We start from the raw sequence: 274,551 nt of genomic DNA on the forward strand, positions 1-274,551 counted from the left end.
GGCGGACTCTCTACGCACTCTGGCGCTCACTTCCGTCTCCTCCTGTTCTGTCACTGCGGGCAGAACCTTCGCCGACTCCACGGCGGAATTCCTACGCGCTCTGGCGTTAACTTCCATCACCTCCTGTTCTGTCGTCTCGGCCGCTCGATTAAATACCTTCCGCGCCACCTTCCAGAAATTTCTGGTCATTTCGTCGGCGCGATACGCGGCGAAAGCTGGGAAGAGGGCGAGACAGTTGGAATGCCCTCTCCGGCCGGTGAGTCAACTCGGTATGGCCCCGCCCCCTTCGTTCTGGAAAAATCGCGAGCTTGCTGGGCCGCCGAAGTGGGGTGAGGAGGATCGTCTGCGAAGCCGTGCTTCTGCGGGGAGAGCGCGCGCCCGGGAGCCCTGGATGTTTGCTTCTTTTTTTTTCTTTTTACCTCGCGGCGTTTCTGCCGCCCGTTGTCGCAAGCATTTGGCGGCGCGCTCTTGTTTAGCGCTCGTTCTGTGACACCGGCCCCAGCCTAGAGCAAGCCTACTTCCTGAACCTCCACATGGATAACCGAAAAATCTTCCGTGTCAGTAATGACGAAGAAGGAGCGACAGCACTGATGAGTTGATTTTATTTTATTTTCAACATTGTCTACGGCCGCAAGGCCTTTAACAACCACCGTTATTGAGCGGCTTTTTCTCGGCGTGAGTTTGGAGTTTATCAAAGAAGTTGTTCAGGCAGTACGACGCTGAAAATTTTAGTGTCACAATGCCTGAACAAATTTTTCTAGTGTGGTCATGGTAGATGAACAAATATTGTTATTTGTGTAAGTTATTTTCCTTAAATATAGCTGGACCATTCCATGCCGAACGTCCCAGCCACTTTGGCGACGATCTGAATTGTATTTGAACAAAACAATGTGCTGACTTACTGCGTTAAAAACAGTGAACTGCTAGAATATTTCAGCGAGAAAAAAGTTTTGTTCATGTGGCTGGCTTATAACTTCCTGGCATAATGCCGTCTGCGTGCTGTTTGTGGAAAATTTCGTTTTAAAACTGCCGCTTAATTTTTCTAAAGCAAATTCGGTCTACCTGTTAAGTAAATGTGCTTCTGTAAGGTATTTGAAGCTCAATAATATTAGTGCAATTTTTTGCCACATTAGCTTCCAAGAATTGAGCCAAAATGTGTTATGCTTGCATTTTTATTGCAATATTGCACTTTGTATGAATATATGGGCAGTGAATACTTACTCCACAGAAGGTATACTTTGAGAAAAAATATCTTTATACCTCTCAAGCTTCTAAAATATACCAGAAAATATCACGAATTTCACAAATTTGTGATTTTTGTCCGTATTGAGATGCAGTTTGCTCCATGTTGTGATACAATGAAAAATGAAAACTCATCATTATACCTAAACTGTAAGAAAATGAAATTCTTTCTGTAATAAAAATCTTATCGCAAAAAGGACAAGAAAGAGCGTTGTCAACTGAATTTTATTGAAGGTGCTATTAGCATTTTTATACTGAGCACAAGACAAGGGCTCATCAGCAAAAACACATGTGTGACCATGACAAAATAATTTTAACCGAGAAAAGAATACTCTTTTTCGGAAAAGATAAGTGAAAGTGTACTAATGCATTGATCCTAATGAATGTGCTATGAGCGCTTTTATACGCAGTACAAGAACCGTGTTCATGTGCGACGACACGTGTGAGCACTACAAAATAATCTTAACTGTGAAAAGAATACTCCCTCGCGGAAAGGATAAGTGAACGTGTAGTGATGCACTGATCATTGGTTTACCTGATAAAAAATACTTCTATAAACGTTAAATTGGCATTAGGTAAACCTATTCTTGTGACGAATGGGGCAAGATTGACTATTCCTGTTGGTGTTTAGTACACACACTTTTAAAAGCCTGCAAGGGGTGGGAAACAACACGCTAATATCATATCTGCTGGCTATTTTTTTAATTGTGAGACACGTGATGTGGTATAACATGCAGAGGTTTTGGTCATTGTTTTTTGTTGGTCCTGTCTTCTTTAACTTTACTTTCCGCAGGAGGGTTTTGCAAACGGGTGTGATGATTCTGTTGGGATACCCAGTATCTTTTAGTTTTTTAATCTGGTTTTTAAGCCTGACCTCACCCTTGTGCTAACATGACTTCTGAAGGGTGGCCAGAATACATGTGGTATCAATTCCTCTTTCTACTAATTTTGAATGCCCACTATCAAAAGGCAGAACATTCTTAGCACTCCTGGGCTGATAGCACCAGCCAATACCCCAACAGCATCATCACACTTGTTTGCGAAACCCTCCTGCAGAAAGTAAAGTTAAAGGAAACATGACCAAAAGAAAAAGAGAATGACCAATCACCTTTGCATGTCACACGGTACTACGTAGATAAGGTGTCTCACAATTTTAGGAAAAGAGCCAGCAGATATGACATTGTTGTTTTCCACCCATTGCAAGCTTTCAAATGGCCATGTACTTTCAGCAACAGGAATAGTCAATCTTGCACCATTCCTCACTAGAATAGGTTTACTGAATGCCAATCTAATGTGTATGAGATACCGCTAACACGTGGAAAAGTAAACATAGGACAAACTGGGCAATGCTTCAATGATCAACAAGACAGCATGCTTTAAATGTTAAGAAGGGCTACAGTAGTCTCATGGCCGGACACCGTAAAGAATGTAAGTGTAGTCCTAGGTTTTATAAAACACGGTTTTTGAAAAAAAAGCAAGCAGAAGAATGAGAGATTTTAGAACTCTTTATCAGGAAGGCCAAGGATCAATGCATCAGTACACCTTAACTTATCTTTTCCGAAAAAGAGTATTCTTTTCTCGGTTAAAATTATTTTGTCATGGTCACACATGTGTTTTTGCAGATGAGCCCTTGTCTTGTGCTCAGTATAAAAATGCTCATAGCACCTTCAATAAAATTCAGTTGACAACGCTCTTTCCTGTCCTTTTTGCGATAAGATTTTTATTACAGAAAGAATTTCATTTTCTTACAGTTTAGGTATAATGATCAGTTTTCATTGTATCACAACATGGAGCAAATTGCATCTCAATACGGACCAAAATCACAATTTTGTGAAATTCGTGATATTTTCTTGTATATTTCAGCAGCTTGAGAGGTATAAAGATATTTTTTTCTCAAAATATACCTTCTGTGGAGTAAGTATTCACTGCTAAGATATTCATACAAAGTGCAATATTGCAATAAAAATGCAAACATAACACATTTTGGCTCAATTCTTGGAAGCGAATGTGGCAAAAAATTGCACTATTATTATTGACCTTCAAATACCTTACAGAAGCACATTTACTTAACAGGTAGGCCGAATTTGTTTTAGAAAAATAAGCGGCAGTTTTAAAACGATATTTTCCACAAACAGCACACAGACGGCATTATGCCAGGAAGATATAGGCCAGCCACATGAACAAAACTTTTTTTCTCACTGAAATATTCTAGCAGTTCACTGTTTTCAACGCAGTAAGTCAGCACATTTTTTTTTTCAAACACAATTCAGATGGTCGCCAAAGTGGCTGGAACGTTTGGCATTGAATGGTCCAGCTATATTTAAGGAAAATAACTCACACAAATAACAATATTTGTTCAACTACCATGACCACACTAGAAAAATTTGTTCAGGCATTGTGACACTAAAATTTTCACCGTCGTACTGCCTGAACAACTTCTTTGATAAACTCCAACCTCACGCCGAGAAAAAGCCGCTCAATCACGGTGGTTGTTAAAGGCCTTGCGGCCGTAGACAATGTTGAAAATAAAAAAAATCAACTCATCAGTGCTTTCGCTCCTTCTTCGTGATTACTGACACGGAAGATTTTTCGGTTATCCATGTGGAGGTTCAGGAAGTAGGCTTGCTCTAGGCTGGGGCCGGGGTAGACTACGCAGGACGTCAGCGGCACCCTCTCATCCTGTAATAAGAGCAAATATGACTTCTCATAAAAGGATGTTCGTGCAGTTCAGGCAGCACCATATATAAAGATTGTGTAGTGTGTATCCTTCGAAATGGCTTGTAATTGACATTACACTGAACTCGAAGCATACAACCCATACATTCCAATAAATTCGTATGATAAAGATAAGAGTTTTCCAGCATACAGCAAATTCCCGAAATGAGGTGAAGTGTAAGACTACAGCTCAAAAATGGCATTTACGAAAGCCTGAACTCACCTAAGAATCAAATTCCTTCTAGGGTAGTGAGCCAGTGTGAAAAACAATTCTTAAAGTACAACGTTCAGAACATGTAGCATTAATCAAAACGCACAAGAAACTTACCTCTTCATGTACAAACAGTGGAGATATCTCTGCTTTCTCTTATACATGAGAACAAATGATCTTGGGCGTGGCACTAGCGAAGAGGTCTGCAAAAAAAAGTAAAAGATTTACTGACTTTAATCACGCCTCTAACAATCTGAGGAATTGTTACAAGTCACCAATCAGTGCAATTCTGACTGTCTTTATAAGGGCATCAAAAATGAACAATTTTCTCGTTATTCTACCCTCACAAGACGCTCCGTCAATGGAATCTAATCCAAATTTTACGCTGTGCTTCCTATTTGCCTTCTTTCTAAACGTAGGGCTGCGAACATGTGTTTTGTCTACCTAATCTAGCACAGAAATTCGTCATCTATAATTCAATAAACTTAATTTATTGTGATTTGATAAAAGATGTGATAGCTCATCCAGTTTTTAAAGAGTTGCGGGCCTGCAATAGGCACTGCCTAGCACGTATGAAAGTATTTCTTTAAAAAATTTTTTTCAAAGCTTGCTTTCAGAAAAAGCGTCTGGCATATTTCGACAACGAAGCCCATCCTCTGATGGGAATCAGGGGCACGCTATTAGCGATTATTGACCACGGGATTTACAAACGTAACCCGTGCCTAAATACTCAGTTAAACACACTCAAGCAAGTAGGAGCGCTCGAATGACACCAACGCGCGCGGACGCCATCTACGTTGCAGCAGCCATGGCTTATGCTAGAGCTACCGCACATAGCTCCCACAGTCACGTATACTCTCTCGATTCTGTTATAACGCCGAACGTTATCGCAGATGAAGGCAAAGCACAAAAACAGCAAACAGAAACGAGGGAAAACAACACACGGCGATGGCCACAACAACGCGCCTTTGGAAGTCTGCTAGATCTTTCTCTGTTGCTGGTGACACTTGTCCTAAATAGCTTAAAAGACCGAGGCGCACGTTCTGGGAGCATCGCGGCATATCAGCACCTCCAACTATACCGTCTTTAATCAAAAAAAAGCCATTTCGTACAGTGTGCCTCTGTACATAATTTTTTCTTTTTCTTTCTTTTTTTACGCTTACACTTACAGAAGCACGTTGCACATTTGAGTATGTTAGTATTTGAGTATTTAGAAATGTTATTATGATGTAGCCCAAAGCACACCTTAAAACAATATCAATCACTTTATGCAGTGTAGAGACAATGTGCGATCAGCAACTAATCCCGCTTTTGTAAGTGACCACATTACTCACTGTATGAGTGATGCAGGCTCTTACACAACATCGCGCATAGCAGTGTGAACTCGTTAAGTCACACGTTTAATCGGGCATCTGCAACAGGCCCGCGAACGCATGCTGTTGTAAATGGCTGGCAGCCTACTTCGGCAGAGCTGCTGCAGGCGCCCAGCTAGCGCTGTATGATTACTACCAACGAAAACAGTACACTCACCGTTAACAGGCCCACGTTGTCCGTGTCTGCCACTCCATTATTATTCCTTAATCCGAGCGTCACTTCGAACACGGTGTCATGCGTGACCACCATTGAATATGCGCCTGTTCGCTAGAACATATACAGCGACCAAGACCCCAGACCAACGCAACGCATTTGAAAGACGATGAGACAGAGTGAGCAACGTGAGAGAGAGGAGGAGGCACTGGCGGCGGCGCCGCAGCTGTCGACGCAGGTGTTCGGTGACGCAACTATTGGCTTATCTACGCCGCCGTTGTGTGAGCAACGCTGGCCGGGGTGAGCGGGGGGGTTGGGGGGAAGGATCGGGATACCCGCCAAGACGGCGCCGAAAGGCAAACGCTATGGCGCATACGGCGGACGGCCGTTCGACGCGAAATGACTCCTTGTAAACGGACACTCTCCTTCCAGCCAGTCGCACAGCGACGCAGGTTATTTACCAGCCTCGGTTTCTTTGAGTATTTTGACGGAATGGGATTGCAGTTGGCGAAAAATAGTGAAGCAAAACTTGCGGAAAACAAAGTGCACCATGGAATGCCCAGAAACAATAATTATTTCGTCCTCGGTGGCATTAGCGGGAGAGCATCGCTACACCTTTTTTCAGTGGAATTTCTTTTCGCATTGTCTGTGTCTGGCAATTCCGCGTATGGTGCTGCAAACACTGAATGCGTAGTCGAAGCAGGAACAAATTAATCCACAGTCGCGGATGTTTAGAAGGCTTGTCACGCACCACGAAACGTGCCGAGGTTGTTATAACAAACTTTTTGCTGACCACATGATCAGCACATAATTCCATATGGTTGCCCAATGAACTAGCTAAGCCCCTGTAGCAAAGGCAGGGCACGTTCTTGTTAAACGTTGTTAATATAAACGATGGTTGTGCATAAGCGCAGTGACAGCTTTCCGTGTGAATTGGTCGTAACGCACGTTTTCGAGCGTAGAAGCGCCTCAGCGGACCTAATTAGCTACCACAGCAAGTTCGTAAGCAATGATGAGGTACGAAAATGTGCAGCTGTTTTCCATGTACTGAATAGTCCGTGAACAGTGCGTTGACCACCGCCATTTCTTAAGCCACCTCCCATATAGACTCCCAGTCTGAACAGCTGTGGGACCTTAAACACTAAGAAGCAGTGCCCCCCCCGCACACACACACACACACACACACGAAATTCGAGGGTGCACGGGCTGATACACACGCATATTTATACACAGGCGCACACACATACACGTATACACACATACAGCAACACACACGCGCGACCGTAAACGCACGCATGCATGGGCGTACAAATGTGCACAGGCGCGCTTAACACAAGCACGGACTCGCACATACACGCGCACGCACACATGCACGGGTGTACACAATCACGCTTACACGCGAACGCATGCGCAGGCTCACGCACACACACCCATACTCGGGCGAACATTATGTTCCTGTATATAATCCACAGCAAACATGTAGCTTATAACCAACGCTAAGGTGAGCTTTCGTAACGTGGATTGCAGTTAATTGCCATTATAGATGAAACGCGATTTGCTTCTGCTGGCATTCTGCTTTATTCGGAGAGCACATTCACACATTATAAGTCTAGGTCGTCATTTAACGCAAGGTCCACATATTCGTGCAGTAGCTACGCTGCTTGGCCGCCAATCCAAAGGTCGCGGGTTCGATGGCGGCCGTGGCAGTCGAATTCAGATGGAGGCGAAAAGTAGAAGCCTGTGCACAGTGCGATATCAGCGCCCATTAAAGAACACCAAATAGTCAAAATCTCTAGAGCTTTCCACTTCGACGACCCTCATAATCGTAGCGAAGTTTTTGAGACGTAAAATCCCAAATATTATAATGATGTGTTCTTCTTATCGTGCATATTCCATCTGATGAATCGTCACGTACACCCTTCTCAGGCACAAAAGCACCGTTAGAGCCTATTTTAGGGTGCTATCGAGGCAAGCACCCAAACAAATGGGTGCTTTTTTTTTCAATCGACCATTTATGGGTGTTAAAGGGTGTTGCAAAGGGTGCTTTCTCGTAAAAGAACCCTTTTATACCCTGTTGGGTGTAAACTTTTTTACTGTGTACTTGTTTTACTAGGGAATCGAACCATAGCCTTTTGCGTGGTAGTACAGTACTCTACCGCAAAGCTTTGCCGAAACTTAAAGCTGCGCTCTAAACTGACTTCATGAGGCTGCATATCGCGTAAAAATTTGAATTCCCATGTGCAGTGAAGCATTTTATAACGATGAAATAACAAACATGCATCACACACCGCGAATTGCGCAAAGAGTGCTCTTACGCGCTTCAAAATAGTGAGGCATAATTCTATATAGCGTTATATTCATCGAGACTGATCGGGTGATTTCGCGGTACCGTCAATGTCAATGAATGTCAAATTTCACCAGTGTAATCATAATACTGAATGTTGCCGCTCGTTATACGGTCAAAATCTCCTAAAATGCGTGAAATGCGAGTGTCGGAAGACAAAATAGGTTGATAATGTTCGCTCTGCACTTTTCGCCACATGCTGAGAAAGAACGTCGCTTTTTTTTACCACGTTATTTAGTCAGCTCTAATAGGTTGCAATTTGTTGGCAATTGGGCCGAAAAGTGGCCTTGAAGCACTGAAAACAGTGCGTGAAGGACGCAAGTGAAGTATACCAATATGGAACACGGCAAACATGTCGCCTCCAAAAACAGAGGGTGACTTCGCCGCATACCAATGGTTGCTAACCAGGCAAGATGGCGGACCTCTGCACTGCTTCGTTTCCGTAGGGCCCATATACAGTTACTTTACCTAACACGAGCCTGTCACGTCACTTCGCCACTAGTAACAAAAACCCGCTAAAATTTCGAAGTCTCTGTGGACTGCTTAACGCTGTAATGGTGTATATAAATGACTTGACATGAACAATCCAGAAACCGTACGCTTCTTGGCGTAGTGGTCGGCCCCGCGTGTTGAGAATTCAGAGGTTGCTGGTGCAATTCCGCACTAAGTATTCTTGCTTTCTAGTTGGCTTCTTTGGCATTACTTAGAATGTATTTTTCAACGCCACATAGGTGACAAAAGCACGTCAGCGTAGACATGGTGACCCCGATATAAAACACTTTCAAGTTTAAAAGATTTGAAAGGACTCTCTAGTTTTCTTCAGATTGTGCCATGCACGAATTCATTCCCGTATGGCTGAACACTGGACAAGTTTAGCAAGAACTAAGATAATGAGACACGTACCCGTAGCACTGTTTAATCTTTAATGCTGCATACTAAATTCTTGCGAGCGAAACAAATGGCCATGATTAAATCCAAGTATATAAATTGGTCAGCCTGGCACCATTCTAGAGGTAAATGAATTAGTTTTAGCCACTAACAAGCGACATAGATGGTAATACACTTTATTTAACAGGTCGTGCCGCTTTTGAATTATAGCAGAAGAGTTTGTTAAGCATGTTAGCGTGGACGGCTTGTGATGACAGCACGAGCTGATATTATGTTCGATTTCACAGTGAGTGACAAGATTCTAATTTATATGTTAATAAAGGTAAACGCGCAAGTGTCTATTTACTTGAAAAAAAACGCTAACGATTTATAGTTCACTGTTTTTTAACGATGAAACAATTAAAACTACGGTACTCGTGTATTAAAACGTGCCAAATTCTTGTACAACAAATGATCAGAGAAACTACGCCTGATAACCTCGTAATGTTGTTGCGGATCTGGTCCTCTGCTAATTTTTGCCTTTACGTAAGTGTCCACGTCAATATCATGCCATTATAATACGAGCTTCAGACGATACAATCTCAAGTACGTGCATCACGTGACCCTGAAGATTTACGTTTCGAATACATGAGTATGCATTGGGCTTATATGGGAAAACTCTGTGGCTGTCACCACATAACGCTCGTACAAGACACGCACTATTTTCTTGCTGTGCCTGATTCTTCACAAGAAGCTACACTGTGCACGTCCTCACTGATGTATGGCACACGACTCAATGTATGCGGCGCATTACCTTACCAAGTCATATTGTTTAGGCTTCGCATTGTAACAAGTGTCTTATTGATTCCACACAACTGCTCCGCCTGTTTACTTCACAACATAAATTTTAGCGAATGTCACCGGAATACAAGTATTTGCTGTGCGATACTCACCTTCCCAATGCAAGTTCTCGAATGAACTGCGCAGCACGCCCGACAAGGCCGCAGTTTCGACGTACAGTGTCCTGTACTTTAAAACAGTCTTGCGCGGATTCTGTGCTCAACGTTCCGCATATGTTGAAGCCGACGAGGATGTAGTTGTCTGTGACGCGCTCGGAGAAAGAACGCAGAAAGGTGGCGACCGTGACTGAATGTCCCGCGCCGAAGTTGATTCTTCGTATGGTGCTACTGTACCGAATCGCTTCGACAAGCCGCTTTATTTGCTCTTGGTAAAGCACAGAGATGATGTTACTTTCCTCGTGACGGTCGCCGTAATCTATATCCATGTATACTCCTAGTTCATTTATGCTCCTGTTTAAAGACAGGGCGCCAGCTATCTCTGTCCAAGATCTGTCCGTATTCTCTTTCGTGTCACTTTCATCACCATACAAGATGAGACGTAGCTTCTGCAGCGACGTCGTAGCTTCGATGTACGAGGCGACGGACGAAGCCAGTGGCAGATTTCCTATCCTGATAGTGAACCTTATGGAAGTTATGTGGGTAAACGGCTGCAATAGGCAAACGAACTGTCCTAATCTATCGCCAAAGCAGAACATGTCTACGTCCGAGAACGCCTTCGAGTACATCAAGTCCACGTCGTGACGAACGAAGTAGGTTCCGAGCGATACCTTCTCTTCGGCTCCGCTTTCTTTTAGTACCTTGCACAACGTTGGCAGTTTGCGATGAGCGGTCACGTGCACATAAACAGTGATTCTTTTCAGATTCGCTTTTCCAGCAGCAATCCAGAAGAAATCGGCCCACTGCTCCGGCTTCCAGATAGAAAAGGGCAGTCCGAGTTCCTCTAGGGTGTCGTTGTTTGACAGTGGTGCGTGCCACAAGTTGTAATCGGTGCCCGGCTGGAGAGATAATGCTTGAGGGATGTACGCCACGTGAAAACTGCGTATGGTTTTATTTTCGCTGAAGATCGGCGCCGCCAGTGTCGCATTCACTCGATCGAAAAGAATGTTGGTAAGACTTAAGTTCTTGATCACTCGTTTACGAGGAGGCCTTCCACGATCCAGTTGAAGCAGTTTCTATTGCTGACGTCATCTGCACCTACACTGAGGGTGATGAGTGAAATGTGGGTCTTCAAGTAGTCCGCGAACACACCTCGTCCGGCCTCGCATATCACCGAACCGTGGATCGACAGCTCTTTGAGCGTACTATTTTCTTTCAGCGCTGCAACGAGGTCCTGGGCCCTGCTGCCTCGCAGGCGCAACTCGGAAATCTTGAGAGTAGTCAGTGAAGAGTGAATCCGAATGACTTTCGGCAGAGAAAACCACAGTTGGTCACATGACGAAACGGCTAAACTTTCCAATAAGTCCAAGCGTTCCATCGAACACAAGGCGTCATCGACGTACTTGTTCGCCACAGACGCTCCGATATCAATTATTAGCGCTCTAACCAAATGGCTACATTTGAGGGCATTGCAAATTAGTCGTCCATATGCGACAAGCACGTCGTAATGAATCTTGACGTGATACATGCATGAGTGTGCTTTGAGCAGCCGAAGAAACAGGGATATTGCTCGGCTGGTCTTCCCCGCGTCGTTCTGTATATTCGTATTCTTGTTTGCGAAGCTGGCTAGAGACAGCTCACCACACAGTAACATTCGACGTAGAGGTCGACGAACTCTACAAGTAATTCTCTTATTAGTGCTGCTTTTACAGCAAAAATATATACCGGTGCAATTCCAGGCTATCGTAAAGTTCACAAGATAGCATATGAATAAATGCGTTTAAATAAAGGCTAATCAGAAAAACAGTGCTGCTTATTCACGGAAAGAAAAATTCCAACTGTGGCTTAGTATCGCTTATACTCGTGGAAATAACTCATAACATTCAAGTCCTCATCCCTAAACCACGTATGCCATGATGCACATCGATCAATACTTCTATATTCAATGACCTCAACCCGCGGTGCTAATGGAATGGCGTATGCATTACAAACTTTAGCCGTTGTTTCAGTTCAGAGCAAAACAATAATCAATGGCTGATAAAAGTTCAGCCACTCACGCGTCGTGACAGCCATAGAGTTTCCTCACTGGCACTGCGATCATTCAGCGACCATGAGAATTATAAGAGTTTGACATGGATTTCCCTATAGTCTTCGTGCTCGCGGGCAGCAAACGCACTTGTGCTTCGGTTTATTGCAGTGTTTTGGTTTTGTTCCGAAGGAAAGAACAAACCATTTTTCACTTCGCTACCCGATTGGAAGTGGTAAGCCTAAAAGATTAAGGTGGTGAAGCATAACTGTCGAACATTTGCCGATTGCTGGTTCATGACAAAGCAACTTCAAGCCACGAGAAGTCAGAACGAACATAAAATACGAAGACTAGGCAAATTCATGTCACACCCATAAGTCCCATGCTCGCTGAAGCGCTATGCGTCGCAGCTCCTATAGACACTAGCGCCAAGGTTTCCTCTATTGAATATTTAGGAAACTCTCTGGTGATAAGCATCGGTCAGCGAAGGGTTGGCTACAGCTATAGCGCGATCACACAGTGTCGCGAATCCATCACCCGTCCTGAAATACGCCCTCTCATACCAGGTTCGTCAAAGTCAGATCCCGAGATGCACAGGCCCAGACAATGGCGTTTCTAGGAGCACCTCGAGCGGGGGGATTTCTGGCGATGTTATGTGCCATATGCTGTCGTAAATATCACCGCTCGATTTACAGTGCTCGCGATTAGTTATCAACAGTCAAAGCGAGTACACGCGACATGCCGGCTCAGGCAATGCTCTTTTCTTTTTGGTTTTAATGAACTTCTCATGTCACGAGATTTTCCGCCAGAACACTGTCAGGTATGCGTTCCTTGTAATCTATATGACCATCTTAAGCGCTTATAGATGTTTTGCCTTGGTTTGTGCCTCACAAAAGTTCAGATCGCTTTGCTCGTATTTAATATCGAAAGTACCGCAACGTTTATGCCTTTACCTTAATTTTAACCATATCGCCATTGATGTGTTCATATGAAGCCTTCCACTTTCCAAATGCGTTACAATCGTCGGCAGAACGCATTCACAATCTTTTCAGGAATTCACGTTCTGCAAGAGAGCGTGCATCACCCAGTTCAACAAAGAAAACAGAAGTGAATAGATAGCCAACTGAGAGTTGCGCATACCTTCAGACCATTAAGGCCCGGGGTCAATACCACGTTACCGTGATAAGTTATCCGGTTTAGTTCGCTTCTTTCTTCCATTCACCTTTTTTCCTGGTGACGAGACCTGCATGACTCCCACTACTACTGCCCCTAAGAGGACGTTGGCTGGACAAAGGAAACGTCACTGTGAGAGCAATCTGGCAACGTGTTCAGCAGAGCCCTTAGATGTTGAAAATTACTGTCGCAGATACCTTATAGTCAACGTTAAGGAGTGTGATAGGCCCACATCTTTAGGACTAACCGAAGAAGTGTCACCTTTTGGAATATGAACAATAGAGCCATCTCAAAAACTGGATAGAAAAACACCGTCCTCGAAACATCTTCGGATGACCCCGATGAAGGCTGTTCCAATCCTCCAATCCCATTCTAAAATGTCAAGTAAAACTAAACTGGAAAACCATCTGGCCTAGGGGTCGTTCCACGATTCACAGATTGCAATGTCCCCTTTACCTCTTCAGGTGATGAAGGGACGGGTAGACAATCAGCAGCTTGTTGAGGAACGCGGGACACACAAGTAAGCATTGCTGGTGTTGTATCACAGTTCGTCCATACGGCCTAACACGACATAGTTACAAAATGTGCAAAGAAAACAGATCAATGTTTGATGCGGCTACGCAAGTGCTATTTGCGTGGACAAAAAAACAGATGGTTGTAAGTGCCCCCCCCCCCACCCACCAAAAAAAAAAAAAAAACGACTGCCTCGCATAGCGTAAAGCACCTCAGGTTGTGCACAGGGGTTGTACCTAAAATGCCACGAAGCCACCACCAGAGACGAGACAGCAATCAAATTTTAAAGCGAGCCGTCATGGATTCAGACCCCTCACTCAAACTGCGGATGCGGCCACCCGCGCACTTAACCACCAGGCACCTCACCCAGGCTGTTCCGGCTGAGAGACTATAGCCAACAACTTCTGCGGAGAAAAATTCTGTTGTACTATTGCGAACAACGTCGGCTTTTTTCGGTGCCAGCTAAGGGCCTGAGTAAAGCCAATAAACGAACCCTAAGGCGCCTGCAGACAAACACTTTGTTGTGTCCTGCAATAGTAAAGCATTGTGACCCGACAGTCGATGGGCGGTGCCCTCACAGTGGGGAAGTCTCCGATTACTTTCTCATGGTGTGGACATGTCAGGTGAATCCTTCCCTTCTCCCTAACCCTTCCCCTACTAGAGTGGCATGACAGGCAGCCCTACTCAATAGCTCATGGCTGGAGGCTCATAGAGCTCTGGTCTAACGGGCGCGGTTAGCGGCCTTGTTCAGCAGGGTCCCGGAATAATAAGGTCTCCCCCTGTGTAAAGGACACGGGCCTGCAAATTCTCCATAAATAAGTGTTTGACCCCCCCCCCCCCCGCCCACACACACACACGGCAATCAAACGCTAGAACCGTTCACCTAGTTCATACTACCAAGCTCACATCAGAGGAGATGGTGTTGTGATCAGCCAGTTCCTCAGATACGCGACGACGAAGTGAACGCCCTTTAATCTGAGCAGTGCAGGCGCCACTGCGTTTTAAGCGCATCCCAATTATGTGCACCAGTCGCAGCGTGTGACACCCGTACTGCACGGGACAAATGTGACCGAAAGCACGCGTCCTGCAGGACGCGAACATCTAGACGTCATGGTTTCTCCGAAAAAAATGCAATTTCGAGCTCAAACAGATTCGGACGATGGTCGCAATGTACACAGCACAGGAGAAGGTGGAATAAATTGAACACGTAATTCGGAGACAAACGCTTCTAAAACACGCGGTATATAAGCTCGGTCAAGTCTGCTGGAGGATGGTCCGCGGTGCCATATCCAAACCGAAGTATTTCCGTGCACGACATTGTGCGCATCCAAAAATGAGAAATGCTGGACAAGGTGTCGCCGCTCACGTGAATTCCAAGCAAAACAACCTCAGTTAGGATCTTGTACATTGCTTCGGGTATCTAACACACAGTTAAAACCTTCAAATAAAATTACGTAATATACAACTCACTGGACCTGATGTGTCCTTCTCCTTGCTCGCCTGAACACTGTGACTCACACCCACTGTAGAATATTGGCTAGTAGTTGGTTGATGATGATAATGATGCCCCGGTTCATACCCACTCAAGGGAATTACTTAGGAATTGATTATATGAGTTCGTGAGCAATCTTCAGCATTGAATATTTATGAGAAGTATAACGTACGTTAACAAAAAGAGTCAATGATTGCTTTTCTCCCGTTCAGAAAAGACTCCTTTCTTGTACTGACATCATGCACCACATCAGGCTGAGTTTGCGCACTCTACCCCCCACCTCGTGAGCCTAAATTGGGTAAGATATCGCAGATGGCGTGCCAACGATTAGTATACTTATTATTTCAAAATCCTTATTTTATTGTCCAAGACATCCCTTCGGTGTGTACACCGGAACACATCGAGCTCCGTGCTTGCTCCCATATTGAAAAGCGCGTGGCGCCGTCTGTTGCAAGCGCATCGAAGCAACAGTCAACTGGCATGTGAGCAGACGCCCTGCAAATAAACGCGAAACTTTACTATTCGAGTGTGGCTGTAAGAATGTTTCGCGCTGTTCCTGCGCTGGACTTTTATGCTGATTTCGTGTGAAACGCCGAAGAGACCTTCCTCGACAGTCCGGAATGTCTGCAGCACGTGCATTGCAGGCTACGGAAGCAGCTTCGTCAGGTACGTACTATTGCGATTGAAAGAAACGCGAACAGCGGAGTTTCCGTATCCTCCAATCCCAAAAACTGTGCGTTATCTCGTTGGCCACAAAAGTTTTAGTGGGGAGAGGCGAGGGGGGGGGGAGAAGATCAGTAATGTCGAATAAGAAAAAGAAGGTGGCTATAGACTACGAGTCGTCTTAAGCAATTGCCTGACCATTTTCTTGAACATGGCGACGCGGACTGGTGATGTCATGAAACTACGAAAGCACCAACTGAAGTGTCTTCAATAAAATGCGCATATACCACTGATCTATTCGTTTGGTTTTTAGACATACAGAACGGTGAGGCCTTTTTTTAGAGCACCGGTGACCTTGTGTAGGATAGGTAAAATAGTCGTGAGTACAATCTCACCAGGCAGCACAATCGCCTTTCCTAGTGAGATTGAATTCCACGAATCCCAGAGTAGCCCGCCTTAGCGCAGTCTACTATTTACTGCATATGTCACCTTTAGCCTTATAGAGAACTTTAGCACAGTCCGCAACAGCGCGCACCCTGCGCAGTCACGATAGGTTATAAAGCCGGCCTTGTATACACCGATTTAACGGTAATCAATTGCGCTTGGACGGCGTGTATACTCTCCGTCACTATGGTCTCGTAGAGCATCGAAGTTCCGTATTCATAAAATGTTGCCAGCATTAATTATGGTAAGCCACAATGTTAAAGCAATGCGTGCCACGGCACTGTGTCTGCGCTATCACTTTCGCACATTTTTGGAAGAGTGTGCGAGGAGGTCGAGCGAGACATTGACGGTTGTTATCCGCTTTAAGACAACTATTTCAAGTGAAACTGCTATTCTGTAAGGTGAAAGCTTTGCTCGTCAACGCGAAACTTGACCGGCGTCCTGCGTCGGCGGTACCAACAGAGTGATGCAAATAATCATCACGTAATCACGTCGCCGTGCGACGTCACGTTGTCCTAAATCTATCATTTTCGCGCCAATATGACGTGATCGCATGACATCGCAAATTGGTCGATAGTGGGCTGATGACGGAGGTAGTGCAAAACCAGGCATCCGATTCTTCTGAAGGCAATGCAAAACAAAGCTAGCTACAGAAAGCTTTCAGAGGATGCGGGGAAGCAACAATACGTAGGCGGAGCAGAATAGGAAGATTGCTTTCGCGTTTTAACAATCTTACATGTCTGCATGATGAACCCTGTGAATTGTTTTTAGTGTGACATCATATGTTGCATCCACAAGGTAGAAATAACTACATCGAGTTCTTTTCGTTCATTTTACTTTCTGCACATTTATGGCATAAATATTAGAAATAACATTTTTTCCATGCAGTATTGTATGTTATTTTTGTTATTATTGTGCCTAACAAGGCAAAAGGAGTCTTTAAATATCTTTCTTTCCTCGACAGGGTTCTCGTTGCTCCCGAAAAAGTATCCTTACAGTTAGTATTGGATCGTATTGGATGGTTGGCTGCTCTTTAGCGGCCTAGCGCAACCCATTCGAATTCGTTGATCTATAACGTGATTTCGTTTTCGTTGCCGAAATTATGTACCCCACCAGTGAGGAAGACCGATTGCGTGGCACTAGCACCAAAGAAGAAGCAGCGCTTGCTCTCGTGGCTCGGGACTCGAGGTGACAGCGGCCATTTTTAATCGATCGTGACCTTTGAAAAGAGCAAGCCGTCAACGTCAACACGCGCTGTGTTTTATCGCAGACCAACCGCGAAGAGCAATGGCTGTCGCAGCAAAGAAGCCCGTGCTGGTTCAACTGGACATAGATTCTATCGACGGCGGCACCAGCCCATGGTTCAGTGGCATGGGTCGCATGTTCGTGGCCATGGTGACCACGGACCCCGAGAACGCCGACCTGTTCGGCCAGTTGGCGAGCGAAGGCAGCATGGGCACGCTCGTCTCTTACCTGGACACGGAACAAGCTATGGTGAGCTTCATCGCCCTGCTTTGCTACATTGTCCTGGGCCTCACGCTGCTTTCTCTGTTCGTGGTACTTCCGGTGGCCGCTTTCGCACTGCGTCACCACACGGCCGGAGTGGGCCTGGTACAGTGCCTGATGTGCGGGCTGGTCCTGGTTGGTTGCTGCTTTGTTCAGCTCATCTGTCTCATGAGCATGATAAGCACCTGGTACGCCATGAAGGACGCCCTGGGAGAGAAGGCACCGGAAGCGTACGAGTGGACGTTCGAGCTGCTGCACAACTACACGCAGCTTACGGTGATGATGCTCAAGGCGGCCAAGGACCCTGACCTCAACCTGGACAATAGCCTGACGGCGACCACCAACAGCATCAAGTGGCTCAAGGGCAACATAACGGCGTGGGAAAACAGCTTCTCCGCGTTCGACTCACTGCAGGGCATGACTACGGGCCTACTCCCCTTTCTGCAAATGGGTGTTCTTGGTCTCGGCATGGCGACGGCGGTCTCCTCTGCCCTGCTTGGATGCGTCGCCTGGAACCGCCGGAAGAGGAACCTGGAGCAAGGCAAGAAGAGCCCCATTTTCGTGGCGACTATCATCGTTGCCAGCGCGGTTCTGCTGCTAGTGCACCTGATTATTGCGCTGCCCATGATAGCACGCTGGCTGCCACTGTGCGTGATGACTAACACGTACCTGTGCGCACCATACCGCGATAGCTCGTACGTTGTGCTCGACGATGCTATCGCCAGACTGTGGCCTCCGAGTAGCAGGCCCGAGCCATTCTGCCGGCTGGTGCCCAGCAAACTCGCCGTCAACTGTTCCACCAAGGGTAAGGCGCCGATCAAGAGCCTCCCGACGTGTCCGAGCAAGGCCACCAAAAAGAACACCCTTGAAGTGCCAGGGGAGGACGCCGTCGTGGAAGTGCAAGTTCTGCGGCCGCCACAAACGAAAGCTGCAGCAGCGCCGGCGGCCAAGGTTAAGGTCAACGGCGACTGTTTTTATCCTTACAAGATCATCGACACGGACATGACAGCAGCGTGCCCACTTTACTCGGATAATCTGGTTGCCCATTGGATGGCTATGTTGGTGTCCGTCATTTTCGGTGTGCTCGCTGCCATGGCTGCTGGTGCACTTGCCGTTGTGTATTTGGCCGTCGGCGAAAAGAAGCCGACAAAGAAGAAAATCAAGAAGATTCGCAGAAGAAAGCGTGTGAGGAAGGTATCATCAGAGACCAAGACACCTCCTCCGACTCCTTCGCCGCCCCCTCCACCGCCTCCCCCTCCACCACCACCTCCGCCCGAGCCTGTGCACATTGAGGTGCAAGTTCCGGAACCGATTGCGGTGCCTGTGCCCATCAAGAGGCGGCGGCGACGTCGCAAGCCAGTCAGGCCCGTCCTCGTGATGCCGCGGCCGACATGCTCGCACCCACCACCACAGCTTTTTCCCCCTCCGATGTCAACGATTTTGCCGGCTCCGATCTTCCTGCCTCCGCCTATGATCCCCACGATGCCGCCGTTTTCGACGCCACCCGCACTGCTGCCTCCACCACCCAGCGAGCCACAACCGCTCCCGCAAATTATGAGCAGCTGTTCGGGTGAGAACCAGCAGTCGGCCGTCGCGTACACCAACGTGAACGTGTACGGTGGTGGTTCAGCAGGCGGCTATGCTTCGTGGCCGTACGCGCAGTCTGCGCTGCCTGCAGTCTACCCGACCAGAGCAGCGATTTCTGCGCAACCCGGCCGCACGACTTTGGCGCCACAGCCGGCGCGATCGTGCGTGGTTAGCCAGACATCGGTGACGCGTCTAACGGGGGGCTCATCGCCGGCGGCACCGTCGGCAGCGGCTTCGCGACGTGTCTTCCAAGGTGTCCGAAGCGCGACGCAGCCGGTGGTCACGGAGCGCTAGACCTACGTGTTGTAGGAGTGGCGCACGTGACTGTATGTTTAGCTGGCCCAGCTCTTTCTAGGTGGCCATGAGCGCCTCAAAAGGCGCAAATATATATAATTAAACAAGGTGTCATTATTAGACCGAATAACAGTTGTCTGTTTATATTACTCGCGAAGACTTTGCACACTTCACCTGAAGCACACTCTGTGCGAAGCATTCGTATGAGAAAATACGGCACCACGAGAGCTTCAAGGTAGCCCTATTGTTGACCTATTCCCATGCTTTACATGTGAAGCCTTTCTCGGTGATTTTGAGCGTATCTATCTATCTATCTATCTATCTATCTATCTATCTATCTGTGTCTGTGTCTGTGTGCGTGTGCGTGTGCGTGTGCGTGTGCGTGTGCGTGTGTGTGTGCGTGTGTGTGTGTGTGTGTCAGGAAGTCATACGCTTCATCCACGTTGTTGCTGTGCCCAGGGCTGGGCTGCCATGGACACATCGTTCAAGGGACATCTTTTGAGGTCCTCGGCGACGCCCCCGGCCCACTGGAAGGCCCACACCTGGTCTTGTGGGACGGCCCACACCTTGCTGAGAAGGGCGGTTTGCTATCGCTCAGCAAGGCGTTCAATTTCGGTGGGCCCCTCAGTTGATGTCATCCTTTCTCGTGGCCTATCTTCATCTCTTTCACATTGCCAAAGTATATGTGCTATATCGGCCCGTTCATGCGCGCACCACGGGCAGCCAGGTGACGGGTGCAGCCTGGGCCATAAGCGGTGCAGATGGTAGGGGTTGGTGAACGTGCGCGTCTGTAGCCTTCTCTGATCCACCACCTGCGACCTGTCCAGGCACACGTGTGGTTGCGGAAATTTCTTCTGGTCTTTCCTATAGTGCACGTCGTGGTAAGTTGCAGGAAATTCTTTTCCATAGCAGTCGGCGCAGCTCTGTTGTCTCGCCTCTTCTGCACCAACTTCAGTTGCCGCAGCAACGTACGTGGTGGGGAAGGAAATTTCGGTATGCCAGTGCCTGTGGCCACCACCCTGCCTGGGCTGGTGCTCCTCCCAACCACGGTGGCGGCTGCTCCCTGGGTGGCTGCGTCGCGGCGGGTAAGTTTTCTCGCGACGAGGTGAGCGCCCTCGTTATAATAGTTGGGCGGGAAGCCGGTTAGTCTTTGGCTGTTCGCGTTGTTGCTCCAGTTTTACGGCTGTTGTTGATAGCTGCAATCTCCCCCATTTGAGCGGGAAACCACCTGATTGCCTTGTCAGTAATATTGCCTGACGCGAAGTCCCCAGCTCTGGCGTTAAGCATGCGTGCCACCTCCTCGGACACCCAACCTTTGATATAGCTCCGAATCGCTGATTTAGAATGGCTAATAATATCTGAGGCGCAACACCAAAGCGTGAGAATTAGGTGGCGTGTTTATTTACTCGAAAATACGTATACATATATTTCGAGTAAAAAAACACTACACATAGATAATAATTCTAAACACCTTATTGGCCTCGCCGCGGTGGTCTAATGGCTAAGGTACTCGGCTGCTGACCCGCAGGTCACTGGATCAAATACCGGCTGCTGACCCGCAGGTCTCGGGATCGAATCCCGGCTGCGGCTGATGCATTTCCGATGGAGGCGTGAATGTTGTGACCCGTGTGCTCAGATTTGGGTGCATGTTTGACCCCAGGTGGTCAAAATTTTCAGAGCCCTTCACTACGGCGTCTCTCATAATCATAGGGTGCTTTTGGGACGTTAAACCCCACATATCTATCAATCAATCAGTCAATAAGCACCATATTGTTAGAAAACAAACTTGCACAAATGACACAGTGGGGCCTGAACGCGGGTCCGCTGGGTGCCAGCCCAGTACTCTACCACTGAGTTACGCCGGTTCTTGTAACTTGTTGTCAAACTTGCTTTAGGCAGGCATGACCTAGCACCAATGGCACAGGGGGCTCGAACCCGGGTTCGCTGGGTGCCAACCCAGTATTCTACCACTGATCTACACCGTTGCTTGTGGGTTGGTTGTCTAATTTGCCTTAGGCAGGCTTGATGTCGGGAAAGCAAGCGCGTGCATACGACTTAGAAAGCCTTTTACAACAGCGAAAAAAGAACCAGCCGTCGCAGAATGCGAATAGCGTAACGAGTGAGCCGTCCAACACTCCGGCCCATTAGAAAATTTCTTCTTGTTTCCCTCTTACTGTGGCGCATACCCACTTCAGCCTTAATTCCTCATCGTCGTCAGCCACTGCATGTACGATTGACACAAAATTTCTTGCAAGTGTTTAGCGGATACCACGCTTTTCAGAAGAATGACGAAAAATAGCATAACCAATGCTGGCCTACTATCCAAAAGCTTCATATTAAAGCCCTAGTTTGTACCAAGCAAGAGTGCTCGCAGTAGTGTCCCAATGAGTATTTTGAAAAGACCCTGGAAAGCCACTGTCCTAGCTTTCTCTTTGACTCTCCTGCGCCTACCACGCAGGCCGGGCGTTTTTTTTTTTTTTTACTCACACAAGCCCCAAGAAACGCAGAAGACAAAGTACACTGGCAGCTATTTTTACCAAGCTTTCGGTGCCTTATTTCCTACACATCTGTGATAAGTGCAAAATTATACCCACTGATAAAAAAGCCTGTGAAAAATTGACAGCATTAAAAACGGATTCAAAATATTAGCGATATTTACAAGTTCAAATAAAAATCAACGTACTCGGTGTTTATTCCTACTATTTCTATCTACTGGACGAGCTAACGCTGTGGTCCCCGACAAATCCATTAAACTGCGTATGGCATGTATAAAGTGCCCCTTCAAGTCGCAAGAAGATTTTTAGCTCGAATAATAAAATGTCATGATTGTTGAATACCAGCTCTGCGCTGTGCCGTTAATTAAGGGTATTGCAATAATATCTAAACGATACTTTTGTAGGCCTCCATTTCAGTATAGAGTATATTGATGCATGTTCTTGTATCTCAGTAGTGGAATACCTTTACGACGTATATATTACGATGTACGATATTACATGCCACGAAGGACGCGGTTATCTGGATCGTTACATTTTGTGATAAATGAGCTGACCTGTTTTTTGAGAGGAAAGGCAGACTTTCTCGCGCGAAAGCAAGAAAACGCGCGCCACCAGTCGGTGGCAATGGTTCCCTAGATACGCACAATGGCTCATAAGGCAACGTCGTTGCTTGGGCGAGTTGGTATGACATGATTCACATAAAAAAACAGCGCCAAATAATAACGAGGGACAGGAAAACAAGAAGACAGTGCCACTGTCTGTTTCCTTGTTTTCTTGTCCCTCGTTATTGGCGCTGTTTTTTATGCGAATAATGAGGCAACGATCGCGCGCCACTGACAGCATCGCAGAGCCAGTATTGTCGGCCTTCACCGATGAAGGTCGACTTTCAAGGCCAAGGAAGCCGCCTTTTTTTTTTTTTTGTTCTTGGCGGTCAGTCATTTCACACAGACCTTGTATTTATGCCGAACTGACGCTGTCTAGAATACAGCCTGTTTAACTGACGCAGCGTCATTCTCAGAAAAACAGATCTCGTGTATAAAATATGAATGTCGCTTCCTTATTAGGTAGTGCTTGTTAGCGCCCCGTGTGATGGGCTTAGCACTACCATACCACTCCTAACGTATCCAAACCCATATGTCTTAATCATTTTTATCTATATATGTTTTGTCTCTAATTGTTTAATGCCTAAAAAATCTTCTTTGATGCTATTGTCTACATTACTTTTTGCTTTAATATATATAACAGCGTATGTACCTGTATACCCAGGGGATTGCCATTTTGTCAGGCTTTCTTTGCCTCTGCACAGGTCCCCTACGCAACAATATATACGGATAGTCTGAAATAAACATGAAATCAAATGAAATGAATTATACATGACGCCGAACAAAGTCGTTACGGGCTCATCCAGCGAGCTTTGATCTTTGCCACCACGTGAACTAACATACACACCTTATAGTTCTACCGTAAACGGCAGCATGAAAGGACATAAACAATACAAAAGGTGCAATCCAGGATGTGCCGAGCTTCACAGTAACAATACTTTGATCCGTGCGCACACTACGGCGGTCAGGACAGGAAAACAGCGCTGATCGCACGAAAATAGTGTTCAGAAAAACAAATCGGCCCCGTATCTGCATGTTTATCTGCAAACTTCGTCGAAAGACGATAGTCTTGTGTGTGGAGAGAGTGAACAAAACATTTATTTGATGTTCTGCGCAAGAAAATTGGTGAATGGTATTCTGGAGGTGCTGCATTAGAGTGCCTCGAGCGTGACGCGGAGGCGAACGAGCGCATCAAGTCACGTCACACGTGAGACATGAGCGCTATCTGGCAGTCTTCTTGAAAAACGAAGCGCGCGGCTCTGAGACGGGCGTGCGCGTCTCAGATGTGTTAAAGTGTAGAACGCAAGGCGACGAGTAGGTGCCACCACCGTGTCGTCTTAGCAAAGCGTTGGAAACACATTGGCTTTTTCGTGCAAACGTCGCATGGTTAGCGCAGCGTAATAAACGCTATGGTCTTTAGAGCTACTAATGTATGCCTTTTCTAGTAAAAGACGCACATTCAGAATAAATGCGTGTTAGGGTGCCTCAGGTATTCGCAATAATTGCTTTTAGGGGCAATGCTGCTTGAAGCGGCACCCATTTGTCCCTCGTAGTAGTCGTAGTGTGTAAACAGACTTACGTTTTGACCTGCAAGGTGGTGCCGGAGGGAGATTTCTCCAGTGCGTTGTTGAACAATAAAACATTCGCAGCGTGCACGTTAACTGAAAGCCGACTTCTCCTGTCTCTCGTTCCCCATTAGCAGCCATTGGCATGTACATTGAGGACTATCTGACGAGAAAGGGTTGGTACGTTATACTCGTTGGGCGTAACCTCCTTTGTTTTAAAAAGGTTTAGTGAGCGTTGAGCAGCAGTGCCATGTATACAGTGAACTAGTATATACCATGAACTTGGGGTGGTTAAAGGTGGGAAGTAGACAAGAAGCGCAAGCCGTAAAAAATGTGCGTGTGCCACTTCTCGTTGTGTCCTTGGAATGTCCGCTGGATGGCGGTGCTTCTACAAAGGGAATATCTGATGAAAAGATGCTGGATGGTTGTACTTGGAGGGCTGAATAGATGGACGATCGGAAACACAGACAGATGCATGGACGGGCGCACGGATGGCTGCACGCACGGATAGGCGCATGGACGGACGCAGAGGAGGATGCATGGACGGACGCAGGGACGGATGCACAGAAGAACGTGTGTACGCACGAACAGACGCACGCACGGGCGGGCGGATGGACGCACGGGTGGTCACACAGACGGATGCATAGACGGATGGAAGCAAGAACGAATAGACGGACGAATGTTTCGCCCCCCTCTCAATCATTCACTCCGTGGATATGCTGCCATTTTTAATAGACAATCGCACAAGTATATGAACGCTGAACCTAGAGCAACATTGGTGGTCGCTGCGGATGAAGTCGGCCGTTTCTGTTATCGGCTGGTGCCGTTCAGCGTACCCAGTACTGATAAGGGTGGACGAATAGACAATAGTGCAGACAGGCAGACAGACCAAAATGTTTAGTCAAGAAAGACTATCGTCCTTAAAACGGCATTAGGGGCATTTGCGGAAGTCTTGAATGGAACACCGCGTGCGAACGCGTCTCCGCCGCCGCTTAGTCAGTCTATCAACACTGTGGCGAAGTCAGCGTGCAATACTAAACTTCGCCAAGTATTTATAGCTAGTAGAATGAATTCTGCTTGCCTTCTGTACAGCGATGACATTGACGCAGCCGATGAATCGATTATATAAAGTGGAACCCTCAGGAAACCTTTGTGAACTCGTAGAATAAAGTTTCACTTGAATAAGGATAAGAAATTGCCACAAAATGACAAAAGGAAGAGTTCCTTGAAGGGAAATTTGTGTCCTCCTATATGAGGTGTTCATCGTCGTTATACATGTCAAGCATTACACTGCGTGATTTAAAAAAAAAAGATTCCACTTAACGCCCAATATGCTGTCTGAAAAAATTCCCACTTAACGCTTCAGATGCTCTCGGCGGCGAGCTTTCTAGTTTTACATTGAGGGATGAGAAGTCCATTATTGAATACAGAGAAAATATACGTTCAAAAGAAGCTCATTGGATACGTTCTTTGCTGACTTAACACATTCTGTATCACAGAAATACGGGTGTGGGCGTCGCAACACTCATTGTATCGCGGCAAAGCTACCAAAACAACTGTTTTGAATCCCTGAAAAATCGAATAATGCTGGATTACAAATAACGTGTCTATGCAGATTTAAACGCCCAGTCTGTTTTTTTTTTCCTTTTTTTATGCATCGCAAATTTCTTGCGAAATTGCATGCAAGGCCAGTCATTGACACCCACGGCGCTCTGAAGGCTGTTTAACGTCGTCGAGCACCAGACAACGTCGCACTAGCCTCCAGCAGTCTTCGTTGAGAGTGTACAGTTGAGGTCGACCGCCTTGGCGAGGCTCGCACACGACGCTGTCTTGGACAACGCCGGCCAGCCGCATGAAGTCGTGCAGGCCTTCGATGCTGCGAAGTCCCCGCCGAACTATCGGTGTGACCTCGGCTACGCTGAGGCTCTGTTGCTCAGCGAGCTCTTCGAGCAGTCCGGCGTGGCGCCATACTTGCTCGAGTGCTCCGGCGCAGCGCCTGCGCCATTGAAATGGACCTTCTTGTGTAGCGGACGCGCGATTCGACTTGAGCAAACGCACTGCAATTTACCCATATGCAGCGTCATATACATGAGAAGACAGAATTACAGAAAAAACAAAACGTGGCTTGATCCCCCTATACAGGAATCGGTATAACACGAAAGTGAAACGCTTCTTTACAAAGGTAGTTGAGCGTTCATTGTGCATTGTTTCAGCAACAGCAATAAATTGCAAAATCACGTTAAGAACGGCAAGCAGCTCTAAACTTGCAGCAAACAGCTCAACCAGAAAGCACGCACGACGTAAGCATACACAGGAATCGCGCGGACTAACAGCTGTCACAGCTCGACACTTAAAAGCACGCTGTTCAGACAAAGTCGCGCGAATCGAGCGCACAAGTATACACAGGACAAGCGCGAACAACTGCCACAATTCTTCCTGCGTCGTTTGTCAGCACCGCGCTCTTTTCGTAAACGCGGCCGCGTCAGCATGCGAACTGACTTTCGTCTTCTCCCGAATTACAAATAGGATAAGCGCGCGTGCAGAAGCGACCACACTCCGTAGAGGGAGCGCTCTTTTCAGTAAACGTTTTTTCCTCCTCCTCCTCCCCCTCCTCCTCCTCTTCGTCAAGGCGACGACCTTAAGATTACGCCTAACGCCAAAGTCACTGAAACCTAACCTCTAGAATAACTGTATATTATCCCCACGGGACCAGAATAGAGCAACAGTTTTCCGGCGCCGCTAGCAACAATGCATTGCGGATAACCTGACGCTCAGGCCAATTTTGTGTTTTCTGACAACGCCGCTGCATTGGCGCGAAACACCGCAAGTCACGTTCAAAGCGAATCCGGCTGGTCTTCGCGCCTTTTCTGAACGCGGTTCATGCACGGGTACGAGTGACTGCGCATCAGCTCTATGTGTACACCGCCGCCGCCGGTGTCCGTGACCACAATTGCACGATAAAAAATAAAAATTTACGTGAAAGAAAACATACATGTTTTACTTGGGAATCTAACCACAGTCTTTCACGTGGTAGTACAGTTCTCTACCGCAAAGCTACGCCAAAGCTAGAAGCTGCGCTCTAAGCTGACTTTATGAGGCTGCATATCGGGTGAAAATTTGCGTTAACATGGGCAGTAAAGCATTTTGTAGCGGTGAAACAACAACCATGCATCACACAACGCGAATTGTGCAAAGAGTGCGTCGTCATGCTCTTACGCACTTAAAAAGGGTGAGGCATAATTCTTCATTGCGTTATATCCACCGAGACTCATCGGGTGATTTCATGTACCGTAAAGGTCAATGAATGTCGCATTACACCAGCATAATGATAATGCTGAATGTTCCCGCTCGTTATGCAGTCAAAACCTCCTAGAATGGGTGAAATGCATAAAAAATGAGTGTCGCAAGACAGAATAGGTTGATAATGTTCGCTCTGCACTTTTCGCCACACGCTGAGCAAGAACGTCGCTTTTTTTTTACCACGGTATTTAGGCAGCTCTAATACGTTGCATTTTGTTGGCAATCGGGCCGAAAAGTGGCCTTCAAGCACTGAAAACAATGCGTGAAGGACGCAAGCTAAGTATGCCTTTATGCATCACGGCAGGCGTATCGCCTGCAAAAACAGAGGGTGACTTGTGACTTCGCCGCATACCAGTGGTTGCTAACCAAGCAAGATGGCGGACCTATGCACTGCTTTGCTTCCGTAGGGACCATATACAGTTACTTTACCTAACACGAGCCTGTCACGTCACTTCGCCACTAGTAACAAAAAATCCGCTAAAGTTTCGAAGTCTCTGAGGACTGCTTAACCATGTAATGGTGTATATGAATGACTTGACATTACCAATCCAAAAACCGTACGCCTCGTGGCGTAGTGGTCGGCACTGCGTGCTCAGAATCAATAGGTTGCTGGATCAGTCCCGCACGAAGTATTCTTGCCTTCTAGTTGGCTTCTTTGGCATCTCTTAGAATGTATTTTTCAACGTCAGTTCCGTGACAGAAGCGCGCCAGCGTACCCATCGTGGTGAACCCCGGCATAAAACACTTTTGAGTTAAAATAAATCGGAAAGGACTCCCTAGTTTTCTTCAGATTGTGCTATGCACAAATTCGTTCCCGTATGGCTGAACACTGGACAAGTTTGACAAGAACTGAGATAATGAGACACGTACCCGTAGCACTGTTTAAACTATATAATGCTGCATATTAAATTCTCGCGAGCAAAACAAATGCACATGCTTAAATCCAAGTATATAAATTGTTCAGCCCGGCACTACTTCTAGAGGTAAATGAATTAGTTTTAGCCACTAACAAGCGACATAGATGGTAATATACTTTATTTAACAGGTCGTGCCGCTTTTGAATTAGAGCAGAAGAGTTCGTTAAGCAATTTAGCGTGGACGGTTTGTGATGACAGCACGATCTTATATTATGTTCGATGTCACAGTGAGTGAGAACATTCTAATTTATATGCATATGTTAATAAAGATAAACGCGCAAGTGTCTATTTACTTGAGAAAAAAACGGTAACGATTTATAGTTCACTGTTTTTTAACGATGAAAAAATTAAAACTACGGTATTCGTGTATTAAAACGTGCCACATTCTTGTACAACAAGTGATCACAGAAACTACGCCTGATAACCTCGTAATGTTGTTGCGGATCTGGTCCTGTGCTAATTTTCGCCTTTACGTAAGTGTTCACGTCACAATCATGCCGTTATAATACGAGCTTCCGACGATACAATCTCAAGTACGTGCATCACGTGACCCTGATGATTCACGTTTCGAATACATGAGAATGCATTGGGCTTATATGGGAAAACTCTGTGGCTGTCACCACATAACGCTCGTACAAGACACGCACTATTTTCTTGCTATGCCTGAGTCTTCACAAGAAGCTACACTGTGCACGTCCTCACTGCTGTATGGCACACGACTCAATGTATGCGGTGCATTACCTTCTCAAGTCGTATAACTCAGGCTTCGCGTTGTAACAAGTGTCTTATTGAATCCACACAACTCTTCCGCCTGTTTACTTCACAACCTAAATTTTAGTGAATGTCACCGGGATACAAGTATTTACTGTGCGATACTCACCTTCCCAATGCAAGTCCTTGAATGAACTGCGCAGCACGTCCGAGAAGGCCGCTGTTTCGGCGTACAGTGTCCCGTACTTTAAAACAGTCTTGTGCCGATTCTGTGCTCAACGTTCCGCATATGTTGATGCCGACGAGGATGTAGTTGTCGGTGACGCGCTCGGAGAAAGAACTCAGAAAGGTGGCGACCGCGACTGAATGTCCCGCGCCGAAGTAGATTCTTCGTATGGTGGTACTGCACCGAATCGCTTCGGCAAGCCGCTTTATTTGCTCTCGGTAAAGCACAGCGATGACGTTACTTTCCTCGTCACTGTCACCGTAATCTATATCTACGTATACTCCTAGTTCATTAATGCTCCTGTTTAGAGACAGGGCGCCAGCTATCTCTGCCCAAGATGTGTCCGTATTCTCTTCCGTGTCACTTTCATCACCATACAAGGTGAGACGCAGTTTCTGCAGTGACGTCGTAGCTTGGATGTACGAGGCGACGGACGAAGCCAGTGGCAGATTTCCTATCCTGATAGTGAACCTTATGGAAGTTATGTGGGTAAACGGCTGCAATAGGCAAACGAACTGTCCTAATCTATCGCCAAAGCAGAACATGTCTACGTCCGAGAACGCCTTCGAGTACATCAAGTCCACGTCGTGACGAACGAAGTAGGTTCCGAGCAATACCTTCTCTTCGGCTCCGCTTTCTTTTAGTACCTTGCACAACGTTGGCAGTTTGCGATGAGTGGTCACGTGCACAAAAACATTGATTCTTTTCAGATTCGCTTTTCTAGCAGCAATCCAGAAGAAATCGGCCCACTGCTCCGGCTTCCAGATAGAAAAGGGCAGTCCGAGTTCCTCTAGGGTGTCGTTGTTTGACAGTGGTGCGTGCCACAAGTTGTAATCGGTGCCCGGCTGGAGAGATAATGCTTGAGGGAAGTACGCCACGTGAAAACTGCGTATGGTTTTATTTTCGCTGAAGATCCGCGCCGCCAGTGCCGCATTCACTCGATCGAAAAGAATGTTGGTAAGACTTAAGTTCTTGATCACTTCGTTTACGAGGATGCCTTCCGCCATCCAGTTGAAGCAGTTTCTATTGCTGACGTCATCTTCGCCTACACTGAGGGTGATGAGTGAAGTGTTGATCTTCAAGTAGTCCGCGAACACACCTCGTCCGGCCTCGCATATCACCGAACCGTGGATCGACAGCTCTTTGAGCGTACTATTTTCTTTCAGCGCTGCAATCAGGTCCTGGGCCCTGCTGCCTCGCAGGCGCAACTCGGAAATCTTGAGAGTAGTCAGTGATGAGTGAATCCGAATGACTTTCGGCAGAGAAAACCACAGTTCGTCGCATGACGAAACGGCTAAACATTCCAATAAGTCCAAGCATTTCATCGAAAACAAGGCGTCATCGACGTACTTGTTCACCACAGACGCTCCGATATCAATTATTAGTGCTCTAACCGAATGGCTACATTTGAGGGCATCGCAAATTGGTCGTCCATATGCGACAAGCACGTCGTAATGAATCTTGACGTGATATATGCATGCATGTGCCTTGAGCAGCGAAAGAAACAGGGATATTGCTCGGCTGGTCTTCCCCACGTCGTTCTGAATATTCGTATTCTTGTTTGCGAAGCTGGCTAGAGACAGCTCACCACACGTTTTCGGCGTCTCTCTCAGTTCGATTTCAGCCCAAAAGAGGACCTCGTTCAACATGGAGAGATGATCGACAAGCTGACACGCACTTTCAGCGGTAGCTGTGCAAGGCAGCAGCATCTGGCGATCAAAGGTTGAATTCGTCGAAGAGCTCTCCAGTGAATCTGCTCTTTCTGTCATGGCGGGGTCGGAGCCATCGGCTCTCGCCATCTTCGTCTCAGTAGGTCAGTGCCGCGCGCTCAACTCGGTAATCTCAGCCTGCGTCAGAGGTGAAGACAAACAACTTCTGTCGCACTTTAACATTACCCGTGCTGCTCGAAAGCTAATAAAGTAGCATCAATATTTCAAGCAATGTAGGTTGACTATCTTGTGGGATACTGAAACAGTATTAGCGCAGAAGAAGGATTGATAAGGAAAGAAAACTAAAATCAATACAGAGGCTCCAGCTTGTTAGCTCGCCGTTGCACTCTCACCCTCAACTATTGCTACCACTGATGTTGGTGTAGTTACTGCCTTATATTCATTAGCATAACAGCACATTGTATACAAGAAGGGGATAGTAGCTGAATATGGCCCCAATGGAGCTGTTGGCACAAATTAGGCCGGAAAAACACTAAATTAGTTTGTTATGATCTCCCGCTCTCAGTGATGTTTCTCTGCAAATTTTATTAATAAAACTGACCTTGATTACTCTAGCGTTAGTGAATCGTATATATCAAATAAACGCTCCAATTTCCCCGAATAAGTGATCCATAACGGCGAGTTGCTCGTACAATCTTTTATTAAATTGGCGCACAATTATCGTGATCGCCACGGCAGCCAAGTGCTTGATAAGCGATAGTTGACTGCGCAACTACATGTAGTTTGAGGAAGTTTACCTCATTGTAAACAAACAGGTACTTCTGTGGTTATTGTAGATCTAATGTAGCTGAAGTTATATTCTCAAATGCTCGGGTTACCGTGTTTTTTAAATTAATATTGAACAGCGTTCTTCGCTCACGTGACCACAGCTCTCGAGATGAAAGATTACTGAGCACGGGGTGTCGTTGGAGGCAACGTTTAAACAAGTGGTCAAGTATTGTTCAAGGCAACAATCGAAGCAGTGAAATCTACTAAGCATTTAACGTTCTCACCATATGAAGTATAATTACGATTATTTGCGCTGGCACAGTTTGAACCATGAACATCATGCGTACGATTTGAGAGTGCCTTTGTTTGAAGCTAGCTAAGTATTGGTTATTTTGTAAAGTCAATTCTAGATACCTACATATCGCTACACATGACACTGAACCAAGTATCCCCTCGGCCAGCTCTTTCAAGAGCGGAAAATTTTGAGTTGTAAGCTATTGTGCGCTATATGGGAAACGCTATTCGTAGACTATGTGTAAGAATGTGTAAAACTGTGTAACTATGTGCAAAACTGAAAGGCGTCGAGTAACATTCGACGTAGAGGTCGATAAATTTTACAAGTAATTCTCTTATTAGTGCTGCTTTTACAGCAAAAATCTATAGCGGTGCAATTCCAGGCTCTCGTAATAAAGTTCACAAGATAGCATATGAATAAATGCGTTTAAATAATGGCTAATCTGAAAAACAGTGCTGCGTATTCACGAAAAAAAAATTCCAACTGTGGCTTAGTATCGCCTATACTCGTGGAAATAACTTGACAATCACGTCATCATCCCTAAACCACGTATGCCATGATGCACGTCGATCAATAGTTCTGTACTCAATGACCCAAACCCGCAGTCTTTTGGAATAGCTTATGCAATACAAACTTTAGCCGTTGTTTCCCTTCAGAGCAAAACCATAATCAATGGCTGATAAAGTTTAAGCCACTCACGCGTCGTGACAACCATAGAGTTTCCTAAAATTAACTAGAGGGCACACTGGCACTGCGATCGTTCAGCGACCGTGAGAATTATAAGAGTTTGACATGGATTTCCCTATAGTCTTTGTGCTCGCGTGCAGCAAACGCACTTGTGACTCGGTTCATTGCAGTGTTTTGGTTTTGTTCCTAAGAAAAGAACAAGCCATTTTTCCCTTCATTACCCAATTTGAAGTGGTAAGCCTAAAAGATTAAGGTGGCAAAGCATAACTGCCGAACATTTGCAGATTGTTGTTTCATGACAAAGCAACTTCAAACCACGAGAAGTCAGAACGAACATAAAGTACGAAGACTAGGCTAATCCATGTCCCACCCATAATTCCCATGCTCGCTGAAGCGCTATGCGTTGCAGCTCTCATGGACACTAGCGCCAAAGTTTCCTCTAGTAAATATTTAGGAAACTCTGTGGTGGTGATAACCATAGGACAGCGAAGCGTTGGATACAGTGGTTGGCTATAGCGCGATGACGCAGTGTCGCAAATCCACCCCCCGTCCTGAAATACGCCTTCTCACACCAGGTTTGTGAAAGTCAGATCCCGTGATGCACAGGCCCAGACAATGGCGTCTCTAGGAGCGCCGCGAGCCGGGGGATTTCCGGCGATGTTATGTGCCATATGTGCTGTCGTAAATATCACCGCTCGATTTACAGTGCTCGCGATTGCTCATCAACTGTCAAAGCGAGTACACGCGACATGCCGGCTCAGGCAATGGTCTTTTCTTTTTGGTTTTAACGAACTTCTCATTGCATGAGATTTTCCGCCAGAACACTGTCAGGTATGCTTTCCTTGTTATCTATATGACTATCTTAAGCACTTATAGACGTTTTGCCTTGGTTTGCGCCTCACAAAAGTTCAGATCGCTTTGCTCGTATTTAATATCGAAGGTACCCCAACGTTTATGCGTTTACCTTAATTGTAACCATATGTTCATATGAAGCCTTCCACTTTCCAAATGCGCTGCAATCGTCAGCAGAACGCATTCACTATCTTTTCAGGAATTCACGTTCTGCAAGCGAGGGTGCATCGCCCAGTTCAATAAAGAAAACAAACGTTAATGAATAGCCCATTGAGAGTGGCGCATGCCTTCAGCCCATAAATGCCCGGATTCGAAACCACGCCTCCATGATAAGTTACCCCGTTTAGTCCGCTTGTTAGTTCCGTTCACCTTCTAGTGACGAGACCTGCGTGACTCCCACTACTACTGATACTTCTAAGAACGTCGGCTGGACAAAGGAAACGTCGCTGTGTTCACGTGTTCGCTAAACGTGTTCAGTAAAGCCCTCAGATGTCGAACAATTACGGTCGAAGATACCTTATAGTAACGCTAACGACAGGCCCTTTAATTTTCTAGACTAAGCATTGAAGTGTCACCTTTTGGAATAAGTACAATACGGCCATCTCGAAAACTGGATGGAAAAACACCATCCTCGAAACATCTCCGGATGACCCCGGTGAAGGCTGTTCCAATCCCATTCTAAAATGCCAAGTAAACCTAAACTGGAAAACCATGTGGCCTATATGGTTGTTCCACGTTTCACAGATTGCAATGCCGCCTCTACCTCTTCAGGTGATAAAGGGACGGTTAGACAATCAGCAGCTTGTTGGGGAACATGAGACAAACCAGTAAGCATTGCCAGTGCTGTCACAGTTCGTCCGTACGGCCGAACACGACATAGTTACAAAGTGCGCGAAGAAAACGGATCGATGTATGATGCGGCTACGCAAGTGCTATTTGCGTAGTCATAGAAACAGATGATTGTGACTGCCCCCCCCCCACCCAAAAAAAAATTGAAAAAAAAAACGACTGCCTCGCATAGCGTAAAGCACCTCATGATGTGCACAAGGGTTATACCTACAACGCCACGCAGCCACCGCCAGAGACGAGGCAGCAATCAAATTTTAACGCGAGCCGTCATGTATTCAGGCCCCTCACTCAAACTGTGGGTGCAGCCGCCCGCGCACTTAACCACCGGGCACCTCACCCAGGCTTTTTCGGCTCAGAGACTATAGCCAACCGCTTCTGTGGTTCAGAAAAATTCTGATGTACTATTGCAAACAACACCGACTTTTTTCGGTGCCAGCTAAGGCCATGTGAAAAGCCGATTTACGAATCTTAAGGCACATGCAGACAAACACTGTGTCGTGTCCTGCATTAGTAAAGCATTGTGAATCGAAAGTCGACGGGCGGTGCCCTTAATGTGGGGAAGTCTCCAACTACTTTCACATGGTGTGGGCATGTCAGGTGAATCCTTCCCTTCCCCTTAACCCTTCCCCTACTAGAGAGGCATGGGAGGCAGCCCTACTCAATAGCTCATGGCTAAAGGCTCAGAGCTCTGGTCCAACGAGCGCGGTTAGCAGCCTTGTCCATCCAGCGAGGTCCCGGAATAAGGACTCCCCCAGTGTAATGGGCATGGGCCGGCAAACTCTCTATAAATGTTTTTCACACACACACACAAACACACACACAAACGCACAAACACGCACGCACGCACGCACGCACACACACACACACACACACACACACACACACACGGCAATCAAACGCTAGAAGCGTTCATCCTTCCAAGCACGCATCAGAGGAGAAGGCGTTTCGATCAGCCAGTTCCTCTGAAACGCGACGACGAAGTCAACGCCAGTTAAGTGAGCAGTGCAGGCGCCACTGCGTTTTAAGCGCATCCCAATCATGTGCACCAGTCGCAGCTAGTGCCACCCGTACTGCACGGGTCAAATCAGACCGAAAGCACGCGTCCTGAAGGACGCGCACATCAAGACGCCATGGTTTCTCTAAAAAAAATTCGATTTCGAGCTCTAGGGACGCCGCTAGGGGGCCACGGTGAGCGGACGTGTTACGCGTCGGCTCCGCAACTTTCCTATGTTTTTGGTGGATTGTCGAATTTATCGTGGAAAACGCTTCTCACCATCGATCGACGGCAGTTTCAAGGACTTCCCTGACACCAAGTTTTGCCAGGTGGGACCACTTTTTAGCCACTTATTGGCGCCTTTTATTCCACCACGAAAGCAAGAACGCCAAGTCCAGCGTCTCTGCGCACGACGCCATAGGCCGGCCGCTGCGGCGGTGGGGCCTGCAAGCCTAACGTGTCGCCGGACCTCCTCGGAGCTCCCGATCCCCGACGGCAGCGTACAAGGCCTTTGCCAGGGCTAAATGGATGTCGTAGAGGTAGAAGGAGAGGACATTCGGCCGGAAGATTTCGGCGAGGGAGCAGGATGGTGCAGCGTAAAGAGAACGAAACAGGCCGACGGCGCGTCCGAGACAGCGCAAGACCAGAAGACGGAGACGCAGCAACAGGCGGCTGCCGCGGCGACTACAGGGATTGCCCCGGATACTGCCACAGCGGCGCAGAATAAAAAGAAGTGTGCTCGTTACTTGCAGCACCTCGCTAAGGCGAGCCGAATGCCAGAGTTACCGCCCGATGACTACAGGATCATTGTGCGCCCCCGCGGCGGATTCAACGGGGCTGAATACAAGATAGATCGCATTTACTGCTGCCTTCGTAACGCGGCAGGTATCGGTAGAGAAGCGGCTAGAGAGGACAGCATCTGCCTCAACGTTAAACAGAACGTCGTGGTGCTCAGCACTCCGTCCGCGGACAGAGCCAAACGCTACGGAGCCATCAGCAAGCTTTGCATCGGGAACCGAGAGTTCGAGGCGAACGCCTATCAGGCCGCCCCGGAGAACACTTCCAAGGGCCTGATTAGGAACATTTCCAAAGACGAGAGCCCGGAGGACATCGTTAACAACCTAGTGACGCAGCGCAACCCCAGCGTGCTGCATGCCAAGCGAATGGGCACCACGGACAACATCATCGTATTGTTCGACGGTTTCCGTGTTCCCAGACACGTATACTATGGACCTATGCTTGTGAGATGCTCCCTCTACAGAAAGCACATCGACGTGTGCTACGCGTGCGGGAGGCTGGGCCATCGCTCCGACGTGTGTCCCAACCCTGCCGACAAGATTTGCCGTGGCTGCGGAAGCAGTAACCCACCGTCTGACCATCGCTGCGAGCAGCGGTGTCAACTATGTGGCAAGGATCATCTCACGGGTGACCGCGTCTGCAAGGCGAGATACAAGACTCCTTACATAGTCAAGCGTCGCCGCCTAGAGCGAAAGCGGCGTGAAGAAGAGTAAGCGGCCGCAGCGTCCGACAGCATCTACAACAGCGGCATTAGCACCGAAGGCAACGGAGGTTACTACAATCATTATCCGGCGTTTGACAGCCATTCATCTAACGCCACCCGAAGAGGACGCTCGACAAGCCGAGACGCGAGAGGCGGCGGCGGTAAATCCCGGTCCCGCTCTCGCAGCTGGACACCAAGGCCGAGAAGCATGTCGAAGACGCGCGGTGGCGCCGTTCCGGGCGCCGCAGCTGTCAACCAAGGCACCCAACAAAGTCAGCAGCATCAGACGTGGCGGCAGCCGCAACAACAAGGACCCATGGGCACATGGCAGCAGGTGAGATGGGCGGATGTAGCCGCCTTTCGCGCCGGCGGCGTTGTTTCGGCGGGACGTACTGGCGGTCCCGCCGTCGGTGGCGGCGGTGGGAGCGAGCTCAAGCTAGCGGTAGAGCGAGCGCTAGAACAACGCCTAGGACCATTACAATCGATAATTTCAGAGCTGAAACGCGAGAACGCCGCCCTTAGAGCGGAAAATTCCAAATTGAAAGGAGAGGCTCCACGAAAGCAACAACCGCAGCAACAGTCGACGGCGCCGCCACCACCGACGCCTCGGTCTTCGACTCCGTCGAGACCCGAGGCGGCGGGGATGGACACGGATGACGAGAGCAGTTCGGGAGAGGGGGCAGGCGGACGCGAAGACCACCCGTGTACCGCGAAAAGGATAGCACTAGATCCTGCCAGGCACGAATCCACACAGCGATTTGGCCGTTATGATAAGCTACAGAAACAAATCGATACTATCGAGACCAGCCTCGATGAACGTTTTGCTAAACAGGTGGCACAGATGAATGACATGTTCAATAGTGCGATAGCTAAGCTCTCTGAACAAATGACACAAATGCTCACCGCGCACACGGCGCGCATAGAAAACATTGAAGCGCGACTCCCGCCATCTGCGGGCAGACCGATTAGAACGGTGAGTAAGCCCTACGCTAGACAGCAACAGAGTCAGCAGCAGCAGAACGCGCTGCCAGACGCCGAGCCGCAGATTCAGCCGCACCCCAGTCGCCTCGACGGCGATGGGCTAAATTAAACACAAGCAGCACCATGGCTAGACACGCGCACACAAACAACAGTACACGATCTGGCAGTGGAACTGCCGGGGATATAGGAGGAAGCGGGGAAATCTCGAGCAATTTATTCGAAGCCGTGAGACGAAACCGGACATTATCCTTTTGCAGGAAACAAATTATCTGGCAAAACTAGCTGGTTACAAAGCCATAAATGCGGCCGCGGCGGACAACAGGCGGAAAGAAAAACGTGCTACTCAGCGCTCGGCGCGTGGTGGGACGCCGGGGGCGGCCGCGGGTCGCCGAAGGCGGGGCGATCCGCTCTCGTCGTCGGCGCGACCGCGGTCGCTGCCGTCGCCCCCGCCGCGTCCGGCGCCGGTCGCCGCCGTGCTAGTTAGACGTAACATCACGGTGGCGCAGCGCGAACTTGAGTGCGTAAGGATACCGCATGTTTTTGTAGAATTAATTCCTAAGCGCGGCCGAGGCCTGTTTGTACTTAACGTCTACAGTAAACCCACGCTACAGCACCGATTTGGGGAGCTGCTCCGGAGAGCAAGCACGGCCGCCAACGGCGCACCTCTGCTAGTTGCAGGTGATTTTAATGCGCCCCATGGGGCCTGGGGATACACGCGTGAAACGCTCAAGGGCAAACACCTTTGGGAAGACTCGCAAGACCAACGGCTTGAACTGATCGCGAACCCCGCCGATCCGACGCGCCGGGGTAACAGCGTGAGCGCAGACACGCTACCGGACCTCGCGTTCGTGTCGAATGTCACCGCGGCGTCTTGGCAAAACACGCAGGAGGACTTAGGGAGTGACCACTCTCTGATAGAGATTACGGTAGACACGGGCCCGAGCGTTCGTAGAACATACTCTGAAAGCACAGGCTGTAAACTCAAATTAGTGCAGTGGGACGCGTTCCGCAAAAAGCGAGCAGAAGGCGGGCGAGGTGACGAGCCGATCACGGATATAGACGAGTGGACCGCGACGCTCAATCGGGACGTAGACGCGGTAACGTGCCACATCCCGCCCGAAGCGAAGCTCGAAGTAATCGACAGCAGGCTCCTACACATGTGGGAAGCAAAGCACGCCCTACTCAAGAGGTGGAAACGCCAAAGACATAACCGGGCGTTGAGGAAACGCATAGCACGGTTAGACAGAGAAATTGAGGAACATGCGTTCCAAGTCTGTAGGTCACAATGGAAAGACCTGTGCAACGGCCTCGAGCGACAGATGCGCGGGGCGAGTGCTTGGCGCCTTTTCCGGCACCTATTGGATCCGGAAGATACTCGTGCCGCTCAAGGCCATAAAACTCGGAGACTTGTGAACGATCATAAAGGCGACGACCTGCTCGGTGCAATACGTGACCGTTACTTTAAGTCGGCAGAGAGCGTCCAACACCCAGATTATGACGGCGTTGCTAATGAGCAACTAGACGCCGAATTTAGCGAAGCGGAAATTCGGGCAGTCCTTTTTGAACTAAACACCCGATCGGCGCCCGGCCTGGACCGGGTTTCGAACAAGGCTCTCCGCAACTTAGATGACGAGTCAATCTCCCGATTTGTGACTTATATCAACGAGTGCTGGCAACGCGGTTCCCTTCCTGAAGCGTGGAAAAGAGCTCGAGTTATCATGATTCCTAAACCGGGCAAGCAGGTTGCGCTTGATAATCTAAGGCCAATTTCGCTCACGTCTTGTGTAGGAAAAGTTCTGGAGCACGCAGTCCTCAAACGCGTGACTGACTTTCTCGAAGTCCGCGATGTATTTCCGCACACCATGCTAGGATTCCGCCGCAATCTCTCCGCACAAGACGCGTTGCTTCAGCTGAAGCACCACATTGTTGATGACATTACCAGCTCAACCAAGGCGATCCTTGGCCTAGATATTAAAAAGGCCTTCGACAGCGTTAAACACGAAGCAATTTTAAACAGAGTTCAAACATTAGGACTAGGACAAAAAACATATAATTACATACGTGACTTCCTTGCCGGCAGACGCGTACGCGTCGTCGTTGGAGATGTGGAACTGCAAGAATTTGAGATGGGCTCGAGTGGCACGCCACAAGGCTCCGTAATTTCGCCATTACTCTTTAATTTAGTTCTATTGGGGCTACCCGAGAAATTATTAGGCATACAAGGATTGTATCACAGTATCTACGCGGATGACATCACCCTCTGGGTTCCCGGCGGAGGTTGTGATGGTCACGTCGAGCGTACGCTCCAGGCAGGTGTAGACGAAGTTCAGGAGTACTTGCGAGGAACGGGCCTCGAATGCTCGGCAACCAAGTCGGAACTTCTAATCTACAAACCTACAAGTAGAGGTCGCAAAACCCCGCGCGACGAGGAAAGGGAGTGCTACAAAATAAGCGTTCTATTGGCAGATGGCACTCCCATTCCACACGTAGACAAAATTAGAATTCTGGGGTTACACCTGCAGGCAAACGGCCATAATGGTGAGACGGTGCGAAGACTACGTCGTTCGGTAGACGACACGATCCGACTCCTACGTCGTATCACGAACAGACGTACTGGTATGCGCGAACACTGCGCGATCCGTCTAGTGCAGGCGTACGCAATAAGCCGTATAACATACGTTGCCCCCTACCTCAAATTGCTAGGCTCAGAAAAAAACAAGATTGAATGTATAATACGAAAGGCTTTCAAGAGAGCAATTGGAGTTCCACTGAATGCGAGCACTGAAAAGTTACTAGAACTTGGACTGCACAACTCACTCGACGAGTTAATTGAGGCCCATGTCGTTTCGCAAAACGAACGCTTGTCGGGGTCTAAGACGGGTCGACACATCCTCGAGTCACTTGGCATCCGGTACCACACTCAGCAGGGAGAAAAAGCGGATGTTCCTGCCTCGGTTCGCGACCGCCTAATTGTTCCGCCGCTTCCTAAGAATATGCACCCGACGCACCACGTCGGGCGCCGTAACCAGCGAGCTAGTGACCTTCAAAAGAAGTACGGCACTAGCGACGAAGTTGTGTACGTAGATGCCGCGAGATATGGGGACGGGAGACACGCACACGCCGCTGCGGTCGTTGACCGTGCGGGCAAATGCCTCGCGAGCGCCACGGTGACCACGGGACATACGGAGGCGGCCGAAGAAGCCGCGATAGCCCTAGCAATCGCCACGGTGCCGAACGCTACGATCGTAATCAGCGACTCGCAGGCAGCAATCCGCGGCTTCGCGCGCGGCCGCGTCTCGCGGGAAGCGGCCCGCATCCTTAAGATGTGCGGTGATGGTGACTCAGCGTCGCGATCGCCACAACAAAATTTAACAGTCTTCCTCCTTTGGACCCCGGCACACACCGATGTCCCGCTTCCGGGCAACGAGGCGGCCCACGCCGCGGCTCGAGGTCTCACTCGCCGAGCCGCGGCACATTCCGTGGCCGCCGCCTCCGCTCCCGAGAACGGGGCTTCTGATCTGCCGGATCGAGACACTTCGACAGACACGCAGCGACAACACAGACCACAATGGTCGTGGGGTGATCGTCTCATCACGTTCCGAGATATTACGCAACACTACAGACTGGAAAGGCGAAAGTTCCCGCCACCGCATGACAAATTAAACAGACACGATGCCGTAAGCTATCGCTTACTACAAACCCACTCTTACACCAGCCCGGTCGTCTTACGCCACTGCTACCCGCACTTACACATTACCGATCTATGTAAAGCATGCGGGCGCAGAGCAACGCTGCGCCACATGCTCTGGGAATGCGCCGGTAACAATGGTCGAGAAACGGCCGCCGTTCGCGATGCGCCTATGGCGGCTGCCAATACCAGACAACAGGAAGCCTCGAGCTCACTCGTTCCCGCCGCCGTCCCGTCTGCGGGAGACGCGGGGGACCTTCTCCGTCGGCGACGCCGCCGCTGGGAGGCGGCGCTCAGAAGCTCGGAGCTCAACGACCAGCTCTGGGCTGTCCGGCAGGCCGAAGATGCCGCCCGAGTTCAGGGACTCAGCGCCGCCATCTGAGGCCACCAAGACCAAGCTGCCGGCCAAGTTCTAATAAAGTTTCCTCTCTCTCTTTCGAGCTCTAACAGAATCGGACGACGGTCGGAGATGTACACAGCACAGTAAAAGGTGGGATAGGCGTAACACGTAAGTCGGAGACAAACGCCTCTAAAGGACGTGGTATATAAGCTCGGTCAAGTCTGCTGGAGGATGGCCCTCGGCGCCATGCCCAAACCGAAGTATTTCCATGCACGACATTGTGCGCATTCATAAATTAGAAATGCTGGACAAGGCATCGCAGCTCACGTGAATTCCAAGCAGAGCGACCTCAGTTAAGACCTTGTACATTGCTTCGGGTAATTATCACACAGTTAAAATCTCCAATTGGAATTACGTAATATCCAACTTACTGGACCTGATGCGTCCTTCTTTTTGCTCGCCTGAACACTGTGATTCACACCCACTGTGGAAGATTGGCTAGTACTTGGGTGATGATAATGATGATGCCCCAAATATGGTTCATACCCACCCCAGGGGACCGGTTAAGAATTGATTATATGAGTTAGTGAGATATCTTCAGCATTGAATATTTATGAGAAATATAACGTACGTGAAACACAAAAAGTGCAATGATTGCTTTTCTCCCTTCAGACAAGACAGGCCCCTCCTTTCCTATACTGATATCATGCAACACATCAGGCTGAGTATGCGCACTCTACCCCCTACGTGAGCCTAATTTAGGTAAGTCATCGCAGATGGCGTGCCAACGATTATAATCCTCATTCTTTCCAAATCCTTATTTATTGTCCAAGACATTCATTCGGTGTGTACACCGGAGCACATCAAGCTCAGTGCTTGCTGCCGTATTGAAAAGCGCGTGGCGCCGTCTGTTGCAAGCGCGGCGAAGCAACACTCAACTGCCAAGCAAGCAGACGCCCTGCGAATCAAACGCGAAACTTTACAACACGAGTGCGGCTGTAAGCATGTTTAACGCTGTTCCTGTGCTAGACTTTTAAACTGATTTCGTGTGAAACGCCGAGGAGAGCTTCCTTGACAGTCCGGAATGTCTGCAGCACGTGCATTGCAGACTACGGAAGCAGCTTCATCAGGTACGTACTAAGTTTGCGATTGAAAGAAACGCGAACAGCGGAAAGCGTTTCTTTCAACTCGGTCGAAATGCGGCGTGCCTTGGCTTTGACAAGGCAGAATTTGTGCTGTAAGCCGGCGTCAACGTATACAGCGCTAGAATCTGGTTCCAACTTATGCTGATGCACCACATATGTGTATCAATTACCAGTCTTGTCGGGCACTGGGAACACACACGCGCTGCAAAAGTGCCAGCCAGAATAAAATATTAAAATGCTACGGTGACGCCAGCCGAAAGCACGTGCAGATTCGCCTAGTTACAGTCAAGGCATGTCGCAGTTCGACCGAGTCGAAAGTCATGCTTTACGCGCCGTTCACGCATCACGATAGTAGGTCGTTGCACTTGTACTAAACATGCGCGGTGCGTGCATCCACGCGTGAGTCGTAATTAGTGTATCCTAATATTGACATGCCGCCTGCGAAAGAGTACGGCAATAGTTTTGTGCCTCATACTACAGACATACTGCACGCAAATCGCTGCTGTATAGTGGAACAGCTGGAGTGGCACTTGAATAAACGCAATAAGTATAGTTACTTGTACACTTCACTGAGCTCGTAGTTTTTCCTGCTGATTGCAATTATATCCTAACGCGGCGGAACTCGGCGTCTTTCGTTGTGAAAGGAAATCTGTGCAATCGCGAAACACTGCTTTGGCACGATTCTCGTGATGCGCTGTGAACTTCACAGGCAGTGCTCAGCAATCTTCTTCTTGCGCTGGTTGTTGTCGCATCAGATGACAGCGCAGTGGTAACCAGATGACATTTTATAAGCGGGCGCAGTGTGAACAGGCGCTTTTTTTCGCATTCTAAACTCCCAGAGCCACTGCATTCTATGCTAACGAGGCGCGCCTTGGCAGTTGCAAACAAATTATGGCGTCTCTGGGAGCGAGGGTATACCGCCGAAGGCGCCTGGGTGCGAGATAGGCGTGCTCTCGTTTCTACAATCCGCAATGTAAATTCTGTCCTCAGACGGCCACAAATTTATTTTATATGGTCTGAGAGTGCCACAACGATTCCAATATATCGTAGAATCATAATAGTACAATATATTATAGTGGGAAGCGACCCCGTCAACTTCTGACCCAGTGCAGCAGCAGGTCATGGTTGACCTAGCCCGGACTGCATGCGGCAAGAGCCAATGGTCTTCGGGACTGGGAAATCCAGCCACTAGCGAAGTATGTATTATCAATAAATGTTTCATTATCTTTCTTCCCATCTTTAAGACAGCGTCGAGCTTCTACTGCAAAGACGCAGTCTTTGCAGTAATATGCAGCCCTTTTTGGCAGCCGCCAGCGCTCGACCTGATAATTAGGATCCGACTAAGATAAGCATTTCTAAAATTCATTTGATTTATTTCATCTATCAATCGAACGTTGAGCGCCCTCCGTAGGCGTTTATAGCTATAACTTAACGCGCGCGTGCTTCCGAGTCATTTTGTTCGAGTTTTTCTCTTCCTTAACGAAGGATAAAGTTGTGATGCAGCAAAGCATTAGGTGCTTGAATGTTTTCCGCCTGCAGTAATGGATTGGCGTACCAGCGCAACAAATAAAAAGTGCATGCATAAAACCGTGCTAATCCCACATGCACGATTCGGGGCGCGAAGTATTGCCGACTGAATAGCTTGCATTATATCTTTAGCTTCTCCTATACGACAATGACTTACACTTATCGCCAGCACAGCCACTTTTCTACCGAAAAAAGGGGGCTCTTCAGAAGAACGACCGATTCGCATTAGATGACCACTTCGCTGACCAGTTCTGCAACGCCATCAAAGTGTTGAAACCTTACGACTTCTATGATTAACTTCATCGACCAACATTATAACCATTATAACCATCGACATTATAACCATTGATTTTTTTTGCAAATGTTGGTGCCATCGGTTAGTCAACTTCACTAATATATCAGCATCAGGGTTCGTCCGAAAATTTCTGCAGGAATGCTTTTAGTGGAACATGTTTTAGGTGAACACTGGTTCTGTGCATAAAGTGAACCTTACACATTTATAGCGCTCTGTACTTTACATGCTTTCAGACGCTGATGTCGTTGCGAGCGCTCAAGAACTATAGAGACCGTCTCCAATGTCTGTGCGTACCTCATGACTTGGTAGCATCGCAATACCTGGTATCGCGATAGTATGCAAGATAGTACATAAGAGATACTTATCAGTGTCTGTATTTATGTATCGAGCTGTATTTGATTTTAAAAAAATGTATTCGTATATCACTAGTGAAATACATTTATGATGTATCGAACATATCGCTATACTGTGCACGACAAAGCTACCTGACTAACTTTTTTTTTCCGGAAATGAGGTGACGCTTTCTTAGGGGCAAACGGAAAATTTGTGCCAAGCTAAGCAAATGCACACCGCCACTCGCCGAGGGGCGCCGTACTCAAAGCACAAAAATATTATGCGGCAAAGCACACGACGCCGTGACATTCGCGGAGACGCAGTACTGTAATACTCTGCGGGCGAAAGTGATGGTCTCCAATGGCAAGTGCAGATTCCCCCCTCCCACTAATTTTTCCCGAGCAGCAAGTCGTTTCACGACTCTAGCAAGTCCGAACCGATCTTCTATATATGACAGCTCATTTGAAAATATGGTGTTACTCGGTTGCATTTAAGGCAACCACCACCTCACCAATAGCAGTCTTGTGTCTATATAGAATAAATGTATAGTATATGTGTTCACTCGTGCTCGCTAGTGACCATGGTGTCAGGTATGACTAGCAAAATTAAATGCAGTGAAAAAGCAATGACGCTAGTATCCTGCAGGCATCTAATGAATGTCTTTGTGGAGCATCAGCATTCCCTAATATTCTATTCTGGCATCTGTATTCTGGAATACATTTTTCCTCTTTTTGCAAAAGTATTTCGGGATTATCGCGTTGATGCAAAGGCAAAAGTATTTTAGTATCTCTATTTAAGCCTTCTAGCGCTTGCATTTATCTGCATTACGAAATATTTTTTATGAGCTTGAGTGTCTCTGCCAGGTACACATAGTTGCACAAGCGCGCATTGTGGTAAAGTTAACAAGCGCATTTTGTTCAGTGTTGTCGCCCATAGTACCTCATGAAAGTAGCTCAACAAGGCGTGTTGCTGAGTTGAGAAAGAATAGGTTTTGCGCAAAACGACCGCGACGAAATCAAGGCACTTTTTTTTTTCGTTAGAAAGCCCACTGACAATCACTAACGAACTGACAAAGACGTGTATGCCACGTGTGTGTCAGTTCGTGTTCTCAATTCTTCACCGTCTTTTTTGCGTCATGCATGTATATTCATCCAGGCAAAATCTGGTTCATCGATCGCTTCGCACGTTCATTTAGTAACCGTCGCATTTATAGTAGTATTAGCGTGCTATTGCAAACGCAGTATACAAAAACTGCAGTTTCAATGCGGCGCGAATTTTTCATGCAGCGACACGTTGCAACAAGCGAAGCACTCATAGAGTTCGACAAACGCCTGGCTAAAATATTGATATGTGGGGTTCAACGTCCCAAGACCACCACTAGATTATGAGAGAAACCGCCGAGAAGGGCTCCGGAAATTTTGACCACATAGGGTTTTTTTAACGTGCACCCAAATCTGAGCACGCGGGCCTGCAGCCTTTTCGCCTCGATCGAAAATACAGTCGGGATTCGATTCCGCGACCTGCGGGTCAGCAGCCGACGGCGGCGAGGCGCCTATAGCTTACATCCGTGGAGTGCGCCCACCATTGTCGTACACTGAGCGGTGCAACTAAAATCAAGTCAAGTGCTTTACGTCTATCACACCTCCTTCTTCGTGAAATTTACTTGACCAGGTCATGAAACTCACTTGACCAGGCCATGTCGGGTAGTTGTACGCCCCGACGAAGGGATCACCGTTGAAGTGGGAGCGAGATTTTCGTGCAGGCCAGCAGAAGAAGTGTTGCTGTGCTGACACGAGTGGGTCAAAAGTCCAAATCATGTGCGACCTGGACACGCAGCAGGATTCCGGCACTGTTGATGATGATGATTCCCGGGAGAATGGCACTACCCACCACGGGGCATCGGCCATGAAACGTGCGGTCCAGCACTGTTTTGGCAGAGATGACCGCAGCAAGCAACCAGGGGCCCTGTGCTTTCTCGTTCACCTCACATAATGCCACGTGTTCACTGCTATTTCGTCTCATCTGAGCGTCTTTCCCTTCTTGCGCCTGTAGCAACAACAAGCGCAGATTCCAAAGGACGTTAGCCTTCTTAACCACGACCTTGTCCAAACAGGGGAGGAATTGCGGAACGACGCCCGTTTCGCGCTTCGTCCTCGTTATCAAAGCGATCAGTGAGGCGCGAGTATTGCACCAACGATAAGGACAGTGTCATAACGCACAAGGCATCGCTCCGCGATAGCATTTCTGCAGCGGCCATAACAGTGCAATCGCTGCTGTCGTCCGTTTCCAGCTACCATCGAGTTTGCTGCCGCGTTAGCCCGAGGGTGATCACTCAGTTTTGATCGTTGCGTGAAGCGGCCCGCGCTTACACGGGTGCAGTTTCGCTCAACCAGTAGGCGCTGGCTCAACGGGCTCGTCATAGAATAATTTAGAGAACCACGGACTCGTCGCTTCCGCCATCGCTTTTGCCAAGAATTTGATGCAGCCGCGTTTGCCTGATGGTGCACGAAGTCTGGCGAAAAAAAAAAAAAAAATGGCAGCATATCCAGGGAGTGAATGATGGGGAGTGGGGCGAAGCATTCGTCCGTCCATTCCTTCTTGCTTCCGTTCGTTCCTGCGTACGTCTGTGTAACCGTCCATGAGTCCATCCACCCGTACGTGCGTGCGTCTGTTCGTGCGTCCGTCCCTGCGTTCGTCCATGCATCCGCGCCCGTTCATGCGTCCATCTATGCTGTGTGTCCATTCGTCCATCTATTCAGCACTCCAAGTACCACCATCTCGCATCTTTTCATCATATATTCTCCATATAGAAGCACCGCCATCCAGCGGACATTTCAAGGACTAAACGGGAGGTGGCACATGCACACTTTCTTGCGGCTTGCGCTTCGGGTTTACTTCCCACCTTTAACCACCTCGAGTTCATGGTATATACTAGTTCACTGTATTCATGGCTATGCGGCCCAACGCTCGCTAAACCTTTCTAAAACCAAGGAGGTTACACCCAGCGAGTATAACGTAGCAACCCTTTCTTGTCCGATAGTGCTCAATGTACATGCCAATGGCTGTTAATGGGGATCGCAGCGTGCGCGTTACCTAAAGGCCGATTGCTCCTGTCTCTCATTCCCCCTTTGCAGCCATTAACATGTGCATTGAGCACTATCTTTTATTGTTCAACAACCCACACAAGAAATCTCTCACTGGAACCACTTTGGAGGTCAAAATCGTAAGGACCGCTATTTCGGGTATGTGCCACTGGTGTTCCGTACTACGAGGAACGCACAAGCCACGCCATAAGGAGCTTCGCCCCTAAAAAAAGCACACACACTCCTCAAGCGAAGCACCAAGGCACGGAGCAGTGGCATGCCGCCGCTTGCGTCGTCTGCTCGCGTATTCTCTCATATCTGCTGTCGTGGCCGCACTGGTGCTGAAGGCAGCGGACGACTGTGCCGGCCGTATGGCCATCCTTTTTTGGTGATTATCCCTTTTAGTGGCGAAGCTCCTTAAAGGGACTCTAAAGTCAAATAAAAGTTTATGTCAGAGTGAAAGCTCAGTGTATGAAATTTACATTGACAGTATTATCAACAGCAGTGCCCTATACTTTTCGAGAAATTAAGGTAGACACACAAAAATATGTGCGCCGCAGTAGGACGTTCTCAAAATGATGCCGACGACATCAGACAAACCGCCTGCAATTAATCACTAGTAATCGATCTACCTTCCCTAAATATGAACCTCCCGTGCACTAAGAAACACAATAAAATGCTGCTTGTTCGTTTCTGTTTGAATTATGAATATATATATATATATATATCGCCAGACGTTACTATGAGGAATGGTGCAAGTGGTTAAAAAATTCAATTTTCCCGTGGTTTTAACTGGCCATGTCGTGCCATCTAGCGGGGCCCAGTTGAACCAAAACACGTCTGCCATCTCGGAACAAATGTCAAGAAATTGATCCATGGCCGTTGTTGCTGCTGTGGCTTGCGCCAATTTCCTTCTCCTGCTACTAAATTCGGCGGCCATGCAGTAAAGCCGGCAGACGTGAACGGCAACAGTGACGCGAGATGGCCCGCTTCTTGAAGAGGGTAATTTGAGGTGCGCTAACCCAATGCGGACCACTAAAACGCGATTTTATTTCGAAATAAGCCCTTTCTTGGCACAAAAGTAACACTACAAAGTTTCTGGACCACTACTTCAGCAATCAACATCGACTTCATAGTTGCCTTTAGTGTCCCTTTAACGGAGCAGTGGGAACTCGACCAACAGGAATGCCTGGTTGCCCGCGTGACACACTTCCTAAAGTTTCACAATAGTGAGGCTGTCGTAGGTTTTTTAACTCGCCAAATGATTTTAAGCCCTATTGTTGAATGTGAGCTGAATGCACTATACAATAAACTACACTCAAACTTAATTACAAAAAAGTAGCATCTCGCACGAAAATAAGTTTATTACGTCCGAAAATTTGTTATAAACGTATGTTCCTAACACTGCACCTATTCAAAGACTATTCTTCATTTTCTTCGATATTTTGTTATATCCAGGTTCGTTAATAGAAAGAAGTTTTAGTGTAGCTCTGCAAGCCAGGCCGCTGCTGTATTATACCACGCAGACACTTGTTGCCTTCAGATGTCTTTGGGCCTTCTTTTAAAATGTACAAAACAATACTTAGTTTATTGTCTTATGCACAAGCGATTGTAAGCCTCATCACGTGCAACCTTGAAGACTGCACGATGAAACAGACAGTGTTGATGGCTTTAAACGTAAAATCTTCAAAACTGGTCCTTGTCCTTTTTCCACAAGTCCAGAACGACCCGGTCGAGTTCTTTGGCTGTACTTGCGTCAAAACGCTCGAGCCACGACTGCAGGTGACCCTCTGGAGTAGACTCGTACTCCTTGAGCTCCACTTTGTCACCTGAGACGAGTTTCAGAGAATAAAAAACTTTCAAATAATCTGAGGAATAATATAATAGTCAATATTTCACAAGGCTTAAATTTTAATGTTCGAGGCTTTCGAAGCGTTTCAAATGAATGAATGTGTTGCAAATATGTATAACAAACATGCTAACATTGGAAATTCCCTGCACTGTATCAAAACCCCATTATTCGAAATTCCGGGGTCTTATGGAAACTACACTTGCCAGGATTCCCTCCTTTCTTTTTCTTTTTACGTGAGAAGTGCAGCAAGAAATGTCTCAATAACAGGACAGTATGATAAAAACAGACTGCGATAACAACACCAACAAAATAATCATTTGGAAAATTCAAAGGAACTTCTTTTAGGGCAAGCAGGTGCTTGCAGCCCTTAGGTGCACATGACAGTGATGCAAAATACATTTTCTGAAAAAGGAAGGACGAAAAGAAAAAAACTCGGCACATTGCACGAATTGTAGAGCTCAGTTTCATGCGAAGCAGTCAGCTAGTAGTCCTACGCTGCCTTTTCTGGCTTTGAGCCTAGCATTACGAGCTTGATCGACATGTTTTTCTAAATAGAGGGCTTGCAGGCACACCGGCCGACATTGAAATGGTCTGATGCGATATCGGCAGTCCCGTAATACCAGAAACGTCTGTGTTATCGAAACAAAGAAGACACTACAGTGCAATGATGTGAACATCATACATAGCGTTCGTCAGTGTATTCCTCCGTGGTTCAGCAATGCTTGAGTACAGCATGCTGATTCATGAGAATATAATTGTAATGTTTATTACACTGCCATGAAGGCGGAGCCAATAATGTAACCACCATTGATGTAACCACCACCACCACCATTATTGGTGGTTACCAATAATGTAACCACCACCAACACGGCATAATGCTTGTAGTATCATAGAAGTACATGTACAGAAGTACATGTACATGTCCGGAATTTCTCGGACCTCGAAATTCCGGACATGTCCGATTTCCCAGGCTCATCGGTGACAGCGTCAAGCTCTCCATAGAGCCAATGTATTAAAAAGTCCGAAATTCCGGACGCTTATAGCTTTTGCCATCCGATAATCCAGACTTTTTACCACTGACCGCAGACTCAAAGTCACTATAAAAAGCCACCATTTCGGTTGTTTTCATACCCTCGAAACCTCATTGCAATCCAGTGCATGCTAATCCATTCGTCACAAAACGAGCGCTCAAAAAAAGGGCGCGCCGCCAAATTCTCGCGACGAAATGCCGGAGTGACGCCGCAAGGTCAACGGTAAAAAAAAAAGAAAACAAGCATTCAAAGACTCCCCGGGCACGCGTCCCTCTCCCCCCGAAAGCGTAGGTTCGCCGACGAACCTCCTCACCCCACATCGGCGGCCGAGCAAGCCCTCGAAATTTCTCGAAGGAAAGGGGCGTGGTGATGCCGGGTTGAGTCATCCGTCGCGGACGGCCCCCGTATCGTCTCGCCCTTTCCCCCAGCCTTCGCTGCGCATCGCGCCAACGAAATGATGAGAGCTTTCTGGAATCTCGCGCGGAAGGTATTTAATCGAGCAGCCGAGATGGGAGATCAGGAGAAGACGGAAGTTAGCGCCAGAGCGCGTAGGGTATTCCGCCGTGTAGTCGGCGAAGGTTTTGTCCGTAGTGACAAAGCAGGAGAAGAAGAGGATTTCCACCTGAGGGGTGACGACTCGAGCTACAGGCAAGAGTGTGTGTCTACCGTTATCGAGCGAAGACGCGTGGCAACAGCTGCGAGTGTGAAGCCGACGTGTTTCCGGTGAAGAAGTTTGAAGCTTGGAGTGTGGCCAATTGAAGACGCGAGGTTTCCTGGAAGAGAAACTTCGGGTGCAGCGGAACGACAACAACGCTGGACTTTGAGTGAGTGATTCTCGGAAGAGTATCATTCAGACTTTTGTTCCAAGAACTTTGGACTAAATAAGTTTACTAACACTTTAGTCTTTAAGTGTCTTGGTTGTTCGATGCATGCGACTGCATTGTAGTGCGTATTGTTGTCTGTGTCCGTTGTTTCGAGTGCGGTTGATTGTACTGCGTAGTACGTTGTTTGATTGGTGACATATTGTATTCAACGATTGTTGAGTGTGCATATTTGCGTATCGTTTTCATCTGCCATTATTGAGAATATAATTTTGTTTTGTTTATCAACTCTCGGCTCTGACTTGTTCTTTGGGCCACAGCCGGCGTCCGCTGGCGCGCCAAAAAAGGACTACTTCTAAATTGTCTACGCTTTCGTGGTGCGGTTCGGGGGGCCGATACTTCGGCCCTTGGAATTAGCCCGGCGATCGCCTCCCGATTTAACGGGACCTATGACACCATTGCCAGTCGTAGCTTAGTCAAACCTGTGGCCACAGTCACATGGTGCTGTGCAGCTTGTACTTCGACAGTGGGAAAAGCCATGGAAAAGCTACCCTGTTGGCCTATGGTCTGCCGTCGGCATGCTTGCAGACTCGTGGAAGGCAGTTATGCAACAGAGCCCCCGGAAATGTTTTTGCCACGCGAGCTCCATGCTGGACGCCGAGACCGCCCAGAGTGGACAGTGTACACGAGAAAATTTCACCCGCGGATGTTGCCGTCGACGATCTGCACGCTGCCGGTGTTTCTACGCCAAACGGGATAACCTTTGAGGGCTTTGCCGGCGCTGACAAAAACCTTGAGCTATGTGCAGAATTGACTGATGAAATCATTCGTCAAGTTGTGGAGGATTCGGACGACTTCGAGATTGAAGAGGCAGCGCCTACACAGCCAATGCGTTAGAAGTTGCACAAGCGCTGACACTTATCAGTGTACAGCAACAGCATGATGTTACATCAAATTGAGGCAGACGTCATCATGGGCAAGTAAACTGCCAAGAAAACTAAAGTAAGAGACTTTTTTTTTTTTGCACCTACGTGTTTACTAATTTGGTGGCGTCGACCACGTTGGATATTTTTTTTTCCATTGCATTTGTTTAACTGCAATGAGAATCCTGTACTCCTGCCGTGACCCTTTCCACCAGTGAAAAATACCCATTTAAAAAGTGCGTTATCGCTTGCATTTGTTTTTCTGAACTACCCAATTTTCCGGACATTTTCGCAGTCCCTTGAGGGTCCCCGAAAATGTCCAGCTAGATAGATATAGTACACTCCTATTATACGAAACTCTCTTAAACAAAATTGCTGTCTAAATGGAACAACTGCCTCTAATATGATTGGTTTAGTACTTGAACATTTTACCCCTGTTTATCTCTCAGAAAACAAAACTCCTCTTAAATGAAACCCATTTTCCTGGTCCCTTTAAGCTTCATTTACAAGAAATCTACTGTACGTAGATAGAAACGATAAAGTGCCTTGGGTTCGCTAAGAAATGCTATGCATTTAAAATTAAATCATTAGTAGACTGCTATAAAAAGTGGAGGTAATACTAGAACCACCCATGACATTAATTTGACATGTCTGTATTAAAGAAGTACATATACGAGTACACATGCAATGCTTATAGCCAGCACTGCAACCAAAATTTCGGTTGCTGCCATGCTCTGAGTTAAGAAGTGTTGCAAGTTTGTTTCATTACTGGATATGCATATACTTTCATGAAGTAAGTGAGTAGGTAACAATGCAGCGGGTTAGTGCAAGCTGATTAAATAAAAAAACCTCGTTAAGCTACTTACAAGCACACAGCAGCAGTGAACTCGAGGAAAGAACTTTAATCTAGTTACTATCTGAAAGGTCTCCCATCATCTGAATATTGCCAAAAAATATTGATCTGAAAACATGTAAATGACACTATTATAAAAGTATATGATTACTATATTCAGGTCAATCTCTCTTGAAACCAAGAAAAAAACTGATACTAGTAGCTACAGAGGACTACTCCAGATGTTTTCGAACAGCTGCACCGGAAACTGATTAGTGGGACACCCACCATTGAGAACTGTGTTGCTCTGGACGAAAATGCGCCGGGGCTTCTTGCGAGCCATCACGATGTCCCAATACTTCAGGAAGGGATATTGGCCGACATCGCTCACTTCAGAATATCGGTCGTACATCTCCGTGGCTGCACGAAGGTCGGCCGTCGACTTGAACAGCTGCAAGGAAGGCAAATGAGCACATGATTAAGAATACAGACAGAAGGTAACGTGTTTGTAGGAAAACGAGCCAAGATTGATATGTTTTAAGGCTAATTTCTGAACTCAAATAACAAACAATTGACCCTGTAGGAAAGTATGGGATTCAAGAAGAGACTTTCACTCACAATCATATTGACTGGAGTCATGTTAACAGAAGTTTACTGTACTGCCCTGTGCATACTTCCGAAAAACCTGTGCTTACCACTGCGGCGAGCACACCTTCTGCAAGGCAACCGGCTCAGTTACCTGTAGCTTCAGGAGGAACTGCTCGATGCAGGGGCGGCCAAAGGAGAGGATTTTGGTTCGGTCAATGGTAATGAGCAAGTCCGGCTTGCCATCCTCGCCTGTCGTCTTGCGGATCTGCACCAGGTCGCCTGCCTCCAGAAGCACACGCATGATCACAAACCGGGCACGCGAATGAGCCTGTAAGAAAAGCACAGACCCAGTAAGGCACAAGAACTCGTCTTGAATCTTTATGTAGAAGCGCTGTAAAAAAAAAAAGCACTCTCAAAATGGCAATGTTTACATCGCCGCATTAAAATGCGCTTTATCATGGCACCAACTAGAAAACAATCACAAGCCTAATGGGTACCCATCTGCCAACAAATACAGTTTACTCTCAGTTAGCAAGAATCTCTTCAAAGAAATAACTGTTTACATGGAACAACTGCCTCTACAGTAAAACATTGTTACTCTTTCAGGCGCAACGTATGAAGAACTGTCTGTAAACGTCTCAAATAGCTACTTAGGCATTCAATATTCTATTGTAATAACAATATCGAGATAATTCTGGTATTCATTAGTGTTATGGCAACTATTACTACCGTATTTACTCGCATAATCGGCGCACTCGCATAATAGGCACACCCCTAGTTTGGTCGCGGAAAATTCGATTTTTTTTAATTCCGCACATAATAGGCGCACCCCGAACTTGGCCGTGATCAGAAACGATTCTACCCCCCAGCGGTACAGTTGGAACGCGGTCCCCGTACCCTGAAGAAAAAAAGAAGGCAAATCGACGAGCAAATAAAAAAAATTCGAAGTGCAACGACCTAACCAACGTGTTTGTCGAAATAAAACTTGAAAAAAAAAAAAAAGCGTCCATGAGCGAAAAAAAAAAAAACGGCTGTTCCATCAATTACTGATACCCCCCAAATCGCCGCGCTTTTTGGAGGTCACGTGTACAACGCCGGGGGCTCGATCGCCATCACCACCATCAGAGAAAAAGAAAGAAACGCCATTTTGCAAGCGGTGTGCGTATGTTGTGGTTGTGTATTGAACTTTGGTTCCACCATGGGGAAGTACGCGAGCTACACGGCTGGGTTTAAACTGAAGGCAGTGCAGTACGCGCTGGAGCATGGCAACCGGGCTGCAAGCAGGCATTTCGGCGTTGGAGAAACCAGTATTCGGTACTGGAGGGACCAAGAAGAAAAACTTAAGGCGACGAAGAAGACACGACGGGCTTTCCGCGGTGCCAAGACCGGCAGGTACCCGAACGTCGAAGAGCAACTGGTCCGGCATATACGGGAGCTACGACAAGACGGCTGTGCTGTGTCGTTGAATATTGTGCAGACTGAGGCGCGCAGAATAGCCCGAGCGCAGGGCATCGAAGCAAAAGAGTTCAAAGCCAGCTCCGGATGGACAACTCGTTTCATGCGGCGCCATGGCCTCGCACTGCGAAGGCGGACCACCTTGTGCCAGCGCTTGCCCGCAGCATATGAGGACAAAGTGGTGGACTTCCACAGTTTTGTTTTGTTTCCCTATTCAGAGTTTGACTCCGAATAGGGAAAAGGAGGAACAGCTACGACTTTTGTGTAAATAAATTTTACGTGTGTGTGTGCAGTTGACAGCTCTCGCTTGTTCATTAAAAGGTATGTAGGTATGTTTGTTTTATGCTGAATTAATTGGTAAACGATAAAGTCGCCTTTTACTTGACAAGTGTGCAGATTTAAAGCACGAGAACCGAGTTGAAAAAATTTTTGAAAATTTTACCCCGCGTAATTGGCGCACCCCTAACTTCGAGCCGGATTTTCTGAAAAAAAAGTGCGCCTATTATGCGAGTAAATGCGGTAATTAGGCTGCAATTAAATATATCTTTACCCTGAAGCCATAGATACTTTTGGCATGTATAGAATAAAATTTTAGGCTGGCATCATGGTACGACTTCATTTTTGGTTGTATCCATTTTGAGCAAACAAAAAAGTCTTCTTTTCACATTGCAGGAAGTGGCACGTCGCACGACTCGTCAAACGTGTTAGTGCCTTTAGAAAAGTGGTCATATGTATCAGTACACTACAAAATGAGGCTAAATGAAGACAAATTCTATATGCAGGAGGTTCAATACATCTAAAGTACGACATATATCTGCACTTTCTTGGCCTATACTTGATGAAATTAGAAAAAAATCTGCGGTGTACACAACTGTGTACATAGCTTCCACTGGACTGGAAAAAATGTCTGAATTAATCAAATGTCAAATAAATTAGAGAATCATAAAAAGAATAAACTATTGTCTATTACACAACACACTTTTATATTCTGCATCAATACGAAAAAGGAGAGGACGATACAAGAGGGGTGTTGTATGAGGTAGGTCAGCACAAAACTGCACTGTGTAAACAACACTTTTTAATGCAATATTTTAATGAGGGTGTTACTGGGACTAAGCCGATCAGTTGTGCGATGCAGGTCGTCGTGAAACTAGGAAACTCATAGTTTAGGTTCCACTAGACACAAAAGCTAGAAATCCTGAGAAAAAAAAGCATCTCCCTTAATTTCTTTCACCAGTTCGAGCAGCAGTCGTGGAGAAGTTAACAAGGCAGGCTGCCAGTGTGTTGGAACACGCATTCGTTACCTGGAGCCAGGACTTGGTGTGTGGGTTGTACGTCTGCATTCCCTCGACTCCCTTGACCACCATGGAGAGCCAATTGACGTACGCAACGTCCCGGCCCAGGTCACCCTCAAAGCCAAACAGCCTGTTGAGTAGGAGAATGCACAGTAATAATGCTGACATCTGCTAAGGGTTCACCAATACCAAAATGTTCAAGTGGAAACTAAATACAAATACCCTAACAGAAATGCGATTATCATTGCAACATGGCACCTACCGATCACCCAGAGAGATCTGCGTTTTGCGAATCTATTGCACTCACTCTGTTCCAGAACGCTATGTGTAAGAGCATGTTTGCTCTCAGAGTGTCAGTGTAGTGACGTCAACCCATTGAGGAGATGGGAGGTTCGCAAAAGGCTCACCCTACGAAAACAACTAGGAAGGGCGCGACATTCTACTCTCCATAGCATGTAAGCATGGCGGAATTTGTCGACTCAACAACATGGCCCAGGACAGACACTCGAAACAGGACGTCAACAAATGCAGTTTACTCTCAGTAAACCAAGGTAGAGCACAGTGCAACAATAACAGGCTAGCAGGCCAACAGGCAAACTCCGCAAGGCTGAATACGTGTACGGTTGCTACCGGCACTACGACTATCACGCAAAGGGCACCAGTTGAGCGCACGGACGAGGATCCGCCGGCCCGAGCGGGCACATTAACCTCTCGCACTGGCCTGAGAGCATATGACACGATGAAGCAGCACCAGACGGAAGTGAGCTCAGGGGAAAGGGGAGGTTGTCACTGGTGGCCAATAAGGACAGGCCAAGCGCAGGGATGTGCGCTACTCCCGATGTGTGGCGAGCATTGTCTGGACATGTACAGAGATGTGCCTTCGCACAGGGAAGGTCAACTCATCGCCTGCACCAGGCAAAAAGGCCTGGCGGCACATAGCCACAGCAGCCATGTCGGTCCTTACCGGCGGTTACCAGGCTTCAGCGGCACAGGACAAGCATCTGCAATAGCTGGGCAACAAGGTGTCTAAGGGGAGGATGCGCTCAATTCCCACAGGTCGAGCTGAGAGTTATATATGCAAAATGAAGTGTGCAAGGTGGCTTCATGGCACTACATTACTGTAATGAGATGAAGGTGAGTTCACGGAATAGTGCTATTTTTATTCTTGTTATTTTTTTTTACTGCAGTACAGGAGGGGGGGGGGGGGTGTCATGTGCAAGAAAATAAGACAGTTTTCCTTTTAATGAATTGATTATGACACTTCCAAGATGATAAAACCTTAGATTTAGTACCCTTGCTTTAAAAGAACATTGACAACTGATCTCAATAGAAAGGCTTTGTAATATCAAGAAATTTGTTCCATGGAGGTTGTTAAAGGCAGGTTTAATTATAGCCTGCCCACTGCCTTCTTTTATAATATTCCTCACTGTACTTATTGGTAAACCTGCCATATGCATCTGCGGTAGATCTTAAGAAAATGTACTGGCCTTCATGTATTACATCAACAATTACGTGAAAGCTCCGTGCTTCACTTACTGTCAAAACTGCAGTGTTAAACAGGGCACGTTATATTAAGAAACATGTTTATATGTGTTCATTCAAGATACCTAAAAAAAATTATGATGGTAAGATTGGCACGTCAGCCCTTATGTGTCTACTGAGTGGCTGTTTTCGTTGTCTGAAGAAATGGTAACTTGCACAACGATGCCGCTGCTTTCTTGAACATGCCAGGCAGCTATCCATCCCTTCGTAACAACATTAAATACAGTAGACTTCTTTTAAATGAAACCTGAAGGAACCAGGTAAATGTGTTTCTTTCAAGAGGAGTTTCGTTAATGAATTAAGAGATAAACAGGGACATAATCAAGTACGAAACCAAATGTAATACGGGCAGCTGTTCCATTTAACAGCAATTTCATTTAAGACAGTTTCATTTAATAGGAGTCTACTGAAACTTGATAAGATTAGGCGGTGATGGAAACTCCCCGAGAGCACTGTGACGACGACTGACCTTCGGAGGTCGACTCATCACACGCTTCCGTCTTGCACCGCAAGTTCCCTGTACCGTACCCTCTGCGATTAGCCAATTAGCTCTGGCAAAAACACGTCTCGTTGAATGTAATACAATAAATGCTATATGAAAAAATTGTAATGTGATACGGAGTGTGGCTGGCAGCCAACACTTTTGGATCCAATAATGCATAACTCCTACAGAACGCTAGTGCATAAGAAAATATGGCCACTACAGGGAGAAGGGCTCCTTTCACAGTCCCTTCACGTTGAAAGCCCACTGATACTTCGTGATATAGCAAGCACGACAGTGATTGCCAGCGCGGCCTCAAAATGAAAGTTCATCGTTGCTACTCTAAACCCCCCCCCCCCCCCCCCCGCACGTTTTTTTATGCTCGTTGAAGACGGGTTCTATCATGCGTGGGGATGTTATCGTATGCCCCCTCCAGGCAGTACAGATGGGACGGCTCATTTGGTCTTTGCTTCAGCAGCGCTCGCGCGTTGTTACCCGTTTGTAAAAGTTGCAATGCGCGGGGGCTCGTTGTCATTTTGTGCTTCTTACATGGAGGCCATAACAAAAACCCGCCGAGGGTATTCATATAATGGTCATCACAGTAATGCAGTTCTTTTATTGCTGAATAGGTGTTTTGAGGTAGCTCTGCCTTCAGTTATCTTTTTGGTTTTAATTTGTGCATTTATTATACTATATCTATTGTACCGAACTTGCCTATAGTGAAATCCTCTTTATAACAAAATTTTCTGGAAATCAGTCAATTTCATTATATCCAGGTTTAACTGTATAACAAATTACCGTATGTACTTACATAATTAATGCACTCAACCCACCCCCAACTTCAGTCATCAAATTTTGGATCCCCCCCCCCCCCCCCCGCATAATAAACACACCTCCTACATTCATCCGCTGCAGTCCGGCTAACCGACACCTGCCGCCTCCTAACCCATTGGCTCTCTTCCGTTTTTTATTACTTTGCCGACCACCCTCAGCCACCTCAACTTGCTCCCTTCCTCCCCCCTCGCCCGTTGTCTTGCGCCTATTGCTGTTCTTCTTATCTGTGCGCGTATTATCTGTACGCCACAGTGGGGTTCACCAGCAGTGCCAGTGTAGAGACATCCAGCTGATAAGCACACAGCCAGCTAAATTCACCAAACTGCCCGTCCTGCTTCCTGCGAAACCCCCTCCTCCCCCCCTTTCTTTTTTACCTACTTTCTTTTTTTTACACTATAACTGCCCCTTCATTTTTTTCCATTTCCCTGTGAGTGCACCCTTTTGGGCGCCCCTCGAGATCACAAGCAGATAATACTATTGCGGTTAAACGACTGCAAGAAAACATAGTCGTTTTTATGGCGTACGCTGGCGGCCTGGGGACAGCTTGCAGAAGATAGCTCCATCAACCACCAAAGATGAGTAAAGTGCAACAAAGAAGCTGTTTCCAAGCTGTGTATGCGTATGTAAATTGCGAAAGGCTAAGCGGCCTAACTCCCCCCCCCCCCCCCCCCCATAACCGGATTTTTTCCTTCTCCCGAAAAAGTTTTCATAAAATTTACCCCGTGTACTAAACACACCCCGAACCAACGTTACTAGAATAGCTTCAGTTGTAAAACTCGGCGGAGCTGCGCGGAACCGCCGCTTGTCCGTGCGCCTCGTGGCGCTGCAGTCGCATCGAGCTTCACCTCTCCCCTGCCGCCGGCCGCGTCAACGGGCGGCACCAGCGCCAGACCAGCGCAGCGTTCGCTCGCTCGCACGTGGTTTTCCGTTCCTGCAGCCTTCGTCGTACGCCAGCCGACGTGTTGTGTTCCCGACATCCATGCCGACGTGCTACGTTCCTGGCTGCACGAGCGGCTACCAGAACGATGCGAATAAGTCAGAACGCCACTTCTTTTCTGCTCCCAGCGATGCAACGCTTCTCTCGGCGTGGAACAAAGCGATTTCGCGTGCCGACCGGGAACTTGCGGAAAAATCGAAGGTGTGTGATCTGCATTTTTATGACCAGGACATACGAAAGTGTTATGTGCACACTATCAATGGAGAAACAGTCAAGGTGCCACGGGGCAAGTGGACGCTAGTAGAGGGTGCGGTTCCGAAAGTTTTCCCGAACCTTTCCTAGTACCTGTCGAAGCCACCGGACAAAAAACGGAAAAGAAGGGAACGTAGTACAGGCCAAACAGTTAGCCCTTCGGTTTCCCCTTCTGATGGAGTTCAGGGTGAAGATGCGCAAGAAACTGAGACCACTTGGAGCGCAGATTTTGAGGAAGTTACTTTGAGTGACCTGGAAAGCGTTCAGCTGCCGTCTTTGTGGCGAATGCTTACTCTCGAGGACAGCGATGGAAAGTATATGGTGTGTTTCACGCTTACAGCCCAATGAAGGCTCCCCCGAATTGAAAAATGTGTTGTGGTGGGGACCGACGTGGATGGCGACGCACTCCAACGCAGCGACCGCCGCTCAGCTGCATCTATGGCTGTTCTGTACTATCTTGGCGGTTACGTTGTTAAGAAGGCAGCCAAGATGATGAGCTGCAGTGATTGCCATTGTACTTTGGAAGCTGCATCAGATGCTGCACCTGTCGCCGTCCTCACTGAGTTAAGGTCTTTTGTGCCTGGCGCTCTTAAGCATCCATCTGCAGCTTTAACGTGCATGTTGTCAGGCATCGAGTGCGTCATAGAGCGGCACACTAAGTCAAACCAAGTTTTTGGCGACCTGTTCTGGAGAATTCTAGAAGAGTTGTCAGAAAATACGCTTAGTCGTGTTGGGTGCCCCTTGCACTTTCAGGAGCTCAGTGCACGCATTATTAAATTTTACCTTGCAACACGCATGCACTTCTACTCCAGATTTCTGGAGCAGCATCGAAGTTCCAGTGCTCAAGTAAAGGCAGCGAGAAAGCGGGCAAAGCTGCTGTAGGCTTCCATCCTGGGGGCACTTTTCTTTGCCAGAAATTATATTGTACATAGCTTGTGTGAAGGAAATTTAATTGTTTGTCTGTTTTTGCTTAGGTGTTATAGCTATGTCCACATTATATATATATATATATATTTGTGAAAATCTGGGATTGTAACCTGTAGTATTTGTCAGTTGTGCATTGCTTCCTCTCTCTCTCTCCTCTTTCTTTTTATTTATTTTTTTCCCTTGGCAGTAAGTGTTCTTGCTCCGCTGCAGCCTGCCATCTATTTTAGGGCCAGTCAAGTTGCGTACCCACAACCTTTTCCCCTGAATATCTCCCATAGAATAGCGCTTGTTTTTTTTTCTTTGAAATAAAGTCATTTCATTTCAAAACATGAGTTGTTGATTCTTAACGGTAGGGCTGTTGGTTTTCTGAATCGTAAAGCTAGTTGACAATTGACCCAAATAAGATAAAATCAAAGGTGTTTTCACTAGCTAGTTGACAACTGACCCCAATCACATTAAGTCGCATTGTAACATACAGAGAACAAAAAACTCGCGAACCTTTCCATTCACGTAAAGGTGGATGGCCACGAAAGCTTTTTAACACACGACATGGAATTGATACGAAGTATAGGAGAAAGGTAAGAACAATATTTCGTCGTGATCGTGGATGGCGATAATTTCTAATATAGAAATGCGTGTGCGCACGCGCACACACTTTTATTTCAACAACTTTGAAAATAATGGTTGATTGATTATTGATATGTGGGGTTTAATGTCCCAAAACCACTATATGATTATGAGAGACGCCGTAGTGGAGGGCTCCGAAAATTTAGACCACCTGGGGTTCTTTAACGTGCACCCAAATCTGAGCACACGGGCCTACAACATTTCCGCCTCCATCAAAAATGCAGCCGCCACAGCCGGGATTCGAACCCGCGCCCTGCGGGTCAGCAGCCGAGTGCCTTAGCCACTAGACCACCGCGGCGGGGCAAAATAGTGGTTACTAACTGTAATCACCTCAAAGTGCACATCCAAGGGTCAGAAGGATTAAAATCTAAGTCACATTGTAATACTGACGGTGGTGCATATCCTGTTGATTAGCCGTATACGCTCGGGTTCTAAATCACGCTTTTAACGGCGTGCGGCTTTGGTGGTGACCGCGTGTTATTAGCAAACACATTGGACGTTCCTTTTCCAACGCATCACGCGCTTCAGAGACAGTGGGAGCCCTCGTCCCCGGACAGTAAAGTACATGGAACCGTAGCCATATAATCTCCGCTTTAAAAATCGGGACGGAGATATTTTCCCATTACTTCTCAGGAGTGAATTAGCCACCATTTGATAGTGGCGGAAACAGGCGAACCGCCGCACATCTTTCACAGGCACGCGATACCAGCCTGTAAAGAATGAAGTGTGAATTGGCCAGAGTGTAAACACTTTTCGGGCGCCTCTGGCACTTTCACAAACTTTATGCGGGCATCATCGAATTGCCTTTAAAAGTACCCATGTATCTAACTGCTACATTCCTGAAACAGCGGCGGAGACCCAGTTTTGAAGTGATATACGCGAGGAAATATATCAAGCCGCTGTGGGTAAATACCGGTTTCACCTGGTATCACAAATTCTTTAACGCAGAACGCCAGAAGACGTGAAAATACGCGTGAAACAGCCACAAACACTCCGTCCGCAAGAGATTTAGGCCGCAGCCGGCTGCGGCGGAGCGTCTGCTGCGGAGCAAGATGGAGCGGTGCCGCTATCTGGCGGCGGGCAGAGGAGTGGAGACACCGGCAGCAGGGGCGCCGGCGGAGAGTTTTACAACTGAAGCTATTCTAGTAACGTTGCCCCGAACTCAGCTCCAACTTTTCTAGAAGAAAGATATATACTTAAAGTGCCAGAGAAACGAAGCAGTCAGGTTAATCACGACTGTGTTTTAGTACACTATACTCTTGTCACAGTGGTGTGTTTCATTATTCTTTTTTTCCAGCTGCGATTGAGATTTGGAATGCATTGCCAGGCATAGCAGCAAATGCAAGCGATCTTTGCCAATTCGAAAAATTGTTGGACATGTATTTGAGTGATTTGAGCTGCCATGTGATAAGCCTACATGTTTTCTTGGTTTGAGTTCCTTTGTTTTCTTTTCTCCCAGCTGTGTTTATGACTTGAAATGCGCAGCCAGGCATTGCTATAAATGCAGGCAGTGTTTGGCGATTTGATTAAGTGTTACACATGTATTAATTGATTGTGCAACACCTGACATAGCTGCATATTGATTGGTTTGAATTTGGCTGTACGCTCCCAGTAAGAGCCCTCAAGAGAGGGCTGACAGTATTATAAAATAAATAAATAAATAAATAGGTGATTTCATTATGCAAGTAAATACGATATTGGTTAAAAGACGCCATTGAAAAATAGTCTTGCATTAGATACAGTGTATGAAATAAAACATTATAACGAATTTTCAGATATAACACTTATTTTTGAGTAAGATGCAACTTCGTTAGAGCAGGGTTTGAGAGCAGTTAAAACAGCTGACATAGCAATAGCGGGTGTCGACTTACTTGAGGACGTCTTCGACCGTACAGAGGTACAGCCCAACACACTCTGCCCGGCACTCCTCGTAGGACGAGCCTAGAGCCCCAAAGACCGAGTCGTACGTCTCGCCTTCCTTGTACCAGCTTGTCACCTGACGTCGGACAAAGTTGGGCACATGAACGAGACAGTAAAACCAGCTTGTGGCTGAACTGTGCTTCTACTGGCAAATCTGGTATCATCCTAACTATGCAGAGCCCGTCAAAGCGACTCAGGGGTGTACTTGGTACCCTTTCCTGCCTCTTGCTGACGTACAACAAAGTGCCAAGATGGGCTAGCTGGTATAGATGCATAATTTATAAACAGCTCGAACAAAGCTAGACGAAGGAGACAAACTACTAGGCTTGTGCGAATATTCGAATGCTTCGAATATTCGAACGAATTGCTGAGTATTCGAATTCGCTTCGATTCGAATTTAAATTACCGAATATTTTCGAAGTATTCGCAATGACCAAACAAATATACATTATTCTCCTGTAAAGATGGTTTCACTGCAATGTAATAGTGCGAAGCCGCGAAAGCACCTACTCAGGAGAAACTTGCTTTGCCGCAAAGCCCTCCTTCAGATTTAAAGGGGCCCGGCAACACTTACTGAGCATGGTCAGAAAACGCTGCCAATCGGTAGCCGAGGCTACCGCGAACACGCGAGGCTAGTATTATAGCGCAGCACGGGGCCTTAAATTAACAACGAATTTTCAAAGCTAACAATTGCTCTCTTCCCTCGGCAAATGACACTACAAGCTCAAAAATCACTTGTCACAGCCAAAAAAGAAAATACGGCTCTGGTCACAGTCATTGACTGATCTGAGCATGGCGCACTCGGCGTTATCGGACCACCACGTGAGGCCGCCGCTTGTCCACAAATACGTGCAGGATCGCACTGAAAGGCCTCGTATTCGAGGAAAAAAGAGAGAGAAAAAATGCTCAAGGTCACTAGACGTTCATGATGTTTTTTTCTTTTCCCGTGCCATCCTTCCCTACTTAGCTTCCAGCTCTTTTGACGGGTCGAGAATGGAGAACGCAATTGCAGCATGCGACAAATTTTTGGAACTCTGCTCGTACAGGACTGATTCTAGAAACTTTGCGGCGGTAAATTTGCGAGGCGACAAGCATGTTTACTGGCTCCATGGATACTTGAAAAAGTGTTGCAGGGCCCCTTTAGAGGAACATGTTACCCTCAAATCAATTATTCATTTTATTAAGCTTGTTACGATGGTTTACATGATTTAAGTATAATAAATGTTAAAACGTTATGTATCTTGCACGTTATCACTCGGATCCTACCGAAACTACTAATCAAGGTTGTTTCGACTTCCTTTCAACGAAAAAAAAAAAAAGGTATTTGCATAGAGCCCCTATTTCAATTCAAAAGAAGTATTGGTTAGTTAGGTTATGATAAAGGTTAGTTAGGTTATGATAGGTTAGTTAGGTTATGATAAATACAGTAGAATCTCGATGATACAAATCTCGCGGGTTCACAAAATATATTCGTATTAGCCAAATGTCGTATCATCGGAACACACACAAAACTAGCTAAATTAACACCGCGTAGGAGGCAAACTCATTTTCGACACTCGAAAAAAATTTATCTTTTGGAGAAAAAAATATCTGATGTATTTCTGCTTCTTTTTTTTCCAAGTCACTGAGCATATTTTTCTGAAATCCGTAACAACGCGTGCACGTGTCATCACTGATTCCTTCAGCAGCCATAGCACGCCTCAGGACATCGAGCGTGTACAGAGTTTCAGCCGCCGGTGGTGGTGCTTCGCCGTCCCACTCGACCATTTTCTCGTCATCGCCGCTGAAATCGGCAACCTCACATGTAGCCTCGTTGACAATATCTTCCACCGTGCGCGCACACGACAAGTGGCAAGATTGTCATCCGTCGTGCAAAAGTCGTCAGCCGAACACCCGACATCAAGGCATTCCCAACCCTCAATGGGCTCCTCCGACTCTGAAAGGGCCTGTGGCACCTCTTCGGGAATCCTAAAGAAGCCGCATTTACCAAAGCAGTTCGCAATGGTAGTCCGCGTTACTCTATCCGAAGCCATTGAGATAAAATGGATGGCATCCAAAAGGTTTATTCGCAGGCCACCTTCGTCTTTCCTGTCGATTTTGGCAAGGAGGCGGCGCACAAGAAGGCTCTTGAAATGATGCTTGACGTTTTTTATAATGCCAGCGTCAAGCGGTTGCAAGTGCGTCGTCGTGTAAAAACCAGCTTGACGTTTTGAAGCGTCACTTGCTTCGGGTGGGCGGCGCACTATAGTGCGCGGTCAAAAATCAGAACAATCTTCCGATTCTTGCAGGCTATTCTCCTGTCAAGGAGAGACAGAAATTCTTGGAACAGGGCTGCCGTCATCCACGCTTTTTTGTTTGCGCGATAGACGCATGGCAAATGGCTCTCGCACTTAAAACACTGAGGCTTCTGAAATTTTCCAACTATGGTCAACTTCAGTTTTTCCGACCCGTCGACGTTACAGCACAGAACCGTTATTCTTTCTTTGCTTCTTTTGCCTCCTTGGCACGCTTCACCTTTTAAGCAAAGGATCTTCTCGGGTTGAAGATTAAAAAAAACAGGCCGGCCTCATCTGCATTAAAGACACCACGAGGCTCATACCCCGAGATAAGAGACCCCAGCTTCGCGAGCCAGTCGCTAACAACGGTCTCGTCAGCCTTCTTGGCTTACCCGCAGACGCTTTTGTACACGAGACCGTGTCTCATCTTGAAACGGTGCAGCCACCCACCTGAGACCTGGAATCCGTCGATGAGCAGAGCAAGGGCGCTCTCGTCGGCTTTTTCACGCAAAACTTTGCCGTCGTGAGTCAATGCTCACACCGGCTGCAGTAACTTCTTTAAACCAGATCAATAAAGATTATTCAAGTTTCACGTGTTGGGCTGTCTTTGCTTGCTTCGCGTTGACGCTGAACGAAAGCACATTTTTCATTATTGTGTCCCGCTGTCCAACAATTGTGCTCAATGTCGACCTAGCGAGGCCTAGCTCCTTAGCCAACTCCGTGCGTTCTCTTTTCGGATCCTCATCGACCTTTCGAAGAATGTCCAGTTTCTTCTTAAAAGAGAGAGCCTTCCGCTTGCGAGGCATGGCTTGCTGCGACTCCGCAAAAAGGCACAACAAAGCAAATACGTGTGCTCGACTGGGCAAGACTGTCGTCAGCCTCCGCACTGCAGTAACCACGTGTCCGCACCAGAGAGGAACCACCACCAAGCAAAACAAAGATTGGATTGGATTTGTGTCTTCACCGTCGCCAGCGCCATCTGGAGCCTTCGAGAGAAAGCAAAAGGTGCACTCCGGCACAACGTTTCTAGAACTAGGTTGTTGCTCCGGCATTCGAGATCGCGTAGATCTTCGAGTCTGTCGCCCGCCCCTCGAAGGCGGCGCTGACAACGTGCTAAACCGGCGGCGCAGCACGCATTTCAGCGCGTGCGTGCACGCTGCTTGCTTCTGCGGCCGTTGGTGGGGTGGCGTTTATTCGTATCAAACAACTCGGGTAAAAAATCAGTTCGTAAGAACCGTACTCTAGCACATAGTAAATTAATGGGCCTCGGCCGGGATCGCAGAAAAATTTGTATCACCCCGAATTTCGTATCAGCCGTGATTGTATCATCGAGATTCTACTGTATTCCTTTTTTTTTTTTATATGTCATACATACTATTCGAAGCCGATTCGAAATTATTCGGCCAAAATCACTATTTGCTTCGACCCTGAAATTCACTATTCGCACAAGCCTACAAACTACACAGGACGATCATTGACTGCCAAATGAAAAAATTATTGCACATAACCCATGCTTAAATTACAAGGCTGCGTCCTACATAAGAGGCGTGTTCAATAACACGATCCAAGAATAGCATGCAGAAAAATACCTGCGGAAGCTCGGAAAGTCGAGTTTTTAGTCAAGCAAGGCAACTGAGGCTTGAATGACGCATGTATCGGACAGAGCACTGATGGGGACAGCTTCCGAAATTTCCCACTGCGTTTGCCCTCAGCGACGATACAAAATGGTGGTGTTGCCAAACAGACGACTCCATCCACGATCTCGACAGTGTAACGACAAGCGCAAAGTTGCATGGCCTCTTAGAGAATTACTGTACTCACATAGCTGCACATTGAGACTGCACTGCGTTACACTCACGTGCACGTGGCATTCAGCCTTGTTCACAAGTGAAACCGACTCGCTAAGATACGTTTAACAAAGTATCACTTTTGTTAATGAACTTAGAACATGCACTTATGTTGCATGCCACACAGTTTTGATTCCAGATAATTGTGATATGCTGATTTATTTTGTAACTCACTTAGTTTATATAAAAAAAAGTTACTCCTCAAAAGGCACATTAAATATTTTGCTTTAAAAACTACTCATTATATTGAAAAAAAAAATATTTGCATAGTCGAACCCCTTTATAAGAGACACTGATATAAGGACAAATGGGTACAAGAGACAACAGCGTGTGTACAGTAAAGTACAGGTTGATAAGAAAATGCATGCGGACTACCCTGCTTATAAGAGAACCCTCATATAAAAGACAAGAACTGCTGCCCAGAGCATGCCTCTTATAAAGGGGGTTTAGCTGTATTTGACATCTGCAGACAGTTTTAGTAAAGTGCCCAAACTTTATCAAAATAAATAAAAGAGTAAAAAGTTTTTTTTGTAAGAGCAGTGTGACCCCTTCATAGTTCAACTACCTGTCTTCCATCGATTGTTATGTATACAGTAGACTCGCTATAATTCAAACTAGTGATAATCCATACTTTTGGTTAATTCAAACAGAATTCGACTTTTTGGTTGGCCCTCGATTCTTTCACTGTATCTAAAAGCCTCCTAATTCAAACTCCATCATTCGGTTAATTCATACTTTTCGCAGTTCCATACCAGAAAACAACAGCTGCTTTCCACTACTATTTAAAAATTTGTGTGCCAATATAATCCTAACAGTCTAAAAATGAAGCACCTGAGGGCTTCAAGGAAAAAGGCTTTGCAAGTTAACAAATGCTTGAAACAAAGTACACGCATGGTGAACCGTGACACTTCTCAACTGGTATAGAGAGCTTTGTGCTGCAGGCACATACATACCTATAGCAATGAAGCAGTTAGAAATTCACGATTTCTTAAAAAGGTCGTCTAATCAGCAGTAAAGGCCCAATAAATTTATGGACACTAAAAATTCTGCTTTCTGTTCACTGCATGCAGTTAGCGCTTCAAGACACTCAAAATATTTTTAAATGTGATAAAACCAATGCCTAATCATAATGCGTGGTGTCACCTTCTCCACAGTTATCTATTTGAGAACTTCAAATAATTCAAATTTCTTAATATTTCAAACAAAATTCAGAGGTCTCTTTGAGTTGAAATTAATGAGAGTCGACTGTACTTTTTGCTATGCCTATTTGCTTTTCTCCTTGTTAACCTAACCATTAGTGGCTCTGGATGTATGGCTAAGCGTCTTAACTGCCGTGAATTGTTTTCAACACCTTCCTAATGTACCAACCTCATCCTTAACATAGGTTTCCAAGTTTTTGTATGCCCCTTGAACTCTAAAAAGAACACCAACACATGAAAGATTGCAATTCCAAGATGCCCTGTCTTGACTAATGCCAGCAAACAGTGTCACAACAGACCAGAGATTCTCAAATAAGGGTTCGTGGTGCCATTTTCGGAGGCCTCGAAAACCCATCAAGAAAAACAAAAAGAACAAAAAACGCAATTTTTCAGAGGCACACAATGTTCTGATGAAGCAACCTCTCTCAATTTCGGTGTGCTTTACCGCATAGCAGCTTTGCATAGTGGTGGAGCTGAATTGTTCTTCTTTATACATGAGGTCATGAGGTACAAAATGTTGCAGTTTTCTAGGAGGTATGCTCATGAGCACTTTTTCTAGGCTCCCATATTTGAATAGCAGGCATAGCTTGAAACAGGTTGAGTGCAACTGCAGGCTGCACAACTTTTTGACAAGCTGTTGAGATCACACTGCTTTGGTACTTAGGTTTGACCATTTTTTGCCAAGAAGAAATAAAAGTAATATATGCTGCTTGTTGTCTCAAGTTATAACACCCCCCTCTCTTTTTTTTTCTCCCATTGAAAAGGAGTCCCGCATCACTAACACGGGTCCACGAGGGGTCCCCGATGTATCCATAGCTGAGAACCACTGTCATTGGATACCAACCTTGGCCTCAGGATCCGCACCCAAGCCAACGTGGGGCACTTTGACGTGCTCGTGGTCAAAGTTGAAGGTGCCATCCTTGCGCTGCACGAGCAACTTGCCGCTGCCATGGCCCAGGAGCTCATGCAGGCCCACTTGAACCTCAAATGCCTGGTTTTTCAACCTGTTGAAGAGCTCCTGCAAACGAAGGACACATCAACAGAGCTCGAGTGACCATTGTACAGGTTGCGCGTTCAGTGCACAAAGGTGGCAAGATACTGCGTATATTTTCGCTTCCAGTTACTATTTCACTGTTACGGTATACTTTCATTAAAACAAACAGAATTGAAAGGGTCCTGCAACACTTTTCTGCGTATAAATGGAATAGCCTCAATATTAGCACATGACGCTTTATGCCACGAACACCTTCAGAATCTGTGGAGTATGAGCAGAGTTACAGAGATTTGTTGCAAGCTCCAAGCGCTTGATCTCTGCTTTCGTATTAGCAAGTGCGCTGAAAGCAACGGAAAAGAGGGCGAGATGATAGCCTCTTTATCAGTGCACATCGTGACCTTGAATACTTTTTTTTAGTGTGCGGCTAGCTTTCAGTGTGATCACCATTGTGTGAGTAGTAGTCATGTAGCAACATCCCACTGCAACCACGATAACTTCGCAGCTCACAATGCTTAAATCAGCCAACAGCCATGGTGTTGACATATATGGCACCGCAATTTGGTTATATGGCATCATTTGTAGTGAAAAGAGGGGGTGATTAATAGATTACTTTGAGAATTAATTGTGAATTCCCCACCACGTGCTGTGCTATAACGTTTCGCTCGCATGTTCTTGAGATCCATGTTACCGTAAATACTAGAATCTAACACGCACCTTTTTTCCGGTTAAGCGAGTTCATAAATGGCATGCGCGTTAGAATCGAATACGAAAAAAAATGAATACGGCCATTCCCTAAATGGACGCCCCCTACGTGCGTCGGCATGGCGCGTCGGCCATTTCTGCCTATGTGTTTCCCATGTGCGGCACTTCGTAAGTGTGCTGAGGAGTTCGTCATCTTGTAGTGCATTAACATCGACGGCATGGAAGGGCCGACTCCAAAAACTCGAAGAGTGCACCACAATGCCGCCTTTAAAAGAAAAGTCATCGCGTGTGCCGAAACGAACGGAAATCGGGCCGCATCGCGGTCGTTCGGAGTTTCCGAAACGTGCGTGTGGGATTGGTGGAAACAAAAGCAGAATATTATCGACAGCAAAAATTCACGCAAAGGCTTCAGTGGACCACAGCAGGGTCGGTTTCCACAAATTGAAGAGCTGCTCGGCGAGTATGTGATTAAGCAGTGAGCGGCACAGCGGCATTTGACGACAGAACTGCTCCAAGTGCAGGCTATGCAGTTAGCCTTAGAAAAAGGGCTAATGCAGAGCCAGTTTAAAGCGAGCAGGTGCTGGCTAACTACCTTTATGAAGATGAAAGCCTTTTCCCTTCGAAGGCGAACGGGCATATGCCCAAAGTTGCTAGAGGAGTACGAAGAAAAGCTTCACAGTGTTCAGAGGTTCATCCTAAACTTGTGGCACAACAACGGCTACCTGCTTGGGCAAATCGGGAATGCCGATCAGACGCCTCGTTACTTCGACATGCCTGGCACCACAACCGTCGAGAAAAAGAGGGCGAAGCAAGTTCGCATGCTGGCATCGGTCCACGGTAAAACTACAATGACGGCAATGCTCTGTTACACGTCAGATGGGCACAAGCTTCCCCCGTACTTCATATTTAAATGGAAGACGCTCCCGAAAGGAGTCGTTTTCCCAAGTGTTGTGATCGTGCGGGCCAACGAGAAAAATAAGTGCACGTTACAATCGAGGGCGCGGTAGAATTGAGTAAATACGGTAACAGTGGTTGTAGCGTTACTAGCCTAAATGGCCGTTCTTCTTCAATGTTCTTGAGAGCCTCAACTGCCGATGGGTAGCGTTTTCTGACCATGCCGAAATATTGTTGCAGGGCCTCTCAAGCCAAAGTGTTGCATGAACCAAACAACATGAAAATGTTTGTTTGATTTTCCAAAGATTTGGTCAAAAAGAAAAAGAAATCCACTTCAGACAATTTCTAGAACATGTATTCTTGTGCTAGGACTAGCTTTCACAGTGGCAGTCGCAGCTGGTACGACTATAGGAAGAGCATAAAAAAATACAATTAAAAAATCAAGACGGGCAATAGAACAAAGTGAACTTGTGGAGAAAGGGAGTAAGAAAATCTAGAAAAAAAGAAATAAAACAAAATGAGTACTGCAGCTCGTCTGGAAGTACGTGCACATCAGTCGTGGACAGGCAGGCGAAAATGACTGTACGAAATGAAAATTACAAGTACAAAGCCAACATTGGCAACAGCCTTCTGTCAAGGTGGTGAGGCCTAGTCTCACCCCCATCACAAGAGTCCAGCAGAGCACATTTTGTCACTCTGAATATTATAAGGAAAGGGGCACAGTGACAGAGGAGGGGGAGGTTGCTAGACACACAACACAGTCATCCAAACCCAGTACTGCTTCTGATTGTTGGCTTACTAACACCCTTTTAAGGTGCATGATTTTCGGAAAAATATTAATATTGCACCTATAAACAGTGAATATAGCTTGGAAAGCATTTTAAAATAATTTTGAAGTGTACGTGAGCGATCGACTTCTCATTGCAATATTGACACCCTCGAAGGGGACCCTTTGGGGCCTTCTACTTCCCTCATGTGACCATGCTGCAGCAAGCTATGACGACGTCATAGCCGCCAGCTCTCCTTGGTCGTGTTTGCTCCAGCAGAGCATGCAGTGTACTGTAAGCAGACTGTATTACTCAGCAGTTGCTCGCGAGTCCATGGCCCTGGCGCACGCGTTGAAAGTTTTGTGTTTGATGACATTGCTGTCCCGTTTTCTGTTCGAAAGAAACTTCTTGATGCGAACCGCCCAGAAGTGCGTCACAGTTTTGTGTGCCGATATGGTCGGGCACTGCACCCGCGTGGTAGTGATAGTTGAACCCGGTGGATTGTCGTTTCCGAAACCGAAACTGACACTGGTGGGTAATAGCGAGCCTGTAATTAATCATTTGTCACACGCTGCAAAAAACTATCATGTTATGTTATGACTAACAGGCTCCCAGGAACACAACGCAGCAAAAAAAAAAATGCCAGGCCACAATTTTGTGCCCGAAGACCAAACAGCAATGTACGGTATTTACTTGCATAATCCTTGCACTTTTTTTGCCGGAAAACCGATGAAAAGTTGGGGGGTGCGAGAATTAAGCGGGGAAAACTTTCTACGAAAACGTACAAAGCGAAAAAGAAAACGAAGTGGCCGCAAATCGGGATTCTCACACCAGCAACTAACAGCAAGCTTTAAGAAGTACTAATTAAAAAATTACTTCAACAATAAAAGCAGAGATTCAACACAAGATTTATTGACACAAAAAGTGGAAGCAAACAGTCGAGAATTAGAATACCATACGCAAAGCTTGCGGACGTTGCGGGCGTAGCGGTAGCGTTCGTTGCTCAACAGGAGCCCTCAAAAGGTAAGCGTGGGATGTAAGTATTGGACTGATGGCTATTCAACAGAATCTTCCGCAGTTTCCTTCTGAAGAAATAAAGTTTACCATCAATCCTAGTTTTAGGCGTACGGCAGGCCCAACGCGCCTTGGTGTCTTTAAGCTGCCGTCACCAGTACCGAACACAAAACTCATGTAGACTCCAAAGGGCCTACCGGCGCCCTGTTGCCGTTGTTTAGTGCATGATATATCATTTGCAACTAGAAAGCAGCCATACAGCTTCAGTATCGCCTCATAACGTGACAAGATTACCGACACAACATACAAAACACGCCGCAACGCGCACTGGTCACTTCGGTTTGGCTTGGATTGAATTGAATCTCTGTGCAATAGTGCACTTGATGCTTAAGAGATGGCTTCAGATGGCGTGTGCTATCGTCATTAGTGGCTGGAAAGAGCAGACGACATTATTGCAGCACTTTTTGGGGGTGCAATAATTACTCGAGGAAAAAAAGAAATCGTATTTCTCTTGGGCGATGTGGGGGGTGAGAGAATTATGGGAGTGCGAGGATTACGCGAGTTAGATGTCTTTGTCAGAGCATAGAACTCACATGACAGTCACAGTCATGAAGGCACATTACTTACGTTATCATCGGCTGTCATAAAGTTCGCCTTGGAAGACTTGTCATCAGCATTGATGACGTTGCCCAGCGAAACGTTCTTGAAGCCCTCGTTTTGCCGTATTTCATCATCTGGAGAGTAGATGAAACATCCAGAGTACAGGCTGTCAATATGACAAAACTAAAATACCTGACCTTTAAGTAGGCTGCAGATTCGTCAAAAAGAACTGGTGAGCTAGCTGGCCGAGTACTCATGTACCTTTTCGTACTAGCAATCACTGCACTCCTGACTGTTCGGGCTCACTTCGCTTGCACGCATTCCTTTCACCATCACCGCTTGCTTTTTTTTTCTTGCAATCATAAAAGTGACGTATTATTCATCCAAGTTTCCTGCAGATCAATTGCCCAAGATAATAAACGATGAACATGAAAAATTGATCACCACCTAGTAACCTGCCACAATGCTTTCGTTACATGGAGGTAAAAAATTCAAGGGTTCCCATGGGGATAGAGTTTGTGAATGACAAAACTCGTTAAATCCAGGAATTCCTTAAAACAGGGTTTCCTTAGATCCAGGTTTGACTCTAGATTGATTTGTGGGGTTTAACGTCCCAAAACCACCATTTGATTATGAGAGACGCCGTAGTGGCGGACTCCGGAAATTTTGACCACCTGGGGTTCTTTAACGTGCACCCAAATCTGAGTACACGGGCCTACAACATTTCCGCCTCCATCGGAAATGCAGCCGAGTACCTTAGCCACTAGACCACCGTGGTGGGGCATCCAGGTTTGACTCTACTAAGCAGAATCATACGAACATTAAGAGAGTAAACTTTTTCTGCAATGCATTATTCAAAAGAGCAGTTTTCAGACAGATTACGAAAGAGTGAACTAATCTGCAGAATTTCATGCATTCCAGAGCTTGAATAGATACTATGGAAAATAAAAAAAATGAAACGAAAAATTCACAGAAAAAGTAAGATGCAACTTCAAGTGGTTAAAGAAACCCACATAATAAACAGATGTGACCATAGACAGTAGTGACATTGTTCTGAAGGCACATACCGTATTTACTCACGTAATAAACCCCCCCCCCCCCCCCCGCTTGGTCCTTGAAAAAAGAAAAAGAAAACCTTTTTGAATGTATCTGTTCATTTTATTTCGGTATGATAGCCGGTTCCGTTGACGATCGAAAAAATGTTAAATCAAGCCTTTATATCACAAAATAACTACGCAATAAAAGTCAAAACATAGCTCCGCAACCATGCTAAACAGTTGCGAGCAGCATGAGCGCGGACGACGTCAATCAAAATTTGAAAGTTTTGCAGCAGAACGCCATCTGTCGAATGCAGGAGAAACCTCTTTGCTGATAGCGCCACGCAAGCACACCAGCACAAAATAAAGCGAAAAACGAAGCGCGTGACCTCCAAAATTACGGGTGCGCGGCGTACACACACGTCGCGTGCCCGCCCTCTCCAGAGGCCATGCAAATTGCAACCGAGCCGAAAACGCATCGTGCACCCGCAACGTCTACCATAACACGTTTGTGTGCCACCATCCGACTGCATTTTTGTTGTCGAGTTTGTCGTTGTGAACTTAGTTAGGGCACCTGCTGTGCAGGGCACGTTATGCCAGTTCGCTAGCTACACGGCTGGTTAAAAACAGCATGCGCAGGAGCACTGGAACTGAGCAGCTGGAAGACACTTTGGCGTCGGTCCGTGGGCTTTCGTTACAGAAGGAAACAAAAATAGCTTCGGGCTACAAAAAAGATTTGTCGCGCATTTCACGGGCCAAAACAAGCAAAGCCATCACGCGAAGTTTTCGCTGTTATAACTCCCGTGACTTTCTTTTTTTCCTGTGTAATGCGTCCTCCCCCTAAATCGGTGTCAACTTTTATGAGAAAACGGTGGGTTGATTACTCGAGTAAATATGGTATTCTGTCCACAAACACGAATTAAAAATGGAATTACTGTTTGCTTGTATTTCCACGCACAAAACTGCAAACACCATTGATGCTATCATTGACAGCGACTATGCAGTTCAGATATGCGGCTAACGCAGTGCTAAATTAAAGGCAATTAAGTCCTAAAAAAGCAAAGCATTTTGAGCGCCCTAAAACACTGCAGCACGTGGGAGGACGTGAATGCGGACTTACAATTTGGAATGTTGATGCCCGCAGGTATGCCACTCCCGCCGAAAGTGAGGACGTCGAGCGAGGTGAAGTCGGGTCGTAGGAAGCGATCCTTCTCGAAGCTCTTTGGCCATGGAAGCAGCTTAAGCAGGGCCTCGGCCCTTTCCACCAGCGCGCCAAACTTCTCACTCTGAGGCCGATTCACCATGGCGACAAAGCCTGCATTAGGTGAAAAAATATCCTATTGCTTAAAAACCAAAACCACAAAAAAAAGTAAATTCAGATGGAATATACTTCCATGCGAGTGCCATCAATGCTCTATTGGAGGAACTTTACCTATCTTAAACAGTGATCCAAGCTATCCTGCATCCTAAAACATTTACCGTTTCACCAACTAGTATGCAAAAAATTAAGGGAGTATTGACATGAATATTAAACATTTTCGGGTTGTTGCTCTTAACAAAACACTGGTGTAACGCTAAAAAGAGTGTCACAGTGCTTGGGAATGTATACGGTACATTTTTAATACCCCTGCCTTAAAAAGGCAGCTCTGGTATCGGTACAGAGAGGCCGGCGTCGTAGTGATGTGTCAACACAAGTACGACGTCATGGGAAGACCGCAACGTGGCATACTAGCTACAGCTGTTAGCTTGCTGTAAGTCTCGCGTGGTTCCCATAAACGATGACAAGTGAACAGTCATCTAGAGACTCCGACAGCAATTTCTGCGATTTAGGCTGCATGCTAGTCGCAAATTTTGCAAACCCAGGGAACTGTCTTGACTTGTCATGGCAATGTCTGTTGCCATGGGGCTGGCTTGCAGTGGCTGGGTGGCTGGGTGACGAAAACTTCAAAATCATGATTTGATATGTGGGGTTTAACGTCCCAAAACCACCATATGATTATGAGAGACGTTGTAGTGGAAGGCTTCGGAAATTTTGACCACCTGGGGTTCTTTAAAGTGCACCCAAATCTGAGCACACGGGCCTGCAACATTTCCGCCTCCATCAGAAATGCAGCCGCCGCAGCCGCGGTACTTCAAAATCACAGTAAAATATTTCGTACGTGTGGTCTGGTTCCGGTGTATGGGAAGTGTTGATAGTGCACACCATGGAAACAAATACAGTTGCCGATGGATTTTAAAGACTTCAATAATTCGGACTTGTTGGATATTTCGGACATCACAAATGCACTGTCAAGGTTCCCATTCCACTATTGCACTTTCGTGACCAATTTTTCAGATGAATTTGTGTTCCAAAGATTGATTTCCAGACTAAATCCACTGTTTTGAGCTATGCTGCTCAATATTGAAAGCCATCATACTAGGTTTTTTGTTGGCTTGGTCGAGTTTGGCTTGCAGTGGCTAGTTGTCTGACTTTCAAGATTAGAAGAGCGCACAATCTTCCAGCTTTGGAGACCATATCTGATCTTTCTTTCTTGGCTAGCATGGCAAAACTTATTTTTCAGTCAGCCTTATCATCACCATTATTACACTAGTAAGTCGTTTTTATTTTCTGTGCAATTGTTTTTCTGGTCGTCATTGCGCACGTGGTCGAGTTAGTGGTGTGACAAGTACGCTTGAGCAGTCGTGCACGTGGAACGCCCGCTGCTACTCACAGTTGCTCAGCAGCATTATGTGGTCATGGTGCTCGGCTACTGACCTGGAACACGCGGGTTGGATTGCGGCCGCGGCGGTAGCGTTTTGATGGTGACGAAACGTGGAGGCTCAGGCGCTGTGCAATGTCGGTGCAGGTAAAGCAAGCCCAGACTGTGTTGTTAATGCATCCAAACAAGCAAGAAGTTGCATGCATCTTTTTGCGACCAGCATCAAGTTTTGTTTGCTTGGTTTCATAGAGCCACCAACTTTGCCACTCGCAGTGGTCTGTGGCAGCGATTGCCAGCGCGCTTGCTCATCCCCAAGAACAGCATAAAGCATGGCATTCTTGGGAATTTTTTCAGTGCTTTTCTAATCAAAATAAACTTTCACGGCTTGAAACTTTTCCGGACTGTTCAATTTTTCAAACTATTTTTTGGTTTCCGCCAGGTCCAAAATATCGATCGAAAACTGTATGCTCATTTTTTTTTTTTATAATACGTGACATATAATATTCATATTCGATTCAAAATTATTCAAACCAAACTACAGTTCGCTTTGAACATCAAATTTGCTATTCCCACAAGCCTAACATTACCCCATCTTTGAAGCTTCCACCAAAATTATTTGCCACTGACAGTAGTCGAATAAGTAAGACCAGGCCCTTCTAAAAGAATATCTGAAGCGTGAACTTCAAATTGTGCGCCCACCTTCGAATTCACCACGTATACCGGCTGGATCCCTGTACGTCTCTATAAATCCTATGTACCTGCACAAGAATACAAATTAATGAATGAAACTCTGTGAGTAGGAACTACACAATAACGTGCATCACAGTTTTAGCGTGTTACAAAGACAGGAAATTATGAAGATTTCATAACAGCACACATTGAATTTGATAAGTGCAACATAGAACAGTGCTGAAATTTGACCTGCAAGAAAAAAAAAAGGCTTTATGTGCTCTGCCTTGGGGAACTTGCAATACATAAAACAGGATACTTAAGCTATCTCCAGCATCTTCTGAGCACATTCCACCCAAAATCATAACATCAAACTGTTGGAATAACATTTTGAATGCACTCGGTAACAGTCTCATTAATGAGCTGTTCTACTAGAGGCCCACCAAGATTTGTTTATTTTCAGATTTGTACATGTGTATTTATTTTTTCTTTTTGATTTTTCTGCTTTTGATTTAAATCTTCATTTATAAAACACGTTTCCTATTCTCTGCAATTTTCTTCAATTCCCTAAAAGTGGTGCCTCTATTTACACCTGAAAGTGTTTCGCCACATCTCCCCCCCCCCCCCCTTTTTTTTGCTCATCCTGAGCACTTTAAAGTTTTGCAGCAGCAATAACTGTTGTAGAAAAAACAGGTGTCTTCGCCGGTGGAGTGAGCGAAAAACAAAGGTTTAATGGCTCAGACGAGGTAGAAACGCGTCCAGTGTCTGGCACACATTCGTTTGGCACCGCCCAGTCACGAGCTCTCAGCTCGTGCTCACACTTTGTTCTCTTCTTTCTTCCATTAAATATTCAACAATATTTAACAACTGTGAACCTTTTACCTAAATTCTTCAGAGAGCTATATCCACATGGCTAATTAACTACCTTGAGGGATAGAAAGCTGTGATTAACAATGCTGGTGACAAAAACATCACAGTGCTAAAAAAAAAAAAAAGAAACACACTCAATTCTCAAGAAATATCAAATGGCCCACTCAATATTCTCTAGAACACGCAAATGCAACACCTTCAATTGAGCACTGGCTTTTTGGGAAATCTACAACGCAGTTTCACACAAGAAAAAACTTGGCATCAGAACGACAGCAGCACAAACTGACTCGTGCCATCGAGTCATATGAACAAACAAGTGTTTCGAATTGAGAAAATTTTCTGCCTGCGAAGAACCTACACCTAGTACAGTTCAAGACGTATCGTATAATTCCTTAGCTAGCCAGTGGTTAAACCAGAAAGGCTATGACGCCAAGTGTAATTCTCAAACCTGGACAAATTTTTGATCCACTGCAATATTTTTATTCTAAAGAGCTTCTTTTTCTTTAGCTATGTGCTGATGACTTTCAGACAGGTGTAACTACTTAGTTCTTAGCAGTTTTGAACTGATATAACTAGAAACGTCACAGTCCTTCAAATGTAATTTCAGCACACTATAAAACTGGGCGAGCCCAGCTAATCGAGAAACGCCCGTTGTCAACATAATCTCAAGAGGGCACTACATTCAAACCTCTTTATAACAAAGTTGCACCTTACGCAAAATTAAGTTCGCTATATCTGATAATTTGTTATAAAGGTTACTCCTAACACTGTCTATTCGGACTATTTTTCCTTTACTTAATTTTAATCGATATTTCATTATAATACCCGGGTTTGTTATATCGAGGTTCGAGTGTACTTCAGCACAACCCTCTGGTGGCATGACACTCACGATTCAACGTTGGGCCCCTTGTCGCGAATCCAGAAGCGGGAGCCATCCTTGTGGGCGTCGAGGCTGCCCACCGTGAAGCTCTCAATGTACTTGCCCAGCATTTGCCGCTGTGTGTCGTTGGCCGCATTCTCCTGCGCAAGCATCAGCACGGCATTGGCATCAAGCTTATCCTACTCCCACTACTGGACGAAACGTCCCTCTCCTAGAGGGCTAAAAAATGTTCCTCGCCAATCCAAATAAACGCCATTTTCATACGTGCAATCCTATTCATCCTAATAGCGTACTGCTTGTCTTGCCTCAACTGCAGCTGATATGGCGATGCGATAACTTCATTATGGCACTGAAATTCATAATGAGTGAACACGCGCATCTAACCTTTACTGGACATTCAAACCGAGGCTACGATCAATTGATCGACATCATACGTGCCCAACTATGTTAATCGCATGCACACATACCTTCCTTTCTTTAATTTATGATGAAATGATCTACAGGCTTGTGAAATCCTTTCAGGCGATGCCACCCACCTGAGCAAGCCGAAGGTTGTCGACGGTGAGCTTGAGCAGTGGTGAGTAGTCGCCCCGTGTAAAGGTGACCCTGCTGTTGTTCATCACGTCACACACCAGAAACTTGGCATTTTCGGGGTCCTCTGTGCACAAAGGTAGCCACGGGCATTACAGTTTAATGCAAAGCCAGCATGCCAAAAAAAAATAAAACCGCAGCCTAGCGAGGTTTCAATCAAGAGGTGTAAAGAAAATCTCCTATCACCTCGCAATTCAGCTCTATCGAGACATGAGTCTAATTTACGACACATTTGTGAAAACCTAATGTTGCAAGTGCACTTTTCCTTCTCTTCAATGAGGACTTGAAAATGCAAATATTGATTGTCCTTAGTTTTTACTTACTGTCATTATGGCTTAACCAGGCTTTGTGGCCTAATTGTGAATGCATTCTGCTACTACATTCCAAGTGCCGTATATACTCATGTAGTGAACGCACTAACAATAAACACACCTCTAACTTCAGTTGTCAAAAATTAGATTTTTGTCCCTCCGTAGTAAATGCACCCCACACACTCATCCGCTGCAGTCCCGCTAACTGACACCTGGCGCCTCCTTGCTCGTTAAATATTTACCATTTTTATTATGCCACCCCCCCACCACTTTGTTTTTCTTTTTATCTGTGCGCGGCCTGCCCCCAGTTTTTAAAATTATTTCTGCACCACAGCGGGCGTCCTGAACCGCGTGAGTGTGGAGACATCGCAGCTGACAAGCACACAGCAAGCGAAGGTCACAAAACTGCTTATGCTAACCGACAGTCACTTCCTCAAATTTGAAACTTTAAGGCCCAAACACGATGATGACAGGATTCACTGACATGATGGCTGCTCCAAAGGGCCATTCGTTTGCATCACATTTTACGTTTAAAAAAAATCGCCTGTCACCTAGAAAAGATTGCGACTATTTCCGCAACATGGCAGCTACCCCGATTTTCGCTTTGGTTGCAATTAGCTGTTCATGCTTGTTATCCTCACATACTACAAAGAACGCAAGATGCGTTCCTTGTAATATGCGAGAATAACAAGCATGAAGAGCTTTTCTACAGTAATTTCTCATATAGACAGCGAGGCGGTGGTTGTATTTCGTTGTTAATCTTGTTATCGACTGTTTGTTTTGATGCTTCGGTGGTAGCTTGCTGTAATGTTGGTTAATTGCTACAATGTCAATATCGTCGTTGCGGTCATCGTGTGAAATTGATATGAAGTTGGCAAAGTGCATCGTAGCACACGCTTCTGGGTTTTAGCATGTGGTCAATAAACTCAACCTATCATAAGAGCAGGTGCAAGGGGACGGTTCGGAACACTGGCGAGAGACAAAGGCGAGGTTCAAGTAAAACTTTGCTACCCATACGATGGAGTTTTCAGCACACGCCTATGCTCAGTACCAGTTGCACATTTGTTGTGATTGAAGGAGTTACAATATGGGTGGATGCCTGTTGCACTGTGATACGATACAGATACTCACCTGGCTTCCTCAAAGCAAGCCGTTTCTCGCAAGGCGATGGGTGAATCACACTCCCAAGAAAAACGAAACTCCCATTAGTATGACACAGATGCACGTACCTGTAGGTAGCACGGATGCAAAGCGGATCTCGTAGTGATCCTGGTCACCAGACCCAGCAGCCGGTCGCTTGAATAGCCTCGTAATGTAGCCCTCAATACCCTGTTCAAATAAGCGTGAACCTCAGTGAATTATTGGGAACGCATTTTTCTGGAAAAATTATCCCCCCCAAAAAAACTGCATCATCAACGCTCACCTATGATAGTACAGCATAAGTGAAAATGAAAAGGCGACATAAATATGGAATAGTCACTTACTTTTGAGTTCACACTTTGTCCAATACTACATGAAAATAGGTCGACGCAAACCACCAGGAAGAATAGGCAAAAGTAATTCTTCCCAGTGGTTTCCATATTCTAGTTCTTCTTTTCGTAAAATGCACCAAATAGCCCAACAACAAATTTTACTGAAGTATATTTTGTTTGAAATGTTTATCAGTCAACTGATAAGTTGCCCCAAAATATAATTTTTTCCCCCTTTAATGTCTTCTCCCCAAGCTCACATATTTTGCGTGATAACAATAAATTCATCCTGTAAACACAAGAACTGCTACCTTCCGATAAAGAAAATATAAACAATCCTCAAGTAAGATGTGCTCATAAAAAAAAAGCACATTTGCTCCTTAACATATAAAAGTTTTCTATAACTTTTAGACATATATATAGAGATTTAAAAGTCTGAAAAAACCATTTCTCACCGACTAATCATTTAAAACTAAGAAAAGCATTTTCGCTGATGAACAACAACTAACGCGACATCAATGTCCCTAGGAAATGCAGTCACATCACTGGAGTTTCGCACATTGGAAGTAAAGAGAACGCCCGACTATTTTATGCACAAATATGAAAAATACAAAAATACGATTGTTTTCTGCTTGAACACATCCTTACGAAGCATGCCAGTTTGCAGGGAGGAAGAGAGATACAAATTTTAAAAACCTGGGGACCCTTAAGGGGAGATGTGGGTCAAAAAATGCGAGTTTGTTTCAAAATTACCAATTTTTTATTTTCACCTGTTTTGATCAGATTAGTACCTCTATTGTTATGTAAAAAAAAATACAGACCAAGACTTAACTGGAAATGCTTTAAAATTGCATCTAAAGAACACAAGGTGCCTGTTAAAAGGTCCAAAGTGTGCAGTCTTCGAGCATCTTGTCGCGGATAATGCGCCGCCGCTCGCCATTGTTGATGGCATGAGTCGAAGAGTCGAGCCTCACTTTTCAAATAACAACAGTTTCCCTCGCTGATGCAGCGCAAGAAATAATAAAAAGAAGCACGCTACTGCGTATTTTTCGAGCGCCGCGACTGGCTTATCACGTGGTACGAATCGGGGACCGCCATTGGCCGCTGCGCGCCTGTATGTGCTGTGAAACCTGTTTGCGGGGTCCATGTCTTGTCGAGCAGCGCAGCTAAACAATGCTTTTCTCATGTAATTATCTCCGTTATGAATGAAAAAAGGAATTGCTCGCAAGTGAAAGCCGTTGTGCAGCGTGCTCTGTAGGAATAGGCTACGAGCAGCTGGTCTGATTTGCGGCAGTTAATTTGTTGGCTTCCAAAAGCCAATGCGCCAAAGTTATTCACACCCGTCAGCCGGAAAGTTCGTGATTGGGCAACGAATGACGTCAGCGCCAATCTTGCGAGGTCGAAAGAGCTCGCAGTGAGAGGACTTAGCAGGGACGACATTGCCATTATGTACGACGGTATGTGGTACAAACATGGCCGCAAACTGGCATGACATTGGACTTAGTTTGGATTTCGCAGTCCTGTCGAACTTCTTCCTAGCTTGCAGTTGGCACAAGGCTCTGCCAGATGGAGCGGAAGTTTGGCAAGCATTTCATGGCCCTGTCTGTGAGCGAAATGTCTGTGAGGAGTCGGATTGAAAAAGACGAGAGGGACAAACTCATGGTGCAGGCGTATGTTAGTTGTAGTGGCCACTACAAGAAAGGTTGTTCTTTTTGGAACCAAATTTCATAAGATTTAATATCTTTCATATATAAAAACTGAATTTTAACTTTAAAACTCGTTTTTCTCAAAACACAAATTTTGCCATTTTTTCCAATGTGCCCCTCCTTTTTAGGGCACTTCTAATGCTGACACCTGCATTAAATTTTGCTCAAATTTCTTCCAAAGTATGAGAAATGCAATTATCTAGTTCGAATTCCAATATTTTATTGTACAATAAAAAATTTTATGTAAACCTTTACTAGGGTAGGTGAAATGTGGACTTTTTACGTCTATTATTTTTCATGTGTATTACATATGTTGTATGTGCTTCCTAATTAGTTATTTGCATTCTCCACTTTATTTGAAACATTATGAACTATGAGTAGCGAAAAAATACAGAAGTCTAGGGATGAAAAGAGGGGGGCAAAATGGTTAAGGTTCTCACTTTGTCATGTTACAGAGATAAAAGTGTGCAACTTGCAAGAAAACTAACTATATATTTGAAATCAGCATAAAAAGTTCCCCAAACGGCTCAAGTTTCATTGCTCTAGGGTGAATATTTAAAAAAAACTGTCTTCGAGTAGCATCTCCCCTTAATACACATCTCAAAGTACTGCAAACACAGGTGTTTTTGCCCCCCTCAAAATGCAGCTACCACTGTTAGCAAGGAACCCTGGCCTCAAGCTTAGCAGAGAAACTCTAGAGTTGCTCAGCCCCCACATCAAATTGCGTTCACAGAAGCTGCAATGATGGTTTTTTAATAGCCCACGCCAGAAAGGTTTTCCACCATAACTAAAATACTGGACAAAAGTAGGAGCTAACATGCCATGAGTGTTCTTGCATGACTTTTGTCCTGTTTTTCGCTCAATGTTTTCAAAAAGAACTTGAGAGACGGTTCATTTTTGCGTACAAGGGGCAATTCAATCAATCATTACTTTTCCAAAAGCTTCATTCCATAAAGAGTTGCTACTGAAAGCAACATCTCGTGAAGCATAACATCACTGACCTTCTGCTTCATGTAGCAGGACACAAGTTCTGCATCCTTCTCTGTACAGTTCTTTGAAAAGTAGGTGGTGGTCGCCTGCACAAAAAACGTTTCTCTATATAACAAAAACAAATCAACCCAGTACCATTCAAGACTCCGCATGCCATTCACAATTTAACAAAGAACGGGTGCCGCATGGCGAGAGCTAATGAATAGCAAGAGGAATTGCATAGACTTTTTCTAAAACACAAAACTAGAGAAACTGACCATAACACTAGTAAGCACTGAGCCTGTCGGCATCATTACCTTGTGTTCTGCTGTTCTGTGACCTCTTACGGCATGCCCTGACAACTTGTCACTTTGGTGCATAAAAAGGGGCTTGCACAATTCTGTAGTATATCAATTGCCACAATTTTAATGGAACATCATGTAGACACTATATGTTACCTAAAACTGATGTTCCCTTACAGGCATTATGTAAGGCATTACGTATTTCTCCATCCTCGATCCATCGTTCCGTACTGGCAGATACAGACGCATATAGCCCAGACAAGAAAAACTGACTTTTTCATATCTTATGTACACGAAAGACATAAGCCTACAGCAAACCTCTTTGATCTCGACATTTAAAAGTACTACACCTTAATCTCTCTGGGTGGCTAAACAGCTCAAGCCGTACTGTTCAGATCTATTCTGGAAAAGTTCATTGCAAGATCGCTGCACATAATCTGGTCTCAATAACAGTGTTGACCCAAATGCGAAATGAACACAGATGAACCATTCTCTGTGTTAAAGAAGTTGTCCGATGTACGCAGGTCTCAAGTGAGCCAACTCACCTTGGGTGGGAAACCAAGATGCTTCTCGGAGTCGCGGAGCGAGTACAGCGGATCGGACACCTCGGACCAGAGGTGCTCTAGCGTTGCAGGCTCTGCCTCCCAAGCCTTGCTCAGCCTCAAAAGCTTCTCCAGTTTGTCCTGTGTGTGGCAATAGAACAAAAAAAAAAAGTACATTGGAACCACATCCTGCAGTACTTCCACAGCAGCAGAACCTCGTCAGTTCAAGTTCGAAGGGCTCCGAAAATTCGTTACAACAACACGAAGTTGGAAAAAAATATTCGCCATCTTGCGGGCAAGATGAGGTGAGTGCAAAAAGCGGTGTGTAAGAATCAAATGTTTCATTAGGAGTAATATGTCTGGCAGTTCCCAAAGTTTGAATGCTCTAGAGAACTTATCCCACACAAGTTCTGAAAATTTTGGTGAGAACAGTTGAATTTCATAAATATTAAGATCTTGAATTATTTAGATTCTACAGTTAGTGACGCTGTTCTAAATTATAATGTCTTCCAGAAAAAAATAGATCAAGCCACTGCCCACAGGCTGCTATAATCAAATGCAAAAGCGAAATTGTATTTTTGGCAAGTTAGCAGCATTAGCCAAAGTGACTGCTGTTGCCACCACAGTCATCACAAAAACGTGAACAGCAAATGCTGCCTCCATTTCTACTTAGAATGGCTACACTGAGTGGCATTCTTGGTTATGACAGTCCATTAAGTGTGATCAAAAGCTGTGCCAACACAAATTTTTGGTGTGGCATGAATACAATACTAAAGTGCGAGTGCAAATTGAATGGAATAATTTTAGAACATTTATCGAATATCTTGAAGAGAAATTACAAAAGAAATGTGGAAGTGTATCCCTAAACACGCTCTCTAGGCATATATTATGCGCTTCATCCTCATCTGGACAGCAGTCAATCATCATCACCTGTTCTGGCTGACAATCATCATCGTCTTTGAACATGCACTTCATCTTCGGGTCCGTTGCGCTTGTTCGTTCCCAAGTTCACGGCCAATAAACCTCGTTACAACTGAGTCGTCATAGCTCTTACAATATAGGAAAATGAAAGCGTTTCTGGCTAGGTTGATGAAGCACTAGACAAATCACATTTTAGGTGTCCGTGGCCAGTTTGCAGCTCCAAAATCTCTTCAGCGAAAACTACGCAGAGTTCAATGATAAATTTGTTGCATGTGCTGAGGTGGTGAGAATTCTTGCTCAAATTGCAAGGACTGCTATAGAAAAAAAAAAAAACATGGTTGATCCCTTCGTCATAGGAATAACACGAAAGTTGAATGTGTTTTCACAGAAGTAGTGCTTACTGTGTACTAATATAGAACCGCTTCCACAATTTCTATCGGCGTTTCGCAGGTATACACCCTTTTAATGTAGACGCAGCCCTGTTGACACAGTAGCACGTCTCCATCATGATTCAACCATTGAGGTAGCTGAAGTTTTCAGCATATCCCTGACCACAACGTATTAGTAATCGTGCACAAAGATGACATGAAGTAGCACACTCTAAACACTGCTACTTGATTTGCACGTCTTCAAACATCATCGGTTCTGGAGAGAAACAGCACAGTGCATGCTCCTGAAACGTATGCCAGCGCTCGCGCATACTGCGCTTCAGCAACACGGGACACACAGGTTCATATCTTGAGCCGCGAACGTGTGCCAGCGTTCTACATCCTGCAAACCTCAGTTTCGCTCCAACAAGGCACGTCTTTCACCCATCGACATCGTTGCCTAGCTTCAGTGCCTACTGCGGCAGTTTTATTAAATAAGCTGGCGCCATCACGCTGAGAGTAGTCGGTGGTGAAACATCATTGCTGCATGTGGAAGCTGCACGACTTCAACAAGAAAAAGGCAAAGAACATAGCTGCGTTGGCGACTCTCCGACGGTCGCTCGGTCAGGGTTTTTCATAGCTGTTGAGAAGCTTAAACCATAAAGGCCCACGCACAAGTTGCAGCGCGTTGCTTTTTGATGTCATATCCATGACGGAAAAACATGACTGATGTCTTTGTAGACTCCAGCATAAAACACTTTCTTGTTAACAAAACACAATAATATTTAGGAGCTCTTGCAACAGCGCAATCGGGTGCCACTTTGGGCTCATCAAAATGACCATTCCTCCGTGTTCAGAATTCCTGCTCCAGCTAGGTCCTCTATTCAGAAAGAAGCTTACGAAAATCCATTGTTTGAAGTTTGTTCAGAGGGCTTTGATCGGTAGCATCTGCCACGTTACTTCAGCATGCCTCGCTATTGGTACATTCTTTCCTCCAGGAGAGCATCTGCTCACAGCTGCCGAGTGAACAGCTACTTAGTGATACGGCTATGTGACCAGCGAGGTTACGGCTACTTAGTGCCACATTCGCACTAATTCTGCGTTCAGGTGACGATTATCAATTAGAATCCATGTACGTTTTAGTTTGGCAGATGCTAACAGAAGCTCAATCATCAGATTACGTTAGTGCGCCGCGCTGGTCACGGACATCACCGATGCACGTCTTTCACTGACTTTTATGCAGTACAATTTCAGAGCTCGTGACAAAGATCATTGAGGGATGGCTTTATGTACTCGCGATCAACCATAGCATACTTTGAAACATCGGTTACCGGGGCCACCACAAAGCAACTGAGCTTACTTCGAGTCGTGGCTAGGCCAAACTCGACTCACTGCACTAGTAAGCACACAAAGGCAAAAAAGCCAGAAAGCGCTTGGTTGTGAGCAATGAGTCACTTCGCCCACTGGCTCCCCAAAAACCGTGGATGGGTACCGTATTTACTCGATTCTACCGCGGCCTCGATTGTAACGCGCACCCGATTTCCACCGCGAAAAAAAAAAAAAAAGTAAGACATCGATTGCAACGCGCACCCATTTTTTTTTGCTGGCCCGCACGATTACACCACTCGAAAAAACGATTCCTTTCGGGATTGTCTTCCATTTAAATATGAGGTACGGGCGAAGCTTGTGCCCATCTGACGTGTAACAGAGCATTGCCGTCACTGTAGTTTTACCGTGGACCGATGTCAGCACGCGAACTTGCTTCGCCCCCTTCTTCTCGACAGTTGTGGTGCCAGGCATGTCGAAGTAAAGAGGCGTCTGATCGGCATTCCAGATTTGCCCAAGCAGGTAGCCGTTGTTGCGCCGCAAGTTTAGGACGAACCTCTGAAAACTGTACAGCTTTTCATCGTACTTCTCCGCAAAAGTTTTCGCATATGCATGTTCCCCTTCGGAGGGAAGAGCCTTTCCTCTTCATATAGTTAATTAGCCAGCACCTGCTCGCTTTAAACAGGCTCCGCATTAGACTTTTTTCTAAGACTAATTGCATAGCCCGCACTTGGAGCAGTTCTGTCGTCATGGGCCGCTGTGCCACTCGCTCCTCAAGCACATACTCGCGGAGCAGCTCTTCAATTTGCGGAAACAGACCCTGCTGTGGTTCACTGAAGCCTTTGCGTGAAGCTTTGCTGTCGACAATCTTCTGCTTTTGTTTCCGCCGGTCCCGCACGCACGTTTCGAGAAGGACCACGATGCGGCCCGATTTCCGTCCGTTTCTGCACACGCGATGACTTTTCTTTTAAAAGCGGCATCGTGGTGCACTCGAGTTTTTGGAGTCGGCCCTTCCAAGTCGTTGATGCTAATGCACTACTAGATGACGAACTTCTCAGCACACGTACGAAGTGCCGCACATGGTAAACACATAGGCAGAAATAGCCGACGCACCATGCCAACGCACGTAGGGGGCGGCCATTTTGGATTTGCGATGGCAATAGATTGACCGTAATTTTTTTGTTCGTACTCGATTCTAACGCGCATGCGATTTATGAACTCGCTTAACCGGAAAAAAGGTGCGCGTTAGATTCGAGTAATTACGGTATTTTACGCATCTGCCATGATCAAGCTCGTCACACAGCCACCACTCGTGAGCACCACTCGAATGAAGCACTGACGAGGTGGTGTTTCATAGCTGTTTTATCAAAGAGGAAACAACGCAGAGGCTGAATTGTACTCATATACATGATTTGGTGCAACCAAAGTGTTGCCGATAACACATTACATGTGAAGGACAAAGATGCTGTTTTCTCAGCCTCTCCTCCTCTTTCAACTTCTGTGAAAGCCCATCTGATGTGGCAGTCAAGGGTGGGTTCTCTTCATGTCTGGAGTTCTAAATTTGCCTCATAGACATCGATATGACAAGAACATGTGAAATTTTCGACAATAAGAATCCTTGTTGTCGTTAATTTCATGTCGGAAACAGCATTAATAGAGCCCGCACTTTCGTCACACGTATCATCTCCAGGTTAGAACAACTATTTTTTTTAGTAAACCCACTTGCGACCGTACCAGAGCCTGAAAGACAACTCTGCCGCAGTACGAGAGTGTAATGTGGTGATGCACATTGAAAAACTGAAGGGGCCACTGTCAATCCGGCATATTCTTTTTTTCTTTTTACAGATTCTTTTTTGTTATTTTTTTAATGCTGTTATCTTTTTCATTTTTAACTGCTCATGTGCCCTACAAATAAACAAAGCTTTAGTGTTTAGAGCTCGTCTGAACTAGTGCATGTTTTTTTTGCCATGTGTTCCTACTAAACAATATAAACATTAATCTAAGTGGCCCAATTTTTTGAATGTCTATTTAAACAGTATCCAGCAACAAAAAGTGGAATCCATGTTCACACATAGGTCTGGAGAACTACCCTTGGCAGGCTACAGTGAACAACGCTGAATAAGAAAGAATGTGCCCAACATCCAAAAAAATTCAGCTTACCTTTGCCACGCCCGGTATGAACTTGTTGTCTCCAAAGCCTTTGTAGTTTCCCATGTTGGAGTAGAACGCCGCAGCATAAACAAGCAGGGCCTGAATGTAAACAAGTAAAACGAATGTCACATAACAAAACAGTGAAATAGACTACAGGTTCTGGCGTACCTAGATGGAGGCTCTTAAGCTGTACACCAAAACCTCGGTATAATGACCCCAGATATAACCAAATTTCGGTTAAAACGAAGTCTTCACGGGTCTTTCATTAGATATAGTGTTTGAAATACACCTTTATAACTAATTTCTGAATATAACAAATCTATTTGCAAGTAAGATGATAGTCTTGCAATGAATACAGTGTTAGGAATTTGTATTTATAATTAATTTTTAAACATAACAAACATATTTTCCAGTAAGGTGCACCTTTGTTATAATGATGTTTGATGTGTTTTGCACACAGCTGTAAAATTTTCCGGATGAACTTTCAATCATATTTATTAATTCAAATTTTTCATGCATTCAAGGTTCATTGCAATGAACATGACCAATATTAAAGCTTTCTTTTCTTCAAAAAAAAATACAAAACATGATTCTGTGGCCATTAACAAAGTTCTGTGGTGGCTACAAACAACAATGAAGTTTGAACAGGTGAATGAGTGGGTGATGAAGGTGCGAATAAAAGCGAGAAAATTGCAACAGTGAAATAATTGATAGAAATATAAAAACAATGCATAGATATAAAAAGAACTGTGAAATGAGGTTTGTAAGAAAAAAATATAAAAAGGGAAAGCTATTGAATTTTTCTAGCAGTGTCCTTGAAAACTAAAGAAAGGATAATTCCTGAAAACTAAGCTTTATTAGCAAAATCCTGTTCATTACACACGATAATGCACCGCTTAAACAGCGCACAATGGAGACCAAGTTCACTGCTAGAAGCTTTTGTGTTCTGTGCTAGCCAAGAGTTTATCCCGGGTCTTTCCTTACAGTGGTCACAAACACTACGAAGCTCAGGCCTCACGTGGCTGCTCAGGCCTCACGTGGCTGCTACAAACAGTCACGCGAGACTGTTTTGTAGTGTAATCCAAGCTTGTTGGTAGCCACTCTGAAATACTACTCTAGCAAAAACAATACAAAAAAGCACAAGAGTGGCGCGTAGACAGACGTGGTGTTAGCTTCCAAGAAGGATAATATTTATGAGCTGTATTTTCTCCCGCACACGATCCTCTTTCTCTCTTTCTTGTACAAGACGGACCCACATCATAGATCAACGGAAAAATATTTTTTTAAAAATGTCGCCCGCATCTTCCCACAAGAAGAGGGGGAGGGGGACTTGAGCAGATGCGTCGCAGAGTGGTGGGGGTATCGCGCAAATGTTGTGCAAATGGGTATGGTTTGTGAATGCTCAATTGTTACTTCATCTTTATTATTCTTATTTATTGAATGAAGGAAAAGCGTCGGGTTATGCCCCACTCCTGATTGAAGGTACTGTTGGTTCCATCGCATCTACTCAAGTCAAGTAAAGCGAAAGCCAAGGAAAGACGCCCTTGACTGAATTCGGAAAGCGCCTTCCGCCGCTTATATACAGATCGCCCGCATTTGAGAGAGAGGAGTACGGAGGAGAGGTCCACACCCCCACTGCGCAAGCTCCACTTGCTGAATGCTCGGTGTTGTCTTATTAAATGCCCCTCATTTAAAAAGAAAGGATGCCCGCGAATTGCCATGAAGTCAGCTCTCTTGCATAGCTGTGAAACACTGCGATGAAGCCAGCTCGAATGCCAATTTTCCTTCTTAACTGCAGCTTTAAATTTTCTGCAATTTTTGCACAGACTATAGATGAGAAAATACAATCATTCCACATCCTGATCTGTGGTTATTTATTCTGCCTTGAGTATTGCAGATCACATGCACAACCGTAAATAGTCCTAAGAATAGCAAGTTTGAAAACAATAACACAACAGGAAGAAAAAAGCAGATAAAAATGCACAGTCGGGTGTTTTATATCGATAAGTCTGCATAAACTATAGAATTTTTTTTTTCATTTGACAAGACAAGGTTCCCACATGAGCGCTTAAAAACATAAGAAATGATTTGCTACAGCACTACTAAATGCAGCAAAGGACTCATTCCAAAACTGAAGATAATAAATAAAAGCTATTACATAAAAACTTTTTTCAAGAGTGTTACGAAAGAGTGAACAAGGTAGCTTGTGCGTGCGACATGCCAGTTAGGAATGACTTGCTCATCTTTTTTCTGGTTTTCCAACTATTGATACTGCACTAGAACAATAATATCTCATGCCTTTCACTCCTTAGAGGGCAATGTCTACCAACCTTGAACTCTCCCTCATCGAAGCCAGCCTTTTCCAGAGCCAAAGCTTTGAGCGATTCCAAGTTCTGTGCCCGGAACAGGCGCTCAAGCAGCAAAAAGATGAGTGGGCTCTCACGAGATGTCTGGAATGGATGCAAAGTGCATGCAGGCAGCAAGATATAAATGACAAGAAATAGGAATACACAAATCGGCTTTCTAATTCTTTTAAACATCTCCAAAGTGCAGGTTTTTACATGCATGTCTTTATGCCTTTTGTCTCATTAATGGTGTCCAATGATAAAACCACCATAATGTTGGTGAAAAAATAACGATAAATACCCTTTCTTGAACCAGCCTAGAAGGTAGTCATGAAAATTTTTCGTGCAAAAGTGTCCCTTCCCACTACGCAGCTCAACAATATTTATGACAAAAAGCTATTTGGCCACAAGATAGCGATGACATGATGGCAATTACATAACAGTTCTTTAGATCAATCAAATGAAGTTTATTGAAGTCTTGGTATGGAAAGAATCGCAGAGATATTTACGGAGAGTGGGATAGTCATTGAAACCTTGCTACACCTTTCTCATCAATTTTGTTTATGCATTAGGAACTCACTTTCCTCAATTAACACCTACAGTGCATAGTTAAATTAACAGTTTCAGATTTCAGATTTGTTATCATGTCAGCATTCCTTTAGACACCTCTGGTGTTGTGAGTCCCCCACAGTGCGAAAATTCAGTACAGGAATGGTTAAAGATTGGCCGCAGCTACACACCTGGAAGAGGACGATGAGGCCACCGAACCAAGACGCTCGGCTGAGGTAGTGAGCATACTTCTTTTCCCGATCGCTGAGCCCCTCGAATGCGACACGGCAATCAAGTTTCAAGAACGGCGTCTCGTTTGAGTACACCTCGTCCGACATTTCTCCTGCAGGAATTAAGGGTCATTGCGTAGAGGTCAGTGAAGAATAAGTATGTGTTACAGTGCAAAAAATGAGAAAAAAAAAGGGACACGAGGAGATACACTCAAACCTCAGTATAACAAATCAGCATATTACATGAAATAAGTTCGTTATACCTAAAAATTTGTTGCAAAGGCATATTCCTAGTACTATGTTTATTGCAAGAGTACTCTGGGTTTGTTATATTGAGCTTTTGTTATATCGAGGTTTCATTCTATCGAGATTTGAGTGTGCATGTTCAGGCAGGAGACGCAAGTTTTGTGTAGGGAGAAAACATGACACGCACAAAAAGAGTCACTTTAGAGGTTAAAAAGACTTACTTCTAGACTTTTTCACACTAAACAGACGATACGATTGTAAGGCTCATTGTAGTGGGAAGGCCTCCAGAGTAATTTTGACCACCTGGGGTGCTCCAACGTGCACTAAAACATAAGCACCCATCTGCTTAGTTTTCCCGTAGCTGAGAATCGACATATGTTATCTTGTAGAAATCTTGTGGAAAATGTGGTATTATTAGCCCAGTGCTCGATTAGGTCAGTTGTTAGTGCATGCATCATGCCTTAGTACAATATTGATAAGTAGCCCTAGACAAACGATAGCTTGAAACAGCTGTATGACCACACAGGAAACTTTTGTAGTCTGAAGCTTTGTTCGTGCCTGTGAGACCTACCTATATTTTACAATTTCACAGATGCTCTCTGTCTACCATTCAAATCATCAGTTTGGATATGTTTACTCCCGGGATGCCCACTACCTTCTCCAAAACCTGTTGTGCTGTTTTAGTAGCTATGTTGTTACAACTGTAACAACTTTGCTAATGTAGTACAGCTAACTTAATGGAGCCTTGGGCTCCATTAAAAATCCGCCCCTCAAAATATCTATGATTCAGCGCATATTGCAGTGTGCCTCTGAAGAGATTTAAAGTGTCGATGGTCTTATGAAATATATAACAAGTTTCGTCCAGTGCTGCAGGCCATATTATCAATAGGTCAGGGTGTAAAGACCACATTATATGAGGTATTTTAGCCTTCAGTGTTTGTTCCCTGATGAGAAAATTATGTATTCTTTACTGCAAATAAATAAATTATGAGATTTAAGAGTTTAAGTACACTTCTTTTCAGTGCTATTCCACTAAGCAGTCTTGCTTTCTTCCAAGCCCCATTGTTCCCATTTGTTATGCCTGGCACTGTGCTATCATATTATCATTTCGATGTGCTGCTATAAGAAACACCTAGAAGTACATAAAGCAATATCAAACTTTTGAAGAGCTTTCTTTGCCCAAGTCAGTTACCATTCCCTTGATATACAAAACATTGTATCAGGTTTGAAAATTAGAAAATTAAATTCTGGGTACAGTATTGTGTAACAAGACCACAACATCCCTACGAGGCACGTAGGAGTGAGGTACTCTTAATGACAGTCCCTCTAAGTGGGTTCCGCAGCCTCTTCGCTGGGGTTCCGCGAGCCCCCGATGAATTTTCCCTGTTTTTGCACCATTAAGTCACACAGACGGCAAACCTGAGATGCAATCGATCTAAGGAACCTCTATTACTCACGCCCTAGTGTCATAGAGCAATCACATCTCTAGTGCATAAGAGATATGCGCGAGTTGTACATTAAACCCCGCAAGCAGCTTCTAGCCAGCCAGACTCCTAAAACGGGTCGGGAGATTAAGCTATTGCACTTGAATCACATAAGCCTTATATTACCCCCATGTGTATTTCTCCTGTTTGGAGACCAGCGCTAAAGATAAGGCCATGGACATGCTGTAGGCATTTGCAACAACATTTGCTTGTAAGCAGGTATTCTCCTCTCAGGCCTACCTGAAAAAATAGGCAGAGGAATCGGCTGAATCCAACGGCTATCATGCTGACGGCCGTGAGTGTTACTGAGCCTCGCGTTGATTTACTAATGCAAGGAAAGGGAGTTCAGCTCCATGTCAGTGAACGTTTCATATAACCTTGCTTTTGCATTAATTGCATGTAAATGTAGCTTGAACTGAATGAAAACTGCTTGCATAAAAGTGATTGGGGGTGGTTCCTTGGCACTTAATGGGGCCTAGCAGGGTTCCTGGGGACCAACAAGCTTGTGAATCTCTGCTCTAGATTCAGACCAACTGTAATGTCTGAACACAATGCCGTTCGATTAACCTGCACCACCTGAAAAAATTCACGAGGTGCTGCACCTTGCCATTCATTTCAGCAGTTCAGCAATGGTGACCTCTGAACCACGGCTTTCAGTTCAAAAGGTGCAGGAGAGCTGCAATGCTGGTTCCCGATTTACCTGCACCCCCTATGCCAAAGGTGCCGGCTTGGTGCAGTTGTGCACACACTAGTGGCTGAGCAGACGACACAGGGTTCCAGCATAGATGCGTTTTGCCAAGGTATAATTGTGCCACATACCATCCACATACGCAGCTTGTCACCTGTCAATATTAGGTGGATGGAGTAAGTTAAGCGAACAGAAACAAGGCCTGCACCATATCGGCACCTTGCAATTCATTTCTGGTGTTCCGGTGTGCCAATTTCCGAACTTCTCATGCACTTCTGTGAACCAGTTCCAATTGTTGCAAAGGACTGGAACAAAGCTTCAGTCTAGGTAATTAAGTTTCTAGCTCAGAAACCAATGCACACCGATGGCACATACTTCATATCCCAAGATACAAAATTTTCTTATCCTAGTAAAAAAAACTTCATGAAACAACAAAAACAAGAAATACTAAACAGGACTAGCAATATCTTCTTTGCCTTCGTTGTATAGTGCTGTACCTTTTTTTTCACTGTGAATGTGTACCAACAAGCTCGAGTTCGCACGCTTTCATTGATATGTGGCACGACTGACGTGCAGAAAAGGTGTGAATATTTTTATTTACGCATGCACCGTACAGCTGGGTGTGTATGTACATCTTTCATTTCCTATTAAAAATCTCACCGGAAAGCCAGTGCTTGTTCTCGTCTATTTTTTTTTTCCTGTGTGACCATCTTGTTTTTTACACTGCTTACTACCAGAGACAATGGAAGTTCCAAATAAACTCTAGCTCCCTCTTAGGTGGATCTCAGTGACAGAGCTAACTAAGATTGTGCTTCCACTATTTGACATTTCTGTGTCAAAGCTTATACTTAGGGCCCCACGGCGACAACAGGCTACGTGATAAGACCTATCTTCGGCATTCAGCCAAGTCTGGAAAGCAGCGAAAACTGCAGGAAAATAACGCGGCAGCCTTGCTAGCAGGGACTGCGGCTTTTCGTCATTTAGTTATCACGCGGGAACGATCGGATCGCGATTGAGTCCCGATCGGGATCGAAATCCTCGACTGGGATTGGCTGGTTCCCGACCGTTTCCTGTCGTTAGCGGTTGCACAAAATAATCAAACGAAAATGTTCTGGTGCTTTCGGGAATGTTGACCTATGAAATCCATAAGTAACAGACGGTTATTTCAGCGCAAACTCGCTCGAAGATACTCTCGCAGGCGTCGAGTCGTGGCGACACCGATGATGCTACTTGCGGGGTGCTACGCTCTTTGTATAAGGCGTGCGGCACCGGGAGAAAGAAAATGAGAAATCGGCGCCTTATCACATCCTGCAACGTGCCAAGGCTACCGCTTCAAATTGGCAGGTGTGGAGCTTGACAAGGACTCCTATTTTCCACTTCTATCACGATCACGTCAGCAAAACGGTACTTCCGAAGCAAACTTTTTGCACAGATAGATCCTTTTGTTTCAGGTTGATCTTGAGTGGTTTATCGTTGGCTCGCGCTCATTGATCGAGTTGCTGTATTGACGAGAGACGAATACTTGGCGCCGGTGCAATGGAAGTCAATGACCGCACATGACAAGGCGCATTTGACGTTGACACGACAGTCGTACTACTATGCACTTACCTGCCTCGATCAGCGCCGCTTCGGTACAGGTAGAGATGGCTACTCCCTCGGCAACGAAGGCTACACTGTGCCGTTACACTACTCCGCGACGACGGATTAAATGCCGGGCTGCGAAACCGTGCGAAACCGGCAATATATGCTTCTCCTTCTCTTGTCGTTCATGAAAGGAGCGAGCACACCGGCGAGCGATCGAAGCGACAAAGTCGGCAACTCGGGGAAGTGTAGCGAAAAAATTAAAAATTTGGTGACCCGTGAGGGGTCGCTCCAGGTTAAAAGAAACAATAAATCAATCAACTTAGTGGACAGAATGAAAGACGGCGTTTGACCACTCAGATTTGCCTTTATTTTAATATACGATAGCACTGCTGTAGTTTCGTTTTAGGCCAGCTGGCACCGTTGCTGTTGTTGTTAGTGTTTCATGAGGAAAAGGAAGAAGGCACCTAATTTCTGTCTGCCTACAGGCGACACGGCGCAGTGCCTGGCACGCTAGCGAAAACCGATGTTCAAGCGACTTTTAAATTCCTTGGAGCACACCTACGGCGCGTTATAACCACTCTTTCACTCCACGTGGTTAGAACTTTTACCCACGGCTGAATGCCATATAGGACTTCACAGGCGTACGAGTGCGCAGAGTTTAACCTTCGGGGGGGGGGGGGGGGGCGAAGTCAATATCTGGGTCCAATTATGCGCCCTCCCCTTTCGAGTTGCAGAGACCCCCTTTCTACTTCTCTAAGGGCTGACATTGCGCTACCCTCTCCAGGGAAGCGGCCACCCACCCCTGGTGCGCACGCCTATGTAGGGCTTTACGGGGACACTTCCACGGATGTACAAGGGCGGAATTACCAATCCGCACATAAGTGTAAAACCCACGGAGGAAGGAAAGGTAAAACCACACGAAAGGGGGGGGTGGGGGGACTTTGCACTTTCGTTTTTAAATAGCGAATTTCCGCGACCTTAAGCGCATCTATCTATCTATCTGCCTGTTTGTGTCTGTCTATCTATGTATCTATCTATCTATCTATTTCGGTGCTCTCGGGGTCACCCAGCGTGAACCAAAATTAGCATGGGATGGTAAGATGGTTTCACGAAAATGACACGCTGATCAAGACATGAATAATGTCACAATCCCCTCGCGTACGTTGTCAACCACATCCCGCCAGGAAGTGGCACATACCCAAGGGCAGGTATGTGCCACAGGTATGCGGGCATGTGCCACAGGTGATTGACACTTGGTAGCTACCCAGGAATGACGAGAACACACATGGGCAATTTTCACGCGTGGGCACTAAGAAATACCCGATATCGGTATCGTCGACCCAACAGAGGCATAGAACAATTGTCAGGGTTCCAGCTGAAATCGAACCAAACCATTCTGCATGGCAATGAAGCATTCTACCACAGAGCTTGCCAGGTCTCGGAACTACTTTTCAAACAGACACTAATCTTTGTGAAACAGCAATAGTGGTTGCAGTGCTACCAACCCAATTTTATAAACATTACATATGTACACCTTTGATACAGCCATCACGTAGGGTTAACGTCAATTGTGGTTAGGTGCCATGCGCTGAAGTTGATTTATTTAGCACTGTCCAGGTCCAGCATCTTCGCGAGCATCAGCGCTTCATATCAGCTTTTGGTGTTGCAAATACACATGTTCCAGTAGGCATCTTTGCGCAAGTGCAAACTGGTTATATTGACGCAAGGTAGGCTGGCAACTATAGTGGCCTACCTCTGAGGAGGATAACAAAGTAGTTCTGTGGGCGCGTGCTCTGGTGTTCGTGCTTTTGGTCTTTGGTCACGAAAGTAAACGCCCTGCTTTTCTGCCTGCGTCCCTGTGCCTATGTGACATTTTCTGGTGGAAGTGCGGGATACGGTAGATGATACGGTCCCCAGAGAGCACTCCTGACGCAAGCCCATCGAGTAGCTCAGCCAAGCTTACCCCTGTGCACGTACGTTCCAGCCGTAGTCTCCAGGCACTCGAGCCACAGCACGGTTTGCTGCCTGAACGTCAGAGGACTATGAATCAAGCACCACCTAACGTCACCGCGCCAGCACCAGCACACCTGGTTGTCAACCAGCCCAAGACGCCGAAGACATTTCACGGAGCTGCTTTTGAAGATGCCGACGACTAACTCGAGCATTTCGACCGTGTCGCCATCATCAACGATTGGACCCTAGAGCGTAAGCTACGCTATGTGTACTGCTTTCTCGAGTACACTGTGAAAACGTGGTTTGAGAACCATGAAGCAACGTTTACGTCATGGGATGAGTTTCACCGGCAGTTCCTCAAGGCCTTTGCCCGAGAGGATAGGAAAGAGACAGCGGAGCGTGCTATAGAGGCAACGGTTCGAGGCCTTAACGAAAGGGTGACGACTTACATAGAGGACATGGATCGGCTTTTCAGGCGTTCGGAGCCCTCTATTACCGAATCCAAGAAAGTCCGTCACTTAATGCGTGGTGTTAAAGAAGAGATTTTTGCAGTCCTGATTCGAAACCCACCCGCGAGACTTGCGGAGCTCCATGAGAAAGCCACTGCCATAGAGAGGGCCCTTCAACAGCGTGCCAGGGAGTATAACCAAGGTGTACATCCAAGTGAGGTCACTTCTGTCACTCTCGGCAATGACATCAGCGCATTGCGAGAGCTTATCAGAGCTCTCATTAAGGAGGAGCTACAAAAGATGCAAGTGACTGCTTCACCTGTAGAGCAGCTCTCCATTGCGAAGATGGTACGCGCCGAGCTACGGCAAGCCGTTCACACTCCCCCACAGTTCGAGGCGCCACAACAGAGGCAATGTGTCGAAATGAGCTACGCGGAAGCAGTGCGACGTCCTCCGTCGCGCAGTTCACCCAGCGTGTTTTATCCCAATGAGCGACGCGCTGAGTAAATGGAGGTAGGCTTCCTTCCGTCCTCGCAGCCCGCCGTTGATCGTCGAAGCACGACCGAGGAAGAGTGACATCTGGCATACACCAGACCAGAGGCCCCTTTGTTTCCAGTGCGGGGAAGCCGGACACGTCTACCGAACATGTCCATACCGCCGTGTGGGTCTCCGTGGATTTTCGCCTAATGCCCCTCGTCCACGACTTGGCGATTGACCGCTGGAAATAGAGAGCTTCATCTTTAATCGACGCAGTATCGAACATTGGTCGCATGAGCCCCGCTCATTGTCGCCTGCTCGCTACAGGTCACCGAGCCCAGCATACTCACGCGGCGCTCCAGGATGCCGTTCACCCAGTCCTGCAAGTCGGGAAAACTGAGTTCAGCAACCTCCGGAGGTGAGGCCACTGACGCCGACTCTACGGAAGATCTTCCACTACGACGACAGCGACGCAGTTGAACGTGGTACGAACAGTAGTGACATCAAACATTGCGGTTACCGTGGACGACGAAGAAGTAATGGCACTAATTGACACTGGAGCAGACACGTCCGTTACGAGCATGGGTCTTGCCTGCAGGCTGAAGAAGGTCTCTACCCAGTGGGCTGGGTCACAGATACGTATGACAGGAGGCCAACTTCTCACTCCGGTGGGACGGTGCACAGCGCGAGTCAGTATTCACGGATTTATGTATCTCGGAGAATTTGTAATACTGCCCAGTTGCTCGAGGGACCTGATTCTCGGACTGGACTTTCTACACGATAACGGAGCCGTGATTGACTTGCAAGAGTCACAGATGACGTTTTCTACGCCACACGCTTTAGCGCGCAAACCTCACGACAGTTACGTCAATGCTTTGAGAATTGTCGACAATGACCTCACGTTACCGCCGAAGAATAGCGTGTTGACCTTGGTAACCTGCGACGTTTTCGATGAATTCAATGACTATGAAGGTATTGCAGAGGCAAATATCCTGCTACTGCTCAAACGAAACATCTGCATAGCCCGATGCCTTGCTTGGGTGGAGAATAAATGCTCTCGAGTCCTGCTGACCAACTTCAGCAATGAGTTTCAGCACGTCCCTAGAGGCACCACCGTCGCTTTCCTCAGTGAAATTGCTGACTTTCCGATGTCAGCGCATTGGGTACGACTTCACCGCATGCAAAATCTTGTGCTGACCTGGGCAGCCGCATTCACGTTAATCCAGATTTGCCAAATTCACGAAAAGAGCGGCTGCTGAACCTTGTGACAGAATTCTCGGACTGCTTATCCACAGCATCTAAAGTTCAACGTACTACCGTTACAAAACACCGCATTGTTACCAAGGAGTCGGCACGGCCTCTTCGCCAACATCCATACCAAGTGTCCCCGAAAGAAAGAGAGGCGATTAAGCGTCAAGTACAAGAAATGCTGAATGATGACGTCATTCAACCCTCGACCAGTCCGTGGGCGTCACCTGTTGTCCTAGTAAAGAAAAAAAGACAACACACTACGCTTCTGCGTCGTCTACCGACGGCTTAACAAAGTCACAAAACACGACGTTTACCCTCTGCCACGGACTGATGATGCCTTAGACCGTCTACGCCATGCCAAGTTATTAGATCTCAAGTCAGGGTACTGGCAATTAGAAGTTGACGAGGGCGACCGTGAAAAAACCGCATTCGTCACTCCCGTCGGGCTCTACGAGTTTAAAGTGCTGCCTTTCGGTCTCTGTTCTGCTCCCGCCACATTTCAACGCATGATGGACACTTTACTTGCTGGACTAAAGTGGCAGATCTGTCTTGTATACTTGGATGATGTCGTGTTTTCAAGCACGTTTGACGAACATCTTTCAAGGCTAAAAAGTGTCCTCACTGCAATAAAGAGAGCAAACCTTACTATCAAGCCCGAAAAGTGCTATTTTGGCTATCAGGAACTCAAGTTTCTCGGCCACGTGGTGAGCCCCGGGGGGTGTTCGACCAGATCCGGAGAAGTTGGCTGCCGTTGCAGATTTCCCTCGTCCTTTAGACAAGAAGGCTCTTCAGCGATTCCTCGAACTCTGTGTTTACTACCGCTGTTTTCTCGAAGGATTTTCAAAAATTGCGGAACCTCTTACAAGACTGACGCGGTCAGATGTGCCCTTCGTATGGATGGAAGAACAACAACAAGCCTTCGTAGAGTTACGCAATCGACTGCAGACAGCTCCAGTGCTGGCACATTTTGACGATATTGCCGACACTGAGATTCACACGAACGCCAGCAACGTAGGAATCGGAGCCATTCTCGTTCAATGGCAGGACGGCGCAGAGCGTGTGATCGCTTACGCGAGCCGCAGTCTCACAAAAGCAGATGCTAACTACTCTACCACCGAAAAAGAGTGCCTAGTAGTCGTTTGGGCCATTAACAAGTTTCGACCCTACCTATACGGCCGGCCATTTCGAGCAGTCAGTGACTACCATTCGCTCTGCTGGCTTGCCAATCTACGGGACCCATCAGGCCACCTCGCCCGCTGGAGCTTTCGCCTTCAAGAGTACGACATAACGGTGGTCTACCGATTAGGACATAAGCACACAGATGCTGAATGCCTGTCTCGTGCTCCCATTTCCTCGACGTCATCTGACACTGAACACGATTTACTGTTTCTTGGCATCGTTGATGTGGTTCGGATGGCTGAGCTTCAACGTGAGGACCCTGAGTACTACCTGTCATCCAGCATCTTTAAGGAGAAGACGTCATTGTCCCACGCCGGCTCTCACGTGGACTAACATCGTATTGCCTGCGGAACAATGTTCTCTACAAGAGAAATCTTGAGAGCAGCCAGGAAACTTTTCTCTTCGCCGTTCCAATGGCACTGCGTGAGGAAGTTTTGCAGGCGTGCCACGACGATCCTTCTGCCGGTCACTTAGGCTTTGCTAGGACATTAGCGCGCATCCGACAAAGGTACGATTGGCCACAGCTGTATTCGTACGTTCAGCGCTATGTCCGCAACTGCCGTGACTGTCAGTGGCGTAGAGTTCCACCCGCAAAGCCCGCCGACTTCCTCCAACCTTTAAATCCACCTTGAGCACCGTTTCAGCAAGTGGGAACGGATCTTCTTGGTCAATTCCCTACGTCATCCTCAGAAAATAAGTGGATAATCGTCGCAACTGACTATCTGACTCGCTATGCAGAAACCGAAGCTGTGCCTAGTGGAACAGCAGTTGAAGTCGACAGATTCTTTGTCCACGACATTGTTTTGCGTCATGGTGCACCTGCCGTTCTCATAACCGATCGTGCAGCATTCACGGCAGAGTTATTGCGACAAGTCACCAAGCTGACGCACACGAACCACCGGAAAACAACAGCTTATCATCCCCAAACCAACGGCTTGACGGAGCGGTTAAACAAAACAATGACTTACATGCTATCTATGTATGTTGATGTAGAGCACAAAATGTGGAATGAAATTTTGCTGTACAACACATTTGCTTATAACACTGCTGTGCAAGAGACCACAGACCTAACACCATTTGAGCTTGTTTAGGGCCGTCGCGTCACAACACCGTTAGACGCTATGCTCCCCGTACACCAGGACACCAGCGGAAATGACAGCGTTGACGACTTCGTTGAGAAAGCCGAGGAAGCCTGCCAGCTTGCACGGAACCGCATTCGCACGGAGCAAGATGTCGACGCTCGCTGTACAACCAAGGCCGAAGGAATGTCCACTATCAACCAGGTTACTATGTGTGGTTGTGGACACCAGTTCGACATCGTGGGCTTTCGGAGAAGCTATTGCGACGCTACTTTGGCCCTTACGAAGCTGTGCGCTGCCTCAGTGACGTGAATTACGGGGTAGTTCCTCAAAGCTCGGATACCAGTTTAAACCGAAGACGTCCACGTCCAGAAGTAGTCCATGTAGTACGGATGAAATTGCGACGCTACTTTGGCCCTTACGAAGCTGTGCGCTGCCTCAGTGACGTGAATTACGGGGTAGTTCCTCAAAGCTCGGATACCAGTTTAAACCGAAGACGTCCACGTCCAGAAGTAGTCCATGTAGTACGGATGAAACCGTACTATGCTTGCGAGTTATGAACTGTTAGAACTTTTTATTATCCACAACAGCGCGGGCTTATGTGTTTTTTTTTTTTTCGTTGATGTCACCATCTTTTTTTATGGCCATCTCTAGCATCTTAGTCAATCGACCGGGACGGTCGCTCTTGAAAGGGGGGAATTGATGCAAGGTAGACTGGCAACTATAGTGGCCAACCTCTGAGGAGGATAACGAAGTAGTTCTGTGGGCGCGTGCTCTGGTGTTCGTGCTTTTGGCCTTTGGTCACGAAAGTAAACGCCCTGCTTTTGTGCCTGCGTCCCTGTGCCTTTGTGACAATATAAACATCTGACACTCTTTAACATACATCTGTGCGGGCAACATTTGTAGATATATTTAGCATCATTTCATGATGCGTCGCTCAATAAAAAAAAATGGCAACACGGTCACTTTCCCTTCACATGCTTCGCATAACCTAGATTACCAGGTATTGGGGATCTGCTGAATTTTTGTGGTTGCTATCATGGTATCATCAAATTGACCCAATCTCAGCCGATCATAGCATCATTACTGTTCGTTTTTGCTCATATAATGGTCCCAATTGGTGAAAAACGCTCGACAAGCACCGAAGGAAGGGTAGGGGGCTGTGACACGTACAGGATTTGGCGAGGGGGTGCGATCACTCTTACCGCCCTCGCTCTGGATCCACCACTAGTTACAAGTCATCATTGTCATTGCCACCCTATTTAAAGCTTTGCTCAATGATCTCTACACTACGCTACAAATGATACCCACACCTACAGACCTACAGGCGTGCGCATGGGAAAGGGGGGGGACTGCTTTTTTTTAGTCACCTACTAGGGGGGGGGGGGGGGGGTGCTAAGCCTGTCCTATACATTGACATAATAGAGACGAGAGGCGCTGCGGTGAACCTTTGCCTACCCCTGAAGGACAACCCTGCGCATGCCGATGCCGACACCCCTACAAACACACATACACTTAATAGGAAGATGTCAAATAGGAGCCCCAAAAGTTTGGGGCGCCAACGCTCCTTGCATATGGACGCTTTGGGTCAAGCAGGAGCGAATAGTTTTCGAATAGGGTCTGCAGCGCTGTGGACACTCCCCCTATTCTCTGTCACTTCAGTCTTGGTCGAGAGCCGTCACTCCACTGGGTGCTGCCCGTTAGTCTGACCCAAAACTTCTGGGGCAGGCGCATGACCCAAACACTGTTTGGGTCTTGCGCATGAGCACTGGCCTTGACAATATTTCTTTGTGGCCCCTATTCAAAGCTCTATAATGTCCTGGTAGGGTCCTTGAACAATATGTCTCTCCCCCTCTCCCCTTGACATGCTACGGCCCGTATCATACTTTACCTATAGAAAATGCAGAGCTTCTCCACATCGATAACAAAAATTTATATCATGTAGCATCCCGTGGATACCTGCTCACTGTGGCGTAATGAGGAGGCTGATGTCGAAGCTACAACAGTTTTAAATAATGTCCCAGATATATGCATTGCATTTCTACAAACACACTAATGCCTTACTTCGGTACACAATGGCCGCCGACACCACCTTCACTCTGAGAAAAAATAGACTATTCGGGGAATAGTTTTGCTACACAACAATAACTGTCATCTGACTTGCTCACGTTTCCTTTCTTGAAAACCCGGCGCTGGCCACTTTTCTGTCAATAATGCTACGTCACACTGATAATGCACAAGTCGTTCGCGATCGCGAACTACCGGAACCGTGGTGATAATACAAGGGAAGTACTCGAAGTACATGACGATTATTATTGTGTGGCAGAAACACTCCCCAAATACTCAATTTTTTTTAGAGTGTTAGAGCTTTACAACAAACTGGAAAACCAGCACAAACAGCTGCACAAATGGAACCCAGAAATCAAGCTGCATGTGCCTGACAAAATAAAGTGAGACATCACATGCATGATTAACTGCATCTGTCCCGATAGAGCATTAACAAGACTTGATCAGGTAGGTCCTCATGATGGCCATTGTCAGTTTCATGAAACACTTGAACGTACATCTTGTTACACGAATTTTTCAAGAAAAGATGGCACTACTTTTCTAAGTGCTCAATCGCAATTATCACTCTTAATTGACCTGTGAGGCAAGGCTCAATGTTTATTTCCAGCCAGTGGCTGGTAATAAGGTTGGGAACACTCAGCACCAACACCAAGGAAACAAAGATAAAGCATTTCTGCAGCCCTAAGGAATTGCTTTCACTTCCAGTCAGTGAACTCACCCTCTTGCAATTTGTGGAGAAAAGGTGCAAAAAAAGACAAGAAAAAAGAAGAAGCCACCTGATAGGCACTGGTCTGGCAGCTAATTTTCTAGCTTTAACTACAAGGTTGGAAAAAAAGTTAAATCTAGTGATGTGCAAATGAACAACTAGCAACTAAGCCTGTAGCTAAGAGAAGTCAGCAAGTGCGAGAGATAAACCATATTAAATCTAGAAGCAAAGGCGTATCGATTTACATATTTCCACCCTCAATCAAGTCATATTTCAATGGAGACTGAATTCCAAAGTGCCAGTGCATGTTGTTGACTTTGATGCACAACAATTAGGCCCAGGTGGTCAAAATTAATTTTGTATTTCACTATTGCCTGCCTCAAAATCATATTGTTTCATCTCACAACACCACAGAATTTTAACATTCTGGTTCACAGATAAAAGCAATGGTGAAACAAGGGCGCACAAGAGAAATAACGTAGGTGCTAATGACTACCTTCAGTACAAAGCTTGCTAGCTTGACTACAATGTTCAAATTATCTTGAGAGTTCCTCCAACATGCAAGCTGCCATTTTTTTTTTTTTGATAAAAGTGGCAGGGTTATTCAATGTTACCCATTGAAATATCGATTAGGAGCCAGAAATGCTGTGCCGCCTTTACATAATATTGGTTTTATCTGTTCATCAAAGCTCAACAAGCAACCAGATAAGCAAAACTCTTAGTCACAAAAAGAAGAGCACAGTTAATACAAATTTGCAGAGTATAGGCGTCACAACATCCTCACGCTCGGAACTACACCCCGCAGGGGGAATGAAAGAGGAATGTGGATAGGGAGATAAAAGAAAGAAGGAGAACGAGGTAAAAAAAAGGGTCAGTGGTATACATACTATATGGACACTGGTATTCCCTCTCATGGCCATCATCGCCATCGCCATTGCTTTCAAGTTCATTCACCTTCAAACCTAACCTGGTGCTGCCGCTACCAGCCGGCTGAAAGGACAAATGAACACAAAAATACCGGTAACCCCAAAGTAATTCAAACAGTTCTCCACCCACTGCATCATCCAAGAGCATTCTAAGTGCAATGCATTTGTAGGGCCTCCTCACTGTCTGCTGGTTAGGTGCACCAGCAAGGACAACAAAAGGACATGTCCTGAAGTCTCTTACCACGTAGATGGTTTGGTTTGGTTTATAGGGTCAAAGCAGCTAAGGCTATGAAACACACTATAGTGGAGGGCTTGGAATAATTTCTACCACCTGGGTAGTGTACACTGACATCACACATGGGCCTACGACATTCCTTCCACATCAAACTGTGACTGCTGCAGCCGAGATTTGAACTCGCGTCTCTCAGGTCAGCAGCCAAGCACAGTAACCACCAAACAATGGCAGCGGCCTTTTAACAACTTGGGAGGCTTTACCGGTGTGCTGTCAGTATTTTATGATACAAACTCTATACAATGATACATATATGTTTTCACTATGGAGATGTGGAAACGCTCGTGCTGAAGAATGCAGCGTCCTCACCTATCCTTGCCATCAATGATTACGTGATTAGAGAAAAAGCTGCAGTGCCAGTTTCCACAACAGATACAGTTGCTTTATTGATTACATGAAAGCCACTTGTGGCCTGAATTAATCATTAGCTTTTCTACACAGGTGCTTTGGCGAACTGACCTAGGACAATACTAGCACTACTCCAATATATCCAGCCAGTTCTGTTGTATAAGAATACTTACCAAGACAAGACGTGAAAGAGTAGCACACGTGCCGTCCCTTCACCTTTTGAAAATATTGAATATAATATAATACGACTCCCCCATATTTTGTTCTCACGAAGAAGCAAGCCAAGCGATGCTCCCACATGTCCTAACACGCTAACTCATGCAGTTGCCTTTTAGTGCTATAAGACAATTACAGAATCTCATGAACTCGTACAAATTTGAGAACTTGAAAACTATGTTGCGTATGTTAAACATAAGACAGTTATAGTTTAGCGTTAGCGTGATAGCGTAGGTTAAGGGAATGACGCTGCCATGCAGCAAACGTTCGTTGTAGGTAGCGTCTTATAGTTTAGCGAAATAGCGCTTACGTGGTTTACGTGCCACCAAATGGGATGGTGGCACCACCTATTAGATGGCTAATAAGTTAAACATTGAAAATGAAGATAAAACGAGAATGTTTGCCTATGCCATCGCACGAAGCATAGTTAGAAGTTTATTTTTGTGATAATAAATAAAAATAAATATGAACCACGTACAAAACGCGAAAACATCTATGTTGCCGATTTGTTTACATTGATCTTGAAGTTAGGCCTAGGCGCGTTTAAAATGGGAAGCTATCTCAAAAACTACGCCAACTTATCCGTAATACTCAGTCATCGAAGCTAACTGAAGGCAAGCTAAGCCACTTTGAACAGTCGTTTGCTGCGAACAATGTGAATCTTTCAACAACTACGCCAAAATCACTTCGAAGCGGGCGTCCGAGAGCGCCGCCTTGTTTACGTACACCTTGTGCACCTACGCTACCTTAAATCTGAAAAATACCGTGCGTACGGTAAGCGGTACACGTAACGTACGTATCTGTGCATGCGCATTTCGATTCCAGTATCACAGTATGCCCGGTATCACGGTAAGCCCAATATACTACAACTCTCTATTTCATTTTATAAACACCTCGCGCTGACTTTATGGAAATTGAAAGCAGGGTCATCCCTTAATGCAGCGGCTTCAATATTGCTTTGAAAGAATTCTTCTGAATATATGTACTTTCGCTCAATTGTTTCTCCATACTCTAAGCAACTGCTAGAAGGCATTGGAATAAAGGCAGCATTTGTAAGGAAACTCTTCATCAGCATAAATTGCTAAGGAACACTGAAAAAGTGTGGTAAGCACTCATGCTGAGGAATAATGCTACAGTCTACTCCTGGATTCTGAGGGAGCACATAGTACCAAAGAAGGCTTGTCAAAACACACCCACATATTTTTTGTGCAGGGCTGTGGCTACAACAGAGTCGTGCATTAAAGTGTGCATGCACTATCAATCTGAGTAAGCATCATCGAATGGTACAGACATCACTCAACCGCTCTTTTTTTTTTTTTTGCACTGTTTAGGCAATGCGCCCATGGCGATAAAGTTGTAACATGCAGGCCCAGAAATGCGGTGCACTTAAAAGGCCATATAATGCTGAACAAAATTGATAAATGTGATACAAAATGCCTGTTTCTGAGGCAAGCAGGCAAGCTGAAGCAGCAAACACAAGAACACGACTTTGCAGAAGGCGTTTAAGTGTTACACAGGAGAGAAAATGGCTATGTGTATGGAAAAACAAACAAACATTCTATTCTAAATGTGTCTCCTACGATTAGATATAGGTGACAGCAGAAAATGCGGTGTGTGAATGACATGTAGTACACAGTATAGTTTCACAACATGCCCCCAAGTGTGCCAGCGACAAGCCAATGATAAAGTGTGCATGGTTGCAACATGCACAAGAACAGCGCCTCTTTTAACTGTGTGCCCTTTGCATAGTTCTATTTCCTGTTGAGAGTGTTACACTGCGAGTTGCAGCAAGACACACACCAGTGGGCGAGCACTGCCAGAGCCCCGCTCAGACATACGACGTGATGAAACATTACGAGACATGACATAACGAAATGCGACACTACGAGACATCAAATGACGTCAAGGGTAGCCTGTGCGAGTTTCCAACATGTTCCAATGGGAAGCACTGGCCCCTTACGCAAAAGGCGAGAAGAGGTGAAAAACAGGAAAGGGAAAGTAGGAGTTCGCAGCTCACATTCAAAGATTGCAGTACCTGTAGAAGGCAATGGTAAAACGCAGCATAAAGAATCAACAATAACACACATGCAAGGTGGTGCAAGCCGTTTATATTGCTTGTTTTCTTTTTCATAATGCTGTCATCATTAGTGCCCCAAGAACATTTCTGTATGAAAGATTTCTTAGCAACCGGCTAAAGTTCAGCATCCACAGGTATTACACACATTCTTCTTTCCCAAAAACTATCAGACTGCGTCAACTCAAATAGAACCAAATTGCTTGTTTTACACCCGAAGCCACTGGCCAAAAGAGACACCGTATTATGGGCCCTCTGAATTATAATTGTTTGACCACCTCAGGATCTTTTCCATGCTCCAAAATCCATGATCACCAATTTATAAACCAAGTTCACTAGATAACTACAATAATAATAATGCAGTAATGGCATCGTTTAACGTCCTTTAATGCTATGGAAATTTCGACCACCCAAATTCTATAATGTGCACCTTTATCTAAGTACATGGGCAGTTTTGCCTCCATCGAAAACACGGCTGCCACGATTGGGATTCGATCCCACAACTTTTAGGTGAAAAGTTGAGCACCATAGCCACTATACCACTGTGGCGGGTTGAGTTTATTAGGTAATCAACTAAAAATAGCACAAACAGTAAACTGGTTACCTATCTATGGATTCCATACCATTTAAATTATAGAAATAAGAGGAAATGTATTTTGTTAGTGTGAAGGAATTGCTAAATAGCAGTTGACATTCAAAAGTCTGTAACAGAAGGGGAAAAAAGCAATAGTATGGACCTATATGTATAGCCTTGCACCATATGCATTGTAATAGACTGAATCAACTAATAATGGAGTTAAACAAATGAATGCACACAAGAATTTGGTGTATAAACAAATGTACGAGACTTCACTCAGCAGTTCTAAATCATACTTATTTATCACCTGCGAGGAGGGCAACTCAGCAAATGAGCAAAGTGATCATCTTGCAGTCTTTTCTCGTTTAATCCTCATCTGCTTATGAAGAAGCATGGCTTTGGAAAAGGTCTAGCCAACATTTACATTTGCATGGTTATTAATTCACAGATAACGGTGCCACAATGATACAGCGGAAAGATGGTTAATCTACTGACATCACTTGATGCTCCAATAAAATTCCAAGAGCAGTTTAAATTTTCACATAACCTGTGAATGACAGGCCATTCATAGACAAGCCATTAATACGATAGCTGAAGCTAACCATTAAAAACTTTTCACAATCTCGGCCAGTCTGTGGTTGTGATCTTTTTTTTCTGATGCTAACACTATTTTTTCTTACTTTGGCGCCAGGCCAGTGGTCAGAGTGATGCCTGGCTGCTTTATCTACGGGATCAGTTGGCCAATAGTGGCATATAATACAAAAGACTAGGAGTTGAGCTTAAAGCACCACAATAAAATATTGTCAGGCAGTCTGTTGCCACTCTTATGGCAAACAGTACAACTTCCCTGTGGATCCACTGAAGCCTTTGTTACAAGAAAATGGTTTCAAATTGTACATACAGATGCTGCCCATTCACTTAAAAAAAAAAAAGCACTAAAGGTAAAACCAAAAGTGCTACATCATTAAGACAATTTAAAGAGCAAATATGAAATACTAAGTTTGTCAGTAGCACTTAACATTTCAGGGTTATATGTGCCCAAGGCTGTACATGGCCTGGTGGGAAGTCGGTATTAATTAAAAGCACTTGCTCCTGTTTAATGTGCTGTTAAATCTAAGCTAGAGTGCATCACCCAAACAACTCAGAGTCAAATCTGTGATCCTGTCTTCACTCAGTTGGGGTAGCCAAGACTTGGAACGGCTTGCTCAAGAGCGAACACAGCCAAAGTGCGAGGGAACGACATAAATCGTTACGAAAAAGAAGCGATGAAACCGATCAGTTTACGAAAGCACTATGCGCAAAAAAGGGTCCTCAATTGTCAGCACAGTGTGCTTTGTTAGCTGTGCCTTTCCTTTAAATGCATATTTATTTAGATCCCCTACTAGCCAGTGGCTATGGGTCTAACCAGTGTTGTGTATTTTCATGTAATAAGAGAACTTGAAATAAAATAAAATGAAAAATGAAATGAACTATATGTGCAGTTTGATGAAGTGATAACACACCCATAACGGCATGCAAAAGACAGCACAGTGAATCCACTACGTACATCAGACATCTGCCTTTATTGCGCTCTTATGGATCAGGCACCGGCACACAAGCCCAAAGAAACCAGAGCCACCGTACTGACTAAGCTAATGACACTCTACGGTTGTATGAGGTGTGACGGATGCTCCAGGATCTACATGTTTGCGTAGTTATGGTCCATGGACTCTGCTAACTATGTGCTACCTTTAAAAGCCCTTCTTATACAGCCACTCTGTTACCTCTTCCACGAAGGCACCCTTGTAGCCCACATAGCTGCCAAGTTCATGCACTTGCGAGAGCACTTCTTTGTTGGCCAAGCTCTCAAGGTATTTTTTCAGTTCATCGTGGAATGCCTGTAGGAAAAAAAAAGAACCAGAAATGCGGGCAGAGAACATCATCAGGGGGTGCACTTTTCCACTCGAGCTCAAACATCGGCATGCATAGAAAAAATGTGCATCAACACATCTGCATCATGCCATGCAGAGCTGATTAAGCCGCCGATTTTTGTATAGTATAACTACAATAAACTGAAGCTGCCTTAATGAAATTCCTGCATGGAGTAGCAGCTATCTTCTAAGTGGTTGGTATTTCATTTAAATAAAGAAAGAACATTTCATTAACTGTAATCAAATTACTGCAAATGAAGACACACAAACAAGCTCTCAGCAATTTTCCCAAAGGAGGGACAATCTGAAATACACTCAAACCTCATTATAACAAACTTGCATATTTCCCGAAAATAAGTTCCTTACATCCAAATATTTCCTATGAAGGTATATTTCGAATACTATCTATTGCAACACTACTCTTCATTTAGTTTGTTGTAACCAATATTTCAACCAATTTATATCCGGGTTCATTATATTGAGGTTTGAGTGTATGTACATCTGGGATAGGTATCTTTCATCCCAGACACCAATCTTTAATAATCAGTGATGAAAAATTCTTCATGCTTTTTCCTGTGTCATATGACCAATGCCTGACTTTTGATTCTTTTTTTATTGCACTTATGCATTGCATCATCAGCACATCCTTAGCAAAGCCTAGCTCATTCGTTTGCCAATCAACCTCGCCACATACCACGAGGTGGTCTAGCTGGTGCAATCAGTTTCTTTAAGCTGTGGAGGCACAGGGCCGACAGCTGTGCAGAGTTCCCCAGAGACGACGCGGAGACATCGAGCAACACATCTTGAATCCCTAAAGGCCCAGAGATGACCGACTGACTACTGCTCCCCGAGCAAGAGCGCCCTCAGCCTGAGCTTGGTCCCCGTTGTCGTCCATGTAGCAGCTACAAGAATCATTGCCAGCGCCCTCACAATGCTTAACACACCTAACAATGCTAAGAATGTGTGGGATGGGTAGCACTGAGCTCCTATGCATCATTCTAAATAAATTAAAAATCTGCAAACTCGGATGTCGCTTTTGCCTGTTCATAGCAAATTCCAATACCACTGTTCCAATACCCTGTTCTAATACCCTGATGCACTGTTCCAATACCCTGATGTTTTTCCCCTTAGCGTGATTCTGCTGCATTCCCAAATATGCCCCGAGCAAAAGCACGACAACCAAGTCTGAAGTTTGGGCAATGTCATGTAGTTGTGTCATCGCTTTAGTTCCAAGCCTTAATGAATGTAAATCTCAGCTAAGAAACTTTAAGGCTTTTAGACCCGAAATTGCACTGCAGCACCAGACACATTTAGGCACTGTGTATTAAGACACAGTGCCTAAATGATGCTCCCTGATGATCATTACTATAAGAAGTTGCCTCAAATGTGCGCTCTTACTTCAACTCCAGTGTATTCAAGCTGACCTGAAAGTGACTAGTTTCCGAATTTTCTGATCACGAACCAACACACACAATTGCTCAAACACGGTGACAGTTGTAGCGACAATCAAAGTGGCAGTCAGTGCCACACTTGTATTTTTAAGGCCTTCAAATTTGTACAGCATATTTCTGTTATGTTGACCTTAGTCAATTTTATCTAAACTGAAGCTCCCAGCCAGTATTCCATGCACAGGACAAAGCCTTCATTATTGAAATCCTAGAATTTGCCTGTTCAACAGTGAATATGAACATGGCCAGCTATATTAAATGTGTCCGACACAGATCATGTCAGAGTGTTAATATGACAATCAATTGATGAAAGTGTACTTCCAAGGCCGAGTGACAACCACTCAGAAATTAAACTTACCCAGATGTCGCCTTCGATGTGCTTCACTTGCGTGATAAATCGTGGCCCACGTATTTCTTTTCTGAGGTAGACGGGAAGCATATGGTTGCGTGTTCGTGGCACAAAATAGGGCAGCTGAGGAGGCTGGGCTGAAAAAGGCAAGGTGACTTGCAATTAGTTTTTGTCTTAAACTGTGCACAATGAAACCTTATTTTCGCTTCACTATAAATTGTGCACAAATTAAGGACATTGTTATGCCTGCGAGTCCACACCGAACGTCAATGCCTCTGAAAAAGGTAATCTGTGTCAAGGCCAGCACGCGAGCCCGCCTGACGCAAACAACTCAACGGCGTCATCTCGCGGCGTTGCCTTTCTGTCGCGCACGCACAGCGAGCCCATCGAAGCAATCGGCGCCTTCCTGTCTGGCGAGTCTGACGCAATGCGTGGCGACGTCACTTGTCCTTGGGTGCAGCCACGTGCAGCGCAGCGGCTACAGATTCGATGAGAATGACGCGGCCCAGCAGCGACCCTATTGGAGGATTCTCACCTCACGACCAGCGGCGCTTTTGGTTGGACATTTGGTTACTCAAAGAATTCTCCCGGTGCATATAAAAAAAGCCCTGCAGCGCGTCACGAGAGTATATCTATTTGTCAGAGAAGAGAGCTGGGCTCTTCCGAGTCTCTAAGCTGTCGGCCCCAGTGCCGAATCGGTAACGCCTCGGTATATATGCTGTACATAAACCTTGTTTAACTCAACCTCGTCTCGTCCGCTCGTCTATCAGCTCTGCGCAGAAGCAGTCGCGAGCTGAGAAACCTACGCTACCAAACGGCTGGTGACCTTCCCGGCAGAGTCTGAAGCGGTGGCGCCTTCGGGACCGTGTTGGCGTCGCCGTCTTTCGTAACAGTGGTGGCAGCAGCGAGATTCGTGGTGCCCTTTGTAACGTTGTCGGAGGCTCGCTTCGTAACAACATATAGCTAGCTTACAGGCAAACGAAGTTTGCTTTTGCTAAGTTGTGTTATGCACAAAGGCTGCATATTTGCTGACAGCCAATACAAGAATCCTTTCTTCATGGCATTGTTCCTTTTGTCTCTTATGACACAGTAAGGCTGAAGTGCATCCTTACAAAAATGCTTCATGAGCACTTAATGAGTCTTTCCTCACATTTTCATTTATCAACACTGTTCTTAAAGGGCCAGTAAACAGCCTCCAAGTATTTTTCTTTTAACCCCTCTCAAACAAGCTAGCTAATTTGTTCAGAAATCTGTGGTGATCGTATTTCCCAACTATTCCAGTGGTGCGTGCTGTGCAGCCCCTTACTTCAATAAAAAATATTACAGCACCTGTCCAGTCTTTCTCCTATGTGCAGTAACTTTACATATTTCATGAGCAACTTGACTTCATCAAAGGAAAACTGTAGCATGGCTCGAGGCTCATTACAATCATTGCTCAAAACGGGACAGGGTCATGTGCTTTCTAGTTCTTTCTTTGCGTATGATTGGCAACAGTGACACACTCCACCACTGGAACATTACATCAACACTTCTCCTTAAAACTAACACGCCAAGGATGACAAGGCACCTGTGATGAAGGGGTAGGTCCTCCTATAGAAACCTTGGCCAGCCTGTCTGAGGCACTTTCTCCAGCTCGTTCAACCTATCTGCACTTTGTTTCTAGCTGAAAACTTACGGGATGGCGGCTGCCAGCCGGAAGGTGCTCGGCCCTCAAACCTGGGAGGTTCTGGCGCAGTCTTCAAAGGGAGGAGGCGCTCCACATAGTGCCAGTGTCCGGGCACTTCTTCGACCTTGGTGTACTTCTCGGATGCCTCGGACGCCCATCGGTCCTTGTAGGCTTCCGGATCAGCACGGGTATCTGGCAGGTACTGCTGCAACATCACATCCTCGGGACGGGCATCTGAGCTCTCACGCTGGTCAAAAGCAAAAAGACAAATAAAAGGTTTTAGTAGCTCACTTACTAGTTGCGCGGTGAGAAAATTTGCACAAAAATTTCAACATTTCGCTGTGATGGTACATGCATATATGCACCAATTAATGTAGTGGTACCCATTATTCAAACGAATGCCTGCGCCAATAATCCCTCCCGTTGGATGATTTCCTGGAGGCTAGTGCGTTTCACCATGGGCACACTGGCGGTTAGGTCGCGCGATGCGTCGTAAGTTGAGCAAGAAATGCAGAAGGCCACAGAGAAATCGCGAAGCAAGTTCGTTCTTCTTTTCCACAGTCATATTAGCAGAAAGGAACGCAGTTAAGAGCACTCAAAGCAGCGTGGTTGCAAATTTCAAACATGCGATTGGGTCACCCTGCGCGACCTTTATGGAAAAAATATAACGTTTGTGGATGCATCTTTAAAAAGGTGTCACTGCCAGGATAAAGCGCTCGTAAAAGGATAATCTCAGAGCTCCAGCTGCAACAAGAGACGGTAGGCAGAGTAGCTAGCAGTGGAAAAGTGACCACCAATAATGTCAAGAAACGATCCCAGAACTACACAAACACTCCTGTGCGCCTGCGGCTGTGTGAATCACGTCCAACTGACGGCAGGCAATTTCGCATGTTCGCAAGCATAATCAAGAGCTGGCGAAATTTGAAAAGGCAAGAGGAGTCGCAAAGAATAATGCCGATGCCTCACGAAGGTGTGTGTACCACTTACCCGACATACTAGCAGAGCCGGCATCTTAGCTCTCAAACTGCGACTCAACCTGCATATCCTCTGTAGAGACATGTTTACCTTCTAATCTGCGAGCGCCGCGGTAATACACGCGCTCCAAGATACCCGCTTTAAAACGAAATCGCGCTGGTTTCCAAAAGGGTCTACGCGCACATGGTCAACCTCGCCAGAGTTTATCTTCTCAAGACCTCGTGACTACGTATACAGATGAAAGCAAACGCAGTTTTAAGCTCTAGACTATGTGCAGTATGCAGCGCTTTTACGGCATCAAGGCAACATGCTGCCATTTGTCTAGTGGTTCCGCTGCTGTGGTCATATGATCACACAAACATGGCGGCAGTTTGTGGCAACCGGCGGCTCACCGTCGTAGTTTTACTAGCGTTTACTATTTATTCTTCGGTGCTTAGCGCGAATGTCGAAGTTCCAGCCTACTTTTGGGGTTCTGAAAGGCAAGTGTGTTTGGTTTTCTTTGCAAAGGGCCTGCGAGTTCCGGACTCACCTGTGTTTCAAATGGGGGTGTGCCGCAGTCTGTTGGTCACATGAATCGATGGTCGCGACGGCAGTTTCGCTCCCGAAATCTGCAAAAGGTCGATTTTATCAGCGCGCTGTGTTTAGTCACGATTGTTTGAAAAGTTCAAGCTCGCACCTATGCTTAGAAGGGCCTACTTCATGCTATGTGTGCTCACTTAGCTAAAGCTGGCGTTTCTAGGCTACGGAACGTTTAGTTTGCTCCAGTTCATGAGGCTTGTCTCGCGACTGCAACTGATTTCTAGCTACTTAGCACAAATATACGAATCGCGTGCAGTGACGAGCCACGAAATTTGAAAGGTTAATTTTTATACTATGGAAAGCAATTGTCTTCAGGGTTGAAACGGTGCGTTATAAAGCAATATTCCTTCGCCGGGAGCAGCTGCAGCCCTTATCTTACACTCATTAAAATCTTCGTGCGTTTGCTCAATTGCGCGATAGTCTTTTTTCCAAAGAGTGTTTTAGCTTCAAGTGAACACTGAACGCTTTAATTTCAGTGGCTTGAAGAAAATCCCGCAAGTGGGTTCATTCGACAAGGTTGAGCCAACTACTTTCGGAAACTCGGTGGCCAAGCTCGTCGCCCAAGAAAATGCCGTGGTCGTGGCGTTTGTGCAGGACAAGGTAAGCTTTGCGGCCTTGTTCTTTCTTTTGCTGTTATGACCGTAGTATTTAGCGGATTTACTGAAAGTACTGGACAGCTGCTTAATTTTCAACTCAGTTTCGCTTTGCCTTTGTTTGGCTGGTGTTGAATTATGAGTCATCGATAGGTCTCAAACTAATACTGGGTGACTTTCTGACCGTGTTAACCCTATGCTGCACGAGTACTCGTGTGTGGCAAGAAAGTTTGACTGACTGCTCAATTTCTGGCTCAATAATTCTGTTCATCAGTTTAAACAAACTCGGCTTTTTTTTTTAGTATCATTTGTTTAATCCATCCCTTAGTTCCACGCATCCAGTCAGTTTTTGCCGCGGAATATGTACTGTCATCAGAAAAGTTGTTAAATCAAAACACAGGTGCTCGAGACATGGAGGCTGAGGAATGCATGCAGGGAGAATATATATTAAAGGAGCACTGACACAAAATTTCGAAGGCGAGATAATGAGTGGGCTAGATTTATCTGGAGACATACACATCTACGAAACATCAAAGGCTAATATAGCCTACAGCATATTTGAAATCAATTTTTGAAGTGCATGCCGCGCGAGTGAGCGAGATGCGGAGCCCCTCGTGACGTCGACATCAACGTGGCGGCAGTGTAAACCAACCTACATGACGGGTTTGTGTTGGCTGCTTTCCGGCTCACACCTTGCATTTGCGCTACCTGCGATTTCCTGCTTTGCGTGTGCTGGTTGTCACTGCAGTGCCCGTTCGTGCGTGCTGTCGCACGCGCTGACATGTCACAGTTTTGTGTGGTCACGGGGCTAGCTGTGTTTACCTTGCTACTGCTCCTGCTTAGCTCGGGGCTCTTTGAAATCGAAACTGAGACTGGGTGCTCTAGAAACGTGTTTAACTAAATAACCCTCGTGCACTCGAAACGAGGTTTCCAGCCCCGATAAGTCGATCATAAGCTACCAATTACAACTACAAAACAAGTGTAAAATTTCTGCATCGGTGCCTCTTTAAGCTGTCTGCTGAGCACTAGTGCAGTTTTGCTCCATCGGGAGCAACGTTTTTGATTTAACCTGTTTCCCTTTTTGTTACTGTTATGCAGCTCAGTGCAGAAGACCTCTCCAGGGCATCCAGTGATGACCGAAGCTACAAGTACCTAAAGGTGAGCGTATGCTTATTAGGCATAGTAGGCAGGCATGCATTTGTTCATTTATGAAGGGTTCAGTAAAATTGGCCAAATTGAGCTCAATGGAGAAACAAAATAATTAGGCATACCACTGACTCATTTAAATATATTTGCTTCAGTTGTAGCACTGCCCCAACTCGAACAAGCATTCATATATTATGGGACTCAAGTAGAAGACCTACATAAAAATGACATTTTAGTATCTAAACTTTGTAAAACTTCAATGTACACCCAGTCTTGTGGCAAGAAAAAAGGCATAACAGGTTTACAGTTCCAAAATTTAAAAAAAATAAAAAAGAGATAAAGCTAGGAAACCTTATATTTACACAGTGAACCCTCTATCACTACATCTAGATGACACTAGCATTATAAAGAAAATATTATGCTCCTAACAGGTCTATAGTTTGTTTGATGTCTTGCATTTATAAAACAACTGCAGTGTTCATCATAAACGATATTCTGGTCCACACCAGCCAAGTGTTTTTATCATTCTGCATGTAGTGTCATGTTTTCTGCAATAATTACTGAAGAAAGCTCTGGTAATAGTGTCAGCAGAAGCTGCTATTTGGCAGTTGAGCCAGTGCCAGATTGATGTAACACTACTATATAAAGTTCATCTAACTTCATTCTTTCGGCTTCATATGGCTTTGAAACATCAAGTACCACTAATTTGTGGTAAAACATTGCATCGCAAATGTGCTAGTAGAGTGGTTATGCATGTGGCCAATTTCATTTGCATGGAAGGAAAGAGGGGGAGGGGGCACTTACACAAACTGAGATTGAACCGGGAGGCACGTTAAAGCTACACAAAACAGATCTCTTGTTGTTGCGATCGCAATTCAGATTTACAAGTTTGTTTGCAATGGGCACAGCAGTACACTACGTGCCTAAAACAAAATGCAGCCCTTCATTAGGGAGGCTGAGGTATGCGACCTGGGTCTTCGAAGACGGGAATAGGGGGAAGTTCAATGAGGGGGTGGTTGAGCGCACCATTGTCGGCTTATTGCGGACACCTCTTTCTTATGCCAGTGTTTTGCAGCGTTTATAAATAACTTTCATGATCATGATTATCGCAGCTCAAGGAAAGATACTACTAGAACAAAGATGTGTTCATAATCTGTAGCCTAGAGCAATAAAATTTTTTCTGTTTACGAAGCTTATTCGTTAACGAATGGCAGCACCTGTTGTGCTTCAGTTGAAGAGAAGCTCCTAATTGCACATGTTGGGACTTATATATTATGTGCGTGTATGTCAGAAGAGCAGAGTCTACATTTTCCATGTCGTAATGAAAGTAAGCTGTGCCTGAAAATTGAAAACACTGTTTGGATGAAGTGACTAGTGGGCATTAGTTAACTGCGTCACTGGAAAGCTATCTTTATAATTATGAAAGAAAATTGTATCATTATCCTCTTTAATGCAAGACAAGTATTCCACTACTTATGTACAATGGCCCAAATCACAACTTGGAGCTATAGAGAAAAGGCAGATTTGCTGAGCACGTGTCGGGGTGCTCAAAAATGCGATGTTAAAATGTTCGATGGCTATTTTATTCAGTTGCTTTGGACACTGTTTCTGAGATCACTTTTTTAGTATATTACCTAAGATGGAAGAACTGCTTTTCGTCGAGTCAATGCCCATCAAGTGTGATAACGCTATGCCTGTTAAATGCGTCAGCTTCTCATTAAATTGATCATACAGCAGGGAAGAAATGTTGTACTAAGCACGAAGTGCTCTAGCTTTGTTTCTTAAAATCTCCCAATTCTTCACAGTGGAAGATGTATTTGGCTGCTGTTGTGGTTTTCTTCAGTTTTAAGCAAAGCCTGTATTTGTGGGAAACTGTGCCGCAGCTGTCTGGACTATACCATCTCAATGATAAAATCAATCTTTGCAGGATGCCTTTGGCAAAGAGCATGTGCTTGTGCTGCCCTCTGTGGAAAATCCTGTTGATGCGCTCACATCGCACGGTGGCCTCGTGGTGACGCGCCTCAACATCCCCGACGTTGGAGCAGTGCAGTCTGCCCTGGACGGCCTGCACGACGGCAGCCAGGTGTTGCTGGTGGACTTGCCTCGAACCGTCGGCGTTGAGAGTCGGTTATCAGCGCTCCAGCAGGCTGGTACGCGCTCTTGATTTCGATGTTGCAGCTTGTGTTGTTTCGTCACCTTACAACTTGTCAAAATCTGGCAAGTGCACACTACACGTACTTACTCACGAGCTGATCGCCAGTGAATCGCGCTTTCTGCTGCAGCAAAAGAAAATTCAGGCTTGTGTGTGGATATGTTCTCCATATCTCCACTGAACGAAGCTTTCCGCACTTGATTGGTTGATAGGACAGAACAGGGTTCAATATTTTCTGAGTACACCAATTATTTTTGCCCCTTGTCAAGCTTTGTCATTGTGAAAGTAATGATTTAGCTATCATGGGTCGTTAGCTTACTCATATTCATTTCACTGTGCCTACGTTATGTGCTTTCAGTTTGTACTCCTACTTTTTAACATTCCTTGATTCAAATGATCAGTCAGTTGATCAGCCAGAACTTCAATTACAGATACCATCATGGAGGCCACCATGCAAGCCCTGTCATCGGGAGGCAAGAAGTTATTTGGCCTGTACACGGGCAGAGATTTGGCATCGGTGAGTACCCGGGATACTTTCAACAAGCTCTTTTCACATTGGGGATTCTGCCGTTAGCTAGGAGCCATCTGGTTAACTTTCTGAATGTTTTCTTTTAAGCCTTAAAAAAGCAGAAAATACACTCCATAGCTAGGAGACATTTTAGTAAATAACTAAGGGTGTGCAAATATTTGAACTCACGATGATTTTCATCTTTTGAGGAGCCAGCGAGTGAAACGATGTGTTGCTTGTCACCAAGCACGGTGTGGCTGTTCACAGGAGATCTTTGTCTGCAATGCTCTGATTCTTCATTGTGTATAACGGCGCCGATAGCGGAGTTAAGCCTAGCAACGACTCCAAGCAGTAGGCTCTGTCGTAACGTGCGTAATCGCGGTACCCGATGTTTCAAAGTACGTAATGTTCGATCATGAGTGCAAGTAGTCGTCCCACAATATTGATCACGAGGTCTTTGCTTCTGACAAACAAAACAGTTGTTCCGAGATGCACATCTGTGATGTTCGCTGCGGGCACGGCGCGCTATCATAATTTGATGATTGAGCTTCTGCTTGTAGTTTCCAAACTGAAGTGTAGTTGTATTCTAAATGACCATTGACCTGTGAACACAAAATGAATGCAAAGGGGACAAAGTAGTGAGATTTTAGACAGCCGTGATCTCTCGACGCACAAGCAGGAGACGGCTCTCCCAGAATGAGGATCACACCAATTGCGAGGCTTGCTGGAGCAACATAGCGGATGTAGCCAATCAATCCAAGGTCTTTAAATGAACTTCAAACGTTCGCTTTCTGTCAAAGACTCAGAAATGATTGTGCCGACCAGCTTGAAAATGGTGTGTTGCAGTGTTGGCAAACCAATGTTTAAATGCTTTTTTTTTTTGCCATTTCTACAATAATATTCGCCACCTCAGCGAGCTCAACAAATTTTCTACATGCAGAGTTATCGCTAGATATATTTTCGAATTGAAAAAGGGGCTACAGAAACTGAAGATGTGATTTTCACTAAATGTGATTTTTTGGTCATTTGTCCTGATACTAAAGCCACAAAGCCCCTTAAGAATAAATTCATTCTTTAACCACAATTGTGACTTGTAATTGTTCCTGTCTCATGAGAATATGCTTAGGGACCCTCTGCAATTTCGCTTTGAAGTACAGTAGACTCTCAGTAAACGGAACCTGAAGGGACCAGGAAAGTATGTTCCATTTAACAGGAGTTCCATTTACTGAGAGGTGAACCTAGGTGCAGAATGCAAGCCTGAAACCAAGGGTTGCAGAGGCAATAGTTCCGCTGAAGCAGCAGTTTCGTTTACTGAGAGTCTACTGTATTCGAAAACTATTTCATTTGCTTCACACTCAAATTTTATTATTCGAATTTGCTTTGCACCCAAGTTTTTGTTACTTGCACAACTCTAGCAACAGGATCTTTAGTCACAGTCGTCTGGACACACCAGCATGACACTTTCACAACCCCCCTGCTTCCATTTCTCTTTTTTCATATTGCTTGAGAAATTTTTGCTTATGATTAGCTCACATTTCATCGCAGTTCAAAGCCTGAGCTATTCAGTGCATAATAAGTGGTGCTAATGTCGCACGAGGATATCTTGTGCTCAAGACAATAGTGATGCGAACCTATAGCTTTAATGCACAAGCATTTTTGAAAGAAAGGTGCCATATTTACCTGATTGTAACTTGTCTATAATTGTAATGCGAGGCGCAACTTTATTGCATCCAGGCAGAAAAAATGTAGTTTTGGCAATTGATTGGAATGCAAGGGCTGGACTTTAGGTAGCAAAGATCTGGAGAAGAAACTCTAAATACATTCAAGTGTATACAGTATTAGCACATGTAACAGCATAACAATGCTAGAAGAGCATATCCTAGTAACACTCCCTCCGACCCTCTTTATTTTTGAAGATCAGTGAGGACGCTACTAGCACATTCACTTGCAGATACCGTATAAACCGGAATATAAGTAGAGATTTTTTCAATAAAATAATAAGCTAAAGTCGCCCCTCGTATTATATAGTGGTGTCTAGCCGAAAGTGCGCCGCTGTCTGGCAACATATGGCTTGCATGTGCTTGTGAAGCCAAACGCGGTCATATCCACATCCAAATCCAATCGCAGTCTGTTTTCTTTGTGTTCGTGATTTGCTTCAGATTTGTTCAGAGTTTTCGCTCCACTTGACATTGCGCTGCATTTTTAGTGGCCTTTTTTTTTCGTTAACTGAATATGTCTAGTGGTGCGAGGAGGCAGTACTCAGCTGCGTTTAAACTAGATGTTGTTAAGTTTGCAGAAGCGAACGGGAATATGGCTGCTCAGTGCTGCTTTGGTGTATCAGAAAAAAGCGTGCGCTATTGGAGGGCGCAAAAAGGGAAGCTGCAGATGTGCAATCCTCGAAAAATGTCGTTTCGCGGACAAAGTGAAGTTCATCCGCAGCTGGAGGATTAGCTAGCGGACTTTGTGCGGGAAGTTCGTGCGCGCTCGCTGCCAGTGACCATGGATACCATTCGCAAGAAAGCCGTGGAATTCGCTCGGGAAGCTGGGCTCACGAGAGAAGAGTTTTGTGCACCGAACTCTTGGGCGCGTCGATTTATGCGACGCAAAGGATTTTCTCTCCGGCGGCGCACATCAGTGAAAAGTTGCTGGAGGAGTTCGAGGACAAGCTCATAAACTTTCAGCGCTTCGTAAACCGGCTTCGGGAGCAGAACGACTACATGATGGGGCAGATTGGCAACGCCGATGAGACCCCTGTGTGGTTTGACATGCCTTCGTCGACCACGATCACGCAGTGTGGCGCCAAGGATGTGAAGCTGCTGTCCACTGGCAACGAGCACTCGCGCTTCACCGTCATGCTGGCATGCACGGCAGATGGTAGAAAGCTTCCGCCCTTCGTCATTTTCAAACGTAAGACAATGCCGAAGGAAGTGTCCCGCCTGGTGTCGTTCGCGTCAACAAGAAGGGATACATGGACGAGGCCATGATGCTCGAATGGACACGAGTGGTGTGGAACCGTCGGCCAGGTGCACTGCTGCGTCTTCGCAGCATGCTGGTGTTGGATGCATTTCGTGGCCACTTGACCGACGCAGTGAAACGCGCACTCGGCGACAGGAAAACGGACCTTGCCGTGATACCAGGTGGTATGACGTCCACCCTCCAGCCGCTCGACGTTGTACTAAACAAGCCGTTCAAGGACCGAGTGCGGCTGGAATACCAAGAGTGGATGTCCGGCGACAACCACAAGACACCGACGGCCCACCTACAGAGGCCTGCTTGCGACTGTTTGTGGCTGGGTGCTTTCCGCCTGGCGCTCCTTGCCGGATTCCGTGGTGGAAAATTATTTCAAGAAATGTCGCATCAGCAACTCGCTGGATGGCACTGAAGACGACACACTGTGGGAGGCAGCCAGCGACAAACTCTCGTCTTAAGAAGACAGTGGTGCTTCGTCGGACGAATAGGTGCAGTTACGATGGTGGTAGAGGGGAGCTCTGACGATCAGGATGCGGTGCGCCCAATTCCCAAATAAATGTGGTTCGGCAGTTTTGGGTTGTTTTTCTTTTTTTTTTTTTCAGTAACCTGAACTGGGGGGGGTCGACCTATATTCCCACTCGACCTATAGTCCGGTTTATACGGTACCTGTCACATGCTATCAGCGCTTGTTGGCACTAACTTATACCGGTTCGTGTTTGCTAAATAGTAATGCTAGTACATGTTTGATAGTGTCGCAATAAGTTATTTAATAGATTTGTAAATGGAAGTTTTGTGCCATCTGGTAATGCCTGAGTCGGGAGCTTCTGCTTTAATTTTATTACGCTCTCTCTCACCATGGACAGCCAATGTTGGAGGCGGCTCACTTGACCCGCTCCCGCCGCCACCTGCTGGCCGTGCCTGAGGCAGCGCCATCTAACGAAACTTCGGGCGTGATCATGGTGCGCAAGGACTGTATGCTCATGTACGGCCGCTCGGTCACCGTCTCCTTCACCGAGGATCCCAAGGCAGCCACGTTCAACTCGGTCACCTACAACGACACGCTGAGTCCTATGCCTGTGCCTCAGTGTAGCTCGGACAAACAGCACGCCAAGTGTGTATATCGTAAATGGTGGTTCTTAAGGGCTTTGAAAATTATTCTCTCTTATTTATTATCATTAATATATTTTTTTTTCAATAAAGGTTATCATGAGGATTCGAAATTTGACGCAATATGCATCGAACTGATGCTGCTCCTGGCCACTGTTGCGAAGTTCTGAATGTTGATACTATTCAGGCAGAAGCCTTAGATTTCTCATCATGTGCAAAAAGAGACAATTGGCGTCAACATAAGTGATGCTATTGTAATTAATGACATCATGATGCCACAGATCATATGCGACATCATTATGACACTACCTGACACCCCGTCATGGTGTCATCATATGATGTCCTCTCTCTGCCAAATATGAGCTGATCCTGGAGTCACTGGAAAACTATGTCAGATGCAGAAAACGGCGAGTGCCTTCTATCACGGAGGCAGTGGAACGCCAGGTTCAGTGAAGTAAGCTCCGAGGGAATGGAAAGGTCAACACTATCGACTCCGGGGAAAAAAAAAATTATTCTCGGCCTTCAAGTGATCTTAAGCGTAATTGTTTTCGGCCTTCAAGTGATCTTAAGGGTAGCACACCATGCTACTTTTTCACTTTTGCTTTCTGAGGGACGTAACACTCTTTCAACAGCCGTACCAGTGCCACAATTTAGAAAATTTGGTAACCACACTAACCCTAGTGTTGCACGCCAACAATTTTTGGCAGCGCTAGCAGGCTGAAGGCACATGACATGTACCTTTGTGCTGGTTGGTTTACAGTAATCGGACACAATGATTTTTCAGGGTAGTACAACAATGTCTTGCTTGTAGCCACTATCTTTTTTACACTAAAGAATACAGTAAACTGAAAAGAAAAGAAAGAAGGTACTCTCACTTTCAAGTCGTCTTGGCCGTTTGTACTAGGGGTAGTGTGAATTTTTCGGTTCGTATAAAAAAGACAGCAGGAAGGGGAAAATAGAAAATTGCGATGTGAAAGTCTGTCAACTGGGATTCTGTGCTCGAGCCAATGTTTCGATAAGCGGACTTACTTGAAACGTCAGCTCAAACACTCAAGCGCATTTGTTGAAACATTAGATATTTAAAGACCTGTTACACCTCGCCTGTACATCTTGCCGTGAATTGTTAAAAAATATTTCTGGATGCAAATAGACAGTATGCACACGTTACTTTGAAGCATGGATTCCTGGCTGTATATACTGACTTTGATAAGGTATTTTTGTGGCATTGTTACAACACACTGTGGCAAAACCACCTTTCTGGGTGGGCTACGTGGAGAGGAAGTACCGCATTTGTTTGTTTGATTGGGATATCTCGAGATCTCTCAAGTGTCAGGTTCGAGTTGAAGCGCATTTGGCTACCGTGATATTTTCTTTAGTATGAAAAGCTCTCGGTTAATTTGAAAAAGCCAAATATTGAACACTTCATGAGTTGTTTGACCAATAATTACTGGCAGGGTGTGAGGGATTATTGGCCAGCTGCCACCCTGTGATTACGTGCTATGTGACGCCAAGAGGCAAAAAAAAGTAATCCACACTCGCCGTCATGGCTACTGGTGGCGCTGACTAACGCTTCCATGTTTAATTGCGCACATACACCCCATAAAGTGAATGGGGGGGGGGGGGGGGGGGGATAGCTGGTGCGGTAGCTCAGTTGGTAGAGCATCGGACGCATTATGCGAAGGTCGCAGGTTTGGTCTCTGCTCGTAGCAAGTTATCTTTTCGTCCACTTTTATTTCTTCACATTTATATTACATTTACTACTAATAAGACCTCCTACACTTTTCTTGGCAGTGTTGCCTCTTACTTCTTAATAATATGCTAATATAATGATGAACCCTTAATATTTCCACTCTCCATTATTCATGGGTTGTCACCTTCTCTTTTCACAGCATCACTTTGAAGTTCCCAGATTCCGGACTTGTCAAGGGCTTCAGCGTCTCGTAAGTGATTTTCTTATGTCTGTACAAAGCACAGGCAGCCAGAAAATTTTTTTCGTGTCATCATTGTCGTCACTCATTTAATTGACCACAAAGAGTGTTGCACTGCAGCGGTCCCGTGGGGTTCTTGAGACGGCTTGCCGTTTATCGTGACCATGTTCTGCTGTGATGCGCCTGTTTTCAAAGTTCGAGACGTGGGTTTTCCGGCCTGACATGACGGGGTTTACAAATTTCTTCGGTGCCTGGTGTGCTCTGTTTCAGTGTCACCTCAATCGGGGCCTTGGATTTCAGTTATTATTATTACGATCCATATAAAATGGGCATGCTATAAAATGTAACGGTCTACAACTCTTTCATATAAACAATACCCTTAAAGTTGGCAAGTAGAATCTCGTTGATACGAATTCGAAGAGAGCTCACGAAATATTCGTATCATCCCGAATTCGTATGAACCAAAAACAAGCTCATATTAAAGCTGATATTGAAGATGAATGAGAACTTTATTGGCAAAGACTTCTCGCTGAATAAAGTCCATGATGTTCTTTTTAACTTTCCTGCCTTCACGGTCTCTCAATAAAGTGCCGTGGTTTTTTCACACATGCTGCTGGCGCGGCACGTTCACACTTGTCATTAAAAGGAGCGAAAGCAGCCAAGCTTATTGGAAATTCACTCACTTTGCTGCTTAAGCGGCCGTAAAACTGCGCCGCGAAGTGGACACAAAAGTAGTCAGTCGTGGAGAATTAAACACTGGAGAATTCAAGCAAAAACGGCAGGACATGCCGTCCCGCTGTTGCTGCACCTTCTTCTACTTCCGGTGCTATCAGCGATCATAATTTAAACCAGGATTTCGACCACGTTCTTGTCAAGACCCTGAGCTTTGACGTGCTGCATGAGTAGTTCGCGATAGCGTCGACGCGATCCACCAGTAACGTCTTTGCCGCCATGTTGAACTGGTGGCTAGTTGTTTACATGACATGGTTTGAAAGCTAGAGCAGCTGGTGTAGCCAAAGCGGTGAAAGCAAAAAGGCGATCTGCTATTGCGTGGCAAGAAAATTGGTCTCGGACCAATATTTTGCGTCAGCCTCGCAACGTGTTTTTCCAGCCGTTAATGTGAGGGAAATTTCGGCGAGTTTTGCGCAATTCACTTTTCGAGGGCAAGAGTGAATGGGCCTTCCTCCCACAGACAAGCAGTGTTGCCTAGTAGTCAATCGCTCCTTCGTATCATTCGCGGTGGCATAACACCGAATCGCGCCGTATTTTATATAATGTAGTCCATTCAATACAACCTTAAAATTTGTATCATTGTGAAATTCAGATCAACCATAATCGTATCATTGAGAATCTCCTGTAATAAAAAAGTTCATAAGAAAAGTTTGGTTAATTACTCATTTGAATGTGAATTTAGCCACAGCAAAGTTTTTCCACGTTGACATAGAGTCTGTTTGCGAAGACTGCAGAAGCCTGATTGTCATAGCACTTTTATGAAAAATCTGTATTGTTAAAAAAAAACATTCTTTAGAAACAATCAACTGCATACACCAGTAGAAGCTCGCACGATCAGGCTGTACCTCATCTTCACGTTTTTGTTCTGCACGGCACCAAAAGCAATTTTTCACAAGTTTTGGGAAGAAGTAAAAATGTAAATTTCTGTTGAATCAGAAAAAACGGGCCTCGTTCTAGCGATTACTTTATAGACGCTTTCCATTAGTGGGGTTACCTCATTTTGTGTTCTGACATTGTTCCTGTTCCAGTGTACAGTGCATTTTACATTGGCGCCTATGGTACTCGCCAAATACATTGTCAAGCATGTAATTATGGCTGCTTACTAGAGGTAATTATGGGGACAAACAATCGTGCTTTTGTTCTCATCATTACTTGCAGTCGATGCATTGCAGTGCCTGTTTGCATGGAGGACTTCACATAAGACTTACGGGTGGTGCCAGCTTGTGTTGTTAAACAAATGTTCTCTTATTTGTGTACTGTATTTTTGCGCGTATAACCCGCCCCTGCATATAATCCACACCCCCACTTTCAGCTCACCTAGAAAGAAAAAAAATCCTCCCGTATTGCCCGCACATTTGATATACCGGAAAGGCTGTACAAAAGCTACTGCTCAAGCAACAAAGCACATATGTAGACAGAAAAAGCTTTATTGAGCAATCAGAATACGCTGTCTGCAAGGCCAGTCACAATTCACTCACTGTCGCTGCTCTCGCTAGAGCTATCACTTGAGCCGCAGTCCTCACTATTATGCGCAAGGTCATCTTCGGTTCCATCCATGTTGTTTGTGATGCAGCATTTCTTGAAACATTTTCGCACCATTTCACCTGGAATGGCCTTCCATGCCTCGACAATCCACTTGCAGAATAGGGCAATATCAGGCCTTCAGACTCGTCCTGTCGGCGTCAAGTCGTAGCAGCCTTCGGCCATCCACTCGGCGTAACAGCGCTTGACATGGGCTTTAAAGGGCTTGTTAAGCGACACATCTAGAAGCTGCAACATTGACGTCATTCCACCGGGTATAACAACTAAGTCGGTGCCGTTGCGTGAAAGGCGGTCCTTCACTTCTGCAGTTGTGTGGCCGCGGAACGAGTCAAGAACGAGCATGTACCTCTTTGCGAGCATCGCACCGGGCCTCTTCTCCCATACCGTCTTGATCTAGTCTACGAACAAGTCACTGTTCATCCACGCGTTCTCGTGGGCGCGCACCACCACACCGGCAGGCAAATGAACCTTTGGTAGAGTTTTCCTTTTGAAGATGACGTACGGTCGCAGTTGCGTGTCTTCGGGGAGGGCACAAAGTAAGACTGTGATGCGCAGTTTCGTGTTCCCGCCGGTCAGCACGCTCACCGAACTGCTGCTTGTCTTCTCAATTATTGTGTCCAATGGCATTTCAAAATAAACAGGAGTTTCATCCGCATTGCCGATTTGCGAGAAAATGTAATTGTGCTGCTTTCGCAGGCCGATTACATATCTCTGGTACTTGAGCAGCTTCTCCTCATAAGAAGCCGGCAAGCGTTGACATATTGTAGTCCGCCGTCTGATTGAGAGCCCTTGCCTCTTCATAAAGCGGTGCCGCCATCTGCGGCTCGCACGGAACTCGTGAGGTAGGCCTAGCTCCCTCGAAAGTCGTTGCGCTTCCACTTGGGCCATCTCGGTTGATACGGCGTGACCCCTGCTTCTCACACCTTCGATGAACTTTACTAGCTCCGCCTCCAGCTCAGGGTAGGCATTGGTCTTGGGGCCACGAAATGACCTACAGTCGCGGTGCGCGGCTTGTAGGCTCTTTCTTCTTTCTCCACAGTCGCACGCAGGACTCGTCCACATCGTGCCGTTTTCTTGCTTCGCGATTTCCGAATTCCTGGGTGACGGCGATGATCTTAAGCTTTTGCTGTGCCGTGAAGGCCTGCCGCGGTACGCTACTCATAGTGACAGAACAGATCGACTTAGGCTTGGCGAACGGGTTGACATGTGGAGAACTAGCGGTATCAGCGATGTAAAGAGCGCTCACACTCGGCGACAACTTGACAGCACTACCCCTTCTAGTACACTGTAACAGCACCCTGGAAACAACAGAACCGAAATGCAAGCCTGCTATCGCGTCAAAAAGTAGTACATTAATTTACTGATATATCTATAGGCACTATAATATCTCATTTGCCTCGCTGAAATAAGTACTGCTTTATTTATTGTAAAACTTACTTTATTTATTGTGAAACTTTCTTAGACAGCACCACCTTTTCGGCGAGCCCTTTTCGAAAGTAAACATGGCGTCCGTGACGTAGGGACATGTGGAGGGTCACTGAGCGGCCGCGAACGTCCAAAAATTATACTTGTGGTGTGACAGTGAGATTTTACACTGAACAATCGAATTGTCTTTCCCCAAATGTTTTTCTAAGCGCTTCAACGATGCAAGCAAGCGAAACCAAAATCGGCCGCAAGCTGCCGTGCTACTTGCGGAGCAACACGAATTTGCGGTAACCGCCTCCGTAGCCTTCGCTACACTGTTAAGGTGCTTCACAGCACAACACGCATTGCTGCGAAGCAGCACTATAGGAAAAACCCACGTATTATCCGCACCTCCACTTTGCCACTGAAGTTTTTGGGTTTTTGGTGCAAGTTATGCGCGCGAAAATATGGTATCTTGGGACGAGTATTGACAAGGTCATGAAACTTGGGACGTACCAACTCAACCATTTTCATGTATGTACTGCCACCATCGCACTGTTTGTTCAGCTAAATATAATGAATGGCGAGGAAAGCAGCCCATTATAGCAGCACTGAAAACGTCCATAAAATATTTGGTCACCATGCCAAGGATATTGGTAACCAGAAATGCGATACTTTTCATGGAGCAGGAGCACATGATGTTACTGGTACATTAGAGTGTACAATATGTTTTCTGATGCTGTTTCAGGATGGTGTTCAAGTATGATTATCGTGGTGGCTATGCCCTCTCCGAGATGAATGCCACTCTGAAAGACTACAAGGACCTGCAGATGCGCGTCAAGGACCTCTGGTGGCCCCGAGGCTTCTCCTTCTCCTGCTCCTTGTCGCCATTCCGGCAGTACAATGCTACCAAGCTGCCGCAGTTGCAGCTGCAGCTGGACACCTTCCAAGTGAGTCACCTGCAGGGCTGCACTTCACGAGCTGCAGTAGCTTAGTGGCTGTAGCAGTGTTTTCCTGATCCTGATAGATACCAGGGCACGAGTTTGATTCCCAGCCACCACAGCTGCGTTTAGTGGGTGCGAAACGCTAGAAAATTCGTGCATTTATATTTAGAAACATGAACTCAAGCACATTAACATTAACCTGAAGTCTCTTCATCTACATTCATCATAATCATGTCGTTCTAACATGTGAAACTTCAGAATGCAGTGAAGTTATCTTTTCAGGTGGTTTTCATGCTGTAAAATGTGTTGTAGCATAGCACGGAAACAAACGAGGAGAAAGAAGTAACAACAAACACAAGTGTTGTTTTTTTGTAATTCTTTTTCTGTGTCTGTTTCTACATTATGTAACAACCAGTTTACAATGAACCAGCATGTCCATATTGGTACCTTTATCAAGTAGTGTCTATTCATTATTCAAATACAGTCAAACCTCATTATAATGAAGTGGCATATTACACGAGAATAAGTTTGTTATATCCGAAAGTTTGTTATAAAGGTATATTCCTGTCACTGTATCTAATTGCAAGAGTATTCTTCATTTACTTTGTTGTAAGCAGTATTTTGTTATATCCATTTTGTTTACATTGAGGTTTGAGTTACTTGGAAATTTTGCAGATTTCAAATTAATGTGGGGTCTAACTCAAATACTGCAATACTCTTTCAAATGTTCAATATGCTTGATTATGTGCACGGGCCTAGTTAAATTCTCTTTTCCTCTTTCAGATCGAGCTTGTCCAGAATAACACTGGTCAATTCTCGGAAAGCTATGACTGTGCAGGCTTCTTCACCACGGTCATCTGGATGGGCCTGCTGGTTGTGCTGCTGTACCTCGTCATTCTGGGCACGGGTGTGTTCTTCATCTACGACATCCGCACAAACGACCGCTTCGACGACCCCAAGGGCAAGACTATCACAGTCACAGCCACCGATTGATCCCTTTCTTGTCTCGTGTTCCTGTTGTTGTGCCCCTCCCCCCTCACTGATGTTAGTCGTCGTCATAATGAAAGTATAGCAGTGTTCTGCGTGGAACACGTTTTCGTTATATAAATAGCTCCTGGCTGATTGTTAATGTGGTAACAGAAGTTGGTCGTCCGCTTTTTCTTAATATTTTTGTCGGGCTTCAGGCTTGTGGTGAATTCCGAGGGCAAAGTTTGAGCCGACAGTGAAAGTTTCATCTTGTGAAAATATGCAGAATGTTGCAAACAGAAGCCGCCTTGTTTCAGAATGTTCCACTTTTTTCCATTTCTGTTGAGCAGCTATTGCTGTGCCCACTGAACCATTGCGTAATGATCTTTCGTGTTATACAGATGCAGTGGATGTCAGTTCCTGTTGAATGTATGTTTTATGTCCCACTGCCAAGCGCTTTATTGGTTACACGAGCTGAAATAGTATGTACACATCGTCGTGAAAAGTTGTTTTACTCTATTTGTTCTGAATGGTGAACTTTTATTTTGAATTTGAGTAAATGGTTATTGCCAGCCGTGGAAGAACGTTTTGGCAAACTTAGTTTGGAAAGCCTGTAAAAATAGTGATGAGCGTCGATTAGAAAATGGGGGCAGTGCTCTACTTGTATATAGTACATAGCATTATATTTTTTTCTTGTGAATATTTCTTTTTTTTTCGGTCTTACTGTAGTCTTGTAGATAGCATGTGGCCACTTGGAATTCTATTTGCAGGCCTACTTAGCAAGAAAAAAGGGTTATTTGTCCTGACATCAAAGCAAAACATGCGTGTCTGTCTGAATGATAATCGTGTGAATATTATTTCGCTGACATACACGTTTGCTGACGTGAATTGTTTGGCATAATTGTGTACGTGAGTGAAATTAATTCAGATAGGTGTGCTTTTAATGCGTGTGCACGACACATTCATGCGTGCCTGGCAGCCTAGTGTGCTTTTGGTACAGTTGGTCGAACACATGATGCGCTGCCCGAACTTCCTTTGTGGTCATGAGGTGTGGACGTGCGAGACAGGAATTTGCTTGTTGTTCTCGAAAAACGGCCGCATACTTCACAGCTCATAGTTCAGGTGCACGACCAGAGTTGGCAGCACCTGACATGCTGAAATTTTTTATTCACTACGCCATCACTACTACAAAAAAAAAATGCAGGCCATGATGGCTCCTGTTGAAGCTCCAGCCTTGCTTGAAGTGACTCTCACATTTTTTGTTAATGGGGCAATTTAACAATAAGTACGCTGCTACGGCAAACATGCACGGTTTCCATGTCGTGAACAAGATCGTCCAAAAACGAGCCAAAGGGTGGTGCATATGGGTTAAATATGTTCGACCACACTGGATTGGGCCAGCATTTTTTGTCAAGGAAGTACACAAGTGTCGTCTCCATGTACAGTGTGCCTTGTGCAACATGTCGTGTAATGCCAAGCTGTTCATGCCTAGTCATATGCAGCGAGCACAAGTGATTCTCAAGTCTTCAAGAAGCAACGCACTCCGTGCGGCGGTGAAGTGCAAGGCTTAAGAAATCCTGTCTCTCCATTCCTTGATAGAGTGCAGTGCGGCATGCCATGGTCGCACCTTGATTTAAGATTGTGTAATTTATTCAAGTATGCACCTTTTATGTGCCACTTGTCTTTGTTAATAAAGAATAAAGCACTTTTTTTTTCATAATCTGTCTTCCTTCTTTCTTTCATTTCTTTCATCACTCGTACATATGGGCTCTCTTAAAGGAGCCTTGCAACATTTTTCTGAGTAACCGTCAAACGGCTTCACTAGAGATCATTGCCTCACAAATTGAACGCTGGGAAAATTTGTAAAAGCAGAGTTGAAGATTTGTCGCACATTGCAATTGCTTTTTCTCTCTTCTAGTTGCAACGAACATGTGAAGCTAAGCAGGGAGGGATGGCACGGGGGAAGAAGCTAAGTCACACTTGCATTTTTGTTTTGAACACTTTTAAATGCAAAGCATTTCGCAGTGAACTTTGGACACTTGGAGCATTTCTATCTACATATTTATCTATCTAGCTGTGCAACAACCAAGAATCTGCTGGTCGTGGCTCCTTGTTTTGTATAATAAACGCTCATATTCTCGCTGAAGCAAATGTCCACTACCTGAAATACATCATCCTGAAATAATACGAATTGCTTCCAGTGGCTTTCTAGTCATTTATTTGTTCATACAAAAATTTGGCTGTCTTCTACAGACAATCAAATAGTGCAACTATTGCAGGTCGGGGTTTGTTAATTTTTTGAACTTCTAGTAGAAAAACGGTAATTCATTCGATATATTGTCTAGTTCCGTATACAAACATTAAAAATTCGAAGCATTTTTAGTGCGCGACTTGACTTCGCAGCACTCGTTATCGATATCGCAAAGAAGCCGGCTTTATGACAATATGCGATTGCTCGATTTAGGTTTGATATGTTGTGTGGTTTGTAACTGTGGTACGTTATGTGCCGGGGAGTGTTATATGTGACAAAATGCGGTTCCGACATATGCGTAGCCTCAACATCTTCAAACGCAGCTGTGCATACTCGTCGGGTTCCTGCTGCTAATAAGTGTGCCCCATGTGCTGTGTACAACCTTCCCCTGATCTGTAGTAAGGTATGCGGCCATACCGACTGATTAATAGCAATAGTATAGTAGCTGATTAATAGTGAGTAACAGACTAATAGTATGCTGCGTGAGCGTTACACTTTTTTGCATTCCAATGATGGGGCCAATCTGGCACGTCACTGTCGCGAATGTGGTTGCTACCCGCTTCTCAGTAATGTCACTTATTCGGGAATAGGAAAGGGTTAAGAAGAACGTGAAATCGTGGAGGCATACAACATTGGGAAAGCGGAGAAAAGGCACAAGTGCACTGTCGATTTGCCTCATTGGCAAGAAATTTATTGTGTTGCGCGATGGTTGCACAAAAAAAAAAAAAGACGATTTTGGGCACTTTATATTTCACCGGGTGACGTTGTAGGTGATACTGATGGCTGTACATATGCGTTGCGAAGTTTCTTGGTGGAACGATTCTCTTTATTAATGTTACACTTTTTAGTTCAAGCGATGTTCGCGTCTTCCTTTATCTCGGGTCTCGTGCTTTTGCTGGCTTTCTTCCAAGTATGTAACGACGATTGCCGTGTTGTCTGGTCTACTGCGTGAATGCTCGGCGCTGCCTGAAAACAACCAGCGACGCACATCTATACTGGAATATTTGCGCAGTTTATCGGTGTTTGAGTACACTGTTCGATACAAAGTGGCCGTCACCAGGACAAAGTGCATTTCGGCCGGAGGGAGAGCTGGCAGTGCGCAAAACCGGAATGACACGGTTGAGATAAGACCCGCTAGAGCAGAAATTTACCGTCGGCAATAAAGCAGCAATTCATAACTCTTGCCGGCCAATAAATTTTTTCGCTAAAATTTTACATTTGCTTGGAATAAAGGCTTTAAGAGGAACAACTTCACGGCGTGGAATCTTGGGTGCGAACGCTGGCTGTAGGCGCTCAGTGGTCGGCTGCGACGTCATGTTGACACAGCGACACCATTGGCTGGAGGAAAGTCTTCTGACGGTTAAAAGTCGCACTGCTCTTGGCTTGTAACTGACTTTGCATTAAAGTGCAGTGGTTGTCAAATCGATTCGTTTCTTCCTTTCCTGCCTCGTTTCTGCGCATTCCTTAAACATGAAGAAATAGCTTTGTTATAAATGTAGCAAGCTTTGTGTACCACGTATGGGGCGTAACACTAGTAAAAAAAAAAAGACAGCAGAATACAACACATTATTAGAAGTACCCTCAATATTGGCGCGTTTGCAAATTTCTAAATTTACAGTGCGTTCGAAATTACAGTGCTGGCACCGAATGAGATAACGCTCAGCTTTGTGACGAATACGCCACGTTCAAGCAACGAGGGCTATACGGTGAACACGAGCGATAAGTTACAAATAGAGCATAATGAAAAAAAGAGAGAAAAAAAAAGACACGCAGTGGACGCCACGCCTCTGACGGTCATGTCAAGATGACACGCATCTATTTATTTCACTCCGGAAGCGCGTAGTTGTAAGGCACATCCTCGAGATCTTTGTAGAACGTGATGTACTCGTACAGCATGTACACCTGCACCAATGATAACAAAAAAAATTAATAAATTTAGTGCATATTGCTTGCTATTTGTGTTTAGCGATTTCTGCTCACAACAGTGATACGTTTGCAATTTTATATTTACCTGCAAAATGACATTTTATCTTTCTATAAGTATTCAAAGATGTACATGAACCTTTACTTATTTGTGTGAATTTCAGTCATCATCATCAGCCTGACTACGTCCACTGCAGGACAAAGGCCTCTCCCATGTTCCTCCAGTCAACTCGGTCCTGTGTTTGCTGCTGCCAATTTATGCTGCCAATAGTTTTAAGTCACTTCCCTTTTAATTGCTAGTGCCTGTGTGCAAACTGTAGTTGTTTCTGGTAGGAGGACCTCGTCAGGCGTCAATGCCTTCAGTCCTCTCTTTTTTTGTGTGTGTGTGTGTGTGCGCACTCGAAGAAAAGTAAATAATTCAAGTCAACTTAATAAATAAAGAAATAATGCCTGTTGTGATGATGTTTATTTTAACAGAGGAGTCGCAACGAGGTCGCGACGGAAAATGGGCGAACAGCAAGTCTGGCAAAGGCGGCACAAGTTCTCGCGCAATCAGAGCACGGGCTTTTCGTTGTCTTCCGAAGGCGCATACGCGTTGGTGCTTATGCTCCACTACAATACCCCCGGGGTGAAGGGTAGCCATCCTGGCGACTCGGGGAGTAGGCACAATGAGGGGGTCGTAGTAGGGCTTGAGACGGTCGACGTGTACGGTCTCGCGTCCTCGACGGCGCAAATCTGGTGATTGTGTTAATGGCTCGATGATGTAATTCACCGGGGAGGTCACGTCAATGACACGGTAGGGACCATGGTATCGGGCCAGAAGTTTAGAAGACAGGCCAGGAACGTGTGGGGGCACCCAAAGCCACACAAGGGAGCCAGCACGAAATGTAGGAGCTATGCGGTGAGTGTCGTCGTGTCGAGTCTTTTGTAGACCTTGAGCCTCACTTGTCAGAGACCGAGTCAACTGACGGCAGTCTTCAGCGTATCTGGCGACTTCCGAAAGCGGGGAGCACTCAGATGCATCAGGGCGGTACGGTAGTATAGTGTCGAGTGGGAGGGAAGGTTCGCGGCCGTACAATAGAAAGAACGGGGGAAAACCGGTAGTCACTTGCGTCGCGGTGTTATAAGTGAAGGTAACAAAGGGCAATACAGCGTCCCAGTTAGTGTGGTCGGAGGAGGTGTACATCCTCAGCATGTCGCCAAGTGTGCGGTTGAACCGCTCAGTAAGACCACTTGTCTGTGGATGGTATGCGGTAGATTTCCGGTGGATAATGTTGCATTCAGCGAGGGTAGCTTGAATGACCTCCGACAGGAACACTCGACCCCTATCACTGAGTAATTCCCGCGGAGCACCATGGCGTAGAATGAAGCTGCGGAGAATGAAGAGTGCAACTTCGTGGGTGGTCGCTGCCGGTAGAGCTGCAGTCTCAGCGTAACGTGTCAGATGATCGACTCCGACAATAATCCACCGGTTTTCAGAGCTACTATATGGGAGGGGGCCATAGAGGTCTATACCCACGCGGTCGAATGGGCGAGCCGGGCACGGGAGCGGCTGTAACATGCCAGTAAGGTGCCGCGGAGGTGTCTTGTTCTGTTGGCAAGTGGTGCAAGACTGAACGTATTTCTGCACAAAGCGATACATTCCTCGCCAGTAATAGCGTTGGCGCAGCCTTTCGTAGGTTTTCAGGACACCTGCGTGAGCACTTTGGGGATCTGCATGGAAATTCATGCAGATGTCAGAGCGCATATGAATTGGGACAGCAAGGAGCCACTTCCGACCACCAGGCATGTAGTTGCGTCGGTACAGAATGTTGTCTCGTAAGGAAAAGTGGGCTGCTTGCCGGCGTAGCACTCTCGTGGAAGGGACAGCAGACGGATCGGTAAGGTAGTCGACTAACAAGGCAAGGTATGGGTCTTTACGCTGCTTCGAAAGCATGTCAGTCGTGTCGAGTGGTGACAAGGTGGTAAAAGGGGGAGACAGAGAAGCCACATCTGGTGTTAATGGCGATCGTGAAAGTGCATCGGCATCCGCATGCTTGCGACCGGAACGATATATGACACGGATGTCGTATTCTTGCAATCGAAGTGCCCAACGCCCCAGGCGTCCGGACGGGTCTTTCAAGGTGGACAGCCAACATAGAGCGTGGTGGTCTGTGACCACGTCGAAAGGACGGCCGTAAAGGTACGGGCGAAACTTCGTCAATGCCCAGATTATGGCCAAACACTCCTTCTCTGTAACGGAGTAATTCAATTCAGCCTTCTTGAGAGCGCGACTTGCATAGGCGACTACGTATTCAGCTTGGGTGCCTTTCCGTTGTGCCAAAACTGCACCAAGACCGATGCCACTTGCATCGGTGTGAATTTCTGTGGCCGCAGCAGGGTCGAAGTGACGAAGAATAGGTGGTGAGGTCAGCAGGCGGCGCAGCTGGCGAAATGCGTCGTCACATGCAGGTGACCATGCAGATATGCCTTTGCTGTTGGAAAGCAGACTCGTGAGAGGTGCGATGATGGACGCGAAGTTGTGCACGAAGCGACGAAAGTAGGAGTAGAGACCGACGAAACTTCTTAGGGCTTTCAGTGATGTGGGCAACGGAAAGTCATCGACAGCTCGAAGCTTATCGGGATCCGGAAGAACACCGTCTCTTGTGATGACATGTCCCAAGATGGTTAGTTTTCGTGCTGCGAAGTGGCACTTCTTGGAGTTAAGTTGTAGGCCTGCAGAAGTTAGACACGTCAGAATCTCGTGGAGGCGAGCAAGATGTGTCGGGAAATCAGAGGAAAAGACTACGATGTCGTCCAGGTAACATAAGCAGGTTTTCCACTTGTGGGCACGCAAGATGGTGTCGATCATGCGTTCAAATGTGGCAGGTGCGTTGCAGAGCCCAAATGGCATGACTTTGAACTCATATAGGCCATCCGGCGTTACAAAGGCTGTTTTAGGGCGATCACATTCAGCCATTGGCACCTGCCAATACCCACAACGCAGATCCAAAGATGTAAAGTACTCGGCGCCTTCTAAACAGTCAAGAGCATCGTCTATTCGTGGTAGCGGGTAGACATCTTTTTTCGTAATATTGTTTAAGCGGCGATAGTCCACGCAAAATCGTACGGTGCCATCTTTTTTCTTGACCAGAACCACAGGTGATGACCAAGCGCTTTGAGAAGGCTGTATGACTCCACGTTTAAGCATGTCATCTACTTGCTCCGTAATGACGCGGCGCTCTTCGGCGGAAACGTGGTAAGGACGCTGTCGCAGAGGCGAATGTGAGCCGGTGTCAATAGTATGAGTGATAGTCGTGGTGCGGCCCAAAGCAGGTTCTAGAAAGTCGAAAGAAAACGAAACTTGTTAAGGAGAACAACAAGTTGGTGGTGATGCGAGAGGGGAAGGTCTGCGTCAATAGCATTGCCGAAGGCTGACGAACTTGATGGCTCAGACGCATGAGTGATTGCAGCAATGTGACATGGCGTTTCGTCGGGAAGAATAATATCATCGATATGGTCGACAGGTTGCACATATCCTAACGTTTCACCACGAAGTAAGCCAATGGGGTAGTTGCAGTGGTTGGTGACCAGCATTACGGTTAAACCAGACGCAATCGTAAGAACAGCAAATGGGAGAACGATGCCCTTGCGTTCAGTAAAAACCGGAGATGGCGTAAACACCACCGTGCCGTCAAGTTGCGCCACACATGAAAGGCTAATAGGGACCGAAGCTTCAGGAGGCAAGGTGATGTCGTCATCAGCGATGAGTTTGCAGAGCAGAGGAGAACGGTCGGGTGGTGGAAATTCACATGTTGGCACAAGGGACACTTCGGCACGGGAACAATCGATGATAGCTTCAGGACGTGATAAGAAATCCCAACCCAGGATAAGGTCATGAGAGCAAGATGGTAGAACAAAAAACTGTACGACGTACAAAACGTCTCGGATGACGACGCGCGCCGCGCACACAGCCGAGGGATGAATGCGTCGCGCGCTAGCCGTGGACAGCACCAAGCCACTGAGAGATGTGGTCACTTTCTTCAGTTTCCTACAAAATTTTGCGTTCATCACAGAAACGGCGGCCCCGGTATCAATTAACGCTAATGTGGTGACTCCCTCAACATCGACATCAACAACATTTTGCGGTGAAAATGGAGGCCTTGGGAATTGCGCACAAGGTGCAGTTCTTGCCTCCGGAACTGCACTGAGTAGTTTCCCTCCTCAGGAGGTGGTCGACGACGCATAGGCGATGGCGATCGGCGACGAGGTGATGGGAAACGAGCAGTAGATGGGTGGTGATCCGAGTCGGAGTGCCTCTGTTCATATGCAGACGTGGTGGTTTGCTGCGGTGCGTAAGTAGGAGCTCCGAAGTATGCGTGCGCAGGTGTGGGACGGCGGCGGCAGAAGCGTGCAATGTGTCCAGCGATGCCACACGCGAAGCAGATGGGACGATTGTCTCAGGTGCGCCACTCATTAGATGGACGGAAAAAGCGAGGTGGGGGCCTGTAAACTGGAGGCGAGGCCGGAGGAGGTGGAGCCGATAAGGCGACTGGATGCGGTGGGGGCCGCGCGACCTCAGCTGCGTAGCTGAGAGAGGTGAAGGCGGCGCAGTTGGTGCGTAGCCAGCAGTTGAGAGATCAGATGGCACCGAAGTGCATGGGTAAGAGGCCGGAACTGTAGGGAGGGCATTGCAAATTTCAGTGCGTATGGCCTGCTGCATATTCGAAGGGAGGCTTGTCGTGGGTGCATCGCTATGCGGCAGCAGGGAGAGCTGTCGGGCGACTTCCTCCCTGATGAAGTCTTTAATCTGGTTCGACAGAGTTCCTTGGTGAACGTTCCCATTTGCGAGTGCGACGGCCGAGATCGAATCTGGTGATGGGACACTCTGTCGGGCGACGGAACGCTGACGACGCAATTCATCGAAGCTCTGGCACATGCTTACGAGGACTGCCATCGTGGTCGGGCTTTTCGCCAGCAACATCTGGAATGCGCCATCCTCGATGCCTTTGAGAATATGTCGAATTTTCTCTTCTTCAGGCATGGATGAGTTAACACGCCTGCAGAGGTCGAGCACATCCTCAATATAGCTAGTAAAGGTCTCGCCAGGTTGCTGGGCTCGGTGGCGCAGACGCTGGTCAGCGCGGAGCTTGCGGACCTCTGGTCGGCCGAACGCTTCGGTCACGAGGGTCTTAAAGGTGGACCAGCTGGCGATGGCGGTTTCGCGGTTGGTGAACCATAGCTTGGCGACGTCAGCCAAGTAAAAGATAACATAGGCAAGCTTAGAGTCGTTGTCCCATTTGTTGCTGGCACTCACGCGTTCGTACAAGGAGAGCCAGTCTTCGACGTCTTGCTCACCACTGCCGCTGAAGATTGGTGCGTCCCGCTGACGGGTAGCACCGGGGCAGGTCGACGGGGCAGCCGATGGTGCTGGCTGTGCTGGGATGGGCTGGTTGGCGACTGCGTCAGTCATGTTGTACGGTGGTCTTTCGGCCAACTTGCGAGAGCGGAGCTCCAGGTCTGCTTAGGGATCTCAGCAGCCTCCACCAAATGTGATGATGTTTATTCGAACAGAGGAGTCGCAACGAGGTCGCGACGGAAAATGGGCGAACAGCAAGTCTGGCAAAGGCGGCACAGGTTCTCGCGCAATCAGAGCACGGGCTTTTCGTTGTCTTCCGAAGGCGCATATGCGTTGGTGCGTATGCTCCACTACTCTGTATTTAATTTTTTAGGTAAGTGACGAAGTGCTGTTCTCAAATTACAGTGACAGCCCTCACGTAGTTCCCTTTCCAGAGCCTCTTAAGGGTAAATCGTGTGATGATTCGTATGATGGCATGGCCATACGATTGACGTCGTTGTAACCTCTTGGGTACTATGTCAACGACAACGTGGGATGATAATGAGATGTTGTTTTGAAAATGCTTGCAATATTATAAACGCATGAAGAAGACTGTATGACGAAGTTATAAGAATGAAACTAGGATGACGATTGAGGAACAATCACGAGTAGCCACATAAGTATCGTCACGGAATCATGCGAAACATTTTGGTCTGTGACGTTTGGAGCTTACCTTGGCGATGCTCGCTACGACGGTGATGCCCATTCTGGCGTAGAAATACTCCGTCTGAGGGTGATGCAAGAACATATTGGAGCGTTAAAATAACATCAATCAGTCAATAAATCGGGGTGTACGATACCTCTCCTTTAGGATGGAAAAATGAGCAAGCTGCATTAATTTATTGGTGAACAGTGCAGAAAGACACAGACACAAACAAAAAAAGCCCCAATAGATTCGATGAAGTTCTGTGTCTGTCTCAATAAAATTCGGTGTCTGTCGGCCTCAATGAATTGGTGGCACGCCTGTAGAGCGTGCTTTGCCGCAACTACACACTTTGTGAGAGGAAGCACACTTTTTGCAAAGCAATTCGCGAAGATCGACGCGTACGTGCTCAGTTATCGCGTTATGTGAAGAATGAGGCGCATACAAGAATCTCATGCTGAAGCCGTGTTTTGGCGCTGATATTGATCGAGAAAGCGTGTATTGCAGTGAAGCACACTCGCTAACAGAGAAAGGTAATGTGAGGTGTCCGAGTGAAACGCAATTTAAGGCAGTGTGAAATACTAAATATAATAATAGAATACCACAGGAAGGTCGCTAATTAAAAATAAAAAAATGTAAAAATCTATCTTGCTTTTAGTATGTGCACGATCTAAATTCTGGCGATCTAGAAAAGAACAAGAGGTTACAGGAAGGTTGAGGTTGTAGATATCTATGAATATGGAAGAAAGGAATCCCCAGGCTGGTTGAGGTTGTAGATATCTATGATTATGGAAGAAAGGAAACCCCAGGCTGGAGACAATGTACCGACAAGACTTCCTTTGTAATACCAGTCGATCAATCGAACAATCAATCAATTTTATTGAGCATTTATTACGGCAAGGTATGAACTTGAGGACAAGAACAAAAAGCTGCTATCTAATAGCTTGACAAATGTCCTTGCCCAAATTCTTGACAGCCAAGAAATAACGCACTACATCTAAACATTTTCAGTTCTACATTGTTTACTAAACACTTCTGGTTTTCATACACGAAATAGCAGTCAAGGAGAGTAAATGTATACATGTAAATTAATACACCGCAGTTATGAAGCATACGGTTTATTTGAGCAAACAAAAGATGTTCAAAGTGAACAGTGCGTAAAGAAAGCGGGAATAATGTACAATAATGAAACAGCACAGATTATTTCACAAAATTTAGACATACATAATTTGTGTACGTTATAAAGACTATTATGAATTCATAAAATTCATATATAAAGATAATGACTACGCTGATGAAAAAATTAAGAATGTAAATAATTCAACTTCAAAAAAAAAACACCGAAAAGTTTAGAATATATTATATTTCAGGCAAATCATTTTATAGAGATAGAATAACGCGCACTACTTGTTTGAAAAGAAGTGCTCAACCACATACCACTTTAGTGCCCTTCTTGAAATTTTCTCTATTCTAATGTCATTTCTTTCAAAATCATTGAGCAAGCGTGGCACATGGTAAGACAGCCTGCTCATTCCATATTTCGTGAGCAAAAAAAAAAAAAAAATATTAGCCGTTTGTCTCTCTCCCGTATGTCAGGTACAAGTGTGAAAATATTGGTTCTGGAATTCTAGACTGGTCACTAATGCTAAGGGCTATAAAGTATTAGCGTTCCAAGCAATACTGTGTGTGTCCACTTGAACTTCATCGCAGATCTCTCGATATGCTTCACGTAAAAACAAATGTTTCATATTTTAAATGTAAACTTAAACGTTTAAGTTTGCATGTTACACTTCAAAAATAAAAAAATAAAAATATTGTCTTCTACATAGTGAGTATTCCAGCGCAAACATTTCATACTTCTGAATGGTGGAATGACGACGTATCTAGGAAAATTTTGATAAGTGCATAAGGAATGAATACCGGTCAGACATTCTGCACAATTCCAATAGAACCGACTTCAACGTGAAAATGCAGATTGATTCTTCTTGCAAATCACGTTTTGTGAAAAGCCATCTTCGAAAATCTTACAAATTTGCGGAATAATTGATCGATCAAATGAATTAATTTCCAGAAGCTTACCGTCACAAATTGTGAGAAAAAGCGGGCAATAGACGTCAGATCCTGTAAAAAAGCACCAAGTTGAATCACACTATAAAAAAAACACTAAAAATACGGAATTTTATGTATTGATTGTTCTAAGAATTCGGGATCACTAGCTGTGACCTATTCTACCACAATTTCTATGACACAAACAAATAAGCGAGAGAGCAGACGATTCTTACTTTTATATACAAGTTGAGGATACTTAATAGAACTGCGTTATTTCAGAACGATAACGCTGACTGACGAATCGAGCCTAGTGTCTGGTTAAGACTAGTCTATTAAATGTTCCGGAGCTGTAGGTACAATTGTACTGAGCTAAGTGCTCGTCCAATAGTCCAGTGATCACAATGTGTTATTATGGCTGCGTTCAGCTCTTTTTGAAATGCAGCTGCCGAAGCCTGTGATTGAATCCGTCATCCCGAAGTTCCACGACCACTCGTGGGACATCCCACGAGTGGTATGTCCCACGAGTGGTATGTCCCACGAGTGGTATCCCGCGAGTGGTCCCACGAGTTGTACCCCACGAGTGGGATGAAGGCGAACTGTGAACTCTGAACTGGCCAATTCTGGCAAGAAGTTTCTCCCTGAAGGAACATCAGTAAGTAATAAGTTTCTGAATTAAGGGAGATCAATATGAACTACGTCCTCACAGACTTTTTATCGCGCTGAATAAAGACGAACACAAACAAAACAAAACTTTGCGGCAGTACACATAACAACGCTGCCCATGATGCTATTCATCAGTTGTAAATTTGTGTAGTATGGGACGGCGATCCGGCATTATTCCGAGCAACCTTTACTATGGTGTCACATTCAGATAAATCTTGGCCAAGTCTCATGCAGCTTTTTTTTTCTTTGGCAGTTAAGATCAATCGGCTTAATGTTTAAAATCAGCTCAATATTCTTTCATTTTAATGGATGTAGCTGCGTAGTTTTGCGACGCTACTATGAACACAAATGCGAAGCTCTTGTCACATATTCAAGAATGGTGCAAACGCTATCAGCAAAACCTATAACCTAGCTGATGCACTCGCAGAAATGAAGTGCACACAACGCAACTGACTAAAAAAATTGAAAGCAACTTAGCGTGTCATCAGTGCATAGGCTTTGACCTGTGTTCATCCTTGGCGCTATCTAATGGAACTGACACTTCTTGTCTGTAAATGTTGCTCTATAGATCTGATTTCGTTCTTCTGCTGCTACTGACTTCACAATAAAAGTAGCCACCTTTCTTAAAATTGTGTTAACAGCCGCAACAAAAAGAAGTCCCATGACATTCACCGAGCAAAAAGATTGACAGCAAAAACACCAGTCAGCTCAAGACGTTTTGTGCCGTCTTTTAGGAAGCCTTTCTCGGAAGTTTTCCATCGAAGGCGGTGGGAAACAAGGCGACGGTTTGTCGCAGACTCAACCTCCATCAAAGCCTACCCTATCAAGGGCTCCGTTCGCCGTCCTGGAGAAAAAAAGATTTCTCAGACAACAACCGCAGAGAAAAGTCCACCGACGCCACCGTTTCTTTCGCGTCTGTCTCAAACGCAGACCGCTCAGGAGACCCAGCGAAGCGCAAAGCCAAACAGCGAGGCTATTGTCGAGCAGTGCTTAATCTGAAGGCTGAGAAGAAAAAAAAAGAGGGGAGCTATAGCCGCGGGGCTTATTTTCCGCGTCCGGAGAACCCGTACAACACAGCTTCGCTCCCGATTCGGGCGAACTTCGTGGCGCGGTGTAGGGTACTTTGTTACGAAGTTGCCTTCTTCTATGGTGTAGCAGTCAACGACTGTGAAGTGTAAGTACACCGACCGCTCTTTTCTTCGACAGAGCGCCTTCAGATGGCGCAGCCGAGCACGCCGAGTCTGCGAAAGAGTAAACGTTGTAGACATCGCGCATTGGCAACTTTTTTACGCCCCCCGGGCTTTGAAAAGCAAAACGAACTCTACTGGAGCGAAGCACAAATCTTTCACAGTTTCGAAAGGCAGCTGCTCTAATTTCCTTCGTTCTTTGTTTTGTGTCGTTTTTCCTTTACAGGCACGCACTGGAAGCGACGCGCCAGGTTTTTCATGTTTTATCGTCCTTGTTTGGGTGGAAAAAAAAAAGTGCGGGATGGCTTTGGCTGCCGAGCTCAGCAAAAGATAAATGCGGGAAAGCCAGCCACACCGGGGAGAAACAGGATAAAGATTTACGGCCGCGCCGGGTCGTCGGGCGGTCCCGGTTCCTAACGAGGCGTGAAGGATCGGCAAAAAGCTCAGTCGAAGCAGTAAACCATCGAGCGAGTCGGAGTTTCCTTTCCTGTTCCTTAATTAAAACCTCTTGGAATATTCAGCGGTACCGAAGACTCGCCAAAAGGCCGAAAAAAAAGAAGAAAAACTGGGGAGGAATCTTTACTCCCTTTTCGGTCACTCTTGGGCAAAGAAAACGCGAAAGCAAGAAATCGGTGTCTTCTTAAACGATCCGCGCCGTATACGACCCGTATATACCGGGCAGGGCATTCTGTATACGAGCAAAGTAGTAAAGCTTTATTATTATTATTATTATTATTATTATTTGAGTGTGTAAGCGTTCCCCTTTCGCGTCTTCTTTTGGCATTGGTGTCACACGCTTCTCTATGTGCGCTGTATTTTCCCGTCTGTTGTCTCCAATGTGCAAGAAAGCGCACAAATATTGTCGGACAAACCAGTCGTTTGAAAGAGATTCGACGCAGACAATGACACTTTTGTAAAAGCGGAAAGACGTCGTTGACTTACGTGATCCAATATTAGCAGTAAATGACGAGCACTATAGCTGACTTTACGCTAACAGTTATAAAACGCATGTGAGTGTTAGCAAGTATTTCTCCCCCATATTTATCTTCAAAGAAAATCGGTGGCTGATTTGCTGCAGGATTTAGCGCCTCAGATGGGTGCAACGCTAGGGCAGGCATATTCCGGCTCGTCTTGGTCCTCCGTATGATCTTCATATTATTATCATATCATATATCATATGAACAGAGGAGTCTTTCGAACTTCCGATGTGGCAGAGTGCCGAACACGTGGCAGTTTGTTATAATCAACAGTACGCTATAGACGGTTATCCATCACGACGTGCTCACACTGAACGAACACTCTAAATATTTATTAGGTCCATATAAACAATCAGATTTATTTATCTGGCTCTAAATAGTCATCATATATATATCAGACACCTTAATGATGAGCAATTGTGCCTCGATAATGAAATTGCCTATTTCCAAGCAGACACATTGATTTTCCTAGTTCCTTAATTTTTTTTAATTCATGGTTTGGTTAAGGGCACTGACATTTACAGTGAACTATACATGTGGTCAAACACACTGTGTAAACCTTGTGTTTTTTTAATGATCTATGCTCGAACGAACAGTGCTGCTGCAATGCGCACCTCCAGCAAGGTCCCGTCACGAGGTTAGCCTCAAACCTTTGCCCTGACCCGCAGAAAATGCGTGATGTTGCCAAAAAGATTTGAAAATAAAGTAAGCAAACTATTTAGGCCACGCACGCTCAATAGGTCATTCTTCCAAGTTATTGTCGAAGTATCTGACAAAACTACCACGACCATGCTGGTGTATTACAAATAAAAGAAACGTTTGTTCGAGATAACTCTGCGAACAGTTCACGTCTTGCGGGAAGCTTTTATTAGACGAGCAACAATTTTTTTTTCTGTGACGGACTGGTGGGTGAAAATAGTAAAGGTGCAAAATAAACTGCATCTCATCCCCACTAGACCTTACGGCTTCAAAATGCAGAGTTGTCGTTGGATAAATTTGAGAAAAAATTGTTGATTTGTTTGATTGATAAGTGGGGTTTGATGTCCCAAAACCACCAAATGCTTATGAGACACGCCGTAGTGGAGGACTCCGGAAATTTCAACCACCTGAGGTTCTTTGACGCACACCCAACTATGAGCCACACGGGCCTACGGAATTTTCGCCTCCATCGAAAAAGCAGCCGCCGCAGCCGGGATGCGATCCCACGACCTGCGGGTCAGCAGCCGAGTACCTTGGCCACTAGACCACCAGGGCGGAGCACAGCAAAAGTAAAGCAGAGCCGACTCGGGTTCTAGTCTGTGTGCATATCTGTGTGAATTTGACGGAAATTGAACTAATGCAACGTTTCGCTATTCTAACAGCAAGTATATAGCGTTCGTGAAACTGTGCTAGTCATCATTGAACAAATCTTCCCGATATTTAGCCAGCGCTAGTAAGAATTTCTGATAGTTCAGGCAATAGTATTCAAATGCATACTCAACATTATATTTAATTTAGCCATGGTTTGATAACATCAGACAGTGCTAACCAGCGCTGATAATTTATGGGTATGCACGGCAGCATAGTACAACGCAGTGTAGAGTTCACAAATCACGTGGGGTGTGTACGCTAGAACTGGCAAGCACTGTCATAAAGAAAAAAAGAACCTTACTCTCTCTCAGAAAAGCAATATTTGAACTAAAGAAAAGTTGCGCCTAGTCTTTTACGAGGCCGCAATCTTACGCTCGATTCATGAAGTCAGCTAGCTGTACAACCTATGTCGCTTCTTTCTTGGAGTGCCGTCGGGGTCAGGGAGTGATATGCTCTGGAGTGGTCTGTACTAGGAAAACACGGTTTGTTTCTATTCCTGCGCTAGAGAGAAATAAGTGGCTGAGGGCAGCGGAGGTTGTTTTTCACGGATCAACGAGTCGGCTAACCTGGCTTCGTGAATTGGAAGTGTCCATAAAAGCACACCCTCTCCGAGTTGTTTCTTTCTGACCGTGCCGAGGTGGCGGCGTGGTTTGATTCAACGCGTGTAAGATTGAAACAACGCATGCAGTATATATCGCACCAACGCATTTATATGCACGCATGACTTGCAGAAGACGTCGGTTAAAATGCACCTCTCGCAGGGGCCCGTGAAAGTGAAGTTGAAACTTACCGCATTGCCTGTTCTATATCCTTCGTTCACATCTATCTATCTATCTATCTATCTATCTATCTATCTATCTATCTATCTATCTATCTATCTATCTATCTATCTATCTATCTATCTATCTATCTATCTATCTATCTATCTATCTATCTGTCTGTCTGTCTGTCTGTCTGTCTGTCTGCCTGTCTGCCTGTCTGCCTGTCTGCCTGTCTGCCTGTCTGCCTGTCTGCCTGTCTGCCTGTCTGCCTGTCTGCCTGCCTGCCTGTCTGCCTGTCTGTCTGTCTGTCTGTCTGTCTGTCTGTCTGTCTGTCTGTCTGTCTATCTATCTATCTATCTATCTATCTATCTATCTATCTATCTATCTATCTATCTATCTATCTATCTATCTATCTATCTATCTATCTATCTATCTATCTATCTATCTATCTATCTATCTATCTATCTATCTATCTATCTATCTATCTATCTATCTATCTATCTATCTATCTATCTATCTATCTATCTATCTATCTATCTATCTATCTATCTATCTATCTATCTATCTATCTATCTATCTATCTATCTATCTATCTATCTATCTATCTATCTATCTATCTATCTATCTATCTATCTATCTATCTATCTATCTATCTTGTATGTATGTTATATTTTTTCTACATGTATTTGACTTAACTGTACCATAGATGAAATTATGGAATGTCAGAATGCGAACTCACAAAAGCGTCCGGGGGCGCAGTGGTCGTCGTCTGATTTCGCCTGATAATGATCCGTCTGACCTGTTGGTAGTAAACAAAGCTCACTGATAAGCCATGCTTTCTGAAAAAAATAGCCAATACGAAACATCCTAGTCAAAACGTGTAGCTTGACAAAAAATGTGACAGTCAACATAGCTTTACTTTTAGATAACAGTATGCGCAGTTCTAAGGGCTTCCGATACTCTTAAGTAGCAGCAAGCTGGATCACCTGAATGCCAATTGTGCCGGAAAAATTGTCGTATCTAAAAAGCAAAACTGGCTATCAAAATGTACCCACGGTTTCAAATAGTAGGAACTCATTGGGGCATTGTGATAAAATTTTATTATCGCACTACAATAATCTCTGGTATAGAGGCATAAATTCAGAAAAGTTACAAGAGGGTACAGCCGTTTTGCCATGCGGCCATTTTGTTTTGGTAAATGTGGTAGGTTGTAGTTTCGCTTATATCAAAATTAAAATCATGCCCTAAAATAAAATGGATAAATAAACATAGGTTCCGAGCTCGCGTAATTGCATTGTTCTATTGAGTCTTTTCAGAACCGATCGAGCGGTAGTTTCGATCTCAATAGTCTCATACAGATGATGATCTACTGAACAACGATACACGCTACAAGAAAGGCATGTAAAAGTTCAACGAGCTATATAAAATTGTGATGCCATTCAGATGTATGACGTTTTGTAATAGAAATTTTAAGGGGGGCCTTTGCAAAGGCTGCGCCCCCTCCCCCCTGTTTGAGCAAAAGGGGGGGAGTAGTTACCCCTGACACCGCCTCCCTCCTCCCGATGATTTACATCACTGCTCTGCGGACATTCGAATACAGGGCAGGACCGCTAGTAAGAGCCGCATGAACTGCATTCCAGAGTCTTAAAACGTCATGAGAGCCTGCGTAAAATTAGTCACGCTACTAAAATCTTACTACAGTATTCCATAAAGTATTTAAATATGGAAACGTCACTTTACTTTGATGACTAGCTTTGTTCGTGAGATACACGATTTCTTTTAGCCTGTTTTTTTTTTCTTTTAAGGCTGTGCCCCGCAGGTACACCGCCGTGAGATGGCATCACGTGAACAACTACCCCAAGTCCTGGTTATGTGAGAAAGCAATGTTAACCTCACAAGTCGCAGCAAAGTAACTGCACCGTAAGCAATTGTAATCGCTACCAGCGCTCCTTCGATTCTCATTTAATATTTCCTACGTCAATTCTGCAGTGTTCATACTACGATTCCTCATCTTCATAGCCTGGAAAGAGGGACAGTAACCGAGGGTGTCATATTGTTGATTGATCACAACTAAAAGGCACACGACGACGATGCCAAGGAAGGTAGAGTTATGAATGTACAATAAAAATTGACTCATTTCCCAATCAAGTGCAGTCACTTTCAAATGAGGAATAACTTGCAGCAAGTGTTTGTTTTCAACAGACAAAAAGGTTAAGAAACTAACGGAAAAGCCGCAGCGGGGCTTAGAAATGCTTGAAAAGCCAGCTTACACCGTAAACTCTTCCTGTTCTTTTAGGGGCGGCTCTCTGCGCTCCCATAGTTGAGTACAATGTACTCGAAATCGTTAAACAATCTTTTTTATTGAAAAACACCAAAGTTCTTTTCTATGGTTGCCGTATTATTTCTGAGTTACTGTATTATGGAGAGTGTCAATTGTACAGTATACATAGTACTCTGAATCGCCAAACACTTTTTTTCTAAACAAAGTACATCCACATAAATAGCCAATGAAATGAGCCTAGGGACAGCCGTTCACAGCAAGCGTCATGCAAATGTTGTGAGTTTTGCTACCAAGGGCGCCAACTTGTTATGCAATGACACTTTCGATTTACAGTTTTACTGAAGCTTCGCTTCCGATCTATTCTTCCGCATGCGTTTGGTCTATGCTTTAAATGCGAAGCATTTCTTAGCGAACTTTGGTGACTTTGAGCTTATCTATCTATCTATCTATCTATCTATCTATCTATCTATCTATCTATCTATCTATCTATCTATCTATCTATCTATCTATCTATCTATCTATCTATCTATCTATCTATCTATCTATCTATCTATCTATCTATCTATCTATCTATCTATCTATCTATCTATCTATCTATCTATCTATCTATCTATCTATCTATCTATCTATCTATCTATCTATCTATCTATCTATCTATCTATCTATCTATCTATTTAACTAACCGCTAACACTTGGGTGCTCTCGTGGTCACCCCCTTAACTTGGCGTGAACCAACATTAGGATGAGAGGGTAAGATGGTTTGACGAATATGACGCGCTGATCAAGACATGAATAATATCACAATCCTGTCGCGTAACGCCGTCAAACACTCCCAGCCAGACAGTGGCACGTACCTACGGGCGGGTATGTGCCGCTAGTATGTGGGTATGTGCCACAAGTGATTGTCACAGGTAACGCGTGAGCGTTAAGAAATACCCGACATCGGTATACCGTCGACCCGACGAAATCAAATAATTTATTTAAGGGTCCCAGCTAGAATCGGAACCCAGGCATTCTGCGTGGCGATGAAGCATTTTACCACAGAGCTATGCCAGGTATCGCAACTACATTTCCAGTAGACGCTAATCTTCGTGATAACGTCAATAGTGGTTGCAGATGACAACTACGGCGCTGCGTGAGATCCGAGTTGTGATCTGATAACAGCTTTCGCAGTAACATCATAGAGAAACATACTTACATAAAGAGCGGACACTCCCGTAGGGCCCTGCGGCCCAGCTACTGTGCTGCTTTCAGCGCCACGAGTGGTTTGTCAGACCAGATAATGTCTTCAGCAGAAATAAAATAACAAATTTTTAATTTTATTTCCGACGCTGGGATACTTTCATGCAACCCACACTTTCATGCTCCAAAAGCGAGTGTCTTTACCACTAGGCTACAGACCTATGCTTCCACAAATAGAATACATGTACAGTACATCTAAACCACATGAATGTGCCTCTTTGTGCAAAAAAAAAAATGCAGAAAGACTTCCCTTTCTAGTCATACTTAACTGTTTTATGTTGTAGAGCATTAAGTGTCCTCAGCGAGAGATGATGTAGAGCGGATATGGAAAATTGCACAAATTAATAAAATTTCTTCTTTGCACAAAATTGATGCCAGGCTTGCGTATTCAATGAAGGAAGTTATCTATGGAGGTTATCCATGGGATAACCAAAGGAGGTTATCACATGTCTTAACAAAAAAGTAAAAGCGAGCATGGGTACGCCATCTAGCGGTTGGTCAGACCAGTCTTGCTGGGCCATGAAAAGGCTTCAGAGGCTACTCTTTATATTGTGAAACTCTCTGGGTACGCCAGGGAGCGGTTGGTCAGACCTTTCTTGCTGGGCCACGAAAAGGCTCCAGTGGCCACTCTTTACATAGTAAAATTCTCTGGGTACGCCATCTAGCGGTTGGTCAGACCTTTCTTGCTGGGCCTCGAAAAGGCTCTAGTGGCCACTCTTTATATAGTAAAATTCTTTATGGTAACATATGCAGCCGTTTAACGTATGTGTGTGCGTATATTCGTACTATCGGCATCAAATCAAACCCGAATAGCGACAAGCCTTCACTATGGTATAGTGCGCGCCATCCACTTATCGTCATAGACAGGGGCGCATATAGATCTGCCGAACAGGGCGCGCGCGTCTGTCAACGGAGATAAGCAGACGGCGCGCACTATACCATAGCGAAGACTTGCCACTGTTTGAGTTTCATTTGATGCTGATTGCACATAAATTTAGTGCCATTTCAGAACGTCTGGCTCAATAAAAAAATTACAACCGAGTCACCTTGCATGCTTTGCATAACATCGATTCCCAAGGTACGTGGGATCTGCCGAATTTTTTTCCTTTTTATTTCTCACCGTTTCATTTCTGCTTTCTTCGTTTAAGAAGATTTCGCGTATCGAGAATTAAAAAAAAACACTCGTTTATTGCTCCGTCATATAGCGAAAAACTTGGTAGACAAACTGGCACGCTGTAATCGAACTTATCGAAATTGAACAAAGAGAGTTCATGCTATGACTGGGGATACCGAAGTTATTTTCTACACTACGTAGTTCTAAACTTTCATTTAGTATGAAACTTTTTATATTCACAAAACATAGCACCACTCATTCCAAGGCTTACTCCCCGCAGTGGTTTGCGTCAGGTCACCGAGGAATAACTAACTGATCATCCCACCATTTCACATAATTCAACGTTTGCCACAATACAGCCAATACTAACTCTTACGATAGCCATCATTCAGCAATGCTATACGACAGCTGCTAAAAATTAACAAACACTTTGTAGATTGCGAAGTGCGTTCGGCGAAAGCCTTTGGGCATTCGAATGAATGTGACATGATAGACCTTGTTTTCTAACACGACAGTGTTTTACACCGGGGCCCACTAAGATTTCAATGACCTAATTTTGTCACGCTTGGGACGTAAACAAAAATATACGCACGATCAAAATAAAAGAAAGTCGCAGCATATACACGGAGTAAATGATGAGGCGGGCGAAACGTCCATGTGTCCATCCGTGCAAAAAAAAAAAAAAATACGCTCCTGGTGTTCTTTTTTTTTTTGCGGGATTAGTATACAGTTGTTACTAGTAGCGGTGGGAGTTCAGTCATACCTTATGCACATTCGTGCCCGCGTTTGTGTGTGTGGCGGCATATGCATAAAAAAAATTGCAGTCAAAGAGGAGGGGAGATTTGAACTAACCAAGTCTTCCCCTCCCCTCCCCGCCCCCGCCAACCCACTCCCGACCCCTTACACCAGTGGTTAATGTATTTACATATCCGCCGCTTTGAGCTGTTGCGTATACCTCGGCTCTGCTGACTCCCGAAAAATAGGGGATCTATCCCGGCAGCAGCGGTCACGTTTCGGGGGAGTTGAAACGCTTGAGGCCCGTGTAGTGCGCGCTTTGGCTACACATTAAAGAACCTCAGGCGGTCCAGATCATACAGAGTCTATTAAAGGCGGCTCGCGTACAGCGGGAATCGCTATTGCGATCTTAACCACCATAAATCAAGCAACCAGCCACACGGGGCTGAGCTTAATTGGCGAGACTTATCGTAATTTTAAGGAAACGACAGGAACGAAACCGATAGTTTGCGTGTCATACTGACGGAAAAAGTTCCCGTAGAAGGGGAATGTACGAGATGCAATTAGACGAAGCCGTTCCTGGGAGACAGGCCGTTCGTGGGAGACCATTGCAGCACCAAACTGCGAGATCTTTCATCGCGGTGAACTGCCAGCGTAATCGCCTGTAATACTTGATTCAACAGCTGCGCGACATCCCGTGTTATTATTATTATTATTATTATTATTATTATTATTATTATTATTATTATTATTATTATTTTTATTAGGCGGCCATCCCGTGCTTTTATTCCGCGAACGGTCATGTGGTGGATTTCGGCTCATCTCTCGTTGTGCAGCAGCGTCACTGGGGAATTCTCCCCGGCTGCCTTAGCGGGTAATGGACTCGTTACAATGTCTCGGGATGTCGAGCAGGGCTTCGAAGGTTTATCGCGTAAGACCACGCGGTCGTCGTGACCTTGTCTAAGAAATCTTTTGTCACTTTCGTTTTCTTTCCTCTTCTAATGAGATACGCGCCATCTGTGCTTTTCAGGTGGGACCACTTGTAAATTGGAGTGGTAACCGACCTAAAGTCTTGTGAAAGGCAGCGGCCGATAATAGACCAATGAGGATTTCACGCCCGTCAACTCCGCTGATTACCCACCACAGTATACGCATGGTAGGCACTAATATGTTGTTTTTTTATTTGCAATTTATTTCCCACTGTCTATGTCTTCATACATGAAAAAAAAAAACTTCGACTTGAGCAAAGAATGACTTCTTATCTCAACTATGCTCGTTTAGATTATCAAAAAAAAAAAAGAAATCGGTGGGACACTGGGACGCTTTAGCCACACACTACCGTTATCAGCCCCGCAACTCACGAGTTTCCGACTGAGATTATTTCTTACGCGCGATATAAGGCTCAGAATCAACCGCGCAGCGTGACAGACAAAAGAACAAGAAGGTGAAGAAACAGCGCACTGTCCAGTAAGCGGGGCATGAGGCGATAGTACACGATCAACCATTCTTGGAAAAGCGAATTCTATTTTACAATCAGATGCCGCTAAAAAGTCTCAGCGTGATTCTACTGTAGTGGGTGATCAGTGGAGTTGACGGGCGTGAAATCTTCAATACGGGTTGTCCAAGGAATACACATTAGTGCCATATTCATGTCTATTTCAGGAGGAGGGAGGGGCCAACTTTATATATATATATATATATATATATATATATATATATATATATATATATATATATATATATATATATATATATATATGCTTTACCACTACGCCAGCTTCAGTGTTGCACGTGTGTGTCTTAATCTTCATTAGGAGGTTGATAGTGATCGATGATGATGATGATGACATACACACATAAAACTGGAAGATTTCAGGAGGAGGTTTAGCCCCCTTGCGACATCGAGGCAGGATAACCACAAATACTAGCAAAATAGCGATATACTTCGTGTGAAATCAGGCAGAATCATACGTCACACGTACGTATGACGTCACATCTGACGCTTCCGTTGCTGCCACGTGACTACCCGGCATCTGATAGAGACCGTAAGCTTCACTTTTTGTAATTTAAACTGGAAGTTGATTGATTAACGTCCCAAAACCACCATATGATTACAGAGACGCCGTAGTGGAGGGCTCCGGAAATTTCTACCACCTGGGGTTCTTTTTTAACGTGGGGCCTACAACATTTCCGCCTTCATCGGTGATGCAGCCGCCGCAGCTGGGATTTGATCCCGTGACCTGCGGGTCACCTTAGCCACTAGACCACCACGGCGGGGCTCCCGAAGTCGAAGTCGAAAATGGTTGAAGAGAGACCTCTCACGGTTGTTACACAACTACAGTACTCTTTTAGTGACGTCTTTTCCTTGCCAGAAATGACATCGATGAATTTTAGTATGAAGTCTGGCATGAAACGCGCTTGCTTTAAATGGGAAGTTTTTGGCGTAATCTCAATTTACGCTTTGCGATTTCCTTACCAACGAGTATGGCTCGTCGCCGGACTTGGTGTGGAACAGGCCCAGATTGAGGGGCATGCAAGTGATGGTCGAGAAAACGTTCCAGTAGACGAATACCGTCAGCGCGGGCTTGATCCTCTGCGTGTATTCAACAAAATGTCATTAGTCGGCTGAAACTTCAATCTAATGATAATGACAAAGCTACAGCATATGTTGCAAGGTTTACTTTAGTATAGATCATCTTACAATGATCTGCCGTGGCGATATTGGGGCTACAGCGCTGCATAACGAGTGTGAGAGAGTGGGGTCAATTTCTGGCTGTGGCGGCCGTGTTTTGAAGGCAGCAGAATTCAAAAACAAATCTACGGCTCATTATGTGCACAGTGATCAACGTTATAAAAACCAAAATCAATCGATAAGTCAATCAAGCTAGTCTATATTTGCCCACATATTTGAGGACTCCAGCTCAGGTTCATAAAATAGGATAAAATAAAATATGGGCAAAGATGTACAAATTTATTGGAAGAAAGAAATTTTTGCCACAGTGCAGAGAGAGAATGAGTGAGTAAGTGGCAAGAGGTGGACCAATATTTGTTTCGTAAAACGCACTACCAAATTCTTCGATTTCCGTACAAGTGGAGTACGTATAGGGTTCCTTTCAGCTGTGGTCCCTTATACGTACGACAGACAGGCCACTGCATTAACCAGAGAATATTGGAACTGTATTGAAGAAGTAGTGAATCATGCGAAGCTAGGCTGTCACATCGTCAGCGCTAAGTATGCGAGACGATCGGGGACATTGTCTCTGCTCTCGCTGGCTAGGCCTACGCTCCTGTCGTGTCTTAAGTAACAGTTCTACTTGTCAGTCTCAGTTCTTCATTACCGAACATAGTAGCTCGCTAACCGGAGGCTCACCTTCTAATCTATATTTACATTGTCGAGCATGTGAGTACACGTTGAAATTCGATGAATGTGCAATTTTTCAAGGCATAGAAAGGAAGAAACGCGTCCGGTGATTGAGGCACGTCATAACGATAATAGCGGTATATAGCGCACGTGCGCGCTAACTGTAGATTAACTCGCACAAAGATTAACAGTTCTCTTTCACGTGGACCACCACGCCTGCCAGATTGATAGGCTCGCATATAGCGAGGGCATGCGCAGATAAGTCTTTGCGCCTTCTTTCTTTTCATCCGTTGTACGCTTCTTCAGTTGTTGGCAGGCGTTGGTGGTGTCCTGGCTTCCTTCTTCCGTACGTGTTCGCACGCTCTTTTTTTTTTCAGAATAAATGCGTATGCCAACTTGCCCGGCTACCTATTATTCAAAGAGATTATGTTGCGTCAGTAAAACTTGCGTTGGGTCTAGTTGGTACATAGCACAAAAAAAGAAGTTAACTTCTTTGGCGCAAACAATACGGAAAAAGGAAAAAAGAAGGCGAGGAAAGAAACAGATTGACGCCAAACTAACAACTGCTTTATTCTTCACACAGCAACGCATATATATGCCGAAACCACATACATTGCATGCGCACGCACAGCTTCGTATCGTATACGTAAAAATGAAAATTCCTTAAACCTTAATACATCACACCACACACCTGAAAGTACACGCGTGTTGTCAAATTACACTTGTAGAACACGATATCTTAACCAAGATGTGTACGCAAAAATTCATATTCGATGGCATGCAAAGAAACGGAAGTATCACTGATACAGTCAGCTCCGCTTTTCTTAATATGATAAGCCTCCAAAGCAAGTCTTGCATCTTCATTCCTGCTCCTGCCCAGAATCATCGTATCATGAAACCGTGGCGAACATCCAATGCAGGACTGCAAGTGAGCAACAAGATGTGCCCCTTTGTCTACCTTGTTAACTATTTTTTGCGCATGTTCCCTAAGACGCTCGTTTATGCAACGTCCCGTTTGCCCGATGTAGATCCTGCCACATACCAGAGGAATGCCATATACCACACAGGTGATGCAAGAAATAAAGCAGACACCGTGTTTTATTTTGCACCCAGTTTTGCTACTACCGCAGGTGCGGGAGCACAACTTCAAGAGTTTGTTGGGCGCAGAGAATACCAAGGAGACCCCATGCCTGTTAGCAACTCTCTTGAGTTGATGTGTGACCTTATGTAAATAAGGTATCACAACAGGCCTGAACGTATCACGTTCACATGTCGCCTTCTTTCTTGTTTTCCTTTTCTGAAGCAGGGCTTCAGCTACGGCTGTAAGATTATGTTGCGTGTCCGTCCGTGGGTACAGAACACGGCGCTTTGTAACAGCTATGAAGAAACCGGACGAAAACAAGAAATTACGAAGAGGCACAACTTCCGCGAGTGACAACTCGTGAGTAGAATTTCGCACACGTAATTATATGTGGCTGCAAAAAAAAAAAAGAAAAAAGCTGACATGCTCACAAACGTGCGCCTGTGCAAAGCCCAACTGCATGCAGCCTGTCCCTTAGCTTACTCACCGATAAGCTACCGCTGTGGCATGGATCATGCGTTTAGAAAACGCTTGACGATTAAGAGTACTATGCACTGTGCCATGGATTTCCAACAAACAATGATTACGTGGTTATAGAGCAAGTGGTTTACGATTCAGAGCTATTTGTAACCTACTACAGTATGCAGTAAACCGTCCTCGTCTGCCTGTTGTGTTTAGAAAAAAGTGTTTTATGAATTTAGAATACTTGGTACTCTACTATGAGGGATCATGCACAAAGCCATGCCAGTTTTAGCCGTAAAGGTTTTTGGTGTTTAGAATAAATTTTGAACACTATTAAAAAAATCCAACGATTTAGAGTACTTCGTATTCTACTACGGAAGGCCATTAAGCCGTCTCAGAGGCGGTAACCCATGCCATAGCCGGGCTATCAGAGTGGCACGCACGCACTCGGCCTGGGCACCCAAAGAGAAAACAATAGGGCAGATTCTTCACAGCTCAATGCAGGGGAGGGTTGGGCCGCAGTGCCATGAACTAGCGGTGGTAAAGGTGGGAACTACACAAGAAACGCAGGCCTCAGTCAACGTCTCACTTTCAACCAGTCACACATGTTTGGAGTTGAATCGAGGAGAAAATCCGCGCACGTTAATCATAAATTAAAAGATGATTGTTTCTGAAGAAATAGTCTACAGAGACAAGTATTGGTGACTTAATCTCTAATAAAATTTGCCTTAAATTTGAGGCTTAATAAAGAAAACTAGTAACAGATAGACTTTGAGCACTATCTGACCAGAAAAAGTTGCCTCGTTAAAGTCGCTGGGCAATTTTTTTAAAAACCCCTTCCTTTTAGAAAGGCTTAGCGAGGGTTGGGCCACAGCGCCATGAACTAGTGGCGGTGAAAGGTGGGAACTATATAGACACGAAGCGCAGGCCGTAAGAGAGTGCCCGCGTGCCGCTCCTCTATCCCGACCGTGCCCACTCAAATGGCGTTTATAAAAATTTATTAACAATTTAGAGTACGAGGTACTCTGTTATGGGTTAATGGTAATGACCAACATTGAATGACACAGTTGACTTACTGCCCATCAGCAATTAAATGAGGATTAAATTTTACCATACAGGTAAATGTATGTGCCCCTCATTTTAGACAGACACTGGATGTACTGAGAACTTTTTTCTCAGGTATTCTAAAATACGCTCTGTACCATAAGTAATGTTTCATTTTTAAACGTCAAATTTTAATTTTGCAGTTTGCTTAATATTATCAGTAGCAAATATGAAGGGTCTGCGAAGTACGAGTTCCTTGCATAGTTAAACGAGACAGGTGAGCAGCAGGTATGTGTGCAGGAAGGAAGGAAAAAAAAACTAAGGCGAAAGCCTTATATGTCTCATCTGTGAAGTATTGATGAGAACTAAGAGACAGCAATGCCAAGATTGTTATAGTGAATGTAGTGCAAATGTGAAGAAAGAAAAGTGAACGAAGAGATAAGCTGTAACGGCCAGGGGCCGAACCTGTGACCTTCGAATAATGCATCCGATGCATGCAAGTAGATAATGATATAGAGAATCGGACGCGTTATTCTAAGGTCACAGGTTCGGCTGCTGCCCGTGACAGCTTACGTCCTCGGCCACTTCTCTTTCTTCAGACTCACATTACAATTACTAATAGCAACATTCCCTGTGATTTCCTTGGTACCATTGTACTTTACCTCTCATGAATATTGTCAAACAAAGAAAAAAATGGGCATTTAAAATTTCCTCTTCTTTCCTTGATCATTGCACAATATTTCGAGATTTTGCGAGACACCATTAGATAGAGGCGTCAGTGCGAACGATGCAAAGAACAACTAGACAATAGAGGTAGGTCAATAATCGCGTGATACTCAAATGCTTGTATAAATGAAAAAAAAAAGGAATTCTGAGAGCTCGTTTTTTGTGTGTCACAACCATATTGAAAAAGAAACAGTAAACAATAATGAAATCAAGGAAGGTATAGGACAATTTAATTGGGATATTTTAGTTGTATTGTGGTAATTGTGATGCTATTTACGTGAAGAAAGTGAAGTGGACGAAAAGGTATCCTGCCGCCGAGAAGGACAGAGCCTGCAGGCTTTGATAATGCGAACGATGCTGTGCCAGTTGAGCATACTATCGTTGTCGTGGTTTACCACGCCAAAACCACCATATGATTACGAGGGACGACGTAGTGGAGGGCTTCTGAAATTTCAACCACCTGAGGTTCTCTAACGCGCATCTAAATCTAAGTACACGAGCGTCGAGGATTTTCGCCTCCGTCGGAAACGCGGCCGCTCCGGCCGGGATTAGATCCCGCGACCCACGGGTCAGCTGCCGAGTGCCTTAGCCACTAGACCACCGTGGCGGGCCGTACCAGTTGAACAAAGGCGATGGTCGTTCCCTCGTCCACCTGATCGAGTACTTAGGTGCAGGTAAACAAGGTAGTGTTAGTCAACCTCTTCACATTTATATCACTATTACCGCAGTACACTTAAACACTACAATTGACATCCGATAAAAATTCCGAGGCGCAACTGAACGAGAACGAGAATAGACAGGACTGGCTCTTATCATCGGTCATTGGTGCCTCCTTATTTTTGTCAGAACATGCACCGACTTGCGCAAGAACGCGTTTTAGTCAGCTACAGTTAGCGTCCTCTTTACCTTCCTTAACTTAATTGTCTACTTGTTTTAATGAAGGTCGTGTCAATCAAATGCATGTGAGCCGATGGTGTGACGAAAGTACCATGGCTGTAGCATGGTGTGTCCGATGATGTCACAGATAACCGGGTTTCATGGAAAGATTTTATGAAAAATCACAATTGCTGCGAAAATTTCACTGAGCTTCTAAACGCACTTGAGGCGTTCTCGAAAATGTCACGTGACGACGTCATACTCACGTGACGTCATGTCGTGATTACGTCATAACATTGTGTTAGAACGTAAAGTTCTCAAACGACATCGTCAAGAGCTTGTCTCGTGCACGCTAGCGCGTTTAAAAGCTTGGCGTGTTTCGCACAGCCCTGGTGGTTCGTGGAGTCGCTCGGCGTGTTTTCCCAGCGCTCAAGTGTCGTCGGTTAACCGTTGTCTTGGAAGGATCCGTTTATGAGTTGATTGGTATAGTATGTAACCACTATCACAATTGGTTTATAGTTATATTTATCATTGCTAATCGCACCGACAGAGATAACAGACGCCAGCTTGTTTCTTCTGTACTTTTTCATGGCCGTGCTGTCAACGTAGACACTTCCGAACTGTACAGAGTTATGCTCTTTAGTAGCTGACAACCTTTCTTGACAGCGAAGCCAAATAAGGGATGTAACCAAACTGCGCGAGTGGTCAACACCGCTAATGAATATGATAACGCAGACGCGTTTGTGTTCTATATATAAAATCTTAAAAAAGGTCACTTTTTTTGGGAAGCGCTGAGACTGGACGCAGCACATGTTAGTGGGATTTTAAATAAAGTTTTGTACATTTATATCCATATATGTTTGTAGTTTATAGGTTGCTATTTTGCATTTTACATGCGCAGAATGCCTCGCCTGTTGTGTGTAGGGCAAACTTCAATAGCCCTTGCGCCTTCAGGTGAGCTCCCGAATCATTCAGACTTCTTTTGTCTCCTCACCTAACAAACTTTCGGGGAACTTCATCCACGAACAGCCATGCCTAAAAAAAAACAACAAATCAAATGCAATGCAACGCCTATACAACACAGTTATCAACTTCTACAGGTGTAGTAAAGCGCACCATACCGAGATACATCGCGTATTAGTACGTGCGTATTAGTAAGCTCCGCCCCTGCGGCTTTCCCTTCATTGCCAAGAAATGTTGCCCGCGAGTGTAGTTGCAGTCCAGCCTGCTTTGTGACATGTGCAACATATCGTGTGCCACTCGCGGCAAGGCCTGCTTTGTAATCACACTCGATAATACTGTTGCTGTATCACATATCGTCTGATTTTTAATTGGTAATTCGAGCACGCAGCAAAGATTGCGCTGTCTAAAGACATATTCTTGTGTAAACTAGTAGGGGATAAATGTCAGTCGTTGAAAGACAAAGAAGCTTTGTAAGCAGGAAATCATTGAAAAATATGAACTGAGAGGGTCAAATGGTAAAAACACACAAATGGCGAGAGAGCGCGGAGTGGGCAAGCTAAATAAAAAATACTACGAGTGGGGAAAAAAAACCTGTACATTTTGCACATAGACATGATGGATTCATTATGTTCAAATTTATCTATAAAATTTATACGTATATGGTTTGTTTTTCTACAAATTAAGATATATTCCAGTCATTCGGACAGGGGTCGCACCCCAGCCAACCCAAATGTTTCTGTAATCGAATTTCAGTAATACAGGACGTTTACAGAAAGATTGTTTAGTTAGAAGATTGCAACTCACACCGATGGCACCGAAGAGGAGTATCATGGCCGAGAAGCAGTTGAAGGATGACTCCATGCCCTTGAACGTGTACGCGTATAGCAGCTCCACTGTGAGAGAAGCAAAAAAAGTTAGGTCAAGATAGATAGATAGATAAATAGATAGATAGATAGATAGATAGATAGATAGATAAATAGATAGATAGATAGATAGACGGATTCTGCAGTACGTCGAGATACGTTATAGAACGATGTGAGTAATAGTAATGTATATATAGATTTATAACTGCTGCGTTTGAGATTAAGCCTACCAAATTATAGGTAGACGCCTGCACTCGAAGTTTGCAGGCCCAAGAGATTAAACATTCATCACGAGCGAAGTCTGTGCAAGGCAGTAAGTGTCCTTAAAGCTTGCTAAATTTGTTCTTTTGAGAAGCATTTTCGTTGATCATTACATATATTAAAATGCACTGTAGAACCGGGCAGACGATGCCGAAACCTGTGGCATGATTGCGAACTTGTCAGGCAAATGTACTACAGTGTTGCCAAGCGTAGTTCCTTTTAGCACTCTTATGAATGGTCAACCAAGACGTTTTTTTTTTTTCGGTGCTGTGGAAAGGGACCCTCCCCCCCCCCCCCCCCCCATAAACTTATTTTATATTTAGTGATTTCGTGAGAGGTTATCACCTATACGTGTACAAACGTACATGGAGGCAACGAAAAGCGATCCTAGGCAAGTTCACTGACACGTCCTGCAAAAACAATGGGACAACGGTCGACCACAAGGGCTTCCTCAATGTTGCGTGACTTCGCGATGCGCTGGCGCTGAGTGAATAATAGACACACAGTCTGCGGGTCACAAAAAGGCGTGTTTACGTATTTACACGAGGAAGAGTGTGGAACAAAGGCTACTGCGTAAAACAACTATCGGAAAAAAGAGCTGTTCCTACGCTCTCTTCGTCACGTTGGTACTACCATTAATTCTGCACAGAACATTTTTTTCTTCTCCTTATGTGTTCTTGTGCCCTAAAAAAGAGCACTAGATGAACGCCACAATAAATGCAGGCCTGAGTGGTCACTACCAACAGCTACAGCTGTAAATTCTCATATGCTCATTCATTTATGAGAGATGATTTCTCGCACTCAAAAGTATAGGTTAAATTTTGAACTATTCAAGTACTGTCAATGGCGAATATCTATTCTGGAGTTCAAATATTACTGCCTATTGAGATTTCAAACGATGCGAAATTGAGAACGTATTTTAATATCGAGGCAGACGCACAGTCAACTTTTTTATCTAAGGAGAAATTAGCAGCTCACGGTTGATTCGTAGTCGGAGTCCACGAGCAGATGGTTTCGACAAATGAACGGCCAAGCTCGTTCATTAAACGAACTCGAGTTTATATTTTTTTTGTCATACCCATGTGCTTTCTTTTTCAAAGAAAAAAAAAAGTGATTGGGGCGAAGTGACTGTAGCCTGCTAGACGTCACACGATTGACCTATCGCGGTAATTTTCAATTTAGCCGTTGACAGAGAGTGTCGTCTTGTCAAGGCTGGAGCAACCTTGCTTCATTAAAAAGTGCGCCTATGTTTCCCAGAGCGAGCATATATTTAGGAGAGGGGTGCTCACGAAAACACGGCGAAGAGGGCGTGAGGGGCGGAGGACCACCGTTGCGCCACGAGTTGTAGAGGCGGCCTTTCTGGGCGCTGTGATTGCATTAACCAGGTACTTAACGTTTCTCTCGCGCCAGAGACGTTAGGTGGGTGCCCGAAGGCCTGGCACAACTCCTCTCTAGGGTATCCTGCTCGTTTCATCCCATTATGTTGCGCTTTCTGTAGGGCACCACGACTTTCACAGTGTCAGTGGCTGAGTATTACACAAACCTCTTCCGCTGTCTGTTCGTCTTTCCGTTGTAATCAACTTCATTATTGGAGATCACATACAGAATGGCCGGATCACTTGCCAGTCAAAGCTCGGCAGATACCGTAATTGTTAGGGCAGTATAAATAACCGTCATCATCTATTGGAGATGAAAACTTTACGCCTGTCGATGTTTTTTTACTCATATTTGAATATAAAGGTGTATATCTCGATATACGAATAGCAGATTATATTTTATTAAAAAAATGTGTCGCAGACGCGAAGGCATTGAATAAGAGGATACAACGAAATTGAAAATAAACTAAAAAAGGTTTTAAAATACAAGTGAATAGTAACAGTGAAGAAAGAGAAAATAGAGAACCACCTGCTTGTGCCAACATCATTGCAGTGCTTAGAATGGGCGCGAACATCAAAAAACAGTGCTTAGAATGGGCGCGAACAAGTAATGACAGAACACGGGCATATCTTCACTTGTCCTCGTCTATTTTAAGAGCTGTTTTCCCTACCTAATAATGAACCACAAACCAGCCCTAGTAGCTCATCTAGTATAAGGAGATTTCACGCCCCCCCCCCCCCAAAATTATATATATATATACAAGACTAAGGCGAGAGGGACGGTCACCTCCTCAACTGGTCTTATACGTGCTAGCGCCCACACACACACACACACACACACACACACACACACACACACACACACACACACACACACACACACACACACACACACACACACACACGCGCGCACGCGCACGCACACACACACACGCACACGCACACGCGCACACACACACTATATATATATATATATATATATATATATATATATTATCACGCGGCGATATATGTGTATAATCACGCAGAAACTTCTGAGGATGAGGATTCGCTAAATCACGGGTAAATTGCAGCGAACATCGACCGACAGTTCCCCAGGAAAACTCCATTAGGTTCTGTAAAAGAAGAAATAGACGGTGCCAACTGTCTGCCTTTTTGTGACCCGCACATTCTGTATGGTGTCACGCTCCAGAAAATAGAAAATATGTGTTCAAGAATGCACCAATTTGCCAAAGCTGAAGCTTTACTCCAGAAAGTACTCCTAAATGGCATTTCCGTCTTTCTCGTCGTTTTTTTGAGCGAACGGCGTTAGCGAACAGTCATTTGTCGTGATCACTGCTCCTAGTTAGACTGGCGCCCCGCCGCGGTGGTCTAGTGGCTAAGGTACTCGGCTGCTGATCTGCAGGTCGCGGGATCGAATCCCGGCTGCGGCGGCTGGATTTCCGATGGAGGCGGAAATGTTGTAGGCCCGTGTGCTCAGATTTGGGTGCAGGTTAAAGAACCCCAGGTGGTTGAAATTTCCGGAGCACTTCATTACGGCGTCTCTCATAATCATATGGTGGTTTTGGGACGCTAAACCTCACATATAGATCAAAATTGTTAGACTGGCAGAAGCGCCTATGCACTCTGCTTGCAACTAGCTCGCGCTAAAGTTTTACAGAGAAAGGGGGCTCCAGTAGGTCTAGTCTGTCTCCCAGCCCCAGCCTCTTTTGACTGCAGCAAGGACAAAAAGTAAGGTATCGTCTCCAGCTACGTAACTTTGTTAAGCAGCAAGTTAGGAAGGCGAGATACCTTGGCGCTGAGGACAGCCGCACGGAAGGAAAGTGGAAGTCTTATTCTCCTTGCGTTTTGTTTCTTGCTTTGTTTGTTACAAGGTCAGGCGCAGATAGTGCGTTGGTTTTCAGTGTAGTGACAGTAACATAACAAAAAAGAAACGCAATACGTAAAAATAGAAAAAGAGAGGCACACCTGTTTCGAGACAGAGCATAACTGTATATCATGAAGCAACTTGACAACAAAAACACATTGCTGACGACCGACTGTGAAATTCTGCTGCTGTAGAGAGCCACCTTTTTACGCAATGTTACAGTGTCTAAAAACATATTTTTTTCTAGACCTCCTAATTACTCGCTTCATGCGCTGGTCATCTGTGCTGCATCGGGCAGAACATTATAAAAAAAAAACATTATATGGCACGTATCTGGACATGCCTACGGTTATCGGTCGGGTAAGGAGGTTGGTGGGAAAGTTTCGGATTTCCTTATTAAGTTAGGATTGACGTGACTGCTGGAGCATCCAAGCTCCTCTCACCGCGTCCCCTGCAATGCTGACAGAACAAAGGGAACATTATGAAGGCTGTCAACGGGTACAGACAGCTGACGTTGCCTCAGAGATGTTACGTTCTGAAATCCTAGCATATACGGGGGAACCAAACATGATAATAGTCATAACACACTTCCACACTTTCTGCTGTACTATTGAACCAACTTGGCAATACGCAATATGGTCTGGTAAACACAACAGTCTCATCGTAAATCACAACAGTTATTGCAAAAATTAAATTGAATTAGTGTAATTATAAGCTATTGCGCACAGGAAAGTTGCATTGTATTACAATGTACATACTTCATGACATGCTGTAAAAGGAAAAAAAAAGTTTTAACCTCATCAGTCACAGCGTACACATATGCGGACGTAACATTGTCCTTGCTAGTTCTTTGGATTAACGGCCAAGGCAGAGCGACATACATTGAGCATAGAATAAATGAAACCTTCCGTGTATTCAACGTGTATTCACTTAAAGGAGCCCTACAAGACTTCTCCAAGTTGCCATCGAATGGCTTGTTCAAATGAGTGTATTGTCCCACGAATCAACCATTGCAAAAATGTTAGAGTCCGTCATGTTTTCGAGCAGACTCGCAGGCATTTGTCGCACGCTGCAATCGCGTTCTCTATTCTATCGTTCCGCCGAGCGCAGCTGGAATCTAAGCACGGTGAGATGACATGCGGTAAAGAAGTTATGCTACTCACACGTCGTTACCTTCAATCATTTTTCTTTATTTTCTTTTTATTTCTTAGAACGCACAGCTCACTTTCAGTGCGATTGCTAGCGCGCACGCAGAGGCCTCGGTAACTATATATGCAGCTCACAGAGCTCCAATGAGCTTATGGTCGGGAATTTGGGTATATGGCATACCAGAGAGAAAAATAAAACGATTGACTATGAGAAATAATTGCGAATTACAGGCCTCGTGCTCCGCTATACTGTTTGGCTCGCGCATTCCTAGGAGCCTCGACAACCGACGAGCGGTGTTTTCTTACCATACTCAACAAGTGTTGCCCCGTTAACCTTGATGAACTGAGCATGGTTGAAGCCGATCGCTTTAGTGACGGCGCTATGACGTTTGACTGTGTGGTCGACGTGCAGTGTTCCAAGGACAACGTCAAGAATCATTTTTCTTCGCTCTGATTGTATACAAACAAAAACTGATTCTGCGTGTGTTTTCAATTGAAATTTTATTGTTTTTTCTCTCATAAAACCGCTAGAGTGCTCTTGTTTTTCTGGCGTTCGGCTGCTGATTTGAAGGTCGCGGTATTGAATCCCGCTTGTGGTGACAACATTTTCGATAGAGGCGAGAATGTTTGCGGCTCGCGTACAAAAATTTAAGGGCGTGTTGGTCGAAATTTCGGAGCTTCCCTTTATAACGTCCCTCATATCATAGCGTTGTTTGTGACGTAAAACACCAACATTTATTTTTGTTGTTATGCAAAAATGCAATATGACTGAATGCAGGACAATGAAATTTTTTTTAATTACACGCTTGCTAGGTATAAGTATAAACTCGCAAAAGGCAACATATTTTCATTTTTGGGATTTAATGTCGATTGGTTTGCATTATCTTGTGCAAATTTCACATACTTGCAGACAGTCGATGATGTTTCGCACCTGAAGAGTTTATAATTTGTTCACATAATTTTGAAAAAGATTACGTATTTTGAATCGCATCTGTATATAATAAGCATTGCGTCACAGCATTGCATTCGCATAAAGACACAGCCGACTTAATGCGCAATGAAATTCACCTCTCGGAAACGGCTGGTCCTCGGCGGTCGGCACGGCGCTGATGATGATCGTCTCCATGATGCCCACTGTGTTCGCCAGCTGCGCAAAGCGTATACACGTGTATGGAGGAGACATAAAATCACTTGATTTGCTGGTCGTTCTACAGTGAACTAGCGCGAGACAAGGCAGTCACGACAGACCCTATCGGGGGAGAAACCAATCCAACGAGGGTTATTCAACTTGCTTCGTTAAACACAGTACTTAACAAATAAGCAGCTCTAATGAACATCACTGTATGATACAAATGAGAAGTGGTCAAACGAAGAATGTAACTGTAACCAACTCGCTTTCGCGAACTTGTTTTTTTCAATGTTCTTGTTGATGCGTTGGCTGAAATAAGTGTTTTATCACCTGATTCGGTAAATTCAATACTGCATCTCCTTCCGAACATTCTTATACGCTAGCTTTGTACCGGCTATTTTGATTGCAGCTTAAAGAGTGTTACTTTGTGGGCAAGTTAGTACATACTTATATTCGAAGAAAGTGACTACAAGAAAGAAAAAAGAAAACTGAGGCATAGGCCGAGACCGCCAACACAGCGGTTGCCACTTTTGCGTTCACAGTGTTGACTTCTGTCTGTGAGTTTTCTTCCTTTAACGACATTATTGTCCTTACTCGAGTTTCATTACTGCAGCTAGTTTGTTAACGATACACAAGGTTAGGTATTATCTGTTTAAAAAAGATAAGATGCGGATTTAGGTGTGCTTCGGTATGGGTCAGTTTAATCTGACATCTTGCAAATTTATTCAGCATGAAAGACAAAGACACAAGAAGCACGCACGCACAACACCAGTGCTCAAAAAAAAAACCAACCAACGTTTATTCGAAGAAAGTGCTCTTTATGGAAGATATTTCAAATTTTTCAACGCATGAAATTCGGTTCGTAGTTGGTAGAAGAGGACGCAGTGCTTGTGGTGAAGCGACGAACGTGAACGAAAGTTCCGAAATTTCTTTTCGAATTCACTGGCGGTTGCGATACTGCCCAATGGGAATTATGAGCGCAGTTTTGTCTTGGGGGCAACGCCAACTGTGCTTGAAGTTTTGGCTATTCGCAATTGTAGTAGTTAAGATTAGTTACACATAGACACCAAAAAGAAATGCCAGCGCTCGAGTTCTAATAACACCACTCTGTGCAGTATAGGCATCGCGACACAAGCGATACGCTGACAGCCTTATTACGACTGGCGAAGATAAATCGGCAGTGCCAGTGACTGCCGGCCCCGTGGCACACCAGGCTCGTACACCCCCCCCCCCCCCCCCCATCCCTGCCGAAATTTTTTTCTCCGTGGCCTACAGAGTGAAAAGTGACCATTTGAAGGTGGTGACCCCTCCTGCTCCTTGTCCCAAAAAATTGTGATGTGAAGCAGCGTTTGCTCGGGGCTGTGTCCGTCCACTCCCCCAATGCGCATGTGCCAACTTCCCCTTCTCTTCGTGTGAGCGCGAGCAGGTGAGAGGCGGTGACAAAGCGTTGCCTCCGTTTACTTTCTTCTCTCCTGTTCATCTGGGCGCCACGGTTGTGCGCTCATATGGAATGCTACGCGTGCTCACTCCATTACACTCTCGCAGCAGTGCTGAGTATTCACCTTTCGGCCCACACACGGTAATACACACTCATCGGAAGGGGGTAACATAAGCGGTACACAACATATACACAACTCCCCACACATCGAATGATTAAAGGAGAAATGCATTAGTCACGAATCCATAGACCTTTCATTTAAATAATTAGATTATCTCTTGCAAACGTGCATAGCATAGTGCCACTTCATGTTGGTTCTATCTGCTGTATGTATACCTTTATGCTGTCCACGTTTTCCACGAGGCTGTTTTGAAGCTGATATCACCCTGACGTTGTTCACGTGGCACCTTTGATGACAATGACTTGGATGACGTTGAGTATATAGGTGGCATTTTTCTAATAAAAGTCTAGTTGTGAGTGCACATCATTTGTCGTGTTTTTTCTTATTCGTGTATTCATCCTAACGCTGCCCCATTCAATTCATGATGAACCTTTACCAACTAACCCAGTTTTCCATTATTCCCCACACAAGTGAAAGATATATGCACCTGCCAGCCTTGCACGCGCACGAGCTCCTACCAAGGGGCCAGCGCGCATGATGGAGGAAGAAAGCGAGGTTAGAGGCCCGGCTCGGGACTTCGACAGACTCCGCCTTCGCTCCCTTTCGTCCTCGTTCATTTGCTCTGTGGGTTACGGAGACAACGACAGAAGCTGGTGCTCAAAATAGTCGCTGCGAAAAGCGTTTTTGTGTATTTCTATCATAAAAACTAGTTGTTCTCGACTTTAGGGTGAAAGATGTGCAGAAGCTGTGGCAAGAGGGTGATCTGTCTGACCCTTATCCCTGATCACATGATCGGTGGCTAAAAATACATAACGCCATAACAAATGGTCTCAACAAATGAACTAAGTGTCCTGGCGACGTTGGCGTTTGCACTCGCCTTATTGATGCAACCTACTGCAGTTATACGGTGGTTTTAGTGTCTAACTGCCGACACTTACATTAGAGTTCACGTTAAAGACGACCAAGTTGTCCAAATCTGTGAAGCCCTCCACTACGGCGTTCCTAATAATTATGTGGCGGCTTGGGGTAAAACCCGAAAATTACTGTAGTTGAGCACGCATATATCAGTTAGATATATCCGACAATTCGGTACAGAAACTTCCATGAAATTATAATAGTATCGATGCGAATTTGGGCGCGCGATTTCACTTCACGGCAATGCTGTTTATTATATAAAGAAGACGGCTTTACAGCATTTGGCGTTTTTTTTTAAATGCGAAGTCATCATCATCATCATCATCATCATCAGCCTGACTACGTCCACTGCAGGACAAAGGCCTCTCCCATGTTCCGCCAGTTAACCCGGTCCAGTGCTTGCTGCTGCCAATTTATACCCGCAAACTTCTTAATCTCATCTGCCCACCTAACCTTCTGTCTCTCCCTAACCCGCTTCCCTTTTCTGGGAATCCAGTTAGTTACCCTTAATGACCAGCGGTTATCCTGTCTACGCGCTACATGCCCGGCCCACGTCCATTTCCTCTTCTTTATTTCAACTATGATATCCTTAACCCCCGTTTGCCCCCTAATCCACTCTGCTCTCTTCTTGTCTCTTAAGGTTACACCTACCATTTTTCTTTCCATTGCTCGCTGCGTCGTCCTCAATTTAAGCTGAACCCTCTTTGTAAATCTCCAGGTTTCTGCTCCGTAGCTAAGTACTGGCAAGATACACCTGTTATATACCTTCCTCTTGAGGGATAGTGGCAATCTACCAATCATAATTTGAGAGTGCTTGCCGAATGTGCTCCACCCCATTCTTATTCTTCTAGTTACTTCAATCTCGTGGTTCGGCTCTGCGATTATTACCTGCCCTAAGTAGACATAGTCTTCTACAACTTCAAGTGCACTATTACCTATCTCGAAGCGCTGCTCCTTTCCGAGGTTGTTGTATATTACTTTCGTTTTCTGCACATTAATTTTAAGACCCACCTTTCTGCTCTCCCTGTTCAACTCCGTAATCATGAGTTGCAATTCGTCCCCTGAGTTACTCAGCAATGCAATGTCATCGGCGAAGCGCAGGTTACTAAGGTATTCTCCATTAACTCTTATCCCTAACTGCTCCCATTCTAGGCTTCTGAAAACCTTCTGTAAGCACGTGGTAAATAGCATTGGGGAGATAGTGTCCCCCTGCCTTACACCCTTCTTGATCGGTATTCTCTTGCTTTCTTTATGAAGCACTATGGTAGCAGTTGATCCCCTGTAGACTTCTTCCAGAATGTTTATATATACTTAATCTACGCCCTGATTCCGCAGTGTCTGCATGACGGCTGATATTTCTACTGAATCAAACGCCTTCTCGTATTCTATGAAGGCTATGTATAGTGGTTGGTTATACTCTGAGGATTTCTCTATTACCTGGTTGATAGTATGAATGTGGTCAATTGTTGAGTAGTCTGTTCGAAATCCTGCTTGTTCCTTTGGTTGATTGAATTCTAATGTTTTCTTTACTCTGTTAGCAATTACCTTTGTAAATAGCTTGTATACTACAGAGAGCAAGCTGATCGGCCTGTAATTCTTCAAGTCCTTGTCATCTCCTTTCTTATGTATTAAAATGATGCTAGCGTTCTTCCAAGACTCTGGTACCCTTCCCGTCAGGAGACACCTCGTAAACAGGGTGGCTTGTTTTTCTAACACAATCTGTCCTCCATCTTTCAGCAGGTCTGATGTTACCTGATCCTCACCAACAGCTTTACCTCTTTGCATGCTCTCCAAAGCTTTTCTGGCTTCTTCTGTCAGTACTGGTGGCGTGTCATCTGGGTTACTGCTAGTTCTTATAGTATTAAGGTCGTGGTTGTCTCCGCTACTGTACAGATCTCTGTAAAACTCTTCCGCTATTTTAACCATCCTATCCATATTGGTAGTTATTTTGCCTTCTTTGTCCCTTAGTGCATACATCCGACTTTTGCCTATCCCAAGTTTCCTCTTCAGTGCTTTGACGCTTCCTCCGTTTTTCAGAGCGTGTTCAATTCTCTCCATGTTATACCTTCTTACATCGCATACCTTACGTCTATTAATCAACTTCGAAAGCTCTGCCAGTTCTATTTTGTCTGTTGTACTTTACACTTTCATGATTTGACGCTTCTTAATTAGGTTCTTCGTTTCTTGGGAAAGCTTGCCAGTGTCCTGTCTAACTACCCTGCCTCCAACTTCCACTGCACACTCCGCAATAATACTCGTCAGATTATCATTCATTGTATCTACGCTAAGGTTGGTTTCCTCACTAAGAGCCGAGTACCTGTTCTGCAGCGACACTCTGAATTCCTGTACTTTCCCTCTCAGTGCTAGCTCATTGATTGGCTCCTTGCGTATCAGTTTCTGTCGTTCTTTCTTCAAGTGTAGGCGCATTCGAGACCGTACCATTCTATGGTCACTGCATCGTACCTTGCCAACCACTTCCACATCCTGCACGATTCCTGAGTGTACACTCATTATAAAGTCTATTTCGTTCTTATTTTCGCCATTAGGGCTCCTCCATGTCCACTTGCCGTTTTCTCGTTTTCGGTAGAAGGTATTCAAAATCCGTAAATTATTGCGTTCTGTGAATTCTACTAGTAGCTCTCCTCTGGCGTTTCTAGTACCGATGCCATCCTACTGCCTGGTCTCCAGCCTGCTTCTTCCCTACCTTTGCATTAAAGTCACCCATCACTATAGTATACTGTGTTTTTGCCTTATTCATTGCCGATTCCACGTCTTTATAGAAGCTTTCAACTGAAGCGTCATCATGGCTGGATGTAGGCGCGTAAGCCTGTACTACCTTCATCTTGTATCTTTTATTCAGTTTAATTACGATACCTACCACCCTTTCAGTAATGCTATAGTATTCCTCTGTGTTGCCAGCTATGTTTCTGTGAATTAGGAACCCCACTCCCAGTTCTCTTCTGTCTGCCAAGCCCCGATAGCAAAAGACGTTCCCATTCTGTAGCACCGTATAGGCCTCATCAGTCCTCCTAACCTCACTGAGCCCTATTATATCCCATTTAACACCCTCTAGCTCCTCGAATAGTACAGCTAGACTTCCCTCACTAGATAAGGTTCTAAAATGCGAAGTATTTCTTAACGAAGTTCAGCGACCTTGAGCGTATCTATCTATCTATCTATCTATCTATCTATCTATCTATCTATCTATCTATCTATCTATCTATCTATCTATCTATCTATCTATCTATCTATCTATCTATCTATCTATCTATCTATCTATCTATCTATCTATCTATCTATCTATCTATCTATCTATCTATCTATCTATCTATCTATCTATCTATCTATCTATCTATCTATCTATCTATCTATCTATCTATCTATCTATCTATCTATCTATCTATCTATCTATCTATCTATCTATCTATCTATCTATCTATCTATCTATCTATCTATCTATCTATCTATCTATCTATCTATCTATCTATCTATCTATCTATCTATCTATCTATCCGCAGACAACATTTAACTCTCCCGACCGTTCCGATAATGGTATCGTTACCAAACTTGGTATGGCATAATATGACTGTATGGAGAACATATTTGACTAGTCATGACATGAAAATCATGACATGTATGTCATGAATGTCATGATTTACATTTCATGATCCACCAGCTCTTGCGGTAGTTTGATTTACATGGCATGTTGCAAAACTGGTATAGTATGGCATGATTACATGGTGAACACAAGCGACAGACCGTAACAAGAAAATCATGACATGCGTGTCATGTAACAACTTGATTACTTTCCGCTCTCATGATGTGCTCGCAGCAATTTCGCAAGCTTCACATTTAGCAAGTTTGGTATTATGGTACGTCAATGGAGGCGAAGGTACGTGTCTGGTGCGAACAAGATAATAATGAGATGCGTGTCATGTAATACCGTGACTTCATGCCACGCTCATGATGCGCTGGCGGCCGTTCCGCTAGCTTCACTTATACCAAATTTGGTATTACAGGATGTTAAGAGATGACGAAAGTATGATACTGGTACAAACATGACAAACATGAGATGCGTGTCATGTAACTACATGACTACATGCTACGCTTAATATGCACTCGCTACAACACGAAAATTTTTTTTAGAAAATCCAACAAACGTGCGACAAGTTCACTGTAAAAAATATTTAATATAGCTTTGGGAAATTGCGTAAAAGAAGACAGACGCGTCAATTTACTTTAGGAGTAATACATGTTCTTAAACGAGTACGATCCAATAGGAGAGGTTAAAGTTTTAGCAAAAAAGAATGAACAATAAAGAAAAGGAGTGTGTGTTCAATTTCTTATTGCGTTACCTCCCAGGAATTTCTTTAACATGTTTCGTTGCTTTCATGTAGTGGCTGTTGTACAAGACGTCACTTGACGAAGGAAGAAAAAGAAAGCCACGTTTGTAACTTCCGTGCTTGGCGAAATGAATGCGCTGTAAATGTAAAAGATTTCCACAAGCACACACTCATTTCACGTTGAGCAAGCTCTAGCTCTAAGAAGTAACTTTGCGTGTCGTAAGAGTCTGGTTGCATGAAATGTGCGTCAGAATTTGTGTTGTGATGGAGGATAACGACTGCTGTCTCTTTTTTTTTCTTCTTTTTGTCATATTTCAGAATTTTCCAAATTAGCGTTTTCTCAGCAGTTTTTTTTTTCGAATAATCTTTTACACCATACATCACCACCACTCAGGGAAAGAAAATAAAAACGAGACAGTTTCAAGAAAATATGTGCAAATAGATAAAAATGCAGAATAAAACAAAGATTGCCCTAATACAATTGAACACACAAAAAGAACCACCGATTCTCTACGTTCTCTTTAATGCTCGAAGTGGTGCTCAGGTATTCGTAAAACCTTTGTTTTTTCCCTTTATTTTCCGAATAATTCCTTACAAAACTGCTAGAATGCCGTGAATGAAGGATTATCTTTTTCTAAGGATGATAGAATAAATGTTGCAGAAATGTCAGTCCGAGCATCCTTTAAGCGCTGTTAGGTGCTGTAGTGTTCGTTCTTCTTGTAAAAAAATAAATAACATTGGCTTTTTGGCGCCGTCGTTAAACAAGAGAAACGGTGCACCCAGACAACGAGGTCAAACGCGCGCAATGACGTCAAAGTACTCATATATTAACATTATGAACCTATTAACATAATAAGAATTACTGGGAAACCGAGATTATGAAATATGCATTGCGCGCATACGTTTCCGAACAAATATTCTTAACATCAGTGCTTGGGACGTAATGTGAAAAGTGTTGTGCATAAACGCTGATTTGACATGTTTCATTACGTGAGCACTGTGTGACGAACGTTGTGGACAAAGTACGTTGTACAAAGTCCGAGCATTTCTATTTTGTTTTTATTGCATGATACAAATTACACTTGGTTCACGTTCAAAGGATGTATTGGTTGAACAACTTTTCAAGATCCGAAGGGAAGTCAAACGAGTAAGGTCATCAGAATAAAAGAAATCAATCCTGAGCATTATTTCTAAGGAGTAGTAATAAAAGTGAATATTTTTTCATTTTGTCTATGTCATGAGGGCGACCTGTTCAATGAAGAGTAATTTACTGCTAGACGAAGTGGGAAATAATAGAGGAAAATAGTAAAAATAGTATTTTAAAATACCAGTCACCTTAGTAGATTTTTTATTCGTATGGCAATTACGTCGTGAACAACACTGGACGAAGTTACTACCCTCCGCTCAAACAGACCAAGTACACTGGCGACGCACGAGAAAGCAGAGCTCTGGTGTTTCTGCCATATACTGCCGCTGCTCACATGTAACAGACTATGTGGCTGACAAGCTCATTTAGAGTGATTGTACTCACGGCGTAAATAATGGCCACCGCGATGAAGCCGTAACTTGTGGTTAGCGACGCTGAAAGCAGTACGCACAAGAGAAATACGAACGATGAGTTCAGGGTAATGCCAATGGCAAAAGTACAGCGCTCGCGATAAACATCACTGCTGCCAAAAGCTGCAATCAATAAAAAGCACAGAGCATGAAAACGATTTGTAATTCCCTTCTACGATGACGATTGTTCCCTGCTTACCTTCCCTGCCTGCAACTCTCGGCTTTGTAACTACACAAGGGCTTGTGTTTGCCAACAAACACGCGTTATTAGCCATTAAAATTAAGCAAGGTTCTCTTTCAGAAGAAAAAAAAACAAAGAAGGAAAACAAACAGAAAAATAAACAAAGAATGCTTCTGGTTGTATCATTCTTTCCGGGGATGTATCACTGATAATCTTGAACTTGCATGGTTCAATATCAACTCATTTATTGCTTATCGAAATTGATGACGGTAGGGACGACATAGTATACTTAGAAATTTGGCGCAACCTCGACTCACGCAAACACTCACACAAGCACACACACTTACACCAGAGCAACACACACGACACGCAGCGCTCGTGTGTGTTGCTCTGGTGTAAGTGTGTGTGCTTGTGTGAGTGTTTGCGTGAGTCGAGGTTGCGCCAAATTTCTAAGTATATGATGTATAACCAACTAGCCCAACAACGAGTTTTATTAAGGGACGACATAGATTACGCCACAATCGTGAACACAAACTAGTAATAACAAACGTTGATTAACCATATTTTGATTAAATACTTTTAAAATACCAAGAGAGAAATTTATTAAGAAAGTGGAACGCCTTTTTTTTATTTCTATCAGCATACCTCCAAAAAGTATCAACGGGAATGGTGCGTGAACATCACCCCATTTTCTGTCAAATGCATTCTACGGGACTTTATATTGGTGTGCGACAACTATGAGAGAGAGAGAGAGAGAGAGAGAGAGAGAGAGAGAGAGAGAGAAGAAACATTTATTGTTTAAAGGCTTGCGAGTGATTTTGGGAGAGTACCCTATTTCAAGAACTCTCTGGCCTCAACCGCGCGCCGTGATCGAGCAACGAGTTAAAAAAAGAAAAAAAATCGGGAATGCATTATGGTGTAGAAGACCTGAAGTTTTTTTTTTAAAAAACAAACTTCAGGGTGGAGCTTACGACAGGTACTCTGTGACAGAACTTTGTGTGTTAGGTAGTTTTATATTTGTAACAGCAGCATTGTCCTATGAGGTCGATACTTAGAAGTACCTTATTTATTTTCTAGAGTGCGTTGCTTAAAAATACCTTATTTTACCCTTTGAGTGGCTCAGCCCATTATGTCATTCTGCCGCAAAGGTCTGTGTGGCGCATTTCGGTCCGAGGCTCGTTCAGAGGCTGCATTTCGGTGCTTGTGGAATTCCAAAGCATTTTTGCCTGCTTTCTTCGCTTCAATTGAATTATGCTTAAATTTAAACTCCAGCTTCTTATTTGTAAAATTTTCGCATAGTGAGTGCTTATTCAACAAGAAATTAAATAATGCACAGTTTTTATTGAAAAGTAACTCATTGAAAACCACCCGACTTCAGTTTTGAAATCAAAGGTGAAAACTTGTCATCCCATGCATTGATTTTTACTGTAGACTCATTCTTCAAATAAAAACTGAATAAATAACCGTATTTGTGACTATTAGACGTACAGCGGCTGTGGTTACGTTTGCGTACGCAATTTGTTTATGCTAGTTGTGTCAACGTGCCGCCAAAAAATAACAAGATACGTTGATCATGAGGTGAATTGAACCTTCTGCATACTCAGTATGTCATGAATGAACCTGACCGCGCTACGTATGACTAACTTTACAATTTTGTGAAAGCACTACGATGTTCAATGGGTTGTTTGGACGTGCCGCGTCCTATTGATTTATTGACTGATATGTGGGGTTTAACATCCCAGAACCACTGTAAAGGCCTGGACGCTTGTACTTGTGAGTGAGAATATTTGCCATTGCACACCCTCTTTAGAGAAAATAAATTGTGCTGTGGCTCACACTACAGTGGAGGTCTTGGGTGACTTATACTTATATTTGGCTGCGTTAACTTCATAACAAATATATACTAAGGGCTTATTCGAACATAAAATTATTGAGCATACACGTTAGTTTCAAGAGCGTGATCAGTAAAGGCAGAAAATGCTGTCTTTCGTTTAACAACGCGCACATGGACACAATATCGCACACCATTCTGTAAAAAGTAAACATTCCCGCTGAGGAAATCGGGCGAAGTGTTTATGAAACACGCTATAACTGAAGGCACAACGCAGGCCCTCGAAGGAATGTTGCAGTGGGAAAAAGCAAGACGATATACCAAAAGCGATATATGGCAGAACGTGGCCCTTTAAGAAGCGCTGTACACTGACCGCCGCACTTTTTTATACATAGCGGTCAGGTGCCCAACTCGGGTTCCACATTTTCCCAAACTGTGTGCGAAACGAAGGTTGTGTGATACCACGTACGATAACATGTCTTGCCGGTTCACTACAGGGGCTCAACTTATATTTCTCATAGACGCGAAGGTCGGCCGCGGCGGGCGAAACCATGTACAACTATGCTCTATTGATTCAACACGCGTGCTACTGAGACTGTATGGAGGCATGCTAACTTCGTTATGAAGACTTGCCCATGCAGATAGTTAAATGGGTCATTATTTTGAGTCAGTCATCGAAGGTATGGAGGATTACAATCAGTGTCTGGACTGACCAGCGCGTATACGATAAATATTGTGCTTCACTCGCTCTTCACTCCCTCAGCACATTTTCGCTTCAGCAAACTCTATTTGCAAGTCCAGCGCGTCATTTCTTCTTGAAACTTCTTAAACTTCTAAACAATCCACGTTGAAATACTCGCGAAACAATAGTTTATGCGACTCCCTTACACATGACTCGGGCTGATCCGCTTGTGTTGGTAGGCAACACACGTTGACGAGTCGGTCTTCTTCGGCGTCTTCGTCTTGATGCACAACCTTCGAACACTGAGAAAAGCGCAACCGCAAGGCCGGATTTATAATCAAACCACGATTACAGTAATAAATACAAACGGAAAAACTCTAACTATTGCTATAACTGTGGTGTAGAAGAACATATACTATCAATAGACGCCAGCATGGTATTGATGGTAAAAGAAGTTTAGCAGCATATTTGGAATTGCAAAATTATATAAGAAAACATGCTTCTGAAATGGAAAAACACTTCGGTAGTAGATTGCTTTCAACCATGCATTTATTTTATCTGAACTTCGAAACATTTATTCCTGGGGCGACACCTATGCGTCATAATGCTCATGCGCTGCACAGGAGTAACAGATCCTGGTACAGCAATCAGAGAACGGATAAAACAAAGAAAAAAAAATGCCATCCAGGCGTGAATATGGAAAAGTGAAGAAAAAGTTGAGGAACAGGTAGAAATCTGACATTGAAATTTAAAACAACAGAAGGACATGTTCTGAGAACAACGTACTTTTGACTGACTGCATTAAGAAAGACATTTTAAGAATATAAAAATAAATCATTTTCTGGCATACAGATAAAAAAAGCTGCAGGTATTTCATGATTTGTTTAGATAGTGTGTATTATTATCTTTATTCAGAAAATTTCGAGCGTGGCTGATGTATCTACAAAAATAAAAATTGGCCTGAATCTGCTTGTTACACTGCAAATGTCGTCGATAGAAAATAATCTTGCGTCCGGAAAGAGGGAACAGAACGCTTATTTGATGTTCTGCGCAGCAAAATCGGGGAATGGTATTCTGGAGGTGCTGCGTTAGAGTGCCTCGAGCGTGTAGCGGAAACGAACGAGCGCATCGAGGCACGTTAGACACGAGCGCCATCTGGCAGTTATCTTCGAAAACGAAGGCGAGTGTGCACGCGGAGAAAGATGCGCGCCAGTCTCGGAAGTAATAAGTTGTAGAACGCAAAGTAGCAGGCATGTGCCACCACCGTGTCGTCGTAGCAAAACGTTGGAAACACTTACCTTTTTGAGCATCGCGTTGCACGTCAGCGCATCTTGATAAACGCTACAGTCTTTAGAGTTATTTGTGTGTGCCTCTTCTAGCATAAAGGCAGACATATAATATATGGTATTAGGGGACAAACGGGGGTTAAGGATATCATAGTTGAAATAAAGAAGAGGAAATGGACATGGGCCGGGCATGTAGCGCGTAGACAGGATAACCGCTGGTCATTAAGGGTAACTAACTGGATTCCCAGAGAAGGGAAGCGGGTTAAGGGGAGACAGAAGGTTAGGTGGGCAGATGAGATTAAGAAGTTTGTGGGTATAAATTGGCAGCAGCAAGCACAGGACCGGGTTAACTGGCGGAACATGGGAGAGGCCTTTGTCCTGCAGTGGACGTAGTCAGGCTGATGATGATGATGATAATATATTGACGTGTTTTTATGACGCCTGAGATATGCGCGATGATTGCTTTTAAATGCGAAGCTTTTCTTAGCGAACTTCGGTGACTTTGATCTATCTATCTATCTATCTATCTATCTATCTATCTATCTATCTATCTATCTATCTATCTATCTATCTATCTATCTATCTATCTATCTATCTATCTATCTATCTATCTATCTATCTATCTATCTATCTATCTATCTATCTATCTATCTATCTATCTATCTATCTATCTATCTATCTATCTATCTATCTATCTATCTATCTATCTATCTATCTATCTATCTATCTATCTATCTATCTATCTATCTATCTATCTATCTATCTATCTATCTGGCCACCTACGACTTTTAGCTCTCCTCGCCGTTTCGATAGTAGTATCGATACCAAACTTGGTATGGCATAACACGACTATATGAAGAACATATTTGACTAGTCATAACATGAAAATCATGATATGAATGTCACGAATGTCATGATCTACATTTCATGATCCCGCAGCTCTTGCGGTGGTTTCGTTCGCATAACATGTTGCAACACTGGTATGGTATGACATGATTGCATGGCAAACACAAGTGACAGACCCTAACATAAAAATCATGACATGCGTGTCATGTAACAACATGACTACATGCCAAGCTCATGATGTGCTCGCGGCTGTTTCGCTAGCATCACATACACCAAATTTGGTACTACGGTACGTGAATGAATGCCGAAGGTATGTGACTGGTGCAAACATGATAATCATGAAATGCGTGTCATGTAACAACATGACTACATGCCACGCTAATGATGCTCTGGCGGCTGTTTCGCTAGCTTTACTCAAACCAAATTCGGTATTACGGGACGTGAATGGATGACGAAGGTATGATACTGATGCAAACATGATAAACATGAGATGAGTGTCATATTGACGCAAGGTAGGCTGGCAACTATAGTGGCCAACATCTGAGGAGGATAACGAAGTAGTTCTGTGGGCGCGTGCTCTGATGTTCGTGCTTTTGGCCTTTGGTCACGAAAGTAACCGCCCTGCTTTTGTGCCTGCGTCCCTGTGCCTTTGTGACATTTCCCGGTGAAGGTTCGGGGTAAACGTCGCGTTTTGTGACTTTGTTAAGCCGTCGGTAGTCCACGCAGAAGCGTAGTGTGTTGTCTTTTTTCTTTACTGGGACAACAGGTGACGCCCACGGACTGGTCGAGGGTCGAATGACGTCATCATTCAGCATTTCTTTTACTTGACGCTTAATCACCTCTCTTTCCTTCGGGGGCACACGGTATGGATGTTGGCGAAGAGGCCGCGAGGACTCCTCGGTAACAATGCGGTGTTTTGTAACGGTAGTACGTTGAACTTTAGATGCTGCGAAGAAGCAGTCCGAAAATTCCGTCATGAGGTTCAGCAGCCGCTCTTTTCGTGAATTTGGCAAGTCTGGATTAACGTGAAAGCGGCTGCCCAGGTCAGCACAAGATTTTGCATGCGGTGAAATCGTATCCAATGCGCTGACATCAGAAAAGTCGTCGATTTCACAGAGGAGAGTGGCAATATAACAACATGACTACATGCCACGGTCATGATGCGCTCGCGGCCGTTTCGCTAGCTTCACATGTACCAAACTCGGTATTACGCGACGCAAACGGACGACATAGGTAAATGGCACATACAAACAGGATAATGACGACATGCGTGTCATGCAACAACATGACTACATACCACACTCATGATGTGCTCATGGCCATTTCGCGAGCTTCACACATGCCAAATTTGGTATCACGTGACGTCAACTGATGAGGAAGGTATGTGACTAGTGTAAACATGATAATCAAGAGATGCTTGTCATGTGAGAACATGACTACATACCACAGTCAAGGAAGGAATAAACTTTATTTTGTATCCGGGGTCTTAGTGAGCAGGGCTCCCGCCTAGGTGTCGGCTAGAAGGTCTTGCCTCCTAGCGGCTTCCTCGGCCCGCTAGATTGCCCATAGCTGATCGTCCAGGGCTGAACTGAGCAGCACGGCAAGCCAACGCACGCGGAGGCTGTCGGTGGAGGCCGCGTTCTCATTACTCTGTTTTAATCCCTGGCATTCCCATAGTTTATGTTCTAAGGAAGCTCGTGCCTGACAATCTTTGCATTGAGCGGTCGCGTAGATCTCTGGATACATAGCATGTAGCAGCGCTGGATTTCTATAGGATCTGGTTTGTAATTGTCGCCATTGGACAAACTGTGCCCTGTTGAGTTTATAATGAGGAGGGGGGTAAACACGCCTCTGTAATTTATAATGCTTCATAATTTCATTTAACGTTGTCATTCGGTCCTCCAACTGTCACACTTTCGGAAATTCTGACGAGGGATCAACGTTAGTCGTAGCCCAGAAAGTGAGTCCTCGAGCTACGTTGTGTGCCACCTCGTTAGGTTTGATATCTCCCGTGGTGTCGGGTATGTGAGCTGGGAACCATAGAATGCAAACGCATCTGTCGTCTTGTTGGTTTTGCCTGTCCTAAGAATACGCAGTGCTTCAGGGGAGATTCTGCCATTTGCAAAGTTGAGTTCAGCTGCTTGTGAATCGCTGATTATATAACACGCGTGAGTTAGTGATATGGCCAAAGCTATAGCTATCTCTTCCGCCGTTTGAACGCGTCTCGTGTGTATTGTCAGACTGGTGCTGCATTGTTTCTTATTGTTAACTACAGCCGCGACGAAGAAGCTTTTGTGTTTGTAACGAGTGGCATCTACGAAGACCGCTTATTTGTTGTTTCCGTAGCTCTTTGTCATCGTCTTGGCTCTGCTCAGCCTTCTACCAGCGTTTGTGCACGGGATGCATGTTTTTAGGTAACGGAGGTACTGTGAGCTTAGCCCGTGCGTCCCGAGGAATGTCGCATTTGGTGCCAAACTGTGCATGGTTAGTGATTCCTAATTTTTCCAGGATGCATCTGCCAGTCTTGGTTTTAGAGAGGCGCTCGTACTGTGCAATACGTTGCGCCTCTATCAGTTCCTCATGCGTATTATGTAAACCTAGCTCTAACAGCATCTCTGTACTTGTGCTTTGCATGAGCCCAACGCTTGTTTGTAGATTATACTTATGAGGCTGTTTAATTTCATTTTCTCTGCTGCGAACCATCTATAGTATGCACAAACATACGTAATGTGGCTGATGACAAACGCGTGGATTAGCCTTATGACATTTGCCTCTTTCATGCCGCTTTGCTTATTCGTAAATCTTTTGATTAGGCACATCGTTTGATAAACCTTCGCTTCGATATTGCGTAAGGTTTCCCCGTTGGTGCCTTTGGCTTCTATTATTAACCCCAGTACCCTTATCTTGTCGACAATGGGTATGGTGTGTCCATCTCGTGTTTTGAGTGTAATGTCTGTGTAGGTAAGTGCGTTGTGGCGCTTTGGAGGTCGGCCTTTTAATGTTGGTCTATATATAAGCAGCTCAGATTTTTCGGCTGAGCACGTGAGACTAGTTCCTTCTAGGTATTGCTCTACGGTGCCGATCGCTTCTTGTAAACGTTGTTCAATTGACCCATCGCTGCCGTTGCTTACCCATAGAGTAATATCATCTGCATATATTGTATGGTGCAAACCTTCTATTTTTTTCTAATCTACTTGGGAGGCCAGTTAGGACTAAGTTAAATAACATAGGTGATATCACCGATCCTTGGGGTGTACCTGCACTACCCATAGATATTTCCTCGGATGGGAGGTCTCCTACAACGATTTTGGCCTGTCTATCCGTTAGGAAGTTTCGGATGTAATTATATGTCCGCTCACCTAAACCTAAGTTACTGACATGATTCAGCATGGCTTGGTGGGTGACATTATCAAATGCCTTTTTTAGATCAAGCCCTAGAATGGTTCCAGTTGATCTGCTAGGGTCATCTATGATCTCGTGTTTTAATTGTAGCATCGCGTCTTGTGTACAGAGATTTTTCCGAAATCCTATCATTGTAAACGGGAGTACGTTGTTGTCCTCTAGGTAAATTGTCAGTCAGGTCAGGAAGGCGTGTCCCATTACCTTACCCAGGCAGGAAGTTAGTGAAATAAGTCTTAGGTTTTCAAGCTGTAGGCGTTTTCCAGGCTTGGGTATAAGCACGACGTGCGCCGTTTTCCATTGCTGCGGTATGTGGCCTTGTCTCCAACCTTCAATACTAAAGTCTGTTAATTTGCCAATGGACGTATCGTCTAGGTTTTGCAGTGTTTTGTTCGTAATGGCTTCAGGACCCGGTGCCGACGTAGTATTTAGTTTGTGTAGAACTGCTCGTATCTCGGCTTCACTGAATTCTTCATCAAGGTCAGGATTCGGCGCTCCTACGTAATCGGCGTGAGTGCATGGAGGTGCCTGGGATATGTATTTAAGCGCGACCTCTTTGAGAAAGTCTTTATCTGTGCATTCATAGGCACGCAGAATTTTGTTCATATTTTGTTTGTGTACCGTTTTTGCGCCTTCTGGGTTTAGGAGGTGTCGAAGTAAATTCCACGTTTCGCCTTGGCTCAGTTGGTTGTCCAAGGCGGTACAAGTTTCTTCCCATTGTTGGCAATAAGGCTGTTGTGCGTATTGTTCGATTTCCTTGTTAAGTGTGGATATCTTTTTTTCTTAGCGTTCTGTTTTGTTTCTGCGTTTTCCAGCGTTTTTGTAGCCCTTGTTTTGCTTCCCACATATGTAATAGCCTACTGTCCAGAATTTCAAGCTTAGCTTCCGGTGGGACTATTTTTGTTGCCTCCGAAATATCCTTCTTTAGATTAGCTGTCCATTGGTCAATGTTTGTAATGCTTCCTGTGATACCTTCACATATTTCTGAATTTAACCCAGTCAACTAGTATAAGATGTTTGCCCATGGGTTTGGTGGGCCCCCCTAATAAGCTGGATTTCAATGATAGAATGATCGCTTCCAAAGTCTTGCTGTGTATTCAGACATCGCGCAGATTGCGTGTTCTTTATAAAAGTAACGTCGGGCGTGGTATCACCACAGACACTATTCCTCTGCCTAGTGGGTACTGTGGGGTCAGTGATGAGTGTTAGCCCTTCCTGCTGCGAGTACAGCCAGAGATTCCTGCCCTTGGGGTGGACGTGCTTATAACCCCATGTACAATGAGGGGCATTAAAGTCCCCTCCGATTATTACAACTAGGTCACCCGCTATGGTAAGCGTGCACTTAAAGAGAGTTAAAAATCTGTGCCGTGTGAATTTCGGGCTACTGTACACGTTTAGGATGAACACACTGTCCTCTGTTTTTCTTGTGGGCATGATTTCAATTAGTATATTTTCTTTATCGGTAACCTGTGCCCTGTGTTGCACTGCCGTGTGGTCCCTCCACACTAAGCTTGTAAGGGCTTTAGTCTCCCCCTCGGCACTGCCAACAGAGCAGTAGCCAGACAACTTAGCGAGACCATGCGTCTCCTGTATGATGATGATATCTGGTTTTTATTTAAGATTGTGGTGTAGAATGGCTTTCTTGTTTCTGTAACTTCTAGAATTACATTGCCATAATACGTATTTATTGCGTCTGTCCATGGCGACAATTATTGCTGAGGAGGAGCCGGGTTCATAATAGCCGGCTTTAGTAGCGGAGGTTTGATGATTGGTTTAAAGGACGCTACTCCACTGGCTTGTAGGCCTGTAGCAAAGGGGCATTTTTCAAGTTCTGTTACCCTAGTAGATAAGCTTTCTAGTTGCTGCTGGTGAACCTGCTGTTGTTGTATAACTGTGTTAATTTGCTGCATAATAGCCGTTCCCCACTCTTTGATTTGTGCTCCCATGGTTTCCTTAATGTCGTTTATTGCCTCAATTTTTGAACTTTCACAACTTTTTCAACTTTGCTTATTCGTAAATATACGCATTCTTCAGATTCCTCTTGACCTTTGTGCAACATGTTAGCACTCTTGGTTTTCTTGTGCTTGCTAGTACCATCGTCGTTGTTCTCTAAAGCCTTACGTTTTGGGAGAGGGGAATCATTGCTCTCCTTCATACTGGTTACACTATCCTGTGTTATAATTATTGCATCATTGCATTGTACCGTGCCTGTTCTGTAGTTATGAATTTCTTCCCTTAATTTTTTATTCTCCTCCCTCATGGCGGCAATTATCTGATTGTTTTGCATAATCATTTGTTTCAGTTGTTCTAACTCTGCCTCGAGTTTGGCGACTTTCTGGTCAGAAGCAGCCTCCGCCTTCGCACGCGTCCCCTTGACCCTGTCTGCCCAGCTCACCTTGAACGATGTATCGGCGCCGGGGTTTCGGGGTTCCTTGGCCCTTGACTGGGAGCGTGACTTTGACCTGGAGCGGTTCCTGGACCTGGAGTGGTTCCTGGACCTGGAGTGGTTCCTGGACCTTGAGCGGCTTTTCCGCTAATGTGGCAAACTGGGCGAGGACTCCAATATGTTGTCCCTTGCTGCGTTGGCGTGAGATGGCCTGTCTTGTGCGGCGAGGGACACGTTCTCTTGTTCTTGTCTGGCTCTTTCCCAGCGGCGTTTCCGCACTAGGAATGGTGTCTTATACCTTGCTTTGCAGGTTCGGTCTGCTGTGGGGTGGTCTTCGTCACACAGCTGGCACCTGGCCTTCGATTCGTGGCTTTTGGCAGGATTTGGCATTCTGCAGCCTCGGCAGACCTTATCTTTAGGGTTGGAGCAAACATCCGCCCTCTGCCCCAGGCGTCCACAGTGATAGCACACGTCCAGTTGTTTTCTGTACAGTGAACATCTTAGCGATGCCCCGCCGTATTTCACGTAGCTTGGCACACGGTAGCCGTCGAATAGTACAATCACATTGGTGGTATTGCCCATTCGCTTGGTAACGAGCGCAGTTGGGTTCCTGGGGCATACAACGTTTTCAGTTATATCTCGGGCAGTGTCTTCTAGCGGTATTCCCCGGATCACTCCCTTGGAGGTGTTTTCTGCGGCTGCTTCATAAGCGCTGGCTTAAAAAGCTTGCGTGCCTATTTTGATACAGGCAATCCGCTGGTATCTGTTGGCATGTTCTTCGACAGGAGTGCTGACCACAACAATGTTTTGTTGGTAGTTGAGGCAGATTCTGTCTTGCTCTCGGACTTCCCTTGGTATATTAGCCGATTCGTAGACGCTGTTGGCAATGCGGGCGGCACCGTGGTCACTGACGTGAAGTCCCTCACAAGGTCGAACAATTATCTTGTAGTCTTTCCTTGGAAGGGGCGCCATTCTGCTACCTCTGGTGATTTGGCGAAGCCGTTGTTCTCTCAGTTTCTTGTCCTTCTGCCCTGTCGAATGCTGCTCGTTTGGTTGGTCTAACATTTGCTCTGTAATTTTTCGCTATCCCACCGGTCGCCACCCGGTATTATCCTCAAATTACTCTTTCGAAATGCTTTCTCCCTCCACGGTCGCTTCCATCTGGTCAAAAAACTCGAAACGCCAAGCGTGCAGGGTGCCGCGTTCTTCGTGGTTCCTCGCGACGCCTAGCTGCGTCGCATCGGTGACGGCGGTGTCTACAGCGAATGCTATGCAGGTGGCTCTTCTGCCGGCGCAGCGAACACAAAAACGGACATAAAATGGTCAAATGCAAGTCCTCCCATCTGATTTTTCGTCAGGATGGTCGCGATGACTTGTGGCGCCGATTCATAACGACAAATCCGCTGGATATGGTGATTTCCGCCGAGAAACATCCAGAAAACCCGGAGCCGACGCGATGAGCGACTGCTCCTGCCGAGCACCTCACGCGTCTCCTCAACCACAGTCAAGGCGCCAATACATTTAGACGTGACGCGGAGTGCGTGCTCGCGAGCATTCATTTCGTTGCGCCACGCGGCGTCGCTAGGCGCCGGTCTTGCCTAGGGAGCCTTCATGTGCGCGCGTCTCCGTGTTTTAAAACACGGAGACGCGCGCACATGAATGCTCCCTAGTCTTGCCATATATCTCAGTCCCCACGTGGGAGCTGCCCGCAACACAGTGATCTGTGTTTTGGAGGACCAAATAAAAGTTTATCCAATCCAATCCAATTGCCATATACTCGCAGGCGCGTGCCATGCTGCATTGCTTTGACGCATGCGCATTTGAGCGCGTCCGGCGTCCCTCCGTCATGAAAAGAGGGAGACGCAGTGTTGTCTGGGTAACGCATCGGCGCGAGCAAATCGCATTTCGCGCTGGTTGCTCCCGGGCCGCGCCGATGGACGCTGGTCGCGCCGGTCGCGCCTGGCGTCGGACTATAGAGTACTCGCGTTTTGCTAACGCAGCGTCGCTGTGCCCAGCGTTCACGCGCATCAACGCTACATCAGAGTATATTGGGCCCTTCATGATGCGCTCGTGGCTGTTTTGCTAATTCCACATATAGTAAATTTGGTGTTACGTGACGTCCATGGATGACGAAGGTATCTGACTGGTGCAAACATAATAATTCTGACAAGCGTGTCATTTAGGAAAATGACAAAATACCATGCTCATTGCGTGCCCGCGGCCGTTTCACCTGCTTCACTTATACTAAATTTGGTATCACGTGACGTTAATAGATGACGGAGGTAAACGACGCATCCAAACATGATTATCAAGACACGGAAGTTATGTGCGACATAATTTACCCCCATCTCGTAACATTGCGCTGATTGTAGAGTGACATATCAACCTTCCTCATTCGTGCTTCACATATCATCGATTCCCACTCTACGTGGGATCTGCCAATTTTTTAAATTGGCAATCGCACAACTATGAACGCTAGACCTGGAGCAATAATGGTGGGCGCTGCGAATAGGATTGGCCGTTTGGTGCCGTTCCAGGTATTGTTAAGGGCTGTAAGACAGACAGACAGACAGACAGACAGACAGACAGACAGACAGACAGACAGACAGACAGACAGACAGACAGACAGGCAGGCAGGCAGGCAGGCAGGCAGGCAGGCAGGCAGGCAGGCACGCAGGCAGGCACGCAGGCAGGCAGGCGGGCAGGCGGGCGGGCAGGCGGGCGGGCAGGCGGGCAGGCGGGCAGGCGGGCAGGCGGGCAGGCGGGCAGGCAGGCAGGCAGGGTAAAATTTTTCCGTCGAAGGTCCCCAAGAAAGACTGTTGTCTTTAATATCGTCTTTAAAAAGTGCAGTGAAGAAACAAACTGTAAAAAACTTGGACGCGCGTGAGCTTCGGTTTCAGAAGTGGAATGTGATAGCGCGATTGCGCCACTTTGACATCTTCTCAATCACTAGCCTGGCTACGCTGTTTGGTTGACGCCTAAACCATGCCACATGGAAAGGAAAGTACGCGCGAGTAAAACTGGCTAACTAAAACTGCCCAAGAATACCTACCGCAAATACAGTTGCGAGGTGTCTCTACGCCATGATACCCCCTTTTGGGAACAACGAAATAACAGCAAAGCGTCATGCTCGTATGCGCAGCTGCGCACTTTCTGACAATGTTTATTAACTGTGTTTTCGCTTTGAAATAGGTAAGTCTTTCAATCAAACGCTCATAGCGCAATTCGCATGTTTTGAGATCTGGTGCGATTCTACGCGCTTATACGTTTATACTGTACTACATATTACATTAAGGGGGGGGGGGGTTGAAAGGGGGTAACAATTTAGAGCGCAGGGTACTCTACTATGGGAGAGCTTAAAGCCGTCCCCAAAAATTCACAGTTGCATATTGGTGTTTAGAAAAAGTTCTTGACGATTTAGAGCACGAGGTACTCTAATATGGGAGATTACCTATAGTAGTATAGTAGTAGCCATCCCATGGGCCGTTATAGCCCTCAATGGAGCACGTTCTTCACACGACTACACATACATTAAGGACATAAAGGCGTTCAGATAATTTTTTTAGGAATAGTTCCGAGCACGGGCATTGCTCTATTCTAAATCCCCTACTTCCCGCTCAGAAGTTCTGGGTTCGAATCCCACTGTCACGAATTTTCTTCCTCCTCTTTTTATTTGCATCTATCTCGAGTTTCCGCTGAGTGACAACGCTTATTTTTCGCTTACCACTTTAAAACTGCGTCGACACCGACACCAGCTCGGACATAAGAATTTCTGAGAAATGAGCTCTTCAACGCTGTTGTGTTAAAAGTGTAATAAGTCCGTGGTTCCTTAGGCAAACAACAACAACCGAAATTGTGTTGCTCTGTGTGATGCACGTACAACGACAAAAAATAGAGAGAGAATTAACTTTATTGAAGGTCCTGAAGGGGACTGGGCACCCCTTACGGGGGCCAGCCCGGTGGCTTCGCCCATGAGGGGACTGGGAGTCGGAGCTCGCCAGCCACCTTTTGGGCCTTCTGGACGGCCTGGTGTTGAAGGGCCTTGTCGGGGCTCCTGAGGTGGTTGATCCAGTCGTCCTCGGTGGCAGGGGACCTGAAGCTAGCGTTTAACACGGGACACCGCCACAGCATGTGACTTAAATCGCACCTTGAGTTTTGGCATTTGGGGCATTCTGGCCTTATATCTTGTAGGTATTTGCTGCAGATACAGGGGCTGGGGTAACTGTGCGTTTGCAGCAGTAGAAGCGTTAATTGTTGTGCTTTATTTAGTGCTGAGTAAGGTGAGGGGAAACAACGACAAAAGGTTTAGTCAAAGGTTCAGACAAAGTTCTGCAGTTCGAAACTATGGCCTTCACGTTCTTCCTTATCTCATTAAGTTATTCTCCACTCGTCTTTTTTCCCCTTGCAGGACCAGTTTGACTTTTGTATTTTCTTTAATGTTCACAGTGTATTTCTTTTTTTATAATAAAGTATTTCATCTTCTGTCATTTTACTTGAAGTTCCTAGTTTATCCACCATTTTCTATGTATGACGTAGTCTGCTAAAACGAGATGTTTATATGCATAGTCAGAAAGCTAGATTAAATATACTGTCATGTTGAAAACCAGTTTTTGGTTGATCGGTTCTTGTTTAGGATGTTCAAGTAGTAATGTGTATTTCATTGAAGATTCGACAGCACGCGAGTAAAAATTTAGTCCTAAAAACAACATTTTCCAGGGCGAGAAGGAAGCTATAGATATGGAGTAGATAAGAAGAAATTTCAGGACAGCAATAAGGCTGTTATCTGTCAAGGACCAGCGCTCTCAAAATACTGTCATCTTTTTTTCTCTGGTTCTTCTTTAAATTTCTATTATCACGCTGGAAAAACTTGTGTTAGAAGTTGTGAGTCGTTCAACTATTTTCTTTAAATAGAGGTGACAAATTTCTGCATTGAAAACATGAACGTTTGTTGAGACATTTTTGAAACTCTAACCTCGGTTGTTACAGTTGTGACGACAGTTGTGACGTTAGGACACAGATACTTTCGCCTGCGCAACAGCGTAGGTTATGACGTAAAGGTTATGACGTATGACTAACAACACGTCATAACCTACGCAACAGCGTAGGTTATGACGTATGACTAACAGTATGCCAAATTTTTGTTTAGGATGTTTTAGGAGCAGTTATTTTGTAACCGAGAAACAGCGAAAGTGTCAACACAACTTGGTGGGCAAAGAAGAAAACTAAAAGAAAATGGACACACCAGGTTAACGTATACGAGCGACGGACGATCTATAGGAAAGGGGACAAGTAAATTTATTTCGGGGGATCATAAACACAACTCCGAAAATTTCGGCCTTGCCATGCAGTTGGAGGAATTAAAAAATACGGGCTTGACTCTGAAACTTTCTGTGCGCTAACGTTAAAAGCGGACGTAAAGAAAAAAAAAAGAGCAAAACACGAAAACGAAAGAAAGCGAGAGCAAAATTACCGCAACGAGATCGTAAGTTTGCTTTACTAACAAAAACGAATGGCAACTCTAGGCAAGACGATCAACGCTCACAAGTTGGAGGCAGTTCCGGACTACAGTTTGCAAAACATTGATAGCGAAGGGGTTGGAATGAAGGTTTATATTCGCGCGGGATCCCTTGGTGCTTCACTCACACCATCTCTCGTCTCTTCCGCTGAAAAGTATTGATGACTCCAGACCATACGAGCAGTGACAACATAATTGTGACGAGTGGTATAGTCGATTTTATTTTTATTTACTTATTTTAAACTTTTTTCATAGGAATTGAAGATTGTAGACTCTGTTCCGGTTCGGTGTAAAGCGGAAATTTATAGTTCCGACACTTTTCATGAGTCGCCAACATCAGGTGTTGGGCCATTGCATGAATCACAATCGGGCGTTTTTGGTGGCCATTGAAACACTCGACTTCTTCGCCAAAAGAGTTCGACAGCTTGCTTGCGTATCGTAAAATGCTGCTGTCGTCGTACATTTAGACACCTTTGTTTTGCGCACACATAACACTCTTTTTCAGTTTGAATGAGAACAACATAACCGGTAAGGGTTTCCATCTTCAGCGTACTGGAAGCTCCTGATATTTTAAAGGATTGCAAAAACCGGATTTCCGAGCAATGTCGGTTAGGTCTAGGCACCAGAGAAGCAGAGCGATATTGACAGAGAGAGGGAAACAAAAGAAAGGAAAGCAAAACGTTGCTGTTGTTGTTGGCAAAACTATTTCTTGCAGCCTGTCAGGGATTGATTGATTGATTGATTGATTGATTGATTGATTGATTGATGTGTGGGGTTTAACGTCTCAAAACTACCATATGATTATGAGAGACGCCGTAGTGGAGGGCTCCGGAAATTTCGACCACCCGGGGGTTCTTTAACGTGCACCCAAATCTGAGCACATGAGCCTACAACATTTCCGTCTCCATCGGCCTGTCAGGGAGCATGGCAGGAACCGTCACGGTGGTCTAGTGGTGATGGCTCTCGGCTGCTGACCCGCAGGTAGGTACGTACTCCAAAAACTTAATGAAGGAAATCTTTTCGAACTTGTTATGCACACACCGCGTGGCCTTGGCTTTAAAGCTCGTAGTTGGCTGGCTTTACATTATGATAATCACATGTTCTGACACGCGATAGTGACGTACTCTTGCACCACGTGATATTACTGCAATATTTCATGCTGTATTACAATCAGCATGTATACAGGACACGTGTGTTTGTAAAGGATGAAAGTTACTTTCACTTTAGTTCCAAGCGGAGGCGTTATTTTCACTGTATTTCACAAGCAGACCCGCTTGCCACGCACACTACCCGGGTTCGATCGACCCTCAGACCCAGAATGTTTTATTTATTTTATTTTCATACTTCTCGATTCTTTCGTCATGCACAAGATGATGATTTTTCGCTCATAACGTGGACACCAATGCCGGAAGTTCAGTGAAACGAGCTTTTACCGCTGCCGCATTAAAACATCGTTAGGTGCAGGAATAGCAAATAGGAAGAGCGTCACTATGTCGACTAAGAAAAAAAGGATGAATTCGGAAGGCATAAGATACCTTATGAGTTATTATTTGTGGTTATTGTGGTTTAGCAGATAGGGTCGGACACTCACGCCACCGTGGTGGCTTTAGTCCACATATACAACGCGCATGTGCGGACTTCAGAGTGGATATAAACGCCAATTTTTGGCTATATTAAACTTCTCAGTCACTGCCGTTTGTCTTTGATCCATTGAGGCTCAACACCGCCACTGACGGAACGTCACGGCAGGTGGTTTTCTAATTCTACAGCACGTCTACTACAGCGTTAGCAGCAGCATATGATAACGCGAAGATTATATATGGCTCAATCATAGAGTAACTCATAAACGTTTACTGTGTTACTCTATGGCTCATCCCTACGCTCGATGATTAATTGATATGTTGGGTTTAACATCACAAACGTGCCATAGGATGATGAGAGACGCCGTAGTGGAGAGCTCCGAAAATATTGACGACCTTTATCCTACTACACACGGGTTCTCGAGTATAGTCGCCATCGTATACGTGAGACTCCCGCTGGAATCAACAGCACGGAAAGGCGAGAATGCAAACACCAGAGAAGATAGAGAACATCAACGCCCCAGAGCCTTCCTTTGGTTGTTCCATTAGTTCTCGAGAGGTGTCTTATGCATCCTCCAGCCGCACTTCCACAGCGCAACCAAGTCGGGTTTCACCGCTCGATGGAGACGCGACAGAAACAAGTTGGCATCCGAGACGCCTCTACACGCCGACCGACGCGTACACAAAAGCGCTCCTCCGTCTTGGCTGGAGCAAAGGGAGCCACGTGGCACGGGCCTCGTAGCATCTTTCGCCTGCAATAGAGCTGCGATTGTGCCCCGGCGTGTAGGTAAGAGGCGAAAAGGAACGAATGCCTGCCCGCCAATGTGTTCCGTGCCCGGCCGCAAGGGAACACGGCATCGGCCGTATTGAACCGAGACCGTCTAGGGAAACCGGCAGGAATCGATGCGGCCGCGCACCTCCTACACATCGCCGGTCTTTCGCGTTTCGTCCTTTTTCTTTTTCTATGAAGAAAGCGTGCGGTAAATTGCGTGGCCGATGGGAAGAAGACTAGTGGGGAGAAAAAGGTCTCGCCGTCTCGTGCCGAGGGAGTTGGTACGGCTCCGTGCCACTCACGAAATGGAAATTGGCTCCGTGGCCCGGCCAGGCTAGTGCCGTTGACCCAGCTATCCGTCGGGAGTTACTCCTCCGCAAAGTAACACAGACACATTCGGGGGGGGGGGGGGGAGGGGGGGCTCTTCGGAAAGGGTTGGAGGAGCAAGCGGTAGTCGCAAACGTGAAGTGAAAGTTGCTAGTGGAACTGCGGCGCGTGTGCGTCTCTCTCTTACCTATATATTCCTTTCCTGTCGCAATCAAGGTTGCTCTTCTTGGAGGACTTCGCACGCTCTTCAGGATTTAACAAGGATTAGAATGTACGAAGAACGCTAGCGTGTCTGCTAATCTCTGTATCTGTATGCTAGATGGTTCCGATACTCATTACTCCTGTTGGGATCTATGAGACATAGCTCTCTTCTGCTAAACTTGTATGTAAGCATGGACGTAGTACAATTGATTGGGTTTAATGTGGTTAAATCAAACTATATTCATGAAAGATGCCGTAGTAGAGAGCTCCGAAAATTTCGATTTTGGGAATATTTAACGTGTTTGTAAACACATATATAGGTGTAGTTGCCGCCAATTGGAATTTGTTCCTTGAACATCAATTCCTTATATGGATAAACAATCTGAGTATGCCAGTGCAACAAAACAACACACGGTAGAAACAAAAGACACCCAGCAAAAGTGTCGAATAAAATTTATTGTGCTATTGAACTTAGTAGAAAGTTAGCGTGCGCCTTCTACACTTTCGTTCATTTTCCTTTGCCTAATCATACTCAACATACTCAACTTGATGTGATACCAACTTGCTTGCAATACTGCTCCTTTTGAAATAACAGTCACAATATTTCCGCATGAACTATACACCTGATACGATAACGACAAATTGATATTCCATAGGAAGTAAGGCTAACAGCTTACTCTGTAGGCGTGAGACCTAGAGTAACTTAAACAAAACGCTGGTGTATAATAAAATACGATCGTTACAGCGAGCTAAGCCATTTGTGTGCAGCTACTTGAGCATACATTGCTTTACAGACGCGTAGTGCGAGCTTCGTTAATTCGCATAGTTAGATAGCTTGGGAACAGGGGACCCTTGACATTGGGTCCTCAAGCTGCGCTCAGTAGGCTGCTTTTTCGTTCGGAGAAATGGTTCAGACGCAGGTGGCATTCGATCAAACGCGCGGGATGGCACAAGTGGCAAAATTAAAATTATGCTAGGAGCGGGCTATACTTCGCCGTGGAACGTGCTGCGACTACATTGTTTCGACGGCGACCCAGAACGCCTTTGGTGGTCCCCTCTAGTACTCAATTTTGGGGTCTTGGGACAACGCGAACGCAAGAATCCGAGCGCCTGGTGTTCTGCGCGCGAGCCTTGGCCATTCGCCAATCTCTTGGGTCCCCAAGCTCTTATTATGTTATGCTATACATCGATACTGCATAAAAACTTGCCAGACCTTCGCGAAATGCGCCGCGCAATCACAGCGAAAGCTTACAGCCGCAGCACACTTGCGGGGTATTCACTACGTCATTAATCATAATTTTGTGCAGTATAGAGGCGCCTCATGACGCTGATGATGATACCTGAACCATGGCTCATAACCACTCAGGAGGACTGGCCGAGAACTGGTTACGTAAATTTTCACGCCATTCAAGTATTAATATGAAAGCCTTCGTCATTTTTCGAAGATGCGTGGTATACCCATGGCACACTTGCAAGAAAGTCTGTGCACATGTTTGATGCTGTGGCTGACAGGAATTAAAAACTATGCTCCAAGCTTTTATAATGGGTTGGAGCATTCGACAACCCACGCGTTCCGCAATATGCATTGTGTGACACCTGGTTGTTCTTTAGCTGTTATAAAACCCCTTTTTAATCACATGAACGTGATTTTTTTCCGACCCTGTCCAAGGCCAGTTTGCATCGGAGTTTCAAGCACCAGCTTCGCTATGCCATGATAAGCAGGGCTTCTTTCTAATTATGAATGAACAAAATAACCTACTACCTCGAGAAACTTTGATATGCTTTGTTTAAAATATTATCTTGCAGGTCTCCTGTCTGGATCACGGTGAGATCCAGCCATTTGAGAGCGTCATATACTGTGCAAGGTAGTCATCACAATTAAATTAAATGGTAATCCATTGCCATTCTCTATTGCTAAGCACCTGACGCCATGAGGGTCTAACGCAAATGCTTTTATAATTGTCCTCAGTAAAACATTCTAACAGTGTAGAAAATCGCGGTAAATAGTTTCTGGTTGGATACAGATTAGACAGTTTGAACCCCGTTGCATATAAAAACTCCGCTCCTCTATAAAGGTTCTTACCGGGAGTTTCCGGTGTGTCAGTTAAAGAAGATTATTTTTGAATTTGGAGCTACCTGTGTTAATAAAACTCGTTTAAGTACATTATGACCTTCACGTGCTGTAATACAGTGATCTGCACAGTGGGATGGGCAGCGAAGTGTCACATGAATGTCTGCAAAGTTTTCTTTTAGGAGCGAAGCTCCTCAAGGCGTGGGCTGTGCGTCCCCTGTATGTAGCCACCTCTCGTTCAGTTCTAAGTATTACGCTAGCCACCGCCCGATCTAAAGGGTACAGCCATATCCATCCGTCCATCCGTCCATCCGTCCATCCATCCATCCATCCATCCGTCCGTCCATCCATCCATCCATCCATCCATCCATCCATCCATTCATCCATCCATCCATCCATCCATCCATTCATCCATCCATCCATCCATCCATCCATCCATCCATCCATCCATCCATCCATCCATCCATCCATCCATCCATCCGTCCGTCCATCCGTCCGTCCGTCCGTCCGTCCGTCCATCACTCCGTCCATCCGTCCGTCCGTCCATCCATCCGTCCGTCCGTCCGTCCGTCCAAAAGATGCAAGATGTTATAAACTAGACGGCGGTACGTGTAGTTGATTATGAAAGATGCGAGGTGTTATAAAATAGGAATGATGCCACATATGGCGCGTGTCGTCGTTCGATATAGTGCGGCGACGTACGCTAGGGGGAGCGTTGCAATAAAATTGAGTGGGCAAAATGTACGGAGGATTCATGGTTTACCAGGTTTACCTCCGGAGCTTCGCCCACTCATCATCATTCACTTCGTGGATATGGCGGCATTTTTTTCTTTGCAATAGACCACAGGTAGTTTGATGGTTCAAAAAACAGACACAAAAAAACCGCACGCTGGTCCCAATGTCCTTCGTGTAGCTCTGTAATGCGTATGTTATCGCTTGGTTGCTCACAAAAAACTCATGCAAGAGTCTACATATAGTTTTATTTGACACAATCTTAGCAGGAAGGGATCTCTTGTCACACGTGTAAAGAAAAAAAACATGTTTACTAACTGCTTGATCAACAGATGTGCTAGCCTAGAGCCTCCACTTTTCACCCGTCAAAACAAGTTCGTGCGAGTGCACCTTTCCCAGCTAGACCCCCACACAAATATTTCTAACACTCGATGTGATTTTTGCACATGGAACCGTGAACAGTACATCACTTTTATGACATACCGTAGCTCAGACACACACAAAAAAATTACGGCTTATTCACGGGGTGAATGATGATGAATGGGCGAAGCTCCGGAGGGATTCATCGGTAAACTGTGAATCTTCTGTGTAATTTGCCCAGTCGATCATCATGTAAAGACGTGAGAAACGCTGTGTGCATATATACACAAATCAACTTTTATTTGTTCTTAAACGATGGATGGCTTGCGATGTCCCTTGCCTCGTGCGCTCGCACATCGGGATTCTGTCTGCGAGCGCACGCAGCTGCCGCCTTGCGCTCTCTCCGCTGTGCAGCCTTATCCATCCGGTGACTCCGAGCGCGCGCCAACAGCGAACGGATTTTATTACAACGCTCCCCCTAGCGTACGTCGCCGCACTAAATCGAACGATTGCCTTCAACCAACGACACGCGCCATATGTGACATCATTCCTATTTTATAAGATCTCGCGTCTTTCATCAACTACAAGTACCGCTTTCTAGTTTATAACATCTTGCATCTTTTCATCATCAGCTACAAGTACCACCATCTAGTAAACACTACAAGAACTAAACGAGAGGCGGCTACATACAGGAGACGGTACCGCCATCTAGTGAACACTGCAAGAACTAAACTAGAAGTGGCTACATACAGGGGACGGTACCGCCATCTAGTGAACACTGCAAGAACTAAACTAGAGGTGGCTACATACAGGCTACAGGGGACGCACAGCCCACGCCCTAAGGAGCTTCGCCCCTAAAAAGTTTCCCTTGAAAACATGGACAAACAGCGTCATGTCCTTTAGCTGTGGTTGAGGGACGTGGTAGCGTTTGTTCTGTCATGTTTGTTGTGTACTGTAATATATTCACCTAGTCAATTTCTGTGTGACGTCCAACTGGAAATAAAACAAAAAAACTGCATGTTTCAGCGGTACAGTACTGGGCTGGTTCACAGTGTACCCAGGCCCGAATCCCGTTGTAGCCTCAGTGTTATTTAGGAGCGAAGCTCCTTAAGGCGTCGGCTGAAAGTTTCGTCGTAATCGTATGTAGACACTTTTCGTTAGCTCTAGAACCGCCTGTAGAAGGCGATACTAGTAAATACAAAAAATGCATATAAGCTGAAAAATGCAAATGGTATGATACTAGAGGACGTTACTTGCAGTATGAAAGTAATAAAAATCACAGCATATCCATGGAGTGAATGATGATGAGGGGGGCGAAGCGTCCGTCAGTCCATTCGTACTTCCGTCCATCTGTTTGTTCATGCTTTCGTCCATTTGTGAGTGCGTCCATCCGTTCGTACGTGCATCCATCTGTTCACTCGTGTGTCCGTTCGTCCATCCGTACGTCCGTCCATTCGTGCGTCCATGCATCCATGCATTCGTCCTATCGTGCGTCCATCCGTGCGTCCATCGGTGCGTCCGTCCATGCGTTCGTCCATGCGTCCGTCTCTGCGTTCATCCGTGCGTCGGTCCGTGCGTGCGTCCATCCGCTCACCCATGCGTCCGTCCATCCGTGCATTCGACCATGCGTCCGTCCGTCCATCCCTGCGTTCGTCCATACGTCTATCCGTCCGTCCGGCCATTCGTCAAACAGACAGACAGACAGGCGACGGACGCACGCGGCCAGTGGATGATTCACGGTTTGCCAATAAAATGTATAAAACGCGCAAGGCGGCGTTGGCTCACGCTCGAAGACGGAACTCTGATGTGCAAGCGCGCGAGGCAGAAGCGTGCCGTGAAGCTGCGCGGCGGCCACGACAAGATCCCGGCGTACGAGAACGGGAGGCCGAAGCGGCGCGACAGTGGCGTGCGGACCCAGCTTCGCTCCGCTCTCCATCATTCAACCCCGTGGATATGCTGTTATCTTTTATTTGCTTTTTTTCTTTATTTAACGCGATGGTAGTTACAATACCAACGGTGGCGGACAACTACGGCGCATGCGATCCTTGTTGTGAGTCCATAACATCTTTTGCTGCAATATGATGCTTGGTGTAGTGGCTATCTCGAAGGTCTTCTTACAGTGGGCACCCTATGAGCGTTCACCGAGAATTCCGTGAATGCGGTTTCTCCAGTTTAAGCTTTGAGCATGCTGCATCTTCCACCGGAAGCAACGGATTCTTTTGGGGTGCAGCATCTATCGGGGTCTCGGCTAGTCAACGTGTCCGGTCGTCGTCATAGTCTCGGCCCACGTATCTCGGTCTGCCGGCGTACAATGTCATCGTCGGTTCATCATGAGCGGCTATGATTCACGAAATTGGGTAAATCCCAGTACTCGCTTCCGCTCCATACTATACGCAAATTATGAGTTGAGGGTTCGTCTTTGCCGCCTGAAACATTGTTTGGCTTAGCAGTGGTGTCATAATGCTCGACGAAAATTAAAGAGGCGTTACACTTTCTTATATAAAACCAGAAAGGGAAACTCAAGGAGTTGTTATTTTTTTTGTTATCAACTGCATCACATTTCCCATGTTTTCCGCGGCATCATTATCTGTTAGTTTTCATTATTACCGTGTCTTTAACATGCCCTATACATTCTTTAGCATCATCATTTGTTAGTTGTCATTGATATTGTGTCTAAAACACCCAGTATACTTCTCCTGCCATCACTGTTAGTTTTCTGTAATATTATCTACAAACAGAATCAGACGTTCAATATTTAGGGCAAAGCCTTATATTTTAAACACCTATTTTGAAACATGCCTGCATAGTGACATTGCCTTTGTGGACTGTGGGTGGGCGAACCAAGAAAAAGTAAAGATTTTGCTGTGAGAAATTCCGGCTCACACAACGTGCGTAATCCCTATGGAGGAAGAAAAAAGAAAGCAAGGAGCACGACGTGATGCCACCAGTCTTTGCAAGCCAGCCCATTTTGAAGTCAGCGGTATATAGGCCTAACACGTGAACTTTTGCATCAAGATCACGCAAACAACGAGACTTTCTGAGACTTCAGAGTGTTCCGCCCGGTAGTTTTATTCCGATGACGATTAAAAACATTGAATTCTGTAAATTATGTACAGGGAAAGGTGGGGAGCGGTCCTTAAGCGGCCGCCCCGTACAAACACTAGGAGGGCACACATTTATGGGAGGCAATTGGCTTCAGCTACGGCCTGGGAACGCTCAATCAAGACCCGTTGAGCCGCCAGGTCAAAGCAGCCGAGCAGGTCTGCCTCCCAGTCCTCCCAGGAAGGGTTGGGTAGAGGGTGAAATCGGGAGTTTTTTCCACACGCCCATGTCATGCGGAAGATGTCGCAGGAATCCCCAAACACGCTTGTTCGGCGCAGACCAGCCGACTCACGCAGGGGCTGAAAAGAAATCGTAGCATATCCACGAACTGAATGATGACGAGGGGGGGAAAGCGTTCGTCAGTACGTCCGTGCTACCGTCCGTACGTGCGACCATCAGTGCGACTGTCCGTACGGTCATCCGTCCGTCCATGGGTCCGTTCGTGCGTCCATCCGTCCACCCGTGCATCATCCGTGTGGCCTCACGTGCGTCCATCTAGTGAACACTCCAAGTACCGCAATCTGGCATCTTTTCATGCTATATTCATTATGTAGAAGTACTGCCATCCAGCGGACATTCCAAGGAATAAACGAGAAGTGGCTCCCTACTACTATACTACTACTACTACTACTACTACTACTACAACTACTACTAATACTGCTACTACTACTACTACTACTACTACTAACATTACTACTACTACTACTACATCTACTACTACTACTACTAAATACAATGTAGACGCACCACCCATGGCTTAGGGAGCTTCGCCCCTAAAATGAAGCACCACCCAGAGTACTAAAGCTTGCCGCATGCTCTGACGCTTTGGTCACATGTTGAACCGACACGGTGGGCTTCACTTGGCTTCACTTGTGAGAAGTATTTCGCCCACCTCTCTTTTTCCTATCGACATGATCGCCCCTTCCATCGTTCCACGTTTGTGGAGCTGAAACACCCTTTTGTTCGCATTGTGTTGTGTTTCCCCCTCAACTTGTACAGTCAGTTACAACCATGAAAGAAGGAAAGCTAAGGAGAGGTGCGGTGCAGAGTCAAAAGTGCTGCGGAAGTCGCATGTTTTTCTAGGTGGCTGTGGGATTCCATGATCACGTCGGCGTCTTGCGTCGTCTGCATCACCACTCGGATGACCGCGTTGTTGATAGCTGGCTGGAGTTCCGAATGTGCATTTTTATGCAACTGTTGCACTTGAAAAAAAATTGCCCGCAGCTTCCCTCGGGGGAACACTGAGGAGGATGCGGAGCGTAACTCACGCTAGCCGAGGGAACTCGACCGGCAATCAACGACTGCTTGCACGTAGCACACACGACGTAGTCGGCATAGTCGGTGCCCTTTCCAAACGTATCGCAAAGAACCGACAACGCTTTGGAGTTGTTCTGAATGTTGCCGATCCGAGTTAAGTTGTTATCGAACCAAAGACGATCACACACCTTGCAGGTGTGGCCGAAGCTTCGGTCGAGGAAGTCGCGCTTGAAGCGAGCGTTGGGCGTGGCATACTGCTTGGCGCGCCACGCCGCTACCTCGGCGCGCTTGCGCTCGCGGGCAGCATCGGGATCGGCCTCTCGTCGCCGACGCTTGCACTCGGCTTCCCGTTTTCGAAAGTCCGGGTCCTCTTGTCGACGCTTACGTTTCAAAGCGGCTGAATCCGGTGCTGCTGCTCGACGCTGACGTCTCTCAGCGGCTTCACGTTCTCTAAGTTGAGCATCTTCCGCTCGACGCCGACGTTTACGTTCGGCGTCGTGAGCTCTTCTCCGCGCTGCCTTGTCTTCGGACGACGACTTGGTTGCGGTTCCGCCAACACTTTGGCCGGCGCTGGTCGAAGGGACGTCGATCATTGCGACCTCGGACGTCGACGCGCCGTACAAACCAACCGACGAGCGGCAACTGAGCGAGCGAGCGCCGACCTTGAGTATATATACAGCGCGACGGCGCATGCACTGTCAGCTGTCGAATGTTCGAGAAGGGGGAGAAGCGCAACGGCGCATGCGCGCGCGTCAGCTGCCGATGTTCTCGAAGCGCGACGGCGCATGCGCGCGCGTCAGCTGCCGATGTTCTCGAAGCGTGACGGCGCATGCGCGCTACATTATACAGCTAGCGAATGTTCGTGAAGAGGAGAAGCGCACGCGGTGTGTAGAGGAGGAAGGGTGCACAGATGGTGGAGGAGTGAAGCGCGCGCGGTGTGTAGAGGAGGAAGGGATGCACAGATGGTGGAAGAAGGAGGAGGAAGCTTGCGGACGGCGCCGCACTACAAGCCTCGAGTATTAGATGCTCCGCATCTAAAATGATGTAATGTGTTAGAAGCCTACAGTGGGTGTTGGTATTGATGGTTGCGGGTTTGTTTAGATCACTCTAGATCGAAAGCGATCAATTTCGAAGCTTGCGACCACCGGGCCATTCCGATAAGATAGGAGTATGCGTTAGTGATGGCCACTCCAAGCCACAGGCGGCATAGAAAAGTCTCCTCAGCTCGAGATGGTCCAGAGGGAAGACGAAGCTGGAGATCAGGATCCAAGTTATGCATACACGCACTTGTGAATTCTGTCGAGTTCCACAGTACCAGTGTGAGATCACGTACAAGCGAACGAAGTCTTGTAGCTGCATCGGTTCTTGAGAATGGGATGGCTGTGTATATAGTACCATCGTGGGCAGATCTAGCAGTCTCATCTGCGTGGTCATTACCCTATATACCGCAATGACCTGGTATTCACTGATGAACTATGCTGTGTTGTTTCTAGATTGCTTGGTGACGAAGAAGCTTTATTTCAGCTACTAGATGTTCATTAGGTCCATGGTGAAAGGGTGACGTGAGACATTGAAAAGCTGCCTTTGGGTCCGAGAAGATAGACCAAGTTTCCGAAGGTTCTTCAGCTATAAACTCCAGAGCTGCACGTATGGTGGCGAGTTCTGCAGCTGTCGACGACGTCAAATGCGATGTCATGAATTTTATTGTGATGTGCCTCGCGGGAATAACCACCGCCCCTGCAGAGCTTACTGAAGACACAGGGCCATCCGTGTAAATGTGAAGGCATCCGTTGTAAAAGTTTCAGAAAGTTTTATTGAGCCAATGTTGCGAAAATATGGTTAATACGTTTTGGAATTCGTGACATCGCGCGCGACGATTTTGGCGTTAAATTAAAAAAAATGAAGCATAGGCATATTAGTGATTTGGTCCACTAATATTCAACTTATAATACTGAAACCTATGACATTACACTTATCATCGTGTGGTTTGAAATCTAAACTGAACCTTTGTTTCTCTTTAGTGTCTCTTCGAAGCCGACCTTACACGGGAGAAGTATCGTTCACAGCCAAGCCAAAAAGGATGGGGAGGGGGGGGGGAGAAAAGATGGGGAAGCATGGCATAGCCTTGTATTGTATAGCACATCAAGCAGTTGGGAAACGGAAGTGTGCATAATGAGTAACTTAAGGGCAAGGAAACAGCGGGATGAGATGTAACAGCATATATCCCAGATAATGTAGAGTGCAGGGGTCTGAAAAATCAGTTTTGCAGCTTTTTTCAAATTTGTCGCAGGGAAAAAAAAAAAAACGCCACGCCTGTGCGGAAGGCGGCAGCTCCGCCACATCGAAAGTTGGAAGAGCGGCCTTTCAGAGCATTTGTAAACGCTCATTGAGTAACTGCTACAAGCACACTTTCTTGGTACCCACTACGGCATTATTATTATTATTTTCCGGTAGTATAGCCGGCATTCGCTATTCCTTCCTTCGTCATTCTTCTGAGAAGCGTGGTATCCGCTAAACACTTGCAAGTAACTTTGTGCCAATTTTACATGCTGTAGCTTACGACAATGACGAATTATGCCTGAAGTGAGTATGCATTTTATTTAAAGTCGATTGGACCAAGTGACTGCTCTTAAGCGTGCAATGGACAGGCGATCCTGTACCCTGGCGATGCTCTCTTACCTCACCTTTCTTTTTTCTTTTAAACCCTACACCTATTGTCCCAGTGCTGGCTAGCAAACCGGACACGCTTCTACTTGACCTCCCTGCATTTCCTTCTTTCAGAATTCCTCCTGCTCCCAAGATTTCATAATTATCACTTAGGGGCGCAACCCGTTAGAGTTTATGCATATAGTTCGTTCTCTCGTAGTAGTAGTATGTTGTAGTAGTAGCCACTTCTAGTTAGATTTAAGAATCGCTCATGGCGCTGTTTGTATACGTCTGTGAGAAGCTGTATCACTATATAGATAACGTTAGTGATTTTCGTATAATAAGAAATTCCTAGCATATCCAATGAGTAAATAGTGATCGGAGTGCGGTGAAGCGTCCATCCATCCATGCGTCTAATGCGTGCTCTAGTGAGATAGCATCAAACTTACAGACAGACGAATGAACGAGTGAATAGACGCTTTGTCCCGCTCTTATCATTTTCACTCCATAGATATGCTGTGATTTTTTAGGGACTGCAGTTAGCAGGCATGCTTGTATCGAAAAGTTGGAAGCAGTCGCATTTAAACACTGTTACACATAAAAGAATTCATGTGGCGTGTCAGTGTTCCAACGTACATCGTTGGCCCCACCGCGGTGAAATAGTGGCTAAGGTACTCGGCTGCTGACCCGCAGGTCGTGGGATTGAATCCCGGCTGCGGTGGCTGCTTTTTCGATTGAGGCGGAAATGCTGTAGGCCCGTGTGGGTAATACTTGGGTGCACGTTGAAAGAACACCAGGAGGTGGAAATTTCCGGAGGCCTCCACTACGGCGTCTCTCATAATCATATGGTGATTTTAAGACGTTGAACCCCACATGTCAATCAAAATATCTTGTTGCAGAGGTTAACTGCGGATTACCTAATTACGCAAGCAGGACAGTCAGCACTGGCGCAAAGCTCCTCCCCAATGCGTCACATTGCATGCATCGTTTTATCTGGGAAGGGTCTAGGGCACACGCAAAACTGATAACTGCTGGATATAGCAAGCGATTACTGTTCGTCACATTGAGGAGTATACAGCTCCAATCCTCACCACCCTGCATGCGCAATCGTGAAAACCACGAATAAACTTTGCGTTCATTCATTGTTCCTGTGGTCGCAGCTACATTTTGGTGAACCTGCTTCTTGCTTGATGAGCATGATCCTAACAATTCCAGCGATCGCATTGAATGCATTCCCTTAACCTTGAAGCTGTTTGTTCAAAGAATGATGTGGAACCTCGTTTAAACTTTGAATTAAGTTTTTCTGATATAGGCTATGAACGAAGCTTTTTAGATAATTCATAGCACTTGGCAGTATAACCAGATCGAACGTGGACGTTTTTCATAATCCCTTGAGCTTTATGTGTCCTGGCACCACTGGCTTCAATGACCGTTATCACCAAGTCGCATGGTTTTCCAAGTTGCATGGTTTTCTTTTGCCAACGTCTTCGTGAACTCGTACACGGCGTAATTTTTGCCAACAGGGCCTCATCAAGTGTGAGGCCCGCGGGACAGCTTTATGCTCTCCCATAGTATAGTACCTAATACCATAAATCGTTACCAACTTTCTCTATACACAGTTTCACTTACTGCTGGTGGTGACTCATAGGTATTCCTTGTCTATTCCTCTTAGGGACGGCTTTCAGTTCTCCCATAGTAGAGTACCAAGTACTCTAAATTTTTAACAACTTTTTTTTAAAACACACAGTTTATTATTCTCTGAATTCGCATCATTTCTGATTCAGAGACGGCGTTATGCTCTCCCATTTAGTAGAGTGCCAATTACCCAAAGTCGTTCCCGACTTTTACAGCGAAAGCTGTTATGAGATCACAACTCGGGTCACGCGCAGTTGTTCGCTGCCGCCTGTGTCCGTAACCACATCGCGCGAAATCAGAAAAAAAAAACGGCAGCATATCCACGGAGTGAATGATGGAGAGTGGGGCGAAGCATCCGTCCGTCCATTCGTTCTTGCTTCCGTCCGTCCATGGGTCCGTTTGTGTGACCATCCGTGCGTCCATCCGTCCGTCCGTGCGTGCGTCTGTTTGTGCGTCCGCACGTCCACCTGTGCGTCCGTCCCTGCGTTCGTCCGTGCGTCCATTTGCCCGTGCAGTCATCCGTGCGTCCGTCCATGCATCTGTCTGTGTGTCCGTTCGCCCATATATTCAACACTCCAAGTACCACCATCTCGCATCTTTTCATCATATATTCCCCATATAGAAGCACCGCCATCCAGGGAACATTCGAAGGACAAAACGAGAGGTGGCACACGCACACTTTCTTACGGCTTGCGCTTCGTGTCTACTTCCCACCTTTAATCACCTCGATCGAGTTCATGGTATAAACTAGTTCACTGTATTCATGGCACTGCGGCCCAATGCTCGCTAAACCTTTCTAAAACCTAGGAGGTTACGCCCAGCGAGTATAACATAGCAACTCTTTCTTGTCTTCTGTGCACTGTTGAACAATAAAAAATTCGCAGCGAGCGCGTTAACTAAAAGCCGAATTCTCCTGTCTCTCATTCCCCCTTAGCAGCCATTGGCATGTACTTTGAGCACTATTTTTATTGTTCAACAACGCACAGAAGAAATATCTCACAGGCACCACCTTGGAGATCAAAATGTAAGACTTGTTACACACTATGACTAATACTACTACTACGAAGGATGAACAGGTGCCGCTATAAGGAGCTGTTCGTGTTCCCTCGTTGTCGTCGTTTGCGTCTCAGCGCGTCCCTGGGCTGGCGGTCGCTCGTAATGGCAAGCCATCCCCCGAAGAAGGCGCTAGCCTTCGACGTAGTCGTCCCCGAGGAGACTAGTCCCGAAGACGTCGTTGACGCGACGTCCTCAATAGCAGGAATCGAAGAAGTGTACTGCGTACAGCACTTTGGAGGCCGGAACTACCAAGTTACCGTCAACAGTGAGGCCGCACTGGCCCAAATCGTACACGCGTCGCACCTTATCATCCGAGGAGAGCGCGTCACCATCGTACCTCTGGGATCCCAAGTGACCGTCCTCTTCCTGCCGTGCTGCGTACCCAGCGCAGTCCTCGCACAAGCACTCTCTCCCTACGAGAAGGTGCTGCCCATCACCAGAGGACTCATGGGATCGCGCCCAACCGTGACCACTGAAACGCAATACGTCCGCATTGAAATGAAGGCTTCGTCACCGGTGCCCAACTACCTCAAGGTCGCGGGCCATCGAGTAACCTGTGACTATAAAGACATCCAGCGAGTGTGCTGTCGATGTGGAGACAGTGGGCACTTCCGCATGAACTGCACTGCTCCGCTTTGTCGAAGGTGCGGCGTTTATGGCCACGAGGGGAAAGGCTGCTCGCTGTCGTGTCGCCGTTGTGGGGACCCGCATGCCACCGTGGCCTGCACCTTCAGGCCATCGTATTCCGAGGTGGCATCCAAGGATTTCCCTCCACTTCAACCAGGAACAAGGATCTAAGAACAAGTGCGACGATTCGTCAACGCGAGCCGCGGTAACCGACCACGACCAAGGTGTGCCAATCGCGACGCTGCACCAGACGCCCACTGCGTCCCCAATAATTCCGGACCTGGTAATCCCCCCAGGTACTGAAAACTTAAGTTCTCCGCGTCCCGTGGCCATTTCTTAGGAATCGCAGGCCAAGCCCTCGTCAGACGAGGCGCCTCGTGAGGAAGGCGTCTCGGATGGAAATATTTCGTCTGACGCTCCTCGCGTTGCTGCTCTGTCGACAACAAGTTCAGGTGTCATCGAGGAGTCTACATATCAAAACGACGACGCCTGCATCTACGAGGACTCCAACAGCACCACGAGTGAGGCGCCCCTACAAATTGGCGAAGACACCAGCCCCAGTGACCTAAGCCAATACAGTGCAGACGCCTTTGTACCATCCTCGCTCAAGAACCCGGACTCTAAACGCCACCGGATAACTACTCGTGACTTTGAAGCCCCCACCAGAGACACAAGTCCCCTGCGGACTTTGACGTGATCCCGGAAGCCCCGAGCCTCCGGTGGATCGCCTGGCCGGAAAAAATGACTCAACCACTTGCGGGGCACCGGCTCCCGCACCTGATAAAGGTGCCCCTGCATTCGTGTGATCCTATACTATGTTTTAATTTTCCCCATGGCTCTTATTCTAAAAGTTATTACTTTTAACGTTCAAGGTTTCCGCAATCCACAAAAACAAGCTGAGGTATTGGCTTTTGCGCGTTCAGTGCACTGTGATTTGCTGTTCGTGCAAGAAACAAATTTTTTCAAGCTTTCTGATGTACTCGCTTTCAAGCGCGCGTTCAATATTGATTGTTTCTTTTCGTACGCCAGCACGCGTTCTACTCGCGTCGGACTCATTATTTTTAACCGAGGTCTTTTACGTGACCATCAAGTTTCCTTCGATGCCTTCGGACGCGTGCTGGCGTTCGACTGCACCTTTTGTTTTTTCGTTAAGAATAAGATTTGTTGCCGTGTATGCCCCAGCGGCACGCGTGAACTCAAACGCGCTCTTCCAATATCTTGATGCGTGCCTTTTAAATTCCCAACATGTGGTACTCTTAGGGGATTTCAATTGTGTCTTAGACTCACACGCAGACGTTGGAGGTCGGGGTCGTGGCCGGTCAAACTGGAATGCCAGAGAACTCGAACGTCTAGTGCAGCAATTGGCATTGAGTGACATTCATCAAAGTGTGCATGGCCGTAATTATGCCTATAATTGGCGTCGAGCAGCGTTGAGCAGCCGAATTGATCACGTGTATGCATCCCCCAGCCTCATTATCTACGCTCACGACACCGGGGTAATGTCATTGCCACCGAAACCAGTGTACATTAGCGACCATCGGCTGGTTATGTTCTCTCTCCGCCTGCCAGCGGGGACGCCAACAATTCAAAGACCATGGCGTCTCGATTGCCGCGTCCTCCCGGACTCTCAGGCTACGGAGAAATTGTCCCGAGCGTTACACGCATCGCTCCTTGGGGCGGATGTAGCTGATTGGGATCGCCTCAAAGAACAGTGGCGGCATTATTGCAGTTCGTCGGGCAGAGGACTTTGCACCCGTATGTCGAAAGATGCGTCATTGTTTATCCAGAAGATACGCATTGCCAATCGAGATCCCAGTCCTTCCACTGTAATGCGGGCATGGCAAGAGGAGCTCGTTGAACGGTACCAACGTATTATGCGCGCTTCTTCACTCTCGGCTACAGCTTGGCGTTGTAGACATGCACCCTGGGCGCACCCTGAGGTGCTAAGGTATGCACGCAGAGCTCTGCTTCGTCCACCAGGCTCACCTGCCCACTCGCTGAACTTTCCCGCCCCAGCTGCTGCGGGTACGCGCGACTTTCAGAAATTCACTCAACACTTTCAGTCAATAGCTCAATCTGGTGCTAATGTCTGTTACCCAGGATCCGTTTCTTCGCATCCTCTGCTAAAAGATTTACCTCATGATTCCAACATGTCAAATGACGTCCTGCTATCACCGCCATCCGTTGACAAAATCAAGGGCGCATTAGACGCAATGAAAAAGGGATCGGCCCCAGGGCCTGACGGACTCCCTGCAGAGTTTTATGTACAGTTCTGGCCTATAAATGGTCCAACTATGTCACGCGTCATTCGCAAGTGTTTCCAAGATATTACACTTCAAAGCTCTTTCCACAAAGGCCGTATAACACTAGTTCCCAAGACAGACCCATGTCCACGCGACCAGAAGATTGGCGCCCCATTACCCTGCTCAATGTAGACTACAAGCTCTTGGCCAACATTTTGGTGCGCCGAATCAGTCCATCTCTTGCAACATTAATCGCTCCCCACCAGGTCTGTTCTATTTCGGGCCGAGAAATACACACCCATACGTGGTTAACACGTGACATCATTCAATACACCACTAGCCGATGTGCGCAACGACTGTTGGTTTCATTAGATCAAGAGAAAGCTTTTGATTTCATAGAACATGGCTACATACTAAATGTTTTACATGCATACGTATTCCCAGATAAGTTCATTGACCTCATCCACGTGATGTACACTAATTCAGAAAGTACCCTTTACTTAGATTCCCGTGAGAGTCACGCATTTAGAGTCACGCGTGGGGTCCGTCAAGGGTGTCCCCTCTCCCCAGTGTTATTTATCCTTGCATTAGAACCATTCTTAAGGGCCGTTAAACATCACCTGCAGAATCGTGGCTTACCTCTACCCGGTAACACTCAAGTAAAGGTCACTGCATATGCAGATGATATTACTCTATATGTTCATAATAAACAGTCGCTGCAACATAGCGAATGGCGGCCTACTAACCAAAAGTTTACTAATAATGTTCTAGTGGGTATTAAGCAAGTGTGCTTGCATTTGTTACCCAATGAGTGTTTTGAAAAAGCTCTGAAAGGCCGCTCTTCTAGCTTTCGCTGTGACTGTGCTGCGTCTTTCGCGAAGGCCTGGCGTATTTTTTGTTTTGTCACACGATTTCGCGCTTTGGCGTCGGTGGTGGCACCGTCCACACACCCACTGCGCCTGCTCGCGTCTCGTGCCGGCCCAGGAAGACACCTCGCCTCGCAAGGCCGACGCGGGCAATGTCTGCCCGTAAAGAAACGACTGTCCGCCACTACAGCACCGTTCGCTGGCCACCCCGTATATGTAGGCACTGTATCGCGCGTTAGTCAAGGGCGTCTTTACTTGGCTTTCGCTTGACGTTGAAAACAAGGCTCCTTCTTCATTCAATAAGTAAAAATAATAAAGTCGAAATATTTCAACAGTATAGCATTCCCAAACCCTGCCCAATTACGCAACATTCACGCGATACCCTCTCGCCCACACTCGGCAACGCATTTACTTGAGTTCCTCCCATGGAAAGATTACATACCTCTATGTATGCATGAATGTAGTAACCCCCTCACAGCGTATTCACGGAGTGAATGATCATGTGTAGGGCAAAAATTTGGAGGGTTTCATTGGCAAACCGTTAATCATCCACTGCCAAGTCCATCCGTCGTCTATCTGTCTGCCTGTTTGACGCACGGACGGACAGATGGACGCAGGTACGGACACGCGGACGAACGCACAGACGAATGGACGGATGAACGCACAGACGGACGGACGGAAGCAAGAGCGATTAAATGGACGGAATCGTGGGTGGACTGATGGTCGCTTCGCCCCACTCATCATCATTTAGTCCGTGGATATGCTGTGTTTTTTTTTTTCATCTTGCCAGTATTGCCAACCCCCTTTCGCGATGGGGGTCCGTCTGCCACAATCGATGGTTACGGCGTAATTTTTGTCGACACTCGCGCATGCGCAATGGGTGCCAGCGAAAGGGATGCGACCTGCGGGAGCCGATTTTGGACGAGCCGGGTGCCACCGCCGCCGCCATCTGATAGGCAAGCTGGAAAAGCGAAACTGCTGCTCTGATTATGAGAAAACGTACTGCTATACTCGCTTTTATAACACATGTGTGCCATTCGTAGCCTCAATACGGCTCATATTTTGAATCTGCAATACACTTGCAAGTTTGCACTTCGTGTTTAATCCACAGAATGCACGAGAGCAACTGCGCGAATCGGCAAGATAATTGCCTTGACAGGCTGTTTCCTTCTGCAGATGCGGTACGTTCAAGGTTCGTAACATAACGTAAGTAACAGCTAATTGTTATTGCTATTTTAGCTAGATGAAGCACCTCTGAATCATCCTTTACCATGTGCGTCACAATACGTGCGCACGAGTATCGTTCGCAGGAGTGAAGGTCGGCCGTCTGCGACCATATTGAAAAAAAAAAAAACTTGGCCAAAGATGAGGTTACCGCACGCAAAACATAAACAGGAAGCGAAAATTCAAACAATAAATCACCTTACTGTGCCAGGCACGTCTAATTCTTGACTTGTCAAGCTCCGATGAAAACAGTGGGCCACGTACTGCTTTCAGATCGGCTCACCGCCACCTCACCGCAGCCGTGGACGCTGCCATTCGCGTCTAGAAATTCCATTCTAGAAATTCTAGAATGTGACGCAACAGCATAGTGCTGAAGAAAAACTCCCAAGATTTTCCCCGAGAGTGAACATCATTAAGTGCGAATGCACGGGGTGATGCTATGTATGAGGGGGAGTAAAGTTAAAATCCGTTGGCATTCACCAGTGAGTTAACGAAAACTCCCCCGTGTCATCACATTGCGATTCCCAAGAACTATAAGACCCTCTAGGGAAATCTTGGTGAGATTACGCGTATATGTTAGAGTAAATTCGCACTATAATGATGTTTATGTCCGCGGCCCGCTTCGCCCGCTTGCGCTCGGCATCCCATGTCCTACGCCGCGCCGCCTTGTCTTCAACCGGCGCGACATCTTCAACGAGGCGTGCAATCCTCGCATTCGATTGCGCTGTACTCGTTGTTGGAGGTATCACAGTCGAGGTTGATGCCTGCTATGGATCCATACCTATGACGACTTGCCGATCACTGGCAAGTCGTGGCTGCGCGGGCGAGGAGCGTAGGGCGGAGCGTGCGCAATCACGTGATGTGTGACGTCGCTGCGCCGTTGCTACAGACGCTTCTCTCCGCTCCTCACGCCGTTACTGGGGAGAGGAGGAGGCGCACCGTGGACGGCGGATTCAGGGTCGCTTATAAAGTGCATTCGCACTTAAAACAAATAAACTGCGGCGCCAACCATTTTCGGACAAGCTTTTCTACATGCACTTATTGCAGCTGCGAAAACACCATCGCCCACCTTCTATGTGAGCGTACCCACTTTAACGCACCAAGACAAGAACTTACTGAAGCTCTGGATAAACTAGATGATCAGTCTTTGTCGGAACAAAAAATTCTGGGTCATTGGCTGAGCCCATCCTCAGCCCAGAAGGCTTTGAAAGCTTTGCTACGCTTTTTGCGGACAACTGGCCTCAGAGAGAGACTTCACTGTCTTATTATCTTTGATTCTGCCTTTCCTCTTTCGCAATTTTTTTTTATTTTCTCTCTCTCTTTCTCTCTATCTATCTCTCTGCAATATTTTTTTCTATCATCATTTATTCTCCTCACCCTTTTCCCCACCACAGGGTAGCCAGCTGGTCTAAGAACTGGCTAACCTGCCTGTCCTTCCGCTTAATCTTTCTTCATCCTCCTCATCCTTTGAAACTTCGTATGCTAGGTCTGCGGCTCCCAAAGATGACAATGAACCTCACTTTTTACCAATTAAAGGCTACGTAGAACCCAGTAGATGTCTTCAAAACCTATGACGTCACGGTTGTTGGTGCGAAAATTTTTAGGTGGCGTCTGCACCCGAATTTTCTTTTCGTGCGTTTTCTCGCTTGCCAAGCGTTGTATCGTAGTGAGAGTTTTCGAGATTCTGAAATTGTACTTCACTAATACGCGAAAAAATCAAATTTTTCTTCAGTGTTCTTTCAACGTTGCTACTGTAAAAGTTAAAAAATTTGACGACTACGAGTGTAACTCACATTTTACAGAAAGCCTAGCAGGGCTGTGAGTAATAAGTATAGCGGGCCCTATAGTCGTGTGGGCAAGGTAAATATTGAAACAGCTAACACTGAGGGAACATTATTTGGCTCCTATTGGGGGACGAAATTAGTTCGTGGATGAGACGGAACATATCATTTACCGAGGAATTTTCAACACGGTGTAATTAGGTGGAGCACTTGAACGTGAAGAGCTAACACGTAGAGGACTGCAGTGGACCCACCACTGGCGGATTGTGAACAATCTGTATTTGTGAATGGCAGATAATGCGGGGCTGTCATTTCGAAGCTGGGGCTCTTACATGTGTGCACTTTGTGCGTCGCTAAATAAACAGCTGTTTTTTGAATTGCGCCCATCGAAATGTTCTTCATGAAGAACAAGAGAGTCTTGACATGAATGACGATAATGTAGCACAATGCTGGAACGAATTTACTATGAAGGACAGATTCAAGTAAGATTTAATTTGGCAGCGTGGTGAGAGAGTATATACGGAATCGCACCTTACAATGATCTGTACTGAAATTATTTTAACGTTGTAAAGGTATTTTTTATTTTTCTCATACAGAAGGGACAACAACAGCTAGAAAACTGTAGCTTGAGTGTGCCCGATGCCCCACAGAAATACACTCAAGTGACATACATGGCAGGAAAAACTAAAATGCTCTCAACGAGCGAAAATTGAAATTGATTGCACGTATAGGTGTAACGTAACACATACGAAATAAATAAAAAAGAATAGAACTATGCAAGTATCCCCCCTCCCCTTCCTAAAAAAACGTCCTCCTCTGCTATAAACGTACACACAGAAAACAAAAAAAAAAAAACAGCTGGGCCTGCGCGGAACACGTAGCACAGTCGCACGCGGAACTGCACCACAAGTCAGTGGCGATCGTACAAGCCCCTCGTCCTCAGAAAAGCACAAGCACAGAGTGCCTTGCAGGTCGACATGAGGTGGGGACGGTGTTCCCTGCACGCTGTGTGGCCGAAGCATTCTTAAAATGCCCTTTCAATATCAGGGAAGCGTTCAACTGGTTGGATAAGCAGATGCGGTTTTGGAATACACGAAGTCTCTGTATAAATCCACGACGGCCCGGTGACTGTCCAAGGACACGTAGTGACCGGCATTCACGAGCAAAGCGTACGTGAAGTTGCGGACGGTCATCTTGTAGCCCACCACTTCACCTCCTGCGTCGGAGGCACTCTTGTACGGTCTTCTTCTCGCCATTCTGAGGTCCTCCTTGCCTTTCCATTGCAGCGACCTCAAGAAACGGTAGACGTCATCCGCCGGGTATACGACGTCCATGTTACCACCATACACGAGCACTCGCTCTTTGTCCAGCACGAACGCCACGAGCTCGCTGATGTCCTTGAAGGCGTCGTACGAGTAAAGCGTCGTGCTCACGATGTTGCGTTGGCGGTCCATACTTGCGTTGATGCCGACGTGGACGGCCCTCTTGAAGTCGTCGCTGGTGACGTACTTCCTGTACATTGCGAACTCCGGTGGCTCCGTAGAACGGAGTGCCGACGCCCTGTGACTGTACCCTGTTAGTGATTCGAAGAGCGAGGGGCCACCGTCAGCCATTTTGGTGAAGACCTCCCTGGAAATTGAGAGAAACGAGAAGTGCTGTTTGATCGTCAATAAACAATGCCATGGCTTCCAGCTGTATTGCGCGAAGTGGCTAGTTCAGTTACCCCATTCACAGGTTTGGTCTCGGTCTTTTTACTTATAGATATAGACATAGCCTTTAACGTGCATACGGTTTGCGTATATACGTTTAAAAAATAAGTAGTCTAAAACACCAATGCTGAGTGGTCGTTAATCTAACATTGTCCTTGAATAAGTTTAGTCGCACGGAGAAAGAAAGATCTAAAGGTGTACAATAGAGGCAACGATAATCAGAAACAGAAAAAGGTAAAAAAAAAATAAGCTGTGAGCATCACAAACTCACTTCAACGCATATCATATGAGGCCAGAAATTCTGGAGCTATGAACATATTAGCAGTCTGCATTTTATTCTCGTTACTATTGTATCTATCACAGCAAACGAATCTTCGCTTACCGGCTTGCTTGCTTGCGTGTTTTTATAAGTTTGGCTCGTACCCACTATGGGGGATTGGTCATTTAACCGGTGGTTATTGTAATTAGGAAAAACGAAATTCAAATGTTGACGAAGAAATAGTTTAAACTTTCCTTTATTCATAGCGAGAGTCTCGTTCTGGCAGACATGATGCATTCAGGTGGTATGCGAGAAATTATCAGTCAGCTGCCATCTCGTAATTCGTTCACATACTACAAACAGGCAAAAAAAGTGTTGCACACTCGCTGTAGTGGCAACAGATGGCGCTGACAGACGCTCCCACGTTTACATGCGCTGTTCCTTTTTTTCCGAAAAAGGCATGGACGCCTGTCAGTGAACTCAAGTGCAACTTCGTTTTGTGGCAGTGATCGAGCCATGATGTGCGTTTGAATGCTTTAAGACTGCTTGTGAAATTGACGACTGAGTGCGATTGTCTGTAGATAGTGGGTTATAAGCGAGTCTTTTTCGTAGTCATCACTGCCTTCTTTAAATAAGACGATCATTTCTTCTTTGATCGTCTGTCATGACTCATAATTTTGAATGATGTGTGTAAAGTAGAATTCGAAAGCTTCACTGAAGACGTAGTCTGTAAAGTTGATGACCATCTCCAGTTTCGATCAGGATGCAGCGGTAGCGTGGAGTTTGAGCTGGTCTAACCAGTCCCGTAAAGTTCTATTGTCCGCTGCTCTAGTGAATTTGGCGATGGGAAGGTGAGTCGATAGTTCTGTCATGATGTCGGTAACTGCATGCATCTAAGACCACCTCTTCTGTGGCCGATGTTCAGTTGAGGCTTCTTGCCCGTGTCTTCGTAAATGAAGTGAGGCTAATAAGCGGCAGCCAAGTCTTCATACTTCCGACTTGTGGCATGCTAGATGTGGGAGACGTGGCCTGGCTCAAACACCAAGAATTCATTCCAGTCTATTCCAGCTATGCGTGAAGCCGTAGACAAATGATGGCTCCAACAAAGAATGCCATGGAAAAGTTGGGGGTAGGTCGAAAAGCAAAAAATAAAATAAATAAATAAATAAATAAACAAATAAATAAATAAATATGAATTAAATTTCGGGTTTGACGTTCCACGATATGATTATTAGACGGCGTAGGGGAGGGCTTCGCGAAAATTCGACCATCAGATGTTCTTTAACTTGCACTTAATCTTGAAATAAATAAATAGATAAATGAAAAAAATAAATATATAAATATATATATAACCAGCACACTGAATACAGAGCTCGTAAACAAGACATTGAAAAATATTTTTATGAGCCACTAATCTAAAAAAAATATGATCCTTTGAAGTACTGAATAGAGCACGAAGGTGCACTTTATCCAGGTATCACCAAAGCTGTTTTTCGATACCTTTCCTTCTGCAAAAACCAGCGCCACTGGGTACCAGCGTCCAGCGCCATGCCTGATTATGGGCCCAGTATGGCGCTGGTACCAGCGCCTCCCAGCGCAGGTACTGGGACGCTGGCAGCGTCCCAGTACTCTGCGCAATATGGCTTCCCAGGGATAAAACGGGGGCGCCCATTTGCCATAAATAAATAAATATATATGTAAAATACCGCGCATTCACAATAAAAAAAAAACACTGCTTGACGGGATTTGAACTTGCTACCTCTAGATCTCCAACCAAGTACGCTATCCACTACGCCACGCCAAAACGCGCTTGTGGGGGGGGGGGGGGGGGGGGGTTGTAAAACGACTAGTTATCCGAGGAACGCGCCGTTCAACTTCATGTTTAGAAGTCGCACAGTCCAGACTGACACGACATTCCTTTCCAAATAACAATTGCGTCTTGATTCGACAGTGACGAACGGCTTCCGGGCACCGAATGACGTGCAGATATTAGCAAGAGCGCAAAGTTTTTGATGCATCTACATTTTAACTCTGAAAAATCTCAAGTTGACTGGAGGAGCAGCCACAGATTGTCCGCTGTTGCTGCCGATAGTCTTTTTTCCTTTGAAAGTCGTTTCTAGCACTTGCTCCTGGTCAACAAGTACAGTTGATTTACATATCTTGTTTGGTAGATATCCACGCACACGAGTGAATTTTGAGTAGATTTTTTTCGCGCAAGCGACAATTTAGCAGTACACATCTGGCGTGCCAGATTACATATTTGCAGTTTTATCGATACCTGCAACTAAGAAACCGCCGAAGAAATGACCAATGCAATCCGCTGAAAAAGTATGCCGGTATGTTCGTTCACTAACGCGTACCAAATTGCCAACTCAAAATTGCGTGTTCTTACGTACGAGTCAGAGAAGTACCGGCTCCTGCGCTCAGAAGGAAGCTTTCGGTGACAGCGTACGTTGCTGAAAGCACGACACATCGATCGTCGCCGCTCCTTGTGCGGGCATCGCACACGCGGATAAATGGTCGATTTAAGCTCAGGGATGTCTAAACTGTACTTTACAGTCATTTTTACACTTTAGAACTGTGCCTACTTAAAGTAAATAGCGCCGGCAGCAGGTACACCGACGCGGGCGGCTCGATAGGCCTCGCTGGGACGGGGCACTGGGTAAGGATACTTTCGAAGCAGCTGAGTTGCGATGCTTGAAGTTTCTGCATTTGAGCTTCGCAATATTTCTAACTGTTACCTAAACTGTGCCTGAAGTAAGTGGAAGGTCAATCAATGCCAGATATGCATTTACGGATCGGCGATGGCGAGCGACAGCCATTTTTCTGGCCTCCGCTGGCAGTAAACAGCGGACGTGCCAGTGTACAGATATATGCAGTTATATTAATACCAACAATTAAAAAACACCCATAGAAATACCAATGCAATCCGCTGAAAACGTATGCCAGAGAGTCAGTTCCCGAAGGCGTACTAAATTACCAACTGAAAATTGCGCGCTGTTACATGTCAGTCGGAGAAGTACCGGCTAAGTGCGGCCGGCAGCTTTCGGTGACAGCCTGCGTAGCTGAAAGCACGACGTTCGATCGTCAAAGATCCTGGTGCAAACATCGACACAGGACAAAATAGTTAATTTAGGTTCATGGGTGTCTAAACTATACTTTACAGTTATTCTCATACTTTAAAGTTGTGTGTACACGTAGAAGCGCGGGCAACATATATACCAACGCGGCTGGCACGACAGGTTTAATGCTCGCTGGGCCAGGCACTGGGTAATACCGCTTACGTATGCTCGGTATCAGTTAAAAAATTACGTATGCTTGATATCTGTTAGAGTAGCATCTCTCCCTGCCGTCAAATCAAGCGTTTTATATTCAATGACACCGAAACATACCACGGCACACGCTACAACAACATGCACGCTGCAGCTGCGCTGGTAGAAACAGTGCGTGCTCCAGTATTCACCAGCGCTTGCCAGTGAAAAATCCAGCGCTTCCAGTAGTTCGCAGTGCACACCAGCATCACAGTGGTTGAGCCAGCGCCCCTAACAATGCGACACAGCTTTTTCCCAGTGCGCCCAGCGAAGTGCCGGTGATTACAAGCGTGTACCAGCATCTCCAGCATGTGCCAGTGCCAAAAAAACGTGCCGGCATCACGCTGTTTTTGCATTAGGGAACCCATGCCTGCTACAGAGACGCTCAGTGAGCGCATGCCTCAAACTTCGGGAAACACCGCGACACCACGGCAAGTGAGCCTGAAGCCGAGTCACGCGGAAGAGGTTGTGTTTTGGCGTGACAATCTGTGGTCTTTCGGTAGCAGTCTCTCACCACCCTGATGACATGAGCATATTTCATTTCTTTGATCTCCCTTTCAATCCTCGATAAAACATTCTGTAATCGATATTAGATTCGATATATTTGGCCACTTATCCGCAATACGCAACCGGAAGTTGATTCGAGACGAATTTTCCCTATCAGTCGCACACCCCTGCAAAAATAATTGAAGATAATTAAGAAGAGAGCTGTTTCACCAACCTGAGCAATAAGACGGCCACGAGGATCTCTTCTTCATCCACCGATTCCTTGATCTGCCCGAACTTCTCGTCAAACTGTCTCCTTCCGTGAACGTCAATGAGGCCCAACTTGAGCAAGAACTCCGCGGGGTTCGCTGCTCTCAGCAAGGGCGCTATGAAACCGGCACCGCTCATGATGCCAGCCAATCTCAGGCTGGTCTTGACTGCCTTGGTGTGGTACCGGTTGGCGTACCCAAATGCATCCCTTGCTACGGAAACAATCATTATTATGTTTAATAATAATAATAATAATAATAATAATAATAATAATAATAATAATAATAATAATAATAATAATAATAATAATAATAATAATAATAATAATAATAATAATAATAATAATAATAATAATAATAATAAATTGATTATCATTACATGATGCGTGTTCGCCACTGGCGTATAGGTTGGAGGCAGAGTTGCCAGTTGCGCTTATTCTCTCCAGGCGCGAATAATAATAATACTCATCATCATCATCGTCGTCGTCGTCAGTTTGACTACGCCCACCGCAGGGCAAAGGTCTCTCCCATGGTTGGGTGACCAACCCGGTCTTGCGCTTTCAACTGTCTCGTCATACCTGCGAAATTTGAAATCTTATCTGCCAATCTAATTGTCTGTCCCTCTCACTGCTTTATTATTATTATTATTATTATTATTATTATTATTATTATTATTATTATTATTATTATTATTATTATTATTATTATTATTATTTCATTTGCATACACGGATACAGAGGAAAGAGGGAGAGAGCAAGCTGGCAACTGCCACGTGGAGGGGCACAATGCCTGCTAACTCTTTCGGGAGAAGGGAAGAAACAGAAAAAAAAATATTAGAGGGGAGAAAGAGGAAAGAAGATGAGGAAGGAAAAAAAATTACGAACACTTCGACGAGTATGAGTGAAAAAATATAGAGAAAAATAATAAAAAAAGAAAAAGATGCTGTCTGTTGGAATCCAGTCAGTTGCCCACAACGTCCAACGGTTATGCTGCCCGAGTGCTACGTGCCCGACCCATTTCAACATGACATCCATAACCCAGGATTGTTCTCTGATCCACCCGGCTCTCTTCCTGTCTCTTAAGGTTACACCTATCACTTTCCTTTCCATCGCTCGCTGCATTGTCCTCAATTTAAGTTGAACTGTCTTTGTAAGCCTCCAGAAAGAAAGAGAAATAGAGGTTAATTATGCTAGAAAGCCGAGAGGTTGACATCTCATAATAAGAGGTACAAGAAGAAGGTGGTGCAGACGTATGCGCCTACATCCAGCTATGAATTATCATCTGGTTGAACGCTTCTATTAAAGCGTAGAGTAAGGAATGATTAAGGGCGCACGTGAAATTACATTACACCGACGCAAGAGGCAAATATATGGCAAAATCACGGACGTCGAACGTAACATATTTCTTCGAAAGATGGAGCAATCGCCGGATCTGATATGCATTAACCAGATACACTTTTTTCAGCCTCAATATTTTAAAGAGCAGTTTGCTTCCGGTTGTTGTGTCTATATTGAACCTATTAAAGACTGGTATGTAGATTAAAGCGCTCCTCACTATCAACTGTGCGAAAAGAAGCATGAAAAGGAGTTCTTCTATTGAAGTGATTAAGTCGTAGCAAGATGACAAGTTGGGCCAGTTGGATTATGGTCATAATTGAAAATTTTGTTGAAGCGCACTAAAAACGGACGGACAGAAGAGGCTGACAAGGACAGCGCTTGCTTTCACAACTGAAGGTTTACCTTTTCTGATGAATAAACCTTCAGTTGTGAGAGCAAGCGCTATCCTTGTCAGCCTCTTCTGTCCGTCCGTTTTTAGTGCGCTTCAAAAAAATTTTCAATTACGATTAAGTCGTGTATAGCTTACTTACTTCATGTGGCAAAGCTTCCATGGAACAAATAAACCGCCTCAGGGAAGCCTGAAAAAATGTAAGGGAGAAGAACGAATTGTTCACAGATGTACATTGCAGAAAAGGGGATGGCAGGGATGATGCTGATGTAATTTCCTATGCTGAACGAAGTATAGATCAGCGCGTGAACAAGAAGCACATACCAGTCTTTATTATATGCATTATTGTCACAATAAGCACAAGCAAACTCGCCGGCGCAATGAGTGTTCCTGACAAATGTGTGTCAAACTAATAATTGAGTTACCTGCGATGTCCGTGATTGCCCAATACTTTGCTTCGTGCGCTGGCGTCATGTATTGTCAAGTGTGCTTTTATATATTCCGTTCAGCTGGTCTCAATAAAGATTTCAAAGTTAGCGCCCATGTGTCTTGTGGTCTTTTAGGTCCTCGTCTGGCTGTTCGCTCAATGTATATCGATAATGCGAGCCCAGGCTGTTGTATAGGATACTGATGGCTTCTATTAGGGATGTATTTTTACAATGATGTAATGGAGCAATACCGCCGTAAAACTATGCGTCTTCATCACCCTTACATTTTTAAATTACGTTTTCTGTGTTTTGAAAGTGTTGCCCAGAGTCAAATACACGACCAGAATGAGTACCCGAGTATGATTCCGCGGCGAAGTAGAACTGCCTGCCTCGGAATTCGGGAAAGAGGAGCTCGAACTGGCGTAGGAAGTCGTCGACGCCATCTACGGCGTCATCGATGCTCTTGGCAAACGTCCTGTCGTCGTCTTCCTTTTCGGCGAAGCTGTACCCGCTGCCCACCGGGTGGTCTAAATAGAGGACGTGCGCAAACGACTGCAGCTGACCGCTGGTCAGAGACGCCGCCACGAGTCGCCCTTGGGCGTCCAGGGTGAAGGGACCGTTGAAGAGCAGTGGTCCGAGTAGCGACGACACGCCGGGACCACCGAACGTCCAAAGGATAAGAGGGGCCTCGTCGGCAGAAGGGTGCTGTTGAAAAACACATAGAGAAAATCACGAAGCTGAAAATGATGAACAGCGCTCGAAGGACATAGCACGAGGAAAAAAAAAACGGACAGATACAGTTCTGCCTCACAAAAAAGGGTTTACTTCCTTGTTTCCCTCTCCCCACATGTAGGGAAGCGAACTGAAAGCAGTGTAGTTGACCTACCTACTTTTCTTGTATTCCATTTCTCCCCATCTACAGAAAAGTTTGTTGTCCCTTTCCATTTTTTTCTTGTCTCTCTCATCTTATACTTTTCTTTCTCATTCCCCCAGCGTAGGGTAGCGAACCGGGCTCATGCCTGGTTAACCTCCCTGCCTTCTCTCTTGTTCTTTTTCCTCCTTCTCTCTCTCTCGACCTTGAGACAAAAGTTCTATTCTCCCTCCACCACTAAAAAAAACAAAAAAAAAGAAAAATATGCGGAACACAAAATTTTTGGTTTAACGGATATTACGACCTGTAGTAGTCTTTTCGACGTACGCAGCTGCTTTTTAGAATAGAAGCACCATGCACTAACAAAGCTGAAATTGGAATGATCTGCATTGAAGCCCACGTTCCGTGAACTGTTGTGGGTGGGACACCTACATAAACTTTCAGAGTAATAACGTTGGCAAAATATTTCGAACCAACAAATGTTTCGAGGCTTCAAATAAGCTGCTTTCTTTATTTAATGTCTACGCGACAGGACGTCTGAGTAATATGGGGATGTTTTTAATAAATTGACATTCCAACCTTAAAAGACAGGAAGAGAACAGAGTGAGCGAGGCAACAAACGGGGGTTAAGAGTATCGTAGGACGACATTATAGACATTACGAAGAAGAAATGCGCATGGGCAGGGCAAGTAGTGCGTAGTCGTGACAACCACTGGTCGTTAAGGGTAACTGACTGGATTCGAAGAGAAGGAAATGCGTGAGAGGGAGGAGGGTACAAGTTAGTTGGGAGGTCTCATCATTCCAGAAACCCTCTGGCCTTTGCTGCAGCTTCGGCCCTGGCGACGAGACGTCGTTGTGGGGGCAGGTCCTTCGAGGCGAGCTTGGCCTCTCACGTTTCTAGAAGGCGTTCATGTGCTTGATCGGTGTGGCAGGTATTTGTCGAAGGTGACGGGTCCGTATGTGAATCGCAAGAGCATGAAATGACCATGTTGGCCAAGGTGTAAGGTACGCCGCAAAGCGGAGACAGAAAATTAGGTGGGCAGTCGCTGGAGAAAAACAGCGCAGAAAATAAAAAAAAGACACAGAAACACAGTGCGCATACAGCGCTCATATATGTACTGTGTTTCTGTGCCCTCGTCTTTTTCGCGCAATTTTTTTTCTCGGCTAACAAGGAACCAACTCGCCCAAATCAAAGTCCTGCCTGAAATTTCTGAAGGTAAAAAAAATGCAGCAGGAAGTGCTGGAGCGGGTTGATTGGCGGAACATAAAAGAGGCGTTTGCCCGCAGTGGGCGCAGTCAGGCTAATTATGATGACGACGATGACAAGTATGACATTCGAAACCTCAGCCGCGACGTAAAGGTACTTCGTGTTGCACCACCAATCTGGAGACGACACACTAATACTCCCCGAGGTGAAACGCACGCTGTCACAAGCCGAGACAGCGGCAACGCGACGCCTTTCGCACGACGCGAAGTGAACGTACGGGGCGGCGGGTGAAGCCCTCGAAAATCCTCTCTCGCTCGAGGATTTCGTCGAATTAGAGGCACGTGGCGTGACAGCGCGATCGATAAGCGTAGCGAGCGAGCAAGCGGCGTCCCGAGAGTGCGGTGCTGTTGCCGGATCAAGTTTTAAGACTCTACAAGCTCACGTTGCCTTTAGCTCCGACTTAAGTTGCGAACTGATTGAGCTGCAACTCCGGTTCCTACCTCTTAACATCAACTCCAACAGTGAAAACACTCTGTGAAAGTGTGACAAAGAAGTTGGTAGACTGGAAGCGAGCGTATAAGCAGTTCTTCTGAGCTAACGAAAGTGCGTAACATTTTGAGATTTCTATATATACCCTAGATAGGATTCTGGCACTAGTGTCTATGGGAGCTGCAACGCACGGCACTTCAGCCAGCATGGAAATGATAGTAATAGTTAACGGATTTGTCGAGTGTTCGTTCTTTCGACTACGTTTGACTCCGTGGGGCTCTGCCGCAAAGCGAAGTCTAGCAAAGGTTAAGCAGTTGCGCTTTCTCCCCTCCTCTCCTCTGGACGTTTTAGGCTCACCAACTCAAACCGGCTCACGAAGTTCTCAATGGTCCTTTTAATACAATAGCGTTAAAGAGGTCGTTTGGCCGAAATTCCGGCTTCGGCGTCGGTGTCGTTGCCGGCGTCGTTGGTGCATGGTGAGCGAAGAATCACCGCCTCATGCGCGACCGAAAAGTCGGGAACGATGCAATTAAAAAAGTTCTGAACCAGAGTGGGGATCGAACCCGGGTCGTTTGCGTGTCAAGCGGAAGTTCCACCGTAAAGCCCCGCGTCAGCTCGTTAATGCAGTGAAAATACCTTCCTCTGCTTAGAAATGCACTGACAGTGGCCATCGTGCTTTACAAACACAGGGGTCACAATACATGCTTCACAATTCACCGTGAAATATCGCAGTAATAATGCGTCGTACAAGTGCACATTGCCGTCGGATATCAGAAAATGTACTTATCGTAAGGACTTCGTGGTTTGAAGCCAGTCACCCACTGCAAAAAGGCACACACGTTACTGCGTCTATTTCCTTAAGACCACGTAGTGGGTGCAAGTTCGAAAAGGTTTCATGCACTACAAGTGTTTGAAGCACGCACTAGGGACACGATATCGCTATCACGTTTATCTCTTAGAGGTGAAGCTTGAGAGTCCTGGAATTTTATTTTGTTCTAATCAAAATCAAAACCCAGCAGTAAACAAATCCCCAAGTGCATTCGAAGTCGAAATCACGAAGACCAGGTAAATCGGTGAACCCATCATTCTCTTGGTGGCTGAATGATCGCAGTGCCAGAGCTCCCTCTAATTAATTATAGGAAACAATGTTTTGCACGACCTATCGCGGCTACAGTTTTTTTTTGTTATTCTAGAGTGTTCCAACGGGAAGTAACCGAAACAGGGGATGGATCAGTCACAAATCACTTCCACATCTCGCGTTTATTTATTTTGCACTGATTTCGTGGTTCCTCTAGCTCAATTTTTCTTCTTTTCTTAACCACGGAACGCTATATTATGCGTTCTCATGAATTCATTTCACCAGTGTGGAGGAAGAGCAAGACAGGGAGACAGGAAAGGCAGAAACGTTAACCAGACTCGCTACCCTACACCTGAGTATGTGGTTAGGACTGACCAGATGAAACACTTCAAACAAGTGATGCGGACACGAATAATTCCTGTTTGCACAACTTTGCCGCGTTTATTACACATTTGCGAAATATTGACTCGTTCGTATCTTTACAGTTGAAGAGTATATTAGATGCGGCACCTCGGACGTGCCAATATCTACTGTAGAAATTGACACATGTCTAAAATTATTTACGACAGTAGTAGACGGATCATCGCATCTACTGTAGCACAGAAAGTACAGGGTTCAATGCATCCAGTAGTGTCCTACACAAACTGAGCGTCGGTGACTGGAGGTTTCCAGTAGACTTTCTTTTACGTTGTCCCGCTTGCATCGAAATCGCTTTCACGTATGCTCTTTAGTGGGGAGTCCGTAGAGCCATTTCAGAAGGTTGACTAAATCTCTATATCGCTTGCAACACGGACTATGTGCGTAAATAAGGTTGCGGGTGGCTAAGGGGAGCTGCACTCTGAGATCGTTACATGGGACCATAATCTTGCATGATTTCAATATCACGGAAGCAGTAGTTCAATCACTAAAGAAGATGCGATCACCATATTTACGTGTATACCAGACGACGGGGTACAAATTGGCCTAAACCCTCCCAGATGGAGGCCTTTTCCAAGACTTACGTCCACATCATATTTAATTAGAAAGCTCGCAATCGGTTAATATTCCAGTTTACTTCCTCGTAATCCCAAATGCGTATGCACGTGCACCTTGTTGCCCGTGATCCATTTTGACCTGAATAATATTTATTTATTTATTTATTTATTTATTTAACATTACTGCCAATCTCATCAGATATTATAGCAGGGAAGGCACATGAAAACCAATATTTGTTTACACAGATTCATAATGATAGGAAACACAAAAAAAGCCGGAATTGCAAGTGACACGCAAATCATAGGTTTTAAATTGTCATTAAAGAACACGCAATCAAACAATTTTAGTAATCACAAAATCATGAACTAGGTTATCATTAAACAACGACCGCGAAAAGATAATGCATGCATTTGTAATATGGGGTAGGGAGAACAAGTAGGCATTTTTATTAAACAACTTATTAAAAGAATTTTATGAACAATAAACTAATCGAAAAACATGTAACTTGAAATATAATGATCATAAAAACAAAACTTTTGTATTAGCAATATGACACTGATTCAACGTTTATTGGGTTTATTGATGATGTGATGTCGTTAGTGCGATTTGCGAGGCAAGCAATTCGCTTTCAATCACAGCTGTAAACAAGTTTATGGATGATTCAGCGTTTAAGATGGGTTTTAGCGAGTTCCAATTTTTAATGGTTAGAGGAAAGAATGAGTATTTAAAGCAATTATAGTTAAAAAGTATTCTACGAGAGTATGGAAATGATTATGACGGGTTGTTCTGCCGTGAAAAAAAAAAGATAGATACCTTGAAGTATCTATTTTTATGATGTTGTGGAGTAGTTAAAACATTAGTTTTAGTCTTGTTAGTTTTGTTCGGTTTTGTAGTGTTAAAATGCCTTTCTCTCCACTAAGCTGGCAATCTAGAGACTTGGATCTATATTTACATAGGTCCTCTAGCATAAGTTACCTATGCGATATTGGAACGCCCCTGATCTGATGTGGCATGAACAAGACATAAGCTGAATTTCAATGGCTTTTACGCAGCATTGCACAGGGCGAGAAATCAGTCGAAGTGCGGCGAGTACGGAACGTCTTCAATGTGCACGTCGCACTTGAAGAAAACGACGTCTTGCGCATATGTAATGGAAGCAGCAATTCGCTTCATGCATACATAAATTTTTTAGGTTATATTACATATACGGGTTGCTCATTTTCTTTCTGCCTCATTTATTGACACAATAATCTGTCTGTGCGGCTGCATCAGCGCAGGTTTCTACATAACACCTCAGAACACAAGAGAACATTCGCGCAAACGCACATAGCTGCAGTAGTTAAGAAGGTGAATTAAAAAGCATGAATTATCTCAAGCGTACACTGTATACACCTATAAAACAACAATAATGTTTGCATCGATGTCCGATCATCCGTCTCACTCAAGAAGGTTTCTCTGAGCAAGCTGACGCCTCGCCTATACGGGCCCAATGAACACGGCCCTATTAGAGTATCGCGGTGCGCCAGGCGAAATTCGCCTTGAGTTCTGTGCGCTTCGAAGGATTTCATATTACTATGATGCTTAGTGACAGGCACATGTTAGTCTTGTACATGCACTTTCCGCCATGTAGCCTGCATTTAAGGCCGATCATACTATTTCTCCAGTAATTATGCCAAGCTCTTCCGCCTAAAAGACATACTTTATAAAACTTCGATCCCCAGTTGGCTAGTATCACAATGATTACTGCGTGGTATACGATCGACACCAATGAAGACTTTCTGGGTGTTCGAAACGACACCCTTTTCAAAGGCCAAATAATATCCATATGGTTTGCATTCCAAAAGCGGGATGTGATTCTGAGGGACGCCGTACGGGGAATAAGGCTCCGCAAAATTTGACCATCTGGTGTCCTTTAACGTGCGCTGGCATTGCACAGTACACGGGCCTCCAACATTTCGCCACCGGGTTCGTATCCCTGAACTTCGGGTCATCGGCTGAACCCCGTAACCGTTACGCTACCAAGGCGGACTCTATTTCTTAAAACAAAAGCCTCTTATGTGAGAGATACGTCTAACGCCCAGGCATCGTGAGCACAGGTTTTACGCCCGGGTATTAAGGGTAACTAACTGGATTCCCAGAGAAGGCAAGTGGGTTAGGGGGAGACAGAAGGTTAGGTGGGCAGATGGGATTAGGAAGTTTGCGGGTATAAATTGGCAGCAGCCAGCCCAGGACCGAGTTAACTGGCGGAACATGGAAGAGGCCTTTGTCCTGCAGTGGACGTAGTCAGGCTGATGATGATGCTGCTGCTGCTGATGATGATGATCATTACGTTCAGTACTACTCTTACGCCCAGGTTTCGGGAGTATAGGTCTTACGCCCAGATATCACGGACGTATTATTCCAGTTCCAGTTACGCGTGAACACGCAGAAATAAATAGATAACATAAAGACAAAACTAAGCGAGATGCAGTCTGGTTGCGTGCCTAAGAACCACGCGAATGATTCAGAAAATGTGACGGAGCAAGAGATTACCTTAGTTTTTGTCAGCATGAAGAAGAGATGGCTCCCCAGAGTCTTGTTGATCGTGATGTAACCCGAGTACGCTTCAACGCCGTGCTCTTTCTCAAATAGGGTGACTTTGCTCAGGCGCCGTGCCTTTTCAGTGTCGTTGGACTCCAGCAATGGCGTCAAAAAAAGTGGTTTGTCCAGTCGCCTGCAAAAATGAGCAGAAAAAAAAGTAATCTGAAGGCAAAATTTTGCCTGCGCTTTGTTTCTGAGATTTACGTACATGAAATACCAGGACTCACTAAATCGATTAAGAACTAGGATGTTTTTTTTAAAGCGAGAGCCACTGCTTTTCTTATGACAGCAAGATTGTAAAATATCAAAAAACAAAGCTTACTGTAACATAGAGAGAATGAATATCATACGTCTGGAAATTTACTGCTGACATAGCTAAAAGGAGTAAACGAAGTTCTCTATCCTGTTTCACACAAATATGAAAAGTAGGTTTTGTTCATCCGAGAGTTTATTCAAACAGGATTGAAATCTTACCGCCTTTCTTCATCCGTCAAGGAATCCTTCCAACGCGGGATGTGCTTCGTGAACAGCACGGTGCAAATGACGAAGAAAAGCAGCACCAGGCTCTTCATATTTGCCTTCTATCAGCGGAAATTTATATTCGACAGAGAAAAATGCTGGAACGGAAAAACACGTGACAGAAATTCAGTGCAAAGAATCTACAGCGCTAAAAAACAAATTGAATACTCCTGTGGTGCCTCGCGGAGATGTAGCACGCAATATATCATTCTTTTAACTTTTATTGTGATAGCAGGTATATGAACACTTTAGACTGGATTTTGGCGCCGGCGTCAGCGTCGCCGTCATTCACCGTGCATGTATACGTATCTATATATACGAAAACGCAAGAAAGAGAAATAATCCAGAAAAAGACTACATCGCGTGGAATCGAACATTCGACCCGTTGCTTGTGAGTATGAGGCGTCAGCAACTGAGCTACGAAGGAGCACCTCCTTGAACAATAAAACAGCAAGCTATTTATATCTAACACTTACCGCTGGCTATGGGCGCCTCAAGGGAACTATCGTGTGTTCACCATTACCAGCGAGATGGCGCAATGAGCGCGCGCCGCCAGATCATCACGTCGCGGCGGCGCGCGCTCTCATCTCTCACGCGTACTTTGCCCTGCGGGGAGAGGGGGGATGGACGCTCACGCGTGCGCACGCTTATGTCGCAATGGGGAGAATCATACGCCTTGGGCTTTCATTGATACGATTCTGTTGCAGTTATTAGGCTCACAAAGGTGACTGCACTCGTTGCGTAGTCTCCGTTCGTTCTCGAGTGTTCTAAGAGTGGTCTATGAAAGGATCGTTTTGTACCCGAGTGCGCCCGCTGGACGTTCGCTATAGCTTAGTTGTGCAATATTTTCACCCGAAGGCTGATTAATAATCCAGTCATCTAGGCAGTAGGGTTTCCATAGTTGTACATGACTTGGGTTCCTCGCCCAATACTTTGATGTGCACGCGTGCGTAGGGGGCTATAGCATCAGGCCTTCAATACCATTGTCGATGTAGACGTAGACTCTTTGTCTGCTGGGCGACACCCGCCCGTCCGTGGTATTTTGTCTTTGTGCCTAGTATTTCTCTCTACTTCTCTTTTCTTCTCCCCCCTCTTTCTTTGAAGCTGATTTATTCTAAGTACAGAGCATCAAGTGACATTCCCACAAGTACAATGCCACCGCAGAATACAGCTGCAGGGTGGCCGTCGCCGACGATCAGCTGCCCTGCAGGAACAAAGGTGGCATCATCGCATTGTAGTTGTATCAGACGTATGGGCACCGGCGACTAGCGTCCAATTCAATAGTTATTGCTCGGATTAAGTTAAGTATGTTTTGAAAAAAAAAGTCATTTACTTCCATTCGTTGCCAGGTTGCATGACATAGCCTGACGCCGTCCCAATCGAGAAGCAGACTTTTTTTTTTTTTGATATTCGATGGGTCACACTGAGAGAAGAGGAAAATAAACACGATATACGTTTAGAGAGATAGAGAAGAGACAGACTCAACTTTGTTAGAAGTGAGACTAAACCTCAGAGATAATTATCTGCCAGGATGATCATGGCACTTCATCTCGTCTCGTCGGTGAGAGCCGCCGACGTCAACCACACCAGCCAGTGGGGAGGTGAATGGTAAGTGCACCTGTAGTATCCTCAGGAGATTGTAGATCAGCGAAGCATCAGAAGAGAATGTATTCTACGTTTGCGTACGTACATGTTCAATTGGGACATGAAGGATTGGAGTGGTGGTGATAAAGGAATATGCGTGATAGAGTGATAAGATTGATTGACATGTGGGGCTTAACGTCCCGAAACCACCATATGACTCTGAGAGACGCTGTAGTGGAGGGTTCCGCCGATTTCGACCACCAGGGGTTCTTTAACATGCACCTAAATCTGAGCACACCGAGCACACTATGGGCCTACAGCATTTTTGCGTCCATCGATAATGCAGCCACCACAGCCGGGATTCAATCCCACGACCGGTGGGTCAGCAGCAGATTACCTTAGCCACTAGGCCACCGCGGCGGGGCTGGAATGTAGAGTATCAAGTTAAATGGCTCCGAGTGTGTACCCATGATTGATTGAAATGAGTAAAGATCTTGCATGCGTGAATAAATCAACACATAAAGCAAGAAAAAAAAAGGTCTCAGTGGGTGAAACACCACGTACACCTACCATGCATCACTCAAAACTCACAACGCTTTCTTAATTGCGTTTCAGTGCCGCAGTCTGCTGAGCGCCTAAATTCAATAGTTTAAGCGCAATGCTGGGCGCCACGTTTTGATGCTAAGACAGCCGTTGACATGGATACACAGTAGGTGAGTTATCGCAGTTTCACCAACATTGTATCTTTATAAATTTATCTTTTGCGTGTAAACATCAGTGGTCATCATCATCATCATCATCAGCCTAACTACGACCTCTGCTGGACAAAGGCCTCTCCCAAGTTCCACCAATAAACCATATCCTCTGCTTTCTGTTTCCATGTCATCCCTGCGAATTTCCTAATTTTATCCGCCCACCTATTTTTCTGAGTCCCTCTAGTGTGTTTGCCTTCTCTTAGAGTCCAGTCAGAGTGGTTGGACATAAACCCAGCCCATGTCCGTTTCTTCTTCTTGATTTCCACAACAATATCTTTAATCCATAATTGTGTCCTGACCCATTCTGCTCTCTTCCAGTCTTTTAAACTTACACTTATCATTTTATTTTTTATCACTCACTGCATCGTCCTCAATATGAAGTTGAATTTTCTTTTTAAGCCTCTAGCGGTAATCAGTGACAAGCAGCGCTTAACACCTGTATATGCATTTTCTTGCCTACAAGTAAGTGCAAATTGACTGGCACTTAGTCGTTTTCTTTATTAGCCAATAGATGTCTCTACTAATGAGCCAATGCCACGTGGCAGTGGTGGATTAGAGAAGAATCACAGTGTAACCGCAAAAGCGCAACACAAAAACGTGACGTCGATAAATTGGAATGTGATGTGAAGCAAGGCTAGCGGATAGCTCATTTGCATTCGATCTCGCCTAACTATACAAAACGCTTGCGTAAGGAAATGCAGCCGCTCGAGGAAGTGGAGGGATTTTAGGGCTTTCCGCCGTCTCAACGCCAAGCGGTGAGCATGGGCGTAGCCAAAAGGAGAGGGGAGACGTTTGTGGGGTACAATTCTCCTCCTTTTTTTTTCAATTTTGCTTCCATACATACACACGCACACATAGAAGCGCATAGGTAACATACAAAAATTGTGGTGTAATCCCCCCCCCCCCCCGGATAAAAAATTCTGGCTACGCTCCTGAGGGGAGAGTTCCACAAGTGCTCGGATGGGAGATGTCTACTTTTGCTATTTTTTGAACACGCTGAAATGCTTAAAAAACCTTGTTCCTTCATTTTCATAATTGCATCATTTTGTGAAGAGCAGCCATTGTTTTTTGTTGATCCGTTGATTGATTTGTGGGGTTTAACGTCCCAAAACAACCATATGATTACGAGAGATGCCGTAGTTGAGGGCTCCAGAAATTTCAACCACCTGGGGTTAAAGTCTTTAACGTGCACCCGTATCTGAGTACACGGGCATGCAACATTTCCACCTCTTTTGTTGATCCGTTGTATCCCGTTGTTTGTCTCTTATTAATGTCAGGTAAACGTTCTAGCGAGCGCAGCATACATGAAGCGATGGTGCTTGCCCCTGGTTCCAACCGTTTCCTTGTGCGCTTGCTTTCTTTTGTGCGAGCGTGGGCGTGTGTGTTCGTCCGAGCGTCTTGAGCAAGCGATTGTTCTTCCATTTCGACGGGGCCAATCCATCCAACCGCAGCAACATCCAACAGCTGTGCCGAACGGCACTACAATGAAGGGGGAGAGGACGCTTTCAAGACAGCAAAGAGATGAGGAGGAGTAAGAGGAGGAGAAGTGCGATGGCCGTTGCATGCCAGCCCCGGGGCCGATGCTTTCGAAACCGAGCGGTTTTTTTTTTTTCGAGAGAATAACAAGTTTTTCTAATAACAACACGTTTCTTCAACTCCGTACTGGGAAACAACAGCCTCGAGAATGATGAAAAAATAAATAAATAAACAATAAAGCGGTGGAAAGGCCCACATCTCGATGTTTTTTGTCTCGGAAAGTAGACGGCATTCTGTAGCAGCTGATCCCTCGTTTTAGTGAACTTGCGAAGAGAGTGCGGCGCATGAATGTTTTAACAAAAAAGATGAATTGTTCGCCGAAAAAAAACAACAACAATCAAACAGGCAAGTGCAATAGAAAGAAGGCGTCTGCGTTTGAAGCTTTGTATGTATTGTGGCGCAATGGGCGGGCTATAGAAAGAGAGTTATTCGTGTTTATTCTCGCTTTTTCTGATAGACTGCGTGGCCATGTCGATCACTCATCAAACAATCGTTGCAGGCTTGCTTCGCGCAGTTGTCAGCGTGGTTCGGTATGATGAAATTCTCGCCCAAGCGGAGAACAGCATCAAAGAATATCCAGGTTGGGAATATTATTAAAAATGCAAGAATGTGCGTGGCATCGTTAGGGTTCAATGTACTTTGCGAATGTACGTGTGCTGCGCGCACGTATAAAAACAAAATAAATGAGAACTGAGACACAGTTTTATCTGAACGAGGGACTTCAGGGTAGCACTGCAGTTTTCTTTGCGGCATTGCCAGCTTTCCTTGCTTGTACTTTTTCGGCACTCTAGTGTTTGGGTCTTACAGTTTGAATGCATTCCAGTGGCGTATAATTTAGCTCCGTGCATCAGCCTCATTTAAAAATTGAAAAGCAGAAGAAAGGGGAATCAGAACAAAATGAATGAATATCACATTAATAGTGGTTGATAATCACATTTCAAAGAAGAGTCGCCCTTCTAGTGACAGAACCTTTTACAATATACGCAAACAACATCACTTCTGAGCCGGATGGCACCTAATCGCTGGTTTTTATTTCACAGCACGTCAGCTTGCTCACATTCATATGTATTTTCTCGTTAGATAAAACAAACTAGAATAATTTGTAAGACCGCGCGCCAATGTGTCCGCACTACTAATATTAAAGACGGCCGTGCCTCTGAATACGCCGAGACCCCGTATGCTCGAAAGAACGTGCTGTGCACTATCAAAAGACGCTCGTTCATCTATGTACGCAGCAAAATCTATTTATGAAGCTTTAGAAACATGTGCTTTTTCGGTCAGCTCCTAGATTGAATGAAGACAAAACTGTTTACGGCCTGAAGGTATACCAAGCGACATTTTTCCTCGTTACTCTTGCTGAGCCTTCTCCTACACCTCGAAACACGTTGTGTTTGACTATCACTGCTATTGCTCAGAGTCTGTACCGTAGGCAGACCTGCGTTTGCAAAGCACATCGACCTCGGATCTGCGTCGCCAACTTGGATCGTAATAAGGTACTGGCTGTGCGCTACGCTACATGAAGGACTTCCGCTGCTCGTTACTATAAGGACTAGAGGATCTTAGCGGAACAGTAATAACAACTTCTGAAAGTGTGTACGTGCGGGCTTGCATGTGTTTATGTGTTATAATGTGTGATCATTGCGTGTGCCATCCGGCACCTAGGCTAGCGATTCCGTTGATAAACCCGGCTAAGACACTCGGAGTTATTGCTAAGGGAAGGATAAAGATTCAAAGGAGTACACAAAAATGTACTTTTAAGTGAGCCGTGCCACCAGCACTTACCAGCTCACGCCAGTCTATTCGATTTGTAGTCCATCACATCAACCCCTTCATCTCGTTGCCGCTGGTGCGTAAATAAATAAAGATTTATTGCTCTATATCCCTATCAACCGTACTGGTAATGTGAAAAGCGTAATGCGCTCAGCCTAGAGACAGTTACGTTGGTGAGTGCACTGCTACATCCCCATTATTGCCCCTATTCGCTCACGCTATGGCTGGGTAGCAAGCCATTTGCTAATATATGGTTAACCTTCCGGACTTCATCTCCACCTTTCTCTCTTTCTAAATAAATAGATAAAGGCGCCCGGTTGCTAATGAGGTAGACCACTCCCAAACGAAAGGCTTTGAGCATGTGTGTTGCGTAATTCACAATCGACGATTAACAGCCCGCAAATAAAACATGGACGAGGAAGCTGCGCCCTTTGTTTTTCTACCGATGTCACTCGTTCACTACGATTAAAAAACAATCAGCCAACCAGCAAGCCCTAACGAAGCTGGTGTATGAGCAGGGTAGCATGTGTACTACAACGTATGAACATGCGTTCGTGCAGGCTAAAATTTCTGCTTTTCAATAAATAGCTCTCTCTCTTTCTCTCTCTCGTTCGTGCAAAACATTATGAACGCTTCCCAACTACATTTTCGTGGAGTATCGAAACTAAAGCTGTAGTTATCGATAAAACGCTTTGTTCCTGCGTTGTCAACTCGGAGGGTACATTGCGCACTTGTAAGGGGGAAAAACAGAAAACGAAAATAAAGCAACTTTCTGTGCACAGAACCCTAGTGGTAGTTATTACAGAACAGTCGCCTTGAATCCAGTTGAACCCTCTTGAGTTTCCCGAGCCCACTAACCGTATATTTAAAGAAACACGAAAGTCGCTTTCTAGACATTTTCGATTGAATCCATTCTCTTTGCTGTCGACAAACGCCTGGATGCATTGACTTCCTCCACACAGTGAATATAATTCAGGCTACGGCACTCAGCAGAAATCGGGTAACCAATAAATGCAATTCAGACTTACGGCTGTCGCTACATAAAAGTAGGTATGTTTAAAAATGCCCACGAATCATCCTTAGAAGAAGGTTTTGCAAATGTCCGCAAGCTGTATCAGTTATCACATTGCAGTTCAATCGCTCTTCCAATACAAATGATAACTGTAGAAGAGGAGCATTCGGTAACGCAGGAAAAATAACGCCGTACTCACCTCTATCGCGCCTGACCTTTCTGTGAAGGTGAAAGTGGAGCGACATGTTCGCCCGCTGCCAGCAGCGAGAGTGCGCAGATTATGGAAAAAAAGAAAAAAAAATCAACACATTCTGAAGATTGCACCGCCACCGCTACACGCAGACTTCCCCATTCCCATTGCACAGCTGCCACTACTCACCTCTCGGCAAAGGCGCCCTCTATATGCTTATTGTGGAGCAGCAGCTGCGTCGCTTATACTTCGGGTAACGTAAACGCACTGGCGAATGCGCATGCTTCACAGTTATGTGAATTTGACTATAATTTCTTTTATTTTCGTGTATGTATTGGCGAATATGGCTGTGCTATTCTGGTGGAGGCTGTGACGAAGTAGATTACGTTGCTGAACTTAGGCATGATCAGAAACTGCTATTCCGAGGTATCTCTTTCGACATCAAACGCCACCGTGAAAACCAGTATAGTGCGATCTCTCGCCAAAATGTAAGCAAGGTTTTAGACAGCTTCTTTTGCGCTGTTCTCGAATGTGGTATATTTTTATTACATTCGCCGCATTACCTTCCTCATTTCCTTGTTGCAGTCTCCCACATTGTAACCCTGGTACTAGTGCCACTTCGCAATTCGCTAGTGTGAATTCAGCATTTCAAAATCGTAAACATCTCTGAATATTTAGATGCTCCGTCCGCCTCGGTGGATCAGTGGATAGGGTGCTCAGCCACTGACGCGATGGTCGTGGTTTCGATCCTGGCCCCGGCAGTCATATTTCGATAGAGACGAAGTGATATAGGCCCGTGTACTGCGCCATGTCAGTGCACATTAAAGAACACCAGGCGGTCGAAATTTCAGCAGCCCTCTACTGCGGTGTGTCTCATAATGATATCGTGGTTTTCGGACGTAAAAACCCACGTAGGAATATTGAGATGCTCTGCACAATGTTTCTTCGCGCGAGTGACAAATTCTCACGTGTGCTTACACGTTACTAGCGAACACGCTCAAGGACAACAGGGATAGAGACAGAACAACCACTATACTTCGACCGATTTTCAATCGACATGAACGACAATGAATAGCATTTCACTGGGCACACACAGGTACCGCGTCACAGACAAAACATTCACAAAAGGAATTTCACCACCACCTACCATTAATACGTGGTGTTTAGTTGCACAGATAGTCCAATTCTTTTTTCGACAATGCGATGGATAGAGTGCTGATACATGCGCCACCCGCACTGTGAATTTCGAGAGCCCCTACTTTTCCTTGTTGACCTTCAACATGCAGCACAAAAGTAGCGTTGTATGCGCGGATAAAACATTCGAGCTTATTGCAGTGCACCGCCAATAAACATTTCACTGCTGGTGATCTAGAAGGGGGTGGTTTATACTTAAGCAAGTCTTGACACGGATGAGAGGCGAAATTTGAAAAAAAAAGTGAAGATGGTGTTATTGATAACAGCGATTATTGTAAACTTTAACGTCTCGAAACCATCATATGACAAAGGTTGTTACTATCTTGCCACATGTTATATGATATAGATTGTTCTGCAGCATGGATTTTACACAGCTTTCTGTCACACTCACCTTCGAATATCCTCCCGCATAACGAAAGATAATGAAGATGCAGAAGCTCAATGGCAATCAGTGTTAATAGTAATGAATTACAACCAAGCACTGTGTCCTGATGAATGTTGATGATGTACACGATTTACGTGGAAGCCGCAAATTACTCCCTTCAGGCGGGAGGAACGCTGCTTGGGCAAAGCTCTCTCCACATCACCCCTCATGCTTAGCTTTCTATTTCCGAAGCAAAGACAGTATGAAGAGCAGCGTCGTGGTAGCGTTGGATTCCACACCTGTTTTCATTAGCAACTGACATGGTAAAGGGACACTAAAGTTAAACAATTAATCTGTTTACATTGAATAATTGTACTCTGCGAATTCATATGTCTATAATTTCAACATCATAGGTTCACCGGTAGAAAAGAAAATCAAGCTACACATTTTATTTTCAACATTTGCGCCAAAACCACCTCGCGTGTTGTCACGGATTCCAGACTGGTATACCCACATTTGGGTGATATCGGCACGAGCAAACTTACTGAAACTTAGTATGTTGAGTCCATGGCCCCTTCAGAGGATTATACACTCTATCTTTACTGATAAGGCACTACGTAGGGCCTAGTAGATAAGTCGAAACTTGTGCCGTCACTGCGTTTGATCCGGAAATTTCTGGGTGGCATCGCCACACGCGTTGCTTTTGCATATTTCCTCCCTTACGAAGCTTCTCCTGGTGGGAAGCGTTGCTATTCTTTAATTTCGAAAGACAAATTTGTATAAGGAAAAAATGGGGGCCTCTTCACAGTGGTGGTGCCCAACCTGAACGAACAGCACCACTGCGCGGCCTTCCTAGCGTACAGGTGAAGCTTAGTTAGCCTATATAGAAATAGCCAGGTAAGCCTTGATTGATTGATTGATATGTGGGGTTTAACGTCCCAAAACCACTATATGATTATAAGAGACGCCGTAGTGGAGGGCTCCGGAAATTTAGACCACCTGGGGTTCTTTAGCCAGGTAAGCCTACACATCGCCACATAAACATAGAGATGAGCAGTTAAGCCTACGAAAGACTCGAAAATTTTCCATTCTATAGTGTATAAACAAATGCTAGAACATAGATACAGGTTGGTTGGCTACCCGATAAAAAGATCTGTCTATGCCCTTGGGTGAAAAAAAATGGCAGCATATCCACGGAGTGAATGATGGAGACTGGGGGAAGCATCCATCCGTCCATTCGTTCTTGCTTCCGTCCGTCCATGCGTCCGTCTGTGTGACCGTCCGTGCGTGCGTCCGTTCGTGCTTCCGCACGTCCATCCATGCGTCCGTCCCTGCGTCCGCCCATGCGTCCATCCGTTCATGCAGCCATCCGTGCATCCGTCCGTGCACCTGTCTGTGTGTCCGTTCGTCCATCTAGTCAACACTCCAAGTACCACCATCTCGTATCTTTTCATCCAGCGGACATTTCAAGGACTAAACGGGAGGTGGCACACGCCCACTTTCTTACGGCTTGCACTTCGTGTCTACTTCCCACCTTTAACCCCCTAGAGTTCATGGTATATACTAGTTCACTGTATTCATGGCACTGCGGCTTAACGCTCGCTAAACCTTTCTAAAACCAAGAAGGTTACGCCCAGCGAGTATAACGTAGCAACCCTTTCTTGTCAGATAGTGCTCAATGTACATGCCAATGCCTGCTAATGGCGAATGAGATACAGGAGAGTTCGGCTTTTAGTTAACGCGCACGCTGCGAATTTTTTATAGTTCAACAACGCACAGGAGAAATCTCCAACCGGCACCACCTTGCAGGTGAAAGCGTAAGACATGTTACGTACTACGATGAGAAGAACGGGTGCCGCTTTAAGGAGCTTCGCCCCTAAAAGTATGCAGGGCATGGCCAGCGCATTCGCAGTGGCGGATCAAGTGACACGTTCCATATAGAAGGACGGTTGTACAAAGTAAATTTGGAGAGAAAAGAGAGAGGGAGGGAGAGGGAGAGAAAGGGAGGGGTTTTTTGGAGTTACTGCTATCGCACGGCTTCTGCCATGGCAAATATGCTGTTCATTTTTGCTGTAACACTGATTCGCCTAGCTTCGTCTTGCTATCTATTAGGCAGGCAACCCGATGAAGGAAGCGGACGGCGTGAGCAGTAGGGGGAGGATGCTGTCAAGAGCTTTGGGGAGCGGGACGGCCTCCTCTGCGCTTTGGATCCACCGCTGCGTCTTCATTTAGTTCTTGGAGGCAGAACTCACCGAAAAGGGGAAATGGGAAAGGGGGATCGGCCCGACTATGGGACATCCCCAATCCCACAGAGAGAGCCAGGGCCCCCTATCGATCGAAGCGGACAGCTTCGCAGGTGAATGCGGGCGACGCGGCTTGCGATCCGGTTCAAAGAGTGGCGCCACCATTCACACCGCATCTGTTCTTTTCATTTCGGACCGTGGGCCGCGGGGCTTGTCTCTCCGATACCGGCCTCCGAAAGGCTTCAAGTTGCGCCGTAGGACGGTGGCAGCAGCGGTCTCTGGTTCGTGTGTTATCTTTGCTCGCGCCCCTATCGCTGACGTCGTGCTTTCTGCGAGCTCGTGCGTGCGCGTGTGTTGGTGAGCGTCACTTCTGCCGGTGCATCTCGAGCAGACGAAAACGACCGGGAGTGTGTTTTTTCTGTGTGTCCTTGCGCCCGTGTGAGTTCTTCGTTGGCTGCATTTCGCCGGTGTTCTTCCGAGGGCGGGTTTTCGTTATTCGCCGGCTACTGACTTCGCCGGAGCCATGTTCCTGCTGAGCCGTCGACGCCGGCGGCTCCGATCCGCCGTAGACGAGCGGGCGGCATCGCATTCGCGGAGGCGCACGCACGCAGGATACGCTGCCGGCGTTGCGAGCGCCGCCTCTGACGAGTGAGCGCCGTGCCCGACGGTGCCGGCACGGGAGAAAGCCGGGACTTGTCTACTACATCATCGTCACCGCTCGGCCCGGCGTCCGGGGGTGAGTGAGTGTCCCCGCACCCCCAACTCCGTTCGCCCTTTCATCGGCTATTCCTCCGGAACGAGCGTATCGGGGAATCGAGGGAGAGAAATTCGTCCGCCGGCCCGGGCTCAGTTCCGGAGGGTGAAAGATAAGGCGCCGGCGGCCGTTCGTTCTCGTCGCTCTGGAAGGACGGACTAGGTGCGCCCATCAACCGCAGGTCAGTGTCATCAAGTCACACGCGGTGAATCGCCTTCCATCGGGAACCCTCTTTGTGGGCCCGCAATATTATTTCCTTTTGAAGCGATATTTCAGGCCATGCCTGGGCGATTGGTGTTCGCGACAGTTCGGATGGGATGACGATGAATGTACAAGATTCGCTCCGATTTGAAAGGGAACATTTGGAGCCGGATTTACGGTCATGTTGTTAACAATTGTTATATGGGCATTGGTCAGCCACCTTGGCTACACTTGGCGCTTGGATCAGCTGAGATTTTAACAAAAAAGAGTAAGAACCCCCCCCCCCCCTTTTCTTTTGTAGAATACTGGTCCGCGTTTTCGTTGAAATTCAATGTTTTTATTGCTTCTGCTCATCCCAACTCCGCCCCCACCCCCCGAATTCCAGAATCGAGAATAAGCGCATTAGTTCTTATCACAGGTGTTTGATTCGCTGTTGGTTCTCGCATTTCCTTATTGTAAAAAGGCAGTGTCCGGCATCACTTCTCTACACTTTCTGTACGCACTTATTTGATTAGCACTTCCAGGTACTGATGAAAGAATAGATTACATTGGCTGCTTTATTCCTTTATATTGTTCTTTTCCATTGCACTGAACCGAATGCTGATATTGAACTGCTGGGCTGTGAATACCTTTAACGAAACTTGTACGCTGAAGCTCTGTGCTAGCACCGGTGTTTGTGGCTTCACTAGAGATCCTACAGCTTGATAGCGCGCTGTACCGTGTACTCATCGTGTAAAACATCATCAAACACCGCACTTAAACGCATCTAGTGGCAGCTGCTGGCTCATTGCCGGCTCATGCATCGCGGTGTATATCGTCTTCACCGCGTGTTCCACCCAGCTGGCGGTGCTCTTGTTGCTATAGTCCGTGTGTCATTTCCTATCTGAATACGAAATGCCTGCTTTCCGCGAACGTGCTGCATATATTGCGCCTCCAGTTCGCCTCACGGTATACAACTGATCAACCGACCTTGTACTTTTTGTTTGTGCGGAATTCTGCCCCTTTCATTTTATTTTCTAGTACAGGGAGAGATGAGGGAAAGGCAGGGTGGTTAATCTGACTTGACGCTTCCGATTTCCTACGCTACTCAATTACAAGTGGAATGGGAGAGGAATTCCTGAGAAAACAAAAAACAGCGGGAAGCGCGAAAAAACAAAACAGAGACTGATGATGAAGAACTGGAGAATCTTGGTACCTTTAAAAGACCACTTGCACGTAAAGAGAGAGAAACACTTCAGTATAGCAAGCACCTTCTTGAATTATGGTGGACCGAATGATTAGGTTGACATTTCAGGTGACGATATGGCTACGAAAATAAATGTTTCGGCGTTACGTGTTAAAAACATGCTATGATTGCGGTATACGCCGTTGTGGAAAACACCGAAATTGTTTTTACCATCAGGCGTCCAGAAACGTGCACCTTTAAGTGCGCGGGTTGAACAAGGCAACACCTTAGCATTCGTGGTACACCGCTCGATTCCGATGCGTTCAGTATAGAAAAACATTTATTTCTTTATTTCTTTATTATTTATTTATTGCGTTTGTGCGACCACAGTGTCGTCTGGCCTGCGCTGAGGGAACGAACGGTTTACTGCAGAAACGAGATTGTGGAAGCCGGGTTCTAGGAAGGTGCCATAAAGATTAGGAATCATCGCTGGCACTGACGAGAGATAGCAGTTGTACGTTTCCTTTGCAGCCTCAACAACGAGACATTTCCGCTGCCATCTTATTTTTTTTCTCATCTCGCCGTGCCTTCATTAATTTGGTGGCCCGAAGGGGACGACCAAGACGTCCTTCCCGAGATATCTATCCCTTTCCGAATCTCTCTGCTTACTTGTTGAAGGCTCCAGCTAGTTATCGCAATCGATGCCTTGATTGATGGAACGACACAGCCGCGCATTTCCGGTATCGCAATATCTCACCCGATAAGGGTGATACGAGCCTGGCCTCTCTTTGCTCTCCTTACGCATTGTTTCCTTCCGATCCGGCCGAAATAGAGTAAGATGGATGGATGTAGGACGAGTAGAGCGTGAAGAAATCCCGAAGAAAGTCGATCCAAGCTGCGTCGTAGCTCTCATCAACCTTACAGGGGAGCGGAGTTCCTGGTAATGCGAAGCGGGACAGTTGTAGCAATCGACGTGAATCATTTTCACCAACGTCAGGAGTAGCAGAAACGTCTCTGGTGACTTTTGATGAAGCGTAAGCTAATGACGGACGGGTTGGTTAATGATTTTTAACGTCCCGCAGCAACTAAGGTTATGGGAGACGCCGTGGTGAAGGAACTCGGTTAACGGATTCTATAACGTGCAATCGCATAGCATTCACAGCCTCTGGAATTTCGCTTCCATCGATGTGCGACCACCGCGGCTGGTATGAGACCCGCATTTTTTAGTTCTGCAGACACAACTCTTAGGTCGGCCACGTCATGCAACTGCATGAACTCATGAACGCATAGAGCAGGGGGGGTCGTGCAAGGAGCCTGGGCCATACGTGTCCGAATCCCTTGGTCAAATAAAGTTTTTACCACCACCTGGTGGTAACTATGGGGGATAATGTATTACCGGGAGGAATACAGCTGCCAAAAGAAACTTCGTTGCTGTCTTTAACGCAAAGTGCATTCCATGTATTGTCATAAAAAATATGAGAGACCTTAGAACTCAGATGCCTTTCCCCTCGAGCAATAACAGAATGAAAGGTTGACAAAAATAGTTGGTCATTTGCTACAAAATTTTGAAATTTTGTCTTAGTTTGTGATTGGTTATAAGGTTGCGATAGCAGGTTGTAGGTGACCTACTTGCCCAGGTTCTCGTTCTACATAGAACGCTAGTTTGCAGGATCACAGGCTACAAAACTGTACGCGAAAGTGTTGTTGGACGTGGATGTGTAACACTTGCCAAAGTGCAGTGAGTGCCCCGATTGCTTGGCAGTCTTATGACTGCTGGCTATAAAATACAATCTCCATATTTTTAGGGTCTCATCAAGAAAGAGGGGTGGAAGGTCGGTACACAGCACTCAGAAAGTTCCAGGGCATGTGGCTGGTAACATAAAAACTTACTCCCCCTTGCCGCTTTTATCTCCGGCTGTACCCCTGACATAAGCAAACCATGCCAACAGCACCTTTGGGAAACACGGGATTGTTTGGAAGGGTGGCTAGCGCAGATCTTGTAGAACTTCCTCCTGTTTATCATTGCTTACCTGTTTTATCGATGGGTTGCACTCGGGTACGCACTTTGATAGAAATTCCTTCACGCCTAAAACGGTGCTGCTGGCACTAAAAACAACACTTTGAAAGCTGAAGGGGCTGGATTCACCCATCTAAATGACTTCTGTTATGCATGCGTACTGCTAGCCGAAGAGTCATCTTTAGGGAGATATTTTTTCTTGGCTTGCGCTGAACTCCTTTTGCCTGTAAGCTACGCCACGTGGGAAGCGCTCGTTACGCGACACAGCTACACAAGCCATACCCCACATTTGCGCTTACGCATGTTCTGCACTATCGCGGAGTGCTTATGTACTACACCGTATACAGGCGGTGTGCACTCGGGCTCTGCGTGATGCGGGGCAATCGGGTCGGTTACGCGAAACGAGCCATCTGCTTATACGGTACGCTGAGGGCCTCTGGTGAGCGAGACCCTCGCTAGCGCGCATTCAGTATGGCGGCATGGGGCTTGCGGCACCCTCGCGATTTGCGTAAACTGGGCCGGCTGCACGCAAGTCGCTCGTTGTGCGCTGCCTACGAGCGCGCGCTAATGTCTGCTCGCGTAGCGCGCTCCCCTTGCTTCCTCCAGTTCTACCCTCCTTGTTGGGAGGAAGAAGGGAAAGGAGGGAAGAAACAAGCCTCGAGGGGAAACACCGGACTCGTACTTATAGGGTGAACGGGCTCGCTCGCTGGACTCGGGGTTGCACTGCGCAGGCCAGGCACGTCGACGTGAGTGCGAATCTTCTGCGAGTGCCAGGGAAGGTGGGGGCAGTCATCTAGGCCCTCGACGTGTCTCAATGCCCGACCCCTTTTCACCTCCGGCCGGCTAAGCTCTTTCCGCAATGAAACTGGCCTCCATGATTCGGCTCACACGGCGAAGCAGTGGTCGTTGGGGGTTGGGTGTTCTATAGTTTGGAAGTGGAACTCCCGATAGACCTCTGCCTCGAGCTCGCTCTTGAATGCCAGTTCTTTTTTTTTTTTCAGGAAGAACGCTACTGATGATGATTTACAGGGATGCCTTGTAGGTGTACATGTCGCGCATAAGCGTAATGTTTTGATATCATTCACGGAGCTTCGGCGCTTGTGCGCGTATTTTAACAGAATCGACGATTGGTCACTTGCAGGAAAAACGACAACAGTGAATTCATGTGGGAACAATACTAGGCTGTCATTATTACCCTGTTATGAAGTCTTTCGGGCTATTTTCGTGATATAACTGGTAAAAAGTTTTTTTTTAATTTTTCTTTCATTTCCTCTTGTAGTTAGTGGACATTGGCTCGTTGCAGCTGTGCACTTTGTGTTGTTTGCTCACTGTGACGCTCTGCATGGTGTTCTAGGAATTTTGAGAGACACACTTTTTGAAGCGCAGCTGTTAATTATGCCTCAAGGTTTATAGTTTGTCGCAGGTGAAAAGTCATAATCATAACCGGCACGCACTCAGTCACCTCCCATGCATTTTGTTGAGAAGATGAAACTATTATCCATAATAACCATGCATACAGTACAGTATAGAAAGATGAGGCAGAAAATACAGGTGAAAGGGTAAAAGCCTACCTAGCCAAGCCAGAACAGGCACCCACGAGCTCTGCAGTGATTCAGCCTTGCGCGACTTATGTTATTCATCTTAACTGATTTACTAGTTTCAAATAATTGAGGTCTACAGGTGAGTATGGATATAATAAACGAATAAAACTATTACATGCACAAGTACGCAACAGCACACGCATTCTTTGCTTATGTTCAATGTTCAGAGAGCCTCACCAAACCAAATCCTTTTGTTGCGGAGAAGGAAGCGCACCGTCTCTTGTCTGGGTTCGCACTCCACAGTGTGTCTGGCTCTCGTATGTGAACGGTTCCATATTCGCAGCCTCGAGTTCTGGGAGAGACCGCCTTCTATCGCTTGTTGTTTTGTCTGGCTAATGGAGTTCTCCCAGTTTATTACAACTCAATGCGAGCTGCGCTAATTTTCAGAAAACGGCGTCGTAATTAAACAAAAAATGCTTCCGAAATTAAGCTATACCAATTGTATTGTCTCAGAAATAGTGCCTGTGCTTCGTGCAAACGTAAGTAGAGTAACACGATATTCGCTGTCAAGCCGACGCACTCCGTGTAAGGGAGTCCGAATACACCCGCTTGCAAATGCGTATACTCTGTGGGATTGCATTTATGCGGGATCATTCGTTCAGACCACCGTTAGAGGAGGTGAACGGAAATGCCTTAGCACATGCATTTGGTGCGTTTCTCTCTCTCTCTATCGCTTTCCCTCAAACACACAGAGACGGAGAAGAGGCCTACACATGCGTGCCGTTTTAGCAATAGCTCATCGCGCGGTGAGCATATACTGCTAATTGCGATACCCGCGAACGACGGCAGCGCGTCTCTGCGGATTCAACCAACTCGCGCGAGCAATTTCAGAATGGATTTTGCCGGCCGCTCAGTAATTTTGTAAATACTCAACCAGCTTCTCCGGGAATTGGCGCATTGAGCGATCCAGAAGCGTGTACCTGGCCGGCAAAGGGCCAAACGCGACGTACAACGTCGCTGTTTCGAATAAGATTAGATGAAAAATCTTTCGAAAGCGCAAAGTTCAGTCGCGGTGCTTTTTTTATGCACAAGGGTGTAGCCCAAGAAGACGGAAAGCAATTTGAAATCGTTTTACGCAAACACTGTGCGTGGCGAGCGAGTTTTTTTTTCTCGTGATGTAACCCCGGGTTGTATAACGGCGAGCTCTAACCCTTTGCATTTGTCCGCGATATTCGTGGCGTGCCGATATTGTGCCCCTACATCGCAGCTGGGTGTTCAGAAGAAAAACAAAAGAAAAACGCATGTACATACGTTGTTTATAAAGCAAGGCGCGTGGCTTTTTTTCTTATATTTTTGGTTTCCTGATTCGCAGCAGCATCGCAGTGCTCGTTTTGGGGGGAGGTAAGCTGTTATACTCGCCGACAACCTTTCTTGGCAATGAAGGGAAGTTTTTAGCTATGCGGGCGAAGCTACAGCGCATCTTTTCTTCCGCCAAGTAGTCCGGTTTTGTTCGCGCGTGTAGAACGACAGCCGTGTTCGAATAATAACACTGCATTCAATATACTACGTCTGCTTAGACAGCCATTTGGGAGTGAAATTCGCCAAGTTCCTTCGGTGAGTCGTACAAATAGCTGAATGGCGACGAGCGCCATTTTAACAGTGAGGTGTACGTAGAACGAACGATGTTTTCACAAGCGATAAAATATGAAATCACACTGAATGAAGTAAAAAAAAATATTATGAATATGTCAATGGTATGTGCTGCTTCTCCTTATAAACAACATCCCGTGGAAGATAAGTATATTGTTGTTTTTATTGATTTTCATGCGGGACATCGGGACGCAATTGTGGGACTACATTCTTCAGCGGTGACACATGCCTAATTTGGCTCTGTAGCCTTCCCTTCATTGCCAAGGAAAGTTGTCCGCGAGTATACAAGTCAAGCGCTTTGAGCGGGGCCCTCTAAATTCGAAGTGGTCAAAAAACCAAAGAAGTCCGATACTGTTCATTCTTGCACGCCAAGATGAACTATGTTTCTCGCTTGAGGGGTTCATGTTTCTGCCCGTTTTTTTTTCTTTCTCTATCTCTGTCTAATGTGTTGAACATTGCGATAATTCCAGGTTTCTTCGATTTGGCTAGAACGGCACATTATAATGGATTTTGATAAGGATTTTTTATACTAGATGTACGTTCAGCGAATAAGCGAATAATATTTGTAACAACGAATAACTATGACGCGGTGATTTAAACTATTCTGTATAACAGCTTGTATCTAAAAGAGCACCAGTGTGGCTGAACTGCATATTCGAAGGCTCCTAACTAAGTATACTTCAAATAATGTCGCCCGTATTGTTAGCCTGATTACTGTGATAACTGCATTCTGTAGCTGGATACCACCTTTACTTACACGATTGTTCGTGATCCGCTGCTGCCAGAGGGTTGTTTTTCTTTTCTTTTCTAGCGTTGTGTAGCTCTCTGGGCCGGTTATATCTTCGCTAATATTATCTGGAGTCTTACGTACGTGGCTAAACCACGATGTGGTTATGAGAGACACCATAACGTAGATGTGTGCAAATTTCGAACATCTAGTCTTTTTTTAACGTGCACTCACATCAAATGAAACACGTGCCTGCAGCGTTTCGCCTCCATCGAAATGTGACGGCCGAGGCCGGGGTCGAACCCGCGATTTTGCGGTCAGTGGCCGGGCATCGTGACCGCAACACAGCTGCGGTGGACTGCTGGCTAGTGTGATGGCTCGGCTTTATTGATACCGGAAACAGTGAAAGGACGACACGGTATACGACGAGGAGCCGTCTCCGGTGCCGTGTTCGGCCGTGTGTTTTAATCGTGCAACTACATATTCAATATGGATAGTTACCTAACGTGTCCACGGATTCGGGTGCACGTTAAAGAACCCCAGGTGGTTGAAATTTGAAATCAGCGTGTAGACGGCCGCATCAGCGTGTAGACGGCCAGTCTTGTATGAGATGGTGAAGACATGTTCTTGCAAACGAATGGCCCATCGTGCGAGGCGGCCGGATGGGTCACGAAGGTTGACCAGCCAACACAGGGAATGGTGATCTGTGACGATAGTGAACGGCCGACCATAGATGTATGAGCGAAACCGTTGCACGGCAAAGACTACCGCTAGGCATTCCTGTTCGGTCACTGTGTAGTTGCGTTCAGGCTTACTTAAAGAACGACTTGCATACGCCACAACGTGTTCCTTCTTGCCAGAACGCTGAACGAGAACGGCACCGATACCGATGCCACTTGCGTCTGTGTGAATTTCCGTGGGCGACGAAGGATTGAAGTGCCGAAGTTAACAAACACTTCAGCTTGTGAAAAGCGGCATCACACTCGGAGGTCCACTGAAACAGGCTGTTCTTGCGTAGAAGGCTCGTCAGGGGGTGAACGACATCCGCAAACTTGGGTACGAACCGGCGGAAATACGAGCAGAGCCCAATGAAGCTACGCAGTTGATTCACAGATTTAGGACGCTCGAACGATTCAACGGCCGCTGTCTCTTGTGGGTCAAATCTAATGCCATCTTTGTCGACGAGATGTCCTAACACCAATGTCTGTCGCTCACCAATGTGGCACTTTTTTGAATTCAATACAAGACCAGCTTTTTCAATGCAGCTGAGCACTAGGTCTAGGCGAGTGTTGTGCTCCTCAAACGTACGTCCAAAAATTACGACATCATCAAGGTAACACATGCATATCTGCCATTTTAAACCACGCAATATAGAGTCCATAAATCTTTCGAATGTCGCAGCAGCATTACATAATCCGAATGGCATAACGTTGAACTCGTAAAGTCCGTCGGTTGTAACAAATGCCGTCTTTTCTTTGTCAGCTGCGTGCATCGGAATTTGCCAGTAACCTGATCTCAGGTCGACAGATGAAAAGTAGGACGCGGAATGCAGGCAGTCTAGAGCGTCATCGATGCGCGGCAGTGGATAGACGTCTTTCTTGGTAACAGAATTCAGTCGGCGGTAGTCAGCGCAAAATCTCCACGTACCATCCTTCTTCCTCACTAGAATGACGGGAGCAGCCCACGGACTTGCCGATTCCTGTATTATTCCCTTTTCCAGCATTTCTTGGACTTGCTCGTTGATGATCTTGCGTTCTGATGGTGCCACTCGGTAAGGTTTCTGCCTAATGGGATGCGCCGACTCGGTATGGATCTGATGACGTATCCGGGACGCTGGGATTAAGGGCCTTTGGCTATGTTTAGAAAAATCGAACACTTTCGAGTGCTTAGATAGAACGTCGAGCAGAGTATGACGTTCGCTTTGGTCAAGTGACTTGCTGACCATTTGTAGCAATGGGGCATCTTCTGAACCTTCTAAACCTAGACGTTCATTTTGGCTTGTAGCATCAACAAGCGCAACCAGCGTCGTACATGATTCGGGTCTAAATACTGCAAGTTTCATGCCACCTGGCAGAATTGCAGGCTCCATGTAACTGTTCATTGTCCACACACCTGCCCGTCCATCAACGACTGACACTATACAATGGGGAATGAGAATGTTCTTTTAGATGCGGAGCATCTAATACTCGAGGCTTGTAGTGCGGCGCCGTCCGCAAGCTTCCTCCTCCTTCTTCCACCATCTGTGCATCCCTTCCTCCTCTACACACCGCGTGCGCTTCACTCCTCCACCATCTGTGCACCCTTCCTCCTCTACACACCGCGTGCGCTTCTCCTCTTCACGAACATTCGCTAGCTGTATAATGTAGCGCGCATGCGCCGTCACGCTTCGAGAACATCGGCAGCTGACGCGCGCGCATGCGCCGTCGCGCTTCGAGAACATCGGCAGCTGACGCGCGCGCATGCGCCGTTGCGCTTCTCCCCCTTCTCGAACATTCGGCAGCTGACAGTGCATGCGCCGTCGCGCTGTATATAAACTCAAGGTCGGTGCTCGCTCGCTCAGTTGCCGCTCGTCGGTTGGTTTGTACGGCGCGTCGACGTCCGAGGTCGCAATGATCGACGTCCCTTCGACCAGTGCCGGCCAAAGTGGCATCTAAAAGCCATCGTGCTCAAAGTTCGTCGCAATAAACACCGCACTTTCGCATACGTGTCGTACGTGTTCACTCATTTAACACCCCTCCTACAACCACGTTAACCAATTTAGCCAGCGACCCAAGTAAGTCGCAATTTAACACCCCATTTCGCAACCACGTTAACCAATTTAGCCATCGACCCAAGTAAGTCGCACTTTAACACCCCGTTAACCAATAATATGCTCCGCATCCTCCTCAGTGTTCCCCCGAGGGAAGCTGCGGGCAATTTTTTTTCAGGCATGCCGAGGGAATCGGTTCGAGCGTGGCGTCAAACGTGCCACAGTTGTTGCTGGAACATGTCACGGGAACACACACGGCAGAAAATGCAGGAACGTCTGTGTCCACGGAGACGAAAAAGATGCATTCCTCCGGACAGGAATTTTCCAAGAGTGCCGTTGGGAAAGTACCGTGTATAGAAAGATGCCCACTTCTGCAGTCTACAGTTGCCCCACACACAAACAACAAGTCAATACCCAAGATAACGTCATGTGTAGACCGCGGAATAACCGCAAACTCTGTGCAAAACACCTTGCCACACAGTGAGACGTCCACAGTACAATATCCCACCAGACACAACACGTCACCACTTACACCACGAAATGTCACCCCACGGTTCAGGCAAAACATCACTTTTGGCCCTAGCAGGTCTTTAAAATTTACACTCATCACCGAGACTGTCGCGCCTGTATCCACAAGTGCCATAGTAGCCACTCCATCGACAACTACACGAACTTTGTTCTTCAACATAAACGCTGACGGGGGTATATCTGTAGATAGCACCTGTGATCTCGCGGCCTCCCCCCCACTGGCCGCACCGACTAGTTTTCCGGCGGCGGTGTACGTGCCCGTCACCGTGGCGACGGCGATCGTGGAGCATGGGGAGCTGGTGGTGGCGTCAAACTTCGATCAGAGGCCGGCGAGGGGTAGCGTGACCCGGTAGGTGCGCGTGGTTTCCGTGACGTGGAGAGCGGATAGTCGAAAAGTTGGTGAGACATGTGCCAAGACTGCCGCTGATATGGGCGATTGTCACAAAAACGTGCAATGTGACCCGGGACGCCACAGTTGTAGCATACCCGAATTGGTCGAGGGGCACGTGGCTGTTCAGAGTAACGACTCCTCTCGGACGGCATGGGATAGTGGTGCCGCCCTTCGGGGGCACTGTAGACAGGCGATGTTGGGTAAACAGGCGGGCGAAAACTTCGTTCGTAGTTGGGAGGTGGTTGACGGGGAAATCCAGCCTGCCGTGTGCCTTGATATGCATAAGCGTCTGCTGCGTTGATCGATGGTTGCCATGGTGGAAGAGAAACAGGAGTCCGCACACGTTCTGGTTCGCTTACGTACACATCCTGAAAATCGCTGGGGCGATGATAGGTCTGCTGACATCGAAGCAGCTCTTCTCTGACAATCTGCCGTATGGTCAAAGCAAGGTCGTTAGACGGCACTGTTTCAACACTGGCCACAGAGGGGACGTTGGACGAGCGGCCGAATTTCGGAGAAATTCTTTGCATCTTGAGGGATTCAAAGGTACGACAGTGCTTCATCACGTCGGACACGGAGTTCAAGCAGTTTTTCCCAATTAAGAAATCGTACACCTCTTCGGCTATACCCTTGAAAACGTGTCCAACCTTGTCTTCTTCAGACGTCCTCCCATTCACGATCTTGCACAGCTTCAATATTTCTTTAAGGAATGTCGTACATGTTTCTGCTGGAAGCTGTGCCCTCTGAGACAATGTCTGCTCTGCGGGTTTCTTCTTTGCGTCCGAATCACCGAAGCAATTCTGCACTTCTTCAACAAAACGTTTCCAAGTCGTGAACATGTCCTCGTGGTTCTCGTACCACATGAGGGCGGTGTCAGTTAACGAGAATACGACATGATTGAGCTGTTCGTTCGAGTCCCAGCCATTGCTTCTGCTCACCCGCTTGTAGTTCTTGAGCCACACGTCGACGTCTTCTCCTGAGGTCCCGCCGAAGTTTGGTGGCACTCTGTACTGCACGGAACCCATCGGAGTTGGTCTCGAAGCGTTGGATGGCTGCTCTTGGGTCATTACGATCGGCGAAGGTGGAAGTCCGGCGAGGCGGCGGCTGCGACGAAGTCCTGGTAGTGAAGCTCCTGTCTTTAGGTTCGTCCTACCCAGCACCTTCCACCAAATTGTTACACAAGGTAAGGTAACTTATTGGGGGTTTTTAATGGGCCCTGAGTCCGCGATCGCAGTATAATGATGATTTTCTTCACCGCCATGGCTCGTACCCACTCAGGGGAATCGCAGTGGAGGCAACGTCGTCTTCCTTCTCTATCCGCGCTTCCCTTGTTTTTCCTGGTAGAGATACCCCGTATCAATATGATAGTTTTGAAACGTTAAACCCCACATATCAATCAATCAAAAACCAACATGTGCACTGACACTTTCTTTCGGCAAAATATTTTTGTGAGAAGTGTCTATAGCATAGAATTGTGGAGCTTTAGGTTAAAGAGCCGAGTAAGGAACAGTTTACCGAATTCGCTGCTGTTACTACTACTACTATTACTGCTTCTACTATGATACGACTGTTATTACTACTACTACTGCTACCATTAATGCTACTACTACTACTACTACTTCTACTACTACTACTACTACTACTACTACTGCTGCTACTACTACTACTACTACTACTACTACTACTACTCCTGCTGCGGCTGATTCTGTTACCACTAGCAACTTTATTGTACTAAACGGAAAAGAAAGTGTTAGTCAGAACTTTCAACTACCTTTTAGTTACGTAGACACTTGGGCGAATCGGTGATGCATAATGAACCACAGCGCAACTACCTAAACAAGGATGCAATAATGAAAGAACGAGGCTCAAGGCAAAAAAAAAGAACAAGAACAACACATCACCCTTAACTTCCTTCTTTCTTGTGTCCTTATGTGATATGGTTCATAGTAACTACACTACTAAGACAAGGGCCGCTGTGCCTGTCATTCTTTTTTTGTTGTTTTTGGGCAGGTTTTCGAGACGTTGATAATATAATGATATGTGGGGTTTGACGTCCCAAAACCACCATATGATTATGAGAGACGCCGTAGTGGAGGGCTCCGCAAATTTCGACCACCTTGGGTTCTTTTACGTGTACCCAAATCTGAGCACACGGGAAGCACAACATTTCACCGGCAACTTCGGCAGGATAAATAATTACTAGAGCACGTTGCGAAAGTGACAGAAAGAAGACTGGCTGTTGATTACAACCTAGTTTCCGAATGACGCAGCCTTTCGGGATGGAATGAGTCTCTCTCGTATAGGTCAGCATGCGCTGAGAAAATCAATTCGTGCAAGAAAGGATACTTCTGCCAAAACGTTCAATAACTTCGCCTTTGCACTCATAGATAGGCCATTTATGTTTGTTTGTACATGGATAGCCTTGAAACTATTTGGTTTTATCGCTATCGCGGCAATCTTAGGGCACCGAGCGAGGTCATGGTGCATACCGCCCCCTCTCTGACATGCTGCGATAAGTTCGGAGTATATTGTGTGTATAGCCTGCTTGTCAACTTCCACGCGTGTGCAGCTGATACTGATCAGAAAGCCAAGTCGCGAAGTGTCGGCTGCACTTTCACCGCTTGAGTTTCAAATACCGCCAAAATTATCGACCCCTGCAGAAGCACAACAAAATATCTTCTAACTTGTTTAAAAACAATGTAGAAATACGACTTCACACACACACACACACACACACACACACACACACACACACACACACACACACACACACACACACACACACACACACACACACACACACACACACACACACACACACACACACACACACACACACACACACACACACACACACACACACACACACACACACACACACACACACACACACACACACACACACACACACACACACACACACACACACACACACACACACACACACACACACACACACACACACACACACACACACACACACACACACACACACACACACACACACACACACACACACACACACACACACACACACACACACACACACACACACACACACACACACACACACACACACACACACACACACACACACACACACGCGCACGCACGCACGCACGCACGCACGCACGCACGCACGCACGCACGCACGCACACACACACACACACACACACACACACACACACACACACACACACACACATATATATATATATATATATATATATATATATATATATATATATATATATATATATATATATATATATATATATATATATATATATATATATATATATATGTGTGTGTGTGTGTGTGTGTGTGTGTGTGTGCGTAAGTGTGTGTACTGTTTTGTTTTTGCTTTAAGGTCAAGCTATAGCTGTAATGTCTTTTCATAAAAAAAAAGCCTTCTACATTCTACATTACTGTCGATGCCCGTAATCACAAGATCGCGGGCATCGTAATACATATCATACAGGTCCTGTCCAGTGACTTGTGTTGTGTTTGTCCCACAGAGAGAAAAAGACAACAAAAATAATGGAAAAAGGGGTAGTCCTTATCGCACTGATACACAACCGGCCTAGCCAACTGAAAAAAAAATGAATATGAGAAGCTCCCATTTTAGACATTTTAGACATTTTAGACGAAAATATTAAAAAAAGTTTATCGGCTAGGTCAGCAGACCGTGGTCGTAAGGACGTAAATGTAAAAAGAGAGTATGCTATGAAAAACCTTTATTAAGAATCATTATCGCTTGTGTGTTATATGTTAACATAGCGCGTTAGTGTCAAGTGTTAAGGTAGCATTGATGTAGCGTTAATGTAGCGTTAAGCAGCACAGTGCTAGGTTTTTGTTGTTTCGTTTGTGTATGCACTAGTTACGTTTACAATAAAACTTCCCTTCCTATAATGGAGAGTCCTAATGTACTTTAAAAGGATAAGATGGAGCCTGTTAGTATGGCTTCATGACAGCGAAGCCACGCGAAAATTTAGGACACAGAAAGAAACGAACAGTATCAAGCGATTGGTCCTGCTGGTGTTTTTTAAATACGAAGCATTTCTTAGTGAACATCAGCGACTTTGACAGTATCTGTCTATCTGTATATCTGCTTATTTTGCCGCCTACAACTTTTAGCTCTCCTGACCGTTTCGATAGTTGGATCTATACCAAAATAGGTATGGCATAACATGACTGTATGACGAGCGTAAGTGACTAGTGATAACATGAAAATCATGATACGTATGTAATGAGTAACACGATTTACACATCATGGTCTTGCTGCTGTTGCAGTGGTTTCGTTCATTTGAGATATCCCAAAAGCGGTATGGTATGACACGACTGCATGGCGAACATAAGCGACAGGCATTAACCTGGAAATCATGACAGGCATGTCATGTAAGTCATGACTAAACGCCACGCTCATGGTGCGCTCGCGGCAATTTCGCTGGCTTCACACATCAAATTCGATATTACGCGACCTGAATTTACGACGAAGGGAAATGACTCGTCCAAACATGATAATCGTGATATGCGTGTCGTGCAAAACATAACTACATGCCACACTCATGATACGCGAGAAATCGTTTCGCTAGCTTCGCATATACTTAATGGGCGTTGCGTGACATGTATGGACGACGAACACAAATGCCAGGCGCAAGCATAATAATCATGACATGGAAGTCATGTACGGCATAATTCACATGCCACGCTCATGGTGCGCTTGCAGCCGGTTCTCTAGCTTGATAGATAGCTTGATATTTGCTATGTGTGTGCGCGTTCAGTTTCATTACGGACTGATACGAGAACATGATATCGATCTAGCACTGCTGGTGCTGGTATCGCAAACGTTAGTGACGCTGTCGTTACGCTATCATAACAACATACTTGCATCTTATCTGGATACGTGAGTGCGCATAGCACTTCCACTTGTGTTTACTGTGTACTACGTGCGACCGCCTCGTAACGTTGTGCCGATTTTAAAGTGACATATCAACCTTCCTCATTCGTGCTTCGCATATCATGGTTCTGACAGTTTTTCTTTCTTTCGCACTGTTGCTGAGTAATAAAGTGTCAATTTAATTCATTATACTGTTCGCGTTAAGGCAGCCGTGACGCAGCGGCTTGTGGCTGTAGACGCCCGTTCGGGTCTACATTCGTAGCTACTACCTTTGCTCGGGGCGACGCAGCGGCGCTGTCAGCAGACAACTGAGTCGAGTCACTTCTGCCGTGGGAACGTGGGCGAAATCGGAGAGCGCACCGTCTAGACAGCGCGGAACTGACCGGCTGCCGTGTAGGAGGGGCGAGAGTTGTACTTTGTGTAGCGAGTGTTATGTACCACTCAGGTGACGCGCGTCAAATGTTGTACAAGCACGGAAGCTTGTGGCTGAGCCGTCCCGCGATTGCCTAAATATTAGCTGCAGCGCCAGCATAAAAATAAAGCAATAAATAAAAATGGAATAAACAAGTAAATAAAAAGTGAGTAAATAAATAACTAAATGAATAAAACCTTCGGAGGCCTGTTTCGTTGTCATATTTATCACAGTGCGCTTACAGACCAATAACGATGTTGTGAATGTGAACTGTATGACTTCCTGCATGCGAACTCTATGACTTCCCTTTACGTCTATATATTAAGCTCCGCGATCCCTTTCTTCAGTGTACGGTAGTACACTAGCGTTTGTAGACCGGTTAACAACCCTCTCTTTCTTCTGTCTCTCTTTCCTGTTCCTTCCTTGTAATGATGCGGCAATGAGGGCGTTGTGATCGCTGAAGTGCATAAGATGCTACCTGACTGTGTTTGATGTAACACATGATTTGGACGGCTATACTCGTTGATAGCTTACTTCAGATGCAATAGTGATGATTCCCAGTTGTACGCAGAATTGAATATTGAAGATGTTGTTGTTCACCTATTTATCGTGGCGCATACCCACTATGGGGGATTGGCCAAGAATCGAGTGGTTTTAAATATTACTGATCAGATTTGGCATAATGGAGGTATAATAGAAAGATTACCGATAGCCTAAGAAAGTTTGTGCTTAATGTAATGCATACAAATATATACATAAACGAATTTATTCTTAGAATAGAACAATGATCTAATTTTTATACGTATATAATTTTGCGGACATGTTATGATAATGAAACAGGTTAATTAGTCAACCTATTAAGTTCATCAATATAGTCCGGGACGGCCGCGCACACTGTCGCATTAGAGAACCTAGATATGGAAGCTCCAAAAAACATAATGACAGGCACAGATACGTCCATACCAATACCACGTAAAGGTATTCCTAAAAGGGTTTTTCGTAATGGGTTAAATTACCTGCAGGTTAAAAAGAATTGATCTATTGTTTCCAGTTCATCACAGAATGCACACAGTGGCGAAGGTGCCTGAGCAGACCTGTGTCTATAGAAATTTAGATTTGGTACCCGTCAACGCAGCTTTGTGATAGCTACTTTTTTTTCACGAGTGCGGTGAAAGTCTCTTTGCCAGGGATATAATAAATGGCGATATTCTGTAGAGTTTGTTAGTGCTGTACCTCTAAAGACTTCCATAAGTGTACGTCTGCGGAATCGAGCAGCAGTCACATAAGCGGATGATGGACGGTGCGGTAGAATTGGTTTCGCTAAGGGACGACTCAGCTAAGGAGTCGTCTATTTCATTTAGAAAAAAACCTTTATGTCCAGGCACCCAATCCAATCGTTCTTTTGTCAAATGCGCAGGCACTAGTGCACTTAACGCCTTTGTTACTTGAGTATCAGCACCAACGGAAAGTGCCGCGCAGAGAGATAGGGAATCTGTTATTATGACAGCTGATGTAATTGATGTATGTAACTTGCGTAGGCGAGCACTACTGCCAGAAATTCAGCCACAAAAACGGGTACGAAATCGAGTAGTCGAAGCGAATAAATCCAATTTAAAATCGGGCTGCATATACCAACCCCTAAATTTTCGTCATATTGCGATGCGTTTGTAGCATTAATAACGTTCGTTGTCTACTGCGCTGGTGATCTTGTAGTAAACCATCCGAAATATATGGGGAAGTAATTTGACATTAGTAAGAAAAATGTCGCCGAATTGAATTTTCGTAGGGTATGGATTATCACGACTTGGCATGATGTTGCATATACGTACCTTTAGAAGCTCCAATAAATTTTGCACAAATATAATTTGTGGAGTGTGAAATCCTGGCCATCTGGCACCGAAAAATGATTCCGGGGTGAAAATAAAGGCTGTTTCTGAATCTCGTAAAGGTGACTCATAAATTCTTAAGAATGTCTGAACAGTCAGAAGGCGAAATCTACAAGAAAGTGGAGGGACCCTCGATTCAAGATACAACACATTTTTAGCAACAGTTTTGGGCAGGCCAAGGCACAAGCGCAAAGCTTCTCTTTCCAGAAGAATTAGAGGCCGCAACTTGTAACCTGGAACTCCAGAGAAAAGTACACAACTGAATTCCAAAATGGGACGAGCGCACATGCGATATATCACTACCAATGTGTCTCTTCTCATACCTATGCGGTAGTTGCTTAGCCTACGAAATATGCCAATGGCCCGCACACCTTTTCCGGCGATATATTCGATATGAGGTCGCCACTTAAGCGATGTGTGATAAACTATTCCGAGGTATTTAACAGATTCAACCTGTGGTATATCCTCATGATGGTAAGACATAGAGATGTGCACAGGGTGTTGCAGCGGGAAAACAAGGAGGGTACATTTATTCGGATTAAGTAGAAAGCAGTTACCATCGAGCCAGCTCTCCAATATATGAAGGTAAGTCTTCAGCCGTTCATATAACGTCTGAATGTTATCTGCGATTGCAAAAAACGCGATGTCGTCTGTATAAACATAAGTTGTTATATGCGGTTTACGTGGAATCGTGCTCATTAGTAATTTAAATAGCACCGAACAAAGCACTGAGCCTTGTAGTAGTCCCCTCGTTTGTGTATGAGTAGATGATGATAACCCATCTTTAAAAGAAGATAATTTCCTGTCTGCAAGAAAATTGTGAGCGAGCCCACACTACTATGTATGATGGAAAATCAAGGTATTCTAATCGATCTTTCAAAATACAGTGCTCCACGGTATCATATGCTTTAGCGATGTCTAAGGTAACTAAAGCTGTATATTTTTTATGTAGTCGAGCTAATTGAAGCCGACTTTCTAAATCAACGTGGGCATCGCAAATTGAACAACCAGCCCAGAACCCAATCCGACAGAATAAGAATTGACCTCACGATAATAAGTTTATTAATTCGTATTAATGATTCTCTCAACCAATTTCACTAAGTTTGATGTCAGTGCGATTGGCCTTATGTTATTCAACATGTACGCTTCATTTTCATTTTTCAGCAACAATATAATTTTGGCAAGTTTCCATTTTGGAGGTATTCATGCGTTCTCTAAGGAATAATTCACTAGTTCTAGCAAAAAATTAGGCAATTCCTGGCATAAACATTTTAACAGAGTTCGTAATTCCATCTGGTCCGTGAAACCCCACATATCATATCCATCTGGTCCGGGAGCTGTCCTCGTTAAGCATAATACTGTCTGACTCAATTCAGCTATGGAAACTTCTGGAAATTCATGCAAATTTATCAACATGGGCCGAATAGCCGAAAGATTAGCAGTGAAGCGGCGTTCTAAACCTTGCGCTATGTCTTCTAGAGAGGTGTTCATTTGTTGCGGCATCAAGACACGTGACTGCAACGTTAAAGGTGCTGGCAGTACTTTTCTTGTCCGAAGATAAGCGAACAAAGCACGCTTATTTTTTTAAAAAAGATAATCGAAATGTATACTGTCGTATTCTTCTTTCGCGCGGTTCACTGTACGCTTGAATACACCAGCAAGGAATTGATAGTCTTTCCGGTTTGTTGGGCTTTGATTATGAACAAGTTTTTTTCCAAGTGGCTTTTCGTCTTCTATAATCGCGCGTACACTCATCGTTCCACCAACGAGAGGATGATCGTTAATTCGATGGAATAGAAAATTCAGAATTTTTTTCTAGATCCCTCCAGCATTGAAGTAAGCGTAGATGCAATCTCCTTAGTATACTGGCATTTCTAAGCTTATAAATGTCAGAACGGAGGCAGGCTTGAAATTTGCTATGATTGATGTATGTGCGTTTTGGCATGATCTAAAGTTATTGTTGGACAAGTAACAGGCTCTCGCAAAGTTAGCTTTTTATTTTTCATTTTTTAAACATTCGGGTATGTGTCAGCGCAGGTGGCGAGAAGCATTGCGCACGCCACCCGATCTGCACAAGGGCAGCGTTGAAGGAAAAGGGTGCAACCGTGCAGTCAGTGACAGTCTGGGCAATTAAGTCAAAACGAAAGCCTTATATGGATCCCCAGTCTAATTATCGGTAGGCGACCGGCGGTGCCGTGAACAAGAATGATGCCGTAAGTCTGGGGGAGTAAACACCAAAGTTAATTCATAGTGGATCAATGTGCATTGAATTAGATGAAACAAATCAGAGTGAGTGAAGGGAATTTAATGCGAACCAACAGTGCATCATGCGACTCAAAGTGAAACAAGAGTGATTAAAGTGACTTAAGCGTGGATCAAGAGGTAAGAAAGTGTCTACATGGTCAATGAAGAACAGACAAGTGACCTGTGTGAATCAGGATCCATTAGATGTAATCTAGGGAGAATCAAGTTACTGTAGTATGAACCAAGAGTAAAGTGAGTGGCAGGTGTGAATAAAGGATGTCTGAAGGAACTTAAGCGCAAATTAACGTTTCTTGAAGTAAATTAGGGGTGTAACAGTCTCGGCAGAGAACAGCGCTTTGGGACAGCTGTAAGTTGTAAGCGAGTACATCCACTTAGAACGGGTAGTAACTGTGGCTCGGAACCATGAGAGTGAAATAACTATAGCAATAAGGTTGCGGTGGAGCACATTCAGCAAACATTCTCAAATCATGAATGGTAGTCCAACACTTTCCCCCAAAAGGAATATATATATATAGCAGCTGCATATTACCGGTACTTATCTACGTAGCAAAAACTTAGAGGCTGCCATATTGGTTCAACTTGAATTTGCTTTATTTGCCACACAAAGTACAAAAACTTTAGATATGGTTTTAGCTCTCTAACGCTATCGCGTTGAAAGATATATAACTGGCTGGATTGGCGGAACATGCGAGAGGCCTTTGCTTTGAAGTGGGCGTAGTCATGATGATTATGATGATGATGAAGAAGAAGAAGAAGATGATGATGATAATGATTGATTCAACTTGTATGAATGTGAATCGAGAGATCATCCAGAGGGATTTCAGTGTGCTGAGTGCTTTGCAGAGCATGCATGGGCTTTGCGCATGGATGCGATCAGCAGGAGAGCGTGTGATCCTAGGTGCAGTGGGTGGTGGGCTTTCATCTGCCACGTTAGGCCACGTCTTCTGTCGTTTGTGATGGTGTCTTCAAATAGGTATAAGCGTGCAAAGAACGCGTGTCATTATCATCATTACCATCTCAAATTCAGATCCTATTTTGGACAAGCAAACAACAACAACAACAACAACAACAACAACAACAACAACAACAACAACAAAAGATTTAGGCATTTGCCTTCGTACCGCGTTACCTTTAAGTGGCACCACAAGATCGATCTATGTCTCGAAGTGGCTCAGCCCGTAAACCTGACAACGGAGCGGTGCAAAACTAGTGAACCGGCTGACATGCAATGCGTTCTCGGTATAGAAACGCAGTAAAACGGTCGTTACGAAGTGCGTTTGTGCCGTCCATTCTCGCCAGCGTCACTCATGCGCTGGTATAGTGAACGCAGTATGCGCGCAACGTCAGTGAGATTAAATATTACGACGGGTACGAAGCGGGGAGGCTGGGTCGTACTCATGCACGTTGAATGAATGGTTCCGAGCCTATAGGACTGTCATTTATGCGAAACACTTCTAATAGTTTTATCTACAGTCGTCAGCACCTTTAACACGAATGCTCCGACCCGTGTCCTGCAGCAGTTTGATTGACGCTGACACCACGTACGTTTGGGTTCTGTTGCCAAGATGCTAACCAAACATGCCGACATACTATCCAAGCCTACCGAGGTATTATCTCGGCAAAAGCGCCCAGCACTTCGCGGCTGGCATCAATCGAACTGGCCCTGGCCACGGCTGATTTACTTGAATGTAAACATTCGACAGAAGTCTGTCTGGTTTGGTATGAAACTTATCCGCCCCGCGAGGGCTTTGAAGACGCCGCTGCTACGTATATGCATCACCACCGGGGAAGGAACCAAGTCGGTTTCGAAACGTCGGGTTTCTCCAAAACTTTTGGTTGGAGTCTAAGTCATCTCCTAGCCCTAGGCACACATATAAGTGTTCGCGTTAAAGTGCTGACGGCTGTACAGATTCTTACTTTCGCGTTGTAAGGGTTCACTTAAAAAGAGTGTTCCCTACTCTATGTCTCTCTTTTTTAAATCCTGAATTGCCATATATGTGACTCATTAAAAAAGACATGATAACTCTATTTGGCTATCCACGACTCTCCGAAGAGAATATGGTGACCTACAAAGAGAGTTCGGGTGTCTCTTTAAAGAGAGTAACATACGGGACAAGTCAGAGCTGGCAAAAGAAAGAAAACAAACACAAAATGACGTTTTCGTTTTTATTTTTTTTAGCTGAGAACTCTTTACTGCTGGACAAATAGAGCTCACTAGTGCAGGGTTGCTTAGATGGGAGAGACGTGAAACAGAAATTTTCGAGGGTGGTGGCCCGTTGCTTTTGCTTATACAGGGTGTCCCGGGTAACTTTAGCCAGAGTTTAAAAATAGGCCGGCACACACAATAGTGACGCTACTAAATGCATGTTGCTGACTGTTGTCTGGAGCTAGTCAGATTATTTTTGTGTTCTCAAATATCTTCAATTAGATCTGTTTAATTAACTGACTTTTGATGGAACGAAGATGGATAAAAATGTCAATGAGAAAGTTGTAGATCGGTTCGCAAAACGTCCGATTAGACAGTTTTGGAACCTTATATCTGTTAGGTATTAGTGTTTCTCTCTCTAATAACAAATGCCCGCGAAATACAAAAATACCACGTGACACAACCGCTCGTGTGCCAGTGCAAGCAATTATTCTAGCGCTCCCTAACGTTCTGCGCATGAACGACCATAGCATTCATTCCAATGTGCCGTCTCGGCTGGGCCGCAACGGTGGTGGGGGCTTTACAATGAACACGTTTTGCTATCGGCCACAAAAACGATAACCGCTGTGACTGGTTATCGCTGTCATGAACTGATGCTAGGGAAGCGTGTCGTTCGTACGCGGAACGTAAGGGAGCACTAGAATCGTCGTGCGTACTGACGCGTGAGCGGGTTGTCAAGGGCTATTTTTTGTATTTCATGGGCATTTGTGTTTAGTGAAAAAACACTAATACATAACAGATATAAGGTTCACAACTATCTATTTGGACGCTTTGCAAACCGATCTACAACATTCTCATTGAAACGTCTTAGTTAGTTCTAACCCATCTTAGTTAGTTAATTAAAAAGATCTATTTAAACAATATTTGATAACGCGAAAAATAGTCTGCCTTAACTCTAAACAACGTTCAGCAACATGCATTTGGTCGGGTCGTGATTGCGTGTGCCGACATATTTTTAAACTCTGGCTAAAGTTACCCGAGACACCCTGTATATGCTTCTGTAATTTCTACTGCAGCATCCTGGGACTTACGTGCGGAAATAGTTTTCCAAGTAATGTTTCCGGACCGCCGCCATGGTAGGCTGATTACGGTGCTTGCATGCTGACCCGGTCCTGATTCGGTGGAGGCGGAAAGCTAGGGGCCCGCGCACTTTGATCTAGGCGCGAATATTTCAGCTGGTCAAAATTTCCGGAGCCCTTTAGTATACAGCCGCCTCACGATGATATTGGGGTATTCGGAATTAAACCGCTGATGTTATTTAATAGTTCTAACAAAGCCGCTCATCTTTAGCTTGGACTGCTGGGACGTCCTTGTTATGAAAGACGTTGTTGTGAAATAAGTGTACATTAGAGCGACACAAATGCGTTCAGAGCAAAAGAAGGCCCCTCCAATGATTATGGCTTGGAACTACCAGAAGTAGTTGTTAATTCGTTTGGGGAGTCGAATGCGGGTTCCAGCCCCAGTTGTGTGGGCTCCACTGTTGGAGAATGAATCACAAACTCCAATCAAATGCCCGAATAAATGGCACCGGCTTTTGTACAAAATACTGACTAGAGTCCTCGTCATGTTATTGTGATATTAGCATAATTCCTCCTGACGACCTCTCACTCGTGGTTAGTTCAACATTGACGATAATATATTGGTCTACTCCTCCAGTTTCTCGGCTGATTCACTCTGTCTTTGTAGAGTATTAGACATCCGTACAATAGACAATAAACTACAGAGTCTTATGCGTTTGTCGCCCGACGTTTGCAATACGGTTACTCTGCAGTTCGAACACTGTTCAACGAGCGTAGCAGTCATACGCTTTGTACAGTACGGGTTGGTGGTGTGATGCGACGACAGCGCCAAGACTACGCTTAACTATATGTTCAGCAGACGCCGGGGTAATCCCACGCGTAATGTGTCCGTGTCGAAACATCCATTATGCGGGCTGCATGGGCTCGCCATCTGGCGGAAATAAAACAAGAATTGAGCATTGGGCCAAAGTGGGTTAGTTGGAACAGACTCGTGATGGGGCAGCGCCAATGTCGTGTACCTTCTCGTTTTTCGTCTGTGTTTTTTTTTTTTGCGTAGACTTTCTCGAATTAAGCAATCAGGAATATAGGGACAGAATGCGAGCGCGAACATAAAACACCGCTCTCGCGACAGAAATCAGATGCGCGTGGTATACGCAGGAGACAGTTCATAAAATTTCTCACTCAATCGAACACGTGCAACTCGGTTCGGTGCAGTTGCAAGTAGCGGTGGTTTCATGTTTCTTCAGTGAAGCTAGTCTACTTCTATAGGACGTGACAGAAAAAAAAAAGAAAATTAGCTTCATTAAACACTGCATGTTTTACTGCGCGTGCGCAGGCCACTGGTGTCGCTGTTTCGTAGTTTCAGAAAACAGTGCTTCCTTAGTATTGTTAATTTTGCGTTTACCAATGCCTCGTCGCCACAGCTAAATGCAAAGCTGCTCACCTTAAATTTTTCACTTTTTACGATGCAGTTATGTTACAGAAATCCTAAAAAGCTTGCTAGCAAATACTCTTTTTTTTTGCACGGAAAGGCGTACCGAAAATAGAATGAATACGATTACCCGTTTTAATTCAGTGAGGGTGTAGATAGGGTGGGGGGAGGTGCGTTGATATATTACGCCGGAACGGGGAGTACAGCAGGTCTGGTTCATGGCGCGCTCCCGTTCGTGTCATGGGTGCTGCTTCAGACGATTCGATTTCAGGCGTCTCAAGTTCTCACGTTCAGCGCTTGACAACATCAGAAACTTGAACGCCGCCAGGCGAGGATTTCAATGGATTATCGAGGGAGATGCTATCGCATGTGCAGTTTTGCGCTGTCGAGATGAGACAAAAATCATTTTAGGGAAATACCGACACCCGAACCCCGCAGTCCTGTCGGCAACTACACATATTGCCTCTTTCAATACCAAGAGTGGCGAAGAAGATTAAAATAGATAAATAGATAGATTAAATTTTTATTTATTTATTTGTTTATTTATATATTGAGTACCTGCATCGCCTTTACAGGCATTAAAGCAGGGGGGGGGGGTATATACATTACTAGATCAAATTGTCATTCACTTCTACACACAAAGCGTCGTAAAAATCACCATTACATTGAATTTCTGCAATATTTGACGAAAGACCATTCCACTCGCTCGCAGTAGTCCTACAATGAAATCAGTAACGTAAAATGATTTCCGATGGAGGCGGAAATGTCGTAGGCCTGTGTGCTCAGATTTGGGTGCACGTTAAAGAACCCCAGGTGGTCGAAATTTCCGGAGCCCTCCACTACGGCGTCTCTCATAATCATATGGTGGTTTTGGGACGTTAAAACCAACAAATCAATCAATAACGTGAAGTGTCACCTTTAAAAAGATAGATAGATAGATAGATTGATTGATTGATTGATTGATTGATAGATAGATAGATAGATAGATAGATAGATAGATAGATAGATAGATAGATAGATAGATAGATAGATAGATAGAAGTCACGCCAGCTGCTACCTCTTGCACGGGATCGCGACGTGAGGTACTAAACAAAGTGAGATAAACTGTATGTGGTGACAACATTCAGTTACGTGCACTGCCTCGTGATAAGCGAGTCTGGCTTGGACACTTTTTTTTTAATTCCTAGACTAGCGCTTTTATGGGTTCGCGGCAGACGTCGGCGGCAGACGTCGCAAGAAACGATGCGAAACCGATCGGCACGGATTAGGACCTTTCACCGGCGAGAATGCTCAGTGTGAAAGAGCCTTTAAAGGCGAAGCTTGAATGCCCTTGAAAGTTTTTTGTTAATTTCTTTACGGTTGCGAACGCGTTCTTTTCTGGGATGCCGATGTGTCTCACGGCGCCATCAGTAATCTACTATACAGCGAATCTAGCCAAGCCCTATCACAGTCAAGTGATACCAACGTTTCTACAAACGTTGAGTGATATGGTCGGTCGACGGATATTAGCCGAAGGAGCCGACTACACTTGAATTTATTGGGTCTAACGAAGCCAATAATACAGCGCGACAATTTCTCATTCTGATTTCTTCGTGTTTCATTTTCCTGAATAAATAAAATTAACCTAAATTCTGGCCTTTCCAGAGCCTAAACCCTGATGTTATAAATTTTCTTACTGAAACGTTTCATGTGCTATTTCAATAAGGCCGCATGATTCGGGCATCATTTTGTGGACATCATTCGAGCATTATTTTCTTCAGTTTCCCTAATTATCTTGAAGGCTAGATATGGAATAATTGGAATGCTTACAGAAGTTTACGATTGGGTACTCTGTGACTTCTGGTTGATTTTTCGGAGCAGGCGTTCATTAAGGAGAACCTAAGTCTAACTGCACGATTCGTTATCGACCTTTCAGGCGCATCGCTGCTACCGTCATGGCTGGTGTTGAACACATGACCTTCATTCATCTCGGAAACGCAGCGCTAGCTTCTTGCTGATCTAGCACAGCTAGCCACGGGT

At 45.5% G+C, this 274,551-nt stretch overlaps 5 protein-coding genes across 11 annotated transcripts in view; 2 read left to right on the forward strand and 3 right to left on the reverse strand.

Annotated features, from left to right (window-relative positions):
• Positions 1-25,853: 25,853 nt before the first annotated feature.
• On the reverse strand, positions 25,854-31,244 carry LOC142817811 (uncharacterized). The gene is made up of 2 exons (XM_075895625.1): positions 29,320-31,244; positions 25,854-26,218 (listed from the first exon to the last, which is right to left on the reverse strand). Exons 1-2 carry the CDS (start codon positions 31,173-31,175, stop codon positions 25,915-25,917), a joined length of 2,160 nt encoding a protein of 719 aa, XP_075751740.1. The 5' UTR covers positions 31,176-31,244; the 3' UTR covers positions 25,854-25,914.
• Positions 31,245-49,940: 18,696 nt separating this feature from the next.
• DppIII (dipeptidyl peptidase 3) lies at positions 49,941-119,100 on the reverse strand. 2 transcript variants are annotated; one of them, XM_075895626.1, is made up of 22 exons: positions 118,886-119,100; positions 117,908-118,145; positions 116,242-116,369; positions 114,289-114,402; positions 108,980-109,082; positions 94,891-95,042; positions 94,136-94,255; positions 91,815-91,904; positions 87,043-87,180; positions 86,228-86,302; positions 83,281-83,380; positions 81,686-81,807; positions 81,159-81,289; positions 79,430-79,488; positions 77,152-77,346; positions 75,022-75,128; positions 70,868-71,041; positions 64,653-64,777; positions 57,191-57,311; positions 54,583-54,759; positions 54,132-54,294; positions 49,941-50,213 (listed from the first exon to the last, which is right to left on the reverse strand). In XM_075895626.1, exons 1-22 carry the CDS (start codon positions 118,955-118,957, stop codon positions 50,071-50,073), a joined length of 2,847 nt encoding a protein of 948 aa, XP_075751741.1. In that variant the 5' UTR covers positions 118,958-119,100; the 3' UTR covers positions 49,941-50,070. The 2 variants fall into 2 exon arrangements, with proteins under 2 accessions (XP_075751741.1, XP_037281244.2); XM_037425347.2 differs by lacking the exons at positions 108,980-109,082; positions 114,289-114,402; positions 116,242-116,369; positions 117,908-118,145; positions 118,886-119,100 and adding an exon at positions 98,956-99,145.
• A 98-nt stretch (positions 119,101-119,198) lies between these two features.
• Positions 119,199-137,164, forward strand: VhaAC45 (Vacuolar H[+] ATPase AC45 accessory subunit). The gene is made up of 9 exons (XM_037425345.2): positions 119,199-119,352; positions 119,929-120,052; positions 121,144-121,203; positions 123,119-123,341; positions 123,775-123,860; positions 127,685-127,932; positions 129,818-129,868; positions 134,283-134,484; positions 135,262-137,164. Exons 1-9 carry the CDS (start codon positions 119,234-119,236, stop codon positions 135,469-135,471), a joined length of 1,323 nt encoding a protein of 440 aa, XP_037281242.2. The 5' UTR covers positions 119,199-119,233; the 3' UTR covers positions 135,472-137,164.
• Positions 137,165-139,481: 2,317 nt separating this feature from the next.
• Positions 139,482-243,000, reverse strand: LOC119174446 (venom serine carboxypeptidase). 6 transcript variants are annotated; one of them, XM_075895627.1, is made up of 12 exons: positions 242,897-243,000; positions 235,996-236,138; positions 235,474-235,654; positions 228,675-229,026; positions 226,135-226,381; positions 184,429-184,524; positions 181,503-181,552; positions 173,094-173,172; positions 167,315-167,403; positions 153,365-153,424; positions 147,718-147,759; positions 145,667-145,722 (listed from the first exon to the last, which is right to left on the reverse strand). In XM_075895627.1, coding segments are annotated over exons 2-11 (1,254 nt in total). In that variant the 5' UTR covers positions 236,094-236,138; positions 242,897-243,000; the 3' UTR covers positions 145,667-145,722; positions 147,718-147,757. The 6 variants fall into 6 exon arrangements, with proteins under 6 accessions (XP_075751744.1, XP_075751745.1, XP_075751742.1 ...); XM_075895629.1 differs by lacking the exons at positions 228,675-229,026; positions 235,474-235,654; positions 235,996-236,138; positions 242,897-243,000 and adding exons at positions 139,482-139,597; positions 160,474-160,590 and having other exon boundaries at positions 145,669-145,722; positions 226,135-226,301; XM_075895628.1 differs by lacking the exons at positions 145,667-145,722; positions 147,718-147,759; positions 153,365-153,424 and adding an exon at positions 160,546-160,590.
• Positions 243,001-246,919: 3,919 nt separating this feature from the next.
• The window catches only part of LOC142761696 (solute carrier family 35 member F2-like), a 240,889-nt gene continuing 213,257 nt past the window's right edge, over positions 246,920-274,551 (forward strand). The window contains exon 1 of the mRNA XM_075895631.1: positions 246,920-247,623. The gene's annotated coding sequence lies outside the window, so the exon portion shown is untranslated. The remainder of the gene's footprint in view (positions 247,624-274,551) is intronic.

Source organism: Rhipicephalus microplus, chromosome 5, assembly GCF_043290135.1.
Source record: "Rhipicephalus microplus isolate Deutch F79 chromosome 5, USDA_Rmic, whole genome shotgun sequence".
NCBI classification, from domain to species: Eukaryota; Metazoa; Arthropoda; class Arachnida; order Ixodida; family Ixodidae; genus Rhipicephalus; species Rhipicephalus microplus.

Excerpts from the sequence above, each read along its gene's own strand:
- LOC142817811 (XM_075895625.1), bottom strand. The coding sequence starts at position 31,175 with ATGGCGAGAGCCGATGGCTCCGACCCCGCCATGACAGAAAGAGCAGAT. Across the intron at positions 26,219-29,319 it reads CAAGGACTTGCATTGGGAAG|GCGCTGCGCCGGAGCACTCG; the intron begins GTGAGTATCGCA and ends TCAATGGCGCAG.
- VhaAC45 (XM_037425345.2), top strand. The coding sequence starts at position 119,234 with ATGGCGGCAGTTTGTGGCAACCGGCGGCTCACCGTCGTAGTTTTACTA. Across the intron at positions 127,933-129,817 it reads TCGGACAAACAGCACGCCAA|CATCACTTTGAAGTTCCCAG; the intron begins GTGTGTATATCG and ends CTCTTTTCACAG. Across the intron at positions 134,485-135,261 it reads TGCAGCTGGACACCTTCCAA|ATCGAGCTTGTCCAGAATAA; the intron begins GTGAGTCACCTG and ends TTCCTCTTTCAG.
- DppIII (XM_075895626.1), bottom strand. The coding sequence starts at position 118,957 with ATGTCTCTACAGAGGATATGCAGGTTGAGTCGCAGTTTGAGAGCTAAG. Across the intron at positions 109,083-114,288 it reads AGGGTGCCTTCGTGGAAGAG|CCGGCTGGTAGCGGCAGCAC; the intron begins GTAACAGAGTGG and ends TTGTCCTTTCAG. Across the intron at positions 95,043-108,979 it reads GGAATACCAGTGTCCATATA|GAGAAATGTCGGACGAGGTG; the intron begins GTATGTATACCA and ends TAATTCCTGCAG.
- LOC119174446 (XM_037425342.2), bottom strand. The coding sequence starts at position 236,093 with ATGAAGAGCCTGGTGCTGCTTTTCTTCGTCATTTGCACCGTGCTGTTC. Across the intron at positions 235,655-235,995 it reads TTGACGGATGAAGAAAGGCG|GCGACTGGACAAACCACTTT; the intron begins GTAAGATTTCAA and ends TCATTTTTGCAG. Across the intron at positions 226,382-228,674 it reads CGCCGCGGAATCATACTCGG|CAAGGGATGCATTTGGGTAC; the intron begins GTACTCATTCTG and ends TTGTTTCCGTAG.